Raw genomic sequence first — 288,358 nt, 5'->3', positions numbered from 1 at the left:
TAGTAGCTGTATGCTCTGCAGTAAGTTATCGTTCGTGGCGTTCTTAAATTTAACTGATATTTCAAGGATTAAACATATTTACACACATCTAAACACACATGTCGTCAGTGATTAATGAAAATTGAATATACAGTGTAGATCATTAAAAGAGAACGACTCAATTCTGATAAGTACAATTTACGACAACTCACTGACGGAATTCTTTCTCTAGCAAGCCTTGAAACCGTGACACATCGGTATGAAATATCTGGTGGGTGCTATTGTCGCCAGTTGCCAAGGGGAACGAACAGCATTACGTATGTCAACGCGGCCATATCCATTGTCGTTGTCACAGGTAGTGCTTTGTAACCTACAATGAAGATATGTTGTGACATGGGTTAAAGAACGCGACGGCATATACTTACATTGATAAGAGGCGTTGAGTAACGCGAGGGAAATGTCGAGTTGTCCAACGGAAGTGTTCAGTAGTCCGAGGAAAGCGTTGAGGAGTCTGAGGACAGCGTTGTTGTGCTTAATAAAATCCGACATGATTTTATATGTGGTGACTGAAATATCTGACATACCTTCATGATAAACAGAACTTTAAAATGCTAAGAATGCTCAACGTAAAACACATTGGATTACAATTACACACTCAATAGTAAGAATAACTGACAATAAAATGATATTTAGGATAAAAAATAATAGAAATAATAAAAAAAAAATATAGTACCTGTAGACGTCTGCTTGGATCTTCACCAACACAGGACCATTATATTTTTCTCCGCCTGTTGCCTGTGGAACATCTCCTACCTTTTGAAAAACTAAAGTATGCATAATTTCTGCATATATTAGAACTTTTTATGTCCCTCTCGCACACTTCACTATGAATGAAACAGCATGTCTATATATTTATGTTCAAGATAGGTAATTCATGACGAAACTAACTTACAATGCCACTTGATTTATTTCCCGTTGATTAAACTGTTTGTGTATGTCTCACTAGCTTAAGTATAGATAAGATTTTACTAACATAATAGATAAAGTATGGTGCACAACATAAGATTTTACTTAATTACTCAAACAAGAAAATATCAAACCTCATCTTAGCTTGTAAATATACGTTTTTATTCTCATCTATCAGAGATTTTTTATTTTTTAATATTGACTTGTCTAAAACAACTATCATCAGTCACAAATGGTATAACATATTGCATGTTATATCATTTTTAGTTATGATTAGAAATGGCAATAGTAATACTTACATGTTTGTGTCAAGTTCACACTAGTATTATTAAACTGTGAATGAATACCGACTATTTTGCCGAGTCAGCTGTGTATATATTCTGTTACTATGTTGTGTAAGAGGAAGGCTCTAGCTGTAGACGTATATGTTCGCGTGCCCATCCATATATGCGTGCACCTACATATTTACGCGTGCACGTATTAAAATGAATATGTATGTCCACGTATATATTTACTCGTGCATGCATATTTTTGAAACACCACGGGAAATATTGATAAACAGTTTAATATTGTTCTGGCCCGCCTCGACAGGTCGATATTATGATAGTATTTTTGTTTAAAAACAATGAAAAAGTCCGAAGATTTCAGATTCCACGGAGGCCTTTTTACTTTTCTTTCTGTTGCTTTATTTAACTGCGAACCAACTGTTTCAATATATAAATCTAGAGAAACTCTTTTTGAATAAACATGTTGAATAACAGTGTTTTTCCTTTTGCGTAATAAGTTTATGGTATACCAGTATATGTACTTCAACAATCTTCAGTCTCAGCTACGCTGGACATTAACTTAATTAACGGGCCACTAACTAGCTTTTATAAAGGCTACACGAGTCCATATCTATCATACATTGAGCCGCACCATGAGAAAACCCAATATAGTGCATTTGCGACCAGCATGGATCCTGACCAGACTGTGAGGATGCGCAGACTGGTCTGGATCCATGCTGGTCGCAAATGCACTATGTTGATTTTCTCATGGTGCGGCTTCATTTAATAAATAAACCTATAACCCTTACACAGGTTTAATTAGAAATTGCACATGAGACACGGCTCGATCACATGCCAACCATGTCACGACGTGTAGATGCATTATAAGAAAACATCAGGAAAGCAAAAGTACGTTAAGTAAAATGAATATATTGAACTCATATTTATCTAGAATTTACATTTGGATAGCTTTGTGATGTACAAAATACATGCATCATGGCCTCATAATTGTGATACGTTGACTTTATTCAGAAAATGTCTGGTTTCTGACCATTTTATCTTGTGTTCATGTTGTATTACTATTTGGTTCAAATCAACATGACAAGACAATCATTTAAAAACAAACACCGCGCTACATAATCGCCCAAGAAACGTATGTTTTAGACCACCTAACATATTTTATAAATGCACTTTGAATAAGTTTAATAAAGCAAAGAAAAAGTGCAGTCATTAGTAGAATAGTTATAATTTGTAGAATTTGATTAGTGATAATAAATCAGTTTGAATTCGTTCGTTCACCAGTCTTTAGTAGAAATATTTATACTGGGTCAGTGAGTAGAATGGGTGGTTTAGCGATACAATTTATGAACAAACTCTTTAATCATACTCTCAGTTATGCAATGTGTTGTGCATGCACAATCGACCAGTTGACTTTTGTTTTATATAAGTAAATATCACTTACTTAAGGGGATTATTTGTAAAGTATTTTGGTGTTCTAGCATACACTGTTTTAAAAACAACCAGCCATGCGGTCATGTCCATCGGTAATGCCTACATTGACAAGTCTGATTAAGGCAGTAATATTGATAAATAGACTTCATCAACTCGTATATCGTATATATAAATAATAATTTTGCTTTAAACAGTTTCCGACAGGTGGTAGAAGACTGTCTATTTCGTTTTAAGGACAAATTTATACAGTTTATTGCCACTATAACAGTTTTGAATCCGCACCCTTTCATAATTAACTAACAGCGTTATACGATCCGGATAACGGCATTTAGCACGCTCCAAATATCGAACTATCCTTCAAGAATAGTATGAACTATCCTTTCCGCTCAATCGTATGTTTTCTTCACAAACTGCTATCTGTACTGACACCGTCTATATCGCATAAAGTTAGGTAATTCATCATGACCCGAAACTATCATCATCGAGTTAGGCGAAGAGGGAACATGTCAAAATTATCAAAAAAATACGCATAAACCTTGATTAAATTAATTATATTTGTGGAAAAAGTAATGTTGTAGACTAAATTGCACATTGATTTGCCAAATATGTACCTGTATATTACGTGATATAATCATTATTTTTATTTTTACATGCCATTGACATTTTATTTATTTATTGAGACATCCCCTAAGGCTGTTTACTTTAGTCAATTATTAGTTTGTAAAATAGAGTTAGGCAAATTAAGGGTATTTTTTCTTCCTGGTTTCAATATAGATACCTTCCTCGTTCCTTGGGTAGATTGTAGGTCATGTAAACACGTCAAGTACCCGTATCTGACTATTCATATTCTATTGAAAGCATTTTTGTGCGTTTTGGGGGTTAGATTATAATGTTTGAAGGTCATGCGAAATCTTTTAAAATCTTAAATTGTCCAGGAAGAATGAAAAGGTTATCTTAAATATTTATAATTAATGTCCTGATACGTAAAAACCTACTTTGTAAGCGACACGTGTGGGAGATAGATATTTACATCCTCTTAAATTCAAGTACTTTCTTGTTACGTTTTCAAGTATCGAGGAAGCAGAAAGTCCGCTTTCTTAAGGTCATCAAGTTTTAAAGGCGAGACTACAAATTAAAGAAACTAACTAAAGAAACTGTAGACAGTTAGTTTTGACATAATACAAGATAAGTCGTCGTATATACAGTCATGGGACCCTGTTCTGGTGGCGCACCTGACTACTATACTTTTGAAGAACGATGTGGTATAACTGCTGATTCATCACTATAATTGCTGTTCACATGTCGGTAAATAGCTATACATAGCTAATGTTTTCCTGTTTACATATATGCACCGACTTTAAATAAAATTTGTATTGTATTGTATTGTACATGAAAATCTTAAGATATGACGTGTTTTATTTTGGTTGCATCAATTTTACAGTTGACGAAGCAGGAATAGTTTTACTGTCAGCCAACGCCCTTGATATGTTTCAGCATCGGTTTTGGCTGGTGCCATGGAAACAACACAAACATTTTCCAATAACAGTTTCGGGGGAATTCCCTTATTTTCCCGCCAGTTTCGAGTCAAGGATAGACTAATCAATACTCTCCGTAAATATACGTTAATTTATATGCATTAAATATAACTTGTAAATGTTTTGAAGCAGTTACAAAGAAACGCTCTGTGCCTTTCATGAATATTTGACATGATGACAAACGGAATTCAAAACATAAAATCCCCAACTAAGTTTAATGCTATTTCATTGGTAGCTATGCAAGAAGACGGAAGTTTTCAGCCCATGAAAAAATTAAATACCCGTGATCGTCTAGGTCAACAAAGTTATTATGTTACACGTAATGAATAAGGTATTTTTACTATGGGATGACAAATTATCCTGGTGGGCTTTTTTGCGCACTTGGTCTACATCACAATAAATACAACGCTCTTGAAAAATTTTAAATTACAGGAATAAAAGTGTCATGTAAAATATCATAAATCTATAAACGTGACATTTCACTGGTTTATGTATTTTTGATTATACATTGTAAGATAACATGTCCGATTTATCCGACATAAGCTGATAAGCCCATCCAGGCGGTCCCATCTGTTGTCATCGTCGTTAGTCTCCACTTTTTGCAGTGCCTAGTTACTAATGACAATGTGCGCCATAACACCGCATGCGTACAGTCATGTGCAGACGTGCTCATGGTTACACTGTTGCCTGGCATTTCATAGTTGTATCAACATTGCATATATCCAGCACTGACGTGCATTTATTTTTAAATAAAGAATAATTTATCGGTCCGTTTAGTAGGCTCTATTTTAGATGACTTTAGTCTCGCCTTTCATAGATAACTGATTGATGAAGGGAAATACAAAATTTAGATATAGAGATAAATCCACATTTTGCTTGGTTGAAATCATTTTCACATTTCAAGTTCTATACTCATTTAATTAAGAAGAAAGTCATATTCATAAATGTTTATCTGACAATATATATTCGGTTTAGTCTCGCCGTGTTAAATGTTGTCTCGCCTGTATTTCAATTTTAGATCAAGGTCTATTCTTTTTTATTTGCAAATACGGAAGTTACCTTAATATAAGATACGGGGAAAGAAAAAACTGTTTAACAATTGTACAAATATAAATTGCGTTGAATTGTTCAAAGAGAACAGGAAGATATCTTAAACATGAAGAATTTTTTTCTTTTGTTATGTAAAATATGTACAAGTCATAGTGTTATCAGATGACAATCTTTTTTTGTGCAACTGCGCGTTTAGGTTACAATGTTTGTACTCAAGCGGTCGAGTAGATATTATAGTTACTCATGCAATCCAACAATGAAAGAACACAATAACTATTGTTTAAATGTCGTAGTTTTAAATTAAGGCCGATTCTTAAATATACTTAGATAGTTATGCATCTGTTGTGTTATACAGATATGATGTACTGGGTTTAAATATACTTTGTTACATATCAGTAAAAGTTATGAATTTGAGGAATATGATAATAACCATCACGGGCGTACTACGTGAATTGTGAAGAGCATACATGTATGCAGAAAACATGCAGTCTTATCTGAAAGTTCATAAATAGCAACCACTTGTTTGTTTAAGATAACCACGTATCAGGAGCCACATATCGGGTGTCACTTCACTGAAGTGCGGTTTACAATTGTTTTGAATCTATAAATCATTGACTGTGCACGCATTTTGAAGTATTTTCTATTATGTTTGAAGATGTATATATTGATAACCCTTAAACTCTATTTTAAAATCTTCTTCCTGTTTCATTCTCGTTAAATCCTTGAAGAAGTTCAAGGGCGTACCTAACCTATATACTTACCACGCAGGAAATTAGGTTAGTAATATAGCCAGGCGAGACTACACTTTCAGTAACATTATTATTACCTTCTAGAAAAATAAGAAAATATTATAAACATTTTTATTGTTTATTTAAAATAAGAATACAAGTGCATGCACCTCCGAAACATGTGGTTATTTGTCAATGTTTGAAAACGTCACCTTTTAAATCTCTTACCGGGCAAAACCCCTCCCGCTGAATTTTGAAATAAGTGGATATGGCTCATTCCCATATTTTTTTGTATCTTTTAATTTCAAACTGTTTTCAGGGTCAATAACTAAGCTTACTGTTAAATAGTAGTTGCTGATGTTGAAGTAGAAAAATACTTTCATAAATTCTGTGCTCAAATGTTATTTTGTTAAATGTATGGCAGGGGATATGTCCGCTTTGTAAATTATAAGCCCAGGAGGGTGTGTTCGGCACCCTGTGGTACCGGTTTGTTGAAGTCCCCTCTCTCGAATGTTATAGGCAGGGTTATCATAAAGTGCACGCACGTTGCAAATGCCAGGTACAGTGAGACTTGAAAGAATATATTCAAGTCAATTGTTATTGAAATTGAGACAAAAACATATCGATCACTGGAGGCTTATATTTAATATTTACCACAGTTCGCTTGAACTGGTCAAGTTGGTTCCGAAAGGTGTTACTACGTTTCAAGAACGGAGCCTTCCCGAAACGAAACAAGAGTACGTACGCATGAATACATGAACAAAGTAAAAGAAATTATACAACATGGACAAAGCAAGCAGATAAAGGAACACATAGGGGCACCTTAATTGAACAGTCTGTGGTAGAAACACCACTTTTGAGTTTAAATCAATTAATGGTGCGCACCTCCCACCATACTGCAAAGTTACAGACTGCCCGTTAACCAGATGTTCGTGTAAATAATTACGTAACATAACTCAATGACTAAGTTTCAGAAAGCATAGCAATACGAAAAACATCATAAAGGGTAAAACGAAACAGACCAGAAGAAGAGAATCTAAGCTGTTAAGTCCCAATATAAAGTTTCCCTCAGAGACAATCCAAGAGGAAAGAGTTGTGTCCAACGATGAATCCCAACTTCATTTAATGAAACGTTTTATAATTGAATACTGCCTTGATTCAGAATCTTACGAAACTTCTGAATAACATTTCCATAAAAGTCAGGCAAAAGTGTGGTCAAGTTTGAATCTATCAAATTTCAAAACAAAACGATGGCTCTAGTGAAATTTCTCCGACCTGTCCAGTTCTTCTTGCATGGCTGCAACTCCGTCTATCGTGTTGTCACCACTACACTGTTGATATTTATATTGCGTATGAGCTCAAAATTATAGTAGCATATTCAAGCTTGGGCATGGACGTAGGTTTTTTCTGGCATTTTGTTGTTTTCCTTGAGGTGTGAATGTTATAGTTATCCGAGATATCTAGCATGAGGTACAAATCTTAAGACTTGACCATGTAAAAGTGTTTATGTTCCATATATGGTCTGTAAAACTGTAAATGTATATTGTGATCATCATCTATGACGATGAGCTGTAAATGCTTAAGTCGAAATAAAGTTTCTGTTCTATGTTTGATTACAATGAAAACCGTAGATTTTAAACATAAAATGTAAAAAAAAAATCAACTTTAGAGTATTATCAATCGATATGAATGTCAGATCGTGTAAAAGTAAAATATCTCGTGCGATACAGGCTATATAATGCAGAAACTTTAGAAGACGAATAAGGAGATGAGATGGACATATTGCGCACCCCCATCCAGTTAGTGAAAATTTGCAAGATCAGCATAGGTGTCGACTCCATTATGCTTAAAATATGAACCTGCGTCTAAATTCGAATTATAGATTAGATATGTCATATGTGCAGGGAATCTAATGTATACATATACATCCTCTTTGTTGATGGACCCGTGTTGTAGACTGAAAGCATCATAATTTAATAAACAAGAGGGTCATATTGGTCCTATATCGCCCACCTGTTCAACTTGGCCATAAACATTCTGACCAAGTTTCATGAAGATATGGTCATACATGTGGCCTCTACAGTGTTAACAAGCTTTTCCTTTGAGTGGTGACCTAGGTTTTGACCCCACATGAGCCAGTTTGGAATGAGGCCTAGGAATAATCAGGATAAACATCCTTACCAAGTTTCATGAAGATAGGGTCATAAATATGGCCTTTGGCGTGTTAACAAACTTTTCCTTTGATTTTAACGGCGTGACCTAGGTTCTGACCCCACACATGATGCAGTTTCGAACTTGACCTGGAATCATCAAGATAAACATTCTCACCAAGTTTCATTACGGTATGGTCATAAATGTGGCCTCAACAGTGTTAACAAGCTTTTCCTTTGATTTGACTGGGTGACCTATTTTTTTACCCCATATGACCAAGTTTTGAACTTGGCATAGGAATCATCAAGATAAACATTCTGACCAAATTTCATGAAGATAGGATAATAAATGTGGCCTCTAGGGTGTAAACAATCTTTTCCTTTGATTTGACCCGGTGACATCATGACCAAGTTTTGAACTTGACCTAGGAATTATCAAGATAAATATTCTGACCAAGTTTCATGAAGATAGGGTCATAAATGCGGCCTCAAGAGTGTTAACAAGCTTTTCTTTTGATTTGACGGGATGACCTAGTTTTTTAGCTACTATGACCCAGTTATGAACTTGGCAAAGGAATTATCAAGATAAACATTCTGACCAAGTTTCATGAAGATGAGGTCATAAATGTGGCCTCTAAGGTGTTAACAAGCTTTTCTTTTTATTTGACCTGGTGGGCTAATTTTTGACCCTACATGAGCCAGTTTCTAACTTGGCCAAGAGATCATCACCATAAACATTCTGTACCAGTTTGTATCAAATCAAAGCATAAATGAAACCTTTTACATGGCTGAAAGGGCCAAAATAGAAAGTTTTTGTCCTTTTCAGTGGCAGTAACTCTATAACCCTGATGCAATCTAGCCTGTTTTCAAAAGGAACCGAGATCTTATTGTAACTTAAGTTGTGTATAAGTGTGGTTAAAATGGAATATACAAGAGCTGTCTGGAAGACCGCACGCTCCACTATTCAGCGATTTCACAGTAAAATAAATGTATGTCTCAATAAGAGACCTCTACTTTAAAAGAAAGATACACCAAGATAAAACAAGAGGTCCCTGAAGGCCCTGTATCGCTCACCTAAAGGAAGTAGGTCACATTCATGGTCAATGAAGTCAGTTTTAAGATTGGTGTGCAAAACTGTACATGTCATCTAAATTTCAAGGCTGTATCTTAAAAAACACAAAAAAGTAGGTTACATTCCTCATGACCCAGATTCGAACTTGACCTAAAGATCATCAAGATTAACATTTTGACAAAGTTTCATGAAGATACAGTCGTAAATGTGGTCTCTAGAGTGTCAACAAGCTTTTCCTTTTATTTGACCTGGTGACCTAGTTTTTGACCCTACCTGATCCAGATTTGAGCTTGACATAAAGATCATCAAGATTAACATTCTGACCAAGTTTCATTAGGGTATGGTCATAAATGTGGCCTCTAAAGTGTTAACTAGCTTTTCCTTTGATTTGACCTGGTGACCTAGTTTTTGATCCCACCTGACCCAGATTTAAACTTGGCCTAAAGATCATAAAGATTAACATTCTGACTTAGTTTCATTAAGATGTAGTCATAAATGTAGTCTCTAGAGTGTTAACAAACGTTTCTTTTGATTTGACCTGGTGACCTAGTTTTTGACCCCACCTGACCCAGATTTAAATTTGACCTAAAGACCATCAAGATTAACATTCTGACCAAGTTTCATTAAGATAAAGTCATAAATGTGGCCTCTAAAGTGTTAACAAGCTTTACCTTTGACTTGACCTGGTGACCTAGTTTTTGACCCCATTTGACCCACATTTGAAACTGACCTAAAGATCATCAATATTAACATTCTGACCAAGTTTCATTAAGATAAAGTCATAAATGTGGCCTCTAGAGTGTAAACAAGCTTTACATTTGATTTGATCAGGTGACCTAGTTTTTGACACCACCTTACCCAGATTTGAACTTTACCGAAAGATCATCAAGGTTAACATCTTGACCAAGTTTCATTAAAATATGGTCATACATGTGGCCTATAGAGTGTTAATCAGCTTTACCTTTGTTTGAACTTGTGACCTAGTTTCTAACTCCATTTGACCTAGATTTGAACCTGACCTAAAGATCACCAAGATTGACATTCTGACCAAGTTTCATGAAGATACAGTCAAAAATGTGGCCTCTAGAGTGTTTACAATCTTTTCCTTTGATTTGACCTGGTGACCTAGTTTTTGAACCCACCTGACCCATTTTCGAACTCGACCTAAAGATCATCAAGATTAACATTCTGACCAAGTTTCATGAAGATACAGTTATAAATGTGGCCTCTAGCATGTTAACAAGCTTTTCCTTTGATTTGACCTGGTGACCTAGTTTTTGACCCCAGATGACCCAATATCAAACTCGTCAAAGATTTTATTAAGAGTAACATTCTGCCCAAGTTTCATTAAGATTGGGCAAAAATTGTGACCTCTAGAGTGTTAACAGTCAAATTGTTGATGATGGACGGACGATAACAGACGACGGACACAGGGCGATCATAAAAGCTTACCTTTGAGCACTTCGTGTTCAGATGAGCTAAAAAAAACCCTACTTCTCAGAGGCGTTTAAGTTATGTCCAGAAAACAAAGTTTGTCAAAAAATCCAAGTATGAAAGGGGCATAATTCGGTCAAAAATACAAATCACAGTTATGGGGATTGTTACCACACATGCAGATGATGATGATAAAGATACATTTTAAGTTTCAAGTCATTATCTTATATTCTAGCATAAAACTGCTGTTATTGTCAATATTATGGCCCCAAAACAGATAATTCAAAACGAAACGACGTCAACGTGAAAAAACAACGTAGACATTCCTGCGCATTTTATGGAAATTGAATGACATCGAGGGGCAATATATTCTTTTACTTGATTTTTAAGTATTTTAAGCTACAATAGCATTAGCGCATGTTCTTTTCGTGATATAACATCTTCAGAATCCCTTGGGAATCATTAGTACCCTCACCCTAACGGGCTTGGGCAACCCATCCCTTGGGATTCTGCAGATGTTATAACACAAAAAACATGCGTTATCCCTACATTGTACTAAAGTTATATCAAGAAAGCGAAGATAGCCAAAAAACTTTAAGTATGAAAGGGATTTAATTCCGTCAAAATACAATAAGAGTTATAGGGATTGTAACCACACATGCAGATGATGATTTTTAAAAAAAATATTTTTAATATCAAGTCATTATCTTTTAAAGTACCAAAGATATGTCTATAAAGGAAGCTTTCGAATGAAATTTAACATGAAAATAATTCCAAGAATAACACCTTGGTGACCTTGACCTTATGTATAATGGGCCACGCCCCTGCAAATACTTTGTTTGTATGCTGGACAATGTTTATGTGAACTTACAGTAAGATACAAGCAATAGTAACAAAGATATGACAGAGAAACAAAGGTTGCCAAAAAACTTTAACCTTAAAAATAACCTAAGTATAACACATTTGTGACCTTGACCTTGGGTATAATGAGCCCTGCCCCAGCACATACTTTGTTTGCATGTTGAACAATTTTAATGCGAAGTTACAGTAAGGTATAAACAAGGTTGCCGAAAAACTTCAACCAAGAAAGCCAGGGCGAGTAGAATAGCATCCCTGTTCTCCGAATAGTGGAGCTAAAAATGTCACTTCCATTGTGTTAACAAGGTAAAAATTAACAAAGTTTGGCTCTTTCAGGGGTCAGTCAGGGGCTGTAACTCTGGAACCTTTGACTGGATCTGACAAATTCATCATGGAATCCAAGATCTATTGTAGTTAAAGATATTTTGCAAGTTTGTCTCAAATCAAACTATAAATGAAGTCTCTATATGGCTGCAAAAGTCAAAATAGCCAATTTTGGCCCTTTAAGGGGTCATAACTCTGGAACCCATGATGGGATCTGGCCAGTTTTTGAAAGGAAACGAGATATTATGTCAATACAAGGTGTGTGCAAGTTTGATTTAAATAAATTGAAAAATGTGGTCTCTATCGTGTTCACAAGCTAAATCAGCAAATTTTGGGCCTTAAAAGGGCCATAATTCTGGAACCCATGATGGGATCTGGCCAGTTTTCAAAAGGAACCGAGATATGCAATACAAATAGTGTGAAAGTTTGGTTAAAATCTTATTTCTTCCATGATTTGATAATGATTGCAAATATGATCAACAGACACAGTGACAACATATCAACAAGGGCCTATTTATAGCAAGTTGGCAGGAGACAAAGAATTCTTCAGTGTTGGGTTGACAGCCAGTTGATGAACTTAAACACTTGCTTGGAGCTCCAACCACAAAATTACCATGACATTGTGCCGTAAAAGTAGTACATGAACAATAGTCCAATTTTTTACATCAGTTATGGCTCCAGAAAACAAATGCAAGGTCCAAATGGGACTAAGATGCTCACCGGAGAGCTTTTACCATCTGATCTTGCTGCTGACCAAGTTTAATGAACATTCTTTAAGTACATGTACATTAAAAAGAGGTTATTGAAATTTTTTATCTATATTTTGCTGTGACGGCCTAAAATACATTACTTTATGTACTATTAGAACAAACTTCAAGATAAGAATTATTCTAATTTTCATTTATTTTAGCTTGGGTGTCTTTAAAGAAGGGACCAAGTAGAACCATTTGAACATTTGGAGAGGACCTTACAGTTACGCTACAGACCAAGTTTGATGAAAATCCAGCAAGCATTTCAGGAGATGTCATTTAATTGTTTTAATTTTGTGTCCGTTGGCCCCTAAAAGGCTGAACATCCCAACTTGAATAAAGCTGGGAGAAGACCTTACTGTGGTGCTGCAAATCAAGTTTGATCAAGATCCATCAAGCAGTTCATAAGAAATCATTTAAAGGCATTTCTAGTTTTAGTCCTGATGGCCCCTTAAAGGAGCCAAGTGTTCCATTTTAACAACTTCTGGTAGAAGACCTTAATGATGCTCCAGTTTGCTCCAAGTTTGATGAAAATCCATCAAGCAGCTCATGAGGAGTCATTTTTAAAGGGCTTCCTATTTTTTAGCTCTAGCAGCCCCTAAAATTTGCCATTGACCCAAACTGAAAACAGTTTGTAGAGGACCTTCTAATGATGTGACAAATCAAATTTCATGAAGACTTCAGCAAGATAACCACTTGTTGATACCTTTGAGTAATATGGAGAAGAGTATTTTCATGTACAACCGAGCTGACCCGCTGTGTCCATTATTATCGTAATGAAGGTTTCTTATTTACGAAAGTTAAAAATAAAAACATCACTTTTTTAAAGATATATTTATTCACTCCACACTCATTCAAAGCAAGTATTAGTGCAAATATACATGTAAACAGATAGTCAATATACAATACCAAGTATACTTTCATTTTGTTTATCAAAAAGTCATCTTGAGATATCTTTTGTTATTATATTATATTTATATTTTATTTTGAAAATTTACAACTACTACCTTTTAAAAAGGAAACCATTTCACCCATTGGGTCAAAAAGCTTAATTTAAAATGAAAATATTTATATATATTGTATATAGTTTTTAAAAAATAGAAGGTAAAATAATAAATACTAATATACATGCACACAATTTCTCTGTATATTTATGGCACAACAATATTCTCTTGTAATTTTCACAGTTATATTCCTTAAACTATATCAGATCTGCTATATATAATAAATAAAATGAACTGTTGAACTTTAAATTTTGATCAAGACATAAAAACTGTGTTTTTAATAGAATATACTCTAAGATTATTTTGATGTATGTTGCAATATCATTATGCGTAAGCTTAACAGGAAATATCAAAATATAATTGTAAAATAAAATCTTGGTACAAAGTGTTGTAGCAGCACTGAACAAAATCTGTATACCATACATAATTTTCGTATCTAACAAAAGCCATAACAACAATTATTACAATAATTATTATATTAAAACAGCACGCTCCTTATACATTATTACAGCATTGCATACTAAATAACCAATTAGCATTTCATACATTATAAAGTCAGTATCACGCCACACATCTCCTGATTCATGTTTTCTATACTGACACTCTTTTCTGCCTGTCATTCCAAATCAATATTGTCTAGGTTTAAAACTGATGTATTGACAAAACACACAATTCTATAGGCCTTGGTAACATGCTATTCTGCTACATTTCTCAGATTACAAATTATAATAATATTTGAGAATGCTTGATAAATGCTGTATGTTTTCATTACAGAAAACATTTTTACTGCATCATTTTATGTTCACTAAAAATATTGTTGAATTGTTTTACAACTGCAAATATCAATAGCTTGATGCTCTCTATTATAAATTTGAGTACTGCTTAGTTTTTGGAAAAAATATGTTAAAAAGAGTTAGGTATTAACTATTTGCAGCCATGAAACCTAGGTATGTCTCAGTTTCTAGCTGGTGTAATCTAGTTTCCTAGGCTAAAAAGCAACTTCTCCACATGATGGAACTACAACCGAGACACCTTAAGTCTTTCGTCATGCTGCTACAGAGGACTTCCAACCTATTGTTCAAACAAATTCCTAGTCTGTGTCCAAACATTTCACTATGGAATCGCTCAAATCCTCCCTTCATCAAGATAACAGGACAGCATTGTATGTCATACTGTACATTATCAAAATATATAACAAAGGAAAACTGTTATGTAAACATTTTGGTGTAGCAATATTTCTTCTTGTAGTTTTCAACATAATCAAAAAACAAACATGAATCATGAAATAGTGGCTCTTGCTAAAACAAAAGAGGTGAAAAAATAAAAAGCATACAAAACAGAAAAAACAAAACAATGGCAGAGTCATATTATGTAGCTTGTGTGTACAAAAGTCCTTGAGCAAAAATGAAATACAAGTAAGCCAGAAACGTGATACTGTTTAAGGCATAGAGGTATGGATATTACAATACACTATAGTAAAAAATGTAACACTATATCATAATAGTACAAAATCATTCACCGCAAACACTCATTAAATAGAACTATATTCAATAACATTTATTCATGCCCAATAGTTATGCACAAGGTATAGCCTGACATAAGGGCATACCAAATTATGTCTATGTTTAACGTCCTCTTCGTGGTATGATGGAAAAAATCTAAAAATGTTAAAACTGGTGTATCACGACCTATAAAACAAAATCACAATGTCAATTTCTGTTCATTACAGAATAAATACATTAACAGTTTTAAGGTATTACAACTTAATACAGAGTTTTATTGCTAAAATTTGGCTCTATATCTAAAAGTTACCAGGAAGTAATGATTTATCTACACTTGCATTTATTTTCTCCTGTTTGGTATGCAATTTTTTTCATATGGTACATCATGAAACATAGATCCAATCTGGTATGGCCTAACTAAGTCTAAAAGGGTGCTGCACCAAGTTGAACAGCTCCTCCTATAATTTTATTCAACTTCAGAAAAGTGAGACATATTCTACAATCAGTTTCAAATCAATGCAAGTCTCATTTAAATGTTTTCTGGATAGAATCTGAATCCAACACCAATACGGATTAAACTAGTACTTTTTTTCTCAATAAATATTTTTCCTTTTATTTCAATTCTTAAAGGAGATAAAACTACATACATATATCAGGGGGAACCAAGAAGCCAGCTAGTGCCTTAAAACACCCTTACAAAAACTGTTTTCCAAGCAACTTTTGATTCCGTGGTAATGAGAGGTATTAATAATTAAACATAATGTGAAAACAAGAGCTGTCTCCATAGGATGACACATGCCCCCGATGGCACTTTGAATGAATAGTTATGGCCGATGTTAGAGTTTAGGACCTTTGACCTACGGACCTGGGTCTTGCGCGCGACACGTCGTCTTACTGTGGTACACATTCATGCCCAATAATTTTAAAATCCATGCATGAATGACAAAGATATGGACCGGACACGCCCATCAATGCACTATCATGAAATATGACCTTTAACGTCTAAGTGTGACCTTGACCTTTGAGCTACGGACCTGGGTCTTGTGCGCGACACGTCGTCTTACTGTGGTACACATTCATGCCAAGTTATTTGAAAATCCATCCATCGATGACAAAGATATGGACCGGTCACGAATGCACTATCATGAAAAATGACCTTTAACGTCTAAGTGTGACCTTGACCTTTGAGCTACGGACCTGGGTCTTGCGCGCGACACGTCGTCTTACTGTGGTACACATTCATGCCAAGTTATTTGAAAATCCATCCATCGATAACAAAGATATGGACCGGACACGAATGCACTATCATGAAAAATGACCTTTAAAGTCTAATGGTGATCTTGACCTTTGAGCTACGGACCTGGGTCTTGCGCGCGATACGTCGTCTTACTGTGGTACACATTCATGCCAAGTTATTTGAAAATCCATCCATCGATGACAAAGATATGGACCGGACACGAAAATTGCGGACAGACCGACAGACTGACAGACTGTTCAAAAACTATATGCCTCCCTTCGGGGGCATAAAAATCTTTCATTCCAATCTTAGATATAATATACTACTATAAAGATTTCACTAACATCTGAGCATATATATCAATAATATTTCTATACATAAAATACATAGCTACACTAGCATCCAAAAGTTTGTTTCCACTTAAGTACCTAGTTTAAAATATGGAGAGACAAAATAATTTCTAATCATTTAGCAAATCATTTAAATCTGTGAAGTTCATCACATACTGTAGTTTAAGCTTAATTTGAAGCTTAGTGAACTCACATTCTTTTTTGTCTGAGGAAAACGGTTTTGGTGTGTTATACAAAGTTCAAATGGGATTCCTGCTGAAAACTAATTAAGAAGCAGTTTTCCTTATAACCATACTTTACACAGTACATGTGTATGCCTTCCGTAAAAGTTTCTGAACAATGTACAATTAAAACCAAATGCAAAAAAGTATGAAAAAACTTTTGGATTCTAGCAAATGGACGGATCTTTAATATCACAGATCAAACTAGATTAGAGTGAAACACACACTGTATTTTTGGTTCACTTCAAGTAATATTTAATATATTTCAAATATAATTTATCTTGGTCATATTTTCATCCAACATCAGGCTCTTTTGAGTTGTTAGGGATGTAATATAATAATAATAATGATGACAATATTGTTTATGTTCCTACAAATTAAACTCGTCTTTTTAATGAGAAAATAAGAATTTTCATAGTCTAGCATATAGTTTTTTTCATATAGTTTAAATAATACTGAAAATAGAAAGCAGAGCCTTTTAAAATGCAAGTTGTAGAAATTAAGTAACAAGGCTACATCTTTGAAATGACTTGAATGATTTTTAAATTTCTATCATTACTTACAAAAGAAGACATCAGAGGACCTATTATATTTATTCTTTAGACTTATTAACTAGCTCTCTCAACTAGATGTAACTATAACATTAGAACAATTCCCTTTTAAAAGAGGTAATGAATATTAACAAGAGGGTCATGATGAACCTATATCGCTCACCTGTTAAACTTAGCCTTTGAATCATCAAGATAAACATTCTGACCAAGTTTCATGAAGATAGAGTCATAGATGTGGCCTCTACAGTGTGAACAAGCTTTTCCTTTGATCTGAGTGGTGACCTAGTTTTTGACTCCAAATGACCCAGTTTTGAACTTGGCATTGGAGTCATCAAGTTAAACATTCTGACCAAGTTTCATGAAGACAGGGTCAAAGTGTGGCCTCTAGTTAACAAGCTTTTCCTTTGATTTGACCTGATGACCTAGTTTATGACCAAACATGACCCAGTTTCGATGCAGGCCTAGAGATCACCAAGATAAACATTCTGTGCAAGTCTGTATCAAAAAGAGCATAAATGAAACCTCTATATGGCTGATGGGCCAAAATAGAAAATTTTGCCACTTTCAGGTGCAGTAACTCTAGAATCCATCAAAGAATCTAGCCAGTTTTTAAAAGGAAGCGAGATCTTATTTTGACTAAAGTTGTGTGTAAGTTTGGTTAAAATCAAATCTAAAATAACACTTCTATCATGTTCACAAGGTAAAAATCAACAAATTTTGTCTCTTTCAGGGGTCAATCACTGACCGTAACTCTAGAACCAATGAATGGATCTGACAGATTCATCATGGAATCCAAAAGTTATGGTTGTTAAAGATATTTTGCAAGTTTGTATCAAATCAAACCATAAATGAAGTCTATATGGCTGCAAAAGCCAAAATAGCCCATTTTGGCACTGTAAGGGGGCCATAACTCTGGAAGCCATAATTGGATCTAATCAGTTTGCGAAAGGAACCGAGATTTTATGCCAATACAAGTTGTGTGCAAGTTTAATTAAAATCAATTGAAAAATGTGGTCTCTATCGTGTTCACAAGCAAAAAATAAAACATTTTGGCTCTTTAAGAGGCCACAACTCTAGAACCCATGATGGAATCCGGTCAGTGTTCGAAAAGAACCCAGATATTATGCCAATGCAACTTGTGTGCAAGTTTGATTGAAGTTGATTGCAAAATGGTCTCTATTGTGTTCACAAGCCAAAAATAGCAAATTTTGGCCCTTTAAGGGGCTGTAACTCTGGAACCCATGATGGGATCTGGTCAGTTTTCGAAAGGATTTGAGATGTTATGCCAATAGAAGTTGTGTGCAAGTTTAATTAAAATCAATAGCAAAATGTGGTGTCTATCATGTTCACAAGCCAAAAATTTTGGCCCTTTAAGGGGCCATTTCTCTGGGACTCATGATGGAATCAAGCCAATTTTTGAAAGGAGCCCAGATATTATGCCAATGCAAGTTGTATGCAAGTTTTACTTAAATTGATTGCAAAATGTGGTCTCTATTGTGTTCACAAGCCAAAAATAGTCCTTTAAGGGGCCATAACTCTGGAACCCATGAGATCTGGCCAGTTTTGGAAAAGAACCGAGATATAATGCTAATATAAGTTGTGTGCAAGTTTGATTAAGTTGATTGAAAAATGTGGTCTCTATTGTGCTCACAAGAAATTGTGAATGGACGACTGACAAAATGTGATCACTAAATTGCTTATGGTTGCAAACTTCTGTACACTCCTCAAAGCAACAATAAAGGGAGTTGAAATAAACATTACATAATAATGTCATAAAGATTCTCCCTGAAATTTTTTAATTTTTATTTCAACTCAATAATTAAGAAATAAAGTACTAAAACTGCCTCTTTCAAGTTTTGCAATCAAACTATCTTGACTGTAGTGCTTGCACATTTAAATGTTTCCAGAAATATTCATACATGGTTAATCATGAGGAAAATTTTAGCTTTTCTTCAGCCTAATCATTTCAACATCAAATTTAGAAATGTTACTTTTAATATCATTGTAACTTGTTCTAAGTTTTTTAACAGTTTACTTTACATGTTTAACAATGTTCTAACTTGTAATCAACATATAAGAATTTTTTATTTTCAACTTTAATGCTAGATAACTGATATAGTCCGATTTGTTCCAGTTTGATGACCAGAAAATGTTTACAGTTCAATGCTACATGCTACCAGAAAATGTATACAATTCAATGCTGCTACCAAGTCTGCTATGACAGGATAACGATTGCTAATCTTTACATTTCATCCTCTCGATCTTTTGATTTCTTTTTCTTTTTCTTTAATTTCTTCACCGATCCTTCTCCTCCTGTTCCTTCAGGTAGTGATTCTAAAGCACCCTTTTTTTGCGAGGGTGTATCAATAGCAACTAGTGGATGGTCCTCATCATTGAAGGTAGCTGACAAACCCCGGCCTTTACTATCATGTCCTTGTCTGTCATTTGCACTAGGAATGCCAGGCATAGGTCTGAAACAGAATAAAACAATTGTAATTATCAAAATTACAATTATTATTAGGATTACTTAAGTACTTATAATATTTTCTATTCTATACATGCAAGATATGGCAAAGTATCAACAATATTTGAGTAAAAAGATGGCGTACTGAACTACCATTTTTGCAAAGTGTCATTCCTATTGCAGATTCTCCATTGTATTGCACCAAACTGCAACACTGTGTCACTTCCCCTTATTGGTATGTTAGACACTGCATCACATATAAACTTGTCTGAGTTTCCCCCAACTTTTTTTTTCTGTTTTGAATATTGCTGTTCAAAGTTAATACCTCATCATTTTTAAAGGGGAATATGCAACATTTGGCAACATTTCTGACTAGACAGAATTAGGTGAAACATTATCACTGACAAAAAAAAATTATCAAAATCAATTATAAACAAGTTCAAGAGCTCCACCAAGCAGGGCAATATATGCCCGAAGGGTTACATCAGAGGATGGGAGCAAAATTTAAAGAACTTAACTGTTGAAGCCTAAAGGACAAGAACTACAAGAACTACAAAGGGAAGAAATTCCCCCACCAAAAAATCTATGTCCACAAAAAAATCCTTACCAGGTACAGGTATGTCAAAATACACCTAAAAATTGGAGGTATTATCCATGTTGTACCACAGAAAAGTGGTCTCACATTTTCCCTATGGCTAATAATAAAAAGTCTCAAAATAAGCTATTTATAGTGACATAAAAGGGAAGTAATTAAGCAAGAGGGCCATGAAGGCCCTTTATTGCTCACCTGACATATTCACCTAAAGATCATCAAGACTAACATTCTGACCAAGTTTTAATAAGATATGGTCATAAATGTGGTCTCTAAAGTGTTAACTAGCCTTTCCTTTGATTTGACCCAGTGACCTAGTTTTTGACCCCACATGACCCAGATTCGAACTTGACCTAAAGATTATCAAGATTAACACTCTGACAAAGTTTAATGAAGATACAGTCATAAATGTGGCCTCTAGAGCGTTAACAAGCTTTTCCATTGATATGACCTAGTTTTTGACCAAACCTGACCCAGATTTGAACTTGACCTATAGATCATCAAGATCAACATTCTGACTAAGTTTCATTTAGATATGGTCATAAAAGTGACCTCTAAAGTGTTAACTAGCTTTTCCTTTGATTTGACATGGTGACCTAGTTTTTGACCCCAGATGACCCGATATAGAATTTGTCCAAGATTTCATTGATGGTAACATTCTGACCAAGTTTCATTAAAATTGGGCCAAAATTGTGACCTATAGAGTGTTAACAAGGTTTTCTTTTGATTTGACATGGTGACCTAGTTTTGAACCCAGATGACCCAATATTGAACTTGTCCAAGCTTTTATTTAGGGTAACTTTCTGACCAAGTTTCATTAAGATTGGGCCAAAATTGTGACCTCCATGTTAACAAGCTTTTCTTTTGATTTGACCTGGTGACCTAGTTTTTGACCCCAGATGGCCCAGTATCGAACTCATCCAAGATTTAATTGAGAGTAACATTCTGACCAAGTTTCATTAAGATTGGGCCAAAATTGTGACCTCTAGAGTGTTAACAGTCAAATTGTTGACGACGACGGACATACGGAAGATGACAGACAACCTCCAAAGTGCTCACCTTTGAGCACTTTGTGCTCAGGTGAGCTGAAAACAAGAAAGTAGGTCAGTAGGTCATATTCATGGTCACTGAAAGTAGATTTGTGTGCAAAACTGTACATGTCATCCAAATTTCAAGGCTGTATCTTAAAAAACAAGTAGGTCAGTAGGTCAAGGTGTGGTGAACATTTGTACCAAGTTTCTTTGAAATCCTTCAAGCAGTTCAAGAGTTACAGAGCGGACATGAAACAAGCTGATATTACCTTTAACTCCTAAGTGTGATCTTGAGTCGAGACATCCAAAACATGCGTTCTGCACGTCATCTCAATGTGGTGAACATTTGTGTCAAGTTTCGTTGAAATCCTTCAAGGGGTTCAAGAGTTACAGAGCAGACATGAAATTGCTAACGGAGGGACAGACGGACACTGGGGTATAACATAATATGTCCCTTCGGGCGTATAAAAATGATATGGTCATTTGCATACCATCTATGTAACAAAATGGCAGCCATTTTGGACACAGTGACATCATCATACTTTCCTTATATGGGCATTACCTTAATATTAAAATAGGTAATATGCCATATCTTTTTCGTTTGTAGTCCGATTTTCATAATTTTTTCACCAGTTCATATATTCATTAAACTATTTCTAAATACATTCATTGCCAAATGTTGAATATTTCCCTTTAAATATTATATATTTTGCGACTTCTTTTCCTGGTGCTGGGATGTGCACCTAATAAAAATGCGGACAAAAAAATTATTTGAAAGATTTTTGAGAACTGTCAAAGAATCACGTTGAAACATAAACAGATTGAATACTTTCATTATGTTCTTAAAGGCTGCAGCATAAATATCAATTTGCCTGTAGTTTACTGCTTTTGATTTACCAAGAATTGCTAAGGATGTCTTTACATATTTACACTTTACATCATCATGTGACTTGCTTGGAGGTTGACAATACTCCTGTCACAGCAAAGAGTGCATAAAAAGACTATCAGTCTTTTAAATTTATAACTAGGGTAAATTACTGTTTGAACAAAAATTTCACAAAACACAAGACTGCTAAGCAATTCAATTTAGTGATCACCGTCAAAATAAAGGGAAGTAATTCTGAACAGGGTGTGAAGTTCATAACTGTTTAAGGCAAGCCTCTGAAATAGCAATCCATGCAAAAAATGATCTAAAATCTTTGACCTTTAAGTGTGATGTGACCTCAGAGGGTCACACAAGGAAAATATCTGCGAAATTATTTTGCATTTCTGACAAGAAGACTTTTAAACTTTCCCCTATATAGAAGAATAAGTGTATGCATATAGATACTTGAATGATGTCAACATTTTATGACAAATGCCCCCTGAAAATGCTTGATAAAATAATAAATAAAGTTGAGACAAAAATGACTGGACAAGAAAGTCCCAGCAATGTGTGCAGGTCCACTTCATGCTGGTGATGTACACAAAGTTTCAATATTCTGCTGAAGTTGTAATATTTCAAAGTCAAAAAAGGGTAATAACTCCATAACAAATAATCAGACATGTAAATCCAAGCAATATATGCATGTCCACTTCATGTTGATGATGTATACCAAGTTTCATTTCAACTGGATGGAAACTGTCAGAGGGACTGTGAAAACAAACAATGTGGAAGACAGATTAACAGTTAAAACACAATATGCCACCCTTGCCATCGACATCTCGGCCATAAAAAGTGACTCTGTCCATGTTTCTTACAAACCAGAATAATTTTAACAAACTTACTTCATATAGGATTGCCAAAGGAAAATTTCATGAAATTATTTCAAAATCTGTTAAGCAGTTTATAGGACAATACTGTTTGTTAACATTTTTCCTATCTTCAGCTCTCGTGGCCATGTTTCATTACAAATCAAAAAGATTTAAACAATCTTGGAGGAGGTTTGTGGAATTGTTTCAACATCAAACCAGCAGTTTAGGAAAACAGGTTTTTTTTTCCATCTCTAGTAGCCTAATTTTTGACAAATCAACTATGATATCACAACAAATGACAAAGGTGTTTGCTAGCAAACAAGAACTCTTTATAAAACAAGAGGACCATGATGGTCCTGAATCGCTCACCTCTTCCCACATGACCCAGTTTTGAGTATGACATCATTTTTTCTATTATTTGACATAGTGACCTAGTTTTGAACATGACCTAGGTATTATCAAGATAAAAATTCTGACCAATTTTCATGAAGATCCATTGAAAAATATGGTCTCTAGAGAGGTCACAAGGTTTTTCTATTATTTGACCTATTGACCTAGTTTTCGAAGGTACGTGACCCTGTTTTGAACTTTACCTAGATATCATCAAGGTGAACATTCTCACTAATTTTCATGAAGATCTCATGAAAAATATCGCCTCTAGAGAGGTCACAAGGTTTTTCTATTTTTATATCTACTGGCCTAGTTTTTGACCGCACGTGACCCAGTTTCGAAACTGACCTAGATATCATCAAGGTGAACATTCAGATCAATTTTCATGAAGATCCATTGAAAAATATGGCCTCTAGAGAGGTCAAAAGATTTTAATAATTTTAGATCTACTGACCTAGTTTTTGAACGCAGTTGACCCAGTTTCAAATCTGACCTAGATATGATCAAGATGAACATTCAGACCAACTTTCATACAGATCCCATGAAAAGTATGGCCTCTAGAGAGGTCACAAGGTTTTTTTATTATTTGACCTACTGACCTAGTTTTTTAAGGCACGTGACCCAGTTTCAAAAATGACTTAGATATCACCAAGGTGAACATTCTGACCAATTTTCATGAAGATCCATTCACAAGTATGGCCTCTAGAGAGGTCACAAGGTTTTTCTATGTTTAGACCTACTGACCTAGTTTTTGACCGCAGTTGACCCAGTTTCGAACTTGACCTAGATATCATCAAGATGAACATTCAGACCAATTTTCATACTGATCCCATGAAAAATATGGCCTTTAGAGAGGTCACAAGGTTTTTCTATTATTTGACCTACTGACCTAGTTTTTGAAGGTACGTGACCCACTTTCGAACTCGACCTAGATATCATCAAGATGAACATTCAGACTAACTTTCATACAGATCCCATGAAAAATATGGCCTCTAGAGAGGTCACAAGGTTTTTCTATTATTTGATGGCACGTGACCCACTTTCAAACTTGACCTAGATATCATCTAGATGAATATTCTGACCAATTTTCATGAAGATCTCATGAAAAATATGGCCTCTAGAGAGGTCACAAGGTTTTTCTATTTTTAGACCTACTGACCTAGTTTTTGACCGCACGTGACCCACTTTCGAACCTGACCTAGATATCATCAAGATGAACACTCAGACCAACTTTCATACAGATCCCATGAAAAATATGGCCTTTAGAGAGGTCACAAGGTTTTTCTATTATTTGACCTACTGACCTAGTTTTTGAAGGCACGTGACCCAGTTTTGAACTTGACCTAGATATCATCAAGGTGAACGTTCTGACCAATTTTCATGAAGATCTTTTGAAATATATGGCCTCTAGAGAGGTCACAAGGTTTTTCTATTTTTAGACCTACTGACCTAGTTTTTGATGGCACGTGACCCAGTTTCGAATTTATCCTAGATATCATCAAGATAAACATTCTGACCAATTTTCATGAAGATCTTGTGAAATATATGGCCTCTAGAGAGGTCACAAGGTTTTTCTATTTTTAGACCTACTGACCTAGTTTTTGATGGCACGTGACCCAGTTTCGAACTTGACCTAGATATCATCAAGATGAACATTCTGACTAACTTTTATAAAGATCCCATGAAAAATGTGACCTCTAGAGTGGTCACAAGCAAAAGTTTACGGACGCACGGACGCATGGACGGACGACGGACACCGCACGATCACAAAAGCTCACCTTGTCACTTTGTGACAGGTGAGCTAAAAACATATACCCCCATGATGGCCTGCTGCAGGCAACTACTTATGTATTTTTGAAGTTGTGACCTTGACCTTTAACCTTATGACTTCAACAACAGCTTGGGTTATTTACTGGCTACAGACAACCATCCTATGAAGCATTAAGGCCACAGGCATCTAGATATTGACCAGACACCATTTACAATCGCAAAGTCATAGTGAAAAGGACCATTGGCCTACTTAACCAAAAACCGATGGTGCAATTTACTGACTCCAGGCAATCACCCTATGAATTTTTATGGTGACATGGCCAAGTGTTCTCCAGAAAATAATCAGAAACCATTTAAAGTCTCAAAGTCACTGTGATATGACCTCTGATCTATTGACCACAAAAACAATAGATGTCATATACTGACTTCAAACATTTATCCTATGAAGTTGAAAACTGTAGATTAAAGCTTTCTTTACTTATTGAGTAGAAACCATTTTAGTCTAACGGTCATTGTGACCTTGACCTATGACCAACTGATTCCAAAATATATTTCATCACAAGGAATCATCTTACATAGTTTGAAGGTAATAGGCTAAAGGGATTTTTAGATATTGTGTGGAAATCCTTTAAAATCTCTAGTTTCCCTTGACCTCTGACCTATTTGTAAAAGATAGAGGTCATCCACTGACCACAGGCAATCACCATATAATGTTTGACAATTGCAGGCCAGAGCATTATTCATATCATTTATTTATTGAGCAGAAAAAATTTTCAGTTTCAAGGTCATTGTGACATTGATCTTTGACCTACTGAACCCAAAAACCATAGGGTTAATCTACTGTCTACACACATCTGATGACTGAAGGCCAAATTGTTCTGTACTTATTTAGCCAAAATTATTATAGGGGAAATCTACTGATCACAGGTAATTATCTGATATAGTTTGATGACTTTAGGCCAAAGCTGTTATTCGGTTATTGTGCGGAAACAGTTTTCAGTCATAAGGTCACTGTGACAGTGATCTTTGACCTACAACAAAAACAACAGGGTCTATCTACTAACCAAAGGAAATCACCATATGAACTTAGACTGTGGGAAGACAAGCATTCTCTAGTTATTGATCAGAAATCAAATGGTCTACTGACTGACAGACGGACGGACACTGAGCATAACAACACATACCCTCTTCTATGAAGGGGTGTATAATAGTAAAATTACCTTTGCGGTAAAGTGCGACCAGATTCTTGTATGTGAACATGTTCTCTTGAAACAGCACTGTCTGAGTCCTCTCTAAAACAACACCAAGACAATACAACAACAAATTTTAAATTCTATAGGTGCAAAAGTGATGACTGACTACTGCTACAGACATCAGCAAGGAAGAAAGGAAGGCCAAAGCATGGAGGAACACATCAACACCAAGATCAAATCTCAATAAAATTATTTATATATACCTGTGTATTCATTCTATCAGTGATTTACATTTGCACCATTAAATGGTCTAATATACTTTGTACCTGGTACAATATATTAATCCAAAATGAAAAACAAGTTTTTAGAACATATCCCCATGTTAATTGAATTACTAAAGCCATTGACTATGATTTGACCTGGTGGCCTAGGTTTTGACCTCTTATGGCCCAAAATCAAATATGACCTGAATTTCATTTATAGTTACAATGACAGGCTTAGTTAGCACAAACAGATCATTTCCACATTTCTATTACTTTTTACCTCTGAATACCTCTGAAAATTGTCAAATGATAGTGTTCTACTTTTCTGCGATAAAATAAGTGAAGATTGGTCACAAATATTCTTCATTAGTCACACTGAGGCACTTAAAGCAACATATTGTTCACATTTGTTGACTTCTTTTCTGCTGTTTACTTTTATATACTTAAATAGTACACATATATAATAACTCTATTTCATTCAAAAGAACCAGGCCTGAATACCTCTTTAATCTTCTAGCTAAAGCAATAAGAACAGTAAAATTGGCAGACAAAAGTAAAGCTCAAGCTATCCTGAAATGGACAGACATGACAAACTTTCTAGAATTCAGAAATACTTAATACACATTCTGTGCCAAGAATAATGTTGTAGTAATACTGGTTGATGATATTATTTGCTGTGAAATTATTAATATTCGTGGATTTCGTGGATGAGTCAATCCACGAAATCTAATCCCAACAAACAAGTAAAACTCCCATTCAATTTATGTTCAAAAGTTGAAATCCATGAATTCATATCCGCAAGAAATTGCCATTTTGACCAAAACCACGAAAATTCATGCCCACGAAATGTAATGATTTTACAGTAATTAAGACACAAATGTTAGGGATAATGGTAAAAAAAACTTGGTTTGTTAAACAAGAGGGTCATGATGACCCTAAATCGCTCACCTGAGTAATACAAGCCACATGTTTAAAATGGCACACTGATAAAATATTAGAAAGTAGGTCAGTAGGTCAAATTCATGGTCAATGAAAGTCAGTTTTAAGATCGGTGTGCAAAACTGTACATGCCATCCAAGTTTCAAGGCTGTATCTTAAACAAATTTCATGAAGATCAATTGAAAAATACAGCCTCTATCGCATACACAAGGTTTTCCTTTGATTTGACAGAGACCTACTTTTTGACCCCAGATGACCCATATTCGAACTTGACCTAAATTTCATCAAGGCATTTATTCTGAATAAAATTCATGAAGATTAATTGAAAAATACACCCTCTATCACATACACAAGGTTTTTCTCCGATTTGACCTAGTGACCTAGTGACCCCAGATGATCCATTTTCAAACTCTGCCTTGATTTCATCAAGGTAATCTTTCTGACCAAAATTCATGTGAATCAGTTGAAAAATACAGTCTCTATCGCATACACAAGGTTTTTACTTGATTTGACATAGTGACCTAGTTTTTGATCCTAGTTGACCCATTTTCGAACTCAGCCTAGAATTCACCAAGGTTACCATTCTGACAAAAATTCATGAAGATCGATTGAAAAATACAGCCTCTATCACATACACAAGGTTTTTCCTTGATTTGAACTAGTGACCTAGTTTTTGACCCCAGATGATCCATTTTCGAACTCGCCTAGATTTCATCAAGGTAATCATTCTGACCAAATTTCATGAAGATCAGTTGAAACATACAGCCTCTATCGCATACACAAGCTAAATGTTGACGGACGACAGACGACGGACACCTGACATCGAGCGATCAGAAAAACTCATAAAAACTAGAGGTGCTTTTGAAACAAGAGGGCCATGAAGGCCCTGTATTGATCACCTGACCTATTGACCTAAAGATCATCAAGATTAACATTCTGATCAAGTTTCATTAAGATATGGTCATAAATGTGGCCTCTAAAGTGTTAACGAGCAATTCCTTTGAATTGACCCCATGACCTAGTTTTTGACCCAACATGACCCAGATTCGAACTTGACCTAAAGATCATCAAGTTTAACGTTCTGACTAAGTTTCATGAAGATACAGTCATAAATATGGCCTCTACAGTGGTAACAAGCTATTCCTTTGACTTGACCTAGTGGCCTAGTTTTTGACCCCACCTGACCCAGATTTAAAACTGACCTATAGATCATCAAGATTAACATTTTGACCAAGTTTCATTAAGATATGATCATAAATGTGGCCTCTACAGTGTAAACTAGCTTTTCCTATGATTTGACTGGGTGACCTAGTTTTTGATCCTACATGACCCAGATTCAAGCTGGACCTTGAGATCATCAATATTAACATTCTGACCAAGTTTCATGAAGATACAGTCTTAAATGCCGCCTCTACAGTGTTAACAAGCTTTTCCTTTGATTTGACCTGGTGACCTAGTTTTTGAACCTAAATGACCCAATATCGAACTTTTCCAAGAGTTTATTGAGTATAACACTCTGACCAAGTTTCATTAAGATTGGGCCAAAATTGTGACCTCTAGAGTGTTAACAAGCTTTTCCTTTGATTTTTTCATTAAGATTGGGCCAAAATTGTGACCTCTAGAGTGTTATCAAGCTTTTCCTTTGATTTGACCTGGTGACCTAGCTTTTGACCCCAGATGACCCAATATCGAACTCGTCCAAGATTTTATTTAAGGTAACATTCTGACTAAGTTTCATTAAACTTGGGCCAAAATTGTGACCTCCAGAGTGTTAACAAGCTTTTTCTTTGATTTGACCTGGTGTCCTAGTTTTTGACCCCAGATCACCCAATATCGAATTCATCCAAGATTTTATTGAGGGTAACATTCTGACCAAGTTTCATTAAGAATGGGCCGAAAATGTGACCTCTAGAGTGTTAACAGTCAAATTGTTGACGACGGACGGACGACGACGGAAGACGGACACAGGGCGATCACAAAAGCTCACCTTTGAGCACTTCGTGCTCAGGTGAGCTAAAAATTAATTACCATTAAATACTAGTCAAGACTTGCAACTTTCTGTTATTTCTATTTTTCTTCCTGTGATGCTGCCTTTCAAAAATAAAATCAAGTTACAAACTTCTATTCTAAACATTGTGCAAGACAAAAATCAACTACATAAGATTGCATAGAGTAAAGACTGCACTCAGAAAACAATTATATGCATAGCAAGCTAAATGTAACACAAGCAAAATCAAGCTTTAGTCTAAGTTGTTAATTTGCAAACAAGAGGGCCATAATGGCCCTATAGATCGCTCACCAGAGTTGATCTGGCGTACTGACCTAGTTTTTTACCCAACATGAGCCAGTTTTGAATTTAACATAGAGAGCATTAAGACAAACATTCTGACCAAGTTTCATAAAGATTGAGTCACAACTGTAGCTTTTAGAGTGTTCACAAACTTTGCCTTTGATTTGACCATGTGACCTAGTTTTTGACCCAAAATGACCCAGATTAAAACTTGACCTAGAGATCATCAAGACAAACATTCTGACCAAGTTTCATAAAGACAGAGTCACAACTGTGGCCTATAGAGTGCTCACAAGCAATTCCTTTGATCTTGCCTACTAACCTACTTTTTGACCCTGCATTAGACCTAGAGATCATCAAGGCAAACATTCTGACAAAGTTTCATTAATATTGGGTCACAACTGTGACCTCTAGTATTTACAAGCTTTTCCTTTGATCTGGCCCACTGACCTAGTTTTTGACCCCACATGACCCAAATTCAAATTTGACCTAAAGATCATCATGACTAAATTTCATAAAGATTGGGTCACAACTGTGGCCCCTAGAGTGTTCACAAGCTTTTCCTTTGATCTGACCTACTGACTTAGTTCTTGACCCAACATGACCCAGATTCGAACCTGGTCTAGAGATCATCAAGCCAAACATTCTGACCAAATTTCATAAAGATTGGGTCACAAATGTGGCCTCTAGAGTGTTCACAAGCATTTCCTTTAATTTGACCAGGTGACCTAGTTTTTGACCCAACATGATCCAGATTTGAACTTGAACAATATATAATCAAGACAAACATTCCAACTAATTCTAATGAGTTTCAAGCTTGAATTGTGGTTCTCTTGAGTGTTGACAAGATTTCTCTTTGATCTGGCCTAGTGACCTAGTTTTTGACCGAGTTTCTAACTTGACCTAGAAATCATTAAGCCAAACATTCTGACCCAGCTTCAAAAAGATTGAATCACAACTGTGGCCTCTAAAGTATTCACAAGCTTTTCCTTTGATTTGAACGGGTGACCTATATTCTGACCCCACAAGACCCAAATTTGAAGTTGATCTAGTAATCATCAAGACTAACATTCTGACCAAGTTTCATAAAGACTGGGTCACAATTGTGGCCTCTAGAGTGTTAACAAGCTTTTCCTTTGATATGGCCTACTGACCTAGTTTTTACCCAACATAACCCAGTTTCGATCTTGACCTAAAGATCATCAAGACTAACATTCTGACCAATTTTCATAAAGACTGGGTCACAAATGTGGCCTCTGGAGTGTTCACAAGCTTTTCCTTTGATCTGGCCTACTGACCTAGTTTTTGAGCCAACATGACCAATATTCAAACTGGCCTAGACATCATCAACACAAACATTCTACCCAAATTTCATAAAGATTGGGTCACAACTGTGGCCTCTATAGTATTCACAAGCATTTCCTTTGATTTGACCTGGTGACCTAGTTTTTGACCCCACATGACCCAGATTCGAACTTGACCTACAGATAATCCAGACAAACATCCTGACTAATTCTAATGAGTTTCAAACATGAACTGTGGTCTCTAGAGTATTGACAAGATTTTCCTTTGATCTGGCTTAGTGACCTAATTTTTGACTACACATGACCCAGTTTCAAAATTGACCTAGAAATCATAAAGCCAAACATTCTGACCCAGTTTCAAAAAAATTGAGTCACAACTGTGGCCTCTGTAGTATTCACAAGCTTTTCCTTTGATTTGACCGGGTGACCTAGTTTTTGACCCCACATGACCCAGATTCAAGCTTGACCTAAAAAATCATCAAGACAAACATTCTGACCAAGTTTCATAAAGATTGGATCACAAATGTGGCCTCTGGAGTGTTCACAAGCATTTCCTTTGATCTGGCCTACTGACCTAGTTTTTGATCCCACATGACCCCGTTTTGAACTTGACCGAGAGATCATCAAGACTAACAATCTGACCAAGTTTCATAAAGATTGGGTCACAAATGTGGCCTCTAGAGTGTTCACAAGCTTTTCCTTTGATCTTGCCTACTGACCTAGTTTTTGACCCCACATGACACAGATTCAAAACTGACCTAGAGATCATCAAGACTAACATTCTGACCATGTTTCATAAAGATTGGGTCACAAATGTGGCCTCTAAAGTGTTCACAAGGCTAATGTTGACAGACGCCGGACGACACACGCCGACGGACCCAGACAATGACCGGTCCCAACAGCTCACCTTGAGCACTTTGTGCTCTGGTGAGCTAAAAACTAAACTCTATACCAAAGCAAATGTCAAAAGAATAATCATATAAAATGCCTTATCTTGTTTTAAAGTAACTCATTCAGTTCTGGTCAGAATTGTGTTTATGTTTGTTTTGAAGGAGACATATACATTTATCTTTGCTATCTGACACAGATAAAAAGAAATGTACATTGTAAGTGGAAAACTGTACTAAACACTTGAAAAAACAAGAGGGCCATGATGGCCCTATATCGCTCACCTGAGTACCATTGCTCTTAATGATAAGATCAAGTTTTGACATAGATCACATAGGCATACACTTTAAATATCATCATGATAAATATTTTCTTGTAACAGTCCCTTTTGACCTAAGGCTGTGGGACACGTACTAGTCAATCTCCATACCAAGTTTGAGGGTCTTAGGCTCAAATGCTGCATTTTTGTACTAGCATGACTATTCCTCACCTTGGAAGACTTAAATAACATTTAAAACCAATCTCATTAGATGCTGCTGAGGTATATTCATTTACATAAAATAAAGGGAGGTAATTTGTCATAATTTCAGTCAAAAGTTATCTACCCTGATTGTCCGAGTCCATCTGAAGGCATAAATGACATTTTAAATCAGTATCTTCATTGTTTACTGAGATACACCCATTTTAATTTGAAACAAAGGGAGGTAATTTGACATAAAATCAGTCCATAGTTATCTACCCTGACTGTTCAGTCCAACTAATGACAATAATGAAATTTCAAATGAGTCCTATAAATACTTACTGAGATAAATTCATTTTTATTAAAATCAGGGGAGGTAATCATGCATTGGTATATGCATGTAGAAGATTAAAGCCTTTACAACAATGTATTAGAAAAGTAAGTAAAAGTAGAAATTTCTTACCATGGAAGACATAAATAATGTTTCAAACCAATCTCATAAGAAGCTGCTAGGTATATTCAATTACATAAAAAATAAGGGAGGTAATTTGTCATAAATTCAGTGAATATGTATCTTCACTGATTGTCCAAATCCATTTGATGGCATTAATGAAATTTCAGACCAGTATCTTCATTAGTTATAGAGATATACACATTTTAATTTGAAATAAAGGGAGGTAATTTGACATTACAAGAGGGCCAAGATGGCCCTAGGTCGCTCACCTGAGAAACACACCATAACACACTATAACAGTGTAAACATGTTTGACCTACTGATTTCATGGAAAAATATATTCTGACCAATTATCATTAAAATTGGAGCAAAAATATTGAGTATAAATAAGTATTTTCTTTGATTTGATCTAGTGACCTAGTTTTTGACCCCAGATGACCCATATTTTAACTTGACCTAGATTTCATCAAGGCTATCATTCTGACCAAATTTCATGAAGATCAGTTGAAAAATACAGCCTCTATCGCATACACAAAGATTTTCTTTGATTTGACCTAGTGACCTGCTTTTTGATCTTAGATGACCCATATTCGAATATGACCTAGATTTCATCAAGATAATCATTCTGGCTTAATTTCAGGAAGATCAGTTGGAAAATATAGCCTCTATCGCATATAAAAGCTTTTCCTTTGATTTGACCTAGTGACCTACTCCTTGACCCCAGAAGCCCCATATTCGAAACTAACCTAGATTTTATCAGGGCAATCATTCTTACCAAATTTCATGAAGACCAATTGAAAAATACAGCCTCTATCACATACACAAGGTTTTTCTTTGATTTGACCTAGTGACCTAGTTTTTGATCCCAGACTATACATATTGGAAAGTGACCTAGATTTCATCAAGGCAACCACTCAGACAAAATTTCATGAAGATCAGTTGAAATTTTTTTGCCTTTATCGCATACACAAGGTTTTTCTTTGATTTGATATAGTGACCTAGTTTCTGACCCGAGATGACCCATTTTCGAACTCGGCCTAGATTTCATCAAGGTTATCATTCTCACCAATATTCATGAAGATCAATTGAAAAATACAGCCTCTATCGCATACACAAGGTTTTTCACTGATTTGACCTAGTGACCTAGTTTTTGACCCCAGATGACCCATTTTCATACTTGGCCTAGATTTCATCAAGGCAATCATTCTGACCAATATTCATGAAGATCAATTGAAAAATACAGCCTCTATCGCATACACAAGGTTTTTCTTTGATTTGACCTAGTGACCTAGTTTTTGACCCGAGATGACCCATTTTTGAACTCGGCCTAGATTTCATCAAGGCAATCATTCTGACCAATATTCATGAAGATCAATTGAAAAATACAGCCTCTATCGCATACACAAGGTTTTTCATTGATTTGACCTAGTGACCTAGTTTTTGACCCGAGATGACCCATTTTCGAACTTGGCCTAGCTTTCATCAAGGCAATCATTCTGACCAAAACTCATGAAGATCAATTGAAAAATACAGCCTCTATCGCATACACAAGGTTTTTCTTTGATTTGACCTAGTGACCTAGTTTTTGACCCAAGATGACCCATTTTCGAACTTGGCATAGATTTCATCAAGGCAATCATTCTGACCAATATTCATGAAGATCAATTGAAAAATACAGCCTCTATCGCATACACAAGGTTTTTCATTGATTTGACCCAGTGACCTAGTTTTTGACCCGAGATGACCCATTTTCGAACTTGGCCTAGCTTTCATCAAGGCAATCATTCTGACCAAAACTCATGAAGATCAATTGAAAAATACAGCCTCTATCGCATACACAAGGTTTTTCTTTGATTTGACCTAGTGACCTAGTTTTTGACCCAAGATGACCCATTTTCGAACTTGGCATAGATTTCATCAAGGCAATCATTCTGACCAATATTCATGAAGATCAATTGAAAAATACAGCCTCTATCGCATACACAAGGTTTTTCTTTGATTTGACCTAGTGACCTAGTTTTTGACCCGAGATGACCCATTTTCGAACTCGGCCTAGATTTCATCAAGGCAATCATTCTGACCAATATTCATGAAGATCAATTGAAAAATACAGCCTCTATCGCATACACAAGGTTTTTCTTTGATTTGACCTAGTGACCTAGTTTTTGACCTCAGATGACCCATTTTCGAACTCGGCCTAGATTTCATCAAGGCAATCATTCTTACCAAATTTCATGAAGATCAGTTGAAAAATACAGCCTCTATCGCATACACAAGCTAAATGTTGACGGACAGACGACAGACGCCGGACATCGAGCGATCAGAAAAACTCACATTGCTCAGGTGAGCTAATAAAAACAGTCCATAGTTATCTACCCTGATTGTTTGCGTCCAACTAATGACAATAATGAAATTTCAAATGAGTCCTATAAATACTTACTGATATAAATCCATTTTGATCGATCGTAAAATTTCTTAAAGTGCAAAAAGATCGCTGAGATCGAGACTCGTAACCGACTACAGTATTCTTGTGCTAAAAATTAAAAATTTTAAGATAATATTACGTAATATTTTGATGATCAAACGTCGGTACATCACGGGTGACTTCCGCTGCAATTAACTCTTGGGGTGTCATAAAATATTTGAAAGCCGCGGTCCTTCTGTTTTGATTAACACTTCCCATTATGTAAGGCCATAAATTCCAAGCCATCGTATGCACAAATTGTTGTTTAGGGGAAATCTGCATGCATCACGCGTGACCTTCATGACCTAACACATTTAAAAATACTTTGATGTTAAATGGTTGTTATTTTTAGAACGAGGAAAGCCCGCGAACCGGCCAGTTGCAAGCAGTTTTCTCAGTAATTTTCCATGACGTAGCGTCGTGCACATGTAGGAAAAAAACCCGGTGTCTTTCTTTGCAAAGTACTCGATAAATTTAAATAGTAACCACATGATCTTGTACGTAAATAATGATGACGAAATCCCATTTAGTAAACATCCGGAATTTGTTTCTTTAGGAAAAGAACGAAAATAAAGCGATTGATTATGAGACACCGGATAAAACGATTCTGTTCAGATGGCCGTTAATCGGTATAATACGTTTCTATCGGGGAACCGATAGACTCGGGTCAATACGTTTCTGTTTGGTAATCGATGTGGGAAAGGGTTAAGAAAATTTCAACTATATTTTCTCATAATTCTTTTGATTGATCTTGATTATGATTTTTTGACCTTCTTGTCCTTAAGTGCAATGATAACAGGTGAGCGATAAAGGGCCATTATGGCCCTCTTGTTGTTTGTTTTGGGTTTAACGCCGTTTTTCAACAGTATTTTAGACACGTAACGGCAGGCAGTTAACCTAACCAGTGTTCCTGGATTCTGTACCAGTACAAAGCTGTTCTCCGCAAGTAACTGCCAACTTCCCCACATGAATTTTCAGAGGTGGAGGACGAATGATTTCACTGCATTTTGGATTACCAGTATCAATGTCCTTGTTATTAAAAATTTATAAATGCTTTCTTCTCTCAACGTCTTCAGTTTGAAATCGGGAACATGGACTAAAAATAGTGTAACTGTCGGCTTACACTGGCAAAACTTTTTTTTTGCAGTAAACCAGGTGATGTGTTTTTGTCTTTACTTTTGTCTCATCTGGACAGTGTGAAAGGCCACAAACTGTTAATTTGAGATTGGTGTCTTCATGGTCAAAATGTACAAAACAACAAAATGGTCATTCATAACAGATTTGAAATACTATGCTGTTAAAACTGAAAATGGGTAAAATGTGGAAATATAACTTGAAACCTTGTTCTTGTTAAATTTCTTTGGTTACATTATGTGGCTACTTTGCATTGTTATTGCTATGTTTGGTTCTTTCATTTGGATTTTGCTGGTATTTTCATTTTTACTGTTATAAAATTCAATTCTATTTGGGATTTTGTCAGTTTTTAAGTATCTCTTTTGTATCAGCCAAAATAATTTTCTGTTTTGATGTCCACTTCAGTTTCAAATTTAGTTACATTGCAAGTAATACCATTTTGTTCTTCTTTTTTCTTGACAATGCTTGTTCTGAATTGACTGAAATATGTGAACCATCAGTTTGTGAAAAACAAATTTAAAATATTTGTAAAGATAAGTCAGGAATTTCTTCAAATTGAATGTGTGGGAATTTAGCCAGAGCAACCAGAACAGCCAGAGTAGCCAGAAACCAACCCTAACCCTAACTCTGGCAAAGTTCATGCAAGTTCAAATTGAACAGATTGATTTTTAGCTCACATGTCACAAAGTGACAGTGTGAGCTTTTGTGATCGCGCAGCGTCCGTCCGTCCGTGCGTAAACTTTTGCTTGTGACCTCTCTAGAGGTCACATTTTTCATGGGATCTTTATGAAAATTGGTCAGAATGTTCATCTTGATGATATCTAGGTCAAGTTCGAAACTGGGTCACGTGCGGTCAAAAACTAGGTCAGTAGGTCTAAAAATAGAAAAACCTTGTGACCTCTCTAGAGGCCACATTTTTCACAAGATCTTCATGAAAATTGGTCAGAATGTTCATCTTGATGATATCTAGGTCAAGTTCGAAACTGGGTCACGTGCCATCAAAAACTAGGTCAGTAGGTCAAATAATAGAAAAACCTTGTGACCTCTCTAGAGGCCATATTTTTCATGGGATCTGTATGAAAGTTGATCTGAATGTTCATCTTGATGATATCTAGGTCAAGTTCGAAACTGGGTCAGCTGCGGTCAAAAACTAGGTCATTAGGTCTAAAAATAGAAAAACCTTGTGACCTCTCTGGAGGTCATACTTTTGAATGGATCTTCATGAAAATTGGTCAGAATGTTCACCTTGATGATATCTAGGTCAAGTTTGAAACTGGGTTACGTGCCATCAATAACTAGGTCAGTAGGTCAAATAATAAAAAAACCTTGTGACCTCTCTAGAAGCCATATTTTTCATGGGAACTGTATGAAGGTTGGTCTGAATGTTCATCTTGATGATATCTAGGCCAAGTTCGAAACTGGGTCAACTGTGATTAAAATCTAGGTCAGTAGGTCTAAAAATAGAAAAACCATGTGACCTCTCTAGAGGCCATATTTTTCACAAGATCTTCATGAAAATTGGTCAGAATGTTCACCTTGATGATATCTAGGTCAGGTTTGAAACTGGGTCATGTGCCGTCAAAAACTAGGTCAGTAGGTCCAATAATAGAAAAACCTTGTGACCTCTCTAGAGGCCATATTTTTCATGGGATCTGTATGAAAGTTGATCTGAATGTTCATCTTGATGATATCTAGATCAGTTTCGAATCTGGGTCAGCTGCGGTCAAAAACTAGGTCATTAGGTCTAAAAATAGAAAAAGCTTGTGACCTCTCTAGAGGCCATACTTTGGAATGGATCTTCATGAAAATTGGTCAGAATGTTCATCTTGATGATATCTAGGTCAAGTTTGAAACTGGGTCACATGCCATCAATAACTAGGTCAGTAGGTCAAATAATGAAAAAACCTTGTGACCTCTCTAGAGGCCATATTTTTCATGGGATCTGTATGAAAGTTGGTCTGAATGTTCATCTTGATGATATCTAGGTCAGGTTCAAAACTGGGTCACATGAGCTCAAAAACTAGGTCACTATGTCAAATAATAGAAAAAAAACGACGTCATACTCAGTTCAAAACTGGGTCATGTTGGGATAGGTGAGCGATTCAGGACCATCATGGTCCTCTTGTTTATTTCATTATTTACAAATGTTGGAAGAAATATTATGGTTATATTTGAAGTCAGAATGTATGAGATAAATAGTAATGTAACTACCAGAGGTCATAAAGTATCAAGCTGCATGAATTGAAATAACAATGCCTATAATTTCATCAACATTGATGAACTACAAATATACTGATACCAGATATCAGATATCACCTAACTGGGAACAAGCATATTGGTTGTTCATCTCTTAATCTGAGGAGATTGAAAAGAAAAATATTTTTTTTGCGGAAAGGAACTACATAGAAATAGTAAAATATTAAATCTTTTATTGTGTATAGAAAGGGATGAGTAAGAAATAGCAATTTTACAACAGTAATTTAGTTTTTTCAACACCATTAGTTGTGACATCCTGCTTATTATCTACAAGTAATAAAACAACATAGATGTTGTAATACAAATTTACTGTAATGCAAGTCCTTCAACATAGCCAACTTGACAGTTGGGCAACACATCTAGGATATGGCATCATTGAATTCTTTCTTGATAATTCTGTAGTATCTACTCATGATTAATATTTTCATTATCTTTTATAGAATAAACTGCTGTTGATACACAATGCTGCTACAACAAGAGGACTCAATTATTTTGTTTGGTATCTTCTGTGAAGTGACTTGCATATAATATTTTATCTTGAAGAAAGAACAACACTGGCTGAAAGGATTAGATTTGAATAAAGAGTCAGCTATAATGGTCCAATAATTCTTGATATCTATAGATTTTATTCTATCTTTACTGTTCTTTTACATACTTTAGCTGTCATATATCAGTTTTTGTCGAGCCCGCTTGCGGTGAGCTTGATATACTCGTCACTCTTGGCTCAAAACTACATGCTATATAAATACATTAAATTCTTATAAATTTCCAGAAATTATCATGGGGAAGACCTCTTCAAAAATTTAGAGAATATTTTTTATCTTATAACATTGCCATATGGGAGTGGAGCAGTTTTCATCAATGCCTGTAATTTCCTTCTTCGATCACAATTGAACCAGAGTTAGGTGCTATGGAGTTTTTGTGCTTCTCACAGATTTTACAGTTTTGTTTGCCCTGATGCTGTGCAATGTTGCACATTTCATGTGTCAGACATCCACAAAGAATTGTGACCTCATTAAGGATTTTTTTAAATAGAAAAAATGGAATACCACAGCTTGCCCAACATGACATAATTGAAAATACATGTAATGGAATTGCAAGCTACCGTCCATGCCCTCTTGCCCCAGGTTGAGCAAAACTCAACATTTACACATGTTACTTTTAGTACTGAAATAAAATTTAGAGCCACCAGCAGGTGTTTTAATACACCATTGTACATGGAACCTTCAGTGAAACACAGAGTGCAATTCCATGAATAGCAGCATATGGTCCCCAGTTTAAATAATTGTTATTAAGACATACTTTATGCTTTAAGGAACTTTTTCCATGTCTTAAGTAGTGATACCATTATTTCAGCTGAAAAACCTGGAGATTCTGAGAGAAACGAAAAATCTGATGATCTTTGAGGATACCAATGGATAGATTTCAAGCTGCCACAAACAGAATAAATGGAATATAAAACAAAGACATTTTAAAATTAAAGACTGGAAATGTGTTATATTTTCAGCGTGGTTAACAAGATGTTGTACCAACATGTACTTTCACACCAGCTTTTCTTGTTAGCTTGGTCATATAACCTCAATTTCTTCTTTCATCTTTGGCATGAGTTTCTTGATATATTCTTTGGTTCCCTTTCTTTGTTTACCATTTCTTGGCATTGAGCATCATTTTCCCTGCAGTCCGACTGGTTGCATATGTAACAGTAAACAGCTTGGGTGCTGGCCTCCTTTTTGCATGTTTGCTTATATTTAAAGGTCCTGCATGAAAAATGTTGTTTGTAGATCAGTTTAGAAAGAAAAATTAAATTATAATTATATTAATTTAATATTAGTATACAGTGCATTCGCCATGCTACAAATCGCAATTTAACGAAATACCGGTATACTACGAAAAGCTGTTGTGGTCCCGGCTGCTTTCCTTCTTATTTCTATGTAACAAAGTCGCGGTTTTACGAAAATGCAGTTTTACGAAAAATGCGCTCCTACGAACGTATTGTTATGCCCTTAAAGCCTGTTTTCAACTTGTTTTAGTTGCGATTTTACTAATGTATCGTCTAAGTTTTCACACCTTCCATAACGGCGTGAAAATGCTTTAGAGTGGAAAGTCACTATCATTTAGCTGGGCGTAAACAGTGATTAAAGTGTGAAAACTTAGTAATTAAATTCGAAACACATACGCTGTACACTATGACACAAGTTAATGGTTAACTTTTTCTCCTATAACTATCCGATCAAATGGCATACAAGTCACACTTGCTTCGATATCTATATGTCTCAAACAATCACTGCATAAAGAAAAGAAAACAATATTTAAGTCCTGATCGTCTGTATGTTGTCGTTTTATTATACCAAACAATTCAGTAAAGAGTAGCTGAGGGTATCGGAATTATGCAATTGCGATTTTTGTCTCGTGCAACAATGTACCCTGTATATGTTTTATGTACAGTGAATAAAAAGTGAAGAAAAAAATAACCATACTACAATCTACATACCATCTGAGTTCAGATTCGAATAAGATTTGTAGTAAACCCAGATATACATATAAAATTGGTATACATATACTCCGATACGAAAATCACATGTTTAAATATCACGGGTTACAACGTGTAGATATTAAGGTGCTGTATAGCGAAATTTCCTATGCTACGCTCGAACGAAAATGCGATATTACGAAAAAAACGGCCGGTCCCTTGGCATTTCGTAGGATCGCGATTGTACTGTATAATGCTTGTCAATGCTTTACATAGTTAATGAGAGACTGTATGCAGTCTGAAAACACTTAGGTCTTTTGTTAGTTGGTCATTGTTTTAATGTAACATTTTAAAAAGGCACCAGGATGCCACTATGGTTGTTCAATGTTGTAACCACTTACTTAAATAAGGTAACATATACCATTACTAATTATTAACATGGGATTCTTACAGAAGTCAATTAATTGTTACATAGCAAAATAAAAGAATGTTTATCTTTGTGAACAAACAGTGTTTTAACATTCTGGTGTTTCAGGATGCAATTAATGCATCATCATCTGTGAGCACCATTGCTCTGTTTGTGTGGTAGGATTATGCTTCTGATTACCAGACTCAAAAATATATATATCTGGTCCATAGTTTGTGCTGTTGACTGGTCTCTAGTTCAAACATGGATTTACTGTGCTAATGTCATGTTTTGAGAAAAAAGGTTTGAAATTTATTTCTGATGTCATGTAATAAAACACTTATTGAATGACTTTTTGGTCACTGAAAGCTGAAGTTTGGTGGATTCAAACATGATACTGTATAGGTTCTTATTGTAGTCTTTCAATTTAAGATATATCATTCGTCAACAGTAATTCTGCCAATTTCTTAACATGTCATTCTGAGCAATTCATACCGGACCAGGTAAATTTCTGACATCGCCAAATATGTTTTGAATAGGAGACTACTCTGCCAATAATACCATACTTGCAGAAACAGTCAATTTCAAACATTTTACATTAGTGTGGATTTTTATATTAATTTATCCAGACGTTTCAGACAAGCAGAGGACAATGTACATGGAAATTAATTTATTTCAGACATATACACATTATCTCTAACACATAGTACAAACATAACTGTATGGTAATTATCTATAATAATCTCATTGTATATAATACATATATATATCACAGTCACGTTCTTATGTAACATCTATAACAAGTATCATTGTAGTATGATACAGAAACTTGAAACCTTGTGGAAAATGAATACAAGTACTGAATACATATCAGATATGTATATTTTATCTGTAGTCATGGTGATTCATACCTGTCTTTGGTACTTGTTTTATGCTTGTAACAGTCACCAAAAGCACACTTAAATAATTTTTAGCTCTTCTATTCAAAGAATAGTCCGAGCTGTTCTACTCAACCTGGCATCAGCATCACAACTTGGTTACTGTAAAAGCACATATTTTCGCTGGGTCAAAATTTCGAGAATTTGAAATTTTGAGTATGCTCATGGGGTTTAATATTTGCGAAATTGTTAAAATGGTATCTTACTTTAATTTGAATTATACTAATGGTAAATATATATGAGAGGATTAATTTTCGCGAGATGTAGGGCCTCGAGAATATAGCAAAAATTAAACCCTTGCGAAAATTTCTGCTTTTACAGTGAAGTACATAAAGCTTAATATATTTTAAGGCATAATTATAGCTTTGAAACTTATTTTTTCTTTATCTAGGTCAATAACCAACTAATGCAGATATTGATTTGAAACTTCACTTGTGTCTTCATGGTTATAAAACTAGGTGATAGCATCAAGTATTTTGGCCAAATTATGCCCCCTTTTGGACTTAGAAAATCGTGGTTAAAGTTTTGCATGCAAGTTACTATCTCCAAAACTAATGCAGATACTGTATTGAAAGATATTTTAACACTTAGAGTAATATTCCAGCTTTTGGGACAACAATTGGAATAGTCGAGCAATTGGCTGTCTTACGGAGAGCTCTTGTTTAAAAAGCTGCTTTACAAGAGTCAAATGTTTATTTATATACCATATATTCCCAAATTAATGCTATGCCCCTATAAAGTGCTTTCCTACCATTTTCAACAAAAAAGGAGTTAATATAGGTTGTAATTGTTGAAATTCATTCATTAGGTCTATATTTACTAAATAAAAATCTACACACAATTTTCTTGCTGACCTTAATGAATGCCCCCACAACCCCCACCCCCATACCATTTTTCAAAAAGTAACACCCTAGTAGCATTAATTAGGAAATATACTAGGTATATGTACAGATAAATCCTTCATTTTGTCTGCATTGTGACACAACAACATTTATAACCTTGGAAGAAGATAATTAGACATGCTTAAATGAAAACTTGCTTTGCTTGCATCCAGAATTTTCCATTGCTTATAACACATTAAATTTTGCTTTCTGTTTGTATTTGGCTCCTGGTATATGCTAGGCTTCGCACACAATGAATGTGGAAATCTAAAAAGTGACTTTTTGTCTGTTATTAATAAAAACATGCAAATCATGTGTGGTCTTGTAGATAACAATACTTGTGACTTACAGATTTTATTGAATACATGTATTGTAAGTATGTATTGTGATATATAAAAAATATATTTGGAATATAATTGTAAAATAGATAAGGAAAATATTCTATATGCTTTAATTATGTAGAGTGAAACACTTAGTGTCTTTTTATGAATATTGTGATATGTAAGCTGAAACAGAAGAGGAAAAGTGGCAGTTTTGTGTCCCCCAAATTGTCTTTTTTTATTGAATGTTGTGATATGTAAGCCAAAGCAGGAGGGGAAAATCGGCAGTTTTGTGTCCCCCAAATTGTTTTGGAGGGGGTGGGTGGGACACTTAGATTTGCCATTGTCTGTCCATCTGCCCATGCGACAAAATTTTTATTATGGATAATCCTCTGAAAAGTTTTTGACCTAGAGTCATCTGGCATTACAGAGTTGTTATTCAGCATGTGTAGTAGGGTGCCTTGGTTTTTTAGCTCGACTATTTGAAGAATAGGGGAGCTATCCTACTCGCCCCGGCGTGAGAGTGAGCGTGAGCGTGAGTCACACAAATGTTAAAGTTTGCATACCACCCCAAATATTTTCAAAGCCCATTGAGATATTGCTTTCATATTTTGCATACTTGTTTACCATCATGACCCCAGTCTGTAAAAAGGAGGAGGCAACTCTATCAAGCATTTTGACTGAATTATGGCCCCTTTTTGACTTAAAGTCCATTGAGATTTTGCATACTTGTTTACCATTGACCCCAGTCTGTAAAAAGGAGGAGGCAACTCTATCAAGCATTTTGACTGAATTATGGCCCCTTTTCGACTTAGAATATGCTTATTGTAATGTTAAAGTTTTACTCATTGCTTATATTATACTATCAAGCACTGAGAATAGTCGAGCGTGCTGTCTACTGACAGCACTTGTTTTGGGATTTCTTGTATCATGTGCATCTTGATGATGTTTTGTTATATCCCTACCCACCTGCACCCTGACCTTCAAACATTTTATTTTTAGTCTCTGGTTCTTTTACTTTCACTGGTAACATCATCCTGTAGACATACAGTGACAGGACGTGGGGGCACCTGTGTTCTATTGACACACATCTGGTTTGTTTGTTTTACAGATTGACCATTTTAGTCGTACTGAATTATATATTGTACATAATACATGCTTGTACCAGTTGATTGTGTAACTAACAGAGAAATTGAAACTTTTAATGGAATCAAGAGAAGAAGTAATTAACAGTATTGTGATTGTTGAGCCAGCTGTTCATTTTGACTTTCTTGAATAAAAAGAAAGATCTTATGCATTGTAAAAAGCTTCATCTCATATTTTACTATAATAAACGTTTCTGTATAACCATACCTGCCAACTATACAAAGAATATTTGGAGTTTCAAACTGGCTTCACAGTTACACAAAAATGGATTCTTGTCTTTTGATTTATCAGTTTACAATTTGTATTGCAACCAGGCTTAAATAACCTATAAGGAGCCTCTGTGGTCATCAAGGTACAGTTTATTTATGTAAACATCATGTTTGTAAACATTAAATATTGCGTTTTGTAACCTTAACTCAGGGTTCCATATTTTAATTTGTCTTGTATAAGAAAAATGTCTCAAGTTTTACATAGACTTATATAGGGAAAAAAACTTTAAAAATCTTCTTACCTGAAACTGCAAGGCCTAGGCTTTTGATATTAAGTATGTTTCCTTTCCTAGTGTTTTTCTACCAAAATTGTTCAATTTACATCCCTAGGGTGAAAAGAGGCCCTGCCCTGGGGTTACCAAGTTTAACATAGAGGAAAAAAATTGAAGATCTTCTTGTCTGAAAGTTCAAGGCCTATGCCTTTGACATTTGGTATGTAGCATTGCCTGGTGGATCTCTATGCCCCTGGGGTGAAAAGAGGGAAAAGAGGCCCCTCCCTAGGGTCACTTGTTATAATTATGAGTTATATCGGAAAAAAATACTTCAAAAATTATCAGATCATATTTCCTAGACTGTATTGTAATTACCTAATGACCCCAAACTATTAGGGATCACTTGACTGTGACCTTGACCTACTGACCTACTTCCTTGTTGTTTTTTTAGCTCACCTGTCACAAAGTGACAAGGTGAGCTTTTGTGATCGCGCAGCGTCCGTCGTCCGTGCGTGCGTAAACTTTTGATTGTGACCACTCTAGAGGTCACATTTTTCATGGGATCTTTATGAAAGTTAGTCAGAATGTTCACCTTGATGATATCTAGGTCAAGTTCGAAACTGGGTCACGTGCGATCAAAAACTAGGTCAGTAGGTCTAAAAATAGAAAAACCTTGTGACCTCTCTAGAGGCCATATATTTCACAAAGTCTTCATGAAAATTGCTCAGAATGTTCACCTTGATGATATCTAGGTCCAGTTCGAAACTGGGTCACGTGCCATCAAAAACTAGGTCAGTAGGTCAAATAATAGAAAAACCTTGTGACCTCTCTAAAGGCCATATTTTTCATGGGATCTTTATGAAAGTTGGTCAGAATGTTCATCTTGATGATATCTAGTTCAAGTTCGAAACTGGGTCATGTGCGGTCAAAAACTAGGTCAGTAGGTCTAAAAATAGAAAGACCTTGTGACCTCTCTAGAGGCCATATATTTCACAAGATCTTCATGAAAATTGGTTTGAATGTTCATCTTGATGATATCTAGGTCAGGTTTGAAACTGGGTCACGTGCCATCAAAAACTAGGTCAGTAGGTCAAATAATAGAAAAACCTTGTGACCTCTCTAAAGGCCATATTTTTCATGAGATCTGTATGAAAGTTGGTCTGAATGTTCATCTTGATGATATCTAGGTCAATTTCGAAAGTGGGTCACATGTCCTCAAAAAGTAGGTCAGTAGGTCAAGTAATGAAAAAACCTTGTGACCTCTCTAGAGGTCATATTTTTTATGGGATCTGTATGAAATTTGGTCTGAATGTTCATCTTGATGATATATAGGTCAGGTTTGAAACTGGGTCAACTGCGATCTAAAACTAGGTCAGTAGGTCTTAAAATCGAAAAACCTTGTGACCTCTCTAGAGGCCATACCCTTGAATGGATCTTCATGTAAATTGGTCAGAATGTTCACCTTGATGATATCTAGGTCAAGTTTGAAACTGGGTTTCGTGCCATCAAAAACTAGGTCAGTAGGTCAAATAATAAAAAAGCCTTGTGACCTCTATAGAGGCCATACTTTTCATGGGATCTGTATGAAAGTTGGTCTGAATATTCATCTTTATGATATCTAGGTCAAGTTTGAAACTGGGTCAACTGCAGTCAAAAACTAGGTCATTAGGTCTAAAATTTGAAAAATCTTTTGACCTCTCTAGAGGCCATAGTTTTCAATGGATCTTCATGAAAATTGGTCAGAATTTTTATCTTGATGATATCTAGGTCAAGCTCAAAACTGGGTCACATGAGCTCAAAAACTAGGTCACTTTGTCAAATCATAGAAAAAACGACGTCATACTCAAAACTGGGTCATGCGGGAACAGGTGAGCGATTCAGGACCATCATAGTCCTCTTGTTTAAGATACAGCCTTGAAATTTAGATGACATGCACAGTTTTGCACACGGTTCTTAAATCTGACTTTCAGTTACCATGAATGTGACCTACTGACCTACCTTCTTAATATTTTAGCATCAGTTTGCCATTTGAAACATGTGGCTCATACTACTTAGGTGAGCGATCCAGGGTCATTATGACCCTCTTGTTTACCGGGATTCTTGTCAGGAAGGATCGGTGCGTCCTATACAATCATGGGTATAGAACAAGACCACAATTTTTCCCCCCGACTCAAAAAATTGAGAAAATCGATCTTTGTATACACCGCCTACCTTTATATTGAAGAGAAGTCAAGGGGAGTAACTACCAATGACTCGGGCGTAGCTATATAGCCGGTATTGGGACCCGGCGTCCTAAATTAATTTTGTATAAAATGTAAAATTAAGAGCTCACGTAAAAGTTTTAGATAAATAAATGCTGTTTTTCATTAAAATATATTTTGCAATGCAACTGATCATTAAGTTTTAAACAAGACCTCTGTAAAACTTTCCCAACATGTTTTCACACATTTTGCAATAAAATACTTGAAACTCTGTATCAGATAGCCTGGAAATCAATACTCTAGTCTTCAAACATAATTTTGATAGTTGTCTATAATCCCTTTGTTCAGGAGAAATTCACCCCAGAGGCATTAATTATCTTACCACCTACTGTCACAGTCTGCAAATCTGCAAACAACTGTTTAATCATACCCAGAGGCAATTGTTAACATGTGCATGCAAGATTTTAGACTGATTCAATAACATCATAGTCACTGATCTGTAGTGTTCAAAACAATATGCAAACCAGTCTTAAATTTATGTCATTTTACCGCCACATGCCTTTTGCTGGCCTCAGTATTTATGGAGCAGTCAGAGAATGCGGCAATTTAGTGCTTACACCGAGTTTATGCTTTTCAATTTAAATACTTGCACAACATGCGAAAAAATCGACAGTGATGTAGCAAAATTGCCAAGTTCATGTCAGAAACTACAGAGAATTTTTAACAAACATACATTCAGATAAGTAAATTTTATGAGATAAATTTCAATTCACACTAACTTAAGAATTTTGCAAATTTGTAAAAATTGATTGACATTCCTTTTGTGATATTGCAATTAATTACACAAGAAGAATTCGCAGGTTAAATACATGTAGTTTTAATCTAAATATGGACAATCCAGAGCAACAGATTCCCTTTACATCGGGTATAAGCCTTTTTCCAGAAATCCGTTGATATTTTTTCACTGTGTCTTATATACAAGTGCAACCTATACTCGTACGTTAACGGTATTTATCATCTTATTTTATACTGTTCTTTAGTAAGAACTAAGAAAATTATAATTCAAATATAGCATGACTTTTCTTGCTACATGATGCGCATGAAAAATGTCCTCTAGAAAATAGCCCTGTATTTTATTTTAGGAAGGTTGGCAGGTATGTTTTCTTTTAATTTTATTACTTTTAAATTTTGTTGTGGTGATGTAAAAGTGTACAAATTCTTACTTTATAACATTTTATTATTATTATTTTTGTAAAACAAACTGCTTTTATATTGCTGTTAGCCCATGTACTTAAAATGGCAAGGCCTAAAAAGTAAAACAACATGTAAGTAAGCTAAGTGATGGCTGATTCTCTTTTAGTTTTTGACATTTTCCCTCTGTGAGACAATATCATAGGTATTATACATCATTTTAAATCACTCAAAATGTTTCAAGTTTTCAAAATATTTTTTATTAATTTTGGCCATTATCAAAAACAATTGAATTTTGATAGGTTATTTTCCATTGTAAATTTAAGACATTTTTGGGAATGAAAAAGTTTTAAATATTGGATTAATAATTATTGGTTGATGAATTGTTATAAAATTTTCAGTATATGTTAGTTAGTATAAATGCAACATTTCCTTCTAATGATTTTTAGCTCACCTGAGCACTGCTCAGATGAGTTTTTGTGATCGCTCGATGTCCGGCGTCTGTCTGTCGTCTTTCTGTCAACATTTAGCTTGTGTATGCAATAGAGGCTGCATTTTTCAATTGATCTTCATGAATTTTAGTCAGAATGATAACCTTGATGAAATCTAGGCCAAGTTTGAAAATGGGTCATTTGAGGTTAAAAACTAGGTCACTAGGTCAAATCAAAGAAAAACATTGTGTATGTGATAGAGGCTGTATTTTTCAACTGATCTTCATGAAATTTTGTCAGAATGATTACCTTGATGAAATCTAATCCAATTTCGAAAACTGGTCATCTGGGATCAAAAACTAAGTCACTAGGTCAAATCAAAGAAAAACCTTGTGTATGCGATAGAGGTTGTATTTTTCAATTGACCTTCATGAAATTTGGTCAGAATGATTGCCTTGATGAAATCTAGGACGAGTTTGAATATGGGTCATTTGAGGTCAAAAACTAGGCCACTAGGTCAAATTATAAAAAAATCTTGTGTATGCAATAGAGACTGTATTTTTCAATTGAATTTCATGAAATTTGATCAGAATGATTGCCTTGATTAAATCTTGGTTGAATTTGAATATGGGTCATCTAGGGTTAAAAACTAGGTCACTAGGTCAAATCAAAGAACAAAACCTTGTGTATTCGATAGAGGCTGTAATTTTCAATTGATCTTCATAAAATTATGTCAGAATGATTGCCTTGATGATTTCTAGGTCCAGTTGGAATATGGGTCATCTGGGGTCAAAAAGTAGGCCACTAGGTCAGATCAAAGAAAAACCTTGTGTATGAGATAGAGACTGTACTTTTCAATTGATCTTTATGAAATTTAGTCAGAATGATTGCCTTGATAAAATCTAGTTAAATTTTGAATATGGGTCATCTCAGGTCAAAAATTAGGTCACCAGGAGATATTTAAAAAAATGCTTATTTAATCTCAAGAGACCACATTTTTGGTCCATTCTTAATGAAACTTTGCCAGAATATTTGTTTCCGTGAAATCACTAGGTCAGACAAGCTTACACTGTTATGGTGTGTTTCTCAGGTGAGTGACCTAGGGCCATCTTTGCCCTTTTGTTGTAAAGTTTTGTAATTTATTTAAAAAAAAAAAAAAATGCCTGTGCCAGAATTCTGAATACTTGGAAAAATACTTTTTTGGCCATTAAACGTTCCTATTACCAGTCAAAAATTAATGATATATAAGTAAAAATTCTAGAACTAGACAAATAAAGCACATATTCACACCAGAAAAAAGCACTGCAAGTAAAGTTTAGCCTTGTGTGTGCACATTAATTATGTTAAATTAAAGCATTTAAACATTTCTCAAAATCTGAAAATGACATTTTCTTTGACTTAAGATCCAAGATATTATAATACCCCCTCGCCTCGAGGGTCATGTCAGTCAGTCCCTCTGTCAATTTGTTAGTGGGTTGGTTCTAAACTGTCAGTAGACACCCAGGTTTCTAATTGCTTTGACCTTCAGAGGTTGTTTACCTGTGATCTACATTTCAGGGTCAAAATCACAGTGACCTTGAGCTTGCTATCATTGGCTGCATACCATAATTTATTTGTTGTTTTGTATCAAAATTCTTAATATTTTTTCACTTAAGTCTTTGACAAAGGCGATAACTCAAAATTCTAGAACATTTTGTCAGTGGTGGAAAATTCACACTTTTCCAGTAGAAAGTATGAGACAGTTGGCCTGTGATAACCTCTGTTTTTATGCCCCCGAAGGGAGGCATATTAGTTTTCAACTGTCTGTTCGTTAGTTTGTCCGTTCGTCACAACATTAACTTTTTGCATAAAGGCACTTTACTCGCAAACCACTGCACCCAGGACCTTCAAACTTCACATGCTGATAGTACTTATAGAGTACATGACCCCTACTGACTTTGGGGTCACCAGGTAAAAGGTCAAGGTCACAGGGGCCAATGTTAACTTTTTGAATGAAGGCACTTTACTGGCGAACCACTGCACCCATGACCTTCAAACTTCACATGCTGATAGTACTTACTGAGTACACAACCCCTACTGACATTGGGGTCACCAGGTCAAAGTCACAGGGGCCAATGTTAACTTTTTGCATGAAGGCACTTTACTCGCGAACCACTGCACCCAGGACCTTCAAACTTCACATGCTGATAGTACTTATTGAGTACATGACCCCTACTGACTTTGGGGTCACCAGGTCAAAGGTCAAGGTCACAGGGGCCAATGTTAAGTTTTTGCATGAAGGCACTTTACTCGCAAACCACTGCACCCATGACCTTCAAACTTCACATGCTGATAGTACTTATTGAGTACACGACCCCTATTGACTTTGGGGTCACCAGGTCAAAGGTCAAGGCGCTGCGGGGGCATTTGTCACCATTAGTGACAGCTCTTGTTTTAAATCGTTTAGCTCAAAAATGTACAAACACAGCATTGTAAGAGAACATTTCAGTGATTTTATAAAAGAAGAAATGTATAACTGTTTTAATTTTTTGTATATTTTGCTTATTTGTAACAGGGAAATTCAATAATTTTAATATTCTTAAGGCCTCTACGAGTGGAACATTTATAAATACAGATGATTTCAGTCATTTAATTATAAAGTTTCTTTTCATTTGTTTACCCGAGCAAATAAAACAGTTAAAATTTACAACAACAAAAAAAAGAAGAAAAAAAAAAAACAGAAAGGAAAACACATAAAATAGTTTCCAGACTAATCATTACAATCTGTTTAAAAAAAAAACTGAAATAATAGAAAAACACTGATAAAAAAATGATTGAATTGGACATTTTGTCCACAGAATATACTTTTATGTGAGAGAGAGCTAGTAAGAATGAGACAGAAAATATTTAGAACCAATGAAAATCGAGTTTGTAAAAACATGCTGCTTTTGTCCTGAAATCAGTAATTGTTTTTATCTAAATTTTGTTAAGAGTGTAAATATAAACATTTTTGATTGATCATAGATTGATAATGAATGGTTAACACATCTGTTTTATGATGTTTTTATGCCCCCGAAGGGAGGCATATTTTTTAGTTTTTGAACCGTCTGTCTGTCGGTCTGTCCTCAATTTTCGTGTCCGGTCCATATCTTTGTCATCGATGGATGGATTTTCAAATAACTTGGCATGAATGTGAACCACAGTAAGACGACGTGTCGCGCGCAAGACCCAGGTCCGTAGCTCAAAGGTCAAGGTCACACTTAGACATTTAAGGATAGTGCATTGATGGGCGTGTCCGGTCCATATCTTTGTCATCGATGGATGGATTTTCAAATAACTTGGCATGAATGTGTACCACAGTAATACGACGTGTCGCGCGCAAGACCCAGGTTCGTAGCTCAAAGGTCAAGGTCACACTTAGACGTTAAAGGATAGTGCATTGATGGGCGTGTCCAGTCCATATCTTTGTCATCGATGGATGGATTTTCAAATAACTTGGCATGAATGTGTACCACAGTAAGACGACGTGTCGCGCGCAAGACCCAGGTCCGTAGCTCAAAGGTCAAGGTCACACTTAGACGTTAAAGGTCATTTTTCATGATAGTGCATTGATGGGCATGTCCGGTCCATATCTTTGTCATTCATGCATGGATTTTAAAATAACTATGCATGAATGTGTGACACAGTAAGACGACATGTCGCGCGCAAGACCCAGCTCCGTAGGTCAAAGGTCCTAAACTCTAACATCGGCCATAACTATTCATTCAAAGTGCCATCGGGGGCATGTGTCATCCTATGGAGACAGCTCTTGTTATTAACAATTACGCAAATTAGTGATGTTATGTGCTGTAGTATACTAAGGAAAATTTCTATAATTTCTGGACATTCGTTAAGACATGTTCTCAGAAATACAATATTTAATTTCTTGTTTTACTGTGCAAGAATTCTGTTTAACTCAAAATTGAATGTAAATTATCATAGGCATAAGAAACGATATTTATTTTTTATTAGATTTTATTTACGTCAAACACAGATGTTTTATTAATAGTGTATCTTAAAGTCTCAGAAGACTTTAAACTGATAGAGCAGCTATCCAAATAGGAAATATGCATAATGACATGGTGAAAAAGTATTACTTTCAGTGTTGTACTACACTTGCAGAATTAGAGTCAAAAAGGGAGATATTTGAAAACAGTGAGTTCAATAATACTCTCTACTGTGTTAAACAATATACAAACCTCTGATACAGCTATTAGGAAATTTTTATTGAAAATAAGATTTAACAAGAAATTAGTAAATTTCATGCTCAAAACAAAAATTGTGGCAGCCACATAATAAAAGATGTTTTGACCCTTTATGGAATGTTTCAGATGTATGCTCTAGTGTCCAGATTTTATAGTAAAATGTCTGCAAGTTGTTTTAATTTATAGCATGAAGTTGTCTTGTATAAGTGAAACTTGTCAATGTTGTATTCAGAAATAAAGTTGTAGTGAGATTTTTATCTTATCATTTATATCAGTGCAAAAATAACTGTCTGAGCTGTTCTTAAAAACTGTTGACATGTACATACATACTCATCTTGGGAGACAACGAAGCTGAAAGTCATCTTTATAAAAAGTAAGTTATTACTAATATTGTTTACTACACATTGGATATAAGCTGCATTATCAGTTTGTTTGTTTGTTTAGATTTTATTGTTGTTATGTTACTGTTTTCTGAAATTTCTGCTATGAGACCATGGTATGTGCAAATTGTGATATATGTAGTGTACAGTACGTGTATGTCCAATGATAGGTTGTCACAGATTTATTGTTTGCTTATTCAGGTTTTAACTGGTTTCTGAAACATTAATATACAGTCCATAAAATAAACAAATGTGTTTGTAAACATGGACGGATCCAAACAGAAGGGGAAGAAACATTTTATAGAACTAATTCGATGGCAAAATACAGTCCGTGTCTGATAACTTCAGAGTGACTATTTGGACGAGTCCAAGTCTGGAGGGTAATCAATAGGAATTATCATTATTTAAGTAACGGCCGTAGAGCGTTTTTAGCTCACCTGTCACGAAGTGACAAGGTGAGCTATTGTGACCGCTTGATGTCCGTCGTGCGTCTTCCGTCGTCCATCGTCCGTCAACAATTTGTAAAAAAATCTTCTTCTTGAAAACCACTTGGCAGAATTACACCAAACTTCACAGGAATGATCCTTGGGTGGCCCCCTTTCAAAATTTTTCAAAGAATTGAATTCCATGGAGAACTCTCCCTTGCAAAAATGCAGTTGAAAATCCAAGGAATTCTTTGAAAATTCATTGGAAATCATTGCAGTCAAGTTCAAGGAATTTCTAAGAATTCTTTGCAAAAGTTTGGAAAGGTTTGATGGAAAAACATTGGAAAACATTGCTGGTATTGGCACAAAATTCCAATGAATTCCTATGAATTCCAATGAAATTTGTGATGAAAATCCAAAAAATTTCAAAGAACTGCAACCTAGAAAAAGATAGGAAATCTTTGGAATTTCAATAAGGCCTGGCAATGAGGAAAAGATTGCAATTCATTGAAATTTTTACTATTGTACCTAAAGTAAACAGATACAATATTAACTATGGAAAACTTTAGAATACCTTGAAATTCTAAAGAAATTCCAAGAAATCCAAAGAAAAAAAAGAAATAATATCATTACAAAATTATTTTAATATAATAATAATAATTTTAATTATTAATAATATTGTGACAGATCTGGGCTTCACAAAACACAAAAAGCATAAAATTCAAAAGGGAATAACACATCTGTCAGCAGCTTTTACATCTATGGTTAAGAATAATAAAAATTCACTTAGCTAAAACTTAAAAATTAAACTAAAAGATATATTAAATATAAAAATTATTTGGTGGAAAGTTATGAATACAACAAAATCATTTTTGGAGTATTGTAGGCTCAATATAAGGTGGCATCAGAATGTCTCTTTGCTTTTCCAAAACCATCACCTGGGTCAGGAACTTCATTCCAGCTATTTCTGAAAATGATATAACATATAATATAGAAACAAATTATATTATTAATTGTGATTAAAATATAATTTTAGACAATACAATATTACCTAGTATAATAGTATGTGAAATGAAAACTCTAAAGCCAGTTTTAATTTGTAGTTACCATTTAAACATTCTACATGTATCAAAACCATTTAATTATTTATTTGACACTGAAATGAAAATATTGAGAGCACCACCTGAGGGTATTATACTATCCCTCATCTGTGTAAGTGCTTGACCATACAATATGCAAGTTTTTTTTTAATCAGACAAGCTTAAAAAAAAATCTTAGAACTTAGTACTGACAAAAAATTAATGTCATAAAATGTTGGTGTAATGATCAACCTGTCAGTGTGATTAACCCCAACAAAATAAATAAATTATCAGCCTTTTATAGTAATTTGTATAGTATAATTGTTGCAAATTTTAACTTACAATTTAGTTGAAATATTCTGTAATTTATGTTTGATGGGATTCCTGTCTGTGATCTCACATCATCCTGTACATAGCATAGTCACTGAAGCCATCTGATTTCTCTGACTACATCAATTCATACATATGTGTTGAAGGCATACTTCTAATAACTAGATATGCACACTCTTTCATCTGAAAATGTTTATAGACTCTGTTGTAAGTCAGAGGTTCAAAGTGATTTATCTATCATTTTAGTACTTATTACAAGAAATAAAGAATTGAAAAATGCAATAATTAAGTATTATATAAACTGTTGCTTCAGAAGCATAATTATCTATCATTAACATACACCTGAAAAAGTTACCTGTAACCAGGTGAAAGTTCAATCTACTGAGATGAATAAAGTTCCTGTTTCAGTCTATTAATTCTAGACCTGTGACATATAGCTTTAAAACTTACATTTTACATTTAGAAAGTTTGATGTTCTTACCTGATATCCCTCTAAAAACATTTTAAAGTTTCAAGTTAGCTTTATTCCATTTGCCTCCAACAACATGAACAAAGAACTTCCTGTTTACATTCAAATTTTTGTATTCATGAGCGATTTTCTTTGGTACAATATAGTTACTGAAAGGAATACTAGAATGTTCTTAAAATATATATGTATACAGCTCATGGGAGAATTTATCCATTTATTTGCTCACAGAATTTGCAAAGATCACAGAAAAAAAAAACAGGCAGAAATATTGGGATTAATTTTTTGGGTACAGGTGTAAAACGGCTTCAGAAGCCTGTATTTTCATTGGTCGTTATCTTGATCAGAATGTCCAGGTGTTATCAGCTATCTCTGTGTGTTAACACATCAGTATACATTGAACAGCAGTATATAAATGACTGTAAAAGCTAGATAATTAATCATTGCCAATCATCAAAGGAATAGATTTATTCAGTTATGATGATGTAACATTATAAGCATAATTTCATTAACAATTTGTTGGACTCATGACATGATTTTTAATGCCTATTATCTGATGCTGTTGTTTGAGGTGTTCAATAACCATAAAATAAATAGCTTATATAATGGGACATAATTTTATTATTTTCAATGATATATCTTGTTACATCAATTAATAAAATGATAGAATTCTAATTTACATCTTTTTATTATACAAAATGAAAACATTGACTTAAATTTTAATTTGTTAGATTGCTTGTTTCATTTCAATTAATTTGGATACCTATATGACCATTAAACTAAGAAAAGAAATTACAGTTGGAATTAAAACTTGCTTGTGAAATAATTGCAAAAGTGTGGACTTTCCCTTTTTGAAAGAATTTATAAGCTAAAACTAAAGTCCAAGTTATTCCAATATTTTCCAAATGCTAGAAACTCAGAACACAAAAGTCCAAGGATTTCCAAAGACATTGAAATCTGATTTGAGGGAGCAAAATATAAGTCCAAAGTAATCCATAGTTTTCTGCTTTGGAAAACATTGGATTTGTTTGGATTATTTTTTCAAAGTTTTCCATAGTATTCCAAAAGTATAATCCAAACAAATCTTAAGATTTTCAATGAATTCTTTGCTGCAATTTAAATTAAAAAATCTTACTAGGTAAACTTTGCATTATCTTAAGAAATCTAAGGAATTCTTTGGAATGAGGAAAACATTGGAATTTTTTTTGCAGGGGCTGGTTGCCATGGCAACCGAAAGGAAAAACTTAAAAAATTTTCTTCTCAAAAACCAGAAGCCCTAGAGCTTAGATATTTGGTGTGAAGCATTGCCTAGTGGACCTCTACCAATTTTATTCAAATCATGACCCTGGGGTCAAAATTGACCCCGCCCCAGGGGTCACTTGATTGTACATAGGAAAATCTTAAAAAATCTTCTTCTCAAAAAGCAGAAGCCTTAGAGCTTAGATATTTGACATGTATGTAGCATTGCCTAGTGGACCTCTACTAAAATTGTTCAAATCATGACCTCCGGGTCAAAATTGACCCCGCCCCAGGGGTCACTTGATTTTACATATGAAAATCTTCAAAAAATTTCAAAAAGTAAACCAGAAGGCCTAGATCTTAGATATTTGACCTGTAGCATTGCCTAGTGGACCTCTACAAAACTTGTTTAAATCATGACCCCCAGGGTCAAAATTGACCCCGCCCCAGGGGTCACTTGATTTTACATAGGAAAATCTTAAAAAATGTTCTTCTTAAAAACCAGAAGCCCTAGAGCTTAGACATATTGTGTGAAGCATTGCCTAGTGGACCTCTACCAAATTTGTTCAAATCATGACCCCGGGATCAAAATTGACCCCGCCCCAGGGGTTACTTGATTGTACATAGGAAAATCTTAAAAAATCTTCTTCTCAAAAAGCATAAGCCCTGGAGCTTAGATATTTGACTTGTAGCATTGCCTAGTGGACCTCTACTAAAGCTGTTCAAATCATGACCCTGGGGTCAAAATTGACCCTACCCCAGGGGTCACTTGATTTTACATATGAAAATCTTCAAAAAAATTCTAAAAATAAACCAGAAGGCCTAGAGCTTAGATATTTCACATGTAGCATTGCCTAGTGGGCCTCTTCTAAAGTTGTTCAAATCATGACCTCGGGATCAAAATTGACCCCGCCCTAGGGGTCACTTGATTTTTACATATGAAAATCTTGAAAAAATTTCTAAAAATAAACCAGAAGGCCTAGAGCTTAGATATTTCACACGTAGCATGGCCTAGTGGACCTCTACAACATTAATTTTGTTCAAATCATGACCCCGCCCCAGGGGTCACTTGATTTTACATCTGAAAATTTTCTAAAAATAAACCAGAAGGCCTAGATCTTAGATATTTGACATGTAGCATTGCCTAGTAGACTTCTACAAAATTTGTTCAAATCATGACCCCCCGGGGGCAAATTGGCTCCGCCCCATGGGGTTACTTGATTGTACATAGAGAAATCTTCAAAAATTTTCTTAAGAAAAAAACCCAGAAGACCTAGAGCTTAGATATTTGACATGTAGCATTGCCTAGTGGACCTCTACAAAATTTGTTCAAATCTGGACCCCCCCCCCCCCCCCCCCCCAGGGTCAAATTGACCCAGCCCCAGGGTTACTTGATTGTGCATAGGGAAATCTTCATAGATTTGCTAAAAATAAACCAGAAGGCCTAGATCTTAAAGCTTTAGCTAAGAAATTTTTTCAAGCAAGGAACTCTACTCAGGTGAGCGATATAGGGCCATCATGGCCCTCTTGTTATGTTTTAATTACATTTTTTTTGTCAAAGGCAATTGAAAATATTCAAAATGCAGTAATACAGCACTTATACGGTATACAATAACGAACTGAAATATGGAAAAATAATAACCTTCATAACATTTTGTAATATGCATTTAGCATCATTCTTATACTGAACAATGTTTCTCTTTGCAACAACAGACGTGGACGCCTCGGACATATTGACTACACTAATACTGGCAATATACCAGAGAGGAATTTAACCTGCACAAAATTTCCGAGTGTTTTCGTGACTATGCATTCATAATACGATGTGTTTACACAGACCTGATGGCTGGTCACCTTTAAACAGAAGTTAATTTGATAATATTTCTATTCAAATATATCAATATATTCCTGAAAAAAAGAATGATTTTGGTGGTTACCCTGAAAGAAAAAAAAACAACACCTACCTAGATTCGAACCTACGGCCCGCATAATTCGACATTTCAAACATTAATGCTTAACCACTGAGCTACCGGAACTGATAGACATGTTGCGATAAAATATACCCAACATTATTGTTTATGTAAGTTGCTTTACCTATTTTGTTAGTTTTAAAAGTCCAGGAAACATAAACAAACGTGACGTCACTCCGAAGTTATCAGACACGTACTGTACAATACATACCATAGCCCTGACCAACCTGTAAACTGGGTCAGTCTATTTTATAAGTGCAACAACACTGCTGACCCATTTAAACGAGCTGTACAGAATTGCACTGAGATTATTTTGAAGCTGGTTGCTCCTGAAAAAGCATTGTGTGGACAGACTTATTTATTATTTTGCACTGATTCTAACTTGTATTACAGAGCTTTGGCTACTTTTTAGCTGTTGGTGTGTAATTTTATATTGTAATTCTGAAGTTGTTGGAAGTTCAAGTTCTTGTCTAACAGTGTTTTGGTTTCTTATATATAATTAATTTTGTAATGTACTGCATTATCATGAATGCATGTGAACTGAGAAATCTGAGCAGTTACATTGAACTATGGAAGTTTACATTTGATCTGCACTTGTACCTTTCATGTAAAACAATTTTGCGTTTTCATAAGAAAGAAACTGAGTTTCAAGGGGTGGGTTATCAGAACACTATCATGAAATTACCTCCACATATATCTTATGTAAACAAAAGAAAGGAAACACATTCATAGATTTCGGTAGTGACTCTGCTTTCTGTATCACAAAAGTAAGGATAAAAATGCAGCAAGCCTTACATATAATACAGTGTAAATTAGAAGTTGAAACCTCAGTGAGGAATTTCAGTTCTTAAGGGAAAATAATACCCTGCAATGTTACAATGTCTGTGCTAAAAGCCATTATTTTCAGTTTTATCAGATGGGCCAGATCTTTTCAAGGCAGCTAGTGCCCATTACTGTGTTCCATTATTTTGTCCTTGTCTATTTGTTTAACATACCCTGATGTGAGGATTTGTTTTTGGAAAACTGGATCCTTGTCTGTATCTTTTTTGTATTCACTTCAATACTATAGTCTGGGAACAAATGTTAGCTTGTAGTCTGTCCACATGATGATGAATAAAATTTTATTTCTAAATGAAAGCACTGGTAAGCAGTTTGAGGTCAGCGCTAGGGTGGATTGGTTTGCAGGCCAGCAGGATCACACTTCGAGAATTTGGTCAGAATCATTGTGTACAGTAAGGCTATATGGAAACCTAGGATTATATTTAGGTCAGCTAAGGTCTTCTAGTAGAAAGACAGTTTCTGCTGAATTATTTCAATTTTGAATCAGAATGTGTGTATAGGAAACTTATGGAGACCTAGTTTAGGATTGTTTTTTGGTCTGCTAGGATCAGGGGTCAAGATTACTGTTACTTAAGTGTATGAGTTAAATTAGAAGTGAGCTTTCACAATGTAACACTGTACCTAGGTAGTTTACAAGGAGACAAGATGTGAGGTTTTACTAGGGCTGCAGAAGTCAAGATCACTTCCAAAAAATGAAAAAAGCAGTTTCTGTCCAATAACTGAAGTTTGGAAAGACTTCATCTGACTAAACGTTGTATATAGCAAGCTTATGCCTGATTACAAAGTCCCAGCTGGTGATTGTTTTCAGGGTGACTAAGGTCAAGGTCAGATTTACTAAAAATACAAAAACAGTTTCCATAGTAAAGTTTTGATTGTCCATCCTGACCAATCTGTGTGTATTGCAAGCAAAATTGTGATGTATTTTGCATCAAAGGACTTAAGGTTTTGATGCATGTTTTATGTGCATGTGCATAAAGTGTAACACAGGTCTGTGTGCTCATGTGTATGTTTATATGTGCGCAAAATTATGTTCAGCCAATTAATGTTGTGCATTGTCAGATTTTGAGATATCTTGGCTGAAATGACCACCATAACAACACAATGTGCTGTGTGCAAAATACAGACCCCTAGTTACATCTCCCCCAAATGGGAACACATTGTTTTTGCCTTGTTGGTCCGTCCTTTTCCAATCAATAACTGCAGAACCATTTGACCTAGAACTTTCCAATTTCATAAGGTGATATAGGGCTTACGGAGTAGACCCCAATTATTTTGGGGACACTGGATCATAGGTCAAGGTCACAGGGTCCATAATGTGAAAAATTAGTTCCGATCAATGACTTGAGAACCACTGGACACAGAATGCTGAAATTCCATAGGATGATTGGACATGCAGAGTAGATGACCCCTCTTAATTTTGGGGTCACTCCATCAAAGATCACTCCATCAAAGATCAAAGGGGCCTCCATGGCTGAGTGGTTATGGTCGCTGACTTCAAATCACTTGCCCCTCCGATGTGGGTTCGAGCCTCATTCGGGGCGTTGAATTTTTCATGTGAGGAAGCCATCCAGCTAGCTTACAGAAGGTCGGTGGTTCTACCCAGGTGCCCGCTCGTGATGAAATAATGCACGGAGGGGCACCTGGGGTCTTCCTCCACTATTAAAGCTGGAAAGTCGCCATATGACCTATCATGTGTTGGTGCGACGTTAAATCCAACAAAAAAAAAATCAAAGGTCAAGGACATGGGAATGAATGTTTCCAATTGATAACTTGATAACCATTTGACTCAGAACCTTCAAACTTCAAAGGGTGATAGGGCTTATGTAGTTGATGGCCCGTATTGATTTTTGGGTCATTTGATCAAAGGTCAAGGTCACAGAGGCCAAAACATTGAAAACCATTTCCAATCGATAACTTGAGAACCACTTGAACCAGAATGTTGAAACTTCACGCGATGGATGGACATGCCTAGTAGTTGACACCGATTGATCTTGGGGCTATTCTTTCAGAGGTCAAGGTGACAGGGGCAAGGACATAGAAACCCATTTCCAATCCATTACTTTAGAACCACTTGACCCAGAACATTGGTATTTAATTGGACAGGCTGAGTAGATAATCACTTTTGTCAGTGGCTCTTTTACTTTCACTCGTGATCCCTGCTGACTTCTTGCCTATTATTAGTATGCCTTGGGGTTGACATGTGTTTTTCTACAAAAGCATCTTCTAGATTAAATGTCAAGTTTACACTTAGTGGTCAACTATTTAAGGCTATTTTTCCTGTCCACTGTATAACTTTTTATGCATGTAACTTGGCACAAACATTCACCATAACAAGATGATGTGTCATGTTCAAGACCTATGCCTGTGGGTCAGTTGCGCTGTCCAATTTGTAAATTTTGTATGTGTGGATTGATATTGTAATAACTTGGTAAGTAACTTGGTAAAAACATACACCATAACAAACACCACCGTGTCACAATCAAGACCCATAACTATACCTCTACCTTAAAAGTCAAGGTGGAAGGTCGTTGGTTCTACCCAGGTGCCCGCTGATGATGAAATAATACAAGGAGGGGCATCTTGGGTCTTCCTCCACCATTAACGCTGGAAAGTCGCCATATGACCTATCATGTGTCGGTGCGACGTTAAATCCAACAAAAAAAATAAATAAAAGTCAAGGTAACACTTAGAGATAAAAGATTTAACATATCATTATGTCTCCAACCACACATTGGTGTGGGAGACCATTTCTCATCCAGTCTTCACCAAACTTTTACAATCAGTATATAAAGACTGACTTGCTATTTAGATGATTAGGCAGTTGTGGGAGACATTCGCTTTTCTCAAAAGCAGCTCTAGTTTTTCATGTCTAACCATGAATTAATAGATATTTAAGTACCTTTATACAAACATTCACACAACTAGACAATACCTTGACCCCTTGTTAAAAGGTCAAGGTCACCCAAAGGGGTAAAAGATTTTACAGCTATAACTTTTGTATAAAGTGATGAATATTTGTATAACTTAGCACAACATTCAACATCACTAGAAGATTTGTCCTGTGTAAAACCTAGACTCCAGACTCCAGTCAAGGTCACTCTTACAGGTCAAAGATATTACTTCATTTTTCTCACTTATTCTGTAACTTATACATAGAAAAATATTCAAATAACTTGGTACAAACTTTCTCCATAAATAGGGAATGTAACATTTAATCATTTTTAAAATTAATGTTGCAGTATTTTATCTTTTTCAGTTTAAAAGTACAGAATATGATCGTGTTCTTTTGTCATAGTGCCATTACAGAACTGACACTGTCTTTTTTGTCTTTAAATCACATAGTGGGGGCATCCATGCCCTTTTGAAACATTTTATATTCTTTGGAAGTTAGATTTGTATCATTGGTAGTTAGTATGATTCCATTTCCTGAAATGCTGAATTGAAAACAGAATGGTTTCTGATTAGATGTTGATAGCCTGGTTTTGTAGTGTTGTCACAGCTGTTGTTCATTTTGTAGATCTTTTATGTTCTTTATGATTCAACGTTGCAAACAAAACTTTCTCATGTCATATATTTTTAATTTGGTTTACTTAATGGAAAGAGCACAGAAGGAGTGATTTTCTTTAGAAAAAGAGCTGTTTTAGATTTTTTGAGATCTGATTTTCTGTCATTTTTATTTCATTAGACAGTTATTTTCATTTCAGAAAGAAAGTGAATATTTTATTTTTGATACAGGCAATGGAGATGTAGAACCAAGGGTAAGAACACCTAGAAATGAGACACAGAGTGGAAACCCACACACAGCTCAGAAAAAGTCAGAGACAAAGAAGAATAAATCTAAAGACTCAGTGGCACATACAGCAAATGAACAACATAATCAAGGAAGAAAACAGCCACCACCACCATCTGACGCAGGAGCAGCAGCAGGAACAACATTGAATGGCAGGTGAGAATGGACCTATAGCAAAGTATAATATACTAGAAAAAATCATTAAAGTGACTCATTCACTCTCTGTTTTTATGCCCCAACTATTTATGATGTATTGTTGGAAGCATACAGTTTTATCTCATTCATGTGTGTTTGTATGTAGTTCATGTCTGGCTTAGATCTTTGTCATGCATTGTGGGAATTGTGGGAATTTAAGATAACATGACACAAATGACTGCCATAATTGGATATTGTCATGTGTTAAACCCAAACCTCTAAACCAAAGGTCACAGAGACTAAAGATGGTCCCTGTTCTTATATAAACTAGTTAGTTGTTCATGTGGTTCATGGTGGGATTTTGAAATAATGACCACTGTAACAAGATAATATGTTGCAAGCCAAACCCAGACCCCTGGCTTAAAAACCTAGCTAAGATCAAAGTTAGAGGTCAAAGATTTGAGGTTAGTTTTTGCTATAGTACATGGATAGATATTTAAATAACTGGGTTAAAAGATTCACCTGATAAAGAGGATGTATCAGACCCAGAGCTTTACTGTTTCATCTACTTTTTCTGCAGCAAGGTTTTTCCTTGACTTCTCTTTGAATATATAACAATACCATTGTTATTGTACAAGATCTAAAAGAACTCTGAGAGTGATAGTAGGAATGTTTTAAATTTTATTAAATTTTAATTTATCATCAAGAATGAGGTATTTTCCATTGTAAATTTCAGCCATTTCTGATGCCAAAATGTTTTAAAAAATGTCAATTTTGACATTATTTTACACATAAGACGTTGTGTGTCATGTGCAAAAACCAGACTGTATACTGCTTTCAGGTTGTCTGTCTGTCCGTAGACACAATCTTGTGCACACCAACCCTCCTTATACCCTTGCACAATTTAATGAAACTTCACACAAGTGATCAGTACCAAAATACTTGTGCATGGTGCATGTTATGTTCTTTCAGAAAAAAAATCTTCACTGTTACTAACTTGTTTTTTTTTTAACTCACCTGAGCCTGAAGTGCTCAAAGGTGTTCTTTTGTGATCACCCTGTGTTCATCCGTCGTCATCCATCGTCAATAATTTGACAGTAAACTAAAAACTAGGTCACCAGGTCAAAGTAAAGGAAAAGCTTGTTAACACTCTAAAGGTCACAATTTTGGCCCAATCTTAATGAAACTTGGTCAGAATGTTACCCTCAATAAAATCTTGGGACGAGTTTGAAATTGGGTCATCTGTGGTCAAAAACTAGGTCACCAGGTCAAATCAAAGGAAAAGCTTGTTAACACTGTAAGGGCCACATCTATGACTGTATCTTCATGAAACTTGGTCAGAATGTTAATCTTGATGATCTCAGGGGCCAGTTTGAATCTGGGTCATGTAGGGTCAAAAACTAGGTCACCAGGTCAAATCAAAGGAAAAGCTAGTTAACACTCTAGAGGCCACATTTATTACTATATCATAATGAAACTTGGTCAGAATGTGAATCTTGATGATCTATAGGTCAAGATCAAATCTGGGTAATGTGGGATCAAAAACTAGGTCACCATGTCAGTTCAAAGGAAAAGCTAGTAAACACTTTAGAGGCCACATTTATGACCATATCTTAATGAAACTTAGTCAGAATGTTAATCTTGATGATCTTTAGGTCAGGTTCGAATGTGGGGCCAAAATCCAGGTCACTGGGTCAAATCAAAGGAAAAGCTAGTTAACACTTTAGAGACCACATTTATAACCATATCTTAATGAAACTTTGTCCGAATGTTAATCTTGATGATTCCTAGGTCAGATGAGCGATACAGGGCCTTCATGGCCCTCCTGTTTAATGAATTGTTACAAAACCTCCAGGATATCTTAATTCACATAAAAGCAATATTTCATAGTGAAAAACTTTTTACAATTTTACATTTTTTGGTAATAAAGATATTGACACAAAGATATTTATGTCTCCCCCAACTATAGTTTTTGCCCTGTCCGTCCGTTCGTAGGTCACACTTCATTTCCGATCAATAACTAGAGAACCATTTGATCTAGAACCTTCAAACTTCATAGGGTAAAAGGACATACAGAGTAGATGACCCCTAATAGTTTTGGGGTCACTCCATGAAAGGCCAAGGTCACAGGGGGCTGAACATGGAAAACCATTCCTGATCAATACTTGAGTCTCAACCACTTGACCCAGAATGTTGAAACTTCATAAGATGATCAGTAATGCAGAGTAGATGACCCCTATTGATTTTGGGGTCACTCTAATAAAGGTCAAGGTCAAAGAGGCACGATTATGGAAAACCATTTCTGATGATTATTAACTTGAGAACCACTTGACTGAGGATGTTGAAATTTTTTTTATAAGGTGATTGGTCATGCAGAGTAGATGAACCCTATTGATTTTGGGGTCACTCTGTTAAAGGTCAAGGTCACAGGGGCCTGAACATGGAAAACGATTTCCGATCAACAACTTGAGTACTACTTGACCCACAATGTTGAAACTTCATAGGATGATTGGACATGCAGCAGAGTAGATGACCCCTATCAATTTTGGGGTCACTTGATCAAAATTCAAGGTCACATGGGCCCGAACATGGAAAACCACTGCCGGTTTTTAACTTGAGAACCACTTAACCAAGAATGTTGAAACTTCATAAGATGATAGGTCATGCAGAGTAAGTGACCCCTATTGGTTTTGGGTAGCTCTGTTAAAGGTCAAGGTCACAGGGGCTTGAATAATGGAAAACCATTTCCGATTAATAACTTGATAACCGTTTGACCCAGAATGTTGAAACTTCATAGGATGATTGGATATGCAGAGCATATGACCCCTATTGATTTTGGGGTCACTATTAAAGGTCAAGGTCACAGGGGCACGAACATGGAAAACCACTTCTGGTCAGTAACTTGAGAACCACCTGACCCAGGATGTTGAAACTTCATAGGATTATTGGACATGCAGAGTAGATCACCCCTACTGATTTTGGGATCACTATTAAAGGTCAAGGTTGCAGCAGACAGAACATGGAAATCCATTTCCTGTCAATAACTTGAGAACCATTTGATCTAGAACCTTCAAACTTCATAGGGTGATATGACTTACAGAGTAGATGACTCCTAATATTTTGGGGTCACTCCATGAAAGGCCTAGGCCACTGGGGGCTGAACATCGAAAACGCTTTCCAGTCAGTAACTTGAGAACCACTTGACCCAGAATGTTGAAACTTAATAAGATGATTGGACATGCAGAGTAGATGACCCCTACTGATTTTGCAGTCACTCCATCAAAGGTCAAGGTCACAGGGGCTGAACATAGAGAACAGTTTCCAATTCATTACTTGAGAACCATTAGGCCCAGAATGTTGAAACTTAGTGAGATGATTAGACATGCCAAGTAGATGATCCCTATTGTAGCCAACCATCAGTGTCTCTTTGACTTCTGCTCCTGTCGCTTTTGACCTCTTGCTTATAGGTCTTATGATAATGCATTTGGGTAGACATGCGCTTTTCTACAAAAGCAACTTCTAGTTCAAAACTACTTCCAGCATTGAAGACCATTAGAATGATGTGTAGTTTATATCTAGATCTTGAAAATAACTACATTTTATGAAAAACCCTGTTACAGATTAGATGGATCATATTAGATTCTTTCACTAGTGGCAGGTGGGAATATCCGGCTGGAGGGTAACTGTTTTAGGTGGATCAAATGCTACCTCAGAGATAAAGTCTTCCTTCTTTGTGCTAAAATATTTAACATTTTGTCTGGAAAATCTTGTCTACAGAGAACTTGGTGAGAAGTTGTTGGAATTATTGAAATAATTTAGTCCAAATGACCACTATAACAAGACACATGACACATATTTGTGTGTCTTTATATTACATAGCAGGGTATCCATGTCCAGTAAATGCATTTCTAAGGAAGTGAGTCATTGATATATGTATATGAATTTTTGCAAGTCATCCCTATAGAGTACAAACAAAAATGTTTCAGTAGAAGTACAGTGTCTGATACATTTGAACTGATGAGCATATTACAGTTGTTTGTTTTGTAAGTGTTAAGTACAATTTCTACCTGCAATGTACATTTCTTTTTATCTGTGTCAGATAGCAAAGCTCAATATTATATGTCATCATCAAAACAAACACAATGTAGATCGTGTATACAAAATTCTGATGAGAACTGAATGAGTTACTGTAAAACATGATAAAACATTTTATATGATTATTCTAATGACATTTGCTTTGGTAAAGGGTTTAGTTTTTTGCAAATTAACATCTAAATCTTGATTTTGCTTGTATTACAATTCGTTTGCTTTGCATAATTATTTTCTGAGTCTAGTCTATACTCTTTGCTGTTTTTAGCTGCTCAGGTGAGTTATTATGATCGCTCGATGTCCGGCGTCTTGTCTGTCATTTGTCATCTGTCAGCATTTAGCTTGTGTATGCGATAGAGGCTGTATTTTTAGCTGACCTGAGCAATGCTCAGGTGAGTTTTTCTGATCGCTCGATGTCCGGCGTCTGTCGTCCGTCGTCTGTCGTCTGTCAACATTTAGCTTGTGTATGCAATAGAGGCTGTATTTTTCAATTAATCTTCATGAATATTGGTCAGAATGATAACCTTGATGAAATCTAGGCCGAGTTCGAAAATGGGTCATCTCGGGTCAAAAACTAGGTCACTAGGTCAAATCAAAGAAAAACCTTGTGTATGCGATAGAGGCTGTATTTTTCATTTAATCTTCATGAATATTGGTCAGAATGATAACTTTGATGAAATCTAGGCCGAGTTCGAAAATGGGTCATCTCGGGTCAAAAACTAGGTCACTAGGTCAAATCAAAGAAAAACCTTGTGTATGCGATAGAGGCGATATTTTTCAATTAATCTTCATGAATATTGGTCAGAATGATAACCTTGATGAAATCTAAGCCGAGTTCGAAAATGGGTCATCTCGGGTCAAAAACTAGGTCACTAGGTCAAATCAAAGAAAAACCTTGTGTATGCGATAGAGGCTGTATTTTTCAATTCTTCTTCATGAATATTGGTCAGAATGATAACCTTGATGAAATCTAGGCCGAGTTCGAAAATGGGTCATCTCGGGTCAAAAACTAGGTCACTAGGTCAAATCAAAGAAAAACCTTGTGTATGCGATAGAGGCTGTATTTTTCAATTGATCTTCATGAATTTTGGTCAGAATGATTGCCTTGATGAAATCTAGGCTGAGTTCGAAAATGGGTCATCTCGGGTCAAAAACTAGGTCACTAGGTCAAATCAAAGAAAAACCTTGTGTATGCGATAGAGGCTGTATTTTTCAATTGATCTTCATGAATTTTGGTCAGAATGATTGCCTTGATGAAATCTAGGCCGAGTTTGAAAATGGGTCATCTTGGATCAAAAACTAGGTCACTAGGTCATATCACGTAAAAACCTTGTGTATGCGATAGAGGCTGTATTTTTCAATTGATCTTCATGAATTTTGGTCAGAATGATTACCTTGATGAAATTTAGACCAAATTTGAAAATGGGTCATCTCGGGTCAAAAACTAGGTCACTAGGTCAAATCAAAGAAAAACCTTGTGTATGCAATAGAGGCGGTATTTTTCAACTGATCTTCATGAAATTTAGCCAGAATGATAACCTTGATAAAATCTAGGCCGAGTTCAAAAATGGGTCATCTGGGGTCAAAAACTAGGTCACTAGGTCAAATCGAAGAAAAACATTGTGTATGCAATAGAGGATGTATTTTTCAATTGATCTTCATGAAATTTGGTCAGAGTGATTGCCTTGATGAAATCAAGGTCGATTTTGAATATGGGTTATCTGAGGTCAGAAATTAGGTCACTAGGTCAAATTAAAGAAAAATCTTGTGTATGCGATAGAGACTGTTTTTTTCAATTGATTTTTATGAAATTTGGTCAGGTTGATTGCCTTAATGAAATCTAGATCGAATTTGAATATGGGTCATCTGAGGTCAAAAACTAGGTCACTTGGTCAAATCAAAGAAAAAACATCTGTATGTGATAGAGGCTGTATTTTTCAGTTGATCTTCATGAATTTTGGTCAGAATGATTGCCTTGATAAAATCTAGGTCGAGTTTGAACATGGGTCATCTAGGGTCAAAAACTAGGTCATATCTAAGAAAATGCTTGTTTTATCGCAAGAGACCAATTTTTTGGTCCAATCTTAATGAAAAATTGGTCAGAATATTTGTTTCCATGAAATCACTAGGTCAAACATGTTTTACACTGTTATGGAGTGTTTCTTAGGTGAGCGACCTAGGGCCATCTTGGCCCTCTTGTTCAATTGATCTTCATGAAATTTGGTCAGAATGATTTCCTTGGTAAAATCTAGGCCAATTTTGAATATAGGTCATCTGGGGTAAAAAAAATATGTCACTAGGTCTTACCAAAGAAAAACCTTAGGTATGCAATAGGGACTGCATTCTACATTGGATCTTCATGAAATTTGGTCAGAATGATTGCCTTGATGAAATCTAGGTCATGTATGAATATAGGTAATCTTGGATCAAAAACTAGGTCACTAGGTCAAATCAAAGAAAAACCTTGTGTATGCAATAGGGACTGAATTTTACACAGGATCTTCATGAAATTAAGTCATCATGGCTGCCTTGATAAAATCTAGGTCATGTATAAATATGGGTAGTCTTGGGTAAAAAAGTAGGTCAAATCAAAGAAAAACCTGTGTATGCAACAGGGACAGCATTTTACACTGGATTGTCATTAATTTGATCAGAATGTATTTCTGGATGAAATCTAGCTCAGATTTGAATATGGGTCATCTAGGATCAAAAACTAGGTCACCCAGTCAAATCAAAGAAAAACCTTTTGTATGCAATAGGGACTGCATTTTACACTGGATATTCATAAAATTTATTCAGAATGGCTGCCTTGAAGAAATCTAGGTCAAGGTTGTATATAAGTAATCTGGTGTCAAAAACTAGGTCGCACGGTCAAATCAAAGAAAAACCTTGTGTATGCAATAGGGACTGCATTTTACACCAGGGGCCAGTTGTTCGAAACTTTAACAGACTGTTAAACTAAATCGCCCGTTAAATTTTGATTCAAAATACTGGTCTTGTTGGAAAACACTAGTACAATATTTTATTTTTACTGTAAAGACGTTTTAGTGTTCATAATCCTTAAGTCATACATTTGTTTTTCTAACTTTTCTAAAATGTAAAAATATTACTCTAAAAGTAAATCGACTGTTAGCTTAATCAACTGTTTAAGTTTCGAACAACTGGACCCAGATCTTCATGAAACTGATCAGAATGTTTGTCTTGTATTAAATCTAGGTCAGGTTTGAATATGGGTCATCTTGGGTCAAAAACTAGGTCATCCAGTCAAATCAAAGGAAAAGCTTTATAACACTTTAGAGGCCACGTTTATGACCATATCTTCATGAAATTTGGTCAAAAGGTGATCTTTGGCCCAATTTCCAATCTAGGTCATTTGGGGTTAAATGTTAAAATAAATGAAAAACCTTGTGTATACAAGAGGGGCTGCATTTTTAGCTCACCTGAGCAATGCTCAGGTGAGTTTTTCTGATAGCTCGATGTCCGTCGTCTGGCGTCTGTCGTCTGTTGTCCATCAACATTTAGCTTGTGTATGCGATAGAGGCTGTATTTTTTGACTGATCTTCATGAAATTTTGTCAGAATGATCACCTTGAAGAAATCTAGACAGAGTTCGAAAATGGGTCATCTGGGGTCAAAAACTAGGTCACTAGGTCAAATCAAGGAAAAACCTTGTGTATGTGATAGAGGCTGTGTTTTTCAACTGATCTTCATGAATTTTGGTCAGAATGACAACCTTGATGAAATCTAGGCCGAGTTCGAAAACTGGTCATCTGGGGTCAAAAACTAGGTCACTAGGTCAAATCAAAGAAAAACCTTGTGTATGCGATAGAGGCTGTATTTTTGAATTGATCTTCATGAATATTGGTCAGAATGATTTCCTTGATGAAATCTAGGCCAAGTTCGAAAATGGGTCATCCGGGGTCAAAAACTAGGTCACTAGGTCAAATCAAGGAAAAACCTTGTGTTTGCGATAGAGGCTGTATTTTTCAATTGATCTTCATGAATATTGGTCAGAATGATTACCTTGATGAAATCTAGGCCGAGTTCGAAAATGGGTCATCCGGGGTCAAAAACTATGTCACTAGGTCAAATCAAGGAAAAACCTTGTGTATGTGATAGAGGCTGTATTTTTCAATTGATCTTCATGAATATTGGTCAGAGTGATTATTTTGATGAAATCTAGGCCGAGTTCGAAAATGTGTCATCTGGGGTCAAAAACTAGGTCACTAGGTCAAATCAAGGAAAAACTTTGTGTATGCGATAGAGGCTGTAGTTTTCAATTGATCTTCATGAATAATGGTCAGAATGATTATTTTGATGAAATCTAGGCCGAGTTTGAAAATGGGTCATCTGGGGTCAAAAACTAGGTCACTAAGTCAAATCAAGGAAAGAACTTGTGTATGCGATAGAGGCTGTATTTTTCAATTGATCTTTATGAATATTGGTCAGAATGATTGCTTTGATGAAATCTAGACTGAGATCAAAAATGGGTCATCTGGGGTCAAAAACTAGGTCACTAGGTCATATCTAAGAAAATACTTGTTTAATATATAAATATATAAAAATACATTTTTAATCCAATCTTAATGAAAATTGACCAAATTATTTGTTTTCATGAAATCACTAGGTTAAACATGTTTACACTGTTATAGTGTGTTTCTCAGGTGAGCGACCTAGGGCCATCTTGGCCCTCTTGTTCATTTTAAGTGCATGAAACTTTGTCAGAATGTTTGTTTTTATGGAATCTTTGACAAGCATGAATGTTGGTCATGTGGGGTCAAAAACTAGGTCACCAGGTCAAGTCAAAGAAAATACTTGTTTACTTGTTTACACTCAAGAGACCACATTTTTGGTCCAATCATAAATTGTTCAGAATGTTTGTTTCCATGAAATCACTAGGTAAAACATGTTTACACTGTTATGGTGTTTCTCAGGTTTGGGACCTAGGGCCATCTCGGCCCTCTTATTTTGTCTTACACCATGTTTAGAATAGAAGTTTGTAACTTGATTTTTACTGAAACAGACAATTTACAATTTATGTGTTCTGATTTATTATAAGTAAATTAAAGTTAACAGGAGAAAATAAGTCAGCAAATATGAATAAAATGTAACTGCCTCAGTGTGACTAACTGAAGAAAATTATGACCAGTCATCACTTCTCTTTTATAGCAGAGAAGGATATTTGACTATCACATGTCACTAATTGAATGAACAGGTAGGTATATGAAAATAATATTTCTAGCTCACCTGAGAACAAAGTGCTCAAGGTGAGCTTTTGTGACCGGTCTTTGTCTGTCGTCATCTGTCATGCATCAACATTTACCTTGTTAGCACACTAGAGGCCACAGTTGTGACTCAATCTTTATTAAACTTGGTTAGAATGTTTGCCTTGATGATCTCTATATCAACTTCGAAATTGGGTTTTGTGGGGTCAAAAATTAGGTCAGTAGGCCAGATCAGAGGAAGAGAGTCAACAGTTTAAATTTGAAACTAATGAGAGTTGATCAGAATGTTTGCCTTGAAGTTCCTATCTGGGTCATGTGGGGTCAAAAACTAGGTCACCTGGTCAATCAAAGGATAAGCTTGTTAACACACTGGAAGCTACAGATGTGACCCAATCTTTATGAAGCTTGGTCAGAATGTTTGTCTAGATAATCTCCAGGTCAGATTCAAAACTGGGTCATGTGGGGTCAAAAACTAGGGCCGTAGTCCAGATCAAAAGATTATCTTGTTAACACTCCCCAGAGTCCCCAGTTTAAGTTTGAAACTCATGAGCATTGGTCATAAGGGTTGTCTTGATGACCTCTAGGTCAGGTTCAAATGTGGGTAATGTGGGGTCAAAAACTAGGTTGCTCTGTCAAATCAAAGGAAAAGCTTGTTAACAGCTAGAGACCAGTTTGAAACTCATGACAATAGTTGTCTTGATGACTTATAGGTCAAGTTAAAATCTGGTTCATGTGGGGTCATAAACTAGGTCACCCAGTCAAATCAGAATAAAAGCTTCTTAACACTCTAGAGGCCACATTTATGACCCTATCTTCATGAAACTTGGTCAGACTGTTTATCTTGATGATCTTTTGCCCAACTTCGAATCTGGGTCACGTGTGGTCAAAAACTAGAACACTAAGACAGATCAAAGGAAAATGTTGTTAACACTCTACAGTTCACAATTTAAGTTTGAACTCATAAGAATAATTGTCTTGATGACTTATAGGTCAAGTTCGAATCTGGGTCATGTGGTATCAAAAACTAGGTCACCCAGTCAAATCAGAGGAAAAGCTTCTGGACACTCAGAAGTCACATTTATATTTATCTTGATGATCTTTTAGGCCAAGGTTGAATCTGGGTCATGTGGGGTCAGAAAACAAGGTCACTAGGCCAGATCAAAGGGAAATCTTGTTAACACTCTAGAGAACACATCTTAAGTTTGATACTCATGAGCATTGGTCAGAATGTTTGTCTTCATGAATATAGATTGAGTTTGAATATGGGTCATCTGGAGTCAAAAACTAGGTCACCGGGTCAAATCAAAGAAAAACTGTGTGTGTGCAATAGGGGCTGTATTTTTAACTGGATTTTTATGAAATTTGATCAGAATGATTTTCTTGATGAAATCTAGAGCAGATCTGGGTCATCAGGGGTCATAAACTAGGTCAGCTGGCCAAATGAAAGGAAAAACTTTATGCATTTTTCATTTGTTGTGCATGGAATTTGGTCAGGATGTTTTTCTCCATGAAATCTTAGATGAGTTTTTATCTGGGTCATTTGAGGTCAAAAACTAGGGTAGCAGGTCAAATCTAAAGTTATGGTGGGCTACTTCAGGTGAGTGGCCTAGGGCTATCTTGGCCCTCTTGTTGAGATTTGATCTTGGTGTTGATGTGTTCCTCCTTGCTTTGGCTTTCTTTACTTCCTTGCTGATGCTCATACTAATAGTCAGTCATCACTCTTGCACCTATTTGAAAATTGCTGTTGTGTTGTCTTGGTGTTGTTTTAGAGAGGACTCAGATGGTGCAGTTTCAAGAGAACATGTTGACTTACAAGAATCTGGTCGCACTTTACCACAAAGGTAATTTTATTATTATGCCCCCCTTCAAAGAACAGTGGATATATTGTTATGCTCAGTGTCTGTCAGTCTGTTTATCAGTTTGTAGACCATTTGTTTAACTAGTTGTATTAACTATCACAACAGCAATCTTTAAATGCTGTGTGGTGGCTGTAAAAAGTCTTACTGTATTTGGATTAAGTGACGTTATATTTTCTGGTCCTTTGGGATCATGGAGTCCATTTAGTAAATGTGTAATATAGTTCTGCTTAAGCTGGTGCTAAGAGGCATGAGAGGTGTTGCACATTTTATTACCTCTCATGAACAGACTCAATCAAACTGAGTCTGCTATTATTCTGCTTAGTTGCATTCTATGCTTCCAAAAGATCTTTTTACAGATTTTATTTCTGATCAATTACTAGAGAATTCTTGTCTCACAATAGTCATACTTCATATGGTGATTGCCCTTGGTTAATTGATGGACCCTTTTGTTTTTGGGGTCAGTAGATCAAAGATCAATGTCACAGTGACCTGATGTATGACAGAAAATAACAGAGGAAAGCTTTGGCCTACTGTCATCAAACTATATCTGATAATTACCTATGACCAGAAGATTACCTCTATAATAATATTGGCCCAATAAGTAAAGAACACTTCCGCCTATAGTCATCAGCTGTGTGTAGACAGTAGATGAACCCTATTGTTTTGGAATTCAGTAGGTCAAAGATCAATGTCACAATGACCTCGAAACTGAAAAGTGCTTCTGCTCAATAACTAAATAATGCTTTGGCCTGCAATCGTCAAACATTATATGGTGATTGCCTGTGGTCAATGGATGACCCCTATCTTTTACCAATAGGTCAGAGGTCAAAGTCACAATAAACTTGAAATTTTAAAGGGTTTCCACACAATATCTAAAAATTCCTTAGGCCTAATGATTGCCTTCAAACTACATAAGATCATTCCCTGTGATGACTCGTGTATTTTAGAGTCAGTTGGTCAAAGGTCAGAGTCACAATGGCCTTTAGAATAAAATAGTTTCTACTCAGTAAGTAAAGAATGTTTCAAACTTCATAGGATCAAAGTTTGAAGTCAATAAATGACATCTATTGTTTTTGTGGTCTATAGATCAAAGGTCAAGGTCACATTGACTTTGAGACTGATTAATATCTGGAGAACAACTGGTCATGTCACCTAAAAACTTCATATGATGATTGCCCGTAGTCAGTAAATTGCCTCAATTGTTTTTGTGTTCAGTAGGCCAAAGGTCCTTGTGTAAATATAAATTCTTGTCAATATCTGGTGAACAGTGAACACATGGGCCTGTGGCCTAAATGCTTCATAGGATCATTGTCTGTAGTCAGTAAGTAACCCTAGCTGTTGTTGAGGTCATTCGGTCAAAGGTCAAGGTCACAACATACAAAATTACATAGTTGCCAGCAGCAGGCCGTCATGGGGGTATATGTTTTTTACAAACAGTTCCAGTTGTACAGTCATGCAAAACATTTTGCTAGCAATTACTGTCATCATTGGCAGATTTGTCAGAAAAAAAAGGCTACCAGAGGTGAAAAAAATAAACTGTTCTAAACTACTGGTTTGATTTTGAGACAAATTCACAGACCTCCAAGATTGTTCAAATCTTTTTGATTTGTCATGAAACATGGCCACCAGAGCTGAAGATAGGCAAAATCTTTTAACAAACATTATTGTCCTATAAACTGCTGATTAGATTTTGAAATAATTTCACAGAAATGTTTCTTCGGCAATCTTATACCAAATAAGTCTGTTGAAATTATTCTGGTTTGTCAGAAAAATGGCCACCACTGGACAAGGTCACTTTTATGAGTGAGATGTCGAAGGTTGCATATTGATATATGTGTTTGAACTGATAGTCTGTCTATCACATTGTTTGTGTTCTCAATTTTTCCCCCAGTTTCCATCCAATTGAAATGAAACCTGGTATACATCATCAACATGAAGTGTACATGTACATATAGCTTGGACTTTCATGTCTGTTTATTTCTTGTTGAGTTATGACCCCTTTTTAGACTTTGAAATATTACAACTACATCAGAATATTGAAACTTGGTATACATCACCAACATGAAGTGGACCTGCACATATTGCTGGAACTTCCTTGTCCAATAGTTTTTATCTCTACTTTATTATTTTATCAAGGGGCATTTGTCATGCAGTGTTGACCTCATTCTTGTTCCTATATGCATACACTGGTTTATCTGTATAGGGGAAACTTACAACGTCCTGTTGTCAGAAACACAAAATAATTTCACAGATATTTTCCTTGTGTGACCCTCTGCCAAACTTGTTCAGACCAGCTGTGAAGCAATCTAGGACCATCATTGCCCTGTTGTTACTTAACACTGGCATGCTCATTGAAGAAACATAAACAATGGACACTGATCTGGAAATCATCATAACTGATTACCAGTATGATCTGAGAAATAAGATAAACTTACTGAACATTCCTTGCCTGGTTATATTAAATATGTCTCCCCCATAGGTGGGGAAGACATACTGTTTTTGCCTTCGCCATCTGTCCGTCCATCTGCATTAAGCTTGTCCAGCTTTCACTGGTCAAACTGCTGGCTGGGTTTTGACAAAATTTCACAGGAGTGATCAGTACCAAGCCTAGTTATGCATATCACCGGCATGTTCCGCTTCGCTGCACAGAATGGCTGCAAGAGATAAAAGTAGAAAAATCTTGTCCAGCTTTCACAGGTCAAACTGCAGGCTGGATTTCAATGAAACTTCACAAGAGTGATCAGTACCAAGCCTAGTTGTGCATATTGCCGGCACGATTTGCTTCGCTGCAAAAAATGACCGCAAGAGCTGAAAATAGAAAAATTGTCTGGCTTTCACAGGTCAAACGGCTGGCTGGATTTCAACAAAACTTAATAGGAGTGATCAGTACCAAACCTAGTTCTGCATATCACTGGTACGTTCCACTTCACTTGCCAAAAATGGCCACTAGAGCTAAAAATAGAAAAATCTCATCCGGCTTTCACAGGTCAAACTGCTGGACAGATTTCAACGAAACTTGAAAGGAGTGATCAGTACCAAGCCTAGTTGTGCATATTGCCGACATGTTCTGCTTCGCAGCTCAAAATGGCTGCCATACCAATGGTATACATTAGGGGGAGGCATATGTTTTTTGTGACAAAAACACCATTGTATTTCACAAGCAAAATATTAATAGGCAGAAAAAAAATCAGTATTAAACCTTTTGTTTAAACAACAAATTTCAAACAGAAAAAATATAAGTTGCGGGAAACTCAGCCATGTTTATATGTGATTGCAGTGTCCACCTTACCAGTAAGGGAAAGAGAGACAGTGTTGCAGTTTGGTGCACAACAATGGAGAATCTGCTTTTTATAGGAATAATCTCTGTCTGTCCTTCCGTCTTCCATCATTTGGTAACATTTTGTGTCCGCTCTGTATCTCCTAAAGTCCGTGAAGGATTTTCATAAAACTTGGGTCAAATGATCACCTCATCAAGGCGATGTGCAGAACGCATGAGTCAGTCATGTCTGCTTAAGGTCAAGGTCACAACTCGAGGTCAAAGGTTTGAGTCTTCCATTTTATGTCCGCTCTGTATCTCCTAAACCCCTTAAAGGATAATCATGAAACTTGAGTCAAATGATCACCTCATCAAGACGATGTGCAGAACCCATGAGTCAGCCATGTCAGCTCAAGGTCAAGGTCACAACTCAAGGTCAAAGGTTTGAGCCATTATCCATAACAGTGGCTGGGGATATAGCTGTTTTTCAGACTGCCTTGTTAGTTAAATAATGGAACAGGAATGACATTTTGCAAAAATGGGAGTTCAGTACCCCATCTTTTTACTCACATACCTGAGCATGTATAGAATAGGAAATATTATAAATACTTGTAGTAATAATCGTAATAAGTTGCAATTGTTTTATTCAATTTCAGACCTATGCCTGGCATTCCTAGGAAAAATGACGGACAAGGACATGACAGTAAAGGCCGGGGTTTGTCAGCCAACTTTAACGATGATGACCATCCACTAATTGGTATTGATATACCATCCAAAAAGGCAGGTGCTTTAGGTTCACTATCTGAAGAAACAGGAGGAGAAGGACCAGTGAAGAAATTGAAGAAAAAGAAAAGGAAATCAAAGGAGGATCAGGAGGATGAAGTGTAAAGAATAACAATGATTGTATTTTAATAAAAGTTTTTGTATGCCACCCTTTTTTTCTTTATCACTGAGAAGTTTTTGTTTTTTTCACATTTCCGTATTTTTAAGTAAATAGCTATACTTACCTGTTTATTACGCATTTTTGGATGCTCAAAAATATTTGTTTACTTTTCCGAGAAACTTGCATTGACTATGAACACGCACGGCAATGGCACAAGCGTATTTTTGAGAGCCACAGAATTAACGAGGAACCACGGAATATCGAGAATCGGGTACTGGTTGAGAACCATTTTCCGGACAAGACCAGTTTCCGGACACATGTAATATCCGCTTTATTTCGTTGTAATTCATGTAATTGTTTCATCTAGATCATTTAGATGTTTGTTCTTCATGTCTACAACAAACTACTATTTTATAAGGCTGTATAATGTTTGGGTTTTTGATGATAACTCACCTGCGTTTACAAAACAACTTTCTGTCTTATCGGGGCACGAAGATAGCATTGCGCATGCACAGTAGTTCACACATGCCGAGATACCAAGTGGGGAGGAAATAAACAAGCTACGTAATGTTTATCTGCTGATAACATTTTCTACTTTTAATTTCACGCTAAAAGTTACGTAAGATTCAGGGCTGTCGATTTTTGCACTAATTTTATTCTATATCTATTGGAATTATCAAGAATTCGTATAAGACGAAATTCAAGTTTTTTATAGTCAACCTTGGTTTGCTTTCGTAGCTGCTATTGAACGTCGGGTTATGTTTCATGTGCAATTTTGAAGAGATAAATGATAAAGAAATGTGTAGAAATAGTTTAATTACTTATTTTGATATCAAATTAACAACAAAACACCGTCAAATTATTTGTCCGGATACTGGTTTACCTGACGGGGGAAAATAACTTCTTTTAGTGACCCCATTTGAGGCCTCATGAAACCCATATTTTACGTCACAACGCGATGCTGATTACAACATCGGATGTGGAAGGAGCTGAAGTTTGTGCAGTGTGGGCTTCCTTTATGTCAAATATTATTTTTAGGGAATAATGGAGACGAAATATGAAAATGTGTCCGGAAAATGGTTCCCAACCAGTATATTAGTAGTATGAAAGTAACAAAATATTCTTATATGTTGATTACAAATTAAAGCATTGTTTGTGAATTAACTCCGAGTTAGAATATCATTAAATATGTATAGTAAACTGTAAAAATAAAAAAAAAGTTATAACAATATTAAAAATAACATTTCTGAATTCTATGTGGAAATGAAGCTAAAATTGTCCTCATGACTAGCCATGTATGAATATTACTGGAAACATTTTAACGTGCAAGCTCTACAGTCATGATAGTTTGGTTGCAAAATTTGAAGGAGACAATTATATATTCTTAAAAATTGAGTTGAAATGAGAAATTGAAAATTTCAGGGAGGATTTTTATGACATTATTGTGTAATGTTTATTCCAACTCCCTTTATTGTTGTTTTGACGAGAGTACAACAGTTTGCAATTCAGCAATTTTCTGTTTGTTACCTCTTCTGAAAAGGAATGGATCTAAAGTTGTAGTTATATCTTATATAGAGAGAGCTAGTTAATATGTCTAAAAATGAATATGTTAGGTCTTCTCATTTCTTCTTTTTTAAGTAATAATAGAAATTTTAAATACATTGGAGTCATTTCAGTGATGTAGCCTTGCTACTGCATTTCTACAACTTACATTTTAAAAGGCTCTGCTTTCAATTTTCAGTATTATTTAAACTTTATGAAAGATTTTTTAAGCAGGTATTTTCTTGTTGTAGTCAGTTTTCATAATGTAACACATCATTTGTCAGCAGAAGTTTTATCCAATGAAAAATCAAATAAAAGGAAAAAAAGCAAGACTATAAAGATTCTAATTAAAAAAGATGAGTTTTATTTGTAGGAACATAAATGATATTGTCATCATTATATATTACATCCCTAACAACTGTGAAATATGTAAGATCTTAACTGAAATTGAATCAAAAATACAGTGAGTGTTTCACTCTAATCTAGCTTGATCTGTGATATTAAAGATCCGTCCATATGCTAGCATCTAAAAGTTTTTTCATACTTTTTTTGCATTTGGTTTTAATTGTACATTATTTAGAAACTTAGCACTTCTACACAAGGCATACACCTGCACTGTGTATGGTTATAAGGAAAACTTGCTTATCAGAAGTCTCATTTAAACTGTGTATAACACACCAAAACTGTTTTCCTCGGACAAAAAAGAATGTGATTTCACTAAGCTTCAAATTAAGCTTAAAAAATAGTATGTAATAAACTTGGCATATGTAAGTGGTTGGCTAAATAATTAGAAATTATTTTCTCTCTCCATATTTTAAAAAAGGTGCAAAAGTGGAAACAAACTTTTGGATGCTAGTGTAGCTATTTTTTATGTATAGAAATATTATTGATATATATGCTTTGATGTCCTTGAAGTCTTTATATTTAAATTAGTATATCTGAGATTGGAATGACAGATTTTTTTTCACATTATTTTTGTAATACCTCTCATTACCACAGAATCAAAAGTTGCGTAGAAAACAGTTTTTGTAAGGGTGTTATAAGGCACTAGCTGGCATCTTGGTTCCCCTGATATATTATGTAGTTTCATCTCCTTTAAGAATTGAAATAAAAGGAAATATTATTTATTGAAAAAATAAGTACTAGTTTAATCCGTATTGGCGTTTGATTCAGATTCTATCCAGAAAACATCTAAATGAGACTTGCATTGATTTGAAACTGAATGTAGAATATGTCCCACTTTTCTGAAATTGAATAAAATTATAGCAGGAGCTGTTCAACTTGTTGCAGCATCCTTTTAGACTGTTTGTTAGGCCATACCAGATTGGATCTATGTTTCATGATATATCGTATGAAAAAATTTGCATTCCAAACAGGAGAAAAAAAATGGAAATGTAGATAAATCATTACTTCCTGGTAACTTCTAGATATATTGCCAAATTTTAGCAATATAACTGTATTTATTAGCAGTTGAAACATCTACATATTAAGTTGTAATACCCTAAAACTGTTAATGTAGTAATTCTGTAATGAACAGAAATGGATATTGTGATTTTGTTTTATAGGTCATCACCACCATTTTTAACATTTTTAGATTTTTTCCATCAGACCGCAAAGAGAATGTTAAACATAGATATTATTTGGTATGCCCTTATGTAAGGCTATACTTTGTGCATAACTATTTGAATATGGGCATGAATAAATGTTATTGAATATAACTATTTAATGAGTGTTTGCGGTGAATGATTTTGTACTATTATGATATAATGTTACATTTTTTACTATAGTGTATTGTAATATCCATACCTCTATGCCTTAAACAGTATCACGTTTCTGGCTTACTTGTATTTCATTTTTGCTCAAGGACTTTTGTACACACAAGCTACATAATATGACTCTGCCATTGTTTTTTTCTGTTTTGTATGCTTTTTATTTTTTCACCTGTAAAGAACAAATAATCTCTTTTGTTTTAGCACGAGCCATTATTTCATGATCTATGTTTGCTGTATTAAAAACTACAAGAAGAAATATTTCTACACCAAATTGTTTACATAACAATTTTCCTTTGTTATATATTTTGATAATGTACAGTATGACATACAATGCTGTCCTGTTATCTTGATGAAGGAAGGATTTGAGCGATTCCATAGTGAAATGTTTGGACACAGACTAGGAATTTGTTTGAACAGTAGGTTGGTAGTCCTCTGTAGCAGTATGACGAAAGACTTAAGGTGTCTCCCTTGTGGTTCCATGCATGTGGAGAAGTTGCCTTTTAGCCTAGGAAACTAGATTACACCAGCTGGAAACTGAGACATACCTAGGTTTAATGGCTGCAAATAGTTAATACCTAACTCTATTAAACATATTTTTTCCAAAAACTAAACAGTACTCAAATTTATAATAGAGAGCATCAAGCTTTTGATATTTGCAGTTGTAAAACAATTCATCAATATTTTAAGTGAACATAAAATGATGCAGTAGAAATGTTTTCTGTAATGAAAACATACAGCATTTATCAAGCATTCTCAAATATTATTGTATTTTGTAATCTGACAAATGTAGCAGAAAAGCATGTTACCAAGGCCTATAGAATTGTGTGTTTTGTCAATACATCAGTTTTAAACCTAAACAATATTGATTTGGAATGACAGGCAGCTTAAGGTATCAGTATAGAAAACATGAATCAGGAGACGTGTGGCGTGATACTGACTTTATAATGTATGAAATGCTAATTGGTTACTAGTATGCAATGCTGTAATATTATATGAGCAATGTGCTATATTTAAATATGATAATTATTGTAATAAATGTTGTTATGTCTTTTATTAGATATGAAAATTATGTATGGTACACAGATTTTGTTCAGTGCTGCTACAACACTTTGTACCAAGATTTTATTTTACAATTTGTATTTTGATATTTCCTGTTAAGCTTACGCATAATGATATTGCAACATACATCAAAATAATCTTAGAGTATATTCTATTAAAAACACAGTTTTTATGTCTTGATCAAAATTTAAAGTTCATTAGTTCATTTTATTTATTATATATAGCAGACATAGTTTAAGAAATGTTTTTGCAGAAATATAACTGTGAAAATTACAAGAGAATATTGTTGTGCCATAAATATACAGAGAAATTGTGTGCATGTATCTTAGCATTTATTATTTTACCTTCTATTTTTTAAAAACTATATACAATATATATATATATTTTCATTTTAAAAAGCTTTTTGACCCAATGGGTGAAATGGTTTCCTTTTTAAAAGGCAATAGTTGTAAATTTTCAAAATAGAATATAAATATAATATAATAATAAAAAATAACTCAAGATGACATTTTGATAAACAAAATGAAAGTATTCTTGGTATTGTATATTGACTTTATCTCTTTACATGTATATTTGCACTAATACTTGCTTTGAATGAGTGTGGAGTGAATAAATATATCTTTAAAAAAGTGATGTTTTTATTTTTAACTTTCGTAGATAAGAAACCTTCGTTACGATAATAATGTACATAGCGGGTCAGCTCGGTTGTACATGAAAATACTCTTCTCCATATTACTGAAGTCTTCATGAAATTTGATTTGTCACATCATTACAAGGTCCTCAGTTTGGGTCAATGGCAAATTTTAGGGGCTGCTAGAGCTAAAAAATAGGAAGCGCTTAAATGACTCCTCATGAGCTGCTTGATGGATTTTCATTAAACTTGGAGCAAACTGGAGCATCATTTTAAGGTCTTCTACCAGAAGTTGTTAAAATGGGACACTTGACTCCATTTAGGGGCCGTCAGGACTAAAAATAGAAATTCCTTTAAATGATTTCTCATGAACTGCTTGATGGATCTTCATCAAACTTGATTTGCAGCATCACAGTAAGGTCTTCTCCCAGCTTTATTCAAGTTGGGATGTTCAGCCTTTTAGGGGCCAACGGAGGTAAAAAATAAAACAAATTACATCTCCTGAAACGCTTGCTGGATTTTCATCAAACTTGGTCTGTAGCGTAACTGTAAGGTCCTCTCCCAAATGTTCAAATGGTTCTACCTGGTCCCTTTGAAGGACACCCAAGCTAAAATAAATGAAAATTAGAAAACTTCTTATCTTGAAGTTTGTTCTAACAGTACATAAAGTAATGTATTTTAGGCCGTCACAGCAAAATATAGATAAAAAATTTCAATAACTTCTATTTTAATGTACATTTACTTAAAGAATGTTCATCAAACTTGGTCAGCAGCAAGATCAGATGGTAAAAGGTCCTCTCAGGTGAGCATCTTGGTCCAATTTTGACCTTGCATTTGTTTTCTGGAGCCATAACTGATGTAAAATATTGGACTATTGTTCATGTACTACTTTTACGGCACAATGTCATGGTAATTTTGTGGTTAGAGCTCCAAGCAAGTGTTTAAGTTCATCAACAGGCTGTCAACCCAACACTGAAGTATTCTTCGTCTCCTGCCAACTTGCTATAAATAGGCCCTTGTTGATATGTTTTCACTGTGGCTGTTGATCATATCTGCAATCATTATCAAATCATGGAAGAAATATTCAAGAATCTGGGTTGTTTGACATTGAATCATTTCCCCCTTTTTAGCTCACCAGTCACCTAATGATCGCCCTGTGTCCATCGTCCCTTATCGTCTGTCCGACATCAACAATTTGACTCTTAACACTCTAGAGGTCACAATTTTTGTCCAATCTTGATGAAACTTGGTCAGAATGTTACTCTCAATAAAATTTTGGCCGAGTTTGATATTGATCTGGGGTCAAAAACTAGGTCACCAGGTCAAATCAAAGGAAAAGCTTGATAACACTCTTGAGGCCAAATTTATGACCTTATCTTCATGAAACTTAGTCAGAATGTTAATCTTGATGATCTTTAGGTCAAGTTCGAAAATGGGTCAGGTGGGGTCAAAAACTAGGTCACCAGGTCAAATCAAAGGAAAAGATTGTAAACACTCCAGAGGCCACATTTATGACTGTATCTTCATAAAACTTGGCCAGAATGTTAATCTTGGTGATCTTTAGGTCAGGTTCAAATCTAGGTCAAGTGGAGTCAGAAACTAGGTCACCAGTTTTTTAAAACAAAGGTAAAGCTGATTAACACTCTATAGGCCACATGTATAACCATATCTTAATGAAACTTGGTCAAAATGTTAACCTTGATGATCTTTCAGTAAAGTTCAAATCTGGGTCAGGTGGGGTAAAAAACTAGGTCACCTGGTCAAATCAAATGTAAAGCTTGTTTACACTCTAGAGGCCACATTTATGATTTTATCTTAATGAAACTTGGTCAGAATGTTAACCTTGATGATCTTTAGGTCAGTTTCAAATGTTGGTCAGGTGGGATCAAAAACTAGGTCACCAGGTCAAATCAAAGGTAAAGCTTGTTGACACTCTAGAGGCCACATTTATGACTTTATCTTAATGAAACTTGGTCAGAATGTTAAACTTGATGATCTTTCGGTCAAAATTAAATCTGGGTCAAATCATAACAACAAGCTATTTTTGAAAAAAGGTAATGAGTAAGTATGCTACATTTTGATCTTTTACACAAAATGACCCCTTATCTTTAATACCAGGTTTGACCTTGACATATTTTCTCTTCCATGACATCGTCTGACATATATACAGTAAAATGAACAACGATCAGTCACTGAAATGACAAAACAAATACTTTTAAACAATAAAAATATATTACAAATAGGTCATATTATTGCAACATTTTACTCACTTTTTGACCTTTGACTTTTCATATTATGATTGAACTCGAATGTTTTGAAATCATATGTGCATACCAGACATGGCCTAACATTTATACATTAAAATGAACTGATATCATTGACTAATATTGACAAGATATTATTTCATCATTCGAAATATAGAACTAAAACAAACGTTTAAAAATAACCATTTATTTCCTAAAATCGCAGGGTGCCCTGCAAAGAAAGTTATAGAACATTGATCATCTATCTCATTTCTGACGTAACAATAATAAGTATGCAATAAGTACACGGAGTCATACCAGAACTTTCAGTAAACTTTAAGCATATTCTGACTTATTATCACTAAAGAAATGGCATGTTGTGGCCACTCAGAAGGTAAGATATTTCAGTCGACCGGAAGGAGACCAGACGCACCTGTTTAATATGGAATACCCGTATAAGCAAAATTTATCAAGGCAAGATATAGCACACACCGCCGTCTATGTAAAGGCTACAACGGACGCAAGGCAAAATTTACATTGGTTAACGCTAAGCAAATTCATTTTTCAGTCGGGAAAGTTATCTAAGCGAGACTACGACGGACGCAATGCAAGATAGACAAGAGCAAGGCTATGTAGGTATTACCTCAGTACTAGGACAATACCTATGCGATTACACCCGACTTATTTGAAAGCTGGAATCTATATACAGACAATCCGTTAACCGCAACAGACGACACTTGCCACTGACCCGAACAATTTCTATTGCCCCGAGTTCCAGTTTCTGTTCTGCTCGGGTGTCCGAACTTTTACCGAAACCGGACTTCGAGTTTTTAAATAATAAAAACGTTAAAAGTGCATGTAAATATTTACCATTAAGTTTACGACTTATAAAGTACGTCCGATCACCTCCCGAGTCGACAGAATTTTCGGCCCTTATAATATAGTGAGTGACTGTATAATTTGTTTCGAATAGAATCCGCTATAAACAATCAATTTAAACAAAAAGAAACAAGTATGACACAAGGTAAATAGTATATAAACAAGTATGACACATGGTAATAAGCTAATAATCAATCATTGACGTCCATTTATATATAACATCAACGCTGTCCATTCCAAGAATAACCAAAATCCTCCTTTAAATATACATAAAACACTTGAAAAATTATCAAGTCACTATAATACTCCAGTTCTCCGTATAATCATTATACAACACGAAATATCACTATACGTAAACAAAGTCCTGGTGACGTCATTTGATATTGATGCAGGTTGCTCCTGGGTTTGTAAGGTTGCGTAACTTGGAATGTGATCTCAGTTATGGTAGGTTGTCCCTGAAATATAACGCTAAGCCAAAACATTATTTTGTTCAAAAAAGAAGAAAAGTAACATGTACATTAAAATAAAATACACCTGCTGAATTTAGGTTTTCTTTACATTGGGTGCACTACAGTTAAGTTTGGGAGTGGCGGGTGGGAACAAAAAGAATTGTAGACGTGTAACTGCTAGAAGCTAGTGTACTTGTCGAATGTAGTTTTTCAACTGAAAAGATTGCACGTGAATTGGATTTACTTGATTGCATGCCTGGTTCCCGTTTCTGTTTGTATAAAGTAGCATTGTATAAACCGGGAAACAAATCTGAATTTGCGGCCAGCCGGGCGTGAATAAGCTGACCGCTTGACCGCATATCTCGGTATATTTCTCCAAAAATAAACGGAATTATTTTTATGCAAAATAATTTTTATTATTAACAAAGAGAAAAGTTAAAGAGCTATTTTTTTCATTCTTTTACTTGAAAATGACCTTTGACCCTTAATATTACATTTGAACTTGTCTGATTTTAGACGATATCTTAATTACTGACATTGTGAGACATATATACATTGAAATAAATTACGAGCAATTACTTATAATGATTGAAACATATCTGTTATTTTTCAAACAGGAAGCTATTCATGCGATTTTTACACAAATTTGACCTTTGACCCTTGATAATAGCTTTACTCTTGGCATTTTTAGCGTTACATTTGCACTGCTGAATTTGCCTGACATACAAACATCAAAACGAATTAACTTCAGTGACTAATAATGTGAAAACATATTAAACAGATTAGAAAAGGTTAAGGTAATTCTTTTCACATTTTTGCATCAAAATGAACTTTGAACTTCAATTATTAGGGTCGACCTTGACTTTTTGCTATAAAATTTGCGTTTCTAATTTTGGCTGATATACACACATTACATAAATAAAAATGGGTGACTTATGATAACAAACTATTTTTTAAGAATAAAAATGAATTTCAAATATGCCAGTTTTTGTGATTTTTACATAAATCTGACCTTTGACCTTGAATATCCAGTTTGCCCTTCAGTCATTTTTGATGAATTTCTTATTGCTGTCATTGTTGGACATATATACATTTACTGACAATCAAATATTTACTTTAATTAATCAGTGAAACAACTGGTAGACATAAACTTTACCCTACCCCCTAATATTTTTACAAGTGAGTTTTACCTCCCCTCTCACAAACATAAGTGAACAAAATATAGATAGGCACGGCTTTGACACTTAAGAAATGGGTTTTCATGCAGGATATGAAATATTGTTTCCAAAAATGTATAAACTTCTTTTGGCCTCAATTGTTGCAATAAAAGTCCGTGAGCTCTCGGACCATATGAATATAGGCCTAGAATACAATGTAAAATTCAGGCCTAAAAGAAATTTCGAATAGGACATCTTGTATATTAATTATCAAGTTATTTTCAGACATCATAGAACATCTGATATATCTTATCTTTCTACTTAAATGTATAAAATTGTCAATTATTCCATGGTCACATTGTTGTAGAAGATAAAATCCTATAGAAATCAAATAATTACACTCAATTAGATCCTACGCTATTGCCCAGGTATGACACCGGCACAAGTCGTACGATTTTACAGTTTTTGACATCCAATTCACATTGAGATAAATATCTTCTTTCTTTATTATTGTTTTTATTATTGTTGATTGCATATTTTTCAGTGGCCTAATAGATAACTAAATTATATGTATTATATTTCAGAAGACCTTAAACAACATTCTTAAAAATTATCAGATCAAGATTTCAGTCTAATACTGGATTTTAGATGAATATTTCTTTTGTAAATCAGTATGTTAGTAAAATATCTTCCCAGCCTTGTATGAAACTTACAGCCTAATAATAATTATATGTTATTTTAATGTACATTTTAATACTGGGACATGGAAACATTTTCCTTAAATCTGATAATTTCTATAACCATGTTTAATTATATAACCATTTTGTTTCATATAGATCAAAGAAGGGGAAGGGCTAAAATAGGGACATATTAAACTGTTCCTTATAATCGAAAAATTACCGAAAATTCATCATTACCATGTTCGTTATATCTGAAGTTATCTGTATACATTAATTTCGCTAGCGTAAAATCACGATTGCGAAGCACGAGATCGCAATGGCGAAAGGCCAAATGTGAATTTTTCGTAACTTCGCGCTTCGCCATTGTAATCTCACGCTTCGCCATTGTAATCTCGCGCGTTGCAAATTTAATTTTGCATTTTGTGCTTCTCCATTATGCGCAGGTGATACGCGAAGCGCAAGAACATGATGGCGAAACACGATATCATTACGGCAAATCACGTGATCACGAGCGTAAATTCGCAAAATTTTCTTAATTTCCCACTTCGCCATCCCGATCTCATGCTTCGCCACCGTTATTTCGCTCTTGACGCTTCGCTAATTTGTGCTGGTCATACGCGAAGCGCGAGATATTAGAGAGTTTGAGATTTCTACCTTCGCCTTCCCCTTCAACGTCTCTTGCGAAGTTAACGTATGAAGTTGAAGTTCGATAAAAATTCCTTGAGATTTCAATCTTTAGAATGGACCTTACTTTATTTAATCCGCCTATTCAATTTATCCGTAATTATGATCGGTTTTTTTTTCGTGCATTTTGATATAAATTGTCCAAAAGGGCGGGGATTTTACAAGAGGTTTTAAAAATGAAAATTAAATAAAAACATTTCTATTAATATAATTATCGCATGGATATTAGTGCGATTACGATAAAAATGCGAAACAATGTGAACAATGTAAAACCTCGTTGGTGTTGCTCCAAACATTTCGATTTTATGTAAAATGAATGCAGTATACAATTAATATTTTTCAAAGAAAAACATGCAACACCAACTACATGTATTACAAATGCATTTGTTTGAATATACTATTTTTATAAGTAAAGCATGTGCAGATCGAGGAATTTCGGTTAGGGGGACACCAACTTTAAACAGGGGTCACCGATTTCAGGGGTGGGTGTGTGTGTGTGGGGTGGGGGGTCACATCGAGTTTCAAGACCGATTTTCTTGTAAAAATGTAAGAATCAAATGTGGCCCTCTGCAAGGCTCTGGGTCCGTGCATGTAAAGAATGGAGTTATCCCATACGTCTGACACAGGAAACTTCTCGCATCATGATATTATTGTAAGTAAGATCCAGCAAAGAAACAATAATATGCGTTGTGTCAGTTCGTATCTGTATTCTGAATCTCTTGATAGTGTACATAACAATAACAACATATCATAACGTCGGAAGTGACGTTGACGTCATAAACGCGGTAAGACGTAACGTGCATATCGCTAATCGAGCACCAACTGTAGCTGCCATTAGTTCTAGTCGTGGTAACGTAAGTTTCTCAAGTCGGTCTCACTCTGTATTTACTGTCACAATTCACACAAAGGAAAACACAATAGATGGTGAGGAGCTGCTGAAGACAGGAAAACTGCACCTGGTTGATTTAGCAGGTAGTGAAAACATTGGGCGATCTGGAGCAGTAGACAAGAGAGCTCGGGAAGCCGGGAATATAAACCAGAGCTTACTCACCCTTGAACGTATCTAGCTCGCGGACATACTGGGGGCGCGAAATGTTAGATAATGCTCATGTAATGTGTAAATTGAAAGTCTTTGCTAGGAAAATAATTATTAAATGCTTAAGTTAACAAATGTAAAGTCTCCGATATTACATGCAAACTGAAAAATGCGGAAGTCCATAATTTCAGGTATTAGCTTCATGTAAATACCAGTTAAAGTCACTATGATGTATACGCGTTATTTCACAAGAATGTATTAAAACTAACAGAATAATCCATAGTATTAAAGTAGTCTAAATCAACTATATAGAAACATTCTCACATCGTATCAGGGTCATTTTTCACGAATGATGTATATCCCATCTACAGTTCTGTAACTTCTAAAGGGCAGAGTTTTACTATTGGTCTATTAGTAGTACCATTGTCTGTTCTAATTTTCGCTGACCGAACCAGTCCATCTCTACCGGGCACGAGTTCTTTTATGACTGCCAACTTCCATTGTGCACGTGGAACTTCATCATGAACTTGTACAACGTCGCCTACCGCTATGGATTGTTTGTTCCGCCCTGATGTACGATGTTGCTCTCGGATAGCAGTAAGATATTCGTGTCTCCATCGTTTCCGGAAGTTGTTTATCAGTTTTATCTGGATCTTGGCTTGTTTATTAATGTTACGGTGTCCACCAAGGATTGAACTTGGGACTGTTTCATCTTTAGGGTCGTGATATGGTAATGTTATAATGCGTCTGCCATATAGAAGATGTGCTGGTGTGAGTGGTTCTGGATTCATACCGGAAGAAACGTACGTTAGTGGCCGGTCATTCAAAACAGCTTCTATTTCGGTAACTACCGTCTGTAGCATGTCGAATTAACGTAAGAACGACCAAGAGTCTTCTTCAGTGCTGTCTTGGTGAGCCCGATTAATCTCTCCCACCAGCCGCCAAACCATGGAGCGCGCTTGGGTATGAACTTCCACGTGGTACCTTGACTGGTAAGGGCGTCTTGTACTTTCCGCGACTCGAACAGACGTCTTATATGGTTAGAAGCAGCCATGAATGTTGAAGCGTTGTCGGAGATCATGACGTGTGGTAGAGATTTCCGGCTGGTGAATCTCCTAAAAGCTTGAAGAAAGGATTCTTCGGACAAATCTCGGACGACTTCTAAGTGAACCGCTCGTGTGGATGCACATGTAAATAAACATATATATGCCTTTTCTTCAGTTTCATTCTTACTTCTGACGTACAGTGCGCCTGTGAAGTCGACACCTGTTACTGTGAACGGTACTGTATCTTCTACTCTACATCTGGGTAAGGGAGGTGGATCAGGGGATGCATATGACTTCCCAGTTACCTTTCTGCACGTGACACATTTTCGAATGATTGTCTTTACACATTGACGAATAGCTGGGATCCAGAACTTCTGGCGAATGTAAGTGATAGTAGAATCAACGCCCGCATGTAGCACTCTCTGGTGGCAATCAAGAACAATCAAATGGGTCAAGGGATGCTTTGATGGTAACAGGTAAGGAAATTTCGAACTCTCGGCCAGCAGCGCGTTGTGAATTCTACCTCCACAGCGGACTCCACCATCATTGTCGATGAATAATCTTAGTTGCTTGACAAGTTCTGAGCGTGATTTACTGGATCTCATGTTGATGATTTCTTCCTGGTAAGTAATGGTTTGACAGTTTAAAAGCCATGTTCTCTCTGCGTGTGTAAGTTCACTATAGGACAAGGGTTCAAGTCGTCTGCTAGAATGTCTACAGTTATGTATAAATCTCATGACGTATGCTGTTACACGTAATAGCGTCTGGTATGTGCTGAATCTGTTGATATCAATAACTTGATGAATGCCGGAGGTAAACGCTGGTTCCATAGGTATAGTCGTGGGATTAGCACCGGAAGTGTCGTGCAAAGTTTCGAGTACTGAAGCTTCATTCGTACTCCATGTAGGCCAATTTGAAGGGTCGTTGATCCACGGTCAGCCAACTTTCGTTCTCTGCATATTGCTTAGCTGTAATTCCACGCGTAAGTAGATCAGCGGGGTTTGAGTTGGTGGGGCAGTATTTCCATTTGCTGTTCTTTGTAAGTTCTTTCACTTCATTAACTCTGTTTTGGACAAATCGTGGTAAGGGTTTAGCTGTTTCCAACCAGTATAAAACGATTTGACTATCTGACCAGAAGTAAACATCTGTGTGCTGAAGTATCTTCTGTATGTGATTCGCTAATCGAGCACCAACTGTAGCTGCCATTAGTTCTAGTCGTGGTAACGTAAGTTTCTTAAGTGGTGCTACACGATTCTTCGACATGATAAGTGATGATTGTTGTCCCTTGCAGAGGTATGCTGCAGCACCATATGAAGACTGGCTTGTGTCTACGAAAACATGTAGGGTGAGGGGTAAAGTGTCTGCTCCTTTCTGGGATTTTTCGTCTGCGGCAGGGATTTCAAAGTAACATCGTCTGTATTTAGTTGTGGATATGATATTCAAGTCATTCACAAGGTTTTCCCATCTATGTTGTATGTCAGCTGGTAACTGAGTATCCCAGTCGAATTTCTCTTGCCAAATGTGTTGTAACATAATTTTAGCACGTACTGTAACCGGACTAAGCAGACCTAGCGGATCATACAATCTTGACGTTTGTCGTAAAATTTCACGTTTTGTTGTAATGGCTCTGATTGGTATATGTGTTGTTTGAAACATCAGCATATCTGTTTCTGCATTCCATCGCATACCAAGTATCTTTGTGATATTGTCTGTGTCTAAAACATCGTTTGTTGCGGCTAAGTTTCGTAGACGTTGGCTGTTAGAATTCCATGAGCGTAGATTGAAGTTAGCAGACGACAGCAGAACGCGCGCATCCTGGAAGTAAGCAAGCGTCTGGTTCCCATCTTCAAAACCTGACAGGATGTTGTCTACATACAAGTCTCGTTTCAAAATGTTACTGACCCATACATCACTGTGGCTTTCTAGATGTTTCAAGAGTGTCGAATTTAGCCGAAAAGAACTGCCTTGAACCTGTATGTGATCAAAGTACTGTCGGGATCATTGGGATCGCTCAGCCATATAAACCTCGTGACATCTCTGTCTTCTTCTGCTAATTGTATCTGGAGAAAGGCTTTTTCTATGTCGGAAGATACGGCGTATTTGTGTAACCGGAAACGCATCAAGTTGTGGGTAATGCCATTGAGTTCAAGAGGGGTCGATTTTAGACAATCATTAAGACTGGGCTGGCGACAACTACAGTCATATACTATGCGTATCGGTGTAGTAACAGAATCTTTCTTAACTCCGTGGTGCGGGATGTAGTGTATCTGGTGTTGTGGTACGATAGTTTCATCAACCTTCTCAATAAAACCTCTCGTCTCCTGATCTTTGATAATGTCTCCATATTTCTGTAAGATTTGTGGGTCTTGACCTAGACGCTTGATGACGTTTTCAGTACGTTTCCTCGTTATGTCATAATTTGTGGGTAAAGTCTCATGATCATCCTTCCAAGGTAGTTTTGCTGAATAATGTCCATTGCTATAGCTTATAGAATCCCGCAGGTAATCCTCTTGATAAGTAGTTGTAGACTTATTTTCTTCATTTTCTGAGATTCCTAGAGACTCAAGCCTCCAAAATCTCTCAAGATCACAGGGGTCTGTTGGTGACTTAAGAACGTTAAGCATGTGATGCGTGGGTCTTCCTTGTACGGAAACCGGAAGTTGCTTGTATGTGGATACTGGAAGCGGACCTGACAGAAGATATCCAATTCTTGACTGTACCGCAGTTGGACCGTTCCCTCGGAACACTCTATCTTGAACAATTTTCCAGTATGAATCTGCACCAATCAGCAACGATGTCTCAAATTCTTTGTCATTTGTAACCGGATGAGCAAGTTTCAAACCGCGTAAATATGGTAAAGATGAAATGTTCTGATTCACACTGCGTAACGGAACGGCTATTTTTGGAACAATCAACACTTCTATGTCTATTTTTTCTTTATCGTCTGTAATAAGAGAAATAGTTCCCTTGGTCATGTTTCGAACTCGCTGGCTGGTATCACCGAAAGACGCTAAATGTACTACCTCACTTCCGGTCTGGGGAAGATGTAACTTTTCTGCCAACACTTCAGTAATAAAGGAACGCTGAGCTCCCTCATCAAAAAGAATGTTTGTCTCTATAGAAACACTGGATGTACATACCTGGGCAACAGCTGTCTTGAGTAGTATATCCGGTCTGGAATCAATTGTTGAGTGTAGAGTTGCTGTATCGGGTTGGGATACGACGTCGGACGTAGCTGGTACTGTGAAACTTGCAGCGTCGGGATTTAATGAAGATTGCTTGAAATGTTTATCACATATACTAGAATAATGTTTGCGCTGACAGTGACGACATCTATTTGTGGAACTATAGCACTATAGCAATGCGTGACTCGTATGATGTGACCTTTGTGCACTCGTTTGGAGAATGTTCATCTTTACAGAAGGGGCATACTTTTTTGTCATTTTTCTTGTAATGATCGTTTCTATGCCTGTGGCTGGGTTGTTTCGGCTTTGGTCTGGTTCCAGCAAAGAATAACGCTGTAGGGTTGTGTGCTTCCGACACTTCCATTGTTTCACCTGCTTCCAGAAAAGAAATTTCTTTGGATAAAGATAATCTCAAGTCTTGTAAATTCCAACTCTGACTACCATATTCACGTGCCATGTTTCGTTTGATCTCACCAGGTAATTTTTCCAACACTATTGGTACAAGTAAACTACCGTATGATTCTTGCGATTGTCCGAGGGATTCCAAACCTCTAATAAAAGTTTCCATTTTATCATAAAAACATTGTAAACTCACCACACTGTTGTCAGGTTTTACAAGTTCCAACAAAGACTGCATGTACGTATAAATAATCTTCTGAGACTTACCGAAACGCTCTCTGAGTAGACTCACTGCCTTGGAATAGTTAGTATTCGTCAAAGGAAATCCGTCTATACACCGTGAAGCTGTACCTTGAAGCAAAGATTTCAGATAGTTGAACTTCTGAACGTCCGATAACGAAGCATTTAGATGAACCGATGACTCAAAAGAGTCCCAGAAAGTTTGCCAGGTTGTTAGATCTCCATCAAAGGTAGGTAAAGTCAGTTTCGGAAGCCTGTGTTGAAAAAAAGTACTCGAACCTGCATGACGTGGTAACGCTGGGTTTTCTTCATTATCCACGGAACTATTGTTTGTAAAGTCTTGACTATGCTTGCGAGAAGTGTCACGTAATTTCTGAATTCTGAGATCTAAGTCGTATGAATACTCTTAACTTTCTACAATTTCAGTTTCAATTTCTGCGACATCACACTGGTTTACTATCTTTTCATTCAGTCGTTTGATTATCTCAGCTTTCTCTGTCAAATAGTCTATCAGCGACATAAATTCAAGTGGCGACATATCATCAGTTATACTGTCTAATTTCCTCTGTACAACTCTGCGCTGACCTTCTCGTGTTGAAATTAGTTTCTGAAGATTCATGGTTATTCAAAATAGCTGGTCACGGCACCAAAAATGTAAGTAAGATCCAGCAAAGAAACAATAATATGCGTTGTGTCAGTTCGTATCTGTATTCTGAATCTCTTGATAGTGTACATAACAATAACAACATATCATAACGTCGGAAGTGACGTTGACGTCATAAACGCGGTAAGACGTAACGGGCATACTAGCGTAATTAACACCACAATATTTTGAACGTATCTAGCTCGCGGACAATTTTAGATTTGAAATTGTCTGATACCTCAAAAGAATTTTCCGTCTTACTAGTACCATTTTATGTTTACTCTTAAAACGCAACTGTCGTATAAAGTGTCAGACAGAAACGGACTGTTTTTATCTGGTAGTGAAAATAAATGTTCCACCAAACGATAATCGCGCGTTATTATTTATTTTTCAAGTAAAATGACTGTCATGCCGTGTACCTCCATCCAGATTTCAGTCTTTGATGCCGAGTATGTGGACAGAGTAGTTAAAAAAAAGACTGAAGTTTTGACTTCCGTGATATTCCGTGATATCACAGCTTCGGACGTTCAAAACTTCACTTCATACGACAAAAAGGCCAATCTAGTATAATCGATACCGCCTGGGGACACAAATATGCCGTAGAAGTTAAAGTTTGAACAAAATCTCAATGCTTCTCAAAATCAGTTGATAACTTCATACTTTCAGGTTCAATTCAATTTATTTAGTTAAAATTATTAGCAAAACAAAACTTCATTATTCTTATACTTATTGTTAGTGTCCGCATCAAATTTAGTCTAATTATACATATGGATAATCGAATAACTTAATAAGCAGAAATCCTGAAACAAAGCTTTTTATTTCACATAGTAATAAAGAGAAGTCTTAGGCTTACTTGATATAACATGGAAAACTTTAGTAGCAACGTCGGATATAAATAAAATACACGCATATCGGTGACGTTTTACCCAAAATATATATGAGAGACGAAGGGGAAGGCGAAGGTTGAAATCTCAAACTCTCTATTGATGGCGGAGCACGGAATTGTTAAAAGTTTGCGATCTCGCATTTCGTCATCGTGGCCTCGCGCTTCGCAAATCCCTAGAGAAAGCAGTGCATGAAGCTCAAAGCGCGAAATTATGATGGCTAAGCAGGAGAGCATCATAGCTTAGCATGAAATCACGAAAATTTCTTAATTTCGCACTTTGCCAACGTGATCTTGCGTCTCGCCTCGTCATTTCGCGTTTCACGCCTCTCCACCATGGGCAGACAATACTTGAAACGCTGGCAAAGCTTGAGTTATGGCAAAATTCCTTTTCAATAACTATCGTATTTTTTTCCTTTAGATTATAAACGTCAACTCCGATCCAAGGCTTCTTGGGTGAATTGTCGCTTTTTCAAACCCCATGATTCTCATTGCTTTTTAAATGTTTAATATAATCTGTAAAAAATTATTTTGAAGCATAGATCGCAATGAAGCAAAATAATAGCAGACTTGACTTGATTGAGACTGTTACTGAGAGGTAATGAAATGTGCAACACCTTTCACGCTGAAAATGCTGGTATTTGTGAAAACTTGAATTTTTCAAGACAGGTAAGTGTGACTTTAGTAAGCAGGTTATATGTATTTGAAGGTTGTCTACAGTACGGGTCTGACTGCATAAGGGAGTTCATCGCTTCTTAAGACAAGAGTAAATTACCAAGTAATGTAACAAAAAAAAACAAGATTATGTGGGATAAGGCCGTGACTTTATTATAAATTTTTAAATGAAAATTATGGCATATTGTAAATATATAGCATGGTATATATGAAAATGATGAGGAAATATGAAGGACAAAGATCCAGCTAAAATGCATGGAAGCAACATAGCAGCGCGAAGGTGCAGAAAACTATGAAAATAACGCAGAATATACCAGACCTAATAGGAAATTGTAGGTTCTAGTAAATCGCACTAATGAGAAACGAGGCAAAGATGCTCTCAGAGATCTCTATGACATGAGATGATATATCAACAAAAAATATTCTTCCTAAGTTAAGTAAATACGAAATGAAACATAACACTAAGATCAAAATAAAATTCGGTGTAAGTTAAGAAAGTCTTCAGCAAACAAACGCACAAAACAAAATAAAATATTGAAAAAATTGTTTCTAATGTAATAGATGAACAAACGGACCCGGTGCGAGGGAATGGTTATAGCAAACTATGCTACAATTAATAATATATAATCCATTCAAGCGATTGACTGAGCTAACCGACAGACTGGAAACGTAAGAAAAACAGTGGCGGGGGGTGGGGGGGATTTACATGTTTGTTTCAACATAACCCATGTGTTAGAGGTTTGTAGCAAAGTGATCCACAAATTATATATAATATGTACGGACCTACACGTACATATAATAAATGCAACTTTCGACTGATCACTAATAATCGTATGGCCGATAAGTTGAACAACCCTGTTTGTATAAGACACAGTCAATCCATGGACCAGGTGAATGGCCGACCACATGGTCAAGGCCCCCTCTAACGGTTAAAGGGCGCCCGCCCAGTAACACCAATAATAAGAGATGACCTACCGAGCGCGATGTTGCAGATACGGGAAGGTCAACCTAGACAAGTGAGCATTTATTTTTGATACTGCCGTAGTATACAATAATAAAATATTTTGTGGATCATCAAACATTGCTCACAACACGGACAAAAATTAAAATGAAATTAGAATTGACTTGAGCCAAACCTTTTGATAAAGAAGACTTTCTTTACTATACCCCGAATAAAGATCACCAATTGTAAGCGCCATTTAAGTCACGACAATAAAATAATTCTAAAATGATGAAATCAAATAAATGCAAAAAATATATATTAACTAAAAAAAATTAATGTATGTTCACTAATAAAATCAAGTTTATATACACATACACCTACTGTGCAAACGCTTTTTTTTTTAATTTCATCTAAAATCTACCCAGAAAGACAGGTTAATCGTATGCTGCGAGCCGGCTGCCCCTACCCTAACTCATTTCTATTTTTTATAATATTTTTATATATGGGGGGGGGGGGAGAGAGAGGTAGGGAGAATCCGAGGCTCTGACCAGCGAAAAGGCTCTCTCCACCCCCTGCTTTCCGAGTATTTACTAACATCAATGTTTCTAGTAGGTAAAATAAATGTAACAAACAGAACAAAAACAATATGAAAAAAAAACAACAACAAAAAACTGGGTAATGTCCGTGAACTGTCATCAAATTATAAATCGATGAATTTCTTACAGAAATATTTCAGTTATGTTGTTTTTTTTGTTTGACCATCTCCTCATTTTTCTGCAAATACTATGCCAGGATTTGGCGAACCTGCATGTTATCGCTTTGTGTTGTAAACCTCGAATGAACTATAGCCCGAGCTAATTGATGAAAACTTCGTGTTTAAATTTAAACCAAATTTAACAAAAGCAAGGAAGAACCATAAAGTACCAAAAAAAAAAAAAAATAGTAACATTCGAAATGTTTATAGATGAATATATGCAGTTTAAAATCAAGTCGGTTCCATTCAACCGTATTGTTCCATGATGATTAAATGTACCAACAGAAGCATACTAGCACAACTGAGTTTACACTGACGCAATGTAAAGAGTTTGTTCACCAGTATAACGTAGATTACCGAAGCGGCGTGACATGTTTGGCGCAGCAGTAGATTTGTAGCAGGGCTCAGCAGTATGGTACACCATTATGTCCCTGAAATAAATTAAACTTGACGGCAGAAATATGTTAAAACAACAAAGATACGGTAATGGGAAGGGTGGAATTTTTGTAAACGATCTGTCCTCTACGGATTTCAGATAAAGAATGTACTTGTCACTGCACTAAATTTGCCCATGAAAAACCCGTGGGATTAAAACTTGTCAGACTAGTATTTAAAGTGATACGGATATAAATACAATTACAGGTGTGGATAAGCAGTGAGGCGTTATGTTAAGCAAGACAATACCCACCAAAATTAAAAGTATTTATTTCTTAAAGAGAACATAAATTTACATAAAATTATATGTTTAGTATAAAAAGATGTTACATTATTCTAAAATTTACGGTTTGTAAGTGACTATGTATATGAACGTGATTAGTTCTTACTACTGTTTGATCTAATCCATGACAGGGTTTTTCATAAATTCCGGCTTTATTTTGCAGTCAATCTAACGTTGTCTCCAATACCCGTGATAGAAGCTTTTTGATTTTTTAACTATCTTAAATAATGTTAATGAATGACCAAACATGCATGTTTTCTTCCACTATATAAAATGTGCAAAATCCCAATTTCGATTTTTGTTTAGAAATGTAAGAAATATTTTGTGTGGACATGTTGCTAACTACATGTATTAAATATCCATAACAATCCATTCATATATAAAGATAAAATGGATTTTTTTTTAATAAACGGTGTTAAAAATGGCTGTAATTTAAAACGGAAAATAATCTACCAAAATAGTTTTTTGACAAGAAAGTCAAAAACTTATCAAGATATCATATAAAAATTAAAAAGATCTTGTCACCCAGGAGTTAAAAAAAAATGCGTGATAACAGAAAACTGTTGTACTGTTTTATTTTTTAAAGATATTTAAGGTAAAACCTTCTCACGGGAAAGGTCTAATGTGCATGCTAATGCATTCAAATCAATGTCTCAAATACCACTTCTAGTTAATACTAATTTGTTTAAGCTCGATTGTCGTGGAAACTTCAAGCTTATTTGAACCAGTCTCGAGTCCGTTTCCTTGCAATAAAACAGTACTCATCCCATATGAGAATGCTTGAACTCACGATCTTTGAGCGGCCGATACCTAAACCATTAGACCATCGCTTCCCTTATATACTCTGTTACTCACTGAGCTGAAAGTGTTTTGAATTTCGTGTCAAGTTGGTCATTGCTTTGCCTGCTTTACTCATTCTTTCTGTAATTAAATCGGTATCGGGATCTTTATATATATTATCTTATTTACTGATACAAGTATCTAATACCATTGTAAATTAGCAACAGAGTACTTTTATATTGCCAGTTAAACTGACATTCCGTTTGCATTCATATTATTTATCTTCCTAATCCAACTTTTACTCAGTTTTAAAAATGCAGATTTTACTCATTTTGCATATTTGCCTTTTTGTTGATAATTTCATACGAGGTCATACAGTTTATATTAACCTTTACACTGCTAAATATCTAAAACGGACTGGTCTATCATTCAATTTGGGCAATGAAATTCATTGTTCGAAGGGGTGTCCACTGAAAATTTACTGACTGAATAGTGAACGAATGTGCAGACTTGTCTTGGTCTGCACTGGTCGCAAAGGCAGAATTACTTGCCGCAAGCAGGCTAGCTAAAGGTTAACACAGTATATAGACAGATGTTGATTGTTTATGATCTGAATTGAAATTCATGCGGACACTTCAACGTTTATCCAGTAGAATACACACTGCACACTTACACTAACTGGTACTTCTTCCATTCAAATAGCATCAATATTCTTGAGTATGAACTTGATTGTCATGTATTATTTATTTGTTGCAGAGGGAACAAGTCTCTTTTTGTATGTAGAATCTTCATGCGAACGTCTCTGAATAGTTGCAGTACATATCTAGACATATATCACGGTATCTTAAGATTATCATGCTGGTTCAAAACTTCAATTTGTTTTGCATGGTAGTCGGCCAATCATACAAGTGTAAAAGGTAAGGCGCATTGATCTAATCAAATATCGAAAGTATCTATGAATACCGCGATTACAACTTCATCGCCAGGTGAACATTTTTTTATCAAGGAAAGATAGATACTTCTGTTGAATAAAATTTTTTAGTCGCTAATCAAATTTTTTACATTTAAACTGACACAAGTTTAAGCCAAGTTTTTTTTTCATGAGAAAATAATAGAGATTTTTTATTAATATATCTTACAGCAGCAAATATAGTGAGAAAAAAAAACTCGAGAATTTTAACCATTATACTAATAATTGAAGTGTTGTTTTTAGATCTGAATTTGTGTACTACCTTACAGAATTATTTGGTACCTAATTACCACTATTTTTAGGTATCATATGTTATCAAGTTATTTAATCAAGGATCTATGTCATACTTTATTGTATTACATTAACATACCTTTTGACGTTTTTCAAAGTTAGGTATACGCTGATTTACCTTAATAATTCAACATTTTACACAGTTAAAATTTGATTTAAACTGTGATGAATATAAACCCGGTAGTTTTGTATAAATATGGACGTTTTGGTAAAGATGATAAGTTTTGGATTAATTATTTCTCGTTTGGAAGGTAAGATAATATCTTCTATTGATAATAGATAAAATAAATAAAGATTAATAGATTATGCATTTTATGTCAAGATAATCGTAATTCATTTTGAAAATCACCCTTTTGACCGTACTAGTATTGAACGTCTACAATTTCAGATATATTTCATTTAATCCTAAAGCTTTCCTATCGTCCATTATTTTATTTCGGTAGAGATCAATGTAATTAATGTTACTACTAGCTCTGATTAATATATTTAAAAAAGACTGACTTAGAAAAGGGAAACGATTACTTGCTAAACAAATGTTGTTGTTTTATTTTAACCTGAAATTTTAAAGTTGCCAAATTTATCCGTTTTTCTTCCTTTTATACAAGGTAAATATATTTTAAACCAGTCCTCATAAATTTTGTTTTACTTCCTTTTGACAATAATTTTAATGCAGGTTTCGTGTACACCGTCGTTTGAACACATGGGTAACTAAATTGTATTTTTGTACTCGTAACACGTGTACATATTTAAATTCTGCTCAACCCGGCGCTAGAAGGTGCGGACTGCAACAAGCATTTCCATCATCGCCCATGAAAAGCTTAAATCAAATTTTCATTTTTGCCGTGTTGGTAGACATTTTTCCCACTTTTTCTATTTACTATAGTTTGTCAACCTACGGTTAGCACTTTCAGAGAAGTTGTTATCAAAGATCTCTCAAGTATTCAATGCGAATACCTAATATGATGTACAAAAGATTATCGAACCAAATCAACATTATAGTCTTCATTAAAAAGTATCTGCTAAGACACGGTTCATTCATTTTCCTTTGACTGTGATGCAAGAGAAGGAACAGCAAGAGAAGATACAACATAAGAGAAGGAATTAAGACAATGAATAAATGTTTGGATTATTTTGAGTTGAATTGTAAACTGAATATTTGTAGAAGACATTAATTATATTTATGGTCTATTCACTATACCTTTGTGTCTTTGTTGTGTATTATGTTATGGTTATTATTATCTAAAGGGAATCGCACACCAATTGTTCCTTTATTTCATTTTTCAGGTTTAGCCATTCTGAATGTTCCAAGTGCTGGGAAGTGCGGAAATGAGACAGTCCTTAGATGTGATGTAGATTCCAAAATTGAATCTACAGCCTGGTATAATTCAACCGATGCCTTCATAATAAATGGCACTGCTGTGAAACCAGAAGACTGGAACAAGTATAAAGAAACAAGGGGTACTTTGTCGTTCAATCTGACCATACATAACACTAGTATATCAGATGAGGGGTATTACAGATGTGGAAACAATTTTTATCGGAGTTCGTCTGTTCGTCTCAAGATAGAATGTATGTATACATCATCCATACAAAACTCAACGAATAACGTTATAAGATATATATGCCTGTATTTTCATTAGTCTATACTATTTAAATCTCTGTTACACTTTAACTGTGTCATTCGTAGAGATAACTGAAATTTCCCATGTAAAGCTGTGAATGTACCGTTTGCAACATTTAAACAAAAGGGCCAAGATGGCCCTAGGGGTCGTTCATATGAGAAACACACCATAACAGTGTAAACATGTTTGACCTAGTGATTTCATGACAACAAATATTCTCAAACAAGTATTTTCTTTGATTTGACAGAGTGACCTAGTTGTAGGCCGCACGTGACCTACATTTCTTCAAGGCAGCCATTCTGACTACCTTTTGTAAATATCCAGTGTAAAATGCAGCCCCTATTGCATACAATAGGGTTTTCTTTGATTTGACCAGGTGACCTAGTCTTTTAACCCAGATAACCCATATTCAAACTTGACCTAGATTTCATCTAGACAAACATTCTGATCACATTTCATGATTATCAGGTGTAAAATGGTTTAATCTAGGGACCTAGTTTTTGACCCAAGATTACCCATATTAAAACATGACCTAGATTTTATCAAGGCAACTATTCTGACGTCTGGCGTAATTTCATGAAGATCCGTTGTAAAATGAAGTCCATATTGCATACACAAGGGTTTTCTTTTATTTAACCTAGGGCCCTAGTGTTTGACCCCAGAAAACAAAACAATATTCGTATTTGACCTAGATTTCATCAAGGCAATCATTCTGACCAAATTCCACGAAGATCAATTGAAAAGTACAGCCTCAATAACTTACACCAAGGTTTTCCTTTGACTTGACCTAGTGACCTAGTTTTAAACTCCAGATACCCATATTCAAACTCGACCTAGATTTTATCAAGGCAGTCATTCTGACCAAATTTCATGAAGATCAATTGAAATATACAGCCTCTATTGCATACACAAGTTTTTTCTTTAATTTGACATAGTGACCTACTTTTTGACCCTAGATAACCCATATTCAAACTCAACCTAGATTTTTTCAAGGCAATCATTCTGACAAAATTTCATAAGGATCAATTGAAAAATACAGCCTCTATAGCATACAAAAGGTTTCTGTTTGATTTGACCTAGTAACCGTCTTTTTGATTCCAGATAATCCATATTCAAAATCGACCTTGATTTTACCGGTATCAAGACAATCATTCTGACAAAATTTTATGAAGATCAATTGCAAAATGCAGCCTTTAAATGCATACACAAGGTTTTTCTTTGATTCAACGTAGTGACCTAGTTTTTAATCACAGATAACTCATATTCAAACTTGACCTAGATTTTATTTAAGCAATCATTTTGACCAAATTTCATGAAGATCAATTGAAAAACTAAGCATCTATCGCATACACAAGGTTTTTCTTTGATTTGATATAGTGACCTAGTTTTTGACCCCAGATAACCCATATTCAAATTTGGCCTCGATTTTATAAAGGCAATCATTTTTACCAAATTTCACGAAGATCAATTGAAAAATACAGCCACTATCGCATACATTAGCTAAATGTTGATAGGGAGACGACGAACGACGGACATCGAGCGATCACAATAACCCACCTGAGCATTGAGCTAAAAAATACATTTTGCTAGAACACGTAGTCATTTTGAGAACTAATTTAATGAACGGTATTATTATTACCTATACATGATTCAGCAGTGTTACCTCTCTCATAAGTAACGTTATAATTAAATCTATATTGTATTTTAGTGCAGATTAGGTTACAATCCACAAACAGAAGTACGGGGACTTTTACTTTTTTGTTTTACCATGGAAATGCCGCTATTGTATTCCGTATATAAACGAATTTATTGTGAGGGGGGCTTGTCCATCTAATCGAGGATATTTGTTTATTTCAGTGTATGATTGAAATATCTTCCTCCAAGTGAATGTAAGATGTACGGTGGCACAGAGGTGACATCCGCAACACTTTATTTATACAGTGGCCACAACTTAGTAAATCGTGGCCACTACTTACATACGGTATTTCGTAGATTTGGAATACGAAGCTGTTTTTCATATTTGTAAATATAAATTAAAAGAAAATTTGTTTACTGTAGGTCAAGCCTCAGCCTCTGTTCTGGCTGTGACAAATGGAAAGAAAGTGGTCATCACCGTAGATAAACTTTATCCAGCATCGCCTACACTTATTGTCTCATTTAATAAAGAGGTATGTGTACGGTATAGATAAATAAGCCGCTAATATTAATATTTAGCTGTTACACTGATTGTGGCAAATGGAAGCTTTAGTGTTTCCTCGTTTGATGAAGAGGGGTCTGTATATTTCGATAGTCACATTCTTATATAATCTATTTTTATTTTTGATTGGTTTACCGTCACAGTGACACAGTTGTTGGTCATATGGTTGCTTTCCAGCTTTTGATGGTGGAGGAAGAACCACAGGTTCCCCTTCGAGCATTATTGCACCTGGGTAGAATCAGAAACCTTCCTTTAGCTAGCTGGATGGCTTCCTCAATGAAATAATTATTCAAGCAACCGCGGTTTCGAACCCACAGCTGTGAGTGGCAGTGATACGAAGTCAGTGACCTAAACTACTCGGCTATCATACATTAAACTCGTGAATAAGCACTCTTTATGAATTTCGTGACCCCTAAAGGTGGAGCGCTCAGGAAATTACAATGCTCCGTTGGCTATGACTTTAGTACATACGTCATGTAAGCATGAGGCATGAGAAAACGTGCATTTGCTAGAAGTTGCCCATGAAAAGCGTATTAACATATAAGTTTGAGCGCTCATTTACTTCTTAAGATCATTTTGTGGTTTCAATTTGAATTTTGAGAAAATGTTTTTTGGGTTTTTTTTTTTTTTTTTTTTTTTTTCGAAACTTTATGATGAGAGCAAAATCTTTGAAAATGTAAAATCAGTGCAGAAACGTATTTATTTATAAGGATATATATGGTGTTCATGTATATTTGAACCCTTCCGAACAACACACACAATTAACATAAAAGCCCTTCGGAAAATTTATTCAATGTTAGCATTATTCGGCAAGATTTACACATGCATGAAAACCAGAAAAAAGTCTAATCCTATTGCGAGAGAACGAAAAAAGCAAAGCTGAAATATATGGAATTCTAACTATGTAGATATCGTCCTCAGTATCAGTTCATTATACTTTTAGTATACATGAAATTCTTCGGTCTCGACACTCTTTTAAAGGTCCTATGTATTTTATATGCAGACGACGTTCACTTCTCTAGCCTGTACCGAGCTTAAACTATTACAATTATTACATACAAATAGTCGGAACTTAACAAGATATATATTTTTTCTATGACCTGTTTGGTCTCTATTATTGGTAACCAATGATTCGTAAATGATTAGAAGTTAGAACAGCAAAATCATGTATAACAAGAGCTGTCACAGGAGTGACGAATAATACTCACTAATAACATGATCTTGTCACTGAATTAAGCCAATGTCAAAGTCGAACTGTATTTAATGATATTACATTATTTTGTATCAAAAGTTATTTAAGACTGTCAACCCTTTCATGAGCCCGGAAACCATGCGTTTAGCAATTTTTAAGTTGGAAATGGGCCATCACTACGTCAGAAGATGGTGGTTTGTAGGCAAAGTCGAACTTAACATTTATTTTACACCAGTGTACCAAAATTGTTTAAATTTGTCAAGCGTTTTATGAGTTATTGTCCGGAAACCATGATATCTAACGGACCGACAAGCTCACTCCTACATACTTGTCAATGCAAATCTTTAAATGAAAACTTTAATACAATAGTGCTAATATTCACATTATTCTGTAGACAAAATATGATAATTTAATTTATACTTACGCTAGGATAACGCTAGGATCTTGGTTTAATTGGCAACCAGGATAAGAAAACACTTTTTGCGAAAATCAGACAAGTACTTCATAGCTGTAAATGATCAGCTCGTTAAGACCAAAATCTGATTAACCGCCTTTAAAGAACAAATTATTGTTACAAACTTGCTGGTAAAAAGGGAATCTACCGCTCTTGTGAGCTGTTGATCAGGGTTGCGATTTGTCTGACAACGAGGTTTTTCTGAGTGTAGGGACATAACTGCCAGGAGTTCATCATAATATATTATGAATTGTGCACAACTAAATCGCGCAACAAGCGATAGCTACAGTAAGCGAATAGTATATGACCTAAAGTCATATAACCATACAGGAATATTATTATTTGATATTGTACTTAAAACTAGATTATTAGCCATAGACTTAGTGCAAAATATGCTTGTAGGGCCTAAAAGATTTGACCTAGATCATGAAACTTTATTTGAATGTTAATCAGAGAGCGAAGTTATGCACCTGTGGTTTTGGTTTGGAATTTACTAAGTCAGATCAGATCAGACCAAACCATTGAGTTACAAGGAAGTTTATCATGAAACTGTTTATAACATTATGCAATCTGATGCGTAAGAAAGAAAATAATGTTCATAGTCTATTAGGTGGATGAGTAATGAAAAAAGTACATGTGCGGATGGGGTGAAATTTTATTATTTCGTTTCTCAAACAAGCTCGGGTTGGTTTTACATTTTTGTCTTAGTTTTAGCTTTGGCCAAATTCTATCCGCTAGATATCTTATGGAAATATCTTATTTTTTTCAATATTTTTCGACATTTTTCAAGAGCATTTTTACTGTGTTGATATATCTATATGTTGACTTCCTACGCATAGTTATAGTGGTTTAAAATAATTATCAAGTAGAAATAGTAACATCAGAATGAAATTCTAAATAAATAGCTATTTGTGCTTATTTTATTCTGACGTCTATGTAGTGTTTCTAAAGACAAATATACAAATTATGGTGTTCCTTATGGACTTTGATAATTGAAAATAAAAACACGGATACCTGTTGTTTTTCATTTCTATAACATAAATCTATATATATGAAAAAATCTAGAAAAATCTGTCCGCTATAAATAATTGTGAAAAACATCTTTAAGCCAAGGGGGAACTTCCTTGTTCATCCTGTAACGGTTGTGGTAGATTTATTTTCTGTTTATGTGCACCCTCCAAACAATAGCAGACAATTTATATATAAAAATCAGTTACCGATGTAAGACAAATGCTGCGAAATAACATTATCGCCTACCGATACTTAGTCCCAAAGGTGAACATCACCGAGTTGGTGTTTTCTTAAGTCGTACCATCCAGTCGGTTGGTTTGAATAACTAACTTTTGTCCTTTCGTGTTTTCGGGATTTGCACTGCGCTATAACTTTATTGATATTACTGGGCTGTTGCACTTCGTTATGCACAAATTTTCTAATGCAACACTTATTTTTTCGATTATGGTAAATGTTACATGAAGTACATTTTTGGAAATTGGCATGCGGCGTTAAGACAAGTATATTTCTAATGTCGTGTAGGAATTTATTTACACAGATGTATAAAATTCGTGTTACGCGACTTTTTCAAAATAGGTTAAGTTTTTTTCTGAACACGTGCAAAATTTTAAAATTGTTAAACCATTGACAAAAACACAAGTGTAGGCTAAGAAGTGGAGGGTCACGGTATAATGAACAGGTTTGACCTTAAGCGATATTGTTTTGCCCTAATGTTCTGCAAGTCCATCAGACGGATCTTGTCTTATAATTATTTAATCTTCTTACCTCACTACTGAATATGACATCGGACATATTAAAGTGCGGACATGCTTCCGCTTATAAAAGCTTCTGTGTGTTTTAATTTTCAAGTTGATATCTTGTCCTAATTTACAGAATTACAACACCTTTATACCAGGAACTTGGAATTGTTCCAGCAGTACACAATACCAAGGTTACTATAGATGTGTATGGACTTCAAGTAACTCTCTAGCTGATGGTTCCTATAACTACAGTCTTCTCGTAACGACTATAACACAAGCTGATCCACTGACAGGATCTTTTAACATAGGTATGTTGTTTTTTTTACTTTGTGTTTAATCTAAATAGCATGATCAAAAATACTTACATCTTACATGACGTCCTTCGTTTTTTAAATCTTTAAATAGTAGAGCCATGTCTTTGTATGTTTAAGATATAAACGTTTACTTTAAATATAGGAGAATGTTAAGAAGATTTCAAAACGTATATGTACTAAAAAGTAAAGCTTTTAAGATGGTACTTCTACAACTCCTGACAGACACAGAATACATGTTTTAAACAAAAACTGTAACTGGTGTAATTTACTTACAATTGTTTTACAAATACCACAGGCTATATTTTAAGTAAAGTGCTATCAAAAACTCTATGAGTATCATATTTCTTAGGCAGCGATATGCTTTTAAAAATGAAATAAAATTGGTGAAGTGGTCTTGTCATTTTTTTCCGAAAAAAAAAACTTCTTTAACAGAACATATGTAAGCTAAATGCAACTGACTCTGATGCAAATTAAATACAGAGCCTAATAACCACAACTTTAGTTTATCACAAGTTTGACGTTGTGGGAGTGAAATCAAGCCATTACATAAATGGCATTACCCTAGTGTAATAAAGATTGACGTTGACATCGTTTCAAGTATAGCAGTCGTTGGTCGAATTTACTTGGTCTAAACTAGGTAAAGAAAGAGGGAAGTTTGATGTTTCAGCAGGAAAAATTAAAAGAATATTACATTTGTGTCTTTCCACATTGAATTTATTAAAGTCGTTGAATAAAATTGATAAAATTCTCGGTAGAGCCTCGTATTTTATTATTTCATTCAACCTGTTTAATGAATTCAATATGAAGAGACACTCATGTTATATCCTATATTTAGCTGATTATTGTATCAGATATTGAACTTTAATACAAAATATACACCAAAATACCAGATGATAATGTAAAGGCGCGAACTTCTAGTTTTTAGCTCACATGTCACAAAGTGACAAGGTGAGCTATTGTGACCGCTTGATGTCCGTCGTCAGTCGTGCGTCGTGCGTAGTGCATCGTCCGTCGTGCGTCGTCCGTCAACAATTTCTAAAAACATCTTCTTCTTGAAAACCACTGGGCAGAATTACACCACACTTCACAGAAATGATCCTTGGGTGGCCCTCTTCCAAAATTATTCAAAGAATTGAATTCCATGCAGAACTCTAGTTGCCATGGCAACCTAAAGGAAAACCTTTAAAAATCTTCTTCTCAAAAGCCAGAAGCCCTAGAGCTTAGATATTTGGTGTGAAGCATTGCCTAGTAGACTTCTACCAAGTTGTTTCAAATCATGACCCCGGGATTAAAATTGACCCCGCCCCAGGGGTCACTTGATTTTTACATAGGAAAATCTTAAAAAATATTCTTCTCAGAAACCAGAAGCCTTAGAGCTTAGATATTTGACATGTAGCATTGCCTAGTAGACCTCTACTAAAGTTGTTCAAATCATGACCCCCGGGTCAAAATTGACCCTGCCCCAGGGGTCACTTGATTTTACATAGATTTCTATAGGAAAATCTTCAAAAAATGTTAAAAAATAAACCAGAAGGCCTAGAGCTTAGATATTTAACATGTAGCATTGCCTAGTGGAACTCTACAAATTTGTTCAAAGCATGATCCCTGGGGTCAAAATTGCCCCTGCCCAAGGGGTCACTTCATTTTATATAAGAAAATATTCAAAAATTTTCTAAAAATAAACCAGAAGGCCTAGATCTTAGATATTTGACATGTAGCATTGCCTAGTAAACTTCTACAAAATTTCTTCAAATTATGACCCCGGGGTCAAATTGACCCCGCCCCATGGGGTTACTTGATTGTACATAGAAAAATCTGCAAAATTTTCTAAAAATAAACCAGAAGGCCTAGAGCTTAGATATTTGACATGTAGCATTGCCTAGTGGCCCTCTACAAAATTTATTCAAATCTTGACCGCCACCCCCCCTCCCGCAGGGTCAAATTGACCCAGCCCCAGGGGTTACTTGATTGTACATAGGGAAATCTTCATAAATTTGCTAAAAATAAACCAGAAGGCCTATATCTTAGATATTTGATATGTTACATTGCCTAGTAGACTTCCACAAACTTTATTCAAATCATGACCCCCGGGGTAAAATTTGCCCCGCCCCAGGGGTTACTTGATTGTACATCGGAAAATCTTCCAAAAAAATTTCTAAAAATCATCAGTTTGACATTTGAAACATGTAGCTCATATTACTCAGGTGAGCGATCAAGAGTCATCATGACCCTCTTGTATAATTATTTTGATATGTTTTGAAATGAAACTTTCCGGTCTGTCAAACGTTGCGAAGCATAAATCAGTTCTATTCACGAAACCTATTCAATACTACATCTCAAGTACGTGAAGCCATACAAATTCCTTCAATGCTTTAATAAGAGTAATAAATGAATTCTATATTTCAGTTCATTAAATGTTTGAACTATAATTTACAATGTATAACAGTTGTGATTCACGTTATCCTAAACTAAAGTAAAATATCAACTTCTTTCGCCAGTCATAATAATGCATAAATTTCTAAAGTCTATCAAAGGGGATCAAATAATGATTGTTTTATCTTGATAAAAACTTCAAAGGCAAAGTTTCAGTCTCGAACAACCCCATCATTCTTACCATTATGATAAAACTCAGCTAGACCGTTTACAGAAATATAAATGTATTCCTTATTTGTTTTATTTTATCTAACCTTACCGTTTTTGTCTTCACACAAACGTCTGCCATTTCACTCAAGGCAACTGTGACTCTCCCTTACAATACTGTGGTAGCCTTTGTGCGAAAAAAAACACCAACATAATGCGCTGCAATAGCACCGAGACATCTTATGATTCTTTTGTGGTCGAATTTCAAAAGATGAACATCCTTTAACATCTTAGCTTATTTTCAGTTTCTCCACAGACACCTACAATATCGAACGTTGTAAAACTAAATGATAATCGAGAAGTTATTTACGGTAATGAAGGACAGTCCTTGACAATACAGTGCACATCAGTTGGAGGATATCCATCACCAACTGTTGTCTGGTACAGTAACAGTATATCCAGCTCTATCCAAATTGCATCTACAAGTACCGGTACCTTTTTGGGCAATGGTACATACAATGTCACGCTACAATATAAATTCACACCTTCAACGTCAGATGACAGGACTACATTGATCTGTAGATCGTACTACCCACAAGCCGATACTGCCCATAGGGGATCAAATAATAAATCAGTCATACTGTATCTTAGACGTGAGTATCTTACTAAAATAAAAAAAGCAATCCTGATATTCGGATTGTAATTCTTTTCTTTTTCATAGTGTTCTTTTTAGCTCACCTGTCACAAAGTGACAAGGTGAGCTTTTGTGATCGCGCGATGTCCGTCGTCCGTCGTCCGTCCGTGCGTCCGTAAACTTTTGCTTGTGACCACTCTAGAGGTCACATTTTTTGTGGGATCTTCATGAAAATTGGTCAGAATGTTCACCTTGATGATATCTAGGTCAAGTTCGAAACTGGGTCACATGCCGTCAAAAACTAGGTCAGTAGGTCTAAAAATAGAAAAACCTTGTGACCTCTCTAGAGGCCATATATTTCACAAGATCTTCATGAAAATTAGTCAGTATGTCCACCTTGATACTATCTAGATCAAGTTCGAAACTGGGTCATGTGCCTTCAAAAACTAGGTCAGTAGGTCAAATAATAGAAAAACCTTGTGACCTCTCTAAAGGCGATATTTTTCATGGGAGCTGTATGAAAGTTGGTCTGAATGTTCATCTTGATAATATCTAGGTCAAGTTCGAAACTGGGTCACGTGCTGTCAAAAACTAGGTCAGTAGGTCTAAAAATAGAAAAACCTTGTGACCTCTCTAGAGGCCATATATTTCATGAGATCTTCATGAAAATTGGTCAGAATGTTCACCTTGATGATATCTAGGTCAAGTTTGAAATTGGGTCACGTGCCATCAAAAACTAGGTCATTAGGTCAAATAATAGAAAAACCTTGTGACCTCTCTAGAGACCATATTTTTCATGAGATCTTCATGAAAGTTGGTCTGAATGTTCATCTTGATAATATCTAGGTCAGGTTCGAAAGTGGGTCACGTGCCATCTAAAACTAGGTCAGTAGGTCAAATAATAGAAAAACCTTGTGACCTCTCTAAAGGCCATATTTTTCATGGGATCTGTATGAAATTTGGTCAGAATGTTCATCTTGTCAAGTTCGAAACAGGGTCATGTGCGGTCAAAAACTAGGTCAGTAGGTCTAAAAATAGAAAAAACTTGTGACCTCTCTAGAGGACAGACTTGTGAATGGATCTCCATAAAATTTGGTCAGAATGTTCATCTTGATGCTATCTAGGTCAAGTTCGAAAGTGGGTCACGTGCCTTCAAAAAGTAGGTCAGTAGGTCAAATAATGAAAAAACGTTGTGACCTCTCTAGAGGCCATATTTTTCATGGGATCTGTATGAAAGTTGGTCTGAATGTTTATCTTGATGATATATAGGTCAAATTTGAAACTGGGTCAACTGCGATCAAAAACTAGGTCAGTAGGTCTTGAAATAGAAAAACCTTGTGACCTCTCTAGAGGCCACACCCTTGAATGGATCTTCATGAAAATTAGTCAGAATGTTCACCTTGATGATATCTAGGTCAGTTTAGAAACTGGGTCACGTGCCTTATAAACTAGGTCAGTAGGTCAAATAATAAAAAAAACCTTGTGACTTCTCTAGAGGCCATCCTTTTTAATGGGATCTGTATGAAAGTTGGTCTGAATGTTCATCTTGATGATATCTAGGTCAAGTTTGAAACTGGATCAACTGCGGTCAAAAACTAGGTCAGTAGGTCTAAAATTAGAAAAATCTTTTGACCTCTCTAGAGGCCATATTTCTCAATGTATCTTCATGAAAATTGATCTGAATGTTCACCTTGATGATATCTAGGTCAGTTTCGAAACTGGGTCACGTGCGGTCAAAAACTAGGCCAGTAGGTCTAAAAATAGAAAAACCTTGTGACCTCTCTAAAGGCCATATTTTTCATGAGATCTTCATGAAAATTAGTGAGAATGTTTACCTTGATGATATCTAGTTAAATTTTAAAACAGGGTCACGTACCTTCGAAAACTAGGTCAATAGGTCAAATGATAGAAAAACCTTGTGACCTCTCTAGAGACCATATTTTTCAATGGATCTTCATGAAAATTGGACCGGAATCTTGATAATATATAGGTCAAGTTCAAAACTGGGTCACATGAGCTCAAAAACTAGGTCACTATGTCAAATAGTAGAAAAAACGATGTCATACTCAAAACTGGGTCATGTGGGAAGAGGTGAGTGATTCAGGACCATCATGGTCCTCTTGTTTATTTTTGTTTTCATCCATGAAAATAACAGACACATTAGACTGAACAATTGTGGCGTATTGATACCACATCTATTCATTTGCATGTAGTATTAACCTCAGCTCCAAGTCAGTCAATTGTTCAAAAGTAATATATATTTAATTCTTTATTCAGTGGACCCATAACAACAAATTGCAAATTACCTATTCTCGGTATGCCATGTCGGCATTCTCCGGTTTTCACCGATATATATATATATATATATGCATCCGAGGAATGTCGATTTGCCTTACGAGATGGCGTAATCACCGACTGTGTTTACCTTAACAGATACATTTTCAGAATGCATAAACATTTATAACCATGCCTCTTTTTTGTAAAATTGCGCGTGTTTATGATATTTTGTTTAAATATTATTGGTCAGTAAGACCTAGTCGGCCTGTAGCAGTACAGGCAAAAGTAGTGTCTTCTGGAGATACTGTAGAGGTCAGCTGTAATACGACTGGTTGTAGACCTGCTGCCAATATGTCCTGGTCATACCAGGGATCAACAACTACAGGTGAAGTGACATCCACCATTGATGCGACTTCAGAAACATATACAGTCGTGTCATTATTTAGAAGACAGGTGACATCTGCAGATAATGGACATACTGTACAATGCATAGTTACTCATCCAGCCTTGATCAGTCCATCAGAGAAAACAACATCAGTTAAACTGAATGTTAACTGTAAGTTCAGTTTTGTTTTGTGCACCTTTGAAAAGTTTTTGTTAATGATATATCTGACAGTATTTTTATTTTATTGGTTTGCTATGAAAATTTGATCAACATTGTTTTTGCTGCGTATGTAAATAGAATTTTGCCACTCCTATCTATTTTTGTATTTTTTAAGTTCATAAATCATTTAATCATGAACCAGATAAAAAGCGTGAGGTATATTGTTAATGTTAAGAAACATCTCTTAAACATTTGTAAATTTATAAAAGATAAAATATTTATAAAAGTTATAAGAAGCTTTGCTTCAATGCAACAATACCCTGTCAAATATTACTGTTTCCTAGTAAAAGTATTGTTATCTATGTGTACATGTATATATTATTATGATCTGTACATTGTGTTTTTGCATTTTTCTATTACAATGTAAATGGCCAAAGGCAAGTGATTTTCTGATTTGCCAATAAAATGTTAAAAAATTTCAGTATGAACACTCAACTTATGGTGAATTAAGAATTACATTTAAAAAGGTTTTGTTTATATCGTATGGTGTCGAAAGAAGAAACAAACTGCCGTCTTGATTATTACAAATATTATGAGCAACTGGAATGACAGTCAACATATAAGATTAGCATAAAGATTTAAATGATACGGATGATATATCAATATATCGTTCGTTTCACTGCACTATCGAACTTTCTTTAAAACCAGATGCAATATTTGCACAAGCAGTGCAGATACGAGAGAAAATGTTCCGTTTTCATTTATTTCATTTTTTGTTTTTGATTGATTTAACAATTTTTACACATTTCACTCGCGTTACTTCACGTGCAATATGATGACGTTAGCCCAACATCAAGTCGTCTCACTGTTGATATCTCTGAGATATATAAATTCCTATTATATTTTGAGAACAATAAAATATATAAGCAGATTCTTCGGAAGTGTACCGGGCAGTAATTATGTATATTCTTCGATTTTAATGAAGCATATTTTGATAACAATTCTCTATAATTTATTTTTGATATTCTTCCGTATTCAGATGTAGCACTTTGCCAGTGAAAATATTATATTTCAGTCTAATATTTCAAATATTCTCTAAAATATATTTTTATAAAGTACTCAAAAATAAAATCCGGTGTAAGTTAAGAAAGCCTTCAGCAAACAAACGCACAAAACAAAATAAAATATTGAAAAATTTGTTTTTAATATAATAGATGAACAAACGGACCCGGTGCGAGGGAATGGTTATAGCAAACTATGCTACAATTAATAATATATAATCCATCCAAGCGATTGACTGAGCTAACCGACAGACTGGAAACGTAAGAAAAACAGGGGGAAGAGGGGGGGGGGGGGGGGAATTTACATGTTTGTTTCAACATAACCCATGTGTTAGAGGTTTGTAGCAAAGTGATCCACAAATTATATATAATATGTACGGACCTACACGTACATATGATAAATGCAACTTTCGACTGATCACTAATAATCGTATGGCCGATAAGTTGAACAACCCTGATTGTATAAGACACAGTCAATCCATGGACCAGGTGAATGGCCGACCACATGGTCAAGGCCCCCTCTAACGGTTAAAGGGCGCCCGCCCAGTAACACCAATAATAAGAGATGACCTACCGAGCGCGATGTTGCAGATACGGGAAGGTCAACCTAGACAAGTGAGCATTTATTTTTGATACTGCCGTAGTATACAATAATAAAATATTTTGTGGATCATCAAACATTGCTCACAACACGGACAAAAATTAAAATGAAATTAGAATTGACTTGAGCCAAACCTTTTGATAAAGAAGACTTTCTTTACTATACCCCGAATAAAGATCACCAATTGTAAGTGCCATTTAAGTCACGACAATAAAATAATTCTAAAATGATGAAATCAAATCAATGCAAAAAATATATATTTACTAATAAAAATTAATGTATGTTCACTAATAAAATCAAGTTTATATACACATACACCTACTGTGCAAACGCTTTTTTTTTTTTAATTTCATCTAAATCTACCCAGAAAGACAGGTTAATCGTAAGCTGCGAGCCGGCTGCCTCAACCCTAACTCATTTCTAATTTTTTATAATATTTTTATATATGGGGGGGGGGGGAGGTAGGGAGAATCCGAGGCTCTGACCAGCGAAAAGGCTCTCTCCACCCCCTGCTTTCCGAGTATTTACTAACATCAATGTTTCTAGTAGGTAAAATAAATGTAACAAACAGAACAAAAACAATATGAAAAAAAAACAAAAAAACAAAAAACTAGGTAATGTCCGTGAACTGTCATCAAATTATAAATCGATGAATTTCTTACAGAAATATTTCAGTTATGTTGTTTTTTTACAGAATAAATGACATTAAGACCATCTCCTCATTTTTCTGCAAATACTATGCCAGGATTTGGCGAACCTGCATGTTATCGCTTTGTGTTGTAAACCTCGAATGAACTATAGCCCGAGCTAATTGATGAAAACTTCGTGTTTAAATTTAAACCAAATTTAACAAAAGCAAGCAAGAACCATAAAGTACCAAAAAAAAAAAAATAGTAACATTCGAAATGTTTATAGATGAATATATGCAGTTTAAAATCAAGTCGGTTCCATTCAACCGTATTGTTCCATGATGATTAAATGTACCAACAGAAGCATACTAGCACAACTGAGTTTACACTGACGCAATGTAAAGAGTTTGTTCACCAGTATAACGTAGATTACCGAAGCGGCGTGACATGTTTGGCGCAGCAGTAGATTTGTAGCAGGGCTCAGCAGTATGGTACACCATTATGACCCTGAAATAAATTAAACTTGACGGCAGAAATATGTTAAAACAACAAAGATACGGTAATGGGAAGGGTGGAATTTTTGTAAACGATCTGTCCTCTACGGATTTCAGATAAAGAATGTACTTGTCACTGCACTAAATTTGCCCATGAAAAACCCGTGGGATTAAAACTTGTCAGACTAGTATTTAAAGTGATACGGATATAAATACAATTACAGGTGTGGATAAGCAGTGAGGCGTTATGTTAAGCAAGACAATACCCACCAAAATTAAAAGTATTTATTTCTTAAAGAGAACATAAATTTACATAAAATTATATGTTTAGTATAAAAAGATGTTACATTATTCTAAAATTTACGGTTTGTAAGTGACTATGTATATGAACGTGATTAGTTCTCACTACTGTTTGATCTAATCCATGACAGGGTTTTTCATAAATTCCGGCTTTATTTTGCAGTCAATCTAACGTTGTCTCCAATAGCCGTGATAGAAGCTTTTTGATTTTTTAACTATCTTAAATAATGTTAATGAATGACCAAACATGCATGTTTTCTTCCACTATATAAAATGTGCAAAATCCCAATTTCGATTTTTGTTTAGAAATGTAAGAAATATTTTGTGTGGACATGTTGCTAACTACATGTATTAAATATCCATAACAATCCATTCATATATAAAGATAAAATGGATTTTTTTTAATAAACGGTGTTAAAAATGGCTGTAATTTAAAACGGAAAATAATCTACCAAAATAGTTTTTTGACAAGAAAGTCAAAAACTTATCAAGATATCATATAAAAATTAAAAAGATCTTGTCACCCAGGAGTTAAAAAAAAATGCGTGATAACAGAAAACTGTTGTACTGTTTTATTTTTTAAAGATATTTAAGGTAAAACCTTCTCACGGGAAAGGTGGACTATATAGTCTAATGTGCATGCTAATACATTCAAATCAATGTCTCAAATACCACTTCTAGTTAATACTAATTTGTTTAAGCTCGATTGTCGTGGAAACTTCAAGCTTATTTGAACCAGTCTCGAGTCCGTTTCCTTGCAATAAAACAGTACTCATCCCATATGAGAATGCTTGAACTCACGATCTTTGAGCGGCCGATACCTAAACCATTAGACCATCGCTTCCCTTATATACTCTGTTACTCACTGAGCTGAAAGTGTTTTGAATTTCGTGTCAAGTTGGTCATTGCTTTGCCTGATTTACTCATTCTTTCTGTAATTAAATCGGTATCGGGATCTTTATATATATTATCTTATTTACTGATACAAGTATCTAATACCATTGTAAATTAGCAACAGAGTACTTTTATATTGCCAGTTAAACTGACATTCCGTTTGCATTCATATTATTTATCTTCCTAATCCAACTTTTACTCAGTTTTAAAAATGCAGATTTTACTCATTTTGCATATTTGCCTTTTTGTTGATAATTTCATACGAGGTCATACAGTTTATATTAACCTTTACACTGCTAAATATCTAAAACGGACTGGTCTATCATTCAATTTGGGCAATGAAATTCATTGTTCGAAGGGGTGTCCACTGAAAATTTACTGACTGAATAGTGAACGGATGTGCAGACTTGTCTTGGTCTGCACTGGTCGCAAAGGCAGAATTACTTGCCGCAAGCAGGCTAGCTAAAGGTTAACACAGTATATAGACAGATGTTGATTGTTTATGATCTGAATTGAAATTCATGCGGACACTTCAACGTTTATCCAGTAGAATACACACTGCACACTTACACTAACTGGTACTTCTTCCATTCAAATAGCATCAATATTCTTGAGTATGAACTTCATTGTCATGTATTATTTATTTGTTGCAGAGGGAACAAGTCTCTTTTTGTATGTAGAATCTTCATGCGAACGTCTCTGAATAGTTGCAGTACATATCTAGACATATATCACGGTATCTTAAGATTATCATGCTGGTTCAAAACTTCAATTTGTTTTGCATGGTAGTCGGCCAATCATACAAGTGTAAAAGGTAAGGCGCATTGATCTAATCAAATATCGAAAGTATCTATGAATACCGCGATTACAACTACATCGCCAGGTGAACATTTTTTATCAAGGAAAGATAGATACTTCTGTTGAATAAAATTTTTTAGTCGCTAATCAAATTTTTTACATTTAAACTGACACAAGTTTAAGCCAAGTTTTTTTTTTCATGAGAAAATAATAGAGATTTTTTATTAATATATCTTACAGCAGCAAATATAGTGGAAAAAAAAAACTCGAGAATTTTAACCATTATACTAATAATTGAAGTGTTGTTTTTAGATCTGAATTTGTGTACTACCTTACAGAATTATTTGGTACCTAATTACCACTATTTTTAGGTATCATATGTTATCAAGTTATTTAATCAAGGATCTATGTCATACTTTATTGTATTACATTAACATACCTTTTGACGTTTTTCAAAGTTAGGTATAAGCTGATTTACCTCAATAATTCAACATTTTACACAGTTAAAATTTGATTTAAACTGTGATGAATATAAACCCGGTAGTTTTGTATAAATATGGACGTTTTGGTAAAGATGATAAGTTTTGGATTAATTATTTCTCGTTTGGAAGGTAAGATAATATCTTCTATTGATAATAGATAAAATAAATAAAGATTAATAGATTATGCATTTTATGTCAAGATAATCGTAATTCATTTTGAAAATCACCCTTTTGACCGTACTAGTATTGAACGTCTACAATTTCAGATATATTTCATTTAATCCTAAAGCTTTCCTATCGTCCATTATTTTATTTCGGTAGAGATCAATGTAATTAATGTTACTACTAGCTCTGATTAATATATTTAAAAAAGACTGACTTAGAAAAGGGAAACGATTACTTGCTAAACAAATGTTGTTGTTTTATTTTAACCTGAAATTTTAAAGTTGCCAAATTTATCCGTTTTTCTTCCTTTTATACAAGGTAAATATATTTTAAACCAGTCCTCATAAATTTTGTTTTACTTCCTTTTGACAATAAATTTAATGCAGGTTTCGTGTACACCGTCGTATGAACACATTGGTGACTCTAAATTGTATTTTTGTACTCATAACAGGTGTACATATTTAATTCTGCTCAACCCGGCGCTAGAAGGTGCGGACTGCAACAAGCATTTCCACCATCGCCCATGAATAGCTTAATCAAATTTTCAGTTTTGCCGTATTGGTAGATATTTTTTCCCCCACTTTTTCTATTTACTATAATTTGTCAACCTACGGTTAGCACTTTCAGAGAAGTTGTTATCAAAGATCTCTCAAGTATTCAATGCGAATACCTAATATGATGCACAAAAGATTATCGAACCAAATCAACATTATAGTCTACATTAAAAAGTATCTGCTAAGACACGGTTCATTCATTTTCCTTTGACTGTGATGCAAGAGAAGGAACAACAAGAGAAGATGCAACATAAGAGAAGGAATTAAGACAATGAATAAATGTTTGGATTATTTTGAGTTGAATTGTAAACTGAATATTTGTAGAAGACATTAATTATATTTATGGTCTATTCACTATACCTTTGTGTCTTTGTTGTGTATTATGTTATGATTATTATTATCTAAAGGGAATCGCACACCAATTGTTCCTTTATTTCATTTTTCAGGTTTAGTCATTCTGAATGTTCCAAGTGCCGGGAAGTGCGGAAATAAGACAGTTCTTAGATGTGATGTAGATTCCGAAATTGAATCTACAGCCTGGTATAAGTCAACCGATGCCTTCATAATAAATGGCACTGCTGTGAAACCAGAAGACCGGAACAAGTATAAAGAAACAAGGGGTACTTTGTCGTTCAATCTGACCATACATAACACAAGAATATCAGATGAGGGATATTACAGATGTGGAAACAATTTTTATCTGAGTTCGTCTGTTCATCTCAAGATAGAATGTATGTATACATCATCCATACAAAACTCAACGAATACTGTTTTAAGATATATATGCCTATATTTTCATTGGTCTATACGTTTTAAATCTCTGTTACACTTTATCTGTGTCATTCGTAGAGATAACTGAAAGTTCCCATGTAAAGCTGTGAATGTACCGTTTGCAACATTTAAACAAGAGGGCCAAGATGGCCCTTGGGGTCGCTCACATGAGAAACACACCATAACAGTGTAAACATGTTTGACCTAGTGATTTCATGACAACAAATATTCTCAAACAAGTATTTTCTTTGATTTGACAGAGTGACCTAATTGTAGGCCCCACGTGACCTAAATTTCTTCAAGGCAGCCATTCTGACTGCATTTTATGAATATCCAATGTAAAATGCAGCCCATATTGCATACAATAGGGTTTTCTTTGATTTGACCAGGTGACCTAGTTTTTTACCCCAAATAACCCATATTCAAACTTGACCTAGATTTAATCTAGACAAACATTCTGATCATATTTCATGATTATCAGGTGTAAAATGGTTTAACCTAGAGACCTAGTTTTTGACCCAAGATTACCCATATTAAAACATGACCTAGATTTTATCAAGGCAACCATTCTGACGTCTGGCGTAATTTCATGAAGATCCGTTGTAAAATGAAGTCCATATTGCATACACAAGGGTTTTCTTTTATTTAACCTAGGGCCCTAGTGTTTGACCCCAGAAAACAAAACAATATTTGTATTTGACCTAGATTTCATCAAGGCAATCATTCTGACCAAATTCCACGAAGATCAATTGAAAAGTACAGCCTGAATACCATACACAAGGTTTTCCTTTGACTTGACCTAGCGACCTAGTTTTAAACTCCAGATAACCCATATTCAAACTTTACCTAGATTTTAGCAAGGCAATCATTCTGACCAAATTTCATGAAGATCAATTGAAAAATACAGTCTCTATTGCATACACAAGTTTTTTCTTTGATTTCACATAGTGACCTACTTTTTGACCCCAGATAACCCATATTCAAACTCAAACTAGATTTTTTTCAAGGCAATCATTCTGACAAAATTTCATAAGGATAAATTTAAAAAAATACAGCATCTATAGCATACAAAAGGTTTCTGTTTGATTTGACCTAGTGACCGTCTTTTTGATTCCAGATAATCCATATTCAAACTCGACCTTGATTTTACCGGTATCAAGACAATCATTCTGACAAAATTTTATGAAGATCAATGCAAAATGCAGCCTCTACTGCATACACAAGGTTTTTCTTTGATTCAACGTAGTGACCTAGTTTTTAATCACAGATAACCCATATTCAAACTTGACCTAGATTTTATTTAAGCATCATTTTGACCAAATTTCATGAAGATCAATTAAAAAACTAAGCATCTATCGCATACACAAGGTTTTTCTTTGATTTGACATAATGACCTAGTTTTTGACCCCAGATAACCCATATTCAAATTTGACCTCGATTTTATCAAGGCAATCATTTTTACCAAATTTCATGAAGATCAATTGAAAAATACAGCCACTATCGCATACATTAGCTAAATGTTGATAGAGAGACGACGGCCGACGGACATCGAGCGTTGAGCTAAAAATACAGTTTGCTAGAACACGTAGTCATTTTGATACTAATTTAATGAACGGTATTATTATTACCTATACATGCTTCAGCAGCATTACCTCTCTCATAAATAACGTTAAAATTTAATTCATATTGTATTTTAGTGCAGATTAGGTTACAATCCACAAACAGAAGTACGGGGACTTTTACTATTTTGTTTTACCATGGAAATGCCGCTATTGTATTCCGTGTATAAACGAATTTATTGTGAGGGGGCTTGTCCATCCAATCGAAGATATTTGTTTATTTCAGTGTATGATTGAAATCTCCTCCAAGTGAATGTAAGATGTACGGTGGCACAAAGGTGCACAGAGGTGACATCCGCAACACTTTATTTATATTGTGGCCACAACTTAGTAAATTGTGGCCACAATTTAGTAACTTGTGACCACAATTTACTAAGTTGTGGCCACAACTTACAACTTAGTAAATTGTGGCCGCAACTTAGTAAATCGTGGCCACAATTTAGTAACATGTGTCCACAACTTACAACTTAGTAAATCGTGGCCACAACTTAGTACATCGTGGCAACAATTTAGTAACTTGTGGCCACAATTTAGTAAATTGTGGCCACAAGTTAGTAAATTGTGGTCACAACTTATTCAATTGTGGCCTCAACTTAGTAAATTGTGGTCACAATTTAGTATATCAGCCAATCGAAACTATAAATAGATGGATAGACGGACGGACAGATGAATAGATTGGATGGTACATACGTACCTACCTACTTATTTATTTGTCAGCACTTCCGGCCGTCTATCTATCTTCCATTCCTGTCATTGACATTTTATGCGTCCATTTCGTATGGTTGCTGATTTCTGCCATTTTGCGTTATCTCCCTGCGACCCTCTCGAGCGAAAACACGAGATTTAACAAGTTAAAATGCGGGGGTGCAGGCTGAAAAACTCTCTATTGAGTGGGGAAGCGGAGCGAAAACACGATAATTACCGGGGTCACGGGGTGAGAATTAGTAGCTTGTATATCAGGGGTGGGGAGCGAAAACACGATAATTAGCGCTGCTTAAACGTAGTGTTTCTGAACCGCGCCCCGACATCTAGTTACCAAATTTCAGCCCGCGATCTTGTTAATCATCATGTTTCCTTGCTCCCACTAAATAGCGAGTTATCACCCCGAACCCCCATCATTTTAACTTGTAAATTTCACGTGTTTCGCTCGGCGCGGTCATCAGGCGAAACCTCGTTATAAAAAACGTTTAAGGTATTAGACCCATAACAGAGTACCCCCTTTTTGAAGAGTATTCAATTCCTACGATAAACCTACTTTATCTGCAATTTTCAGGGTTGGGTGGGGGCGTAGGTTCAAGCCTCACTGGGACCAACATTTTTTTTCCTTATTTTTCTTTTTTTCTAGTAACTTTTTACTTCTTTCAATACTTGTTTTTGACTCATTGTACAAAAGTGTAAAATATTCTTTTGATAAGCGATTTCTTGCTGTTCAAAGTGAATTTACCTCTGAAACAGAAGGGGTAGAGTTAGACATCTTTAAAAATATTGAGTTAGATGTGGTAAAAGTTCTCTATTTTGCCTTCATTCTTTAGATTACATATTGTGGAAGAAATGTAGGTAGGTTTTACTTCTGCCCCAAGGGTATTTTTGAATGAAGTGAGCAAAATTCAAAACAGACCCGCAGGATTTGACCTTAATTTTTCAATGTAGAAATTAGAATTCTGTCTCATTAAATCCCTTTACTTGAGGTACCCCAGAAAAAAAATGATATTGACTGTTTTATTTTAAGTTTTATAATTGTTTTTACCAATAGTTTGATGTTTCTTTCATAAAACATAATGGTATAATGAATTCTCTGCAAACATTTTGGATGAAGGCTGCCACTTTGAAATTTGTCTGTACTTGAGCTTGAGGAAAAACCATAAATTACACAAAATTTATAAAAAACGGCACGGTAAAAGTTTTTAAAAATTTGCAACATAGTGCAAAGCACGGTCAACTGTAAGTATATACCAAGCAAATGCCATTTTTTAAACATCACTATTACCTTAAGCAGTGCTAATTATCGTATTTTTGCCCCGCGCCCCAGACATACCAGTCACTAAATCGCCCTTGCGGTGTTTCGGCCTGCGTTCTTGACATTTTAACTTGTTAATTCTCGTGTTTTCGCTCGACGGGGCCCCGGAGTGAACATATAATTTAATTGGGCTAAAACGCGAAATGGCAGAATTTAGCATCCTTACAAAATGGACGTGCATAAAAGTGTATACGTCCCTGCAACGGGTTAGACAGGAATGGAAGATAAATAGACGGACAGAACGACAAATAAATAGGTAGATAGGTAGGTACCATCCAAACCATCCGTCCGTCAATCCATCCGCCCATCGGTCCGTCCCTCCATCCATCTATCTATCTTTTATTCCAGTTTAACGTTTGCTGGTACGTAGACACTTTTGTGCGCTCCTATTTTGCACTCCTATACAGCAGCAAAGAAAAAACAGTCTTTTCGATTGGCTAATTCTGTAATTCCGCGTTTTTGCCCTATTAAATTATATTTTCGTCCCTCGGCCCCATCGAGAGAATACACGAGAGTTAACAAGTTCAAATGTCCAGAAAGCAGGTCAAAACCCCGCCAGGGAGATTTAGTAACTGGTATGTCTGGGGCGCGAAACACGATAATTAGCGCTGCTTAAACGTTTAATAGCGATTTTTCGCCTGGTGACCACTGCGAGCGAAACACGTGAAATTTACAATTTATAATGGCAGGGGTTCGGGGCGATAACTCGCTATTTAGCGGGGGCGAGGCGAGGAAACATGATAATTAGCAACTGAAATGTCAGGGCGCGGTTCGAGAACACTACGTTTAAGCAGCGCTAATCATCATGTTTCCGCTCCCCATCCCCGACATAGCAGTTATTTATTCTCACACCCTTGTAATTATCGTGTTTTCGCCCCGCGTCCCTTCTAAAATAGAGAGTTTTCAACCTGCGTCCCCGCATTTTAACTTGTTAAATCTCGCGTTTTCGCTCAACAGGGTTGCGGGGAGATAATGCAAAATGGCAGAAATCACCAACCATACGAAATGGACGCACAAAAATGTTTACGTCACTGCAAAGTGTGATACAGGAATGGAAGAGACGGACGGAAATACAGACAAATAAATAAGTAGGTAGGGACGTAGGTACCATCCAATCTATTCATCTGTCCGTCCGTCTATCCATCTATTTATAGTTTCGATTGGCTGAGATACTAAATTGTGGCCACAATTTACTAAGTTGAGGCCACAATTTACTAAGTTGAGGTCACGATTTACTAAGTTGTGGCAACGATTTACAAAGTTGTGGCCACAATTTACTAAGTTGTGGCCACTGTATAAATAAAGTGTTGCGGATGTCACCTCTGTGCCACCGTAACGATGTAATATTTTCATGAGTGCCTCAGTAATGGGTGAACATATAAAACGTAGCGTTCGATTTTACAATTAAAAGAAAAACAACAATTTTTCTATACATTTCTATGGTGACACATTTCTGCCACGAGATAGCTAGGTAGCTATTGCAATAATTAAAAGAATTATCGTGATAAAGCGAAGTTTTCTGAAAAGATTACCCCAAAAGTCGAACGTTTTCTGCAAATATTATTGCGATAATTTACATTATTATCTTGATACTTTTTGCGTAAGTGCCCACAACTGCCATTTATGAGCTAGAAAAAGAAATCTTGATATTTCGAACTTTTCTGAAAAGTTTCCTTGAAATATTTTTGACCATATTATCTCGATATATATTTGCATTTAGTGCAAAGAGCTGCCATTTTGATATTATTAGTTACACTGCTTGTTGGTGACAGGATACGGGATATACGCTGTCGAGGAAATCCATATCAGGCGAGAGCGAAGCTCGAGCCTGATATAGATTTTCGAGATAGCGTATATCCCGTATCCTGTCACCAACAAGCTGTGTAACGATTTTATCTTGCCGACTACCCTTTACTTACATGCTATAATCAACACATTTTGTAAATTAACAAAGCTACTTACAGTGCACTGTGCAGACTGGAATCCTACAATCATTTGTTTGGTCATCATGTTTTGTTTATAGTTGATTTACACCAGCCATAAAATGCACAATGACCTGTGTTTTGATTACATCACAAAACACAAAAACTCATTTTCTCAGGTTATGAACTGGTTTAGATCATAAATACTAAAAACGCTTCTTGTTTCATCCCTTCGAAAGTCACCAGATTTCACGATATCACAAATGACTTGATACTTCGGCTTTCATCCCGTTTCCTGTTAAATCATTTATCTTGCACGTAGATTAAATGATCCTACAACAAACTGCTGAGTAATGAATATGTCAATTCTACGATGATTTAACAAGAAATCCAACGTCCGTGTATCCCATACAGAGTTATTCCGCTATTACGGCTAACTTTTGTCAAACTTCATGAGCCTCAACTTAAGCAGAATGAAATCGGCATGAAAACACTAAATTTACTCTCGGAAACGATACTATCACTGGAGCTAAGGTAGCAGGGTACACTTAGATTCGAAAATTTTGGGCACGGACAGTCTTACATGTCGCGAGTCGCAATATTGCACTTCCTTTATAAGCTGCATCAGGGTGGCCATTTTATAAAATCTGGAAAGTAGATCCCTCGGAAGCACCGAAAACAATGCAAACAGTGAAAATTGCAGACTCGGTTTGATCGAGTCTGTTCATGAGCAGTAATGTAATAAATTGCCTGCATGTTTTGTGCTTTTAATTAATGGCAAGATCAGGATTCTCATACAAGAATAAAGAAAGCTATCAAAACGAAAGTGTTACACCATCCATGAAAAATACCATGCCAAAATCATCAATTTTGCACTTTTTGAACAGCCTGCAATGATCCGCTGCAAGAACAATGCCCAATTTTGTTGCATTTCTCAATTTAATAGTCCTTGCTGAACTTCGGGATATAAACGGAATGGGGGCCCATCCAGCTCGTTTTTTCACAAAATAGCGAAAATGTTCCTGAGTATCAATCAACAAACACAGAACCCTTCCGTGATTTGAATTTTCCGCGAAAAGGTGCCTCAATGATTCATACAAAGCTACCAGCAGTTAGTTTTACAACTGACATCAGAATTTTACATGTGTCGGCTGTATAAATTTTCTAAAGAATTAACAATCATTATCTCTCACCTTAATTTACAGACATCCAAAATCACGAAGTTCTAATTATAACAAATATTGACGGGGGCCAAATTCGAAGTGTACCCTGCTACCTAATAAATAATCTGACATGATACAATTACGCCAGCAGTGTGGCAGCCATTTTGTTATTATCAAAATTCATATCTGAAATATACTAGCAGGATATGGAATATATCCTATCTCCACGTGACGCCTGTTGACCAATAGAAATGCAAGAAACTTGCAGGAGGCAAGATAACTATAAATACACGCTACTGAATCGATGGAACACTGTTGAACCCTTTAATTTAACACTGAACTTAACCACCATCATGCAGTAGATACTGTAGACTACGAACTTAAAAGTCTGGCGCCAATAACTGATTGATATCATCGTGTTCTTTTTATACAAATCTAGCAGCTGTGACGTTGCAGTAACGGAATTTTGCGCTTTTAAAAATGTTTTCAGAAAACAATAAAAATATCTGGAAAAAAATGAATTATTGCGATTATGTTTTCAAAAAATTACGCAATCTTCTTTAAAAGTTTAGAATATTATCGTGATAGCTACCAAGCATCTCGTGGCAGTCTCGAGCATTAACGCGAAATTTTGCGCTAAAATGTTTTCACAAAATATCATTTAGTGCTGATTTTTTTTTTCAGAAAAAAAAAACCAACACATTTCCTGGAAAGTTTACATTATTATCGCGATAGCTACCTAGCTATCACGTGGCAGAAATATGCCACTATACATTTCATCTCATTTCAATGGATTTTGCTAAATCATTCCTTGTTTGGAAAATAATTCTTTAAGATTATGTATTTTTCTTTCATTTTTATACGTGGAGCATATGTTTTTTATTCCTATGATCTGTCGCGTACAAGTGTAGTTCCATAGCAGTGACCATTTTTAAATGAATAAGCTCACTTCTTGAAACAGTGAGAGCTACTATATGATTTATAGTTGTATTTCAGTAACTACAGAAAAGAATGAAGTATTAATTAAATAAATTCTAAAAAGAAAATTCACAAATAAAAAACGCAACCACCCAAACAGGGTGAGCTTAAACCAAATTATAGAACTTTGTTTTTTCCACGACGACCTTCTTTCTAGTATTGTATCGAACTTTAAAATATCACCGTGATATTACACAAATTCTGTTATACATATGCATTAAATTCGGTAAAAATAAAAATCTGAAAAGAGTATTGATTTAATTTTGCGGACAAACAAATAACTAATTTCTGCTACAATACAAACTTTATTCAAAGCCGGTGATATACAGTTAATATTAGCTGTGTATAGCTATTGATTGACATCCAAGTTCTTGTTCGAAATTTCATGATTATAAAGAATTCTAAATTAAATAAATAAATAAACTACCTTTAAAAGAGAATATTACATCAATACACTATCTGAATTAGAATGATAAATTATGTTCTTTAAACTAAATCTAAAACCCGATTTGATAGATTAAAAAGCGACAATAATAGATAATGTCGGTAACTCAGTTCGCGAAACATATTCCGTGTACATAATTGTTATAGGGCGGAAGTAGTTAATAGGCCGTCCATTCTGTCGTCATCAATACTTTATGTACATATTTCGTAGAAGTGGAATACGAAGCTGTTTTTCATATTTGTAAATATAAATTAAAAGAAAATATGTTTATTGTAGGTCAAGCTTCAGCCTCTGTACTGACTGTGACAAATGAAAAGAAAGTGGTCATCACCGTAGATAAACTTTATCCAGCATCGCCTACACGTACTGTCTCATTTAAAAAAGAGGTATATGTACGGTATAGATAAATAAGCCGCTAAAATTAATATTACCTAACTGTTACACTGATTGTGGCAAATGGAAGCTTTAGTGTTTCCTCGTTTAATGAAGAGAGATGTGTTTATTTTGATAGTCACATTCTTATATAATCTATTTTTATTTTTGTTTGGTTTACCGTCACAGTGACACAGTTGTTGGTCATATGGTTGCTTTCCAGCTTTTGTTGGTGGAGGAAGAACCACAGGTTCCCCTTCGTGCATTATTGCACCTGGGTAGAATCAGAAACCTTCCGTTAGCTAGCTGGATGGCTTCCTGAATGAAATAATTATTCAAGCAACCGCGGTTTCGAACCCACAGCTGTAAGTGGCAGTGATACGAAGTCAATGACCTAAACTACTTGGCTATCATACATTAAACTGGTGAATAAGCATTCTTTATGAATTTTGCGACCCCTAAAGGCGGAGCGCTCAGGAAATTACAATGCTCCGTTGGCTATGATTTTAGTACATACGTCATGTCAGCATGAGGCATGAGAAAACGTGCATTTGCTAGAAGTTGCCCATGAAAAGTGTATTTACATATAGGTTTGAGCGCTCATTTACTTACTAAGATCATTTCGTGGTTTCAATTCCAAATTTGAGAAAATGTTGGGTTTTTTTTTTTTGTTTTTTTTTTTTGAAACTTTATGGTGAGAGCAAAATCATTGAAAATGTAAAATCAGTTCAGAAACGTATTTACTTGGAATTATAAGGATTTATTTTCTATGGTGTTCATGTATATTTGAACCCTGCCGAACAACACACACAATTAACATAAAAGCCCTTTGGACAATTTATTCAATGTTAACATTATTCGGCAAGATTTACACATGCATGAAAACCAGAAAAAAGTCTAATCCTATTGCGAGAGAAAGAAAAAAGCAAAGCTGAAATATATGGAATTCTAGCTATGTAGGTACCATCCTCAGTATCAGTTCATTATACTTTTAGCATACATGAAATTCTTCGGTCTCGACACTCTTTTAAAGGTCCTATGTATTTTATATGCAGACGACGTTCAGTTCTCTAGCCTGTACCGAGCTTAAACTATTACAAATATTAAATACGAATAGTCGGAACTTAACAAGATATATATTTTATCTATGACCTACTTGGTCTCTTTATTATTGGTAACCAATGATTCGTAAATGATTAGAAGTTAGAATAGCAAAATCATGTGTAACAAGAGCTGTCACAGGAGTGACGAATAATACCCCCTTAATAACACGGTCTTGTCACTGAATTAAGCCAATGTCAAAGTCGAACTGTATTTAATGACATTATTTTGTATCAAAAGTTATTTAAATCTGTCAACCCTTTCATGAGCCCGGAAACCATGCGTTTGGCAATTTTTAAGTTGGAAATGGGCCATCACTACGTCAAAAATGGTGGTTTGTAGGCAAAGTCGAACTTAACATTTATTTTACACCAGTGTACCAAAATTGTTTAAATTTGTCAAGCGTTTTATGAGTTATTGTCCGGAAACCATGAAATCCAACGGACCGACAAGCTCACTCCTATATACCCTCCCCCCACCTCCACCCCCGCCCAACATCGTTTGTGAGGATACAATTAATAAATAATATTACAAGCTATGTGTATTCGGTGACCTTAGACTTCTAGCTGTATCTAAAGGAGATCTGCATTTATTTTTTGACGGGTCTTACACTTAATGGAGTTCTAACTTGCATATATTAGATAGAACTCCATTAAATGTAAGCCTCGTCAACCAAACGATAAATGCAGATTGCCTTTAGATACAGCTAAACCTCCTCCTTCTCATCTTATCAGCTTTAAGGGTCAATACGTTCTAACTCAAATCTATACTTAGAAGAAAAGAGCTGTAGCTCCATGTAGCTCTAAATAGCTCTATCTCTTAACACAATGTTGGTTTTAAATTAACACCTCAGTAGGGAAGATAATTCTTAAATATACATGTTCTATTCAAAATGAATCCTTTATCAAACCTCTTATCGATTCGGTGCTTTCTACACCCGTATTATCTTAGTCAGTCGTTTGACTGACTACTATTTTATCCTACTTTCTTTTTCCGGTATTTCCATTGCGTTATTAAAGTTGGTCAATCACTTTTGAGGAACATTTTATGACATTTATTAGTTTTAATATATTAGCTTGAGATTTTTTAGGAACAAAAAAACACATTACATAGAGTTAGATCCCTGTTGGAAATATACATTTTGTTTCTTTTTATGAAAATTTGCTATTACTTCCCTTTATATAAAAATAATTAAAAAGTTGTATATTTCCTTTGGTTTCGGTATAATTTCTAGTTTTACATTTATGGTGTTCCTTATGGACTTTGATAATTGAAAAAAACACGGATACCTGTTGTTTTTCATTTCTATAACATAAATCTATATTTATGAAAAAATCTAGAAAAATCTGTCCGCTATAAATAATTGTGAAAAACATCTTTAAGCCAAGGGGTAACTTCCTTGTTCATCCTGTAACGGTTGTGGTAGATTTATTTTCTGTTTATGTGCACCCTCCAAACAATAGCAGACAATTTAGATATAAAAATCAGTTACCGATGTAAGACAAATGCTGCGAAGTAACATTATCGCATACCGATACTTAGTCTCAAAAGTGAACATCACCGAGTTGGTGTTTTCTTAAGTCGTACCATCCAGTCGGTTGGTTTGAATAACTTACTTTTGTCCTTTCGTGTTTTCGGGATTTGCACTGCGCTATAAATTTATTGATATTACTGGGCTGTTGCACTTCGTTATGCACAAATCTTCTAATGCAACACTTATTTTTTCGATTATGGTAAATGTTACATGAAGTTCATTTTTGAAAATTGGCATGCGGCGTTAAGACAAGTATATTTCTAATGTCGTGAAGGAATTTATTTACACAGATGTATAAAATTCGTGTTATGCGACTTTTTCAAAATAGGTTGAGTTTTTTTCTGAACACGTGCAAACTTTTAAAATTGTTAAACCATTGACAAAAACATAAGTGTAGGCTGAGAAGTGGAGGGTCACGGTATAATGAACAGGTTTGACCTTAAGCGATATTGTTTTGCCCTAATGTTCTGCAAGTCCATCAGACGGATCTTGTCTTATAATTATTTAATCTTCTTACCTCACTACTGAATATGACATCGGACATATTAAAGTGCGGACATGATTCCGCTTATAAAAGCTTCTGTGTGTTTTAATTTTCAAGTTGATGTCTTGTCCTAATTTACAGAATTACAACACCTTTATACCAGGAACTTGGAATTGTTCCAGCAGTACAAAATACCAAGGTTACTATAGATGTGTATGGACTTCAAGTAACTCTCTAGCTGATGGTTCCTATTACTACAGTCTTCTCGTAACGACTATAACACAAGCTGATCCACTGACAGGATCTTTTAACATAGGTATGGGTTTTTTTTACTTTGTGTTTAATCTAAACAGCATGATCAAAAATACTAACATCTTACATGACGTCCTTCGTTTTTTAAATCTTTAAATAGTAGAGCCATGTCTTTGTATGTTTAAGATATAAACGTTTACTTTAAATATAGGAGAATGTTAAGAAGATTTCAAAACGTATATGTACTAAAAAGTAAAGCTTTTAAGATGGTACTTCTACAACTCCTGACAGACACAGAATACATGTTTTAAACAAAAACTGTAACTGGTGTAATTTACTTACAATTGTTTTACAAATACCACAGGCTATATTTTAAGTAAAGTGCTATCAAAAACTCTATGAGTATTATATTTCTTAGGTAGCGATATGCTTTTAAAAATGAAATAAAATTGGTGAAGTGGTATTGTCATTTTTTTCCGAAAAAAAAACTAGCTTCTTTAACAGAACATATGTAAGCTAAATGCAACTGACTCTGATGCAAATTAAGTACAGAGCCTAATAACCACAACTTTAGTTTATCACATGTTTGACGTTGTGGGAGTGAAATCAAGCCATTACATAAATGGCATTACCCTAGTGTAATAAAGATTGACGTTGACATCGTTTCAAGTATAGCAGTCGTTGGTCGAATTTACTTGGTCTAAACTAGGTAAAGAAAGAGGGAAGTTTGATGTTTCAGCAGGAAAAATTAAAAGAATATTACATTTGTGTCTTTCCACATTGAATTTATTAAAGTCGTTGAATAAAATTGATAAAATTCTCGGTAGAGCCTCGTATTTTATTATTTCATTCAACCTGTTTAATGAATTCAATATGAAGAGACACTCATGTTATATCCTATATTTAGCTGATTATTGTATCAGATATTGAACTTAAATACAAAATATACACCAAAATACCAGATGATAATGTAAAGGCGCGAACTTCTTCTTTTTAGCTCACCTGTCACAAAGTGACAAGGTGAGCTATTGTGACCGCTTGATGTCCGTCGTCAGTCGTGCGTCGTGCGTAGTGCATCGTCCGTCGTGCGTAGTGCGTCGTCCGTCAACAATTTCTAAAAACATCTTCTTCTTGAAAACCACTGGGCAGAATTACACCAAACTTCACAAAAAATGATCCTTGGGTGGCCCCCTTTCAAAATTATTCAAAGAATTGAATTCCATGCAGAACTCTGGTTGCCATGGCAACCTAAAGGAAAAACTTTAAAAATCTTCTTCTCAAAAACCAGAAGCCCTAGAGCTTAGATATTTGGTGTGAAGCATTGCCTGGTAGACCTCTACCAAGTTTTTTCAAATCATGACGCCGGGGTTAAAATTGACCCCGCCCCAGGGGTCACTTGATTTTACATAGGAAAATTTTAAAAATATTCTTCTCAGAAACCAGAAGCCTTAGAGCTTAGATATTTGACATGAAGCATTGCCTAGTAGATCTCTACTAAAGTTGTTCAAATCATGACCCCAGGGTCAAAATTGACCCTGCCCCAGGGGTCACTTGATTTTACATAGATTTCTATAGGAAAATCTTCAAAAAATGTTAAAAAATAAACCTAGAGCTTAGATATTTATCATGTAGCATTGCCTAGTGGACCTCTACAAATTTGTTCAAATCATGACCCCCGGGATCAAAATTGACCCTGCCCAAGGGGTCACTTCATTTTACATAGGAACATATTAAAAAATTTTCTAAAAATAAACCAGAAGGCCTAGATCTTAGATATTTGACATGTAGCATTGCCTAGTAAACTTCTACAAAATTTCTTCAAATTATGAACCCCGGGGTCAAATTGACCCCGCCCCATGGGGTTACTTGATTGTACATAGAAAAATCTGCAAAATTTTCTAAAAATAAACCAGAAGGCCTAGAGCTTAGATATTTGACATGTAGCATTGCCTAGTGGACCTCTACAAAATTTGTTCAAATCTTGACCGCCCCCCCCCCCCCCCCCCTCTCCCAGGGTCAAATTGACCCAGCCCCAGGGGTTACTTGATTGTACATAGGGAAATCTTCATAAATTTGCTAATAATAAACCAGAAGGCCTAGATCTTAGATATTTGATATGTAACATTGCCTAGTAGACTTCCACAAACTGTATTCAAATCATGACCCCCGGGGTAAAATTTGCCCCGGCCCAGGGGTTACTTGATTGTACATCGAAAAATCTTCCAAAAGCAATTCTAAAAATCATCAGTTTGACATTTGAAACATGTAGCTCATATTACTCAGGTGAGCGATCAAGAGTCATCATGACCCTCTTGTATAATTATTTTGATATGTTTTGAAATGAAACTTTCCGGTCTGTCAAACGTTCCGAAGCATAAAACAGTTCTATTCACGAAACCTATTCAATACTACATCTCAAGTACGTGAAGCCATACAAATTCCTTCAATGCTTTAATAAGAGTAATAAATGAATTCTATATTTCAGTTGTTTAAATGTTTGAACTATAATTTACAATGTATAACAGTTGTGATTCACGTTATCCTAAACTAAAGTAAAATATCAACTTCTTTCGCCAGTCATATTAATGCATACATTTCTAAAGCCTATCAAAGGGGATCAAATAATAATTGTTTTATCTTGATAAAAACTTCAAAGGCAAAGTTTCAGTCTCGAACAACCACATCATTCTTACCATTATGATAAAACTCAGCTAGACTGTTTACAGAAATATAAATGTATTCCTTATTTGTTTTATTTTATCTAACCTTACCGTTTTTGTCTTCACACAAACGTCTGCCATTTCACTCAAGGCAACTGTGACTCTCCCTTACAATACTGTGGTAGCCTTTGTGCGAAAAAAAAAAACACCAACATAATGCGCTGCAACAGCACCGAGACATCTTATGATTCTTTTGTGGTCGAATTTAAAAAGATGAACATCCTTTAACATCTTAGCTTATTTTCAGTTTCTCCACAGACACCTACAATATCGAACGTTGTAAAACTAAATGATAATCGAGAAGTTATTTACGGTAATGAAGGACAGTCCTTGACAATACAGTGCACATCAGTGGGAGGATATCCATCACCAACTGTTGTCTGGTACAGTAACAGTATATCCAGCTCTATCCAAATTGCATCTACAAGTACCGGTACCTTTTTGGGCAATGGTACATACAATGTCACGCTACAATATAAATTCACACCTTCAACGTCAGATGACAGGAATACATTGATCTGTAGATCGTACTACCCACAAGCCGATACTGCCCATAGGGGATCAAATAATAAATCAGTCATACTGTATCTTAGACGTGAGTATCTTACTAAAATAAAAAAAGCAATCCTGATATTCGGATTGTAATTCTTTTTTTTTTTTTCATAGTGTTCTTTTTGAATTTTGTTTTCATCCATGAAAATAACAGACACATTAGACTGAACAATTGTGGCGTATTGATACCACATCTATTCATTTGCATGTAGTATTAACCTCAGCTCCAAGTCAGTCAATTGTTCAAAAGTAATATATATTTAATTCTTTATTCAGTGGACCCATAACAACAAATTGCAAATTACCTATTCTCGGTATGCCATGTCGGCATTCTCCGGTTTTCACCGATATATATATGTTGAGCTATATTTGCATCCGAGGAATGTCGATTTGCCTTACGAGATGACGTAATCACCGACTGTGTTTACCTTAACAGATACATTTTCAGAATGTATAAACATTTATAACCATGCCTCTTTTTTGTAAAGTTGCGCATGTTTGTGATATTTTGTTTAAATATTATTGGTCAGTAAGACCTAGTCGGCCTGTAGCAGCCCAGGCAAAATTAGTGTCTACTGGAGATACTGTAGAGGTCAGCTGTAATACGACTGGTTGTAGACCTGCTGCCAATATGTCCTGGTCATACCAGGGATCAACAACTACAGGTGAAGTGACATCCACCATTGATGCGACTTCAGAAACATATACAGTCGTGTCATTATTTAGAAGACAGGTGACTGCTGCAGATAATGGACATACTGTACAATGCATAGTTACTCATCCAGCCTTGATCAGTCCATCAGAGAAAACAACATCAGTTAAACTAAATGTTAACTGTAAGTTCAGTTTTGTTTTGTGCACCTTTGAAAAGTTTTTGTTAATGATATATCTGACAGTATATTTATTTTATTGGTTTGCTATGAAAATTTGATCAACATTGTTTTTGCTGCATATGTAAATAGAATTTTGCCACTCCTATCTATTTCTGTAATTTTTAAGTTCATAAATCATTTAATCATGAACCAAATAAAAAGCGTGAGGTATATTGTTAATGTTAAGAAACATCTCTTAAACATTTGTAAATTTATAAAAGATAAAATATTTATAAAAGTTATAAGAAGCTTTGCTTCAATGCAACAGTACCCTGTCAAATATTACTGTTTCCTAGTAAAAGTATTGTTATCTATGTGTACATGTATATATTGTTATGATCTGTACATTGTGTTTTTGCATTTTTCTATCACAATGTAAATGGCCAAAGGCAAGTGATTTTCTGATTTGCCAATAAAATGTTAAAATATTTCAATATGAACACTCAGCTTATGGTGAATTAAGAATTACATTTAAAAAGGTTTTGTTTATATCGTATGGTGTCGAAAGAAGAAACAAACTGCCGTCTTGATTATTACAAATATTATGAGCAACTGGAATGACAGTCAACATATAAGATTAGAATAAATATTTAAATGATACGGATGATATATCAATATATCGTTCGTTTCACTGTACTATCGAACTTTCTTTAAAACCAGATGCAATATTTGCACAAGCAGTGCGGACACGAGAGAAAATGTTCCGTTTTCATTTATTTCATTTTTTGTTTTTGATTGATTTAACAATTTTTACACATTTCACTCGCGTTACTTCACGTGCAATATGATGACGTTAGCCCAACATCAAGTCGTCTCACTGTTAATATCTCTGAGATATATAAATCCCTATTATATTTTGAGAACAATAAAATATATAAGCAGATCCTTCGGAAGTGTACCGGGCAGTAATTATGTATATTCTTCGATTTTAATGAAGTATATTTTGATAACAATTCTCTATAATTTATTTTTGATATTCTTCCGTATTCAGATGTAGCACTTTGCCAGTGAAAATATTATATTTCAGTCTAATATTTCAAATATTCTCTAAAATATATATTTTATAAAGTACTCACGGTTATTTAAATTTCCATTCGGAATGGATTAAATAGCTTATTTAAATTTCCTAAGTATGATTTTTTTTTTCAATCAAATACTCTAGTATAGAAAACAGTTTGAAATATACAATCTATAAGATATTTACTGAATACAAAATATATTTTCTCTGGATTTTGCAGTTTCAGTTAGACCCTCTTCAACACGTATCACTGGCAACAAAGAAATAATTGCTACAGGACAAACAGCATTAACACTGACATGTACAACAGGATCATCTAACCCAGCCTCTGATATTAGATGGAAAAATGGTTCTGTAACATTAACTAGTAATCGTCCATACACGGAAACTACTGGAGACAATAATGGATTGGTGAGATCACAGCAACTGATACTGTATCCAACACGGTATATGGACGGTGATGTTATTATATGTTCAGTGTCTAATATAGTGTCACAGTCTGATGTAACGCTTACAACTACACTCAACTTAAAATGTAAGTTGCTAGTCACATATATATCTACTAAATGTATGATTTTATTCATATTCTTGTTTTCTTATTTTCATCTTTTGGATAATGTTACATGAGACATTAATTTGGCCCAAAACATTAGACAAGTGCCCTGAATCTTATGTTTTGTATTCTACACTGTAAGGATAGTTCTTGTTTCTTTTGGTGGGGAGGGAGGGCGGTTAAACGTCGCACCGACACGATCATAAGTCGTATGACGACTTCCCAGCGGTAATAGTGGAGGAAGAACCCAGGTGCCCCTCGATGCATTATTACATCACGGGCGGGCAACTCGGTAGAACCAGCGCCCTTCCGAAAGCAAGCTGGATGGAATTCATACATGAAGAAATGAACGCCCCGAGTGAGACTCGAATCTACCTTGGTGAGGGGCAAGCGATTCGAAGTCAGACCTAAACCACTCGGCCACGGAGGTCCCTGTAAAATTAGTGGCAGCAGGAAATGGATCCTAAATTTCGTTAGGAGTAAAAACTAAACAAAACTATAAATTCAGATATTAAAAAGAGATTTGCAACATTTAGGAACTTTAGTTTTGGTGTATAAAACTGAATACAATATGCAAATCGGACTAAGCACAACAAAGCTATAGTCAGTTGAATACGATAAATGTAATGAACGGTGACATTTTGGTCACTGTGGTGTCAGTGAAGTTGAATACATATAAAACTTGAACTGTTTCTTTGTCTGGAGTTCTTGATTTTGACAGAAAGGTTACATGAAACCATTGCCATCGAATAACTTTCATAATCTGTTGTTTTTATTTCAAAACACAATGTAATTTTAGTTATTACTTTATAAAGGATTTTTGTCTGTATTTACAATGAAATTACATTTGTATATTGAACATTCATAATTAGCTGTGCCATGTTTAGTAGTAACTTCTGCAAAGGGCTTTCTGTAGAAATCCATTAACCAGGTGATCTAACTTCAGATCGTCCATTGATCGAGCCCATGCCAGAGGTTATCTCTGTAGAAGGAAACAACAGTATACTTACATGTGTTGCTTCCAGTAAACCAGTATCTACATTCCAATGGTACAGAGAAGGACAGAGTGGTATTCTCAGTCAAGGAACTGGAACACTTGCCAGTAACAAATTGACATACACAATAAGAAACGTGCGGAGAACAGCTGCTGCAACATACAGATGTAATGCTAACAATGGTATTGAAACGGCAGATAATGAAAACGTTCTTCTTACTGTATATTGTAAGTATATACACATGTTGTACAAAGCATAACACTACCGTTTTATCTACTTAATCTTCTTAATTTTATCTACTTTAGTCGTACATCTAGATATTTTATGTAACATTGTCTTAATTTTAACATCTTTTTGAGCTTACTTTTACATACACTATGTGCAGAAGTCTGATTTTTCAGACAGAAATTTAATGTCACGAAATGTCGTTATGAATTGCAAAGAAAGCTGGAAAGACTTATGTGTTGTTGGAATAACTCGTAGCCTAAATAATTGGCTTTTGTTATGTGGTAAAATATGTGTACTAAGTTCATCTTTGTCACAGAGAGCAATAAAATGATAATAAATTAATCAAGAAAAGAACAAACAAAAAACGAAGAGTACAATGACGGACTCTGGAATTATCACCAAGTTATCTCCTTTGGTAACATTTTATTTGTGGCCAGGCCACTGAAGGGAATATAGGTTATATAAAACTTCTTAAATGATAGTAAGCTACTAATGAGGAAGTACGTAATGCAAGATAAATATTTATGCCTTAGAATAATGATATCAAATGCAGATTAATATCTTTCCCGTTGACCTATAAAACGCAAAAAATGACCTCTATGCAATTCTTTTAAAAATATTATTTCTTTTAAAATTGTCCTCACATCGATAAGACTAGATATTTAAAAGACACGGGGAGTAGCATTAATTTCGAAATCTGCAAACAATACTTTTATAAGGGGAGGGAGGGGTTGAAAGTTGTCTTACATGATAGCCCTACCAATAAAGTTGTTCATTTTGTTTCCAGATCCCCCAGTTGTCACTGCAGTAACAACAAACACAACTATAGAAGCTACGACTGCCTTGATAAAATGTAATGCTAAAGGTGTACCGAACAGTAACTATAGATATGGTAAATGGATTCAGACTTGGCCTGGTTATAATATTCCAGTATCAGAGAAACCCGGAAATGAGAGGCTAACATTAACAGATTTGACCTATGAGCACTCAGGTGTATACACGTGTTCAGCAAGTAATGGAATAAAAGTCTTTGGTACACAAAAGGAATTCATGGAAGGATCAGTTTATCTATTGGTAAAATGTAAGTGTATGTTTCAATTTTGCAGTGTATTTAGAAATTTATGACAGTGCCCATATCAAAACCAACCATCTATATGTTTCTATTGACCTAATTGTGTCTACAGTCGCATTCAAATTTGATTGAAGAGTTAAAAGGTCAATGTCGCATTGACCTCTTGAATGAAAACAAGTTCCAATTAACAAATAAAGAATACTTGTGCTCATGTTTTGACTCCTTAGAATTATTGCTTGTATAGTTAAAAGTCAAAGTTCAATGTCACATAGAATGATGACCCCTATTGTTCAGAGGTTAGTAACTCAAGTGTCAAGGCAATATTACCATTGAAATTAACAACGGTTTCTGTACTGGAAAAAAACTATATCTTTGAGTCTTGGTATGCTTTTGGTAAGTAGATGACCACTGTTGTTTTGAGGTCAGTTTGGGTCAAGGATCAAGGTAGCAGCATTCACAACTACATACCCAGTTGTTTCAGGCATTCCATCACTGAGAGCATTTTTGGTTTTTGGTTTACAAACACTTGTTCTTCATTTTCATATTTCAGCATACCCAATAATAACTCAGTTTAGTGAGATCACTCCAGTCAGATTAAAAGAAAATGCCACTTTTGAAGTTTACTATTACTCCAATGTAGCCAGATCTGAAGTAAAAGTCTTCAGGAATGTGAATGGATCCAGAAAAGCAGGAGTTATCTATACTGTAACAGAGAGCCATGCGGTGGTTGATTTACTGGTATTTTCACATACCATCAGAACAGGTGGAACTAGAGCTCGAATCTTCATGAAGATAAAGTCAAAGGATGACTTTGGTTTTTATGACGTTGTTGTGTCAAACGAAATAGATTCTAACAGTCGAACATTTGAAACTGTTCCGAAAGGTAACTCATCATTTCATCTACCACTCGAACATTTGAAACTGTTCCGAAAGGTAACTCATCATTTCATCTACCACTCGAACATTTGAAACTGTTCCGAAAGGTAACTCATCATTTCATTTACCACTCGAACATTTGAAACGGTTCCGAAAAGTAACTCAATATTTCATCTACCACTCGAACATTTGAAACTGTTCCGAAAGGTAACTCATCACTTCATCTACCACTTGAACATTTGAAACTGTTCCGAAAGGTAACTCATCATTTCATTTACCACTCGAACATTTGAAACGGTTCCGAAAAGTAACTCATCATTTCATCGTTATCAACAGAATTATGTTTGTGTGTTGACATTATTCCTGGTCTCCTGTGATATTTTATAACAGAGTTTTGTTTTTAAGCCGGTTGTAGGATTCATGAGGGACGTTGTACTTTTCATATCCTTTATGTTCAAACTCAGTCAGACGGACTCTTTCATCATTTTGCTCGGTTTCTATGCTTTAAAAATATGTTCAAATATGTTTGACTTTTTATACAAAATGTTCTTAAATGTTTTAAGACAAAATAATGTCATATGAGAAATCAGCCCTACAAATCATAGATATTGACCTTAACTGAACAGAAAATTAAAAAGATGTAAGGGATATATATCAACTGTTGAAATAGTTATGTATTTATTAGAAGTAATTCACCTATAATAGTAGAAATATACATTGTTTCAGGATCACATAATGAACATTTTTTTATATTTTTACTACAGCTGTGGCTTATAATATGACCTATCCTATTGCGCGCGCGTGTGTGTGTGTGTGTGTGTGTGTGTGATCTAAAACCCATGAAAACAGAAAATTAAGCTTTTGGAGTGGAAAATTAAGCTTTTGCAGTGAGAAATACTGAAACATATGTGTGGAATAACATGCTCTTTTATTCGAAGGTTTGACTACTGACCTTTTCATTTTTATTTTATTTCGTTTTTAGAGTGATATTCTACGTAATTTCTCTAAAAATGTCTTTAATTTCTGTACTGGTTAAATTCCGTTCTGTAATACAAGTCTACAATTTGAGTTTCTTGATGTCAAATATCAGTATCATTTTATCATGACTCCGCGTGGTAATAATTTCTGGGTCTTTCGGTCATATATAATAAAAATCCTCTTAAGCCAGTGGTGAGGGGTGTTGCATATTTCATTATCTCTCAAGAACAAACTCACTCAAACCCAGTCTGCTATTATTAAGCTAAGTTGCGTTCTTTGATTTCAGATGATCTTCTTAGATTCTGGTAACTTCTTCTTTGCAAGTATCTTTATTGAATCAGAATGTGTTTACTTTTAATTTTTTACATATAGTAAAACGTTATTTTTGTTGCAAGAAAATGATAAAAAGACCGTGTTGATGTAAAACAATAAACTTGTATTTTAAGGTCCTCCAAGTGATCCATTTGATATCAAGGTAGACAATATCCAACAAAACACAGCACGTGTGTCCTGGATACCTGGTTTCCATGGAGGGTTTGCTCAGACATTTTTGATACAGCTCAGTACTGATAGGAAACACTGGAGAAATGAGGAAACAGTTTACGGTGGGACGGACGAAAGTGAGGAACCGATGTATAAAGTGTTAATTAATCTTCAGGAGTCAACAATATATTATGTACGGATGTATGCCTTTAACAGTGAAGGAAATAGTCCTTTCTCTGAAATCCATAATTTCACTACTCTTATTATTAGAGGTAAGAGACCAATGCAAATAGTCTTATCTTGCTTAACATATTCTTTTGCATATTTGTTTCGTTTTCATTGTTTATATGTTTTTCTCAGTTGATGTATTTTAGCACATCTATCATGTATACATCTATATATACATACACTATTTTGAAAGGTTTCTATGGAAGGCCGGTGCGCCGTGCTAACTGCAAAATGTTAAATGCCAATTATGTAAGGTAAAATACTAATTACAAAATGTTTTATGTCACATATCTACTTTAAAACGATGAATACTAATGCTTAATGCTAAATGCTTATTTGAATAAAGAGATAATGACTCAGTACAAGAACGCATACTGAAATAGTCATTGGCTTTTCTTGAAAGATTACTTTTGTTTCTCTTTAAACATATTTCTTATCATTTGAGAGTACAAATTTTGAATGACATGAAGTACATGTTTTTGCCTCAACTTGGACTGTTAGTAAATTTTACGCTTTCAAATAACTGAAGGTTACATTCATTAGTTTAAGAGATAAGCTACATATCCTAACTACTTCAGTTAAAAAGATATAACATTCAGAATTTATCATTTGGCAGTTAACATTAGATATTTGACGTTTAACATTAGGTAGTTATAATTAAGCATATAGCATAAATCAATTTGTACCTGACATTTGGCAGCAAGTATTTGACGTTAAGTATTAAGTGTCTGTCATTTAGCATTAACAGCTTTGCATTTATCATTAGACAATTAGCATGGCGCACCGGCCTTCTATGGGTTTCGAATATGGAGAACAGAAATCTTGGAAAGTGTTTTTTCTTAGTGGAATATGTTCTTGTTTCAAAAATTATAATATCAATTCAGTTAATTTTTTTAAAATCAAACACTAGTGTATCAGCAGCGTTGTTTGTGCCGTGTGGCGGCCGTAAAAAGATTTTTCAAGATCGTTCAACACGACTTTTATGTTGTTATTGGTAATATTTAGTTTTTTCAGCTTGAACATTTCGGCTTTGGTTGTTCCAATACTTCCGCTTTCATAGATGTGTGTACTGTACAATCACACGTTGGGTCTTGCCCCTCATCGATGTGGGTTCGAGCCTCACTCGGGGCGTTGAATTCTTCATGTGAGGAAGCCATCCAGCTGGCTTACGGAAGGTTGGTGGTTCAACCCAGGTGCCCGCTCGTGATGAAATAATGCACGGAGGGGCACCTGTGGTCTTCCTCCACCATTAAAGCTGGAAAGTCGCCATATGACCTATTATGTGTCGGTGCGACGTTAAATCCAACAAAAAATGGATAATGGTATCTGTTTATTTTGTTGTTGTTGTTGTTTTTAGTTGGGTTTAACGCACCAACACAATTATAGGAAATATAGCGACTTTCCAGCTTTGATGGTGGCGGTAGATCCCAGGTGCCCCTCCGTGAATTATTTCATCACAAGCACTTACCTGGGTAGAACCACCGACCTCCCGAAAGTCAGCTGGATGGCTTCCTCACAGCCCGAGTGAGGCTCAGACCCTAATCGATGAGGAGCAAGTGATTTGAAAAGTCAGCGACCTTAGCCACACGGCCACGGAGGCCCCTGTATCTGTTTTTATGCCCACGAAGGCGGGCATATTAAAACGCATTGTCCGTCCGTGTGTGCGTGTGTCCGCGCGTCTGTGTAAATTCTTGTCCGGGCTGTAACTCTGCCATCCATAAAGGGATTTTAAAATGTTCACCATACTCCAAGGTCAAGGTCAAACTTAGAGGTCAGAGGTTATCAGGATCTGTTTAGTGTCCGGTCCATAAATCTGCTATCCATGAAGGGATTTTAAAATAACTTGGTATAAATGTTAACCATATGAGACGATGCACAAGACCCAGACCCCTAGCACCAAGGTCAATGCCACACATAGAAGTCAAATGTTAACAGGGTCAGTTTCGTGTCCGGTTCATTACTCTGCCACACATCAAGGGATTTTTAAATAACTTTGCAGTGATGTTGACCATAATGAGACAATGTGTCATGTGCAAGATCAAGACCCTTAGCTCTAAAATCAAGGTCACACTTAGAAGTCAATGGTTAACATGGTCTGTTTCTTGTCTGGTCCATAACTCTGCAATTTATCAAGGGATTTAAAAATAATTTGACAGAAATATTGACCATATTGAGGTGTGCCGCGCTTATGACACGGCTCTCGCACGTCAATGTCAATGTCACAAAATTGTTTATACCTAAACTATTCTGGCATAGTTTGCGCAGACAACTGCAGCATGCATTCCTGTGCACGCGTCAGAAGCATTTGTTGCTAATAGTGACAGTTCTTGTTAATTTTGTCTTATGGCAGTTTCTGTGATATGCAGGCTCCGTAACCTCAGATCCTCTTTCTAAATTCCGTAGTATTAATTCTGCCCATTGCTTTCTCGTTTAGGGCAAGCCCATTATTTTAAATACTGGCGTATCATAGAAGGTTCCATGTGCACCACCTTGTGACCACATCTGCGGATGTCACTAAATTGTGTTTTGGTACTTGTAACGTGTTGAAATGTTGAGTTTGCACAAGGCTAGAAGGTGTGGACGGTAGCATGCATTTCAACTACCGTCAAACCGAGCCTGCAACATTTTCATTTTGTCGTGTTGAGCGACCTGTGGAGTTTCCACTTTCTCTTTTTTACTACATATTTTTTAATAGTGAATTAACTCAAATAATGAAAAGTTTTGTATTAGAATATAGATTCCTTTTTGGTGGATTTGGGATTTGGGATTTTCATTACATTAGATATCCTAAGGTGACAGATGATACAGGTTGAATTCCATAAATAATATTTACTTATGTTTCACAGAAGTTCAAGGTAACAGTGCAGCAGTGACAGCAGGTGCTGTAGGCGGAGCCATTTCTGTGATCGTTATAGCGGTGATAGTAGTCATAGTAGTCCTTGTCCGAAGAGAAATTATCACAAAAGGTAATTCTGAGGTTGTAAACTGTTTGTTGTTGCTTTGGTAAAATGATTACATCAGTGTTTGCACCTGTGGGCGTTTCCATCGTTCTTCTTCTTTTCCCTACATTATCGTTACATGTAGGGAATTATTTCTATATCTGGTTATATTTTTACATTCCATAGGTCACCCGGGAAGGGTTATTCCATGTACTTATCATCAAAGTAATTCCTAAGTTTCATTAGTAAAATTGATAAAAACAGACAAATACATTGTTAATGGCACTGACTACAAGATCGTTTCGTACAGCTATAGAGTTCAAATGCATGTGGTCATCAGATGTCCGATACTGTAGGTGAAAAGTCAGGTTCAAAGTGACCCCAATACTGAAACAGATGTTAGTCTATGACTGTCAAAATTCACAAGATGAATATCTGTCGTCAGTGGATGGTCCATATTGTTTTGTCTGTTAACCTTTTAATCACCGCTATACCAGTAGAAATAGTGCCATCATTCTGTCGTAAAAAAATCTTCAATAACCTTTACAAGTATATTGATAACATAAACCAATCAGTCAAGTTTTTGATATTCAATGCTTAATGTCTGTTTATTTTTCGTTTTAGACAGCATCCGAAGCAGGTATCAGACAGCAACAAGGTAGATATGTGTTGATATATCTTACCAAAGAATAAATAAATGAAAACATTATATATGTATCATTTTTATTTCAAGAAGTTTAAGAAGGTACACTATATTCCAGTCAAACATTTCAACAAAGTCCAAATTTCTTGTAATATAAAGCTGAGCATACCTCTGATTAACTTTCTTCAGGAACTTCTCTGCGTGCAGTATAAAGGTTTGCAATTACAAATACTCCAAAATACAAACAGTTGTCACATGTAATTTGTCAGACACAATGACAGATATTAAAATCAAAATATTATTTATAAATTTCTAAGCAACTCGACACGACCTGTCAGTTTATAAGGTTTGTTTCCGATTCAAGGTCGGGAAAAATTAGAAGAAATGATATAAACTTGAACAGAAAAGACAGACTATTGTTCATCTTTAATATTTAGCATTGGTTTTTTACAGCTGTTTTGGGGAAAAGCAGAAGAAGGAGGCTGAGGTGGAAATCGATGGTCAAATTAACACTATGTAAGTTGAAAAATAACTGACTTAAAAAAGCAACTGATTCTAAGTCTGAGATTTTAACCACTTGGTCACGGAGGCCCCTTCTCTTGATATGGTAACTTAAGGAAGGCAATGATATCTAGTTATGATCAGTTTAAGTACTACATACGTAATTATCAAATAGGTCGAAGTCATAATTAATATCTGTGTCTGACACTTAATCTTGGGCAGTTTTCACCGATGAAAAATGTTTGAAAAAATAGATTATAGTTTTTGTTTGCTAGCTAATTAAGACAGCACACCATTAATCCAGAGTAGTCAGAACAAAATCTGAAAAGTAGATCTCTCGGAAGCACAGAGAACAACGCAAACAGTGAAAATTACAGACTTGGTTTGATTGAGTCTGTTCATGAGCAGTAATGGAAAATACAACACTGCCCACGCCCCCTATTGTCACAAAATTGTTCCAATTCACGTAATGTTGTTGGGTAGAAAATAAGGGTGCACATAACTGCACAGGAATATACTCTGCCAACGTGATAGAGTTTCTACCTTAGGATAGCATATATTTGAAGGCTATTGAACTTTTCCAGAAGTTCTATATCATGAATATGTACTACACACTTTTTCCACACTAGCTGGGACTAAAACTGTAAAGAAAAAATAGTTTCTTAGTTTTCTAATACTGTTGATAATAGATGCCAACAAGTGTTTAAAAGCAACCCGTGCCACCTCAGACTTACACATGAAATGCAGAATGCACAGTCAGGCTCGACACTTATTAAGCCAATTTACACGAAAGAACATTGACTTAGATTAAGAACTTAACCATGCTTCAATAAATACTTTTAAATTTGTAAAATAGATAAAACGTTGTAACAGACAATGCCCAAGTGATGCATGAACAATGTATTATTGCAGAAGGATGTATGAACATCTGAAACATACCACAGACAGCGGACAAACAAATGTGTATGATGCTCTGCAGTGTGCGTTTGTTGATATTTAATACTTTCATAACACGGCGTAATGCTATTAATTTCAAAACAAATGTATCAATTTCAAATTACTCATATTTGGAAGATCGAAATACACTTGTAATATCACTATAGGGTCTCAAAGTCTATTAGCAAGCGCCTGTGTTCCTTTTGATAAATATGTTATGTTTATAGGTAAAATCAATGTTTAGCAAATATTAAAAGATAAATTCTGAATAAATTGTATATTTTCAATATTACTTTCAGTGGATCGTGAAGTCACAGACACCAGGTTAGTTGCAGTATATTATTTCTCTCTAAACAGCTAGAACTAAAACTAAAAAGATATGCAGGACAATGCAACACGACATTTCCTTTTACTTACACAATCAGTCATTACCTATACATGTATGTTCTATTTTCTTGTAGCGATGGCTTCCTAAATGTTAACAACGCCAGCATTTGTATTCTAAAGCCATAATTTTCCATTTCAGCAAGGTCCAGTATGAAAACCTCCCAAAGAAAAAGTCTAAGTCTCCTATATACATGAATATTTCAGCAGGTATTTAGTGTAAAATGTTTTTCCCCAGTAGTATAAGCTAATTCTTATTAAGATTACTAGTGATTGTGAGCTTTATTCTACTATATCAATATTATTAGAAACCTTTTGAGGTTCTGGAAAGGACCGCAACATAAACATGTTTAGTAACACTTATTAGTATAAAACTGACAAATTGACAAACCCTTAAACAAAACTATCGGTAATCCAATGGAAAACTTTCTTATATTACAGGTAAACAGAACAGAAAAGTTAACCAGACATACGAAAACTTGAAACTGCCATCCAACATGACAGATGGAAAATAGATAAATTCACAATATTTTTATACCGAAGTTAGTTGATGACAGTCGCACCAGCTTGATTAGACAAGTGATGAAAGCGAATGCAGTTATTGTATTTCAATTACTTGAAACTTCATTAAGTAAAAATATATTTCTTACCTGGTGCATATACTTTTGTGGAAATAGACTTTATTAGGGGATAACAGGCATTGGCAATGCTTGGACAACGTTTGATTGATTTCATTGTGAGAATAGATTCGACTTCTTTGTTGAAAGTAGAATAGTGCAATTATTCTATTATTTATTGAATATCATGATGTCTGTTTGACAGTTTAAAAAAATACATTAAACAGCGATAAACTATACGTTGCAATCGATGTTGAAACTGCACACGATTCCAGTGTAATATGTTTTCGGAGGATACGCGTTCGACTGATCCCGTTTGTTTACACTACCACATCTGTTTTTTCCGACTTTTGCCTGGGTGCTTTCCTAACTTCCTATGCTAGAAATTTCTAACATATTTCGTATTTGTAGCTTTATAAGAATGCAACATTTGATGTCTGAATAATTTCTATTCAGACGTGTACTACATGTTTGTACAAAATGTGATTTAACCAAAGAAGTTTAAATTGTTTTACAGCTCTTTGATTTAACAAATTATGTATGAAAATTTTATCGAATATTTTAGAAGAGATTTTAAATATGTTTTCAGTATTTAACAACTACAGAGAAGTACCGTATTTTTAATGTAATAGATCAATTTAAGTTTAACTTCAGTAACAATTATATGCTAAATAAACATATATAAATATGTCCTTCATTTCGTTAAATGTGTCTCAGACAGCCAATCCCGTACTGTATCTGTGATACACCAAATAATGTACGCGTACTGCTATACACCAAGTAAAAACAATAACCTGTTTTATATACACTGCAGATTTTCTGCAGCATCGTGTTTGTTATGCATGCAATATAGCATTACAGATGAGTTCGAGAAAATGACAAAATACTGTACATTGATGTAAAAATCTGCACGTAACAGTTCTGGTTAATTTTCTATGAAGAAAAAATACTTAAAATAATTCTCTTCGTAAGGAAACTTTGATAATATTCCTTGCTTTTAAAAAATTCTACTTGCAAAAAAGATATAATTGCATAAGTAATAATTTACTTAACAACCTAATGCGTTCTATAGAACTCGCGCCTACGTATAAGGTCATTATCAACATCAAACAAAATTGACGAAAATCAATAAAAGGTGATACCGGTATATGAATCAATTTTTATTATGGTAACTAGTCAGTAATTTTTCCATAATTCCTCCAGGAGTTGTAGTCCTAATTCTTATATTCTGTGAATTACATCATACGCTGTATTGTCGTCCTGTGTACGTTTGTCAAAAAAAACAAAGACAAATATCAAACAGGGAATGCCACGTACCAAACACGCAGCCTCCCCAAAACGAAACCCACAGCACGCAGACGCGTACACCACAAGCACACACACACACATACACATACACGCGCACACACACAAAGCCAACACATAAGGACAAAACGAACAAACAAAGGAACACAGTGGGGCACCGCCTTGGAACGGTCAGTGGCAAAAACACCACTGGGGAGCTTAAACCGGTTTATGGTGCGCACCCAACCTCACTCTTACCCCCACCATGTTCCAAAGACACGGGACAGTGTAAATAAAAGTTATCCCCTCCAGGTGAAGACTTGTGTATTGTTCTTCAGAACTGCCTTTGTCTGCTTTAAAAGTATCAGTATTGTTGCTGCTACTTGTACAGTCCTGGTTGCCAATGGAATCCGATTTGAATCCCATATTCACGTAAGTGCTGCAATTGATAAATAATGATTCTCTTAAAGCTAACAAACAATAAGTTTGCATAAAGATATCATGATATTTTCAGTTTTTTACCTTGACACATTTTCATAAGCAGATTCTTAAGAACGTTTGAATGAATATCACACTTGTCAAGCATAATATGTATGTATAAGAACGGCTCTTTGTTTTTGCATCTTTGTAATACAATTTCTTACTTTTTATTGCGCACCATACTGTCACGTATTATATTGTCAATTTAAGAGGAGAATTTATTTGTAAAGAAAATGATATACACATAAGAGGCACACTCAAAAACATTAAAATGCATTATCCTTAATATTTTTAGTGCAGCTTGTAGGCAACTATTTTGATATGCTTTCATTGATTTGTTTTAAGTGGTGCACTGATATGTGGCACTTGAAGCTTGGCCATTGTCACTTGTGTACACTGAGCTTGTTTATACAGGGTACATTATTATTCACCGATGTTAATTACAAACTTATGAACCATCATTTCTTCTCAATTTCCAGACTTTTATTATATAGATTGACATATGTTTCAACTTTATTCTTATCAAAAGCAGGAACGTATCTCAAAACTGAATCTTCTGTTGAAGCGATATTACGCCTCAAAAACAATCAACATTCCGTGGGATTCCCCGAAAGCATACAGAAAGGGTATCTTGTGTGACATAAATATTTCGAAGTTTCATCAACGTAATCGCATTTTTTGTCAATTTATTCTTCATTTGATTTGATTTTTCTGACCGACGATAAAATATCTATTTACCTGAAAGATGTAATTTGAATACACGAAAGCATCAAAGGATATAGGCAAACAAGTATTTATACCCGTTTATATTATGTAAAATATAATATTTACATACGTTAGGACAAATTTTCAATAATAAGATGAGACGTTTTTAAATTTCTTGAATCTATTCACTCTGTTCTTTCTAAAAACACTGTAACTTACGTTTGGGTAGTCGATCTGTTCCGCTGACCGGCTCCTGAAATATGCAAACATTAGATGCCTAATTCATTGTTTAATCACGCCAAAGCCAAACAGGAAGGCAACCCAAACGATAATGAACTATTCAAAGTTATTGTTCTGATTTTGACACAGGTTGATGCTCTTGAACTTAAAATGTCTTTCGAAGTAAAAATTGTCATTTACATATTCATGTGTTGACAAGTATTTAAGGGTAGCAAAATGAAACAAAACGCTTAACACCGTCATTATCATAAATTATTACATGGCACCCTAAATAAATCGCCGGTCTATAGTTTGTGCTATTGCCCGGTCTATTGTTCAATAGCAAATTGTGTTGGTCTAAAGTCAAAACGTGAAAAAGAAAAATAATTATATGAAAATTCAGTTCTGATGTCATGTAATAAAACACTGATTGTTTTGACTCTTGACAGGCAAGTCATTCAATAAGTGTATAATATAGTCCGTGTAACAGTAATTTACCGACTATAATATATCTATAGCTATCACAGTAGGTCATTTTTAATTTCATTTGTATAAAAAAAATAAAAGAAAAAACATACCATAAATAGTTGGTTCTTTTTACACAACTGTATATTTATTATAAAATTCAGCTGGTAAATAATTCATTCAAAGATTCGTAGCCACAATTTTTGTTATTTTATTACGTTATGTTTAATAGTTTTTAAATGTACCTTTGTCTATCGATTTCCGTTTCAGTAAGATAGTAACATAGATTGCATAAACAACAACTACTGTACTAATTATACCAAGTGTAACTCCTACAATCATCGCAGTGTTGTCAGGCTCTACGTTATTGTTTCCTGTATAAATAGAGCAAGCACATTTTAATAAACGTTTTATAAAGTAGCCTGTGTTCAATTCATTACAGAAAAATTAAAGATTAAGATTTTATTATTCTTCCTTTGCCCACCAAACGTTATGACATACGCTTATCATATTTTCTTTACCTGATATTATTATATCCTTTGTGCATTATATTGTGTTTGTATATCTATGGACATTACCTGTCTCAGTCCAATCTTAGCATTTCCAAGCATAATCTATAAACGTCATTTTTACATGATTCCTATAAATCATCGGTCCATAGTTTATACTGGTCTATACTTTAAATCATGTGTGCAGGAGAAAACAACTGAAATTTATTTCTGATATCAAGTATTTATAGAATGGAGTGCAGATTATAAGTCAAATCTTCGGGCTTCGTGCAAATATACTTTACTAATACACGACCAGCCATTCAATGCGTGTTTATTAATGAAAGTGTATAAAAGGTAAATACCCATTGGAATGCGTAACAATAAACACTCAGTTCCTAATGCGTTAATAACTAATGAAAACGCCCTTACAGTAATAAGTGTTCGTCATTTTCTTTGAAAAAAGTCACAGAGATGTTCATTCGAAAACCTCATACTAATGTGTTGTTTACAATTTTGATGGCTTAATTCATAGGAAATACGGACTGAAAACCATATCTCACTGAAACATTTAGCTTTTCTGTGAATATTTATTTTTAAAAGTACTAGGTCTAACATATAGGCTGTAAATCTGATGTCTTGTTTATAGAAGAAGAAGAGAAAGATGAAAAATAGTTTAACAATGTCATGTCACTACCTGATATCTGATTCGGTACGGTCGACTCTCTATTCGTGAGTATCTGGCTTTGCGTCGTGATTTCTAAATACATGTATAAAAAATAACCGTGGAATTAAAGCAAATGAAATCATAAAATGTACAATTTTGTTTGCAAGTAATCCATCAAAACGCGATTTGGTAACAATCTGATAAAGCCTATTACTATCGGATGTAGCGTATAGACAAATTCAAAGACGTATCGTATAATCTAATAAACAATCGAATAATGATTGCATCGAATGCGTGATTGGAATACCAAACTGCACATTGTAGAACAGGAACAATTCAGTTTTGTAACAGTTCTGACCATTCAATCAAAGTAGATGGTGTGAAAGGAATCAGGCATACTTGCCAGCATTTTTTTTCTGTTCTTGAACATTAATTTCAACCTGTCACGGACTGAATTAAAGCTAGGGTAATGCGCTCAAAAGAGTAAGTACAGATATACCGATAACGACAATTTGATTGATGAAAGATTCTAATCACATTATTTTGTTGTTTGTTCATGTAGAAGCATTTTGTATATTCCGGAAAAAAACAACAAATATACTTGAAACTTACGAACCCCATTGTATCGATCCATTCATTGTATCGATCTATTTACAAATCTCGCGATATTTTATAACGAGCGCCCTCTACCGATTGTTTACATTCACAACTGTGTCACGGGTTACTTTCAGTTTCTGTTTGGCGAAGTTTTTCATCAAAAACATGTTCAGAGCAGTGGTAAGTATCATAATTCAAAGTTTTACAATAGTTTTTAACAAAATCTTACTGTATTGTGCTGGCTTGTCATTTATAATGAAAATATTTTCCTGATTTCATGTCCGTCTGCAAAACAAGAAGTCACGTGACCACTTCCTGTCAAAATTTTCAACTATGAAACGCCGTTCCCGTCATAATTAAAAGTCAAATTTTAGCATTTTTCCCCTGAAATTAGTTTTTGTGTAGCTTAACTTGTATCATCAATAGAATAAAACTGTTTTATATTTTGTAGGAACCACCAGTTAAACGAAGACGACATCAGTATGACCGGTCTAACATTCAAAGAGCCCTTGAAGCAACTCAGAAAGGTGTCTCAGCATATAGAGCTGCAAAGTTGTACTCTGTACCACCTACTACACTCAGAGACCGCATAAGTGGACGGGTAGATGTTGACTCCAATGTTGGTCACGAAACAATTTTTACAAGGCTGGAGGAGGAGAAGTTGTATAACTACATTACTTATATGGCTGGGATTGGATTTGGTTACAACAAGACATCCATACAGTACATGGCAAAGGATTATGCTGAATCACTTGGTAAATCTGTAAGGACTGAATATCTCTGTGTGATAACTAGTTTTATGGATTTACAAAACGATGGCCTGATCTCAAGACAGTGAAACCTCAGAAATTATCTATTGCAAGAGCAAAATCTGCATCGAGGGAAACACTTGACAAATACTATGAGGAGCTTGATGCAGTGTTGACCTCACACAATATTAAAGACAAACCTCATTAAATATTCAACATTGATGAAACTGGTGTAAACACTGAGCATTCGCCTCCGAAAATTGTATGTAAGAAGGATACTGTTGCCCAGAATGTAACCTCTGTGCGGTCATCAACAGTCACAGTGATAGCAGCTGGGAATGCAGTAGGCCAGAGTATCCCACCTTATTATGTATTTCCAGGCCAGAGGTGGAATAATGATTTCATGTGTGGTTCCTGTCCGGGTTCTGCTGGTGAGATGTCAAAGTCCGGATGGTCGAACTCTGCTGTATTTTTGAACTACTTAACAAAACATTTCATTTCATTTGTGACAACCAATGATACAGATTGTCCCACCTTAATTCTGTATGATGGCCACAGATCGCATATTTCTCTTACTTTGACAGATTGGGCCAAAGAGCACAACATTATTCTATTTGTGTTACCACCCCACTCAAGCCATTTAACCCAACCACTTGATGTGGGAGTTTTTAGACCCTTCAAGAAAATGTATTCCCAAGAATGTCAGAAATGCATGTAACTAAATCCTGGCATTAACATTACAAAGTACAATATTGCTGAACTCACATCAAAGCCATGTCTAAAAGCATTAACACCTGAGAATCTTATATCTGCTTTTAGACGAACCGGTATATTCCCATTCAACAAGTTTTTAATAAGTGATTCACAAGTGGCTCCATCAACAATTTATACAGAGAGCCATGAAGAAACTGTGTGTGCAAATACAGATACCCCTTCTGTTGAATCATCTGAAAAAGGTGTCACTGATTTTTTCTCAAAGAGGAAAATAACAAAGGCAGTGCCAGTACCACCAAAGAAAAGGAAATTTGTGCCACCATTTAAGGGTCGGGAAACCTTTTACAAGAAAAGAACATAGAACTGCTGTCTGAGAAAGACAAGTCTTCAAAGCTACAGGTCACTGAGAAAAAAGTTCCTGTCAAACCTAGTGAAACTAGACCTGGAACATCTGGCATGAACAGAAGTGGAGGTCCAATTGATCTAGTGGCAGAAGACACAGAATCTGATGACACAGAGATGAAACAACAGATGAGGAGAAATGATGTATGTGCAACAGATGGGAGCCAGCAGATATAGACAAATATCCCTTTGTTACTATAGTGTCATGGGGTCAATGTGACAAGTGTTCCCACTGGACACATTTAAAATTCTGTTTCAGTGTACGTGTTCTACGCCGAGACAGTGAGTTCATGTGTCCGCACTGCCTGCCAAGTGAAAACTAAAGTGAATGCCAAAAACACTAAAATTGTAAATATTGCTTATTTGTTGCAATTAACAGTTGGTTGTCATGTTTGGTGTTAAATTTTCCAGAACTGTAGTTAAATTTGTTAACATTCCATATACTTATGACATAATGCCTATACACAACTTTACTAACATTTGACAGTGCTGGCTTTCCATAGTTTGAAAAAAGAGGAGTGATTTTCACAGTAGCACGATATAATGGAGTGACCTATTTTTTACCTAGTTTCTACATGGCTACTTGTTTTTGACGTTTTTTGCCAGATAAAAGGACATTTCCTGGGCATTCTTTGAATGCTTAGAAAGGAGAGGGATTAAATGATTTCATATTGGTGAAATATAAAGGTAAGCTTTATTTTCTTTATTGCACTAAGCGGTAAACTTTAACTAGATCGATACAATGGGATTCCAGGCTATATGGAATCTGATGGAACTTAATATCATGTACAGACGAGCATTTCTAGGTATCTTGATCAATGAAAACAAAGAGATTAAATTCATAGCAATATATTTAAACATACTTAAAACCGAGCCTCCAACATTCTCATTTAATGTGTTGGACGACCTGTGGTTTTCCTCTTTTTCATTTGTTAAAGATACAACGTGTGTTGAAGTTAACCTACCTTCATGTTTAAGATACATGTACTGTGCAAAAGAGCCAAGACTGTTAACCACCGTTACTCTGTATTGTCCATAATCAGTCTGTGATACATTTAGGAGAGACAGATTAGTCTGCAGTCCAGATGAAGATATCTTCAAATCAGTATTGCTCAACAACGGCGTCCATCTCACACCATCTTCTTTGTGCCATGAGAAACCTGAAGGACCGGGCTCTGGGTATGCTAGTGTGGTAAAGCTCAGTGTTACAGGAGTATGTAAAATGCTTGTAATATTCCGTTTGAACTGGTGTAGCGGACGTGGGGAACCTTTGAATGTATAAAAATTTAAGTTGGCATAAATAATATAACATTTTTAAAGATATTAGTATTCAAAGTATTACTTAGGAAACAACAAATTAAGTGGAATCAAGCGGACATAAAATAGGTTTTTACTATTCGAATAAAAAGGGTTGAAAAGTTTTGCTTTAAATTTTGATTAATGATGTACATCCCGTTCATTATCAGATCTGGGCAAACTGTTTCGCTTAGAGTTAACTGAAATTATGTTTAAAATGCGTCATACCTAATTATTTAATTGAATTAAATACATTTAACAATCTTCTTTAAATCTTACTTACGCTTAAATACACAATATATATTTCTACAACATGTGAAGATTCTTCTTGATATCTGGCATAACTTACATCTAACGAATAAAGTCACGTTCATTATTGAAGGCTGTCCATATTCGTTATATCCTTCACAAGTGTAAACACCAGCCTGGAGACACGTGACATCATTGAGCGTGTATGACAGCGCCATTATGTTGGTCTGTTCTTGTAATATTTCACCACCAAACGTTATTTTGATAGTGGAAGCAGGATTGCTGTCGACTTCGCAAGTTATTTTGATATCTACACCATGTTCGTTCACTGTAACCAATGTCTGACCTTCATGTGCAATGTAGAATGACGTGACTGTTGTTTGATCTGTTATAACAGAAATACAAAATACAATTACATGTATATAACGTTTTGGATGGGATTGCAATGTTTTAAATTAAGCTAAGTATTTGAGTAGGTACAAGGAGCGCTGTTGTTGATATGAATTATTTTAGCTAGAGCCCGTTAACAAAAAGACAACACAAACAATAGGACCAATATATAAACTGAGTTACTGTCACGATTAAGCTAATGAAACTGTTATACATGATCCACATCGCATAACACTGATCATGGATATATGTTAAAATTCACACGAATAGTTTCTTTTGAAATTAAGAATCTGGTGCTAGAAAGGCTTCATGATTTAACTGGATAAATACATGTTTTGATTACCGGTATATTATTATATTCATATGATTTACGTTCGGCAGCTTTAATTATAAATCAATCAAAAATATCTCACATAAAACGTTCAGGTAAAAGATCCCGTTGTCTTCTCCGTATTGTAACTCAGACCCAATTGGTGTCATCCTATTTCGAGCTTCGCATTTATAAATCGTTGCATCAGCTCTTGTGGACTTCTCTAGATACAATATCTTTGATGTCCACTCTCTACTGTCACTGTTTCTTATCCATCTAAACGTTGCAAGAGACGGATTTCCTGGAATTACTGGACAGGAAACATTTAATGCTGTTCCTGTTAAGGTAGTTACGTTCTTCATTTGTAAAACTGTTGGTGCAACTACAAATGCAATATAAAAACATTGACATCTTCGTAAGTTGCGATAAATATAACTACTTTTATACATTAATGTGGATGAACGGAGGACGAGCAAATGCGTTAGTGCATTTTGGATACATTTTAACAGCAAGTTTTGGCTCTCAAGTGAAATTTTTGTTTTCAGTTTTGACTTTTCTTTATACCCGAGTATATTTATAATAAGACTCCATTAATATCACAATCTCAAAGTTTTAGGGATTTTGATTTGATATGGGAAGCACTGGTAAAATAATTCTCAACAGGAATAAAATGGAGCTGTAATAATTGATAGAAACACTGTTGCTTATAATTAACTAATTCGATAATTTCAATTTGAATTTGAAACGTTTTCTGCCTGATACAAAAATACATGTCATTATTTTAAAAGTTTAACCATGAAACAGTCTGCTGCATTTTTCAATCTTTGGATTTAACTATTTTCAGTATATAGAGGATATTTGAATATGGAAGTGAGAAAATGTTCACATTTTCACTCGCGCTAGGCGCTCGTGAAAATATTTGAAATTTTCTCACTTCTCAGTGAGATATATTCCATATTCACTCTAAACAAACAAATTTTCTTTTTATTTTATGCTCAATTACGTTGAGATGTGCATTTTGCAACAATTTTTAATCTCAGCGCGGGAAACAAACGCGCGTAAACAAACATGGCGTCAGGCGTGTTGTGACGTAATAAAGACGCACACAACATAAAGTTCCATTTTTTTTTTAATTTTTGCTGCATAACGTTATGAAATTCTCATTAAGTAAAATGACTTGAATCGAGAAATATACTATAAAGAACAAAGTGCGACTACAATTTTCATCCAGTTTTAAGCAAATAATTTAAAATTCATACACAATGTATGAGGGGGCGGAGCTATATCTCTCACAGTGTGAAAATATAGATTTCATAAATTTTCACAGTGTGAGTGATGAGATATGAAAATATTTAACTGATAGAATACAGTATTTCATTAGTTAGCATAAAATAAAGTTAATTACTAGTAAGTCATAACATACATAGAACGTTAATGTCTGCAACAGAAATATTGGTTCCAATTTCCTTGACTCCTGCCGTTGGTGTCATTGTGTTTTGTGCTTTACATTTGTATTGACCGTCATCTTGTTTCTGTACGCTACTGAAAGCTAGGCTTTTTCCATTTTTGATAGCTGTTTCCCCTTTAATCCAGATATAGGTGTCTGGGTTTGGTTTTCCGCTGCTCTCGCATACCAAAGAGACAGACATACCTTCGATAACGTCGACAGATCTGGGAGTATTGATGCCATTGGCTTTAATTATTGGTCGATTTGGCGGGTCTAAAAGTTGGTAAATGCAAAAGTAAGATTAGACAAATCTAGACTGCACTGTATTACTAGTATCCCTGGTCTAAAAACTGAAATGATTAAATTGCATTAGTTTTCTTCATATTGTGTAGCACTGTTCCTTCTTAAGAGAAGGAAACCTCATGGACAGGCTCAGTCAGATCGAGGTTGTTATAATTTAGTCTAGCTGTTTCCTTTAATGCTTCCAAAGATCTTCTTACATACTTGAAATACTAACATTGATAAGGCTGCTCAGATTGTATGCCGCAGATACTCTGAGGACATTTATATTTTCATTAATGGTCAGATAACAGATTGTGATCGTAGTGACAGAATATCAAATTCATGTCAATTAGAATAAAGTACGCAAAAACACAATCAATTCTAGAAACGCATTGGCTTGATAAGGAATCCAATGTAACATGCAAGTCATCAGAAATTACTTGACGGACCAAAATGACATTAAAAAGAAAAATATTACCAATATTGTGAAGTCTTGAAAGCTGCAGTACTTACACAATGTTTCAACCTTGACGGAAACTGACTGTGATTCGGCAAGTGGATGACTTGATCCACAGGTACAGGATCTGTCTTGATTACGTGAAGCAGTCCAGGTAACATTCTTTGTTACCGTGGTACCAACAATAACTGATGCTGATCCGGTATTAAAGCAGTTCCAGGTTAACGTTGCAACTGGATTGCCTCCCTTTATTGAACAGGAAAGTACACCCGTATGGTTTGCAATGATTACATATGTTTCGTAATCGCCTTGTATAATTGGGGAATCATCCGGAGGATCTGAAATAAAATTACAATGAACGTAACAGCAGAGATTAGACTTTTGTATAACATAGCACGTGTGGTGGACATGAAATGTTTCACTTTTGAGAGAGAAAATTAAGTAATGTCACAACTCACTTCAGCCATCACGTACCGAATATTTATATAGATGTACTATTATGCTACAATTTTTAATTTATCATAGAATAGTTAAATTGTATGATGACACATGTAATGCAAACTTTAAGGTTTTAAGATGAATACTGATATACCTTTTACTAATTGCTTTTTCTAGAAGTTATTGTTATCTGTAAGTTTTTTCAAAAACAATATCATTGCTTTCTTCACCAACGGTTTTGAGAAGCAATGTTGTTGTGGAAGAAAACCTGTCAATTTACGGATGAATAACTAACATTTGATACATAGCTTTGATACTCATATACCATCATAAGGACTCGACATTCAGACCAAACAGTTATATGTACTTCTAACAACTAAAACAAGTGTTTGGAAAAATCGCACAATAAAGGGTCATAATTACATTTTTACAGTCAGTGGATACAACTATAACTTACACTGAACATCCAGGAGGACCTGTTTAGTTGATAATAAGGTTTCAGCAGAATTGTTTGCAGCACAGTAGATTTTCATTCCATTTTCATATTTCTGTGGAGCATATCTCAAGACACTTGTAACATACAACAGGTTATCGTTAGTTTTACTGATAGACGTCGTGGCGTAGGTCGTTATTTCTACATCGTCTGTGATATTTGAAGTTGTTTGATCCCGAAACCATCGTACAGTAGCTGCTGGTAAACCTCCTGATGTACGGCATACAAATACAGTCTCTATATTCTCCTGCACTGTTACAACACTTCCTGTTGGACTTGTCATTGTAACGTTCTGTATTGGAACTGTGAATTACAAAATACAGCAAACAATTATAACATACATTTCCTTGAGTGCAGATAACTATTTCCTTTTGTATTTTTCTGACAAAACCTTTTGCTACCTATAACGATACCGATTTCTATCTAAATTTTAATGTTTGATCTGTGTTTACATAAGACATTATTCCAGCTTAACATTGATATATTGCAATATTCATGTAAGTGCTATGTTACTTTGTCGTCGAATCATAAATTAGGAAGCTGAAAGTTTTTAATGATTTGTTAAAGACTAAAATGTCGATAATGTAATTTCTTAAAAACTAGAAAGGATATTTTAGTACATTGTACGACACCTAATTTTCTGTTTCGCATATGACTAATTTATGGTGTAAAAATCCTCACTGTGCCTTCTACGTTATGACAAGAGTTAAGGTTTGAAATAAATTATCATGTCGTTCTCATTAATATTCTTGTTCTTTCTACAGTGTACATTATGTACTATAGCTGTAGATCCCACTAGACATTTCCAAATATCACCTTCTTTCATGATGGTCCGTGCCAGTTGATTGTTGAATAGGTATATCAAAATAGTTCAGGATCTGGCTAAATAGTAAATACAGCGAGGATACGAATAAAGTGACATTTACCTTGTACAGCTATAGTAAAACTTGCGTCCTCACTTCCAATTGTTGTAAATCCTACAAGACATCTCCAAGTTTCACCTTCATTGACTCTAGTCACTTTCCGGATGCTCCATGACAGTTGATTGTTTGTCGGGCATGTATACTTATACAGTGCTGGATCTGGTAGTTTATCAAATACAGAACAGTCTGCTAACAAGGATCCCACTGAGGTCTGTGCTGACGACTGTGTCATTATGTAAGTCTCCACAGTTAGACTGCCTGAGTAAGAACATGTCAGTGTCAGGGGATTGTTCTCCACTACGTTTAACGAAGATGGAGTTAGCGTAACTTCTGCTTTAGATTCTGAAATATATACAGAATTGACAAAGACCTATATATCTATTTCTGTAACAGTTATAGTTTAAAACATGATGTGCCTCTGTCTCTGTGGCAAATAAATGACTCCTTCAAATAAAATATTGTGGTTACTTTAGATATACGTTTCTAACGCAACTGCTACTTTTTAACTTAAAAAAGTGAACCCATCCGGAACAGTCGGCAGAATTGTACCAATCTTTTTTGTGTATGATTAAAACCCTTTTAAAGAACTTGAAGTTGTGGACGAAATTTTTGAAGAAGATTCATTACGTAATTGACAGCATAAAGGTGTTTTAAAACAGTTAGCCTGGAAGACTGACAAAATGGCGACTGATTACTTTGTTAAATGTTGGCAAAATCTTTGTTATCTTTGGATGGACGTACCGGGGACAACAACCATCAGAACAAATCAACACCCATAACAATATTTACAAATTTATTTACAGAAAATGATTATTTACAATGAATAAATGATAAATGAAAAAAAAATTATTATCAGAAAGAAAGAAAGAAAATCTGAGCTCAGTATCTCTAGATATAAAGTTCTAACACTGACAGTTCCGTTTTAACATGATGTGGCACAGTTGATTCAGTTAATTTCGAACTTTAAGTAGCACAAAAATACAACATATCTTCAGGTAAAGTCCTTTTAAAACGTGAATACGTTGACTCCGTTTTGGCTCCCTGTGATGGTTAGTGACTGGATCCCTGAGCTGACTTCAGTGGATTACAGAAGTCATCGTCTTTGCGGTTTACGGCACAACCATGGGACGAAAGCTCTGCGCTGGGAAAATCACATCAAGGTGAGTGAAGACAAATGAACCTCGGGCATTGTACTTCCGGGTTGTGACATCATCACCAGGAAAAAATCGTCTGGCGGAAGAAGCTAAAATATATAACATATGGTAAGCACCATAGCAAAACAAATAAGTCAGGGCATAAAACTGCTCCTTTGGGTACACCATACCTCCGTAGGCTCCCATAAATAATACGTGCTACTTATACAAAATATGTGCTACTAAGTTCATACGTCACGTGATTAAAATACGTCACTTATTACTTCTATTATTTCTAAAATTACTTACAAGTCTAAAGTTAAAGTATGAAAAGATATGAAAAGTTTATGATGAAAAATTATAGATAAGGAAATGATAAACTGCAGTTATTATTTACAATCAATTACAAATTAACAAAATTCAATGCAATTCAAACGTTATTCACTAGCTGGTATCAATATAATATCAAATGCCATACAACAAAACGGACTCTGTTTAGATATACTATAGACTGATACACAATTTCAAATTACAATAATATATTACATACACAGTACTAGACTTGCCATATAGATTTAGACATTACAATACAATGCAGTAATGGCGTTCCATAATTAACAATGAAATGTTTGACATATGCTTTTGAAAAAGAGTACTTTGCAATTATCATGTTACACAAATTTCAGTACAAATCTTACAGCTTATAGAAACGAAACATTTTAGACTCCTCTTTCGAAATAATTTACAAAAGTCTGAAAAATTTAATAAATTATCCTGACATACCGAAACTAGCCAAAATCACATGCCAAAAAGTAAATGTTACAAAATTCTGTAGAATGACCAAAAATTTACTAAATAAAAATCGTAATTCAAAAATTATACAAAAATCTAACAAATAAACTTCTTACCTCGATCGAGCATAAATTTCTACCAAGAAAAATAAATTTGACGTAGATTCGTCTAATGTCGAAATGTGGTGTGCGCTAGGCATATCTAGATCAGTCTATTTGTAGGGTAATGTCCCGCCAAAAATACTAAATTTCATGGGACTCACGACTAATGTGTGTACTCCGACTATTTGTATTTCCACGGGGATCACGATATAGCCGGGAAATCTGACTACTTTGGCGCGGATTTGAATAGAACAATTTAAGGCCCGTTATAGTGGTTTTGGGGATAAAAACATGAATTACTGAAGTTTATAAAATATCAACTTTCTTATTACTGAACCGAATTTAAATAAAATTTACATGGAAATTTAACTTATGAAATACAGAAAAAAACATGAGAGTTATTTTATGCGACAAATCTGACATTTACCTCAATAACTCAAAAATTTACAAAAAGATGATGCAATACCTGTATTTAAACTACAGTTACAATGAGGCCCGTATGTCAGTTTGTGACAACCTTACTTTGCTTACTCCGAAAGGTTATGTACACAGAGGAAACATAAACGAGGAAAGCAGAATTTACAAGATTTAATCAATTAGACAGATACTGAAGACCAAGACGGGATGATAAGTTAAAGCTTTTGATAGATGTGAAATGAATTGGATGGATCTTCGGTTTCATCCCCAAGTTTACAGGTTGGGTTCAAATGTAAATTAAGCACTCTATTCAAACAAATTTCTGGCTTTACGTCAGTTTATTTTCACATTTCAAACGATGTCCATCTACTCGCTTTATTTACACAAAACATGCATAACCTATGGCTTGTAAAATGAGTAATAACAAACAAATTTCTGGAATTCTGGAAGGAACAAACCATAAAACAGAAGTTAATCAGTTGATACGCACCTTTTGGCAATTGACAAAGATTGCTTGGTTAATATGTTCAATGATTTCAAATTATATGAGAAAGCCTCAAGTACTAAACTTGATGAAAAAAATCCCACGAACCTTTGTAATTTAAAAATACAAATACGAACTTCAGTGAAATAAACTGGACAAAGATCGTCTGGCGGGGCGACGTCTGACGGGGCGACATTCGGCGGGTGACATTCGGCTGGGTGACATTCGGCGGGGCGACGTTTGTCGGGCGCCATAACGACGTTTGTCGTTCAGTCGCTGTGATAGAACGAATAACGAAATCGCATAAATCAGCCAACTTAACGATAATTTATTATACGGAAGTCCTACATAAAACAAGAGCTATCGGAGGACAGCAACGCTCGACTATTCAACAGCCTTGTCAATTGAATGAATACAAAAGTCGAAAAGGGGGCATAATTTTGTAAAAAAAAAAAGCAAAATAGGGTTATTGAACCTGCACAATGCTTATCAGCTGATGGCAGTGGACAAGTGTGTGAAGTTTCAATCCATTCCCATTAGTTGGTACTGAGATACACGCTTACATATAAAGATTTAACCAAAAACTGCTTAGTTGAAAAAGGGCCATAATTTTGAAAAAAGAAATGCAAAGTAAAGTAACTAAACCTTTGCACTGAATGTCGCATCATGACAGTGCATAAGTGTGTGAAATTTCAATCCTTTCCCATAAGTGGATACTGAGATACCAGCTTACATACAAAAACTTAACCAAAAACTGCTAAGTCGAAAAAGGGGCATATATATTCCTTTTAAAAATGCAACGTAGAGTTATGGGACCTGCACAGTGCATGTCAGATCATGACAGTGAATAAGTGTGCGAAGTTTCAATCCATTCCCATTAGTGGGTACTGAGATACCAGCTTACATACAAAAACTTAACCAAAAACTGCTAAGTCAAAGGGACATAATTTTGAAAAATGCAAAGTAGAGTTTAGTGAGTGAAATTTCAATCCTTTCCCATAAGTGGATACTGAGATACCAGCTTACATACAAAAACTTAACCAAAAACTGCTAAGTCGAAAAAGGGGCATATATTTTTTTTAAAATGCAACGTAGAGTTATGGGACCTGCATAGTGAATGTCAAATCATGACAGTGAACAATTGTGTGAGGTTTCAATCCATTCCCATTAGTGGATACTGAGATACCAGCTTACATACAAAAACTTCTAAGTGGAAAAAGGGGCATAATTTTGAGAAAAAAAACAAACAAAGTAGAGTTATGGTGATCTGCTTAGTGCATGTCAGATGATGACAGTGAACAAGTGTGTGAAGTTTCAATCCATTCCCATTAGTGGGTACCGGGATACCAACTTATGCCGACACCGACGCACGAGTGAGTCTAATAGCTCTAAAATTCTCTGAAAATAATCAACAAACAAACTTGAAAGCGGAGTGGCTTAATCTTTAAATGAGTATTCCGATTGAATACGTAAACACTCTTCAGTCGGATCTTATGAAAAAACATTTGTCAAAAGCCGCTATGTCTGTCGAAAAGAAAGCCAACGTTGTTTAAAGAAAAGGGAATACTTATTTCGTTTAATCAACTTCGTACACGAGAAATATTCAAATAAGCTTAGTATGGAAACAAAATGGAAGGAAAAACTAAGTATTAACCACACTATTAATTAGAATTGTATCTGGAACGACGTACATAGATCGTTGGTATCTTTAAAACCGCAGCAATTTTCACGAAAACTCCTACATAATGACGTTTTACAGAACAGAGATTGAAACTAATTGAGCGATTCTGATAGAGAAACATTGATACATCTGTTCTCAAACTGTAATAAAGTTGATCCTTTTTGGCACAATATGCAGAAATTGTTACATGGTGCTCTAGGAATACCAAAAATGGAACGAGTTGCATACTGATATATATATAAAGATTCGAATCTACTTAATACAATTATTTTTGAAACAAAAGAGCATATATTGAAATACCGCGATGGAAATAAATTTTTAAAAGTCTATTCCACTAAAACCTTTCTTCTCATTTTTGAGTAGCGGCATTTAAGATCAAATTATGAAAGAAATGACTTGAATATTATTGGATAAAATTGTGTATATAAAGGGAAACAGCTCGTAGATATTATTGATTATTGATAATTTGCCTTGACTGACTTATCTTCCATACTGTCCAAAATGTACCCTTCTGTTTTTGCTTGACCAGGGGAAGGATGAGCTTTATACAATTATTATTTAGACATGATTCTATTTATTATCTTCACACTTTCACTGAATATGTTTATATATGTTGGATTGCTATAAATTATTTTATAGAAAATGAAAAAGACTTCTGGTTTGTACTTTTTAAACATTTTTTACTTTTACAGTTTTTATGTGGAAGCTATTTTTGGTAGTTATCTCAGTCATCAAGCTTTGGATCTTTATCTGAATACACTTTCTCAATATACTATACACATTCCATTCGTTCCTCATATTCTTGAAAAGTTACAAGGCCACTTCCACTCACGAACAAAAGAAACATGTTCAGGATGTTGATCAAACTCCAACACAGTGTTACTTCCCCTTATCGGTACAGTAGACACTGTCACCACGTATAAATTTGGCTAAATTTCAGCCGAGTTATATATTTCATTATTTTAATTTTGTTGTACAAAGTTTTTATCTCAGTAGTCAAATATTATATAAATATTATATATTTTGTTTGTAAAACGAGCAAAAAAACCCTAAAAAATAATGCAGTAATACTAAAATTGCTTTTTTTTCTGGTGTTGTTACGCGCACCTGCTAAAATGTAAACAATGAAATTACTTGACGGTACTTTGAGTACAATAAGAGAATTTGACGAGTGGCATGGTGCAAAATATAGATATATCAAATACTTTCATTATGTTCTTAAAGGTTGTGACATAAATGTCAATTTGTCTGTATACACGTAGATTAAGGCAAACATTTGATTTACCCGGCGTTGCCAAGGGCGCCGCCATTTTAGGATCACATGGTTGTACCATCGTCACGTGATTTACTTGAAGGCAGGGATGATTGCTTGACAATATTCCTGCGCGGAGGTTGGATGTTGATATCTGAATCACTGTGAGCATAAACAGATTTTAACCATTCAGTGTGATTGATGCATATTTCAAGAAACGGAGTACATGTTTCCCAGTATTACATAAGAATTCATTACAGTGGATGTTTAAAACAAAAGAAGTGATTTATAATAAAAAGGAACGCTCGATACCTATACATGATAAGATCATAGTCCTTATGACTACATAACGATATAAGCCTCAGAAGGGAATACAGCATCAATTTTTGATCAATGCTTACAACGGTTAACCGCTTGTATCCAAACGTTTTACTGCATTTTATACACAATTCTCCGCTATATTTGCAGGGACGATTGGAGGGGGTGGGATGTTAATCCGCAGGAAATAGTCTATAAAAAGTTAAACATATATGTTTTGTACTAACTTTTACAGATGGAAGTGTGGTTTTAAATTATCACCTAAAACAATTATAACTTTTTCAGAATCCAACTAACCTTGTGCAACTATTCCAAATAAAATGAAAATAAACTTCAATTTTACAAATGTTCTTTGTTTTATATGTTTACAAAACATAGCTTTTAACTATGAGCAATTCACCGATTTAAAGCAAGTAAATAAATCGTATATATGCAGTTTACAGTAGATGAGGAAGTTAAATCTACCTCTCTATAAGTACCGCACAATATTATGGCGTTTCTATTTTTAGCAATAAGTAAATAAACAAACTGTAGACCTAGCAGTCTCTTATAAACACATATTATGATTGAAGAATTTATATAAATAGCTGCGGATGGGTGGATGGAACTGTGATCATTTTAATAGTGATAATTTTGACGGTACGAGACTTGCATCAGTCTAAATAATTTTTTTTTTATTTTGCATCACATTCTTTACCTAAGTTTGTTCTTCAACGGTTTCTTATTCATATTTATGTTTTCATTTTCGTATAAAATCGGCCGTAGTATCTTTAATTAATCAATACCGAAATTAAGGCCGGGCAATGTTTTTTAAGATCAAGTATAAGATTGTCGTAAACTTTATAAAACCTTACCGCTGTGCTTTAAGATATTAAAAATCTTACACCATTATATTATTTAAAGCGAGATGTATTTAAACATAATTACGTGTTAGTAAAAACATATTTCAGTTAACCAAATTTACTAACATGAGAGGTCTTCGTTGAATCTTGTTGAAAAAATAAGAAATTATACACACTTTTCAAATTAAAAAATAGACGGCTCTGGGAATCGAACTCCTGACGAAGAAGTACGAGACGGAGCGCGTTACCGCTCGGCCGACGAAGATTTAGTATTTACATTGGAAACGTTGCCTATAGACTTAAACTAAAGTTACTTTTGTTTGTTTGCATTTCAAAACGCCATAATACTGTGTGATGCCTATTCTTGTAATATAGTAAATGTTATAATGTAAACAACACGCAAATACCGGAGTGTTCTATAGGGTTATGTATTCAGCCGCACATCATTGTGTGGCATCTAACAAATTTGTTTCTTTTGGGTTTAACGACGTTCAGTTATGTAACGGCAGGCAGTTAACCAGTGTTCCTGGATTCTGTACCAGTACAAACTTGTTCTCCGCAAGTAACTGCCAACTTCCCTATATGAATCAGAGGTGGGGGAAGGAATGATATCAGACACAATGTCTTTTATCAAATCATCACGGAGCAAAAGAAACATCTGAAGCGGATAATGATCTTTAACACTCAAAATATGTATGTTTTTTTATAGATGAACATCGTTGGAAATAACGTTTCTGTGATATCATATTTTATTTTGATATTTGAACTCCAAGTATGACATTGACCTGTTAGTTTGATATACTAATTTATTTTAGGCCGATTTTGAAGCAAGTTTTACAACGTATATTAATCACCCTCAAAATATTGAATATCAAGCAAGCGAGCTACAGGACCCATTTTAACGCCTATGGTATGACGCGTCAATGGAGCTAGCCCACGCCCCCCCCCCCCCATCTCCCCCCTACTCGAAACGCGTGCTCTAATGCGGGCATTGACCTTGTATCCGTACTGGTAAATGTTGAACCAATGACATCGTCTCATTGTGCTGGATATTTTACACACTTACTATCTATCTATCTGCTGGAGGTGTTATCGCGCAATATTAATACTGGTGATAAAAAGCAACCAAATCATTGCAGCACATTGTATTTCATAGTATATTGTATAGCGATATTGTTTGATAATTTCACATACAGCACAGGGTCCCGTTGCGTGTGATACTGAAAGCACCGTCTTACGAAACCGTGTATAATATGTTTCCAACCTCCTGCTACTGTATTTAATGAAATGTATTCGTTCAAACAGTAATGAACTATTTTATTATTTTATGGTGCGGGTACTTTTTAAGTGTACATGTACTGCAGAAAATTTATGCAGGGTATATTTAAGAAAAAGACTTTACATATACCGTGTTCCATTTTTGTTGTACTTTTTTCATATATTCCGATCACAGGTTTAATATGTTTCTGCTTCCAAAGGATATCCGTTTTTTAGTTTTTGTTGTTTCTTTAGATTCTATTCAACCTGTATGTTTGATAGAGAAGCTGCTATAAATTTACACGAATTTATTTGAATAATAATACAATTTACACATTATGTCTATATTAAAGAAATTCTTCTTTAACACAATGATCTATATCAGTATTTTTATATTAAACATTTCCCATGTCTGGTGTTTTCGTAAGGATAGCAGTCACTCGATATTTTCCATGTGATAAATCTTAACTGCATTCCAATATGGATGCCGCCTTCCGGACGATGTCCAATATGTTGTCAAATACTTGGAATTAGATTTCAGTGTACAACAATGAAATTATTAACTTTTTTTACCTTAAACAGATATAACTGAAAGATGCAGTCTACATGAAAAAACAAAACAACATGTTTTATGAGGACTTATCGTGTACCTTTGTCCTTAGACAGATGAGACTGCAACTTGCGTTTATGCCAAATAATATAAAATGACACAAAAGTTATGAATTTGGCATGGAAGGCCTCTGTCATTTGATCGCACACCGTACACCCTTGACCTTGACATTGAACCGGCGTTGCGTTCTGGTAATTGACCGCAGGCTGAAAACCTTTCCGCACTGCTAACAGCTATATACTCTAATGTGTTATTCCATTGTTTGTGCTATTATAATCTCATTCTTCGATTTGTGTTGTGCATAATACATACATATCTTACAAATACAACAACAATCTATTACAGGTATACCTATCAATAGTAACACATTTGTGCTAGGACCTGTCCTGTAATCGTATTGATTGACACATTACTTTATTATAATTAATGGCCCTGGCGTTAGCGCGGGAAATTTACGTCAGCAGAGACAGAAATGCCTTCATTGACACTGCATAATGTTCCGTTTTCGTCTTATAATGTGAAACGTAACGTTTTGTATTTTCGAAAAATAAGTGTTTTAAGAACTAAACGGTCATCAAAACAGTGCAACTGTCAATGAATTCGATGTCAGCCCTTAGAATTTATAATGTAAATTAGCAATCCTATCAATTTAAGAGATATAAGTGCAGTTAGCTGCTCCATACTCCCCGACTGAAAATACTTAAGCCCTGCCCGGGAATCGAACCCGGGACCTCTCGCACGGCTGACACTCTACGACGTCACTATAAAAGCTAGCTTATGTAGCAAGGCAGTATAAATGCACCCTTATGCTCTACAGCTATATACGTCTCCTTCGTTTTATAATACGTCATGAAATTATTAGAGTTTGAACCTCTGTGGGACGTTCCAAGGTGTCTATTCATTTCTACTGGTGAGTTATTTACGTTGGGGGCCAAAGTAACTTCAGCTCTGGTCGGAATCGAATTGGGACTTCTGAATAAACTGACGAATACTCGTATTTAATGATATCACATCATATTGCACATCATGTTGCCATGGGTAAATAAATTTTTAAGATCTCTTGGAAACACGGATGGCAACCAAACAAAACAAATAGTAGATTCGGTTTAAATGTGTTTATTAATGAGAGGTAATGGAGTGTGCAGTCTTATACTTCTGACATTCCCTAGTATCGCTGTAGATTGAACTCTGTTATACAAAAATATTAACCGGACTCCCTGATCCCACAGGAACATCTAGACCAAGTACGGATCAACATCTTACGGTCGCCACACTTAAAAGCTGATGTTGTGGTAGTTAAATACATATAACATTTTAATTTTAAAAGCATTGAACGCAAGCAAATGTAAACTTTTTAAAGTATTTGTATTTCAATGTCCTACAACCAGTTGTCATAATCGGGACCTTTGAAAGAATCAAATGTCTTTTAGCAAAGATCTAGTAGTAGAGAGTTTTGTCATTGATCAGAATATATAAGGTATCTTGCTTGTCTCTGAGGGAAATCAAAGGAGACACCGTAAGTTCAATATGATTTAATGCAGTATTTGTTAAGCAATGGCATGGCATATCGAAGTTTTTAAAGTAACACAATAACGTTGCCATATCTCTCAGTTAACAAACGAGTCAAACAAATTCAACCTGACAATTGTCATTTTGTAAAAATATTGTTGAGTCAAAACAATATCTTAATGTATTTGACACTGTGTTTACAGTGTGGTATTATTGAAACCAAAGAGAAACTATGAAAACACTTAATATGCTTGAACTAAAACTATGATTAATGAAAATGTGTGAAATGCAAATAACAACATGAAAGTATTAAAAATGTTAAGAAAAAGACCTTGAAAAAAATCAGCACTCAGTAGTAACATTTTAGTAATTTAAGTTGTATAGTTTGCAAAGTGCTAGTATATGTATAATGTGCAATTCCATGGATTTGGTTAAAACGTCTGAATCGTGCGATATGAATTCATGGATTTTGACATTTGAACTTAAAATGAATTGGAATTTTACTTTTCCATTTGGATTTAATTCCGTAGATTGACTGAACCACAAAAATAAGTCCTCCATTAATATATATGATCTTATTGTATAACGGTTGTTCTCTTTTTATATTCTTTGCTTGAACCGGAATTTTGTTGAATGTTGTAAGTTACATGATCGAGAATTCTGAAACTTCTGTCCTATAACACAGCATCCCTGAAAGGTATCCAGTCTTAGAATTTGAACAAAATGGTACTGAAACTACTAAAACACGCTTTTTATGAAATTACGTTTCGTCAATTATCAGGCTACCGTTACCATAAAAAGCAATACCGTTCAAATTTCTTGACAAGAAACGTTACTAAAATTCCGTTAGCCAATAGTATATTTGTGGTGCACTACCTTTTTACAATAAATGTTAAAAATTTGATGAAAACAACAGCGATCACTCAATTACACAAATGATATAATTATCCCACAACATTAAATGCCGTGTATTTCCACGTGCAAAAGATACTTGATATTATCTACAGTTTTCAAAAGTATCCTAGTTCTCGCCAATTAGCTGAAAAGTATCTTCACGTGAATCAGAGGTGAAGAAAGTAAGGCACACGATGCATTTCTGTCAAATCGTCACAGATAGTAAAGCACATATGCGAAAATCATGTTTATTAACTTCAAAACCTTCAAACAACTCAAGAAGAACTGTCATTATCAGTACAGTATCCACTTGATGCATTACTTTTAATGCTTCGGCTGAGAAGTTCTATTACTGGAATCACTGGTATATTTGTTTCTTGATCTGTTGCAGTATCCGTATATCTCATGATATCGGTAGAGTGTCTTGACTCAACCATCTGTTGCCCATATTTAGTGGTCTCTTTTGAAGCATTTACTTCATCAGGAACGTTGTAAGTAAAAATCACCGGATCTTGTTTTCTTGTGGTTAAATAATTAGGATCTATTTTGCAATTGCTGACCTCTTTGATTTGTTTCAGCTCTAAAAATATAATACTTTGTCAATAGTACATGTCAAGATGAAAGACTTTTCTGTATTTATTTTCTGATTTTTTTTAATCATGTAGAAATGCCATAATCAACAGACATACTCTTGTCATATCTTTTAGATACTGTATCAATCAAGCAAGAAATAATCCAATTACAAACATATTTCCATAGTATCATTTTCTAAAGTTTTCTTTACCACTTTGTAGAAACTTTGACCTCGGTACCAAAGACATAGCGCATATATAGTTGGAGGTTCGTGCACGTGCAAATGGAATGTTCGAATTCGGCATTTTATTACGACAGGTACGAACTTTTGTATTATTACATCGGTTACAAAATATGTACGAAAAGTGTTAAAATGGACTTTGCATGAAATTGAGAAGAAAAAAAATAACATGTCCATCGTATTATGTGTAATTTGATATGTAACAGGAGCTTAGAAATATTTCTGAACATGTTATTACAGGCATTATGTTAATTAGTGTATATTGTTCGAATAGTTGTTGCGAGGTATCACTCTTCCCAAGAAAAATTTTGTATAAATACGACGCAATATATTTCTTGATGGCATACTAATATCATGACAATGTTTGCTAATATAATATCAATATACATTGGAATTTACTTTATATCAATTCGTTTGAAGGTCTCCCGTTCTTCAATGATTAAAAGAAGTATGTAAGTGTTTTCTGTTTTTGTGCTGGACACACTGACTATACTAGATATATTGACGTTTGCCAGACATACTGACTTATACTGGATATAACATACTGACGTATGAATATATTGGCGTATACCAGACATACTGACGTATACTGAATGTATTGGCATATACCAGATATACCGACGTACACTGGATATATCTGCGTATACAAAACATACTGACATATACTGAATGTATTGGCATATACCAGATATACCGACTTACACTGGTTATATTGACGTATACTGGACATACTGACGTATACATATTATTGTATACCAGACATACTGAAGTATATTTGATATATTGGCGTAAATCTGACAAACTAACGTATATTGGACATAATGGCGCATACCAGACATACTGACGTATACTGAATGTATTGGCATATACCATATATACCGACGTACACTGGATATATTGGCGTATACAAGACATACTGACGTATACTGGACATACTGACGTATACATATTGGTGTTTATCTTGCCTCCTACAAGTTTCTTGCATTTCTATTGGTCAATAGACGTCACGTGGAGACAGGATATATTCCATATCCTGCTAGTACATTTCAGATATGAATTTTGATTAAAACAAATGGCTGCCGCTTTGTAAATTTACAAAATATTAGATTATAACAAGTAAGTAAAGGGTAGTCGGCAAGATAAAATCGTTACACAGCTTGTTGGAGACAGGATACGGGATATACGCTGTCGAGGAAATCCATATCAGGCGAGAGCCAAGCTCTATCAGGCTCGCCTGATATGGATTTCCTCGACAGCGTATATCCCGTATCCTGTCACCAACAAGCAGTGTAACTAATAATACCAGATATACTGAAGTATATTTGATATATTGGCGTAAATCTGACAAACTGACGTATATTGGACATAATGGCGCATACCAGACATACTGACGTATAAAGGACCTATTGCAATTACTTTCATAAGCACATGTACATGTACGACTTAATTATGACATATAATATACTGGAAGTAGAACACAAGTTATCAGTACCTGATCTTTTGATGTAATGCTCTCCTTTATATATTACATTCCAACAAACATCTTCAGTATCTAAAACAGCGTAGAATCGGCTAGAGACAGCCTTCTTGTCCGACGTTGCCATGAAACCTACATTAATAAATAACTATATTTCCATGTCATTGCAATAAAAGTTTTAAAATAGTTTTATATTAGTAAGATCTAATAATAACGGTAAAATGTATATTATGAAAGATCTTAATTAAGAAATTGCTCTCATTTAAAGATGTTGTATATATTACATTCAAGCGCGTAGCTGCCTTTACGCATATACGCAACTACGTAGTGAAAATCTTGCAAGCATACACGATTAAATTGGCTTATCACTTTAGTTGCAATAAGAAGTATATATCATGCAACGGAGATTGCTTCATCCGCAATCATTGCTTAATCATATTTTGTTTGAAGTACAGTACAATAAACTCCGGTTATAGCGAACTCATCGGGACAAGCAAATGTGTTCGTTATAGCCTTACAGACATTACTTGCATTGAAATTCACCAATTGCGTTTACAGTTTTGTAACAATTTAGTTTCGCAATGCATTTTATTTGATTGCTTTTAATATTTTGTAATAATCTTTAACATGTGAAATATTACAATCATATGCCGTCTATGCTTAGGGTTAAAGAAGGCAAATATCTATGACAAGATTATAATACAATGTCAACGATGATATAATGTTGATTGAAAAATCGACAAAGAGTTACATTTTCAAGACTGAAAGCTTTTGAATAGGACAAATATTTATAGCGTTTTACAGAAATATATGATCAGTGTTAAATAGTGCCTGCATTACCTAAGTGTTCCGGATAGTTCCTTTGAAGTACACAGAAAAACTTTTGTTTTGTGTCTTGGTTTTGGCTCAGTGCGTTCTGAAGAATGGCCTCACATTGCTTCCTGCGGTTTTGTGAGCTGTCTAGTTGTAATGGTATACAATTCTCTATACCGTTGGCCTTGCATTCTATGACTATCAGCGAAGGGGACATTTCATCTAAAAGTGCTGAATAACTTCCAGTGAGTATTGTATCCCCTCTTTGGCATTTACCTAAAAATATTACCAAAGCGGTTACATCATTTCCAGTCAATATTATACCCAGTTGTTATCTGTCTCTTTAACAAAGATATAACCACAAAGCGGTATATGCAATGTAGTCTTGACCTCATTACAATGTGGGCCAAATACCTTCTGTGATTTCATCCACGTTTGGCAGTACGGGAAACGAGACTATAACACACGTTTTGAGCTTAATTTTAATCTTTTTAACGCAAAAACAGATATTGATGAACAAACCTCTCTTGTCATAAATGACATCAAGTGGAGTTCATTTATATAATACGATCAAGTAAATTTTAGTTCTAAATTATAAAATATTTTGGAAATATTCTAGAAAGCGCATGCCATTATGAAATGATAAAGTATTACGTACAAAGATGATTGAACAATACAGCTTGTTTAAAAATATGATGACTGTATAAACAAGTCAAATTTGTGCTTTAGTACATGAAGAACATTGAACTGTTTAAGCATTTTCGTAAACGACAACAAGAACGATACCAATATAAAATATATCTGAAATGTAAAGACCTGGACAAAGCTGCGTCAAAACATTGGTCAGGTTTTCTTCTTTCAATACAGTTTCAAAAAACTGTACTGCTGGTTTGCCTTTCCTTAGAATGATATCTGCATTCTTTTTTCTCGACTGATTGGTTTGCAGTCGAATACTGAATCAATTTCAGACTGCTTAAATATTGTCCTTGTTTTCTTATGACGAAGAAACGGAACCGCGCTCAACTCTTCAGACAAGTAATCTTTATGTCGTTCGATTGATTCTTTCTTCAACTTGCCTGAAAATGTGGAATTTGTCAAACATGATGTGTTCCATTTGATAAATAGAATCATTTAGTTAGTTTGAATATAGTGCAGAAAAGTAACTAAGAATTAGTTTGGTGATATAAGAAAATAAGAAAAGATTGTCAAAATATTGCTTAATATATTTTTTTTCACATAATAATACATACATAAATAAACTGGTTACAGAAATGTTCTTTAAAAAACATATGTTTTTATAAGCTTATGTGTGTCTTGCTCTTTTCCATGAGTCGGCTTAATCAAAACGAATCTGTATCTCGAAGAAAGATTCCATAATTATTTCTTTGCCACATTTTGAAAATACAATTTTCTAAAGGCTGAGATATATATACCGTTGTATTTGTCTAAGAAAGAGTTATATCCTGGAATATGCGATTAAACATCTAAATCTTTATAACCAAAAGCCAGTTCAACGTTTATAGTAGATTGGATTTAGGTTTAAGATAGCAGTAAAAGTATACAGCAACTAAAGAATGTCGGGCTTTTACTTTACTGTTTTACGTGGAAACAGGTCAATATTAATAGTGATGATGATTTTTGCAAAACTAGAGATAGATACCTGATTTTTTCGTATAGATCTTACATATTCAATGCATGAGACGCTAGTTGTCACAATAGCACGAGAGTCATCTGGCATTGGGGGTGCCAGATGGGTTTTGCCGGTATGGGTAAAATCACCGGATACGCCAGTCCGGTGTGCAGGAAAAAATATAACTAAGATATTCAACTCTAAAATATTGAACTTCGTTTTTCTTTCAAGTGGCTAAACTAGACGATTATTATATTAAGGCGACGAAGGGATTAATCAGTCGTTGTTGTTCCTCAGCAATGATTATCGTTGTCTAGCCTAACTTCGTGCATAGTGTAAGTTCGTGGATTCCTCATAACATCTGACGTCACAGTCCAGCTTTGGCGCACGCGCGCACTTGCTTACAGAAAACCAGCAAGTAAACACAATTTTTTGTCAACCGCCAAAAAAGTCAAAATAAGAGGTTTTAGCTGGTAGAACACCAATAAAGCCCAAGCATGCAGAAAAACATTGTATTTACTAATCCTGAATTGGTCCTAATTCATAATCCTCTTGAATACCATAGAATGACATTTTTATTTCCCGACTATCATCTCGTCTGCTTTGCTTACAGTTCATCTTGACGGCCCAGATTTGGTTTTGACAATGTCTCGTGAGCGCATAAATTGATGACATCATCCACGAACTTGCACGAAATTGAAAGTAGGTTAAAAAACAGACATGTGTGCTTTGTTCTGCATATTTCTTGGGGGTATTTGGTATTTTTCATGCCTTTTAAAAGGATATGGATTAAATATTTAATTGTAAATATACATTTGTTGTTGTTTGATAATTTTATCCAATTATGAAATGGTTGTTTCTTGTATTATTAGAAATTGTAAAAACAAAATTTTATCAAGGACTGTATACTCAGTTTTTATATCCCATTTAAAAAGATAAACTACCAAATTTCTGTTTACCATCAAGTCGCATTTGGATGTTTGATTCAACTGTAACACGGAACCGCCGACCGTCGTATGATCCAAACGCATCTACCACAGGGTGCAGAAATATTCGATTCAGCAATTTAGACACATCTTTCCTTGTTTCATCTTCCATGCGGAATAATGTGCCACAGCTCAGCAAATGTATGACAATCGATCCTTCTTTTACAAGCACTATCCTACAACTCGTATACTTCTGTAGTCCAATGTTAATTTCTTCAATCTGTTCTTGAATACGTTTTACCAGTTCCTCCTCACACGCTGGACTTGCAGAGCCACTGACATTTAGTTTCATCTTGGTATTAAAATGCCCTGATGAAAAGCAAGATAATGGTTGTAATCATTTCCTTTGAGGATCATTCATACACAATCTTGTACAAACAGAATTATGGATGATAGCTTAATTTGAATAATAAAAGAATAATTATAAAAATCAATGTTAACTTAACTTTAAAAAAATAATTTCTAAACGGATATGGCAACCAATTTGCAAATTTCAAAGAAACTGCTGCACAGACCTGATCCATACTGCATGCAATGAAGCTCTCTTCGCTTTCTTTCAAACGTTTCTCTGATATTCTTGTTTATCTCTGTAAGTCAAAAGTGTATCTGACCTTTCACTAATATGTTAATATATAGTATATCACGTATGTATGAAACACGCATAATAAGTATCAAACTAGACATTTCAAACACATAATTTTCCACGTACTAACTTTTATAGATAAAGTTAAATACAGAGAATTAATTAAAGTTTTAATAACCACTGTTAAATCTACATGAGTAACGACTCAGAAAATAATCATTGTGAGCGTTGGAAGTCCTTTGGAATTGTATTACATGAAAATTATTTACTGAGAGCGGATATGATAGGCTGTGTGTTTAGTGTTCAGTCCATTTACAGTTGTTTCCTACGCTTTCCTCATTGATAGTTCGATCACTGGACAATTAGCTCTTGAAAACGCCTCAAGAGATAGACTGGTTGGATAATTGTCCAACGTTCTGTTTCGTCGTAACCTTTATGGTGTTTCGCCCGGTGCCCTAGTTTCTGCGAAGTCAAAGAGCAAAGTCGTTAACCGTTCAATTGGGTATTTATCTATGTATCTTGATATGAGAAATTTTTTTTACAGTGTGTGCCTGTAGTTACTGCTATCTGTTTCAGAATATCATCTAGCGGCGAGCAAATAAAACTAACACTGTAGTGTTATACATGAACTTGGTGAGGGTTAAAGAGAGGGTAAAAGGAGGAAGTTTATGTACCAGTAAACAAGTTTCAACTCCCTAGTGGTGGTTTTGTCACTGACCGTTCCAATGCTGCTCAATGTTGCTGGTTTTTTCTAATTCTTTATATTTGTTTGTGCCTTTTTATTAATTCTGAATTTTATCATTACATTTAGTTGTGTTGTTTCTGCATGTACTCAGTCAGTTTGCATGTGTAAATTTTCACGTACACTTATTTCCAAATGTAGTGCTTCATGTGTGTCCGCGTGCTTTGAATGTGTTTTTTCTTTCCTGTTGGAAGGGAATCAGTGGCACAGTGGTTAGCAGGTGGGACTACAAAGCCAGCGGTCCAGGTTCGATTCCTGGTCGCGGCTGATATCTCGACTAGTATTCAGTGCTGGATGCTTTACTTAAATTGGTACGGTTTCCAGTAATATCGGCCTAGACTGGATGCAGGAGAGGTAAATATGACACCTGCCTTGGGCTCGGCTGGAAATAAATTGTTCTGGGGACTTTCGTCCACTATCCACGTTAAACAAGAAACTTTACCTTTTTAACTTTTGTCCTTGTTTTAGGGATGTGATAAGACCACTTCGCGTGTCATTCTTCATAAAAAATAACAATTTTACAGTTTCCTTTTCTTGAACTTCTTAATCTGAAACCAATCTGACTAAATTACTTGATCTTCTGAACGAAGATCTGAGAATGACCCATTCACATTCGTCTTCTGTATATTTTGGATTTCCGATATTGCTAATTTTATTTTCGCAAATCTTTTTTTGTTTGAACCAGTCAGACGACTTGTTTCAACAAGCATTTGGCTGAGCCATCAAAATAGCGACGGATGTCAAAGGGGGAGAAATATGTGCAGTCAGTTCGGGGCTCGAACCCGGGACCTCTCGCTTACAGGTCGAGTGCCCTACCACTGAGCTAACCGGATGTCTGACACCTTATGTGAACAAGTCCGTTCCATGACATATGATTTCTCTCAAAACACGAAGGCGTAGTCGCGATGTGTTCGCCATAAGAATTGTAATTACGTAAACCCCATGCTAAATATAGATTTTTTAAACTTCTACTTTCGCTTACAAAATGTTGTAAGTAGGCTCTGATTGGCTACCTTAAGGGTCGTCAGAACGAGGCTATCAATAGCACGTCTTCAGATCCTATGCGCGAAGCGTTAATTGGAGCTGTACTTTAGTCAGATTGAATCTGAAGCGTAATTCTCTTTACCGTATGAAACAAATTTAAGAAAAAAGTCGTACCGTCCAGATTTTCCGCCACAAAGACTTCATCTAGTGCCTTCAGCATTTTGGTTTTACCCATTTCCTTATATATTTGTCTCAAGACTTGATAACCTCTAGGCAGATGTTCTAAGATAAGACCAACCATCTCTTCAGCTTTCATCCTTCTGTTTCTGTGACTGATTATTGATTCGTATTCGTCAATAGTAAATTCACGATAAACTATGAAATAATCGGCAGTTTTGTCGGGTTCCAAATCATCACAGAGGGCATCTATATTCATAAGAATACTTGCTTCTATTTCAGCATGAGTTTTGTTGATATCTGGAAGTTCTACAAGTAGAACAATATATTAGCATTTGCTCTAAAACTGTTTAAATACTGATGGGTATAAATCAAGCTTTTCTTGGTTGGAACTAGATCTACAGTTGGAAACATCCTTTCCGTAAAAAGACTTTTCCCTGATCTGATCCCTCTTTGAATAAAAGTCATTACGGTTCAAATTATACATCATTGTAAGTAACTCATTTTTGGTAATAGGAACTTTTGATTTTTTAAAATATCTTACTTAGTTTTGAAATAAGCGTCTGAGCGTCAAAAACAAATTTGATGGGTACTTTCTATTCTAAACTTAACCATTTTTATTTTGGTTTTAAAATTGCAAGCTTTACTTGTTGGTGACTTGTTACAAACGTTTCAGCATATCCTAGCTCTCATAAACATAAAATTTCCATGTAAACGTGTTGTAAAATTTCAAAAAGACAAAATTGTCAAAAACTTCTATGGGCGAGAATTTTTTAGGGAAAATATACATTATTTGCCACAAAACTGACACCATAAACGATATTTTCTAAATCATTTGGATCTCGCAAACTAAAGACGACATTCATGAAAACCTTATCATGTTGATTTGGTGAATCAAGCAGTAAGTTATTGTCTAGAAATAAACTTCTATATGAATTTCTATTTTTTGTAAACAATTCAATTGATGAAACAATTGCAAAGAACATTCAATTTTACTATAATAGAAGCTCGTTTATGCCAGTGAGCTATGTTGCACTTTACATGATCTATTTTACTTTGTAGATTCTATACATCCAAAGAACTGATTCTTCCAACAAAAATTATAGCCTAACATCTGTTCACTTATTCGAAACATTAGATAACAGATATTCTCTTATTGTCTGCCTTAATTGTTGACATTGATAAGTTGACGTTATATGACTTACCACTGGGAAATATATTCTCCTGGAGGGTGTCAGCAACATGACTCTGATCTGATTGTCTGAGATAAACCAAAAAGCGTTCATATCCGTCTTCTCTAAATCTCAGCAACTTCCGTAAGAATATGTCAACACTTCGCCTTCTTATACGCTGTCCAAGTATTTTTTCATTGTCATCGATATCAAGATAATCGAGTTCATAAAATCGATCTACCAAGGGAGGAACATAAATTTCGTCTTTGAGATAAAGCCAAATACAACATCCCAGATCAGTCTTCAATTATAATAACCCTGTTATGTTCTAGTAAAATACCAGTAAATCTGTCTGCATTCTAATAGATCTGCCTGGATTTTAGTTCAATTGTCTGGATTCTTGCAGAGCTGCCTTGATTCTAGTAGATCTGCCTGGATTCTAGTAGATCTGCCTGCATTCTAGTAGATCTGTCTGGATTCTAATAGATCTGCCTTTATTCTAGTAGAGCTGTCTGGATTCTAGTAGATCTGTCTTGATACTAGTACAGTTGTCTTGATTCTGGAAGAGCTGCCTGGATTGTAGTACAGTTGTCTGGATTCTTGCAGAGCTGCCTTGATTCTAGAAGAGATGTCTAAATTCTAGTAGAGCTGCCTGGATTCTAGTACATTTGCCTGGATTCTAATAGAGCTGCTTGGATTCTAGTACAGTTGGCTGGATTCTAGTAGAGCTGCCTTTATTCTAGTGGAGCTAGAGCTGCCTGGATTATTGTAGAGCAGCCTGGATTCCAGTTTAGCTGCCTGGATTCTAGTAGAGGTGCCTGGATTCTAGTAGTTGCCTGGATTCTAGTAGAGCTGCCTGGATACTAGTAGAGTTGCCTGGATTCCAGTTGAGCAGCCTGGATTCTAGTAGAGCTGCTGGATTCTAGTAGAGTTGTTGGATTCTAGTAGAGCTGTCTGCTTTGACATTTTTAGCTCGTCTATTCGAAGAATAAGTAGAGCTATCCTACTCACCACGGCGTCGGCGTCGGCGTCACACCTTGGGTTAAGTTTTTCGTACCAGTCCACATTTTGACAAAGTCTTTTGAGATAAAGCTTTGAAACTTTCACACTTGTTGACCATCATCATGGCCAGTTATAGGCAAGAGCACATAACTCCATCTGGGATTTTTGCTGAATTATGGCCCCTTTTGACTTAGAAATCATGGTTAAGTTTTTCGTACCAGTTCATATTTTGACAAAGTCTTTTGAGATAAAGCTTTGAAACTTTCAGCACTTGTTTACCATCACCATGTCCAGTTATAGGCAAGAGCACATAACTCCATCAAGGATTTTGGCTGAATTATGGCCCTTTTTGACTTAGAAATCTGGGTTAATATTTCGTACCAGTTCACATCTTGACAAAGTCTTTTGAGATAAAGCTTTGAAACTTTCAACACTTGTTTACCATCACCATGTCCAGTTATAGGCAAGAGCACATAACTCCATCAAGGATTTTGGCTGAATTATGGCCCCTTTTGACTTAGAAATCATGGTTAAGTTTTTCGTACCAGTTCATATTTTGACAAAGTCTTTTGAGATAAAGCTTTGAAACTTTCAACACTTGTTTACCATCACCATGTCCAGTTATAGGCAAGAGCACATAACTCCATTGAGGATTTTGGCTGAATTATGGCCCTTTTTGACTTAGAAATCTGGGTTAATATTTCGTACCTGTTCATATTTTGACAAAGTCTTTTGCAGGGTTCCCACGCTACCGGGAAAACGGGAAAAAGTCGGGAATTTCGAAAAATCTTTTCCCGGTCATGAAAAGGCCGGGATTTTTACGATATGTGTTAAAAATCGGGAAAAACTCGGGAAAAGTACGAACCGGTTTGAGTACGAAACTAGTTATCATAACGTGTTAATAAAACCGTTTTGCAAGCGTTTACTTGATCATGTATAGTCACGATGTCTGCACTATTGCGCGGCATTTTTAGGCAAGAAATTGTCGTCAGCTCGTTGTGTTCTGATAATATGAATTAAGGCACTGCCTAGCATGGGGATTTATCTTTTTTATATCTACTTACGAAGGTTCTGATATAATGTGTTGGTCAATAAAAGTTAATCATAGCCAATAAGTTGTAGCAGTGTGTCAAAATTACTATCACCTAAAATATATAGTATCCTTTTTCTCGTAATTCCGAGCCTTCTCATTGATCCGATCCCTTGGAAAATTTGCATTTGCAGCTACTTCCTGTTTCTAAATTTTATGTATGTTGTGGCAAATCATATGACAGTAAAACAAATATAAAAAGAAAATAGTATTACTTGCTCTAAAATAGAAATATACGCAACAGAAAATTTTGGCAAAAAATTTGCTTATCTAAAATCGCAGGGGTAATATATAACTTTCTTACAGAAAACAGGTTTACTTATTGTAAAACTTTTTTGTCCGCAAACGCAATAATATATCTGTTCTTAATTTTAAAAAAGAACTTTTTTTAAAAAGGCCTTATTTTTTCATAGCTAGTACAAATGATCGTAAGTCTCGGTTCAACGTGAAAGAATCTGGCTGTTTCAGAGGGTTAGGGTCATCATGTGAAAGCCTGGATTATTCATTTACAACAATCTTTAGAATTTTTCTTCATGGGGATTTTTTAAGTTTAGATGTCGGAATATCAAACTATAGCAAAAACACTTTTGAAACTTAAAACTGTTACTGACCAGCACTGAAATACCGGTTAAGGGGCTCGGAATAACGAGAAAAGGGCATACAGATAAACTGTTTGTGTCTAGAATTATACAGTATAAAGCTTGATCCTTTCTGATGGAGGTTGATGTCTAGTACTGGCTTACACCCAGGAACGATGGTTAGGTAAGCAACCCACTTGTTTATGACTGAATATTTTTGAAAAGGAGCGTTAAACCTTGGAAGCCAGAAATACAAACCAGTGCTTCAGTATGCCTTTTACTACCAGAATGCAATTTTACAAGCATGCATCATGTATATATATTATCCCAAAGATAGGTATGAAATCAGTAGTATACAAATACTGTAAAACCTGCAGTGTTAAGCCTTGAATAGCCTGGAAAAGGTTTGAAAAATGTCTGGTTTTCCTCAACTGAAATACCTGGAATTTTGCTAGAAAACCTGGAAAAAGTCGGGGAAAAAGTCTGGAATTTCACCAGCAGAAAATTGTGGGAACCCTGCTTTTGAGATAAAGCTTTGAAACTTTAAACATCTGTTTACCATCACCATGTCCAGTTATAGGCAAGAGTACATAACTCCATCAAGGATTTTGGCTGAACTATGGCCCTTTTTGACTTAGAAATCGTGGTTAAGTTTTTCGTACCAGTTCATATTTTTTGTAAAGTGTTTGACATATGGCTTTGAAACTTTTATCACTTGTTTAGTATAATAGTCTCTATCTGTAGGAAAGAGAACATAACTCTGTCATCTATTTTGGCTGAATTATGGCCCATTTTGAACTTTGAAATTGGTTCTGTTTTCATACAAGTCCATGTTTTGTCAAAACTATTTGACATATGGCATTTAAACTTTGAACACTTGTTTATCATTATGATTTTCATCTGTAGGCAAGAGTACATAACTATTTTGACTGAATTATGGCCCTTTTTGGACTTTGAAATTGGCTCATATATTGCCATTTAGTGCAAGACTTATCAAAATCAAAGTAATACAGGAACATTGTTTGTCTAATCTATTTATTTCTTTTGTCTGAATATCCGTGGAAATATTTTGACCCCATTCTTCAATCAATTCTTCGAATAGTCGAGCGCGCTGTCATCAGACAGCTCTTGTTGTTCAACTTTGAGTATGTTGATTTGCTTGAAATTGAAACAGTAGTGATACCTTTGCTGTCTTTACTATTTCAGACAGAGTACAGAGAGACAGATGGGGTAAGTTTTAAAAATGTAGATACTCATTATTACTGTTCTTTGTGTCAGGATTGACACAGCAGATAAATAAATGGAAAATTGTTGAGAAAGACGTTAAACCCGAACACACACACACACACAAATAAATGGAAATTATTACTTTATGAATATCTGTGTTATTTGGACTTTGCTATCTGTAAAAAAAGATGTAATATAACTAAATGGTGGTTTATTTTAAGATGATAAAGGGAAAGAACTTAGCGTTACATGCATGTCTGTTTTAGAATGTTATTCTGTCATACTGCTGATTGGGATATTTCAGGCTTGTGATGTTCCAAGATCTGGAAGAGTTGTCTCCTATGGAAGGACGTGAAACACCATTTTCATTGCAGCTGCAAATTGCTGAGGTATTTTATTTTTGAATTTAATACTCAGTGAAATACCACATTCAAGTATCAGTAACCTGTACTCCCATGCTCATTCAAGCAATTAATATGTTTCATTGTAAAGTTTCCGATATGTCCGATGTTTGGATTGCTCAAAACCTTAGATTACGTAACCTTTACCCAGCTAAATTTCTAAAATGGACTGGTCCATCATTCAGTTTGGGCAGTGCCATTTGTTACTTTAACTGAATAGCGAACAGTTCAGACCATGATTGGCCTGCACGATCTTGGTCTGCACTGGTCACAAAGGCAGAATCACTTGCGATAAGCAGTCAATGTTTACTTCAGAGGGACGACTCATTGACGGGACTGTGAAGATTTGAATAGAATATCTTATCAGCATACTCTTCCCTTCTGTTCTGTTCCTGTTTTATGCTCAGTTGAGGCATTGTCCAGGTTGACAGATTTGGTATAGGGGAAGAATGGTCTCTTGTTTAAGATGCAGAGGCCGGGGTATAGAACCATGCTGTGGCAGGAAGGCATGAACTAATGTGACTCCAGTACTATTTTTTTTCGGAGTCGTGAGTGATTTATTTCGGATTAAGGCAGATTTCACTAACTAGGAAGAATTCAATATAAATTGAAACCTTTATTTTCAGAAAGTTGGTCATGTGGTAAAATACTTCACTTTTATAGTCATTTATCAGAAACATAAGCAGTGTATATTGAGGATATTTTTTTGTTTTAGTGTGAGATCAAAACAACCTTCACTGAGTGAACACCAGATGTAATATCTTCATGAGTGGCACAGTCATGAATGTAAGATTTAAAACTGGGTGTTTATGAGTTAAAGATATTTCGATCTTGTGTGTTAAAAAAAAAATCCTTGTCATTTCATTGATTTTCGCCAAATTATACCAGATTTGCCCAATGTCATATGCATCTTCGAGATTTTAGATCTATTTTTACATTTTTAATCCCCCGCCGTGGCGGAGGGATTATAGGAATGGTCTGCGTCCGTCCTTCTGTCCGTCCTTCCGTCCTTCCGTCCGTAACAAATTCGTGTCCGGTCCATATCTCCTAAACCCCTTGAAGGATTTTCATGAAACTTGGGTCAAATGATTACCTCATCAAGACGATGTGCAGAACCCATGAGTCAGCCTTGTCGGTTCAAGGTCAAGGTCACAACTCAAGGTCAAAGGTTTGAGCCTGCCATTTTGTGTCTGCTCTATATCTCCTAAGCCCTTGAAGGAATTTTATAAAACTTGGGTCAAATGATCACCTCATCAAGACGATGTGCAGAACCCATGAGTCAGCCATCCCGGGCTCAAGGTCAAGGTCACAACTCAAGGTCAAAGGTTTGACCCTTCCATTTTGTGTCCGCTCTATATCTCTTAAACCCCTTGAAGGAATTTTATAAAACTTGGGTCAAATGATCACCTCATCAAGACGATGTGCAGAACCCATGAGTCAGTCATGCCCGCTCAAGGTCAAGGTCACAACTTAGGGTCAAAGGTTTGAACCTTCCATTTTGTGTCCGCTCTTTATCTCCTAAACCCCTTGAAGGATTTTCATCAAACTTGGGTCAAACGATCACCTCATCAAGGCGATGTGCAGAACTTATGAGTCAGCCATGTCAGCTCAAGGTCAAGGTCACAACTGAAGGTCAAAGGTTTGAGCCTTCCATTTCGTGTCCACTCTATATCTCCTAAACCCCTTGAAGGAATTTTATAAAACCTGGGTCAAATGATTACCTCATCAAACGATGTGCAGAAATTATGAGTCAACCATTCCAGCTCAAGGTCAAGGTCACAACTAAGGGTCGAAGGTTTGAGCCTTCCATTTGGTGTCCACTCTGTATCTCCTTAACCCCTTAAAGGATTTTCATCAAACTTTGGTCAAATGATCACCTCATCAAGAACTCATGAGTCAGCCATGTCAACTCAAGGTCAAGGTCACAACTGAAGGTCAAAGGTTTCAGCTCTGTATCTCCTAAACCCCTTGAAGGATTTTCATGAATCTTTGGTCAAATGATCACCTCATCAAGACGTTGTGCAGATTTCATGAGTCAGCCTTGTCAGTTCAAGGTCAAGGTCACAGCTAAAATCAAAGGTTTTACCCTTTCACTATCCATAGCAGTGGCGGGGGATTTAGCTGTCTTTCAGACTGCCTTGTTCATATGATGGAATGAATATCTATGTTTTTGTAGGGAATTTTACGATTGGGTATCGTAATAGTGAAAGTTAGAATATAATCTACCATTATCATTGTATTTCAGAAAGCCACTGACAGGCATAAAATAAACAAATATTCTTTGTACCTTGTACCTACTCACCTACCTTTTAATACAAAGGGAAAGATTACTGCACTGTGTAAATTAAATATATATAATATGGTAAAGAAACGGTGCACATAGAAATAAAGCACATTGTTATAATGAGAATAATTTCCAAGGTAGAGAATACAGATTAAAAGGTTAGGATTTCATACATGTATAGACTACTAGCAAATGTATAGCAAGCTGATATTTAGTGTACTTTAATTATCATTAGGAATTTCAAACATGTTTGCATGTAAGAAAATATCACTTCAGGGCTAATGTATTATATGTGGTCTTAAAATGACTCCATGTACACAAAGTTTGAAAGTGGTATAGGTTTTACTCTGTGGTAAGTGGGTGCTTGGGCCATTGCAAAAAAAAATTGTAGTAGAAACTACTTCCAAACTTTAAAGGATTTCTAAAGAAACTTTGTCCTTGTGATCCCCGTAATTTTTTAAGAGTTGAATTTAGCATTGCAGAGTTAAGGGGCCTTAGACTAAGAGATAAAATATGAATTATCATTGATCTTATATCCTTTGACAATATTAAACACTCTGAGTGACAGCTCTGGTTTATATGCATGTTCATTTCTAGCTCACCTGTCACATAGTGACAAGGTGAGCTTTTGTGACGGCCCTTTGTCCGTCGTCCATCCACAATTTCTTGTGAACACGATAGAGACCACATTTTGCAATCGATTTTAATCAAACATGCACACAACTTGTATTGGCATAACATCTTGGCTCTTTTTGAAAAAATGCCAGATCTCATCATGGGTTCCAGAGTTATGGTCTTTAAAGGGCCAAAATTTGATTCTCTTATGGTTTGATTTGATACAAACTTGCAAAATATCTTTAACAATATTACATTTTAGATTCCATGATGAATCCGTCAGATCAGATCAAAAGTTATGGAATTACGGCCCCTGATTGACCCTTGAAAGAGGCAAAATTTGTTAATTTTTACGTTGTGAACACGATAGAAGTGACATTTTACATTCGATTTTAACCACACTTACACACAACAATTCACAACAAGATCTCGGCAAGATTCCATCATTGGTTCTAGAGTTACTGCCCCTTTCAACTATATAGAGGTTTCATTTATGCTTTGATTTGATACAAACTTGCACAGAATGAATCTTGATGATCTCTAGGCAGAATTCGAAACTGGGTCATGTGGGTCAAAAACTAGGTCAAAAGGTCAAATCGAAGGAAAAGCTTGTTCATACCCTAGAGGCCACATTTATGACCATATCTTCATGAAACTTGGTCAGAATGCTTACCTTGATGATTCCTATGCCAAGTTCGAAATTGGTTCATGTAGGGTCAAAAACTAGGTCACACACTCAAATCAAAGGAAAAGCTTGTTAACACACTAGAGGCCACATTTATGAGCCTATCCTCATGAAACTTGGTCAGAATGTTTATCTTGTTGATTCCAAGGCCAAGTTTGAAAATTGGTGATGTGGATTCTCTCTAATCAAAGGAAAAGCTTGTTAACACTCTAGAGGCCACATTATGATCCTATCTTCATGAAACTTGGTAACAATGTTTATCTTGATGATCCTTAGGCCAGGTTTGAATCTGGGTCATGTGGGGTCAAAAACTAGGTCACCTGCTCAAATCAAAGAAAAAAACTTTAACACTCTTGAGCCACAGTAATGACCCTATTTAACAGGTGAGTGATATAGGGTCAAATATGACCCTCTTGTTATGTTGAAGCAACAATATTCTGAAATATCTAACTCGTCAGGATCTTTCATTCTGTACTAATCAGTTGGGGTACATGTATATATTGAGTATCTATCAGATGATCTTTGCCATCATTAGCTCATCTGATTTTTTGAAAAAAAATGATGAGTTATTGTCATCACTTGAGCGGTTGTCGGCGTCGGCGTCGGCGTCTGCGTCGGCGTTGCCTGGTTAAGTTTTATGTTTAGGTCAGCTTTTCTCCTAAACTATCAAAGCTATTGCTTTGAAACTTGGAATACTTGTTCACCATCATAAGCTGACCCTGTATAGCAAGAAACATAACTCCATCTTGCTTTTTGCAAGATTTATGGCCCCTTTTGTACTTAGAAAATATCAGATTTCTTGGTTAAGTTTTATGTTTAGGTCAACTTTTCTCCTAAACTATCAAAGCTATTGCTTTGAAACTTGGAATACTTGTTCACCATCATAAGCAGACCCTGTACATCAAGAAACATAACTCCATCTTGCTTTTTGCAAGAATTATTGCCCCTTTTGGACTTAGAAAATCAGTTTTCTTGGTTAAGTTTTATGTTTAGGTCAGCTTTTATCCTAAACTATCAAAGCTATTGCTTTAAAACTTGCAACACTTGTTCACCATCATAGGCTGACCCTGTACAGCAAGAAACATAACTCCATCCTGCTTTTTGCAAGATTTATGGCTCCTTTTGGACTTAGAAAATATCAGATTTCTTGGTTAAGTTTTATGTTTAGGTAAACTTTTTCTCTTAAACTATCAAAGCTATTGCTTTGAAACTTGCAACACTTGTTCACCATCATAAGCTGACCCTGTACAGCAAGCAACATAACTCCATCCTGCTTTTTGCAATAATAATTGCCCCTTTTGGACTTAGAAAAATCATTTTCTTGGTTGAATATTATGTTTAAGTCAACTTTTCTCATAAACTATCAAAGCTATTGCTTTAAAACTTGCAACAGTTCTTCACCATCATAAGTGGACACTATCCTGCTTTTTGCAAGAATGATGGCCCTTTTTAGACTTAGAAAATCATGGGTAGGACAATATTTCTATTATACAAAAAAAATCAGATGAGCGTCAGCACCCGCAAGGCGGTGCTCTTGTTTTCAAGTTGTTCCAAGCTGCACTAGCATGAGTATTTATGTAATTAGCTTGTTAAATGCTTTTGGTGTCTATTAGTTATACTGATTCACATTTTAAATCAGAAGTTTAGTTACGAAAGTGATGTTTGTCAATAAAGAATCAGTAGAAAGTCCGTTAATTAGAAACAACTTGCAGACTTATACTGAAGCAGTATTTAGACTGATAATATGAGTGTCCTTTTATATTGAATATCTTAAGAAGTTGAATAGAATAATATGCGGAGCTCTGCAGAGTATTTTAACATTTTTATTCAACAAGTTCAATGTCAAAGAGTAAAAATGTTGGATTCTTTTTATACATCAATATGTTATTACACTTGTGTATTACCAAAAATATGTAACATTATTTCACATCCATTACATCAAACAAGTGATAAAATAGTTTCAGTCTCATTGATTAGTCTCGTGTTTGCTGATGTAGTCATTTAAGCAATATTTATCCTTTGTACACATTTAAGGCCATTTCACATATACACTGAACTGAAACCAAATGAAAAAAAATGAGAATGCTTTAGGACCTGTGGGTCATTTCACACATACGCCAAAACTGAAATAAAAATAAATTGAAAAAAATAAATACACAATTTGAAATCATTATTGGGTTACTGAATTGGGTTCAAAAACGTGAAGAGGGTCACCCTTCTTTCTCAAATTGGTAGATTTTACACACTTCCGCCCAGAGATTTGGATCAAGATTTGGCATAAGAAAGGTGTTAAAAAACACCTAGAAAAATGCTCTGTCTTTTTTTTTCTGGTTATTTTTTGCTGAATGATAAAAAATTGTTAGAACTACTTAAATTATAAATATCAGAACATGGTTTATTGTTTGACTTTCTAAGGCAATGTCACTATTACTAAAGCGGCCCAGTGTCATTATGGCGCTGTCATATCAAACAAAATCAATCATTACATCTTGTTGTTACCAGTGGTTCAATGTGTGTTGCCATAAAACATATTTTCTACACCTTCCTAAGGTTATATAAGAACTTCTCATATTCTCAGGTTTGAATTATAAGTCTTCAGCGATACTCTTTTGGTCATTTTTGAGCCTCCCGTACCGCTGATAAAATGATTATATCTTCAGGGCATCGTCCCTTGAATTTCATGCATCACACATTTGTCTCTTTCCTTGAATTTTGTTTTGAAAATTAAAATGTTTTTTCATATCTGTTTTCTGTTCAACACTGATTTTCAGACAAAGACTAACACAATATGCCTGTCAAACATTTGAATGAAGCCACATTTATCATCAGGTGTTACTGGCTTACCACTTACTTTTTGCAGTATTCACCTGATTTAAGGTATAATAAGCTTTAAAAATTAGCAAGTGGCAAATAATGTTTTAGCAAGTGCAAAATAGGAAAAGAGACAAATTGGGCTGTATGGCATGATGTTTACTATGTCAAAAGAAAATAAGACAGACATATCCACTAAATATTCCCTTATCTACATTGTGTATGTAAGAGTTTTGTTGATTCTTGATGACATGTGAAGATATGAGAGTTCTTTTCCAGTTAATTATTGAACACCCCTTTTATGTGTGAAAGCCCTAGCTGATACCAAAAAAAATAAATAAAAATAGGCAGTCTGTTTGGACTTGTTTGGTTTTGCATACATGTGAAATGACCTTAAGACTTTTGGTTGATTATGTGCAGTAGTTGCTACATCTTAGGTGTTGCCCCATTAAATGCATTCAACTAGCTCAATGTATACTGCCATATACACTTGGGTTTAAAGTTGCTATGTGAACAAGCTTGAAAAAGAATGTTTTATTGTTTCAGGAAGACCTGAGACTGGAGACCGGTGCTGAGCGCACAGTTTTACTACAGATTGCTGAGAGTGTTTACAGGTTTGGACTTGGAGCTCTGGCCGGAGGTACCACATTTAACACTTCATGAAGACTGAAAAACATAGAAAAAGTAAATTTTAATAGAGTGAAAGTTGATAACTTAGTAATAATGTCTTAATTTTTAAAAGGTTCATTTCAGGACATATTGATTCAGTCTAGCTTCATTGATTACAAACAATATATTAATTGATATTGTGGTATTGTAGCAAATGTTTTCAAATTTTTTTTTAAATAAATATAACTATGAAAAAACTATGAAAAAATTCCTTTAAAACATTTTAAAGACTAACAGAATTTAAGGCACATAAATACAGAAGGGTCAGTCAATTCTGCCTATATAACTGTTGGAAGAATAGTCAGTTCAAATGTTGTTCATCATGCAACAAGATATTTCAAAGGAAAGACAAAGATATCTGAATTTTACGGGACTTAAGGGGCCTTGACAGACAGGTATTGGTGTCAGGGCAAACACACTGAAACAAGACTTCCCATGGCTTAATTTGTTGTATGGTGTATCACCAAGTGTTTGCTCTATTCCACAGCTACTGGGGCTACAGCAGTCTACCCTATAGATCTGGTAAAAACACGGTTACAGAACCAGAGAACGGGTATGATGGTGGGTGAGTTGATGTACAAGAACAGCTTTGACTGTTTCAAGAAAGTAGTACGTCATGAGGGCTTCCGAGGCTTGTACAGAGGGCTTGGTCCACAGCTTGTGGGTGTTGCCCCAGAGAAAGCTATCAAATTGACAGTAAGATAACTCTCATTCATTGATTTTTTTATCCCCCGACGAAAGTCCGTCCGTCCATCCGTCCGGAGCCATATCTAGAAAATGGTTGGGAATATTTATTTAAAACTTCATATACATGTTCACCACTATGAGTTCTTGCGGCCCGTAAAGTTTCAGTCAGATTGCCCAAGTAACACCAGAGTTATGGCCCTTAGAAGTTTCTAGTGTTAACTATATAGGGTACTATAAATATGTCAATTTCTGCATCATAACTTCTGATATATTTGACCTTGAACTATGAAACTTTAACAGAATTTAGAGCACTATAATGTGGTTGTGCACACACAATTTCGTATGGATTTCTTTTGTAACTGCAGAGTTTTGCCTTTAATTGTCTAAAAATCCACATATTTGTACATAATAAACTTGCCATTTGCAGAATTTCATTAAATTTCTTTCGTTCTTTTCTGTGAACATTTATTATAAACATGTGAAGTTGCGCACCACACCTGGTCGCCCACTTGCCTTGGTCACCCGGGGTGACCCGGGGTCAAAATTGACCCGCCCCAGGGGTCACTTGATTTTACATAGGAAAATCTTTAAAACTCTTCTTCTCAAAAACCCGAAGCCCTAGAGCTTAGATATTTGATTGTAGCATTGCCTAGTGGACCTCTACTAAAGTTGTTCAAATCATGACCCCTGGGTCAAAATTGACCCCGCTCCATGGGTCACTTGATTTTACATAGGAAAATCTTCAAAAATTTTCTAAAAATAAACCAGAAGGCCTAGAGCTTAGATATTTCACATGTAGCATTACCTAGTAGACCTCTACAAAATTTGTTCAAATCATGACCCCAGGGTCAAAATTAACCCTACCCCAGGGTCAAAATTAACCCTGCCCCCGGGGTCACTTGATTTTACATAGGAAAATTTTCTAAAAATAAACCAGAAGGCCTAGAGCTTAGATATTTCACATGTAGCATTGCCTAGTGGACCTCTACAAAATTTGTTCAAATCATGACCCCCGGGTTCAAAATTGACCCCGCTTCAGGGGTCACTTGATTTTACATAGGAAAATCTTCAAAATTTTTCTAAAAATAAACCAGAAGGCCTAGAGCTTAAATATTTGACTTGTAGCATTGCCTAGTGGACCTCTACAAAATTGGTTCAAATCTTGACCCCCCCAGGGTCAAATTGACCCAGCCCCATGGGGTTACTACATTGTACATAGAAAAATCTTCAAAATTTTCTAAAAATAAACCAGAAGGCCTAGAGCTTAGATATTTGACATGTAGCATTGCCTAGTGGACCTCTACAAAATTGGTTCAATTCTTGACCCCTCAGGGTCAAATTGACCCAGCCCCAGGGGTTACTTGATTGTACATAGGGAAATCTTCATAAATTTGCTAAAAATAAACCAGAAGGCCTAGAGCTTAAATATTTGATATGTACCATTTCCTAGTAGACTTCTACAAACTTTGTTCAAATCATGACCCCTGGGGTAAAATTGGCCCCACCCCCAGGGGTTACTTGATTGTACATCGGAAAATCTTCAAAATGTTCTAAAAATAAACCAGAAGGCCTAGAGCTTAGATATTTGACATGTAGCATTGCCTAGTGGACCACTACAAAATTGGTTCAAATCTTGACCACCCAGGGTCAAATTGACCGAGTCCCAGGGGTTACTTGATTGTACATAGGGAAATCTTCATAAATTTGCTTAAAATAAACCAGAAGGCCTAGATCTTAGATATTTGATATGTAACATTTCCTAGTAGACTTCTACAAACTTTGTTCAAATCATGACCCCCGGGGTAAAATTGGCCACGCCCCAGGGGTTACTTGATTACATTACTATGCATATAGTTGGGATTTACAGACCTCCATCTTTATCTACTTGTTCCCAGTTCGTCACCGACTTCTTTCAGTATATGGAGGGAGTACTATCACAGTACTCAAATGTAATGGTCATGGGTGACTTTAATCTTCACATCCACGATGACTCAAATGCAGTAACAGAATTCAATAATTCTTTGTACGCCATGGGTTTACAACAACATGTACAATTTAGTACACACACTGGTGGTAACATTCTTGATTTGGTCCTTACGGAAGTCGTAAATGGTGTTGAAGTAGTTTCTTGTGAACAGGGTCCATATATTTCTGATCACTGTGCAGTCAAAATTGTGACAAATGTTAGAAAGGAAAATATAACCAGTGAGGTTGTGCTCTTTAGAAATTTCAAAGACATGAATACGAACACTTTTTCAAGCGATCTGAGAAAAATGACAATCGAAAGTGATAATGTCGACCTTTCTGTTGAAGAGTTTCAGACAGCAGTAGAAAATATTTTGAACTCACACGCACCATTTATAGAAAAAACAATCATCCATCGCGCTCCAAAACCCTGGTTCACAGAAAAACTTCTTCACCTTAAAAGAGTGGCTCGCAAATCTGAACGTTTGTGGAAGAAACATAGACAATCACATCTGCATGAAGCCTTCAAAACAGCGCGTAAAAACTACGAAAAAGAACTCAAACATGAGAAAAAGTCATCTCTGAGTGAAAAAGTTCTTAGTGCAAAAGGTGACTCGAAAAAGCTTTATAGATTTGTATCTGAGACAACAGGCACTAGGTCGGAGAACCCTATGCCAACTGGACATGACAGTACACTGGCTGAGAAATTTGCAGATCATTTCATGAATAAAATCAAAAAAATTCAAGAATCGTTGAAACATTTCGATAAGTTTCAACCATGCGAAAAAGATATTCCTTGTTTTGACAGTTTTAAAGATCTGAGCGAGGAAGAAGTTAAAAAAATTATAAACCAACTACAGACAAAATCATGTGAACTTGATATTCTACCAACAAATGTGCTAAAATCATACTTGGATGAGCTGTTGCCTGTTATTACTAAATTGGTTAATTTGTCGTTGCACGACGGCATCTTTCCAACAAATTGGAAACAGGCAATTGTAAGACCTTTGTTGAAGAAAATGGGACTGGAACTTGAATTCGCAAACTACAGGCCTGTTAGTAATCTATTGTTTCTGTCAAAATTAATTGAAAAGGCAGCTCTGTTCAGGCTCAATGATCATGTAAACAAACACAATCTTCTACCAAAAAACCAATCTGCTTACAGGAAAAAACCATTCTTGCGAATCAGGACTGTTACGTCTTGTAAATGATTTACTGGATGCTATGGAGAAGAAAGAAGTTACGGCGCTAATTGCCATCGATCTCAGTGCCGCTTTTGATACTGTAGATCATGACATTCTTGTTGATGTGCTAAACAAGCAGTATGGCGTTCGTGGAACAGCACTGAGCTGGGTTGATTCCTATCTGCGCCCCAGAAGTTGTCGTGTAAGTGTCAATTCAGCCATGTCATCTCCACGCCAATTAAATTGTAGTGTTCCACAAGGGAGCTGCTTAGGACCTTGGCTATATTTGACATATGCGGGGACACTGTTTGATGTTATTCCGCCATCAGTTTCAGTTTACGGCTTTGCGGATGACCACACTGCTAATAAACGCTTTAAACCATCATCTCCAACAGTAGAATCCCAGGCAATACGAGAACTTGAACAATGTGCTAAAACAATCAACAACTGGATGAATGAAAATAAGCTGAAAATGAACACTTCCAAAACTGAGTTCATCATGTTTGGTAGTAGGCAACAGCTCTCTAAGTGTTCAACTGACAAAGTATGTATTGTAGGTGATGAAGTGAAATCAGTGAGCTTTATTCGATATCTAGGTGCATTCCTGGATGAAAACTTGAATCTAAAAGAGCATGTAAAACGAAAGTGTAGAACTGCAATGCTCAACTACTTCAGAATAAAATGTATCTGGAAATATCTTACCAAAGAGGCTACCGAAACCCTTGTACTGTCATTGGTGATATCCCATTTGGATTACTGTAATGTCATTCTATATGGTATTGCTCAAAGCGAAGTAAACAAAATGCAACGAATTCAGAACATGTGTGCAAAACTTGTCCTAAATCAAAGAAAATATGACAGTTCCAAGCAAGCGCTGTATGACCTTCACTGGCTACCAATCAAAGCCAGAATCACATTCAAAATGCTCACCTACATGTATAATTGTTCAGTTGGAAACTCTCCAGAATATCTTCCTGAACTTCTCGTAAAACAAACACAGGCAAGGAACTTGCGTTCTTCAAATTCCGTTACTGGGTGTTTCGTTGTTCCTTTCAACAAGCGCAAAACGTTCAGCGACAGAAGTTTTGGTACTGTTGGACCTTAACTCTGGAATGAATTGCCTCTCGAAATAAGGATCTCGGACACAATAGATGTTTTCAAAAAGAAGTTGAAAACTCATTATTTTGGAAATTACTATGCACTCTTTTAGAAACTGTGACTGTATTTTTTAAGAGATTGAAGTAACGTGAACTGGATGATCTTATTGTGTAAATACATTCGAATTCTTACCTTGATAACAAACAACTGTCTTACCGTATCTTAATGTTCTAATATTTTATTAATCTTATCTGATGTCTGGTCTTTTTTTTTTTAATGCTTACTAAATAGTTCATTCACAATGATATTTATGCTCATTTATGTTATATGTCATTAAATATCTTAATTTTTTGTCGTATTTTTATGTATTTGTAAAACGCCATTGAATATGTTTTCGTAAAAATAGGCGTTTAATCAAATAAAACAGTTTCAGTTTCAGATTGTACATCGGAAAATCTTCCAAAAAATTTGTAAAAATCATCAGTTTGACATTAGAAACATGTAGCTCATATTACTCTGGTGAGCGATCCAGGGTCATCATGACCCTCTTGTTTTTCATTTTTAATTTTCCATCAATATTTATAATCAACATGTGAAATTTTGTTTCCTCTCCCGTTCCCCCGCACCCTCACACCCTTAAAAAATAAATATATATACATATATATATTTCCATTCCTTTTTTTTTTTTTTTTTTTTTTTTTTTTTTTTTTTTTTTAATGTTCAAACCTTCAACATGTTAAGTTGTGACTGCACAAGCCTTGCCCTCAGTCATGTTCAAGATATCTTACCAGTGTTCTCATAAGGACATCTGTTTTTTTAAGTTCAAATGTACATGTTAAACAACAACACCTGGTGCCAAACCACTCAAAGACAATATTTCGTTCCAGTTAAACTACAAGCTCATATTTCAATTAACTGCATTTAATTTTAAAAGCTAAGCTTATTAAAGTAAGCATATCCCATTCAAAATAAATTCTTTAGTCAGGATCAAAGTATCATACATTTATTAGCTCGACTATTTGAAGAATAAGTAGAGCTATCCTACTCACCACGGCGTCGGTGTCGGCGTCACACCTTGGTTAAGTTTTTCGTACCAGTCCACATTTTGACAAAGTCTTTTGAGATAAAGCTTTGAAACTTTCAACACTTGTTTATCATCACCATGGCAAGTTATAGGCAAGAGCACATAACTCCATCTGGGATTTTGGCTGAATTATGGCCCCTTTTGACTTAGAAATCATGGTTAAGTTTTTCGTATCAATTCATATTTTGACAAAGTCTTTTGAGATAAAGCTTTGAAACTTTCAACACTTGTTTACCATCACCATGTCCAGTTATAGGCAAGAGTACATAACTCCGTCAAGGATTTTGGCTGAATTATAGCCCCTTTCGACTTAGAAATCTTGGTGAAGTTTTTCGTACCAGTTCATATTTTGACAAAGTCTTTTTAGATAAAGCTTTGAAACTTTCAGCACTTGTTTACCATCACCATGTCCAGTTATAGGCAAGAGCACATAACTCCATCAAGGATTTTAGCTGAATTATGGCCCTTTTTGACATAGAAATCATGGGTTAAGTTTTTCGTACCAGTTCATATTTTGACAAAGTCTTTGAAGATAAAGCTTTGAAACTTTCAGCACTTGTTTACCATCACCATGTCCAGTTATAGGCAAGAGTACATAACTCCATCAAGGATTTTGACTGAATTATGGCCCCTTTTGACTTAGAAATCTTGGTTAAGTTTTTCGTACCAGTTCATATTTTTTGTAAAGTGTTTGACATATGGCTTTAAAACTTTTATCACTTGTTTAGTATAATAGTCTCTATCTGTAGGAAAGAGAACATATTAACTCTGTCATCTATTTTGGCTGAATTATGGCCCTTTTTGGACTTTGAAATTGGTTCTGTTTTCATACAAGTCCATGTTTTGTCAAAACTATTTGACATATGGCTTTTAAACTTTGAACACTTGCTTATCATTATGATTTACATCTGAAGGCAAGAGTACATAACTATTTTGACTGAATTATGGCCCTTTTTGGACTTTGAAATTGGCTCATATATTGCAATTTAGTGCAAGACTTATCGAAATCAAAATAATACAGGAACATTTGTCTAATCTATTTATTTCTTTTGTCTGAATATCCGTGGAAATATTTTGACCCCATTCTTCAATCAATTCTTCGAATAGTCGAGCGAGCTGTCATCAGACAGCTCTTGTAATGTACTCTTTAATTAAACATTTGTTTTCTGTTAAATTGATTTTGACTAATGAAATTATTTGCTTCTTATTAACATCCTTAACTTTTTGCCGGATATATTTTTTTGCCATTCCTTACCACAAACCCTTTTGGCGGGGGATACCGATTCATCGAATTTGCTTGTTTATTCAGTATTGAATACTTTTAAAGAAAAAGATCTCTGAAATGATAAAACATTCCAGTAATGGATCAGTGCGCACAATTTTTGTCGGGCAACTTCTGGGAATGTATGTTTTTCTAGTGACAACATTATATATGTAAACAAGCGTAACCAGTCGATCAGTGTGACCTCTGGATTGTTCAGCCTTTGAGGTCAAAATTTGGGGGCATCATATGCACAATAGCTTCATGTAAGGAAACACATCCAGACAATTAAATTTTCAAATTTATATTTATTTAGATTGGATGTGAAATGTTCTCAATTAAATGAAATTTATTGTTGTTAGTTAACAAATGTATTGAGGTTTTAGATGAATGATTTGATGCGAGACAGATTATGTAACAAAGATGGCAGTATTGCATTGTGGGCAGAAATGGCATTGAAAAATATGGTCTCTAGAGAGGTCACAAGGTTTTTCTATTATTTGACCTATTAACCTAGTTTTTTAAGGCGCGTGACCCAGTTTCAAACTTGACCTAGATATCATCAAGGTGAACATTCTGACCAATTTTCATGAAGATCCATTCAAGGGTATGGCCTCTAGAGAGGTCACAAGGTTTTTCTATTTCAAGACCTACTGACCTAGTTTTTGATCGCAGTTGACCCAGTTTCAAACTTGACCTAGATATCATCAAGATAAACATTCAGACCAACTTTCATACAGATCCCATGAAAAATATGGCCTCTAGAGAGGTCACAGCGTTTTTTCATTATTTGACCTACTGACCTACTTTTTGATGGCACGTGACCCACTTTCGAATTTGACTTAGATATCATCAAGGTGAACATTCTGACCAATTTTTATGGAGATCCATTCACAAGTATGGCCTCTAGAGAGGTCACAAGGTTTTTCTATTTTTAGACCTTCTGACCTAGCTTTTGACCGCACATGATCCTGTTTCGAATTTGACCTAGATATCATCAAGATGAACATTCAGACCAACTTTCATGAAGATCCATTGAAAAATATGGCCTTTAGAGAGGTCACAAGGTTTTTCTATTATTTGACCTACTGACATAGTTTTTGATGGCACGTGACCCAGTTTCAAACTTGACCTACATATTATCACGATGAACATTCAGACCAACTTTCATACAGATCCCATGGAAAATATGGCCTCTAGTTAGGTCACAAGGTTTTTCTATTATTTGACCTACTGACCTAGTTTTTGACGGCATGTGACCCACTTTCGAACTTGACTTAGATATCATCAAGGTGAACATTCTGACAAATTTTCATGAAGATTTCATGAAATATATGGCCTCTAGAGAGGTCACAAGGTTTTTCTATTTTTAGACCTACTGACCTAGTTTTTGACCGCACGTGACCCAGTTTCGAACTTGACCTAGATATCATCAAGATGAACATTCAGACCAACTTTCACACAGATCCCATGAAAAATATGGCCTTTAGAGAGGTCACAAGGTTTTTCTATTATTTGACCTACTGACCTAGTTTTTGAAGGCATGTGACCCAGTTTCGAAATTGACCTAGATATCATCAAGGTGAACGTTCTGACCAACTTTCATGAAGATCTTTTGAAATATATGGCCTCTAGAGAGGTCACAAGGTTTTTCTATTTTTAGACCTACTGACCTAGATTTTGACCGCACGTGACCGAGTTTCGAACTTGACCTAGATATCATCAAGATGAACATTCTGACCAATTTTCATGAAGATCCATTGAAAATTATGGCCTCTAGAGAGGTCACAAGGTTTTTCTATTTTTAGACCTACTGACCTAGTTTTTGACGGCACGTGACCCAGTTTCGAACTTGACCTAGATATCATCAAGGTGAACATTCTGACCAACTTTCATAAAGATCCCATGAAAAATGTGACCTCTAGAGTGGTCACAAGCAAAAGTTTACGGACGCACGCACGGACGCACGCACGGACGGACGACGGACGACGGACACCGCGCGATCACAAAAGCTCACCTTGTCACTTTGTGACAGGTGAGCTAAAAATCGGTCCCGTAAAAATGGAGAAAAGTATAAATTTCGGTCTGATATCTCAATACACGATCACCTGCCAAGTAGGAAATTGTTGGTCGCACCTTCGATAATCAATAAACGTGTCAATCGGTCTGATTGTCACTTTGATAATCGGTCCGTAATTAGCACGTGACCGGCGCATCCTTTAATGTTTGCAGACAGCCGACTGCGGTGTATTAAACATTTTTGACTGGTTTCCTAACGTTTCTGACTGGATCCAAATCATTTCGACGGGGATCCACTTCTTTTATTTAGAATCCGACGGATGGTTTATTTCAAAAGGCTATGTTTGATCACGGTAACAAACAAATGGTCGCATTTAATCAAAGAGCTATAACTGTACATTATAGGTCTTTGATTTAATGAGACATCACACGGAAAACCGATAAAAATAATTTTTATAATTACTTGATTTGAAAAAAATTACATGATTCATTCAACAATTAAGATAAACATTAAATCTGCTATTGCACTTACCGAAACAGCACGTGTAATAATCCAATAATCAAAGGCCTGAATGGCCTGAGTCGGCTAATGATTGATGTACTGACAGTATAGTCTACCAGTTTCAGTTTGTTTTTAGTTTTTTTCTTAAAATTTCATAACACAGCTCGATATTTACCCAAAATATTATATCCGGATACGATAACACTTTTCTCCAGTTTGAACAATATATTTTACAAATTGTGATGATACGAAGACATTTAGCAGCAATTGGCAGTATCTGACATTGAAGTTTACGGTTAAATTACCTCTTATTTAAATCTTTTCATCAAAAAGTTGTTTCGTTTCGCCAAACATAGACGATCTACTTTCGATTTCAAAAACTACAAAAAAATACAATTTAATGTTTCGCCGATTTGTTTACTTCTCAAATAAGAATTAAAATCATTTTTAATATCAGTAGTAACTAAACAAACCAGTAAGAGCTTCTTCTTCCGATAATTTATCCGTTTACTGACTGCAAAATTCAACCCACGCGAAGTTTATAGAAATCATACGATGCGTGTTTACGTTCAATGTGGGAGAGTAATAACAATGTGGGTAGTAATAAAGAAATCTGTCTGTCTGTCTGTCTGTCTGTTGGGGCTCCAGTTGAAACAAATGCAGAAAATCGTCTTTGCAACCTGACTGTACAAAAAAGAAAACAAGAGGACCATGATGGTCCTGAATCGCTCACCTCTTCCCACATGACCCAGTTTTGAGTATGACGTCGTTTTTCCTACTATTTGACATAGTGACCTAACTTTTGAGCTCATGTGACCCAGTTTTGAATTTGACCTAGATATTATCAAGACAAGAGGACCATGATGGTCCTGAATCGCTCACCTGCCCCCACATGAACTGAGTATGATGTCGTTTCTTTCTATTATTTGACATAGTGACCTAGTTTTTGAGCTCATGTGACCTACTTCTGAACTTGACCTAGATATCATCAAGATAAAAATTCTGACCAATTTTCATGAAGATCCATTGAAAAATATGGCCTCTAGAGAGGTCAAAAGGTCTTTCTATGTTGAGACCTAGTGACCTAGTTTTTGAGCGCAGTTGACCCGGTTTCAAACTTGACCTAGATATCATCAAGATGAACATTCAGACCAACTTTCATGCAGATCCCGTGAAAACTATGGCCTCTAGGGTGGTCACAAGGTTTTTCTCTTATCTGACCTACTGACCTAGTTTTTGAACGCATGCGACCCAGTTTATAAACTGACCTAGATATTATCAAGATGAACATTCTGACCAATTTTCATGCAGATCCCGTGAAAAATATGGCCTCTACAGAGGTCACAAGGTTTTTCTATTATTTGACTTACTGACCTAGTTTTTGACCGCACGTGACCAAGTTTCGAACTTGACCTACATATCATCAAGATGAACATTCTGACCAATTTTCATACAGATCCCATGAAAAATATGACCTCCAGGGAGGTCACAAGAACTTTCTATTTTTAGACCTACTGACCTAGTTTTGGATCGCAGTTGAGCCAGTTTCGAACTTGACCTAGATATCATCAAAATGAACACTCAGACAAACTTTCAGGAAGATCTTGTGAAAACTATGGCCTCTAGAGTGGTCACAAGGTTTTTCTATTATTTGACTTACTGACCTAGTTTTTGACCGCACGTGACCCAGTTTCAAACTTGACCTATATATCATCAAGATGAACATTCTGACAAATTTTCATACAGATCCATGAAAAATATTACATCCAGGGATGGTCACAAGAATTTTCTATTTTTAGACCTATGACCTAGTTTTGGACCGCAGTTGACCCAGTTTCGAATTGACCTAGATATCATCAAGATGAACATTCAGACCAACTTTCATGCAGATCCCATGAAAAATATGACCTCTAGAGAGGTCACAAGGATTTTCTATCATTTGACCTATGACCTTGTTTTTGACCGCAGTTGACCCGGTTTCAAATTGGTCTAGATATCATCAAGATGAACATTCTGATCAATTTTCATGCAGATCCAATGAAAAATACGGCCTCTACAGAGGTCACAAGGTTTTTCTATTATTTGACCTACTGACCTAGTTTTGGATCGGATGTGACCCAGTTTCGAACTTGACCTAGATATCATCAAGATGAACATTCTGACCAATTTTCATGCAGATCCCATGAAAAATATGACCTCCAGAGAGGTCACAAGGATTTTCTTTTATTTGACCTACTGACCTAGTTTTTGATGGCATGTGACCCAGTTTCGAACTTGACCTAGATATCATCAAATTGAACATTCAGACCAACTTTCATGAAGATCTTGTGAAAAATATGGCCTCTAGAGAGGTCACAAGGTTTTTCTATTTTTAGACCTACTGACCTAGTTTTTGACCGCACATGACCCAGTTTCGAACTTGACCTAGATATCTTCCAGATGAACATTCTGACCAACTTTAATAAAGATCCCATGAAAAATGTGACCTCTAGAGTGGTCACAAGCAAAAGTTTACGCACGCACGCACGGACGGACGGACGGACGACGGACGCTGCGCGATCACAAAAGCTCACCTTGTCACTATGTGACAGGTGAGCTAATAAAAATTCTGACCAATTTTCAAGAAGATCCATTGAAAAATATGGTCTCTAGAGAAGTCACAAGGTTTTTCTACTATTTGACCTATTGGCCTAGTTTTTGACCGTACGTGACCCTGTTTTGAATTTTACCTAGATATCATCAAGGTGAACATTCTCACTAATTTTCATGAAGATCTCATGAAAAATATGGCCTCTAGAGAGGTCACAAGGTTTTTCTATTTTTATACCTACTGGCCTACTTTTTGACCGCACGTGACCCAGTTTCGAAACTGACCTAGATATCATCAAGGTGAACATTCAGATCAATTTTCATGAAGATCCATTGAAAAATACGGCCTCTAGAGAGGTCAAAAGATTTTAATAATTTTAGACCTACTGACCTAGTTTTTGACCGCAGTTGACCCAGTTTCGAACTTGACCTAGATATCATCAAGATGAGCATTCAGACCAACTTTCATACAGATCCCATGAAAAGTATGGCCTCTAGAGAGGTCACAAGGTTTTTTTATTATTTGACCTACTGACCTAGTTTTTTAAGGCACGTGACCCAGTTTCAAACTTGACCTAGATATCATCAAGATGAACATTCTCACCAAATTTTATGGAGATCCATTCACAAGTATGGCCTCTAGAGAGGTCACAAGGTTTTTCTATTTTAAGACCTACTGACCTAGTTTTTGACCGCACATGACCCTGTTTCGAACTTGACCTAGATATCATCAAGATGAACATTCAGACCAACTTTCATACAGATCCCATGAAAAATATGGCCTTTAGAGAGATCACAAGGTTTTTCTATTATTTGACCTACTGACCTAGTTTTTGATGGCACGTGACCCACTTTCGAAACTTGACCTAGATATCATCAAGATGAACATTCAGACCATCTTTCATACTGATCCCATGAAAAATATGGCCTCTAGAGAGGTCACAAGGTTTTTCTATTATTTGACCTACTGACCTAGTTTTTGATGGCACGTGACCCACTTTCGAACTTGACCTAGATATTATCAAGGTAAATATTCTGACCAATTTTCGTGAAGATCTTATGAAATATATGGCCTCTAGAGAGGTCACAAGGTTTTTCTATTTTTAGACCTACTGACATAGTTTTTAAACGCACTTGACCCAGTTTCGAACTTGACCTAGATAACATCAAGATGAATATTCAGACCAACTTTCATACAGATCCCATGAAAAATGTGGCCTTTAGGAGGTCACAAGGTTTTTCTATTTATTGACCTACTGACCTAGTTTTTGATGGCATGTGACCCAGTTTCGAACTTGACCTAGATATCATCAAGGTGAACATTCTGACCAATTTTCTGAAGATCTTGTGAAATATATGGCCTCTAGAGAGGTCACAAGGTTTTTCTATTTTTGACCTACTGACCTAGTTTTGAAGGCACGTGATCCAGTTTCGAACTTGACCTAGATATCATCAAGATGAACATTCTGACCAACTTTCATAAAGATCCCATGAAAAAAGTGACCTCTAGAGTGGTCACAAGCAAAAGTTAACGGACGCATGCACGCACGGATGGACGGACGACGGACACTGCGCGACCACAAAAGCTCACCTTGTCACTTTGTGACAGGTGAGCTAAAAATGGACGGGCAACCACGAATGATAAAGAAAACCGGAGTGGCACTGTTTATCAAATCGGTCTTTTAAACAAGAGGACCATGATGGTCCTGAATCGCTTACCTATCTCCAAATGACCCAGTGTTCAACTGAGTATGACATCATTATTTCTATTATTTGACATAGTGACCTAGTTTTTGAGCACATGTGACCTAGATATCATCAAGATAAAAAATTCTGACCAATTTTCATGAAGATCCATTGAAAAATATGGCCTCTAGAGAGGTCACAAGGTTTTTCTATTATTTGACCTAATGACCTAGTTTTTGAAGGCACGTGACCCACTTATAAACTTGACCTAGATATCATCAAGGTGAACATTCTCACCAATTTTCATGAAGATCCCGTGAAAAATATGGCCTCTAGAGAGGTCACAAGGTTTTTCTATTTTTACGGACCTACTGATCTTTTTTGTTTTTGACCGCACTATGACCCAAATTTCGAAAACCCGATTAGATTCATCAAGCTGACATCATTCTCACCAATTTTCATGAAGATCCATTGAGAAATATGGCCTCTAGAGAGGTCACAAGGTTTTTCTATTTTTAGACCTACTGGCCTTGTTTTTGACCCCACGTGACCCAGTTTCGAACTTGACCTAGATATCATCAGGTGAACATTCTGACCAATATTCATGAAGAATCTCATGAAAAATATGGCCTCTAGAGAGGTCACAAGGTTTTTCCATTTTTAGATCTACTGACCTAGTTTTTAACCCCACGTGACCCAGTTTCGAACTTGACCTAGATTCATCAAGGTGAAACATTCTGACCAATTTTCATGAAGATCCATTGAGAAATATGGCTAGAGAGGTCACAAGGTTTTTCTATTTTTAGACCTATGACCTAGTTTTTGACCCCACATGACCCAGTTCGACTTGACCTTGATATCATCAAGGTGAACATTCTGACCAATATTCATGAAGATCTCATGAAAAATATGGCCTCTAGAGAGGTCACAAGGTTTTTCTATTTTTAGATCTCCTGACCTAGTTTTTAACCCCACGTGACCCAGTTTCGAACTTGGCCTAGATATCATCAAGGTGAACATTCTGATTAATTTTCATGAAGATCCATTGAGAAATATGGCCTCTAGAGAGGTCACAAGGTTTTTCTATTTTTAAACCTAATGACGTAGTTTTTGACCCCACGCGACCCAGTTTCGAACTTGACCTAGATATCATCAAGGTGAACATTCTGACCAATTTTCGTGAAGATCTTGTGAAATATATGGCCTCTAGAGAGGTCACAAGGTTTTTCTATTTTTAGACCTAATGACCTAGTTTTTGACTGCACGTGACCCAGTTTCGAACTTGACCTAGATATCATCAAGGGGAACATTCTGACCAATTTTCATAAAGATCCCATGAAAAACGTGACCTCTAGAGTGGTCACAAGCAAAAGTTTACGCACGCATGCACGGACGGACGCACGCACGGACGACGGACGCTGCGCGATCACAAAAGCTCACCTTGTCACTTTGTGACAGGTGAGCTAAAAATGTGACCTCTAGAGTGGTCACAAGCAAAAGTTTATGGACGCACGGACGGACGACAGACACCGCGCGATCACAAAAGCTCACCTTGTCACTTTGTGACAGGTGAGCTAAAAAACGTTTCAAAATGAAATTTTGTTTACATCAGAAGAGAACAGATAACTTTATAAAATGTAGTTGCTTATTGAAGTACAACGTAAGTGAAATGAAATATCCGTGGCCAACCTGCGCGACGTTTTGGTACTATACATGCTGGAAATTCGATCTCAGTGTTCAAATAACGTACACATTCGGTCCGTAGCAGAGTATTCTTTAAATACTGAGGCTGTTTAGCAGAGAATATGTCGTGTAACTCACTTTGACACATTGTATTTTATAGAATTCCGTCAAAGAATGAGGAAACATCACAAATATCTGCCGTGTGTACGGTATCGAAGTCACGTGCGTTGGCTTTTAGACTAGTTACGCACACGGTGTCAATGCCTCGTATTATCTCCGAAAAACATCGAAATTTAAACAGAGTAACGATCACACATAACACTGAATAACTGTGTTCATTGTATGGTAACGCGCGGTGACTGGTAACTCAGTTTTAATGCATGACATGCTTATTTCTTTACCCTATCACGTTTTACAAAATATGTAATATTGGGAATGCGGTGGGTGGGGTAGCGCCGATGTCAGGATTTTCGTTTCGGACTGATTGAGTTATCAAAATTTCCGGAGCCCTGCTATATATGTAACTAGCACCAATTTTCTTCATTGCAGATAATTAAACAATTTGTGAAGAAAACTTTAATCGCCATCTTTATTTATTATCTATGGAAAATATGTTATACATGCAGTGACCTAATAATTAATGATTTCAAAAAAACTGTTAGTGTTCCCACAACATTTTTTCTCCGAGGGTTTTTTGCACCCCCTGTCACAGTGTGACTAACCAATTTCAGCCCAAGGTCAGTAGGGGTCGTGTACTCAATAAGTACTATCAGCATGTGAAGTTTGAAGGTCCTGGGTGCAGTGGTTCGCGAGTAAAGTGCCTTCATGCAAAAAGTTAGCGTTTGACCTGGTGACCTTGACCTTTGACCTGGTGACCCTAAAGTCAGTAGAGGTTGTGTTCTCAATAAGTACTATCAGCACGTGAAGTTTGAAGGTCCTGGGTGCAATGGTTCGCGAGTAAAGTGCCTTCATGCAAAAAGTTAAGGTTGTGACGAACGAACGGACAGACGGACAGTTGAAAACTAATATGCATCCCTTCAGGGGCATAAAAAGAACATGAATCAGGGATCATCCTAGGAAGTGACTTCTCCCTCCACAGAATTTAGGGAGAAGTTGGGGAATTTAAGAAGAAGAATCGGCATAGCATTCAGTTTCCTGTCTATATATATCCACTTTCTGTGGGTCTAGATGTAACTTATAAACAGTAATTATTTAAGGAAATTGATTCTTGCATTATCATTTTCATGAATTTCTAAATAGTATTAACTTAGCTATAAAAAGTCGCCTTTTAATTTTTATCCGAAAATTACCTGTCCGAAACTCGTAAATTTAACAGGTGCACGATCAAAACATCGTGAAAATTTTCATTCATGTTTTGATTCTCGTGTTTTTATAATGCCCAATTTTTGCATCAACTTGTTCAGATTTATACATTTAATTTATTTATTTATTATTTTTTTCGAAAAATAATATCAAACTCGTAGATAATGGCGATCTTTTTACAATATTTTGTACAGCAGTTCTGACATCCGCGAAATCATTTTTTATCCACAGTACCCGAACAATTCATTTACAGAAATTGACCGTAATTATAGTAATTGAAATAATTTTTAAAGTAATCTTTAATAAAATGAAAGAATAATATACAATTGTTGCATAAGATCATGCTCTCGTTAAGTTTATCGGCTTTTTACACGCCGACTGAAAAATTTCAAAATGGCGGCGGCTTACAATATTATTGATCGACACTGTGGGATATTAACGCTACGACTGGCTGAAGTTTGACAGGCGAGTAGGCAGGGTTGACTATGGATTTATCGATAATTTAATCTAGAATATGCATCAGAGTTTTACAAGGTAAACAGATATATAATCTCGCTTGAAAATATTCGGCGATTTGGATTTCGCCGGAGGCGATAATCAGGCGAAGTGGCCACTTTAAAGCCACGATATCGCTCAAATCACCTTTTAGGATGATCCCTGATGAATGTGTTGAAAAAGTAAAGGCCAGATATATTTAACAATCTGTTTTTCAGGGCCTCCTCTGGGTTTTTCATTCTTGTCGCCAACCCTTTTCGCCTAATTTGAAAAAGTTGGAGCCACTTTAGAGCCTTTTTGAGCCAAAGTTCTGAGCCACTTTTCGCATTTCTTTAGTTGGACTGTCATTAGTGTGTTAGAGAAATAAATATTGTAATTAATTTTCATTGCAAAATAACAACTTTGTAAGGTGTCATAGGTTTATTGAGAAGTTAAATTTCAATTTGTAGTTGGATAAATAATGACACAATTCATTCTCTAATTTAGAATCATATCTATCCATGTCAGAATTACCAATATTTCAGGACTCATTTATTTTCGGAGAGGAAAATTCGGATTTTTTTCTATTCTAAAAGGTCGAGTTGAACACTCTTCTAATGATTTTTAAGAAGCCACGGTAGCAAGTGATATCTTCCAGTTTCTGAACATTTCAATTTCAAAGAAATTAACCAGGTCCAGGATGCAAATTGAGGCCGATGTGTTTTAATTTTCGGATCCATCGTTAAAATCTTTTATGAAAACTGAGGAATCAAAAATTATCTTGCAAAAAAGTAACAAATTAAATGTATCTTTCGTACTAATTTAAAATTCGTCAGTCATACAACTGCATGCTACAAACATGACAATCTTTTTTTTTGTAAAAATCGCAACACATAAAGTACACCGTAATCGGCGTTAATTTTGGTGAATTCTCGGCAGAGGTCAACATACAAGCTGGCAGATGTTTTGATTACTGATTAATCTTCAATTCACACATTATTACGCAATTATCTTCTCAAAGTGTCAACCAACTTCAATAGTCGAATTGTCAAATACACCGCCTAGACTGGTTATCGTTTTATTCACTACCAGCGTCTAGGTAAACAGGTGTATCGGGAACCAATTCTTGGGCCGCTTATATCACTACGGAAAAAACAAATGCCGAGGAAAAAAACTATGCGCCACTTATTTTCGCCAGTTCGCAAAATTTAGCGCCAAATTCTTAAAATTATCGCAAATGGCGACATTGGCGATCGGCAGCGGAGGCCCTGAGTTTTTGTTATACCAAGACAATTCTGGCACTTCGCACATGAAACCAAGAAATAATCTGGATGCTGGAAAACCATTCCGATTATGTGGTACAACATATTGCTATTTATTATTGAATTTGCAATCATACTTTTTCCCTGGGTTAAAGAATTATAAATACTGAGCACCGTTTCCTGTCACTTGCAATGTATTTAAAATGACGAGAAATATACATTGTACAAGAGCAAACTTCTGAAACCATCTCCCATTTCTAAAGATAGAATATAGTCTACTCTTTGTATAGCCCAATTAATTGTGCACAAAGATAGACCATAACGCCCTCCACGCACAACCCACTTACCATTCAAAACAACGCGGCAAGTTTTCCTTCTATGTGTATATAACTTAATAATAACCAGTAATGCAAATCTAGTCGCTAACTTTGACAACTTCAAATACATATTTAACCCCAATTTTTCACACTAAAAATTACATGTCTGGAAAGCTCATTCCAAATACAATCATTATATGTCCTAACTAATGAGAAAACCTCCGTTTTGTAAACACTTTTTAACTCTATGTATGTGACTGTGTTTTCTGCTTACATTGTTAAATTTCTACCTCAGTCATGTAAAGCTGTGTATCAATCGGTTTATTTTAAAACCCTGTTATACGCTCCGCACATTTCATTGGATACACATTTATACCTTTCAAATTTTCAATATGTATACGGAAGGTGTCATGGTAGGTTTAACATGCCATTTTTTATTAACTTTTGTTTATCTTTTGGCGTTTTAAATAATTTTTATGTTTTCCTAGTGAAAAAATGTGTATGTAAAACTATAAATCAAGAAGTTTAAATCGCATCAATTTCCACCACAATTTTGATTCTAACTACTTGAGACGTACAGGCAGCCATACAGTAAATGTCAGTCTGTGAAATCAGCAGACCTGTCTTGCAGTTGAAAAACTGAGACTTCTTTTTAAATACCTTTCTCAGTATTCATATTGATTAACGGACCTCTAAATAGCCCTGTATGGGTTGGCCAGAGGTCTGGTAACCGGACCTCAAGACTCCAGGTCTAGAGCTGTAGAAATCCAGTTACCAGACCCCTGGCCACCACAGGTGGCATTAACGTACCTAGGATACAGTATGGATCCATGAGTCATATGCACTTAAATTTACTACAATTATAATGTTTTCTTAGGAAAAAAATGACAAAAAGCCATTTTGAAAAAAAATTTGCTCCTGTGACAATGACAGCATTCCCATTCACGCAAAATCCGCGTAATTCACACATAAAAAGTCACTTGCATGCAAGTTTTAGAATTCCACTGGTACAATGCACGCGTAAAAAATCTGACAGAAAATACACTGTTCGTCGATAAAGAGCCGAAATTCAAGTAATCAGACATTATTTTTGATCTGTACATGCAAATTACCGCAATACACACTGTTGACAATTTGCTACATGTCAAGACGAGTTGAATTTACATGCCGATAGCATAATTTACGCTCCGCCTACTCCAGGTACTTGTGAGATTTTCGCGAGAACTGTGACAGCGAATCAATAATTTGTAAACTAGACGCGATAGTATTCAGCCAATCAACGACGCGTTGCATCTTTGACACTTTTCCGATAATTGTCAACATGTGCGAGTGCAAAAACAACGATTTTCGGACGTTTTTTCAACAGTTGTTGAATAATTAAGTGGTCAGCTGGCGTCCACTACACAATTATTTGGTCTCCACTGTAAAAAAGAGACTCGTAAGCTGCTTGTTTATTAATATTTACAAAATGACGGTTGCGGACTGACTTTTCATCGGGCATTTTTCATTTTTATTCGAGTCCGATAATGTTCATGCTAAATAAGTATTACCCGCCGAGTTTTTATTTTATAACATTTTTTTGTTGTTGCTATAATGTTGCAGCAAGATATAGCAGCAAAAAAGATGTTATAAAAACTCGGTGGGTGGTACTTATCAGCGTCTGCTTAAACTTTTGAAAACGTTTTTTTTTTTTCAGAACTATGGAATAAAGAAAAACTTTTGCATGGAAAATGATTTATCTAAGAAAAATGAATGGTCACATCAATAGTTTTTAGCCATATTGAAACAAGAAAATTATAGCTGTCTTTTTAAACTGCTTCACAAGCTTGCTGGGTGTGTGTGGTGGGGGAGGGGGTGTATACTGAGTTAGAAATGATGTTCATAAATTTCTATTTTTCAACTAGAAGTCTCTCCACTTTTCTATAAGGAGAAGTGACTTTTAGCTGTATCCCTATGGTGCCTGTGTAAAACAAACCACTGTCATTAACACAGGCTGAATACAATAAACGCGGCAATGCCACGAAACCAGGTTTTCAACACTTTTCATAAGAATAAACAAGAGTGCCAGAATGTCACAATATACGCCCGTCACAGCAAATTTCTTTACTCTAGCACCTGTATTTGCAGATGTAATTTAATTTTGTGGTTGTTTGTAAATCATTTTAATTCTTTTGTTTTTTTTAAATCCACAAAAAAAATTTCCCTTTCCCGGTAGAGAACCTTAAAAACACTAAATTAGAAAGTAACAATATGTGCACCTATCCTTAAAATACTTATCCAAACATCTCTTGTCTCTGGTACTTTGCCATCAGAATGGAAAAAGGAAATATTGCCCCTCTATACAAGAAAGGACCCCAGAGTGGTCCATCCAACTACCGTCCTATCACATTAACCTGTATTCTTTGTAAACTGACAGAACGCATTATTGCATCAAATATTTCCTCCCATTTTACTAAAGTCTGTTCCATTCCAAAGGTTTACCCCAACTTTGGTGTCACATGACAAAACTACGACACTTACCGGCAAAGTAAACATGGTTTGATAAACTAAAAAAAAGTCACCCTCGAGAAATTTAACGATTTTTTTCTGCTTTGCCAAATATCCAAATAAATGACAAATTTATATTTTCAACGGCAGTCTCCTATTGTAATTTCTTGTCGCCATTGGAGTTTGCTCTCTAAATTTGGAGTATTACGGGAAAATTCACGTGAATTTTATCGGGAGCGATTCAAGACTCATTTCGTTTATGAATGCATGAGGGAAATGAAATGTTGTATTTAAAATAAAGCTATAACAATGAACACATTATTTAGATCTAACAAAAATGTAAATTGACTTACTTTTAACAAAGTTATAAACAGTCCAAAATTCTTCCAAGTCTTCGGTAGCTCTATCCAATCCTCGATGAGTAAATTGTAAACAAACAAGCTCTTTTAAACATCGGTGAAATTCAGGCATCAATCGCACCATGCCCTTGAAACGATGACTTGTTCAAAATAACATCATTTCCAAACGCATGGTTCAAAGATAACCTGTATTTTAGCATCCTTACTGAAGTATTTACAGTCCGCCACATATCCAATTTCTTTCACAATGGTCAGTTTTGAACTTCAATAAACAATATTCACCGGTTGTGTATGCAAGAGAATTATTTTTCTCCGAAAGAAACTTGTGACGTATTAGACAAATGACGTAATCTTGCTGTTGCCATATGCAGATTTATACGAGGCGCACAAGGGAAATATTACCTCTAGGTTTAAAAACACAATCAGCTGATAGAAGATAGAAATCTTGACGTATCTATGTCACGCTAGAATTATACTTTACTTCTTGAAATATATATTTAAACAATGCTTAGTTGTTTATCGTTTTACGGACGTTTTCCTTTCTTTTTAACTATAAGTTGCTACTTTAATGAACGAAATTTTGACATTACCGATCTAAGAAATATTATCCTTTTTGATAAATTTCTGTTCATTAAGCATTTCTTTTCTTTCTTTTCTGTCTCGTTCCCTTTGAATTTGAAGTCTTGGTCATGCTGTTAGCGTCCTTAATTAATCGCTGAAAGTATGTCAGTCAACATTTCTGACGTAATAGAATCATGTCACCGATTATGTACTGTATCTCGCACTTGTGCAGAAGTTAATAAAATCCGTGGAGACTGATTGATACCTCACTATTCCCGCCTTTCATTCACACTCGTGTATTCTGTCTGGCACGTGACGCGTACAAATATTTTTTTTGTTATACCATGGACACAGTTTCAGAAATGAAATCGAGGCAGGCCGAAAGGAAAACATGCGTGAATTGAGTAAAAATCTTAGCATGAAGATCACTGTTCCCAAAATTAGTCGATTTTTCCATTCTCGCATAGATACTTAAAACAGACGTACAGAATCCACGCGCAATTCCACACAAAATCGTATGTTAGTAAATAGTACCTATTTCATTATCCGCTGCCGACGTAAATATCATATCGTCATCATCTATATTAAGGACATACCTGACACAGGTATTTCAATATATTTGTGAAGCACTAGCCGATTCGGATTTATTTACAAGAAAATGCTAAGTCGCTAAGAAAACCCACATCAATATTCATTCACGTCTATAATTAATTATGGGAAGTTACTAATGTCGCACACAATCATATTTGAAATGTTTTCTTTACTAATACGTGGCCTAACATGTTAGTTCAACTATTTAAACTGTTGCACACGCTTCTTTCGAATTGTTCGGTTAAATCGCTTATGCAAATCGCGAACATCAATTTCTTCTTTCTCAAAGCCAGCATCGTAAAAAGAAAACCTTTTTAAAACTTATTTTACGTTGAAGTAAAAAAAATGACGTGCGAAATAGTTCATATCTTTTCCGAAACATTATCTGGCTTTACTATTTCTTTCATACGTTAAACAGTATGTGGCCAAAAAAATCACAAGTTGTTACTTTAGCGTTTAGCCATTTAAAGGCAAAGACATCCAGATTTTTGCTTAAAGTTTGGTCAGATTTTGAAAATTGGAACACGAGGTTTTGTTGCTAATCTGTTTCAGAATACCAAATTAAGAGATAAAAACATGCTCGAGTCGGGAATCGAACCCGGGCTGCCGCGGCGATAAAGAATTCCCTGGGGTCGTGACCAATACACCACGGAGGAATATTTAAATAAATATAAAGCTTTATGATTAAGGCAGTTTACCTCCAGTATCCCGTTATTTTGAATAAATCGCCAAAAAAAAAAAAAAAATTCTTATGTGTTTCTGTAACATAATCTGTCATTAACTATTAAAACTTTCATGAGAAATTTAGCAATAATTTTCTTATATCTATTTTCATGCCCCCGAAGGGAGGCATATAGTTTTTGAACCGTCTGTCGGTCTGTCAGTCTGTCCGCAATTTTCGTGTCCGGTCCATATCTTTGTCATCGATGGATGGATTTTCAAATAACTTGGCATGAATGTGTACCACAGTAAGACAACATGATGTCGCGCGCAAGACCCAGGTACGTAGCTCAAAGGTCAAGGTCACACTTAGACATTAAAGGTCATATTTCATGATAGTGCATTGATGGGCGTGTCCGGTCCATATCTTTGTCATTCATGCATGGATTTTAAAATTATTGGGCATGAATGTGTACCACAGTAAGACGACGTGTCGCGCGCAAGACCCAGGTCCGTAGGTCAAAGGTCCTAAACTCTAACATCGGCCATAACTATTCATTCAAAGTGCCATCGGGGGCATGTGTCATCCTATGGAGACAGCTCTTGTTTTGTTGTTGTCATACTTTCTGGGGATCAGTGCTTTTAAAACAAATTTAGTTAAACATGTACTGCGTGCAATTATTTTGAAAACGGACCCGCCGGCTTAGCTCAGTAGGAAGAGCGTTGGTCTACGGATCGCGGGATCCTCGGACGGGGCGTATGATTTGATAAAAAACATTGTGTCTGAAATCACTCGTCCTCCACCTCTGATAATTAATGTGGGGAAGTTGGCAGTTACTTGCTGAGAACAGGTACTGGTACAGAATCCAGGAACACTGGTTAGGCTAACTGCCCGCCGTTACATGACTGAAATACTGTTGAAAAACGACGTTAAACCCAAAGCCAAACAAACAAAAACAAATTTCCATAAATCATGTCCAAAGAAATTACAAGCCTTGTCGGCGTCAGGGAGTGATACTAGTTTTAATGACTCAACACGATTCTTCCGAAACCATATTTCTGTAGAACCTGTGCTAGATCGATATATACATTTTCGTACATTGTTCGGCAGATGTTGAACACAACTTTAAGATGGAAACGGGAATAGTAACATAATGAAAATCCAGCTTAAATATACGTAAATATCGGGCCATCGTATACAACATAATGAATTTCTCCATAGAACCGGAAGCAGACGTTTCTTCTTCGTATTTTGGCGGGAAAACTGCACGTGCCTTCCATGGTGCTCCTTCGGAAATGACCGTGTGCTTATGGAAAATTACGTGTTGGCGTTATATTTTCGCGTCACCAGAAACGTTAAGTACTATGTTGAAACTTTTATGTAATTGTAAACAAAATGCACTACAACAAAATGAAAATGCATGCTTTAGAGCTCGAATTTTTATATTGTGCCTGTACGTCCGTGACAGACTCTGAAATGTCTGTATTTGTAATATTTTTCATTCGAGTTTCAGTGACAGAAAAATTAATATAAGAATAATGCCCATGTGTTATCAAAATAACGAGACGTTCGCACGCACATTTGTTTTTTTTTTTTTAGAAATCACCTTGTTTTTTTGTGTTTGTTTCTTTCTAGTTTCTTATTTATTTATTTTATTTATTTATTTATTTTTCATTTTGAGGTGGCATGTCACGAATTCCCCCAAGAATTAACATAATACAATAACAAACACAGTCTTTTCAAATATTAACTCGGGCATTTTAATTTTGAGTTAACCCCTAGTTTATTGCGCTACGGGCGCCGCCATATTGGAAAGTCGACGTAACGTCATATAGCATTACGGTCTATGGGGAAAAAAGAAAAATCCAAGATTATTTCTTTAATATACACTTTATTAAAAAAATGAAAAAAAGGTCTAGAGATATTGATGTATGGCATATAAATATGTTTTTTGGACGATTTTACCGATACTGATAATTCAGAAACGAGGTAAACGTAATAGGTGGAACAGACTTTAGGTACAACATTCTATATGAACTGCAACATGAATTCAGACAGTGCCGCTCATGTGAAGTCGCAACTCATACAATGGTTGATGACTTAGCCAGAACCCTTGTTGCAGGTCAGCAGTCAGACCTTATTCTCCTTGGTTTTAGCAAGGCTTTTGATAAATTTAGACACACTAAACTACTTTACAAACATCATGAGAATGGTAAAATAGAAAAAGTAGGAACTTCACAGGTCGCTCAACACGACAAATACGAAAATTTTGCAGGCTCGGTTTGATTGAGCCTGTTCATGGACGGTAGTGGAAATGCATGCTACCGTCCACGCCCTCTAGCCCCGGGTTGAGCAGAACTCAACATTTACACATGCTAAAAGTACAAAAAGCAATTTAGAGACATCCGCAGATGTATTCAAACACAGGCTGCACTTTTGACTAGATTCGTTTTTTCAACCCAGGTGGTTGTTTTCGAGGGCGAGAAATCTGTTCAAGTTTCCTGTGACAGCTGGTGTGCCCTAAGGGTCTGTCTTCGGGCTTCTCCTCTTTCTTCTTTATATATATTAATGACTCACCTTAACATGTAAAATCCAAGGTCCGACTTATTACTGATGACACAGCTGTCGATCTTACTATCAATAATACAACTGATTGCAGTAAGTTACCACATGATTTTGACACCCTACAGAAATGGGAAAGTAAATTGGAAATGCATTTCAACCCAAGTAAATGCCAAATTCTTAACATTTCACGAAACAAACATACAATGCAACATGATTATATATTGCATGACCAGATCCTGAAACCGTACCAAATGCAAAACACCTTGGTTTAGACCTAACAAACGACGTCTCCTTTAATACTCATATTTACAAAATCTGCACAACAGCAAACAGAAGACTTCGTTTCATAAAACAAGAAGGTTAAATGAATAGCATATAAAACTGCTGTCAGGTCTCAGGCAGAACAGTCATCCTCAGTCTGGTCACCCAACACTAAACGTGGTATCAGTAAGATAGAAATAGTACAAAGAATAGCAATCAGATGAATATACAACAACTATTCCACATTATTATGACAGTGTCTCAGATATGCAAAATTCTCTCGGTTTAAGATCTTTAGAGAACAGACGAACCGATGCAAAATTAATAATGTTTTACAAAATTGTCCATTCACTAGTAGCTATTCCTGTCCAAGCATATTTTGAGAGACTAAGGAGACCGACTAGTCACACACGCACACACCCTGGCCTATAGACAAATCCATACAGTTTCCAATTATTACAAATATTCCTTTTGTCCAAGTACTCTGGTCTTATGGAACAACCTCCCATCTGAAGTTGTTCTCCTGCCTATGATAGGCAGTATGCCAACATACATGCAATTAGTTGTAGCAAGGTGCCCTTTTAAGCTGAATTTACTACTCTTGTCTGTATGTCTAACACTTTTAACTGTTTTCAGTCTCACTTTCTCACTTTGACATCTCACTGTCAATACTTTTGTAAAAAATTCTTTCTCTTGCACTGACTGCGCATCTGCTAATAATACCCGAAAGGGGAGTTAAGCAGAAAACGAAGATTTCTGTTTAGTTGGGTTTAACGTCGCACCGACACATCATATGGCGACTTTCCAGCTTTAATGGTGGAGGAAGACCCCAGGTGCCCCTCCGTGCATTATTTCATCACGAGCGGGTACCTGGGTAGAACCACCGACCTTCCGTAAGCCAGCTGGATGGCTTCCTCACATGAAGAATTCAACGCCCCGAGTGAGGCTCGAACCCACATCGATGAGTGGCAAGTGATTTGAAGTCGGCGACCTTAACCACTCGGCCACGGAGGCCCCTCGTAAACGAAGATAGATAGATAGATAGATAGATAGATAGATCTTATAATTGCCGAAAGGTGTTAGAACAAAATACAATTGAAATCAAATTATTACACCGAATCAAATCCGAAGAGTAATGCACAGGTGTGACATCGGTACAAAGTGTATTTGAAAACCAATTTACAGCGCGATGATTATATGTACTGTCTTTGTAACTGGTGATTACATATTTTTCAATGGCATATTAGGTAAATAAATTACATGTATTATCTTTCAAAAGACCTTAAACAACATTCTTAAAGACTTTAATGTTACACTTAGTTTTAAATGTCGTTGAGATAATATCAACAGTCTTTGTTTTATAATTCAAAATTGTTGGTAGTATACTATGTCAACCCAATGCTTATTTAAAAGCCTTGTAATGATTTTTGGACATCGCATTTAGCCTAAGGGTTTTTAATCTATTTTTAACATTGGGACCTTATACCCGAATATTCACTATAACTATAAAGATAAAGTTTCCTAAACGAGGGATGTACTGTGTAAAAAAATAAAAAATATCTTGAAAACTAGTTGCAACTGTATCAGACAAGCCCCGAAACGGTTATAGAAATATATTCTGAATTAATTATAGTTAAAAATGCTTTTTTCCAAAATACATGTTTGACATTTATGTTCCAGGTAGTAAATTGTACGGAAAATCGTAAAGATTTTTATCATTGGAGTAAGAATGAACTCATGGGAAATATATAACATGTAATTTATTTATATTATGTTAGTGTGGTCTTTGAAAAACCACAGAGCTTGTCTGTAAGTAATTATATGTCTTATGAAATAAAAACATTATCCCTGATAAAAAACCTCAGGGGAATTTTTTTTGTATTTGTAAATTTTGCGATTCTATCATTTGTCATTTTTAACTCACCTGAGCACGAAGTGCTCAAGGTGAGGTATTGTGAGCGGTCATTGTCTGGCGTCCGTCAGCGTCCGTCATGCGTCGCCCGGCGTCCGTCAACATCTGCCTTGTGAACATTCTTGAGGCCACAGTTGTAATTCAATCTGTATGAAACTTGGACAGCATGTTTGTCTTGATGATCTCTAGGTCAAGTTTGAAACTGAGTCATGTGGGGTCAGAAACTAGGTCACTAGGTTAAATCAAAGGAAAAGCTTGTGAACACTCTAGAGGCCACAGTTGTGAGCAATCTTTATGAATCTTGGTCAGAATGTTTGCCTTGATGATTTCTAGGTTAAGTTTAAATGTGGGGTATGTGAGGTCAAAAACTAGGTCACCAGGTTAAATCAAAGGAAAAGCTTGTGAACACTCTAGAGGCCACAGTTGTGACTTAATCTTCATGACACTTGGTCAGAATGTTTGTCTTGATGATTTCTAAATCAAATTCAAAACTGGGTTATATGGAGTTAAAAACTAGGTCACTAGGTCAAATCAAATGAAAAGCTTGTGAACACTCTAGAGGCCACAGTTGTAACCCAGTCTTCATGAAATTTGGTCAGAATGATTATCTTGGTGATCTCTAGGTTGAATTTGAAACTGGGTTATGTGGGATCAAAAACTTGGTCAGTAGTCCAGATGATAGGAAAAGCTTGTGAACACTCTAGAGGCCACAGTTTTGACCCGATCTTAATGAAATTTGGTCAGAATGATTATCTTGGCGATCTCTAGGTCGAATTTGAAACTGGGTTATGTGGGATCAAAAACTTGGTCAGTAGTCCAGATGATAGGAAAAGCTTGTGAACACTCTAGAGGCCACAGTTTTGATCCGATCTTAATGAAACTTGGTCAGAATGTTCGACTTGATGTTCTCTAGGTCAAGTTCGAGACTGGGTTATGTTGGATCAAAAACTAGGTCACCAGGTCAAATCAAAGAATAAGCTTTTTTATACCCTAAGAGTCACATTTTTTATTTTATCTTCATAAAACTTAGTCAGAATGTTAGTTTAATTTAGTTTATACTAATTTGTTTTAGCTCCATTGTGATGAAAGCTTGCTTCAAGCTTATTGGAACCACTCTCGAGTCCGCTTCCTGGAAAACCAGTACTGGTGTCATATGAGACGTCATGGTCGTGACCTCAGTGGGGCTCGAACCCGTGACCCATTGATTGAGCGACCGACACCTTATCCACAAGGTCTGTTTGACATCGAAATAAATCCCAGGACCTTTTTATCAGAAAAAAGTTTAAATTTTATCGCAATGTCAGTTTTAAAACAAATTGCGAGATACTGGACAGAAGTCTTTATTTATAGCCGACTTTTGTGAACCACCAATAGTCTTATATACCTGATCACTGGTTAAGTGCGATTTTTTCAGGCCTCTATAATATTGAAACCAATACAAGAAGAACAGGCCTGTCTCTAAAGCGGTCTACAAGTTATATTAATAGACTTCTTTCAAACAAAGAAGTCGGTAGGTTATGTTAAATATGATGATATTCTTTATTTGTAATAAGCCATTTATGGCCCATGAACAAAGCATCAATATACAACGTACAGAGAACATAGGTAATACAGCGAGTCACATTATACAATATTTAAAATACAACACATTATACAATATATAAAATACAACACAAATCTGGCATTTGTGGGAGAGACAAATTTACATATGAATCAACGTATTTGTGTTTAGACGTCTCATGTTATTAGTTAATTTTATAACATTAAAACCTGGCAATTCATACAATTAATCTTCTCCGATATTATTGAAATTAAATATTAGCGAACACCTTTCTTCTTTCAAACGCCTTAAAAACATATGTTGATAGTTTTCTTACTTCATATTCATTTGTAGAATTCATCAACTCAGTAAATTTAACATAATTTGGCAAATGCCAGAAATATTTCTTAATGTATTGTTTCCTTAAATCTGAATTTTTTTTTTTTTGATTGATTTATTTCGGCAAAGGAAAACATATAATGGTTTACAAACATTCTTATAATGTTAAAATTCTAACATATTGAAATATTAAATAAATAAATAGATAAATAAATAAAAATGGATAAATAAATAAATATTAAATAATACAAAATTAAACCATGATATGCATCCAATACCAAGGATAACACAAAAAAGCGCCAGCATTCTATGACAAAATGATATTCGTCTTCTAAAGACTTACATATTGTACATTTTCTATCATCAAATGGAGTTCTTTGAGGCTTTTTCCATCTGCCACATTCTACTTCAAGTCTATGAGATGACATTCTTAATTTTGATAATGCAATACGATATTTAGTAACATTTGTAATATTCAAATACGGTATAAATTCAAAAAATGCAATAGATCTATAAAACAGAGCTCTGGACGATTCATTTAAACTTACTTGCCAATCTTGTACAAAATTGTCTGTTAAACGTTGTTTTACAATTGAAAGAAACATGTTTACATCTCCAATTAATCCACACTTCATAGAAACCAAGTTTTGATAATAAGAATTTTATTTCGGTCACCCAGTTTGTCTTGTTTGGATAAACATCTGAATCTGTTATTAACATCTTATATGCAACTTTTATATATTTTGTGTCCGGACTAGAGCAAATTTTTAACCAATATCTAATTATAGATTCACTGCTATACAATTTAATAACGATCGTTTAATTCAGTTGCCGCTATGTGTAACACAAATGTTCTCTGACGGATAGACAGAATGACGAAATTTATATACCTAGCTCATTACAGTGGTATTCCTTATCACCGTTATACCGCACATGATATAATCAAATTATATCAAGATCACCCTTCTTGAAAAATCAATCGTCATTGATGTTCAGACACCTCTTTGTTTTAATTTGCAAATGTCTATTACAAACAAGTCCAATGTTATGGTCTTGAAGACCAAGGTGACCTATGTTTTATCATGTCATTTGCATAATAGTGACGTAATACTTTCCCGTATATTATTTACAGCAACTTCTTTGAGCCGCGTCCCCTTAGCATTTATAATAGATCTCATTCAAGTTGGAGAAAAATATATACAACAGCTATCTGAAGAAGAAAAAAACTCCTTTGACAGATAAGATGAAAGAAAATATGATATTTTCAAATGTAAGGAACAAGTTTTATATTGTGAGTGGATCTAGACTTGGGAATGCTTGTTCTTTTTTTTTGACGAAAATAAGCATTAAGCCGTCTCTCAGGTAAGAGATGCTTCATAACATTTCTATCTTTAGTCATGGTATTCTGTACAATAAATTGTGTGATCAAAATCTTCTTTATTTTGGCGAAATAATTCGTAATATAATGATGATTTTATATAGGTTTACTTATTGTTGAGCAGTTCTTTTGCTACACGTAAAGAGAGCACGCGCATTAAAATTAAAACATCCGGTAAAACATCAGGGCAACCAATAGCGTTGTAAATCTTCACTTCTATCGTTAAGTACCATATTATATTTAGTATTTTATAAATAGGAAGTTCTAATTTCCCATGTATATTCGTTTGTAGAAATCTCGGTAGAACAATCATACAACAGAAATATCGTGCATATGATATCAAACAACACAATATTGCTTGTACCAGAACATTTTTGCAACGGGAGGTTTTAGAAGTATTACATATAAATCCTCAATTACAATATATTGTTTAAAACTATAAACGTCCTGTAAAGTGTTCATCCCGTATATTATTTACAGCAACTTCATTGAGCCGCGTCCCCTTAGCATTTATAATAGATCTCATTCAAGTTGGAGAAAAATATATACAACAGCTATCTGAAGAAGAAAAAAACTCGCATGCACGGTTTGGGTATTTTCGTCAATTTAAACAGGCACTGTACCTTCTTAACAGTAACTTTTTACAAATAAAGATAAACAATTCAGACCAATAGCCGAGTAAAGATAATTTAAACGGCCGCCAGCTAGGCGTTTTCGTTTGAAAATTCATAGATAACAAAGATTTTTCTTCCTTCATAGGAAGAGCAGCATTTAATAAAACAAACATACTCCCAAATATGCACATTAATGGTGAATCTAACATGCTTCAAAACGAATAGCGACATATATATTAAAAGCTTATCAATCTTATATATAGTTATATATAAAAAATATCCAAGATTGGTGCATGTAATAAAACCTGCCTATGAACAAATATTATATAGCAGCATAATTTATTTATTGTCAAAAACAAGAATACTAAGTATTCATGATCAATTTAGTGATAGCAAATATAGTTCAATGCAGGCAGATGAAAATTAGATGTGTGATAAGCTTAAAACCAAATAAATGCATATAATATTTTTTGTCCAAAAGAGGTCTATCTTGGTCGAAACGCAAGTAATTAAGATAGACATATGAAAAAACAAAGAAAATGTTACAATACTGTATTTAATCAAATTGTATATACGCCTGTAAGGAATGATCTTGCAAAATCAAAAAACAAGATCAACAGAGTAATTACAATATACTACAATGAACTATATACAATTATAATGTATTACATTTGAAACATTAACACTTCTTTTCGGACATTTTTAGAACATATTTGTGCAAGTTATAGAATCAATAAGTAGAATTGTTTCATGCATTTATGCATTAAAGTAGATCTATTTATGGTGGATGTTTTTGTTTTGTAAACAATACATGAGCAGAAGCTCAATACTACATTCAGTATCTAAACTGCATTCAACACAGATAATTGTATATTTTCTTGAAAATAACATTCTTAGTAGAAGTACTACCGTCCTACAATCTGTACAACTCACTGAAGTACCAGATGCTACAGGGAATCATTATTTTATTCTTTATCTGATAGAATTCATTAAGGCTCGCACCGCAAGCTGCGCGGACACAAAAATCTAGATTCAATTTAGGGTCAATTTATTTCGTAACTATTTCTTTCTAGAAACGTGGCGTCCAGATAAAGGTTGTGAATAATTGGTCAGATTATATTTGCCGGATATTCAGGAGATATCCGGTATGAAACCAAGTGCTTGACGCGGATTTTTGATATACTTTACAAGTCTGTGAATGAATAGCAATTTAACGGGTGTAAACGTCTTTTACAACAATTGAATCTGTACCTAACTTCCATGTTTACAAAGACATTTCCTCGTTTATATTAACTTCATGAAACACAACATCACCTTTTTTAGATGAATTGTATAAGTGTCTTTCTATTAATGAATTTTGATGACATAGGCTCATTAAATTGTCAAGTCCGTTTGTTTTGTTGTTGGTGTTTTTTTTTTTTTTCCAAATTTGAGCTTCTGGAAAATTGTAACATTTGTAACATTGGGACATATTTTGGATACATAGCTGGCTGTTGTCGATTTCGATGTTGCGTCTTTAAAGCCTCCCACAAAGAACTTAATAGTTCGCCGTTTCACAAATTGATCTGTCTTCATAATTTTCGTCTCCATTAGCAATTCTCTTTGCTAACGTAATTTTCATAGTTAATGCTATCTTTTTCATCGTACTTGTAAGATTTATATAAACAATGTATATTCATCAGACCGCCATCTTGAATGCAGTGTGCCCCAAGACAGCTGCCTTGGTCTGTGGCTGTATCTCACCTATGCTGGAACTCTTTTTGATGTCATTCCCAAATCCATATCAGTCTACGATTTGCCAGTGATCATATAGCAAATAAAAGCTTTCGTCCCACATCTGTTCCCGTACAATCACAAACGGTCGGAGACCTCGAACGGTACGCAGTTATAATCAATGACTGGATGAATAGAAAAAAAACTGAGAATGAACACTTCAAAAACTGAATTTATTATGTTTGGTAGCAGGCCTCAATTGAACAAATGTTTTACAAATTCGATTAACATTGCTGGTGATGATATCAAATGTGAAATTAGATATCTTGGTGCATTTCTTAACGAAACCTTGAACTTTAAAGGTCATGTAAATCAAAAATGTCGTACAACCATGTTGAATTACCTACGAATTAAGAACATCCGAAAATATCTAACCAAAGCAGCCACTGAAATTTTAGTTTTTTCTCTATTTATTTCACATCGGTGCAGCTATGGTGAGGTGCGTAAGATGCAACGTATTTGTTTGAGCAAAACTTGTCCTTAACAGGAAGAAATTGGACAGTTCCAAACAAGCATTATTTGACTTACATTGGTTGCCGGGGAAAGCAAGGATTGAGTTCAAGATGCTTTCTTTCATGTATAGCTGTCACACTGGCATAGTACCTATATATTTAACAGAATTGCTTACAGTTCTTAGTAGACAAGGTTTGAGATCGTCAGAAAATTCTGAATATCATTATGTTGTTCTATACAACAAGTACAAAACATTTAATAGTAGAAGTTTCTGTACTACTAGTGCAAAACTGTTGAATGAACTGCCGTTAGAACTACGCAAAGGTAAATCACTTGACACACTCATAAAAAATCTTAAGACACTGTATTTCAGAGACTTCATGGCATTGTTTTAAATTTTTTGATATTTGTTTATATGCGATAACTGCAGGTGATGGTTTTTAAACTTTTGTAAAAGGTGTCAACATTTATATTTTCAAGGTTTGTAAAATTAAATATACTTGCTGGTACAGGCTCTTTGGGATGGGTAGTGTGTACTATTTCTTTTTGCAAATGAAAGTGATGGCACAGGGTGTTTGAACTTCTATATGCAGCCCGCCTGGCCGTACCATGTATTACGGCTTTAAGCACAGGGGCAAAATGGCCTCAGGGGGCAGGGTGCGGTCATGACTGTTTGTTTTTTAATAAAGTTATTTGGTATACTGGTTTCAGGTTGTCTGTCTGTCTGTCTGTCTGTCTGTCCGTAGACACAATCTTGTGCGCACCAACTCTCCTCATCCCCTTGACAGAATTTAATGAAACTTCGCGCAAGTGATCAGTAACAACAGTTACTGTAGTTGTGCATGGTGCATGTTAGGTTCTTTCAGAAATAGAATTTGCAGAGTTACGCGACTCTGTAAAAATTTTGAAATGTTTTTGGCGATTTACTTTTGAGCTTTCATTTCTCTGTTTATAATACCAAAATTAATTTTTCTGTGCGGTTTCTTTTATGTCACACAGCATTTTGTCTATTAGATATAGCGGTTTGGAATTTTTGGCAAAATGTGTCTGTTTTCATATCACTGTTACAATTGGTTGTTGCTCAATTCAACGTATGCATAATCCTGTTGTGTAGGGACTGGATTGTGCGTAAGTCTGGTTACTCTGAGCATTTTGCATATGCCTAAAATGCAGTACTTGTAAGGTGGGTTGAGGCGGGTGTAGTGTCGTCTGCTGTGGTGTTGAGTACATCGTGTGCTGAGACCGTTTCTGGCACGGGTATATTGAACGGGTCAGTTAAAGTCGATGCGGTGGAGTTTTCATCAGTTGTATTGTTCGTGCTGTTGTTGTAACAGACTGAAAATACTTCAGCCCTGACCGGGGTTTGAACCGGGAATCGAACCCGGGACCTCTCACACTTAAGGTGGACACTCTACCACGTCGCTGTAAAAGCTAGCTCAATAGCAAGGAAGTATAAGTGCACCCTTATACTCTATCCTACTACATTGCTTCTCATTTTTGTCTAGCTACTGTTGACTTCGAATACAAAAATTTTCAGTTCAATGATGCAGTTTCATAGGTAACTCTCGGAATTATATTTTACTGTTGACATTTAAGCCAACTTAGTGGCTAAAGATGGGCCGCCGCGTGTGTTAACACGGCGTTTCAGGTCTCAGGCAACACCAAACGGGAAATTATCAGTAGATCGGACAGACTCAGACAGAATCATACATGACAGTTCAAGTTTTGTTTCATCATGTGCATAATCTAATAGCAGTTAATTTACAAACATGACACATTATGATAAAAAATCAATAAGGTCTAACAAACGTTGATGTTCCATAAAGTCAGCTGTTTGTTTTTCATTAAACGCTATGTCATAAGGGTCACTTGGGGTGTATACAGTTTTGTTATGCATAGGAAGAGGTGTTAGACATAATATTTGTGTAGTGATTCGAGGCTTCCGATTAACCAGGGGCCCAGTTAGCCCAGTTGGTAGAGCACCTGACTTGCAAGCAGGGGGTCGTAGATTCGAGTCCTACACTGGGTAGATGATTTTCTCACCAAAATACAACATTGGCGACGAGGTAAATTGAAAAGTGCGGGCTACAGTGACCAGTTTATGTAAAGGATGCGGTTTGGAGGGCTATACTCTGTTGGAAACTGAACAGTTGATGTCCCGCTCAGCAATTCCACTGTAAAAGAAAGGCTACGTCGCCAGCTATACTAGTATAGGGCATGCGGTATTTGAGAGGCTATATTCTGTTGGAAGCTGAACTCTATGATTCTACGTTAAGGTTTAAGCCTTCAAAAATTAAAGTGAGGAGGAGTATAGTGATTCAAGACTTCTGGTCAACCAGGAACCCGGTTAGCTCAGTTGGTGGGGCACCTAACTTGCAAAAACAGGGGTCGAAGGTTCGAGTCCCACGCTGGGTAGATGATTTTCTCACCAAAATACAACATTTGAATCGTTTACGATGACTTTATATTTGTTCTCGTCATCACTTGATACTGTGGTCCTGCAGTTAACAGGAACTTTTACTTCTGTATTGTCAGTTAATTGTGCTGTCTCGAGTTCAGATCAATATTGTAATGAGGTTTCTATCGGCAATTATATACCCATACTAGCCAGAGGCTAATTTATACTGTAGTACAGAATTTTTTACCTGGTAAGCAAAATATTCACTATAATTGTAATCCATTGTAATCCATTGTGTTTCATTTTTTCAGTTTGTTTATCCTATATTCTAATTAAATTCGCAACATCGTTTAGTTCTAACATTCACAGACACATTGGTATAAAACATTTATCCAAACGAAGTTTATTTGTACAATATCTATCAATTTCTTTACAGATCCAAAATAACACCTCTTTTTCTCTATTTTTATTTGTTTACAGTCTACAGTTAAATTGGCCATAATTAATACATATTTTTGTTTCAGAAAGGGCTCAGACTGGCTGCGATCATGCAAGCAACCAAGGAGTACGCCTGGTGTTAGACTAGCCACTAGGATGATTTACCTTTTCGAATTACATTTCCTAGAAACAAAAGTCAGTCTATCCGAGGAATGATGTTAAAATTGGACGGCTCAATTCACTAAATTGAATCATAAAAATGTAAAACAAGGATATATCATTATTAGTCTTGAAACAAATCGAGCCTGGTGGGACACATTTGTATATTTGCATAATCATTTGTCCCTAATCATAAGCTAAGTATATCTTCTTTTGTAGTTTGAGGGACTTTTATCAGCTATAAGGCCTGAAAAAGTATTTGGTCTGAAACATTATTTTGGTTGAACCTATGACAGTGTTTGAAATAATGCCTTGGAGAATGCATTTCATTGAAACGGACGAAGTCTGATAGTCTGGCATGGAACAATCTCTATTTTGAAACTGTATATTGTTTAAACAACCTCTGTTCAGGAATTAGTTTTTGAACATTTTGTAAAATAACGCTGGGTAAGAAATCAATAATATTGACGTTAAAAGTGTTTCTATATTCTGAACATTTGTCTGTCTACTATCATGTAATTTACTGATTTATTTACAATTTTAGGGGCCTCCGTGGCCGAGTGGTTAATGTCGCTGATTTCAAATCACTTGCCCCTCTTCGATGTGGATTCGAGCCTCACTCGGGGCGTTGAATTCTTCATGTGAGGAAGCCATCCTGCTGGCTTACGGAAGGTCGGTGGTTCTACCCAGGTGTCAGCTCCTGACGAAATATTAAATGCACGGAGGGGCACCTGGGGTCTTCCTCTACCATCAAAGCTTGAAAGTCGCCATTTGACTTATAGTTGTGTCGGTGCGATGTTAAGTCCAACAAAAAAAAAATAAATAAATACATTTTTTTTTAACTTTAGTACTTCGTTCCTTTTAGCTTTTACACGTACACTTTCCAATACATTGAAGGTGAGTAAGTCGGAAAACACCGTGGAAAACACCTCGGTAATTTCCACGACCTTGAACATCTACTTTCGTTTTCTATTTTAAGTCAGAACGGACTACTTTTTCGTGGTATTATCGGCTGGTCTAGCATATGATATTGTGTATACAAAGGTGACAATAAATGCAAAAACGAAACTACATTTAAGGTATGTTATTCATACTTCTATTTCTACCTTCGAGTATTAAATTCATTATGAATATATATTCTATATATAATTATTTTTTAAACTTCTTAAATTATCTAGACTTTAAGCTTTACACGTTGGCGTAGCGGGGTGGTTGCTACCTGATTGCATTAGGCCTACTTTATATTGTTCATTAATGATATGCCTATTGTTTTGTTATATTTGGCCTTTAGTTACGATTTCACAAATCATTTATCAATATATATAGAACATAATTGTATACATATTTGAGATGCAAGTGTGTGGGCGTAGCCGGGGAGAGAGGGGGTGTCCCCCCTCCAACGTAAAGTCCGGGACCCTGCATTGTTGATATCTTAAAATTGAAATATTAGTCATTTTAGTCAAAATTTTCAGCTCTCTTTGCTCACAAAACTTTGACATTGTCTCACACATTCATGCTCAAATATGTAAAATATACGCCAGATTGGACGATTTGAGGTAGGCTATTCTTGCGGTAACGGCATGCCCTCGTACCCCGCTAGAAACTCGGCCTCTCAACCTGAATCCTGGATCCACCCCTTATTAGCTGGACTGTAAGATGAACAAATGTTGTTTGAAGTTGCTTTGAATGTTTGTAATATTCTGGATACCTTTAATTCAGCAGGTACTTTATTCGAACGATAATTTGTTCGGGGTTTTAAACGCAAATCAATATCTTTGTGGGATATTGAACGTAGATTAATAATAATATGCAGTATATTATTAGAGAAACTCAGCACTCCAGTCCTAATATATAGAAGCATAGATTTGTAAACCATCACTTCTGCGTGATATGTCACCTTGCGTTAGGCCTAAAAAAAAAATTCTTTGTTTCCGGTAACATGCTCAAAAAAATTAGGGTAGGTAGGTCGGAAAAACTTTTTTTTTTGGATTTTTTTTTTATTAAGGGAGACTTTTCGGAAATTATTTTTGTGTCAAAAAATGAATACAAATAGGGGGGTTATGCCTCTAGAGCAGCAGTAAGTTGATTTATAACATCGCTGTCCATGTTTAAAGCATAAAAAGTGCAGTTTTGCAACTTTTTGTCAAAAAGTTGAAAAAAATGTTCTCCAAGGCCATAAAAACATTTAGGGTCGGGCCAAAAATTTAGGGTAGGTCGGGATACCGGAAACAAACAATTTTTTTTTTACGCCTTATTAAAGAAGTTCGAATACAGTCTGTGTAGCAGACTGTGGTCTGCTATGCATAATCTTGACCATTCTTTTTGTTTTAAGTTTAGTTTATAATCCCTCGTCGAAGGCGGAGGGATTTTGTTTTGGCGTTGTTCGTCCTGCTGTTCGTTCTTCCGTGCGTACGTTTGTGCGTCCGTCCGTCCGAAACTGAAAATGCTTATTATTTAAGCCAGAATCACTAAACCTCACATAATTATTAGCTAGTACATGGCCTTTGCTCACAAAGTGTTATCCCCTTTGACCTAGTGAACGTAAGAGTTTTCCCCTTGATTTGGTTCCAGAAAAAAAATGTATTTTAGCTAGAATCACCAAACCTCACATAGTTATTAATTAGTACATGACCTTTGCTCTCATAGAGTATTATCCCCTTTTTTTCCCCAATGATTTTGTAAGAAAGATTGAAAATGTTTATAATTCAAAAGATATTTAAGCTTCAATTACCACACCTCACATAATTGTACCCCCCCCCCCCCCCGACAACAAAGTTGTAAGGGGGGGGGGGGGGGGGGGTATACTGGTTTCAGGTTGTCTGTCTGTCCGTCTGTCTGTCCGTAGACACAATCTTGTGCGCTCCATCCCTCCTCATCCCCTTGACACAATTTAATGAAACTTCACACAAGTAATCAGTAACAACAGTAGTTGTGCATGGGGCATGTTAGGTTCTTTTAGAAAAAAAAATTGCAGAGTTACAGGACTTTGTTTTTTATTACTTTACTATATACATAGACACAATCTTGTGCGCACCATTTCTCCTCACCCGCTTGACACAATTTAATGAAATTTCACACAAGTGATCACTAACAACAGTAGTTGTGCATGGGACATGTTAGGTTCTTTCAGAAAAAAAAATGTGCAGAGTTACGGGACTTCGTTTTTTGTTACTATACTATATACATAGACACAATCTTGTTGGGAAACAACTCTCCTCATCCCCTTGACACAGTTTAATGAAACTTCACACAAGTGATCAGTAACAACAGTAGTTGTGCATGGGGCATGTAAGGTTCTTTCAGAAAAAAATTGCAGAGTTACGGGACTTTGTTTTTTGTTACTTTACTATATACATAGACACAATCTTGTGCGCACCATCTCTCCTCATCCCCTTGGCACAATATAATGAAACTTCACACAAGTGATAAGTAAAAACAGTAGTTGTGCATGGGACATGTTAGGTTCTTTCAGAAATTTTTTTTGCAGAGTTACGGGACTTTGTTTTTTGTTACTATACTATATACATAGATACAATCTTGTGCGCACCATCTCTCCTCATCCCCTTGACACAATTTAATGAAACTTCACACAAGTGATCAGTAACAACAGTAGTTGTGCATGGGGCATGTTAGGTTCTTTCAACAATAATTGCGTTATGGGACTTTGTTTCTTGTTAACATACTATGTACATACAGTCTGCATATGCAATCTTGTGCGCGCCTAATTTTCCGAACCCTTGCACACAATTTAATGAAACTTCACACAAGTGATCAGTACCAACCCTAGTTGTGCATGGGTATGTTACGTCCTTTTAGATAAATATTCTGCATAGTTATGGGACTTTGTTTTTTGTTACTATATTGTATACATACAGTCTATATACATACAGTCCACATAATTATGCAATATTGTGTGCGTCAAATTGCAATGTATTGTGTCAGTGCATGCGGGGGTACATTCATCACCTTTAGTGATAGCACTAGTTATCAATTAACACATGGTCTTTGCTCACTTTTAGTTTAATCGTCCTTGACAGTAAAAAAGAATTGACTGTGTCCAAGTAACCTATTAAGGGAATTTCATGTAAAATTATACAACTGTAGATCGCTACAGGGGGGTGGTGCACGCACAACGTCCGTCAGTATCACTTCAGTTACCAGAGTTATTGCCTTTTAATTGTTTTACAATCCATATATTCCCACATAACAAAGTAATCCATTGAAGGATGAAATCTAACACAAATATTGGTCGCTGTAGGGCGGTATATACATCTTTCATCATTGTCTGTTCAGTTACTGCAGTTTTAAAATCAATAGATTCCCACAAAACAAAGTAACCCATTGGTGGATCTTCACAAAGGGGTTTTTCCATTTGATTTGGTAAACAATAGGAACCAACAAACCACTGCCGAGTCATATTGTACATAACTTGTAACACCTACATCAGTTTCTAATATTTTAACCTCTTTGTACCATTCACTGACATCACGTTATTTGTTTTGATACATCCCTTCTTTCAGAAAATTCTAGCCATTTTGATAGGGTAATTCGTCAGATGTTTTAAAAATGCTTTGGATTTAAAAAAAATCTAATCAATAACCCTTAAAATTATAACAAGTTGGGAGTTTACATAATTGCCTATAAACTAAATACGGATTTGGTTGACTTTACAATATAGCTATATCTGTTACTTCCAAAATAAGGTTGTTGATGGTGATAATTGAGACGTTACGTCAGATGTTGACGTAAATAAGAGTAACATGACGTGGCGTGCATTTGATAGTTCAACACCCTTTACACAAGCTTATTCACTGTGCTGTGAATTAGAAGATTTCTCTTACATAAAAGTAATTAAGGCGACATTACATTTCCGTACGTAACAGCGTCCAGACAGAATGGCTATACATAGCTTACTTCATATATATGGTGAAAAATGTTAAGAAATTGTTGGAAAAAGCAAATTTCTACATACAAAGTAGTGCTGGCTATTGCATAATTTTGGTATTACACTAGAGTAATAACACTTTTACTTGGACATCGTTGTAAGTATATAAGACATTTGTCAAAAAAAGAAATGTTCATGTTTCATCAGGAAAACATGTGATAAAAAGAGTATAATTATGCATATACATGATACATGTAGAATGTCCCATGTTAACAAGAAAAGCGACTATACACACATATTGATTAATGAAAAAAAAATATGGAAGTTTTAATAACCTTCGGAATGGTCAAGACTTTTATGTTTAATAACATGTAAAATGAATCTGTATTTTGTTAATCACTACTTGTTTTATTTTTACAGTTTGCGTAATGTCAGGAGGTCGTAATAGTGGGTTTGGTGCAACCGGGTCAAGGCTTGATGGTAATTGATAAAATTTTAATATGGCTGTGATTAACCAATCTATAAATATTTGAAATGTTCCCGCATAAATTAAAATCTTCCTTTTTATATGCCCATGAATTATACGAACGTATTATGTGATGGCGCGTGCATCCGTAGGTCTGTGCTTACATTTGAAAACTTACGTGGCTATAACAATAAGTAACTTCTTTCAATAAAATCTGGAAAGAAGATCCTTCGGAAGCACCGAGAACAAGGCAAACAGTGAAAATTGCAGACTTGATATTAATGTGGCTATTTTTCTTTTTGGTGGCTAAAGGAACATTAGAGAGAACAAAATGGTAACCACATTAATATTCATATGTAGGAACGTTCGTCCGACTGTCCTTCTGTCATTATTCGTGTTCATAACTGAATAACCATTTAAGGCATTGACTTTTAACTGGGTACATAGATGGCGTGCCTAACCCCCGCCCACCCCAAAAACATCTTTTGTTTACTTCCTTACTTTCTTTACCCTTTAGTATCCTGTCACCACCACGGCGCACACGCACACACACACACACACACGCACACACATACACACATACACCCTGCTTCCACCCAACTCCCAACGCACACTAAATGGTTTAAAGTTAATTGTTGTTTCTTCTGTTCTCTTCTGGTATTACCCGTCGGGTGTATATTGCCACGCTTGGCGGAGCTCTAGTTTGGATTATGAAAACTAAACTGTATGTCTACTATTATACTATAAATTAACAAACATGTATACATACCTTTGCCGTATTCAACTAAAACAAACTTCTCAAAAAGGAATTGAATATACCCAAAATCTTGTAGTATACTTTAGTTTTACTGATATATAAAGTACACTTTTGAATCTTTTGAATTTATAAAGATTCAAGAAATAGAATTAGCATTTAAAGGTGCAAAATAAAGACAAATGAATAGACATAAATCTTAAAAAAGACTACACATTTTGAAATATAGTACTAAATATTACGATAGCCGTGCAATATTCCCTTGAAATCAACACATGTACAGAGAAACAAATGATTGTTTCTGTTTTTTCTTAGACTGACATGGGGGGTCATTTTGTCCTACTTTCGTGTTTATCGCTTTTCCGTAATCGGTCGGAAATTCTTCGGGATCACGTGATTTTAAAATTGTTTCAAACGAATATCCATTTAAGACGCGCAACAAAATAACTGTATTTCCATGATGGTAATTATGCACGACTTGCACGAAAAATATGGGATGTACACAATTTAAATTTAAAATTGACAGTGACATATATTAGGCCAAGACAATGTGTTTAATGTCTAAAATCTTATTAAATTAATGTAGCCATGTGTACATAAATAAGTGTATTTAGGTAAATTTCAATCATACTTTGTTTCTGCAGTGTAAGACAGTTACTCATTTATATTCTTAAAATTATACTGAAAAGAGATTATTTGAAAAAGTTTACAGACGAAGTTGTAAAAACACTTTTATTCGGGAAGGGCCTGAATTGTCCTTATGAAAACTTGTAGTATAGCTGTACATTACCTGTATTATAAGAATGATTTTCATGAAGTTTTTGTGAGTTACAAAATTGTTGAATTCCATGTGCTAAGTTTGTAAAAATCACGTTATCGTTTGGGCATATGATATATTTTGCATCTATTTATAAATTATAGCCTCGTTTCGGAGGATTCTTCTGAAAAAGTCCGAAGATGCTCGACGGGTTCGTAAGCAGTCGGAAAGCATACTTTCGGTTTGACATAGGCAACAGTTTTTGTTTATTTGTTAGTTATTCTTGAACATATTCATGACTATTTGGTCAGAACCGATGCAGTGGGCCATATTTTCAGTAAATAGGAAGTCTCAGCTACAAACTCTGGTTTTCATATAATACTCGTTCGGGTTTTAGTAATGGACCTTTAAATAAGATAACTTTTCAACTGACTTTTCAGAAATAAAAATGTAGAAGTTGATGATATTATTCTATTTTAGTCTATTCATATGACACTTTTACTTTTGTAGGACGAAATAAGGGCGGAAATGCCTTTGAAGTTGGCACCTTGATTTTTACATGCGAGAGTAAAAAGACAGAGCAACCAATTACTTGGTGGAAAAATGACAAAAAAATTCCTGATCATGAAAATCAACAGCAACTGAATTTGAGAGACGTTACGTTTGATGATACTGACAAATACTTTTGTATTTATGGAGACGTTAAAATTGAATGTTCTGTTCGGGCTAAAAGTGAGTATTGTTTTTCCCTACTTTTGCACAGAAACAATTTTTGTCAATTTTTATTCTTGATTTAACGACGACAGTCAGTTTATGTAATACATTTTCAAGTTATCATTTGACCTAGCCAAAATAAATTAAGATGAAACAAGAGAAAGATAATAAGAAGCTGCACATTTTCATTACTATATTCAACAACTTTGTTCTGTCCGTCAACATTTAGCTTGTGTATGCGATAGAGGCTGTATTTTTCATCTGATCTTTATGAAATTTGGTCAGAATGATAACCTTGATGCAATCTAGGCCGAGTTTGAAAATGGGTCATCTGGGGTCAAAAAGTAGGTCACTAGGTCAAATCAAAGGAAAACTTTGTGTATGCGATAGAGGCTGTATTTTTCAATTGATCTTCATGAAATTTGGTCAGAATGATTGCCTTGATGAACTCTAGGTCAAGTTCGAATATGGATTAAGTGCGGTCAAAAAGTAGGTCATTAGGTCAAATCAAAGAAAAACTTTGTGTATGCGATAGAGGCTATATTTTTCAATTGATCTTCATGAAATTTGGTCAGAATGATTGCCTTGATAAAATCTAGGTCAAGTTTGAATATGGGTCATTTTGGGTCAAAAATAAGGTCACTAGGTCAAATCAAAGAAAAAACCTTGTGTATGCGATAGAGGTTGTATTTTCCAATTGATCTTTATGAAATTTAGTCAGAATGATTTTCTTGATAAAACCTAGGTTGAGTTTGATTATTGGTCATCTGTAATCAAAAAGTAGGTCACTAGGTCAAATCAAATAAAAACATTGTGTATGCAATAGAGGCTGTATTTTTCAATTGATCTTCATGAAATTTCGATAGAATGATAGCCTTGATGAAATCTAGGTCAAGTTCGAATATGGGTCATCTGGGGTCAAAAACTAGGCCACTAGGTCAAATCAAAGAAAATACTTGTTTTTACTCCAATTTTAATAATATTTGGTCAGAATATTTTTTTCCATGAAATCACTAGGTCAAACATGTTTACACTGTTATGGTGTATTATGGTGTGTTTCTCAGGTGAGCGACCTAGGGCCAATTTAGCCCTCTTGTTTTTTTTTCAATCCTGTCAAATTATGGGAGATTTGAAGAAAAAATGTACACTGTGTTTTATAACTATTCTATTATGATAAAACTTAATCACAAAGATATCAATTTTTTTAGCCGTACGGTTGTTGTATTAAAAAGTCATAATCAGTAAATTCCAAATTACAGCAGTACACATGATCATTGTTTTCGTATCAACGTGTACATTTAATATCAGGTGTATGATATCAGTAATAACACCGCAATGGATGACTGCGTTAGAAAGTACCTTCAAATTTCTCCTAAACTTCTTATCTAATATTGAACTTGTCAGTGTAGATTTCTTAAGGCATAATGAATCCATACGAGTATCTTTTCTTATTGTTAGTATTTTTCGAGCTTGAATGACCAGCTCGATATTCTACAAATTTCACATTAATGCTATACCTTTTACAGAATTGCCAGTAGAATACTCTACGCCGCTCAAAAGTGTGCAGAATGTCAAGGAGGGAGATAAATTGACCCTAACCTGTGAATATAAAATACCTCATGAATCTGCACAGTGGTTCATAAAGGACGGACAACAAGACAATAGAATAAAATTATCGGCCGGCGAAAGTATACAACTTGAAATTAAAGATATCACTAACAACGACACAGGAAAATACCTGTGTAACTACAAGGGAGTAGAAATAACAATACAACTTAAAGTAGAAGGTGAGTGCTGCATTAGCACTGTATCATATATACATACATGAACTAATTTATGCAACAGGTATCACTGGCGCCGCCCCGGAGGGCGGATCCTATTGGAATGTTTTCTGACAGGAAGTCAAGGGCTAACCGGAAGTTAAACCAGATGTAGTAAAGATCATTATATTTCAATGATGAAAATAATATTAAAAAAGCTGATGATTTATACACTATGTATTAAGAGAATAAGTTTATTACCAAGTTTATACTATTCTGATGCTTGTTTTGTTTTACCTCGTTGTTTCCACCCACACTCTACCCTCCCTATATGCATGTAGGTCTGACAGTGGTCTCCTGTATTTTACTTGCATGTGGTATATTTATGTCACTATGTAAATACAAATATGCATATTAATTCTGGTTTATTATTATTATTATTAGATTTATATAGCGCCCTTTTCATGATAAACACATTCAAAGGCGCTTTACATATAGCAAACGCAGCCTCACAGGTCGCGAAATTCATCCTCTACTAGTACAGACACAGAGCGATCTGACCAGAGGGAACATTCAGTTGAGTCCACATTTTATAGGAAGATGTTAAATCAGATATTATTTTTACTTTTGTAATTGGAAAGTACACGATAACTTAATATGTTTATCGTTATTTTCAGAACCGATTTGAAAAAAAGTTTCTTGTGTCTTGTATAATTTTCTTCTATACCGGTTATATTATATGTACAGATTAAAACAATAAAACAATAGTATTGAGCCCATCAGTAGAATAGTGTAAGTAATAAATTCTTAACTTAACTTTGTTTTCTTGGAGACTTCTGAGAGTAGTCATATCGGGGTAAACTTTTTAATGTTTTGTTTTTCCATTCTCTTACCGACGTAATAGGAGAAAACAAAGAAGAAAAAAAGAAGGGAAAGCTGACGTGTTTTAAATGTGAAATTAAGACGCAAGATTCACATCCAGTGAAATGGTTAAAGAACGGTGAAACAATCGCTGCTGATAAAAGATTCAGTTTCCTTGATAATAAGGGTAAACATCAGCTGTCCATAACGAACTTGAGAATGGACGATGCAGGGGAGTATTCATGTAATTGTTGGGATGGTGTGTCGCAGAGTACATGTACTGTTACAGTTCTAGGTAGGTAACATAACATAATTATATTACTTTATTTCATGTACAGGAATATAAGAGTATAGATTTAATCTGATATTTTGACAATAAAAAAATCAAATATAACTGGAAACAAACCAAAAAAGTAAATTTTAAACGTGATTTAAAAAGAAATTCAATTTGTACATGTGATATCAAAATATCTATCACTTGTAAACACCACATTTTTATGTCCCCAGTTATGAAGACCTATCATGTGTCGGTGCGACGTTAAATCCAAAAAAAAAAAAGACCTGGGAGACATATAGTGTTTATTAAACTGTCCGTCATTTGTCATTTCGTCCGTCCGTCCATCCGTTACACTTTCTTGTGAACTCAACACCTGCTACAATTTCCATCCAATTGAAATAACACTTGGTATACATCATAATCATGAAGTGGACATGCGAAAATTACCGGGACTTTCATGTTAGATGAAAAAAAATCAGGAGGTCTGGCCCTTTTTTGGACTGAGAAATATTTCAAATACATCAGAACAGTGTGTACTCAATTCCTACAGTTTCTATCCAACATGTCCGATAGAAATCAAACTTTGTGTACACCATTATCATGAAATGACATGTGCATATTGTAGGGACTTTCATGTCAGATAAGTTTTTCTAGAGTTATGACCCTTTTGGACTTGTCCTACAGTTTCCATTTAATTAAAATGAAAATTGGTCTACGTCATCAGCATGAAGTGGACATGTGCAGATTATCTGGACTTTCATGCCTGATTATATTTTCCGGGAGTTATGACCTATTTCGGACTTTGAAATATTACAACTGCACCAGACGATTGTGTTCTCAACTCCTCCTACAGCTACCAGCCACCTTAAATGAAACTTGGTATATGTCATTAACATGAAGTGGACATGCGCTTATTAATGGGACTTCAATGTCTGATTATTTTTGTGGAGTTATGGCCCTTTTTGGACTTTGAAATATAACAACTACATCAGAACATTGTGTACTCAACTCCTACTACATTATCCATTCAATTGAAATGGAAGTTGGTCTACTTCATCAACATAAAGCGGACGCGAGCATATTATCGGGACTTTCATATCGGTTTATCGTAGTTTAGTTAATGCTAATTTATTTTAGGTTGATTCTACAACTCGCATTAATCACTGTCGACACCGCATTCCTGATGGAATCCATCGCTACGAGTGTAAGAGAGGAGAAGCCAGTTTCCCTTTTAATACTGAGCGCCAAGCAAGGGGGACTACTGGTACCATTTTTCACGTATTTGGTGTAACGCGGCCGGGAATCGAACCCACGACCTTCCGCCCTCGAAGCGGACGCTCTACCACTAGGCTATCGAGTCGGTTTATTCTAGCCGGAGTTATATCGCTGTTTTGGACTTTATATTAAAACAACTACATTAGAATATTGTGTACCCAACTCCTCCTACAGGTTCCATCCGATTACAATGAAACTTGGTATACATTATCAGTATGAAGCGGACATGCGCATATTATCGGGAATTTCATGTCAGATTATTTATTCTGGTCTCATGGCCCTGTTGTAGACTTTATTTATTATTCTGTCAAGCATTTCATTGTGGGCAAGTGTCATACAAAGTTGACATCATTCTTGTTCATTTTACGTAGGTGAGCGGTGTGCACCGCTCGCTGAAATATCAGGTGTTCACTCGGTGAAAATATTTTGATCTTATGCCGAACCAAACAAATATCCTCAATGTCTTATCAGATATACTCCAGCAAGTTTTAAGTTTGATACCTACTCAATCTCGGCCAGACTCAGCTTTTACTGGTGGTGGAAGACAGTAGCTTTACCATCGAGCATTATTTCGGGCATGTGGACATTGGACAGATATGGCAAGCCGTTCAACTCTGTACATACTTAAAGTATAAAGATATCTCTTTAAGTTTTAAAGCTATAGGTTTAAGATCAAAGTACAAAGTATACCTTTTCAATGCCAAGAAATATAATTGTGCTGTTAATACTCAGATCACATATTTGGCCAAATGTTAATGAAACTACGTCATGTTTGCTGTAATAAAGTTTCGGATTAGTTCGAAACCGGGTCATCTGGGGTCATAAATTACGTCATAAGGTCAGATCATGGAAAAAACATTGTTAACACTCTATATGCCATATTGTATACCAGGTGTCTATGAAATATGGTCAAAAATACTTGTCATTATGACATTTATGTCAACTGTATTACCGAGGTGCTCAATAGGCCAATGGAAAACCTTAATAAAGCTCTAGAGGTCACACTGTCTACTTGATCTTCATGAAACATTATCAGACTGTCTATGTAAAATCTACTGGGTTGTTTGAGTTCAAAGAACAAGGTCACCTGGTTAGATGATAGACAACATTCTAAATGCAAGATTTTCAAGCTGATTTTCATGAAACTTTGTCAAAATATTTGCATTTATAACATCAAGATTAAGTTCGAAACCGGGTTATCAAAGAAAAACAAACTAGGTCACTATGTCAAATAAACCATGTAAACAACCCAGGTGCTAAATTTTCTTCTCAATCTTTGTGAAACTTTGATAGAGTTGTCATTTTTAAGAAATAGGTAAGGTGAGCGATACAGAGCCTTCACGGTCCTCTTGGTTGAAATACATGGGCATTTTTGCAGACTTTAATGTTTTTTAAAACTTTAGGTAAAACTAAAAGGACATAATTATAGTAAAAATAAATCCTCTTTGAGGATTTGAGCCTGCACTTGATGTTCAGGTGCTTATCTTTACCCTACATATTACATACAATCAGGAGTTATATTCTTATGCTTATTTATTTTCGAAGTTATCTGGCAGTTTGAAATTGTTAATGATTAGTACATTTAAATGCAGTTTGAGATGGAAAGTTCACATCAATAACATTGTAATTTGTGCCGCCAGATCATAAAATGCAAGTTACATGTATTGTTCTGATAAAGGGTTTTATTTTATGCTAACTGATGAAATACTGTATTCTGTCAGTGAGATATAATCCATATCACTCACTGCATATCAATCTGTAATGATATAGCTTTGCCTATCCACTTGTAGGCCTACATTGTGTATAAATGATATAGCTTTGCCGATCTACTTGTAGGCCTACATTGTGTATAAATGATATAGCTTTGCCGATCTACTTGTAGGCCTACATAAATCATTACTTAAAACAGGCTGAAAATTGTAGTCGCACTTTGTTCTTTATAGTATGTTTCTCGATTCAAATTATAAGTAAGCATAAAATAAAATGAAAATTTGTTTGTTTTTCGTGAATATAGAATATCTCACCTCAAAGTGAGAACATTTTCACATTTTCACTCGCGCTACGCGCTCATGAAAATATTTGAAATTTTCTCACTTCTCAGTGAGATATATTCCATATTCACTCAAAACAAACGAATAGAATCTATCCTCTATTTGTAAAATGATATTACAAACATATATTGTACTAACTGTCCCCAAGTGCGAAGCTTTGTCTTGAACTTACACTTAGCCGTTAAATCAGTAATACTTTCTTTACAGCAAAACCGGATCCACCAGCTGACTTGGAGGTGGAAAAGGTTTCAAAGGGCAGTGTTGCGTTGAAATGGAACGCTGGGTTGGATGGGGGATTGCCACAACAGTTTAAAGTTGGATATAAGGCATCAGGAGGTAGACAGAATTTTAAGTTTGTCGATGTTCAGCCACCGGGAAGCACTTACTCAACAGTTAATCGTAAGTAGAAGCAGGCTGATATTTTATCAGATCATATTACCGAACATAGCGTTTTACAGTTTAAGTCGAGCACATAAAATCATGAAATTGTCAGTGAAAGCATATTAATAAAATGACGTGTTTAAAATTTGTGTCATATTATATTTTAGATTTGGCTCCTGGCGCTGAATACGAGTTCATTGTGATTGCTTTCAATAACGTCGGCGAAAGTGCGGACTCCAAAATGATCAAGGCAAAGACTCCAAGTATGTTTAAATTATTTTCCTAAAACTTCTGACTTATTTTAACATTACATTTAGAGAACAGTGTATTAACTTGCTACATATTTTTACATTCGTTCGCGCTTACAATATGTAATGTATCATCGATGTAGCTTTGAAAAGTTTGCGATGATGATTAGTTTATTACCTTGCAACCAGACGGCGTTTGAGCTTCCGATTATCTTTAAAGTAAATTGAGTGTTACAAACCATGTATATTAATACATATTTCCGTTTTAAACTTGACTCTCAGTCAGTACACAAAGTTTAAAGAAAGTCTGTCCCTGGGAAAATATTTGCCTGTATACATATAGAAAACTGCCCGATGCCTTTAATAAATACTATTTGGATGGTCGATCGTATGCTTGGCAAAGAAGCAGATTCTTTTCATTCTGATTTTGTTAGAGTTACTAGCGTAATGGAAATAACACAAATAGTTGTAATAAAAATTTCAGGTCATTGATAAATTTTAGTTTAATTTACGCAAAAGCTTTTCAAGTATTATTCAAGAAAAAGACCAGTAAAAGATAAAATGAAACAACTGTATTACCCGTTTCATGATCCGGTTCTTTCAGTTTGTATTTAGGGACAAAGTGAAATAAAAATAAAATAAGTAATTTTCATTTCACTTATACATTTTTCAGCAAAACCGGATCAACCAGTTGACTTGCAAGAAGTAAATGTTTCCAAGGACAGTGTTAGTTTAAAATGGAACGCTGGGTTGGACGGGGGATTACCGCAACATTTTAGAGTTGGCTATAAGGCAGCGGGAGGTAGACCAAATTTCAAATTTCGCGATGTTCAGCCACAGGGTAGCACAAGCTTTAAAGTTGATGGTAAGTAGGTGCAGGATAAAAAAAACATTCAGATTTCATCTGATCAAATTTTCGAAAGTGGTTTTTGAGTCGGCTAAAGGCTGAAAGCCTTTTGACGAGTCCTTGCTGTTCAGCGATTCTCTAAATGGACCGAATAACACGTGAAGAGATGTAGTTCCATTAGATTTCTCAAACTTCAAACAGTTCACTGCATGAATGAAGTTAAGTTGTGTCAATTCCCTTTGCTATGACCAATATACGATGTAATCTGTCATATTTATGACTTGTAATTGTGCAATACTCGAATGTAACTCATTAAGCATAAATTGGCATTTTAAGAATTGCGCAGGCTTACAAAGCTTGGGTAACATCCAGCGAAAGACAAAAAATAGTTCCACAGGGCTCCAGATAAGATGCCTATTAGCGTAAATTACGTATAGAAATAATGCAAATACGCATGTCTAATAATTTCTAAGCGTATAAAAACGTATATAAAATTACAGAAACGCACACAATGCTTTTTTAAAAACAAAATCTGAATCGTCTGGATGCGTTAGGTAACATAGCCGATCAGCCTTAATTCTCCCACATTGAACGTAAACACGCATCGTATGATTTCTATAAACTTTGCGTGGGTTGAATTTTGCAGTCAGTAAACGGATGAATTATCGGAAGAAGAAGCGCTATTGGTTTGTTTAGTTACTACTGATATTAAAAATGATTTTAATTCTTATTTTTCGAGAAATAAACAAATCGGCGAAACATTAAATTGTATTTTCTTGTAGTTTTTGAAATCGAAAGTAGATCGTCTATGTTTGGCTGCTTTCACGAAACGAAACAACTTTTTTATGAAAAGATTTAAATAAGAGGTAATTTAACCGAAAACTTCAATGTCAGATACTGCCAATTGCTGCTAAATGTCTTCGTATCATCACAATTTGTAAAATATATTGTTGAAACTGGAGAAAAGTGTAATCGTATCCGGATATAATATTTTGGGTAAATATCGAGCTGTGTTATGAAATTTTAAGAAAAAAACTAAAAACAAACTGAAACTGGTAGACTATACTGTCAGTACATCAATCATTAGCCGACTCAGGCCCTTCAGGCCTTTGATTACATTTAAAGTCAAAAACTTCAAATCATGAAATTGTCAGTGAAAGTATATTATGTTCTAAAATTTAATGCATAATATTTTTATTTCAGGTTTAGCTCCTGGCACTGAATACGAGTTCATTGTGGTTGCTTCAAATGACGTTGGCGAAAGTGCTGAGTCCAATAAGATCAAGATAAAGACTCCAAGTATGTTGTTTTCCTAGAACATTTCCGGCCTATTAACCATGTCGGGCCATCGGAAATTGATTTATTACATATTCTTATATGCCATCACGTATAAATGTATAAACTGTTGTACATAGAAGTTATAATTAGTCTATTACTTCTTAACATGCAACTAAGCGTGTACATTTGAGTTTCCACTTGGGTCAGTGCTAGAAGACATGACAGATGTTGCAAACATATTCGAGTCTCCTGTTACATTAAGCTCAACTATTCGAAGAAATGAATAGGATTATTGTACTCGCCTTGGAATCAGCGTCGCAGTTGTATTAAAGGTTCTTCTCAATTTCGCTATTTTTACCTAATCATTTTGCCAAATTTCATCCAAGCTCGCATAAGGATTGGTCTTTGTAAGGGGTAGACCTCTTGTGATTACGGGTTAGGTGTCATACAGGTCAATATAACTGTGATCAGATATTGTAGTAGTACTGGTTAGATTTTTATTGTCAACTTCACTAAAATTGACTATTTCTTCTTAAGCACTGTCCCTAATAATCATTCAACCTCACATAAAGATTACTCTGTGTAAGGGACAGACATCGTTTTGTTCATTATCAGGTTACACTTAAGGTCACTGAGTCATATTTTGTAATAGTGTTAGTAAACGGTTTTATATGACACTCTTTCCAGTTTAACTATCTGATTAACTTGTTTCTTAGTATTCCTCATACTGCATCCCTACCTCTTACAGATTTGTTCAAATGGGGGAAATTGACTTATAACCATTCATGATACAGTGTCTTATACATATGTTCAAACTAAAATAATCAAGGTCAGGGGAGCGACTTTGGGCCTCTTGTTTGTTCATAGTGTCCCACCTGCTCTCACCTACAGACCCACCTATTTCAACTTCAGACAAAACAGTTAATAAATCGTTTTACATTTCTCACATTGGCTTATATTTTTATAAGCTTCCCTCAGACATTCATCTAGGCCAGAACACAATTTGGCCAAGTTTTGGCATATATCTCATATTGTTTCTTACCATCTTATCATCTCTATCCACTCCACTCATGCCCGATAAAATCGTTTTCATGTTCCTTTCTCTTTTAGAATGTGCACTACTTGTTGTTACGTAGTACAGTGCGAGTCAGCAACACACACACCCGCCCCTATACACAAAAATGGAGTTTTTCTTTTCTGTTTTTCTGTCATTTTCATTTTCTTGTGGCAAACATTTTCGGATATTCGGGCACGCTGTGCTCCGACAACTCCCTGTATGAAGTTTTACAGCTGTAAAAGACCTGTATTTTTGTTCAAAATTACACATTTCAAATTTATACCTGTAGATTTCATATAACAACATTGATTTTACAGCTGTAGATGTAAAAGGTTGAAGGTCAGTAATTCAAATCCTTCTCTGTTTCATATAAAAAACGACAACTTCAGGTTGTCTTTACGTATCTTTCTAGAACATCACTTTTTCCTACACCTATTGTTCATGAAAGTTCTATAATAAATTAACGAAACAATGAAAAGAAAATAGGGGGTTGAATAGTTCCTAGTGAAATGCCAGTCAGTTGTGGTCTTACCTTAAGGATGTACGGGCGAATTTTTTCTAACGTTAAGAATTTTTTCTTACTCTGTGAACTTGAAGAACATTAGTTTCTAAGACAAACAAGAGCAGAAAAACATAGGTCACCGAACTCGTTTTAATTTTATAGGGTATTTTCTTCACCAACTGTTTACACATTTCTGAAATTTTGTAAAATTGAAAAAATGTTGGTACTTTATAAAACATATAATATCCTACTTAATCTTATAGGGATTTCAGGTCTTACAGGTTAATATGAATATATGGTGATGTCAGTATTATATAAGCATAAATGCCACTAACAAATCTCTTTAAGTTTTACATGTTGACATAATTATCCCACCCAATTTATTTTCAATGGAAAAAACGTATTTAGATCTACAAAAAAAATTCTGACGTTAAGATTTTCAAAATATTTTGCAGCATTAATGACACACAAAAATGCTTCAAAATGGAAAGAAAAAAAGTTGGGGTCACCGTGCATCTAAGAGATTTATTAAGAAAAAATTGTTAAAAAGTGGTGGATTTTGATATTTTTTGTTCTTTTTGTTTTAATTTATATTTTCTAGATAATATAAAGTGCTATCTTAAAAACTTTTATTTTATTTATAGCTTAACATTATTTGTATCAGTCAGAAAAATATCAAAATCAAACCGGATCTACTTTAATAGATATTTGCAATTACCTACCCCTACCCCATTGTAAATCTTACATCAATTTTAGGCAAATGCCAGCCAAAAATATGGGTGAAATTTTTTTTTCGCAAAAAGCGTAATATATTTGGTTAAATGGTACATTATTAGCCATATTTTAATTACTTAGCATTAATTTTTGGCAAAACTTTTGTTAGAAAGCAATATTCGAAGAAACATTTTTCAAAATGGCGGATATCCTGAAAAAAACGCTCGTACATCCTTAAAAATGGCACATATTTGCTCTTTTCCGCACAATAAACCCCATACTTTCGGTTTCGTTCTGCAAAACTTGCCATATTGAGTGTACAAACATGAAAACCGTCTCATTTCATGCAGAATGCATTCTAGTGAATTCTGTACGAATTTGCGCAAAACAATGGGAAAATTAGGATCTATTAACTTTGGACTTATCTCGACTACACCATGGAAGCACATTTTCGACCAAATAACTGACCTTATTCCTTATTTTCCGCCGAAATTAATTAAAGACGGCTGACAGTACTCATGTTTCACACCAAAAATGTTACAGCTGTAATTTTGAGGCATGACCATTCTACAGCTGTAATTTTCAACTGTATTTTTACAGCGGTATTTTTGAGAACTGCATGTTTTACATCTGTAAATTTTCCACTCACAGGTCTTTTACAGCTGTAATTTCAAAATACAGTTCATTTACAGACGTTTTACAGCTGTAAAACAGTTCCTATTTTCGTACAGGCCTTCGTCTTGGTTACGCTCAATGCGTCCAAAGGCTCTTCTCAGAGATTTTTTGTTATCACAACAACAGTTTTTAAGTGTAACGGTCGTTAAAAAGTGTCCCATTTCGTGGACTAAGTCAAGTTATAATTTTTGGTTTGGTTGTATTGGAAAATATGTGATAAATATTTATCAAGTTTCGTAAAGTTCATAAACGCTTTTTAACCACACATATAGTCAATTTCATACAAGTGAAATACATATACTTTAGATGATCTGCTGTTAAAATATTGTATTTAGACAATCAGTCGTGTATCTAGCGACAATTTTTCTCTGTAGTCGTAACGAGAAAGTTAGCAGAAAATTTAGACCATTGATAAATTTATCCAACACCATGTTAAGGATTTATAAGAAAGGGAGCTGTTGAAAATAAAATGATAAAAGTAGCCGTATTACCAGTTTCATGAACAAGTCTATTCAATATGTATTTAGTGAGAGAGTGAATATTATGTGTTGTATGAAGTTGTTTTCATTTCGCATATAAATCGTTTTTCCGCAGCAAAACCGGATCCACCAACTGGCTTGCAAGTAGTAAATGTTTCACAGGACAGTGCCATTTTAAAATGGAACGCTGGATGGGATGGTGGATTTCCACAAACTTTTAACATTGGCTATAACCCAACAGCGAATAAACGAGAATATAAACACCTCGATGTTCATCTGCCCCCGGATAACACCACATATACTGTTGAAGGTAATCAGTAGCTAAGTCTTACGAGTCATCATAATTTTCAATTGAATTATTTAAAATGCTACACAGTCACATCCCATTTAGAAATAATCAAATCATGAATTGACCTGTAAAACACAAGTCCTATGATGTAATGAACATTGAATTAGTTTTAATGCATTTTAGGTTTGGTACCTGGAACAGAGTACGAGTTCACAATGACGGCACGCAATAAAATTGGCGTGAGTGAGACATCCGATACGATAAAGGCAAAGACTCAGAGTACGACTTTTTATTGTTATTGAACCAGACAAATAAAATATTGTAACGTATCTGGCCGTCCGTCGGCGACGTCAACAATCTGACTGTTACTACTGTAGAGGTCACAAGTTTGGACAAATCTTAAAAAACTTGTCTGTAATGTTTCTGTCAATGACATCTCGGCAATTTGTTACTTGGTCATCTTGTGTCAAAGATAGATCATTAGGTGAAATCTTTATATAATCTAGGTCGAATGAAAATATTCAGTCTTCTAGGTTTAAAACATATTTCATTAGGCTAAATTATAAACTTGGTTAACACGTTCTACCTGATTTATATAAAACATGGTCAGAATATTTTGATACTAGGTCTTCTGTGGTATGTACTGAATGTCAGGTGAAGGACAACAGGAGTGAAGAGCGGTACAAAACCTATATATTACCAGTATTATCAATTCAAAAAACAACACGGTACTTAGTTTTGTGAAACACGGCGTTTTACATGAAAACTTTGAATTGAAATGTTAGGTGCTATTAAGTATTGCAGTTTATTAATCTAATATAAAAATGTAGGCTGACCTTTAAGTAATTACAATATACAAAATACTGACAGATGATTTTGCTAATACAGAATTTATTTCATTACGTATTGCAAAGACTGGAATTAATTGTCAGAAATCAATGTTGTCTTTCTATGATTTTGATTCTATATTTCTGTTTCAGGTGCTCTTTTGAACTGGATAAAGTGAGTTTAATAGTTTGTTAATAGTTTATTATATAACTGTATTTTCTTTTTAACTACGTTCTCCACCAAAATTCTTAAATATCATTTAAAAAGTATAGATTCTAACTAATAATAACAAAAGCATTGATTACATTTAACCATATTGATAATGACTAGGTTTATGATGGTTTCGTTTCTGATGCGAAGGAATTATATCACGAGGAAAATGAATCGGGTCGTGTTAGAATTTCGTTTAGATACGACGCCAAAAATGGTTAAATACCAAATACTAGTACCTGAAACAATGGTACAAGTACTGAGTTCCTAGCTTGACGCTCAGCATTAGGGAGTTAGTTCTAGGACTGGTCAACCTGGTGTCCGTATAATGTGACCGGGTTGGGTATCATGTCACGTGTCTATGGCGTCTGAGACAGCACTATAAAGTTGGACATTATGCTTGCCCATACAAGAAGACACCGTCATTTTTATGACCTAAAAAAATGTTGAAAAAGGCTGTTAACCCGAACACATGCACGTCATTAAATATTATGTCCTTTTCACTATGTTTAATTGTGCAGATTTTCCATTGAAAAAAAGGATCCTTTTCCAATTTCACTCTAGTTAATTGCGTATATACTTCCCTATATTAGAAATGAGGTCATTTTCACTTTATTTAATTGCGTACATACAATGTTTAATTGTTTACATTCTTTCCATTTAAAGTTAGGTCCTTTCCAATATGTTTAATTGTGGTTATTCTTTTAAAGTTTTCATTCTAGTTTATTGTGTAATACTGTATTCTTTCCATAAGAAGTAAATAATTTTCAGTGCTTGTAATTGTGTATATTCATGTCGTCAAAAATTACTTCTTTTTTTATCGTATATGCTGTGCTTAAAGGTAATGTCATTTTCATTGATACATAAACATACTGATATTTGCATGTTTTATTACATACAACCGGAGGTTTGGTCACATCTGTTAGAACTTCATTTAGCTTGGATTTATTATGATATACATGGACTGTTCAAATCTTGGCAAGATTATTTCAGTTACGTTTGAAATTTTTAGAATCCGATAAAAAATCGATACACTTGGTACAATTGCATTATACAGGTCACCCGTCGGTATGATAGTATGTAGTGTTGTGCTGAGTTTAGTTTTGAGGTATGGGATCGATATGATCGTCGGGAACAGTAGTCCATTACCTCTTCAGATAAAAGATTTAAGCTTACTAAAAAAAGGACTAGGAGACATTGAGTTGACAGTTTCAACCATACAACGGCAGAATTCAGTTGACTATACGTCATTTTTAGACATGCTCAAAAACTTCAAAAGCGAAATATTGAAGAAAGATGAGGAGAAATTCAAAGATATTTCTGATAAAATAAAGAAATTAGCAAATAAAGTTTCTGATAAAGCAGAATCAGAAGACCTACAAAACGCTACAGAAACATTTGACAAGAAAGTAATGGAGCTGAAAGAAAATTTTGAAACCAGAATAAACGATATGCGCAGAGCATTCACTGAGAAGCTTGCAAATTTAACTAAGTTCATAGACGAGTTTGAACAGACATTTTCAAATTATGAACAATCCTTTAATGAATTAGAAACAAAAACAAATGAAAAAACCAAAGCAATCGAGAAATCATTAGACAGTTTAAGTTCCAAGGTCGAGGAGGAGATAACTGAAATATTAGACGAGGTCACAACGCAGTTGGATAAAATCAAAAAAGCAAAGGAAGAAGCAGATAATATTGTAAATGGTATCCAGAGGAACGTTGAAAGAATAATACCAAACACATTCAACAAAGGTGAAATCATTTTTCTTATATTACCTAATTATTAGTACCGTGTTACTTGAAAACGAGTTACTGGGACAATAGGATTGAACTCTTCCGTCCTACCGGACTCATTCCGTCCGTCCGCAATTTCGAATCCGGTCCATAACTCTAATATATCAAGATATTTTACTTGACACATATGATTTCAATAATAAGACAACATGTAATGCACAAGACTCGGAGCTTTAGCTCAAAGGTCAAGGTCATACTTTGAAGTCAAACTCATTAGTGATTTCTTCCTGGTCTATAACTCTGTCATCCTCAAAAGTATTCTTATATTACTTGGCACAAGTGTATCCCATAATGATGCGACATGTCATGAATAACATTCAGACCCCTACCTTAAAGTTGAAGGTCACACTTCAGAGGTCAAATGTAAATATGATTGCTTTTTCTATTTATACTCTGTCTTGCATAGTGGGATTTTTTATATAACTTTACACAAATGTTCCCCATAATGAGTCAATATATCATGCTCAGATCCCTAGCTCAAAGGTCAAGGTCGAACTAGGAGGTCAAAATTGAATAGTTGTTTTATTTTTGCGGTCTAAAATTCTGCAATCGGTCAAGGGAATGTAATACTTTTTTCAGAAGTGTGACCCTTACCAGAGTAGTACAACAACGGCAATACTTCATTCACTACACTAGTTTACTTCAGTGTAGTATTAAAAGTTTCAAGGGCATTTTCACGATATTATCTGATATGCATGTAGAAATATTGGTATAGATTTGTTCTAAGTTATTGTGCCATTCATGAACATATTTTATATTGGATGCTCAGGTCTCTGCTGAACGGTTAAGATAAAACAGTGGCATATCATAACCAGTCTGTATATTTTTATGCATGTATGGATTTCAAGAAACTAGATACAAACTTTCGCTATAATTAATGACGAATCCTTTCAACAAGTCAGATTTTTTACTAGTTCATAATACTTTAGTGCATGGATTGGTGAAATAAAGTACAGACTAACAAATCATGTTATTAGATTAATTTCGCTTTGTTGTTTTCATTTTCTTCATACATTATTATTTTACGCTACTTTCAAATTGCATCATGAACCTATTTTTATTTTTAGAGGCCCTAATAATGGCATTTATGGTGTTGATCATCTCTGTATTTGTGCTAGCACTGTGGATATACAAAGTGCAGAATAGTATTACTTCCGGTGGTCCTGCACCGAACAGGGATATGGTAATACTTAATCATTATTTTGTATTTTGTTTTTCACAAATAACGCAAAGAATTTTATGTTTATAGAAAGTATCTTTTTCTGGAGCTACCTCATTCCCTCATACTTGACATGGATTAAAGTAATTGATGGAATATTGTGCTATTTCTTTGATCTGGGCGTTTTAGACGTCGAGCTGGTAGTTTTACATTTTCTGTAGGCAAAGACAGAAGGACGAGGGGATATGAAAAGTAAAAGAATCAACCAGAAATAGTACAAAATGCCAAGATCAAAGCACAAGTGTATATCTGCCTAACAATAATCCGTCACACCAAGTCAGTGCTGATACAAGCTGTCGTAATAACTGTTTCGTAACTGTGATGGAAATGACGGAAAACAGAAGTAGTATATTAAAGTAGTCCGTCAAACGGACATACTAGGGTGATACAGGTCCACAAAACACAGAGTCGATGAGATGATGGTTCTGTATAAACGTATTTGATTTGATCAAATTCATATTTTGAACGGAAATGTGTGTGTAGGTAATTAAAGCCAGAACTATTAAGTGATAGTACATGTATAACATTAATTGTTGAGAAACCATTCTATTTCAGTTGTACTTTGAATGCCTGCTTCTATAATTTAAGTTATAGAAGCTTCACGTAGTACTGTTTATTTTCCTTACGTGTCTAAATATGCAGGGTATCTGTTTTTGCTGCTGTGTTTCAATATTTTCACCAAAGTCATAGCCACGAGTGAAAGTGTAAGATATAGTGTTCATGAGTGAAAGATATTTCGATCTTAAAATATATAGAACATTTTTTTATTGGTATTTCAAGTTTTGACTAAATTTGCACACTTTATAGTTAGAAATTACTTGATATTTTTCACTTTGAAAACAACAAATATATTTCACTTTAATATTTCAATAAATAATATTAGGTTATTTAACATAGTTCAGTACAATACGGAGATATATTTGGACGAGTACCCAGCTGAGAAAACCATATTGGACGAGCCGCTAGGCGAGTTCAATATGGTTTTCTCAGCTGGGTACGAGTCCAAATACATCTCGTATTGTACAGTTCAATGTTTAATAACCTTTTTATTAATCCCCCGCCGTGGCGGAGGGATTATAGGAATGGTCTGCGTCCGTCCTTCCGTCCGTCCGTCCTTCCGTCCGTCTGTCCGTCCTTCCGTCCGTCCTTCCGTCCGTCTTTCCGTCCGTCCTTCCGTCCGTAACACTTTCGTGTCCTCTCCATATCTCCTAAACCCCTTGAAGGATTTTCATCAAACTTGGGTCAAATGATCACCTCATCAAGACGATGTGCAGAACCCATGAGTCAGCCTTGTCAGTTCAAGGTCAAGGTCACAACTCAAGGTCAAAGGTTTGAGCCTGCCATTTTGTGTCCGCTCTATATCTCCTAAACCCCTTGGAGGAATTTTATAAAACTTGGGTCAAATGATCACCTCATCAAGACGATGTGCAGAACCCATGAGTCAGCCATGCCAGCTCAAGGTCAAGGTCACAACTCAGGGTCAAAGGTTTGAGCCTTCCATTTTGTGTCCGCTCTATATCTCTTAAACCCCTTGAAGGAATTTTATAAAACTTGGGTCAAATGATCACCTCATCAAGACGATGTGCAGAACCCATGAGTCAGCCATGCCAGCTCAAGTTCAAGGTCACAACTCGGGGTCAAAGGTTTGAGCCTTCCATTTTGTGTCCGCTCTATATCTCTTAAACCCCTTGAAGGAATTTTATAAAACTTGGGTCAAATGATCACCTCATCAAGACGATGTGCAGAACCCATGAGTCAGCCATGCCAGCTCAAGTTCAAGGTCACAACTCGGGGTTAAAGGTTTGAGCCTTCCATTTTGTGTCCGCTCTATATCTCTTAAACCCCTTGAAGGAATTTTATAAAACTTGGGTCAAATGATTACCTCATCAGAACGATGTGCAGAAATTATGAGTCAACCATGCCAGCTCAAGGTCACAGCTAAGGGTCGAAGGTTTGAGCCTTCCATTTGGTGTCCACTCTGTATCTCCTAAACCCCTTGAAGGATTTTCATCAAACTTGGGTCAAATGATCACCTCATCAAGAACTCATGAGTCAGCCATGTCAACTCAAGGTCAAGGTCACAACTGAAGGTCAAAGGTTTCGGCTCTGTATCTCCTAAACCCCTTGAAGGATTTTCATGAAACTTGGGTCAAATGATCACCTCATCAAGACGTTGTGCAGACTTCATGAGTCAGCCATGTCAGTTCAAGGTCAAGGTCACAGCTAAAATCAAAGGTTTACCCTTTTACTATCCATAGCAGTGGCGGGGGATTTAGCTGTCTTTCAGACTGCCTTGTTCTATATCTATTTTATCTTACTATAATAATAGTTTAAATTAAAAATGTTTCACTGAATATTGTATTCCTGCCTTTTCTAGTTTATTACAGAAGTAATATGAATTAACATTTAATCTTTAGCTGCTTTTCCGGCTGTGTGTATGTTACCTTCTTGAAAATATGTTGTTTTTTATCTAGAATGCCAAGGATGTGCTGCAGCGTATACCACATCGTGTTTCTCTCAGTAACTCAATCTGTATTGTAAGCTTTGATGAGGCCAGGCAACCCGCACATGAGGCGCTTGTCAGCTCTGCCTTTCTAACTGTTGGCAACATCCAGACAAAGTACTTTGTTGTTCGCCGACACGAACACTTGCTTAACATGCCAAAATGCAAGTTCTATATTATGTGTACAGAGTTTTCTGAAAGGTACAAATTATTTAGTTAGATTTTAATACATATTAAAGTTTAGTGAAGAGATGATTATGCTAATTTTTTTCACTACTTTAAAAGTATCGTAGTAGCTTCTCCGTTCGAATTATTGTTTTATACTTTACATTCATACATGACAAGCAATTATGAGCCATTCAGTTTATATTAAATGCCGCTGAAACTAAATACAATATCTGTGACGTTTGAACTAGCCGCGTCAAAATTTAATACACGCAGGTAAATGAGTAAGGGATTAAAACGATTTCATTTTTTGCTCCATATATAAACGTGTGAACGAGGCACTACGGTAAGAGAAGTTTTATATGACCGCATGAACGAGTCTCTGTTGTAAAAGAGATGCCTGCAGGTGTAGGCATACGTATTAGGATATTTTTCTATTTATCTAACTGGATGATCCAACTGAATTGTTCATTTCACGTATATTTACATCGATTTTGACATGCAAAGTTATGTTTAAATGATATTTATAAAACCGAGTACATTCAGCTGGTAATGCTTTGTATTGGAGAACATAATTTGGTCCTAATGTGTAATCTTACGCATATGGAAATTTAACGTTTTCATCATTTCCATAAAAACTAAAAGCATCCAGCACAATCGTATGCTCTTTTTAAGGCACGTGATCATTGAAGAACCAGGACTAGGACTTGGTGACTTGAAGAGATGTACATACGAAACGATACAGCGATATGGAGGTACAGTCTCTCTTTTCATACCAAAATACTGTTTAATAACAATGCACTAAGTGTTTTAGTACGATATTTTTGTACAATTAGTAAACAAGAAGGTAACATGTTATTCAGTATTTTCTCTTTAACATAATTGATGAAGAAAATATAGCTAATGTAAAATCTTTTCTTTTTTTGCAGCTAAAATGATAATTTTGTACACACGTGACCCAGGATCGAGGAATCTAGGCGACCAGGTTTATAATCGTAAGATCCACTGCGTGTCTGCCCAGCCGGAGCTGTCTTGTCTTCGTGATCATGGTCGATTTTTCAGCACGTATGATGAGCTTTCGGCAACACAGAAGAAAGCACTTAATGATACTGTTGTCAAGTGTCTTCAGTAAATATTGTTTGAAAACTTCAGTTAAAAACTGAACTTTTAGCTACTTTTATGTCATTTCGCAATGTTTGCAATTTACTGTTTATTTGGAGTACTAGATGTCCTAGTGCAAGGCACTTACATTTTATAATTATGTCAATGGTAACGTTGTTGAATAAAACTGTTCAGTTTATCCGTAATTGCTTTAAACAGCAAAGATACCCATTTTTGCTATCTGTGTTATTGTTCGATATTTGTTTAATGTATTTCTTTATTTACGTGACATCATTGTACGATAAATAAATAACATATTTACTACAATGTCATTCAGATTTGAATTACAGGAGGCTTATCATCACAGATATATTATACACACATATGGGCCGTGCCATGAGAAAACAAACATAATGGGTTGAAGAACCAGCATGGATCCAGACCAGCCTGAGCATCCGCTCAGTCTGGCCAGGATCTATGGTGTTCGCTGTCAAAGCCTATTGCAATTGAGAAATTGTTAGCGAACAGCATGGATCCTGACCAAACTGCGCGGATTACCAGCAAAGCCACTATGTTGGTTTTTCCATGGCGCGGCTCATATATCTTTTTCATCAACTCGTTTTTATATAACAAAACTGAGGAGCAGTCGCAAATTCAAAGTTTAAAAGCTCTGAAAAACAAGGTATTAAGAGTTTAAAATGTACTACTTTGCAATTAAGGAGTGGTTTAAAAATCAGCTATCACCCTAGATCAGATCAAGGATGAACTAATTAGCAACTGCTTCTCAGATTAGATAAAAATACTCAAGTCGTACTACAGAGTAAATAAAAAAAGTGTTGATTTATTTAGTACCTGTTATAAAAATGTGTGTGTCAGATAGACTATGTGGGAAGTTGTAGCCGGTTGTTGCATTATCCGACTAAGGTATAGCAATGCGTGTGTTATGACACGATGTTCTTTGTTTAAAAAGTTTCAAATGTTTTGTTTACGTATCACACATCTATACGTCACGTGACAAGAGTAGAAAAGTACTTTAAACGCAAGTTCTAAGTACGACCCTTTGACATTGTGAATATGAAATGTCCAGCGTTATGATGCAAAATATGTTTTTTATACTTCAACACTTTTTGTATTTCTACCCTTTATATGTTAACATTAATATATTAAGTTTTATCCATTATCGTTTGTTTCAAAAGTTTTTAAAGTGATACAAGCTCAGTAAAACTCAAATTTTCCAGGCTATTTTATTAAAGTTACATTTGGTGTACACTTTAATACCATTATAATTATGATTTATTATATTTATATGAAAGGTTATGTTCTACGGTTGATTGTTTATATATTTTAGTTAATTTATGCTTATTCACGTTAGTTAATATGATTTAAAAACGCTTCATTTTGCAAGGGTTTTAGTTGCGTATGTTACTTTAAATAAATGGACTATTTTTAGCCCACCATCATCAGATGGTGGGCTATTCAAATCACTCTGCGTCTGTGGTCCATCCGTCCGTTAACAATTTCTTGTTATCGCATCTCCTCAGAAACCACTTGGGGGATTTTGACCAAACTTTGTCAGAATGATGTATTGGTACCCCTGAAAATCAGACTGGTTCAGCAATTTTTTAGTAAGTTATGGCCCTTTGTTTATTTCTATAATTTACATAGATTTATATTGGGAAAAACTTTGAAAATCTTCTTGTCCAAAACCACAGAGCCTAGCGCTTTGATATTTGGTATGAAGCATCATCTAGTGGTCCTCTACCAAGATGATTCAGATTATTTCCCTGGTGTCTAATATGGCCCCGCCCTGGGGGTCACATGGTTTATATAGACTTATATAGGGAAAAACTTTGAAAAACCTCTTATCCAAAACCACAGGGCCTAGGGCTTTGATATTTTGTATGTGACATCATCTAGTGGTCTTCTACTAAGATTGTTCAAATTATCCCCCTAGGGTCAAATATGGCCCCGCCTCGGGGGTCACATGTTTTACATAGACTTGTATAGGGAAAAACTTTGAAAATCTTCTTGTCCAAACCACAAAGCCTAGGGCTTTGATATTTGTAATGTAGCATCATCTGTTCTCTACCAAGTTTGTTAAAATTATCCCCCTAGGGTCAAATATGGCCCCGCCCTGGGGGTCACATGGTTCATATAGACTTATATAGGGAAAAGCTTTTAAAAACTTCTTGCCATAACCTACAACATTCAAATTTGGACCATATGTATGGTTTTGAGTAGCAAGATGAACCTTGACATCAGTTGACCTAGATTTTGACCTAGTGACCTACTTTTACATTTTCTGTAGCTGCAACCTTCAAATTTGGACCACATGCATAGTTTTGTGCACTGAAAAAACTTTGACATTGACCTAGTGACCTACTTTCACATTTTTGAAGGAACAGGCTTCAAATTTGGACCACATGCATAGTTTTGTGTTCCGAAATGAAATTTGACCTTGATTTTGACCCAGTGACCTACTTTCACATTTTTTCAAGCTACAGCCTTCAAATTTGGACCACATGCATGGTTTTATGTACCGAAACAAACTTTGACCTTTACATTGACCTAGTGACCTACTTTCACATTTTTGAAGGTACAGGCTTCAAATTTGGACCACATGCATAGTTTTGTATTCTGAAATAAAATTTGACCTTGATTTTGACCTAGTGACCTACTTTCAGATTTCTCAAGCTACAGCCTTCAAATTTGGACCACATGCATAGTTTTGTGTACTGAAACAAACTTTGACCTTTACATTGACCTAGCGACCAACTTTCACATCTTGGAAGGTACAGGCTTCAAATTTGGACCACATGCATAGTTTTGTATTCTGAAATAAAATTTGACCTTGATTTTGACCTAGTGACCTACTTTCACATTTCTCAAGCTACAGCCTTCAAATTTGGACCACATGCATGGTTTCGTGTACTGAAACAAACTTTGACCTTTACATTGACCTAGTGACCTACTTTCACATTTTGGAAGGTACAGGCTTCAAATTTGGACCACATGCATAGTTTTGTATTCCGAAATAAAATTTGACATTGATTTTGACCTAGTGACATACTTTCACATTTCTCAAGCTACAGCTTTCAAATTTGGACCACTTGCATAGTTTTGTGTACCGAAATGAACTTTGACCTTAAGATTGACCTAGTGCCCTACTTTCACATTTCTGTAGCTACAGGCTTCAAATTTAGACCACATGCATAGGATTGTGTACCGAAACAAACTTTGACCTTGATATTGACCTAGTGACCTACATTTTTAAAGGTACAGGCTTCAAATTTGGACCACATGCATAGATTTATGTTCTGAAGTGAAATTCGACCTTGATTTTAACCTAGTGACCTACTTTCACATCCTTCAAATTTGGACCACATGCATGGTTTTATGTACCGAAACAATCTTTGACCTTTACATTGACCTAGCGACCTACTTTCACATTTTTGAAGGTACAGGCTTCAAATTTGGACCATATGCATAGTTTTGTATTCTGAAATAAAATTTGACCTTAATTTTAACCTAGTGACCTACTTTCACATTTCTCAAGCTACAGCCTTCAAATTTGGACCACATGCATGGTTTTGTGTACTGAAACAAACTTTGACCTTTACATTGACCTAGTGACCTACTTTCACATTTTGGAAGGTACAGGCTTCAAATTTGGACCACATGCATAGTTTTTTATTCTGAAATAAAATTTGTCCTTGATTTTGACCTAGTGACCTACTTTCACATTTCTCAAGCTACAGCCTTCAAATTTGAACCACTTGCATGGTTTTGTGTACTGAAACAAACTTTGACCTTTACATTGACCTAGTGACCTACTTTCACATTTTGGAAGGTGCAGGCTTCAAATTTTGACCACATGCATAGTTTTGTATTCCGAAATAAAATTTGACATTGATTTTGACCTAGTGACCTACTTTCACATTTCTCAAGCTACAGCCTTCAAATTTGTACCACTTGCATAGTTTAGTGTACCAAAATGAGCTTTGACCTTAAGATTGACCTAGTGACCTACTTTCACATTTCTGTAGCTACAGGCTTCAAATTTAGACAACATGCATAGGATTGTGTACCGAAACAAACTTTGACCTTGACATTGACCTAGAGACCTACTTTCACATTTTTAAATGTACAGGCTTCCAATTTGGACCACATGCATAGATTTGTGTTCTGAAGTGAAATTCGACCTTGATTTTGACCTAGTGACCTACTTTCGCATTTCTCAAGCTACAGCCTTCAAATTTGGACCACTTGCATAGTTTTATGTACCGAAATAAAGTTTGACCTTAAGATTGAACTAGTGACCTACTTTCAAATTTCTCAAACTACAGCCTTCAAACTTTATGCACATGCATAGTTTTGTGTACAAAGAACTTTGTCCTTGAAATTAATCTAGTGACCTACTTTTCTTTTTACATTTCTCAAGCTACAGCTTTTGGATTTGGACCACATGCAGAATGTTGTGTACAGAAATGAAATTTGACCTTAATCTAGTCAATAAGTCTTGAAATTTGGAACTCTCAAAAGTGGCACATTGGTGGGCGCCAAGATCACTCTGTGATCTCTTGTTATGTTAGAACATTTCTGAATGTTGTCTTCCAACATGTGCTCTGTCTTGTAACATACCAATAATCAACAGCTGTATAGTGCCATACAAAAGGGCACCGCTTTCGAAAGTACCACGCGTGTACCATTATATAGCATAGAGATTGATACATACTAAGCCAAAATGTATGGGGTTATTGCTGTGTCACATTTTGGCACAAATATAAATATGAGGTCACTGACATGTCATAAACCTTCAGTTTAGGATTTCAAGCTTGTGGTTCTTGAACAATACATAAAATTCAATGTCTCTTGATGTCTAATACTGCTTTTTATGTGTATTTTGATATTTTTATTCTAGGTAGTTATTAATTATGTGTTTATAATTTTTCAATTGATAAAAAGGTTTTATGTGTAGCGCTGTATAGACGCTGTATAGAGCGGCTGTATACTGTAATGTTAAATTGTTTGTTTTATATGTATTATGATGTATACAGATGAGACATTAGTAAAAGAATAAACTAATGCAGGTTGTATCCTGTACGTAGAAACTGTATTTTAATGTTAAACATTGAAAAGAGAGCTGAAAAAAGTTCATTCTTTCTCTTTAATTTGTTATCTTAATATCGTAAAGGGATAATATATTTCATTCGCTACATATTAAGCAGTATCATGATTAGTTTTTAAAATGTATTGTATAGTGATATTATTTAGATGCATGGGTTTGTATAAGGTTTAAAGCTTTTGACAACTGATTACTTCAAGCAAATTGTACCTAGTACATACACTCTATTGTAAAGTTTTAGTTTAATAAAATTTTAGTATTTGGCTCAGCTCATGATCATTATAATCTTGACGATTGATTACAACAGTGAATTATTTTGGTCTTTTCATGCCCCCAAATTTATGTAGGAGTATATAGTGTTGTTGCTGTCCGTACGTCCCGAAATCTTGTGTATCCAACTCTTCTTACACTATTAGCCTGATTTGCTTCGAAATTTCACAGATGATCAAGCTTGATGTGCAGATGACCATAAAGGAAGAAACGTTTGCTTTGACTATTCAAAACTGCCGTTTTAGCTCTTTAAAAGTATTGCTAAATAGAATAGAATAAAGAGCAAAATATTGTGTATACAACTCCTCCCACACTATTAGTCTGATTTGCTTAAAACATCCACAGATGAACAAACGTTGTTACAGTCTTATTTGGAAGCTAACGGTGCCGCTTGCATAGAGCTAGATGACTTCTTGTAGTGACGAAAACTTGGCTTAAACTATTGATTCTTCTTTATGCGGATGACATCGTGATAGTTCCAATAATCTGTCGTTTTCTAATATTGTTTAGACTATTCTAACAACTGTTTGTAAAAAATAATCCTAAAAAGGAAACAATGTTTGGGTCGCTCGAAACCATGGATAACTCGAGCATTTTGCTCATCCCCTTGCGACCTCGAGCGAGCGGTGTTTCACTGTATATAAAACTAGAGCTACTGATGAGTAAAGTTTGTAATTGAGTGGTCAGCCTTTGTGAAATGTGTATATTCGCGGTAACAAAAAATGGCGGTGTTTAGATTTCGCGCTGTCAGTGTTGACCGCGAATATAGCGAAAATTAAACCTCCGCAAATATAACCCGCTATACAGTAACTCCATACAATTCTAGAAGCTAAGCCTATTGCTGTAAACATATTCCATTCAAAATAATTTCATCAGACAGGATCAACTTAACATACATTTATCATGTTCACTTAAAACATTCATTTTCTGTTAAATTGATCCTAACTAATGAAATTATTTGCTTTTTAGTAACTTTCTAAACTTTTTGCCAGATATAATTATTACTTTGCCATTCCTCACCACACAAACCAATTCGGCGGGTGATACCAGGGGCCAGAACATGGAAACCTGTTTCTGAACCACAACTCGGAATGTTGAAACTTCACAGGATGATTGGACAAGCAGATTAGATGAACCCTATTGATTTTGTAGTCACTTGATCAAAGGTCACAGGGGCCAGAATATGGAAAACTGTTTCCCATCAATAACTGGAGAACCATTTGACCTGGAACCTTCAAACTTTAATGGTTGATAGGACTTACGGAGTAGATAAGCTCTATTGTTTTTTGGGTCACTCAATCAAAGTTCAGAGTCATACGGGCCAGAACTTGGAAACCATTTCGGATCCATTTGACCTGGAACCTTTAAATTTCATAGGTAGAAAGGGTTATGACCCCTATAATTTTCGGAGCCACTTGATCAAATGTCAAGGTCAAAGGGGCTTGAGCATGGAAAACCATTTCTGATTAATAACTTGAAAATCATTTGACCCAAAATGTGGGAACTTCATAAGCTGATTGGACATGCAGAGTGGATGACCCCTATTGATCTTTGGGCCATTCTTTCAGAGGTCAAGGTCATAGGGGCCAGAACATGGAAAACTGTTTCTGATCCATAACTTGAGAACCACTTTACCCAGAACCTTGAAACTTCATTGGATGATTGAACATGCTGAGTAGATGATTCGTATTGCATTTCAGTCACTAAGCAAACCATCGGTGTCTCTTCAGTTTACACTCCTGTCCCTTATTAACTTCTTGCCTATTACTACCGGGTACTTTGCTTTGGGAAGGCCATGTGCTTTTCTACAAAAGTATCTAGTCTGACTTGTTCCTGTTCCTTACTGATAACACCCCCTCGGTAGCCTAGTGGTAGAGCGTCCGCTTCGAGTGCGGGAGGTCGTGGGTTGATCCCCGGCCGCGTCATACCAAAGACGTAAAAGTCATTACAAAAGTGAAAAAGGAAAACATCATCAGCAAGTCTATTACTTACCGGAACTTTAATGACATAAATGACTCAGATTTTGCTAGTGACCTTGCTGATTTGAAAATTGAAAGTGATTCAATTGAGACATATGTTGACATTTTCCAAGATGAAATGAAAAATATCATTGACAAGCACGCTCCTTTAAAAGAGAAAACTATTATTTGTCGAAATCCGAAACCGTGGTTTAATGAGGATATCCGCCACTTAAAACAAATTCTGCGCAAATCCGAACGTTTGTGGAGGAGGTACCAAAATCCACAGGACTATGAAATTTTCAAGACTGCTCTTAATAAATATCACCATGAACTGAAACTAGAAAAACAGAGAACTCTTAGCCAAAAAGTGCTCGAATACAAAGGTGATTCCAAAAAACTTTACAAATTTGTGACAGATCTCACCGGCGGCAAGTCGGAGAATCCAATGCCTGTTGTTGAAAATGAAAATACGCTAGCTGACAAATTTGCTGACTTTTTCATGGAAAGATTCAGAAAATACGGGACAGCTTAAAAGATTTTGAAAACTATAAACCATCAATGAGAAATGTGCCGGAATTTGGAAAATTTGATGAACTTAGTGAGGATGAAGTTAGAAAAACTCATTAACCAGTTACAAACAAAGTCGTGTGAAATTGATGTTATTCCAACAAAAGTGTTGAAGTCATATTTAAACGAGCTCCTCCCAATTATAACTAGACTAGTGAATCTTTCATTGACTCAAGGAGTCTTCCCAGTGCAGTGGAAACAGGCAATAGTTAGACCTCTGTTAAAGAAAGCTGGTCTCGAACTTATATTCTCAAACTATAGGCCAGTGAGCATCTTATCATTCTTGTCCAAATTGATAGAGAAAGCAGCACTGTATTTACTTAATAAACATGTAAATGAACATAATCTCCTTCCAAAAAATCAGTCCGCATACAGGCAACATCATTCGTGCGAATCGGCTTTATTGAGACTTATCAATGACATCTTGGACGCTATGGAACATCAAGAAGTGACTGCATTGATAGCATTAGACCTTAGTGCAGCTTTTGATACGGTAGATCACGATATTCTTTTGGACGTTTTGAAATGTCAGTATGGTGTCTCTGTGTTGCATTGGACTGGTTGAACTCATATCTGAGGCCACGGAGCTGCCGCGTGAGTGTGAATCAAACAGTGTCATCAGCACGTGAGCTTACGTGTAGTGTCCCCCAGGGAAGCTGTTTAGGGCCGTGGCTCTATCTCACGTACGCAGGAACGATTTTTGACATTGTTCCCCCGTCCATTTCCGTCTTTGGCTTTGCCGACGACCACACTGCAAGCACACGTTTTAAGCCCGAACCATCCATCGAGGCTAAATCCATTGGTGAACTAGAGGAGTTTGCTACAGATTCAAATGAGTGGATGAACAGTAACAAACTAAAAATGAATTCCTCAAAAACTGAACATATTGCCTTTGGAAGTGCCCCTCAGTTGAATAAGTTAAACATTCACGAGATAGATATTTGTGGTGATAAATCAAGAGACAGAGTAACATCAGATATTTGGGGGCCTATTTGGACGAAACTTTAACTTTCAAAGAGCATATAAAAATAAAGTGTAGAACGGCAATGTTGAATTTTTTCCGAATCAAAAACATTCGCAAATATTTGACTCAGGATGCAACTGAAACCTTAGTGCTATCGCTGGTTATTTCGCATTTAGACTACTGTAATGTTATTTTATACGGTATTTCTGATTGTGACATCGCAAAACTGCAACGCATTCAAAATATGTGTGCGAAGTTAGTTCTGAATCGTAGAAGAAGAGACAGTTCTAAGCAGGCACTCTACGATTTGCACTGGCTGCCGATCAAAGCCAGAATAAACTTTAAGATCTTGACGTACATGTTCAATTGCCATGTTGGAAATGCGCCTGCATATTTGATTGAACTCTTAACACCGAAAATCCCCCAGCGCTCCCTCAGATCCTCGGAGTCATCAGTTGACTGTTACATCGTCCCTTTCAACAAGCGAAAAACTTTTAGTGATAGAAGCTTTAGTACTATAGGGCCAAAGTTGTGGAACAATTTGCCGTTGAACATCAGACAAAGTTCTTCAATTGACTGCTTTAGGAAAAGGTTGAAAACGCATTTCTTCAGAGACTACTTTGCATTATTCTAAGTTTTGACTGAGTTTTAAACAATGATGCTGGTGACAGTGATAGAAATTTAATGTTTGTCTGTGATAATTGTATGTTAGTAATATTTTAAAATATAGTATTATCATTGACTTTAAATTAATAATTGCTATTTTGATTCGTTTTAATTAATCTTATTTAAAATATTTTATATTTAATATTTTATTTCAACTTGTATTGTAAAACGCCATTGAATATGTTTTAAATGTAGAAATAGGCGTTTAAGCAAATAAACCAGTTTCAGTTTCAGTTTCAGTAAAAAATGGTACTAGTAGCTTCCTCGCTTGGTGCTCAGCATTAAGAGGATAGTGCTAGGACTGGTCAGCCCGGTGTCAGTATAATGTGACTGGGTGGGATATCATGCCACGTGTCTACAGCGTGATATTCCAGTGAGGCAGCACTATAAAGTTGGGCATTGTGCTCACTGCTACAAGTAGACACCGTCGTTTATATGACTGAAAAATTGTTGAAAAAAACCCGAACACACACACACACTCCTTACTGATAATCATGATGTTTAACACTTACTTTCCTACTAACTGATAATTTACCAGTGTTTTGTATATAAATTCAAGGAAGGAAAAAATTTTCGTTTTTTTTTTTTTTTTTTTTTTTTTCAGACATTTTAGCCTTAGCAGCAGCTATATCAGAACTTACAGTGCTTTCACGTAGAGCAAGAACTGCTAACTGGTGTGCCCTGCAGATGGCAACAAAGGATAACCCTAACCTTGAGAAACAAGGAATTGTACTACAGCAGTCAGACGGAGTGAAAACATACAGAGTTGTGCCAAACCATGTGGTAGCAAGACCAAGTCGGACAAATACACCTGTAGAGTGAAATAGACCCTCTACCTGTAGTATACTTATCAGGAATAAAGAAACAGGGTTGTAGATCTATAAGTGCTTGTAGTTAGCCTTTCAGAGTTTTTTTATAGTTGTTGTAAGCTTTATAGGGCATCAAGGGATGACATACTTGTTTACCTCTGTTGTCAGACTTGTCTTGTCAGTGGTTCTGCTTCTGGTTTTTTAATTGTTTGAAAGCAGATAGATAAACTCTGCAGAGTGCTCAGGTTTTTTTATATGTGTAATTTCTCAGTTCTATCATTCTGTCTCAACACAATGTTTATTTTGTATTTTGTTTTTGATTTATAAACATGAAACAAAAAATGAATCTCAGTATTGTTTGTGATAGAAAATATTTAATATAAGTTAATCAGAAAGATACTTTTTTTAAAGAAAAATAAAGTAAGTTTATCAGTTGTTTTGGGATGAAGTTTGCTGTAAGTAATGTTGCAGTTAATTTAATTGTTAAAATATTTTTAGGGGGATTTGGGATGGTGGATAATTTCAATGAAATTTATTTCAAATTGAGATTTGAAGAAACAGTTTGTCTTCCTTGTGCAGATTTTGCATTTTAGTTGCTTTTGAATAAATATAGAGATATAATTAGGGCATAGCAAGCTAAAAGCTTTAAAACTTAGGGTTGTATAGATTTGAGACCTAGATATATTTATGTGATTTATTGTGTACACAAATTTAGCCTTACACATATTTTAGTATACATGTATTTGTTTTAAACTTTAGATGTCACAAAGTGGGTGCTTAGGACTTGCTTCCTGTTTGTTTGTTTTTGCAGCTGAACACATATTTTTAGGTTGTCAAAGAAATTAAGTTTTACAGCATCTTAGTGTGTATTTTGGATAATAGAAACTTTCTTATGACATGAGTTTCCTTTGTAAAGTATTGAAATGTTTTTCAGATAATCTAAATATTAGTTAGGAAATAGATTTAAGTTTTAAAAAGTTAGGAAATGTAATATACATGAATTTATTTTAGTTTTGCTGTCATTGGTGTATGAATGTAACACTTCTATGTAGAAAACAATATTCTCAAAACTGTTGATTAAAAAAGGAAAAGGTATTTTGTGAGTGAGTGGACTTATTTTACAAAATTAAACTGAACACCCGACTGTAAAACATAATTTGCTAATGGAAATATATTTTAAATTATCTTGTTTTAAGGTGTGTTCAAGCTGTTTTTCATGTGTGGTGTTGTATATATGTTACTTAGGTTGTATGTTCTGTGATATTTACATTCCAATATTTATTGAACCTTTTGCATAGACTTCTTTTTGTGCAATTAGTCTTAATATAGCAATAGTGATATGCACGTAATCTCGTACATTTTTCCCCTTTATATCAAAATCATGTTTATTTTTGCAAGCAATTTCATCATATGATCCATGATCCTGATTGTTGTAATTATAATGTGTGTCTTTCAAACAAACATTTTACAGTATTTTGTCTCGTACACCTTTTTCCTCTCTAGTCAGAATCTTTTTTTCTTTGTTTTTCCCAGTGCTATTACATTATAACCGAAAATAGCCTGTTGTTTAATGTTCTAACCAAAGTTTATCTATCTCATTATGCAGTCTCTTATCAAAACCCCATATTTCACTGCTGTATAGATTATGCATATGTTTTGTTTTCAAATGGTATTGATCTGCGTTTTGCAATATACAAAGTGTAAATTGTCCATATTGTTTGTATTTTACCCATTCCTTATGTTAATTAACCTTCCTAGCATTTGGTAAAAGTATTAAAATATAATGTTTCTGGGACCATTTAATGCAAAGTAAAGTCTGTACCATGTGACTGAGAGTTGTGTTTCTATGTCTTGGTATATAATCATGGGTTTCTCTAGTTGAAGCACAAAATATGAGATGAATTGGAAGACTTCATTCAAGCTTTTTAAAAAAAAAATTACTGATGAGTTCACATTTAAGGACTTGTACACATTTTAATGTCAAAACACAATAAAGATTATTTTTTTATTATTGTTATCCTGTGCTTTCTGCTGTTAATTTATATGTTGAGAAAAATGTTCAGTAAGTGTTGTTTTTAAAAGTATGTAGGTGTACTACTGCCTTAATGCTCCTTTGTGTAATGTATATATTATATCAATATAAAATATGTTTTTTCTTTCACAATCCTTACATTTCATATTTAGATCATGTTAATTCATTTGCATCACACCATTATTCATTTTATGATAAAATCAAAACTTGGTGTGACAATTGCTGTTGAAATCCGGGTAATATTTACATAACATGATACTGGTCTCAAAATGTTAGAATACTGAAGTTTTGCATGAAAGCCTCCATGGAAGAGTGTTTAAGGCACTGACTTTGAATTACTTGCCCCTCACCCTAGCAGATTTGAAACCTTACTTGGGTTTTTTCATGTAAGGAAGTCATTCAGCCGGCTTATGTAAGTGCGCTGGTTCTAACCAAGTGCCTGGCCGTGCTGGAGGGGCACCTTTGATCTTCCTCCTCTTTCAAAAGTCACCATATGACAAAGATGTGTATCTTACTCTGAGATAAACATACTGTTTACGGCTTTACATCTTCAGTGCCAAATGTTGGTATTTTCTGGTTAGATTAATGGCATGTCTAAAGTTTGCACATTAACATAAAAGTGCCAAAATGTTACCATCTTTCGTTTTATTATTGCAGCCAAAATGAAAACATTTTATTCAAAGTGTTATTTAAATTGAAATATATGACCTCTATTTTAAATTAAAAAGTCATTCCACCTGTTATTAAAGTTGTTAACAGCTACCAGATAATAGACATGATTATGCTTTTTTCATTACTGAATGTTTTCACATTTTAACTGCTTTAAGCATAAATAAGAGAAATGTAACTCAGAATGTATTTTGAAATGCAGACGCATACAATTATATTTTACACATTAAATGTATACTTGCTTATAAGCAACATATAAAATGTTAATTTCGTGCAAAACAAAACTGAAACAAAGATAAAAGATGATAAAACAAGATTACCACAACAGTAAATACAAACATTTTACAAAAAAGGATTGTATATTGCCTTCTGCTCATTTGCAAATTACTATATCAAAATCAAACACAGTTCTCCATGATACTTTAACTGTTAGTTTTTCTCCAACTTTCTATATTTTGTTTGAAGATACAAATCATAAGCAGGGCTAGCGCTGGGTTGAAAAAAGTTTGGGCCAGATTTTTACGCCGTGGATCGAAGAGGCTTGCACACCCATTCGCGTGTCCATGACAGGGTTTTGGTGGGGTTTACAGGGGGCTGTTCCCCCTGAAGCTTTTGGGCTTTAAGGTATTTCAAATGCTTAGATTGCAGCAGAAAACACCATTAACTGAATGGTCTGTCCTTGTGTAATAATAAGCAAAACAGTGCATCAAGGATAAATTTATTTTTAACCATAGTTTATATCATTTCTCAATATATTAACAATATAGGCTGGCACGCCCATTCGCGTGTCCATGACAGGGCTTTGGTGGGGTTCACAGGGGGCTTTGCCCCCTGAAGCTTTTGGGCTTTAAGGTATTTCAAATGCTTAGATTGCAGCAGAAAACACCATTATCCACAAATGTTAAATCATACTAAATGCTTCATTACTGACTGGTCGGTCCTTGTGTAATAATAAGCAAAACAGTGCATCAAGGATAAAAATACAACGGATTTGTATACAAACACGTTCTCTCTTATTTTCCATGTTTAGCTGGATTTAGAGTCCTTATAGCTTCACTTTTCACAGATTTAGCTTTCTTTGCAGGAGGTAAACTACCTGATTCAGAACTACATTTCTTAGCCATAATGACAAGCAAGAAATTAATTTAAAAACATTTTATTATATACTTATTGGCATCCATAATGAATTACTCAATTAAAATAATTTTATTTATTTAAACTTTTTTGAACAATACAGATCAAACACACTTACCTTTCAACATTCTTTAATCTTGTCTTTTGATAAGATAATAAAAGATGGCCCATTATTCAATCAAGGAACAAATGTGCCACAAACAAACACCTTTGATCCATGTATATTCATTAATCAGTACCAGTTTAGCTAAACAAACTGTGAGAGATGCTTTTAATTACCCCAAGGGCAAAGGTTTATTGTCACTTGATGGTGTTAATGGACCATGGACTGTGCCTCTTGTTTATTGCATGTTTTGTCACAGTCTGTCTTGGCACTCTTTGGTCCAAAATAACATTATATAAAAATTGACTGGTTTTAATTCTTAAAGTAGGGGTTTTTAGAGTTTGAGCCATTTCTGAATTTTCTTGAGCCAAAATTAGCATTTTAAGCATTTTGCTCAAAATGCACATTCCAGTGCTAGCCCTGATAAGATTTTGGAAATTGATCGTTGCTGCTAATACGTCACATTAACACAGTAGTCTCCCTTTTTATGACAGTATGGTAGAGTTGTGAAACCCAAGGTGTTAGATTTGGCTGAAACATTGTTGACTGCCATTATAGCTGCCGTGATAAAGTAATGATGAACAAAAGATTGCATTAAGTTGCATAGTGTTACCAGAAGGTACACTGCTTGATGGAATTCAGTATTTATTTAACATGATTTGAGTTTTGATCTGTGAAAATTCTTCATAAGCTTTAGCCATTAGTATCTCTTCATCAGCTATGACCTTAATGTTTAAATAGTGACTCAGTAACATGATGTAAGACAAAAATATGTTATGTATGGTATTAATGACTCATTGTAGCTTGAACTTTGATCTTACATATGCTATAATCATGTTTATTTCATCACATATGTACATAGATATATATGCAGAATAATCTGCATTTAGGAATTGATTCGTAGCAATTCATTACCTAGGTTAGATTTTTGGAGGTTTAGAAACTACAAAGCCATAATTTCATGCTATGGATTCAGTGTAAGACAATTGTACATGCAATGTTGATAAGGAAATACTGCTATTTGGCTCAAAGTATATACAAAAATGTACAAAATCTAGGCAACTAAAATTAATTTTTTTGTAAATATATTAGATTGCCTGTTATTTATTTATTTATTTTTATTTGTTCATTGTATCTTTATTCATTATATAATTGTGGAAGTAAAATTGAATTTGAAAGTGAAAATGTAATAAAACCGCCCACTTAGCCCAATAAGGATCATACTGTCATGAGATTGATTCCCCAGCAAGGAGTATGTTCACTACAACAATTTTGTAGAAGACATTATGTCTGATATGATTTGCCCATATGAAGTTGGCAGCAATGCAAAGGACATGTTGGTACTGGTACAGAATCTAGAAACATTGGTTAGGTTAACTGCTTTTGATTACATTTCTGAAATATTATTGAAAAAAAGGTGTCACAAACATGCCCCAGCTCCTGTCCCGCCCCCCTCCCCCCCCCCCCCCCCCCCCCCCCCCCCCCCCCACCACCACACACGCACACAAATTTATTCAGTTAGTTACAGATAACAAGTCAGTAAAAACGATAGATATCAAGCAAGTAAGTTTAGATCTCATCTAAGGGGCCAGAAAGGAAAGCATTATTTATTGACTACACTAGTTATGTTTAAACACATTTTCTCTGTATATATATCTTAATGTTTGTTATTTTCATACTAATGTTTCAGTTTCCCATCAAAAAGCTTTAGTTATTTAGATTAGTACTTTTTTCTTGGTGCATTTCTACTTTATTTATAGAATTTAGTTTATACATAGTTAGCTTTATATTTGTATTTCTGTTATTGTACACATTTATATGTGAGTAGTTTATTTTCTTAGATTTAGAGATTTACTAGTTTTATTTGCTTTTTTGTGAATACAAACTTTCAGTTTTTAGCTACCTTGACCATGATAAGCTTTAAAGGTTGTTTGATATCTACCTGTCATCCGCCTGTCATCTGCACTTTAAAGAACCAGAAAGCTGGTTTCAACCAAAGTTTTCTAGAACATGTCTTAGTAGGTCCGATTTCAGATTTCTTCAAAGCTAAGATATTTATGCAAACAAAAGAAATCAGAATCATCTGGCCAAATTTCAGAATATTTTCGTTGATATGATCCCTAGTTAACCCTCTTCCAAATTCCTCAGTTTTGTCTTGATATGGTCGCAGGAGAAAAGCATCATGTTGGTTTGTTAAAACATGGTCGCTAGGATAGATATCTGTTTTTCTCAATATATTCATGGAAACTTTAATAACTTGTTGTCAGAAACTGCCGTCCTGATTTCAAAATACTTCTGCAGAAATGTTCCTTGGACGACTGTCTACAGGAATTGTTCAGATCATTTTTGAAAGTATATGTTGTGGAAACTTTCATAATCCTGTCAGCCGGCCCACTTAGCTCAGTAGGTAGAGCGTTGGTCTATGGATCGCGGGGTCTTGAGTTTGATCCTCGGGCAGGGCATATGTTCTCCATGAGTATTTGATAAATGACATTGTGTCTGAAATCATTAGTCCTCCGCCTCTGATTCATGTGGGGGAAGTTGGCAGTCACTTTTGGAGAACAGGTTTGTACTGGTACAGAATCCAGGAACACTGGTTAGGTTAACTGCCCGCCGTTACATGACTGAAATACTGTTGAGAAATGGCGTTAAACCCAAAACAAACAAATAATAATCCTGTCAGAAACTGTAGGGCCAATGTCAGAATAATTTCAAAGACATGTTCCTTTTTTGTTTAAGCCATCTTCATTTGTCAAAAATAAACATGACCACAAAAGAGCCCTAGGGCTAGTTTTCATCAAATGTATCTATGGTAAAATTTGAAAATCTCTGAATCTGAAGGCTTGCATTTCAAAGTAATTTTCAAGAAATATTTCTTGGATGATTGACTTCTTAAAATATTCATTAATATTTGAGCTGTGAAACTTTGATTAGTAATCTAGGACCATCATTGTCCCTCTTACTGTCAGTCTTCAACTTTTTTTCTGTTTAAACAACATAAAAGAATCGGCGATTCATTTCTTTATGAGTATGTGAAAATATTGGTTTTATTAAAAAAACAAAGCTTTTATTTAAATCATATGATGCTTTTTTTGCTCTAAATTATTATCTAAGATATAAAATAATCATTTCATCAAGTTCGTAAACATGTCTCCCCATAACATTTTCAGGTTGACTGAAAAGCGGGTAGGTCAAACTATCATATTTAAAGAGTTAATTTTGCTTTTGCAGAAGACACTAAAACCATTAAAAAGGAATAATATGTTTGACATGCATGTATCAAAAATTGTAAGCCTAGTTTGGAAACATAGACCAAACTTTAGCAGAGAATGGGAAAAAGTATTGTTATCTGAAGCTGTATATTATGACTTGGTGTCATAAATAGTGAAGTATTTACATGAGGCTTCCACAAAGCTGACACGAGGCTTGCTTATAAAGGCTCTTAATGATGGAGTTATGCAACCAATGGAAGTATTATATACAAAATCCTGGCTTGGTACCAAGACAGAATACAAAATATGGTAAAGTCATTTACTCATGAACAATTTTTGACAATGTCACTGCCTTATTATTGTTATTGACAGTATGTTAGTATTTATTGCTCTTTGTCACGTTTGCATTATCAAATCAGGAACCATGTTTTTGCTCATTGAAGATTTCATGTTTGTCCTCTTGGTCAAAGATCAATAATTAAATGTAAACAGTTTTATTATTTGCCACAGGTAAAGCATATAGCTGTCGCTATTTGAATGTACAGTGAAGTATAAACAATAAGTTTGTACAACAAATATCGTAATTAGACTGCAGTTAACTCAATTGGTAGAGTACAGGACTATGAATTGAGAGGTTCAAAGTTTTGTCCCTGGAGAAGGTGAATGTTCTATGTGACAACTTGACAGAGGATATTGTGCTAAAGGCATTTGTTCCCAACCTCGAATTCATGTTTTATTTTGAAAAAAAATCTATACTGGTACAGAATCCAAGAACACAGGATAACTGAACTTGCTGCCATTACATAACTGAAACTGTTGAACAAATGCCTTAAAACTGAAATTAATCAAACAATATTATGAGTTTTTTGGAGTTATAGGTGGCTTAATGAGATGTCAACTTGTTAAAGATGTTCACAAATATCTCTTCACTTAAGGCTGGAATACCTGAAAATAATTGTTGATCTTTGACCTTCTGTTTTCTTTTTTATACATATTGGACATAATATGTATAGAATTATACATATTGGACATAATATGTATAGAATTGATTCAGTTCACATGTTATTTTATAACATAGATTCACTTGTGTTGTGATTAGTCTTATCAGATTTAAAGTTTTAGGAAATAGGTATATTTTTCCAGTTATATTTATTGCATTTCATTGTTATGTGTTAGTAGTGTACATAAAATGGTATGATAAAATTATATATGTATTTGACTGTGATATTAGTGGCATTTATTGTTTGGTTCACATAATCTGTAACAGTGTTTTTCATGAGTTTCCTTCAAATTTTGCAAGATGCAATTACTGTATTAGTGTTTTTTGTTTTTTTTTGCATAACATAAAATTTGCAAATGCCTGATGAATGATATTTTGCTTGCTGAAATGTTTTCGAAAAACAAAGTGATCATTTAGCCTCAGTTTATCATTAGGGTTATGTTTTGTAATAAAACGTTGGTAGATATACAATACACAAATCATAAACTCCAATTACATTTTAATCTACACTAAAGTCATGTTATAATGAATATATACATCAGTTGTTTCAAAATGATAAGTTCTCTTTCTCTCATATATTTGTGACTTCTTCACCTCAAAAACCCTCCAGTCAGCCCTGAAAACATGAAAACAACCCCTTTTATACCAGTTGCAAAATATTGAAAGCTATCTCCCAAATATGGAATGCTATCTCCTAAATTATAGCATAAGCCCTGCCAGCTAGGTGGCCTAGACCATAGAGATTTATTGAACTACATGTTGAAATACACACTGACCCAAGCTGACCCCAGAATTCTGCAAAAAGTAGCAGAGATTCTCTACAATGAAATGTAGGACAAGATTTAAAATCTTATAAAATTACAACAGTTTAGAGATGGACCAAAGATAGAAATACATTAAATAAAATCTGAAAATTGATTTCTAAGTCCTTCAAATAACCAAATTTTACAAATGTGAAATTTATGATAGTTTTGTTTACATCAATAACAGAAGTTTTAATAAATGATCTGCAAAGAATGACAACTCTTGCCTGAAGCCAGTACTTACAAGCAGAGATATCTATTTGTTTACTTCCCTTGCAATTACACAATTGAGTGAAAAATGTGAACAGTTTTAGACACAATATCAAACCTTTTTTTTTTTCACAACAAAAATTGTTAGAATATATTTATAGGTGTTTGATTTACCCTTTAAAAACTGCCTCATATGTTTAATCAGCTTACTTATGGTGAAAAATTAACTTTTAATGAGCCGAGCCATAATCAAATGAAATACCAGTTAGTATTTTATATTGAAGAATACAGTTTTGCTTGTATCAAAATGTCAAGATGGAACAGGTTTTGTAATACTGGACAGGTAGGATTAGTAAAGGTGCAGCTTTCCTATAACTTATGTTCATTTTAGCAAAAGATACTTAAATTAAATACGATTTTAACTGAAAAGTTTTATGTATTTGATACTTTTTCTATTGCAAATATGCGGAAGTGACAAAGGTTCTGTATTATGACTTCTGACTTGAAGATTAATGCATAGTTTTAATGTTGCAAATATTTTCAAAATTCGCAGGCATTTCCCAATTGGAGAATTAACCATTAAATTGTACATTAATATAAGTAACACTATGATTGTATTCTGTATTGAGAACTTAATCTCGAGTTGTTTGCATTTTATTGTAACATTTTAGTGGATATTGTCTTCTTTAGTTTAAGAAGTAAGAATTTAGCGAAATTGTCAGAAAAGTAAAGCCATTTATTGCCCAAAGGTATTAAGTTAAAATAAAAATTACTTCCCGTTTGAGTGAAAAGATCAAATATTAAATTTTTATTTTTTGCAAGTTTTTATTTCTATTTGAGAGTGGGAGATACCTGTAAGCATAATTACAGGGAAACGTTTGTTTTAATATTTAAAAGAAATTCATGAAAAAAGTCTGTTGCAAACAAGTGAAGTGGACATTAGTTTATTGTTTAGCACTTTAGATCATGTTTCTTGTGCAAGATTTGGAACACATTTTGTCAGCTGACTTAATGACCTTCTAAATGGGACCAGATTATAACACAGAATTCAGCTAGATATGATCAAAGAGTATTATATATTGTTAGATGCTTGCTTTTCTAGGAAGTCGGGACTGTTACTTCAATCAGCTATATACGTGTCTAAATCTTTCTGTTTTGAGGATTATACATGTGTAAGGTTTTGTGTGTGTTCAGATGGGATTCTTTTAGCTTCAAGGTTTACAGTTGCATGCTGAATGTTAATTTCACATTACAGTTCCCAACGACGTTCATGTATTTCCATGCTTTTATAACCAGTATTACTTTTATCATTAATTTTCACAAGAACATTTTAACGACTTGTAATAGTACCGATGTTAAGTCAGTTCAGAGTCATAACTGCCCACCAAACCAGTATTTAAGCAAACAATTGTATTTATGTTTCGATTTAACTTTCTTCCCTGAATATAAGAAAATATATAAAAAGTAATATTGAGGTATACCAGTCTGATCGTACAATGTGACATTTATGCTTCATTTTCTCTTGAAAAAGTTTTAAAAGCTGGAAATATCTAACATCTTTGGGAAGATACGTTTTGTTTATATAAATTGAAATTTTGACTTGCACATTCATGAGACAAAGTGTTGAAAGTGGTTTGCTTTTGCCTATAATTTGTTGAGGATCCCAGAATAGTCCTTGCACTGTCCAGTTTTGGAAAAGTAGCTAAGTTTCCATGGTATTATTTTATGTTGGCAACCGCAGCTATAAAGCAAATCATGTTCTAAGTTGCCATGTAACAGGACGTCCGGAGCAAATAATGGTATGTAGATAGAGAGTTTGATGTATTTGATTAAGAAAAAGCTTGAACTGCTCTATACTTGCAATGCAAAAAGTGTCTTTGTGCTGAATTACTGATATTAACATACATTTATTTTTTGACAGGATATTTTAGCATATGCTAGCACGTGTTTCATCAAGAAGGCATGTGAGTGATTTTGTCTAAAATATGAAAAGATATAACCAATATACATTTTGCATTTGCGTTTGAGCATTCAGACATATTTTAAAACATTACTATGTTGTATGTTCTGTTTAGAACACAGTTAAGAGCAACCTTCAAAATACCAGAGAAGTAGCTTAGCAGATACAATTCATACCTTTAGGACAAAACTATCAGGCCTACATGATGTTGCCTTTTTGTATAAATGCTGAACATGTATTTATGGCTGTAAAATTAGTATATGTAGTCATTTAATAGTAACATTGAGCTGTGTTAAGTAATTTACTCACTTTTTCAACGACGGGATAGCTGGCTATCTGTCTTTAGTTAAAATATATAGATTTTGCACCTAGACATTTATCAAAGTTAGAAATGAAAGTCTTTAGAAAGGTTTTAGATAGGAGATTATGTAGACGTTAAATGAGGAAATATAGTGCTTTTGGGATAGGGTTAGCTTGGTTAGATTTTTACAACATGTATAGAATGAAACATGTTAGAAAAAAAAACAGTGAGAGAACGAACTCTTTGTTTCCCTTCCGAGACCTACCCACCAAAATAATACTGTCCCTATCCAAATACATCACATATGACAGCAATGCTTTTTAAGGTTGTGTGGTTGTGATTCTAAAAGAGTTCTTTCACTTCAGGTTGGTTACCTTTGATAAAGATTACAGTCTCTTTTATTACAGACCTGTTTATGGTTGTTGTAGCTATGCAGGAGGCAGAAATTAATCCATTAGTAACTTACATTCTATAAATGTTTGTTAACTGGAAATGTGTTAACAAAAAAATGTGTAAAAACATATATTTACCTTCCCAGCCTTTGAATGGCATGGGTCGAGGAAGGGAAACTAAGTTGTTTTTTTTATGGTTGACCCATTTGAAACCTCTTTGAAGTTGTTTCGTGTAAAATCATGTACATAATGTTACATATTCTATAAAGGTACTTATTTTATAAGGCATAATATTACAGGTGTATTGTGCTCTTGTCTTGGCAAGGTACTTGTTATAAGCCCAAGAAAAAGAAAGGAGACATTTAGTATAAGTTAAATTATTGATGTGGTCAATAGTCATTTCTGTGTATTTCAACCGCCAAAGTGCTAATATCTTCTTAGATATATGATAGAATATCCAGTTGTATGGAAATTGGTGTTTTACGTGAATAATGTCCCATGAAATTAGTGTCCTTTGCTGACCGTGGAGTACAGTAATAACACATGTCAGATGAATTTAAGGTGAATGAACAACAGTTGTTTGTATAATACAGTTACGTATTTCTGAAAAGGCTTTTCTATATTTTTCCATAATTGCAAATATGAAATATATTTGTGCATAATATTTCAAGAGTTAACCTCCTAGGTATATTGATATTGTTCTGTAATGTTATTAGCAATAGACATGACTTCCATGAATTTTTAAATGAAAAAGTGCTGATTAAATTCAATGATTTTGTGCCATAGAATATAGTTTCTTTTGCAAATAAATAAGGATAAAATGTATTGAAACGGAAAGTAGTTAACGTTGATTACTATGAACTTGTACCTGTAGGACGGTACTTATTTATAAGAATGTCACAAAATATCAGATGTTAACTGCGTTAGTATTTACTTGTTATAGGAAATTATGGGATTATCTTTTCTACTTTATATATTATAACACCTGTAATATTCACACATATCATCTTGATAGATGTAGCTGTGTGCAATTTATGCTTAAAAAGAGGTTTCCATATTCTTTTGTTAACTTTCATAAAGATTTTCAGGCCATTCTTAGAAATATGTGCAAGAACATAGTACGACATCAAATATGATAGTGAGCCTGCCCGCTTAGCTCAATAGGGAGAGCGCAGCAGATGAGTTTGATCACTGGGTGAGGCATATGTTCTCTGTGACGATTTGATAAAAGACATTGTGTCTGAAATCGTTTATCTGCCACCGCTGAATAATGTGGAGAAGTTGGAGGTTACATGCAAAGAGCAGGTTATTACTGTTACAGAATCCAGGAACACTGGTTAGGCTAAATGCCTGCTGTTACATAATTGAAAAATTGTTGAAAAATTGCGCTAAATCCAAAACAAACAAAAATATAATAGTACTTACTTAGAGGGATAAAATTTCTATATTGTTACAGCAGTTGGTGAGTGGTTATGTTTGATTTCTTTTATATGGTGATCCACAGTGTAACGGTGTTTAAGTACAGATAAAAACTACTGATATGTCGGTTACATAGGAAAATCTGGTGTCTGTACTAGTATGATTTAAAGAATGGTTTGAGAATTTCAGTCTGAGGTAGTTCAAGGAATATGCTAGATCACAGAGTTGTATCATAAGTGTTGTTAAATCTTGAACATTATATATTGCAGTCATTGCATTTGCTTGCAAGCAACCCAGTTCTCTCCGCTAATAAATTTGGTCAAGTTTCGGTATAATCTCACTAACAAGTCTGAATTCATAAAAAGAATGTTACTAATTCAGTCCTTTCACAAAAAGGTAAATTAAAATGCTAGGTGCTAATATTCTGAAACATCATTTCTGTAATGACTGCGACTGTTTAAATATTAACATTTGTAGGTGATAAAATGAGGTATCCGCAACAAGGTCCTTATTCATCAACGTTTCAACTTAGACTTTCAACCTCAAAAAATTCAGTCTCTGTAATAAATCTATATCGCTGCAACTGCATAGCTTTTTCTTGTAGTATATGCAATATGAATGTCAAACTAAATTAAAACCCGTAGATTTACATATGTAGGGCAAAAAGTAATTTTAGTATTTCAAAGCCTAACTTTATGTTTTCGACATAAAATGTTGATGTATACAGGCCCAAGACATTTCAAAATATAGTTAGATTTATGGAATTCTTAGTTTCAGTAATTATTCGAGATCTAAAAGGAATGCAAGCATTTGAACGGAATACTTCTGCTTACAAGTTTTGTTATATTTTTGTACCTAAGTAAGACGATCATTTTCAGTTATGCTATAAGGGATGAGGGAATGATTGTATTTGTACCTTTTTAGCGCACCTATCACATAGTGACTCGGTGAGCTTTTGTGATTGCCCGTCATCCGTCCGTCCACAATTTCTTGTGAACAAGATAAGAGATCACATTTTGCAATTGATTTTATTCAAACTTGCACACACCTGTATTGGCATAATAATTTGGTTCCTTTCTAAAACTGGCCAGATCCCATCATGGTTTCTAGAGTTATGACCCCTTAAAGGACAAAAATTTGCTATTTTGGCTTGTGAACACTTTACAGACTACATTTTGCAGTCAAATTTAATCAAACTTGCACACAACTTGAATTGGCATATCTCAGTTCCGTTCGAAAACTGGCCAGATTCCTTCATGAGTTACAGAGTTATGGCCCCTTAAGGGGGCAAAATTTGCTATTTTGGCTTTTGCAGCCATATAGAGACATAATTGATGGTTTGATTTGATACAAACTTTTAAAATATCTTTAACAACAATAGATCTTGGATTCCATAATGAATCCGTCAGATCCAATTATAGGTTCTGGAGTTACGGCCCCTGATTGACCCCAGAAAGAGCCAACTTTTCTTGAATTTTACCTTGTGAACCCGATAGAAGTGACATTTTACATTTCGATTTTAACCACACTTACACACAATTTAAGTCACAATAAGATCTGGGTTCCTTTTGAAAACTGGCCAGATTCCATCATAGGTTCTATTTTGGCCCTTTCAGCCCTATAGAGGTTTCATTTATGCTTTGATTTGATACAAACTTGCACAGAATGTTTATCTGGATGATCTCTAGGCCAAATTCGAAATTTGGTCATATGGGGTCAAAACACTAGATCGCCAGGTCAAATCAAAGTACCCTAGAGGCTACATTTTTGACTTTGCCTTGTCTTCATGAAACTTTAT

General features: G+C 35.2%; 7 protein-coding genes and 2 long non-coding RNA genes across 13 annotated transcripts; 4 read left to right on the top strand and 5 right to left on the bottom strand.

Moving 5' to 3' along the window:
- Positions 1 to 14,691: 14,691 nt before the first annotated feature.
- Positions 14,692 to 29,506, bottom strand: LOC128546269 (uncharacterized). The gene is made up of 2 exons (XR_008365912.1): positions 26,630 to 29,506; positions 14,692 to 19,899 (listed from the first exon to the last, which is right to left on the bottom strand). It is a non-coding gene; the product is annotated as an uncharacterized LOC128546269 (long non-coding RNA).
- Positions 29,507 to 64,276: 34,770 nt separating this feature from the next.
- LOC123561235 (uncharacterized) lies at positions 64,277 to 82,137 on the top strand. Its single transcript, XR_008365911.1, has 3 exons — positions 64,277 to 64,417; positions 75,479 to 75,550; positions 79,481 to 82,137. It is a non-coding gene; the product is annotated as an uncharacterized LOC123561235 (long non-coding RNA).
- Positions 82,138 to 92,686: 10,549 nt separating this feature from the next.
- On the bottom strand, positions 92,687 to 93,715 carry LOC128546474 (uncharacterized). The gene has a single exon (XM_053517029.1). It carries the CDS (start codon positions 93,713 to 93,715, stop codon positions 92,687 to 92,689), a length of 1,029 nt encoding a protein of 342 aa, XP_053373004.1.
- A 58-nt stretch (positions 93,716 to 93,773) lies between these two features.
- On the bottom strand, positions 93,774 to 97,328 carry LOC128546473 (uncharacterized). The gene is made up of 4 exons (XM_053517028.1): positions 97,167 to 97,328; positions 96,318 to 97,082; positions 94,876 to 96,163; positions 93,774 to 94,738 (listed from the first exon to the last, which is right to left on the bottom strand). The coding sequence occupies exons 1-4, from the start codon at positions 97,326 to 97,328 to the stop codon at positions 93,774 to 93,776; spliced, it is 3,180 nt and encodes a 1,059-aa protein (XP_053373003.1).
- A 6,135-nt stretch (positions 97,329 to 103,463) lies between these two features.
- On the top strand, positions 103,464 to 155,735 carry LOC123561122 (hemicentin-1-like). 4 transcript variants are annotated; one of them, XM_053516638.1, is made up of 19 exons: positions 103,465 to 103,617; positions 104,651 to 104,935; positions 107,047 to 107,156; positions 110,716 to 110,890; positions 113,782 to 114,129; positions 116,638 to 116,943; positions 140,950 to 141,264; positions 142,229 to 142,504; positions 143,293 to 143,586; positions 144,128 to 144,460; positions 145,878 to 146,186; positions 148,989 to 149,108; positions 149,706 to 149,739; positions 150,178 to 150,240; positions 151,138 to 151,205; positions 151,461 to 151,485; positions 151,688 to 151,755; positions 151,987 to 153,434; positions 153,759 to 155,735. In XM_053516638.1, exons 1-18 carry the CDS (start codon positions 103,563 to 103,565, stop codon positions 152,058 to 152,060), a joined length of 3,258 nt encoding a protein of 1,085 aa, XP_053372613.1. In that variant the 5' UTR covers positions 103,465 to 103,562; the 3' UTR covers positions 152,061 to 153,434; positions 153,759 to 155,735. The 4 variants fall into 4 exon arrangements, with proteins under 4 accessions (XP_053372615.1, XP_045209253.2, XP_053372613.1 ...); XM_053516639.1 differs by lacking the exons at positions 103,465 to 103,617; positions 104,651 to 104,935; positions 107,047 to 107,156; ... (1 more) ...; positions 113,782 to 114,129; positions 116,638 to 116,943 and adding exons at positions 122,107 to 122,319; positions 123,356 to 123,640; positions 132,101 to 132,210; ... (1 more) ...; positions 138,535 to 138,882; positions 139,370 to 139,675; XM_053516640.1 differs by lacking the exons at positions 151,688 to 151,755; positions 151,987 to 153,434; positions 153,759 to 155,735 and having other exon boundaries at positions 103,464 to 103,617; positions 151,082 to 151,205.
- Positions 153,753 to 171,826, bottom strand: LOC123561118 (nephrin-like; the record flags this gene model as incomplete). Its single annotated transcript, XM_053517027.1, has 12 exons — positions 171,693 to 171,826; positions 165,221 to 165,559; positions 164,259 to 164,597; positions 163,420 to 163,701; positions 162,601 to 162,897; positions 161,281 to 161,559; positions 160,578 to 160,862; positions 159,898 to 160,200; positions 156,501 to 156,563; positions 155,561 to 155,689; positions 154,851 to 154,884; positions 153,753 to 153,885 (listed from the first exon to the last, which is right to left on the bottom strand). Coding segments are annotated over exons 1-12 (2,562 nt in total), but the record flags the coding sequence as incomplete, so codon positions are not given.
- An 8,685-nt stretch (positions 171,827 to 180,511) lies between these two features.
- On the bottom strand, positions 180,512 to 187,855 carry LOC123561123 (uncharacterized). The gene is made up of 6 exons (XM_053517025.1): positions 187,814 to 187,855; positions 185,919 to 186,186; positions 184,711 to 185,022; positions 182,743 to 182,814; positions 182,201 to 182,536; positions 180,512 to 180,687 (listed from the first exon to the last, which is right to left on the bottom strand). Exons 1-6 carry the CDS (start codon positions 187,853 to 187,855, stop codon positions 180,512 to 180,514), a joined length of 1,206 nt encoding a protein of 401 aa, XP_053373000.1.
- Positions 187,856 to 188,774: 919 nt separating this feature from the next.
- On the top strand, positions 188,775 to 234,854 carry LOC128546472 (electrogenic aspartate/glutamate antiporter SLC25A13, mitochondrial-like). Its single transcript, XM_053517024.1, has 6 exons — positions 188,775 to 189,785; positions 190,087 to 190,171; positions 197,125 to 197,218; positions 197,735 to 197,943; positions 204,913 to 204,993; positions 234,798 to 234,854. Exons 1-6 carry the CDS (start codon positions 189,781 to 189,783, stop codon positions 234,852 to 234,854), a joined length of 531 nt encoding a protein of 176 aa, XP_053372999.1. The 5' UTR covers positions 188,775 to 189,780.
- A 961-nt stretch (positions 234,855 to 235,815) lies between these two features.
- On the top strand, positions 235,816 to 268,356 carry LOC123561132 (receptor-type tyrosine-protein phosphatase F-like). Of its 2 annotated transcripts, XM_053516635.1 has the most exons (17): positions 235,820 to 235,949; positions 240,176 to 240,235; positions 242,243 to 242,464; positions 243,973 to 244,233; positions 245,111 to 245,362; positions 248,878 to 249,069; positions 249,219 to 249,314; positions 249,973 to 250,164; positions 251,350 to 251,445; positions 254,967 to 255,161; positions 255,324 to 255,419; positions 256,121 to 256,142; positions 257,236 to 257,933; positions 259,043 to 259,158; positions 261,669 to 261,898; positions 262,538 to 262,617; positions 262,792 to 268,356. In XM_053516635.1, the coding sequence occupies exons 2-17, from the start codon at positions 240,184 to 240,186 to the stop codon at positions 262,992 to 262,994; spliced, it is 3,003 nt and encodes a 1,000-aa protein (XP_053372610.1). In that variant the 5' UTR covers positions 235,820 to 235,949; positions 240,176 to 240,183; the 3' UTR covers positions 262,995 to 268,356. The 2 variants fall into 2 exon arrangements, 1 of the variants encoding a protein (XP_053372610.1); XR_008365910.1 differs by lacking the exon at positions 261,669 to 261,898 and having other exon boundaries at positions 235,816 to 235,949; positions 262,792 to 262,931.
- The last annotated feature ends 20,002 nt before the right edge of the window (positions 268,357 to 288,358 follow it).

This window comes from Mercenaria mercenaria, chromosome 10 (assembly GCF_021730395.1).
Source record: "Mercenaria mercenaria strain notata chromosome 10, MADL_Memer_1, whole genome shotgun sequence".
NCBI classification, from domain to species: domain Eukaryota; kingdom Metazoa; phylum Mollusca; class Bivalvia; order Venerida; family Veneridae; genus Mercenaria; species Mercenaria mercenaria.
Note: the sequence above shows the minus strand (reverse complement) of the source record. Positions and strands in the feature narration are given on the sequence as shown.

Bases quoted from the DNA above. Each gene is read 5' to 3' on its own strand.
- LOC123561122 (XM_053516638.1), top strand. From the start codon at position 103,563: ATGGACGTTTTGGTAAAGATGATAAGTTTTGGATTAATTATTTCTCGT. The intron at 149,109-149,705 runs GTAATTCTGAGG...TTTTCGTTTTAG, and splicing joins AAGAGAAATTATCACAAAAG to ACAGCATCCGAAGCAGGTAT. The intron at 151,756-151,986 runs GTATTTAGTGTA...CTTATATTACAG, and splicing joins ATACATGAATATTTCAGCAG to GTAAACAGAACAGAAAAGTT.
- LOC123561132 (XM_053516635.1), top strand. From the start codon at position 240,184: ATGTCAGGAGGTCGTAATAGTGGGTTTGGTGCAACCGGGTCAAGGCTT. The intron at 249,315-249,972 runs GTATGTTTAAAT...TACATTTTTCAG, and splicing joins GATCAAGGCAAAGACTCCAA to CAAAACCGGATCAACCAGTT. The intron at 255,162-255,323 runs GTAATCAGTAGC...AATGCATTTTAG, and splicing joins CACCACATATACTGTTGAAG to GTTTGGTACCTGGAACAGAG.
- LOC128546472 (XM_053517024.1), top strand. The intron at 190,172-197,124 runs GTATTTTATTTT...TTATTGTTTCAG, and splicing joins TGCAGCTGCAAATTGCTGAG to GAAGACCTGAGACTGGAGAC. The intron at 197,219-197,734 runs GTACCACATTTA...TCTATTCCACAG, and splicing joins ACTTGGAGCTCTGGCCGGAG to CTACTGGGGCTACAGCAGTC.
- LOC128546473 (XM_053517028.1), bottom strand. From the start codon at position 97,328: ATGAATCTTCAGAAACTAATTTCAACACGAGAAGGTCAGCGCAGAGTT. The intron at 96,164-96,317 runs GTATGCCCCTTC...AAACATTTCAAG, and splicing joins ACAAGAAAAATGACAAAAAA to CAATCTTCATTAAATCCCGA. The intron at 94,739-94,875 runs GTACTTTGATCA...ACATCCTGTCAG, and splicing joins CGATCCCAATGATCCCGACA to GTTTTGAAGATGGGAACCAG.
- LOC128546474 (XM_053517029.1), bottom strand. From the start codon at position 93,715: ATGGAACCAGCGTTTACCTCCGGCATTCATCAAGTTATTGATATCAAC.
- LOC123561123 (XM_053517025.1), bottom strand. From the start codon at position 187,855: ATGCCGCGCAATAGTGCAGACATCGTGACTATACATGATCAA. The intron at 185,023-185,918 runs GTAAGTCATATA...TTCTACTTGTAG, and splicing joins GGAGAATATATTTCCCAGTG to AACTTCCAGATATCAACAAA. The intron at 180,688-182,200 runs GTAAACAGAAAT...CCACATTTTCAG, and splicing joins CATCCAAATGCGACTTGATG to GCAAGTTGAAGAAAGAATCA.